At 43.1% G+C, this 256,499-nt stretch overlaps 3 protein-coding genes and 1 pseudogene across 4 annotated transcripts; 3 read left to right on the top strand and 1 right to left on the bottom strand.

Moving 5' to 3' along the window:
• Window positions 1–42,851: 42,851 nt before the first annotated feature.
• On the top strand, window positions 42,852–201,855 carry RCAN2 (regulator of calcineurin 2). The gene is made up of 4 exons (XM_077812434.1): window positions 42,852–43,076; window positions 161,925–162,098; window positions 164,082–164,253; window positions 195,793–201,855. Exons 1-4 carry the CDS (start codon window positions 42,852–42,854, stop codon window positions 195,951–195,953), a joined length of 732 nt encoding a protein of 243 aa, XP_077668560.1. The 3' UTR covers window positions 195,954–201,855.
• Window positions 201,856–208,386: 6,531 nt separating this feature from the next.
• Window positions 208,387–231,508, top strand: ENPP5 (ectonucleotide pyrophosphatase/phosphodiesterase family member 5). 2 transcript variants are annotated; one of them, XM_077812430.1, is made up of 4 exons: window positions 208,387–208,442; window positions 215,430–216,298; window positions 223,715–223,891; window positions 228,783–231,508. In XM_077812430.1, exons 2-4 carry the CDS (start codon window positions 215,470–215,472, stop codon window positions 229,166–229,168), a joined length of 1,392 nt encoding a protein of 463 aa, XP_077668556.1. In that variant the 5' UTR covers window positions 208,387–208,442; window positions 215,430–215,469; the 3' UTR covers window positions 229,169–231,508. The 2 variants fall into 2 exon arrangements, with proteins under 2 accessions (XP_077668556.1, XP_077668557.1); XM_077812431.1 differs by lacking the exon at window positions 223,715–223,891.
• LOC144261948 (electron transfer flavoprotein-ubiquinone oxidoreductase, mitochondrial pseudogene) lies at window positions 209,580–211,513 on the top strand (annotated as a pseudogene).
• A 1,234-nt stretch (window positions 231,509–232,742) lies between the features above and the next one.
• Window positions 232,743–244,766, bottom strand: ENPP4 (ectonucleotide pyrophosphatase/phosphodiesterase 4). The gene is made up of 4 exons (XM_077812432.1): window positions 244,654–244,766; window positions 238,697–239,567; window positions 237,424–237,594; window positions 232,743–234,584 (listed from the first exon to the last, which is right to left on the bottom strand). The coding sequence occupies exons 2-4, from the start codon at window positions 239,532–239,534 to the stop codon at window positions 234,223–234,225; spliced, it is 1,371 nt and encodes a 456-aa protein (XP_077668558.1). The 5' UTR covers window positions 239,535–239,567; window positions 244,654–244,766; the 3' UTR covers window positions 232,743–234,222.
• Window positions 244,767–256,499: the final 11,733 nt, after the last annotated feature.

Below are 256,499 nucleotides of genomic sequence, written 5' to 3'. Positions count from 1 at the left end.
CTGGTATTTTGCAGTCGTGAGCATGGAAAAACTTCTTTCCCATTGCTTTAAAATAAACACTCTCTCATGTTTTCTTTCTCCGAAAGGGCAACATCACACTTGACACATCAGTAATCCCCAATGAGCAGTAATGACTCTGTGCTATAAACATTTTTTTTTCCAGCAGAGTTGTGTTACCAGATTTGCCTGTTGCTTTGGGGTACACTCATTTTAGGGTTACTTTTCTGGGGGGGAGGGGATTTCTGTAATTCTATCAATGTACTGTATGTGTCACTTGTGTTTTCATATGGAGCTCTACTTCTCCCTTCTGCAAGTTTCCTCCCAATGGAGCTATCCTGCCGGACCTAGGTTCCCCAGAGCTGGGTTCCTCCAGCCCCAGAATCAGAAGAACAAACACACACAGATGAACAGAGCACATATGAGTGGACCGGGTCAGTCAGCACTCCCAAATTGATCCCCGATATGCCCCTGGACCCAGCAGGCTGGGTCGAGCAGCACTTTCAAGCTGCCACCCTCCTATGCCACAGGTTCAGCATGTCCCTGTTCTCACTTTGACATTACAATTGTTCTGGTAGAACCCACTTGATGAGCAAACCCTACAGGATTTTTGGGCGCTACAGGGATCTTTAGCTTAGGTAAGAGGAGCGTTGCTGCAGAGCGAATAGGGAAGCCAAAACCACAAAACAGAGAGAGAGAGGGAGGGAAGCAACCACCTTAACCATAAAAGTTATTTATTGCCAGGTAATAACCATACACAGAGAGCCAAACAAACAAAACAGTTACAATATTAAATCTAGCTTAAATTTGATTACAAAAGTCAGGTTTAGAAAACTATACCTGATCACACAGGTCAGGGTTAGAAAACTATACCTAGAGTAGAAAAAAAAAAAAACTGCTAGAGAGAGAGTTGGGATCTCACCTCTCCGTGAAGCTTGACCTGGTCAGGGTTCCCAAGTGATGGTGGTAGCTGAGACCCCAGCATGATCAGTCAGGAGAAGATGACATCCCAATGGAACTGATGCAGATTTTGGATCCAGGAATCAGGACACTTACTTGAGCGTAGGTAGGGGTTTTTGTAGGGAAACAACAATGGTTCAAGGGAGAACACAAGATTTGTCTATGGGTAAACCAATGGCTCAAGGAAGTATACCAAAGTTGTTTTGTTCAGGCTAGACAATAGGAACTGATCATTACTGGCTATGGGCAGTGTTCCTTCAAGAGAGCTCACAATGCAATTAATCAGTTTCAGTATTTTGGATACCAGTGAAGGATTTATTACTAGAATTGGTCTGATAACTACTGAGCTGGGTGTGTGCACGCATGGGTTCATTAACATCTGCAGCAGAGATTCCCCATCATGCAGTGCTTCCCTGCTTTTCTGGTCCAAGAGTTCAATGCGGTTCTTGCCTTGGAATCTCTGTTTTCCATTCTGTATGCTAATGGAGATGCCTCCTTGTCCCATCTTCCATGCAAATGAGGTTAGGGGAGTTGCCTTAATCCTGTCACCTTTGTCCGGAGCAATTTAGGTGTGTCACCCACTGCCTTTTCATTGCTTTTTGTAAGTCGTTCTTCTGATAGGTTTTGAGTCAAGCAGAGGCTGAAGGGGGGGCAGGTGTTCTTTCGTGAGTCATACAGGCTTGATTCTGCACCCTGGTTCCTCAAGAACACAGAGCTGACAGCTAACTTATGAATATTTGAAAATAGAGTGCACATGAGTTCCGATCTGCCTCGAGAGCTGGGAATACCTTCGGGTGTCAACTTCAAACCTGCATAACACACTCCAGGATTGTTTTTTGTTTTTTTTAAACTTAACTTGATGTCTAAGCCTCTGAGATCTACAAATGCTTTTCTTCAAACCCTCTAAAAACAACCTCTGCGCTAAAATCAGATATGAGAGGTTTTGTCCTATGAAAGTTTCTATTTGTTCTAGAAAGTCTGAGTGATTGCAAATAGGGGTTAAGTATAAAAGTACTAGCTCAGCCTTAATCATGCTATCAGTATTGTAACTAACCTGAAAGTTGCTAAATCTTCTGATTTATAAAGCAGTGTGCAATAGCTGTATCCCATTAGTGGGATCTTGTCAGGCACATTGTGCTAATTTAATCGGTCTTGGTTGTATAATTTAAGCCCTGAAGTTGCCAAGGGAACTGTGTGGGCACATTCCTACATCTATATGGAGTCCAACTGTCTGCAATGGGGCGTAAGGTTAGACTGTAAGCATTCTGGGCAGGGACCATATCTGTGTTCGGTACAAGACGAGACCCATTGTTTGCGCTTAACAAGCAAATATAAATGGTTTTGAACTCTTTTCCTTCTCGTCATTCTAACAATAAACGTCCTCTCCCTGTTGATTTTTGGCCTCCCTTTTGCCTAATATTTTCTGTTGCTGTTTTTCCCAACGGCACAGGCACCAGAGCTGTAGCACTTTATTGCCTGTACCAGTCATGTGGCACTTGAGAAGGACTGTACAGAGCGCTGGGACACTAGTTGCATCTAAGCACTTGTGCTCATTGTTTGTTTCTTTTTTAATACGAAAGTAACTTGCTAGGTCCTGATCTCAGAAGGTGTTGCGCACCTACAACTTCCAGTGACTTCAACAGCAGTTGCAAGTTCTCATCATCCCTTGGAATCAGGCCCTTCCTGAGGATGCAAAGCCTTTATGGGTCCTTGAAAAGACTCTTCTTGACTTCAGTGGGCTTTGAGTCTGGCTCCTAGTTTATTGCTGTAGCGGTAAATATTGTGTGGGATGTTCAGGTAGCCTGAATGCAAATTCTACTCTGCTACTGTGACTAATGGAGCAGTGCACCTGTAATGGACAACAGAAGGTGGGACTGTATTTTGTTTAACACCACCAGGCTGGTGTGCTTGCAGATTTTTAAAATTCAGTGATAAGTAAGAATAAGGTCATCTCTATTGCATGTATGTACAAGAGAACTATTAAGTAATACCCTGTGGGCCAAGCCCCACCAGATGCCTTAGGAACTCTAGGTTCTGACCGCTTCTATCATGACACAAGCTGGACCTATCTCCTTACAAAGTGACCAAAGCACTCAGTCTGGCTTAGCAAGGACTCTAGGAGCTTGGTGCTCATTTGTTTAGATGTAAGTAGCCTCCCTTTCTGACAGTGGGAAACCAGTGGTACAGGTTGTCTTCTGGGCAAGAAATAAAATACAGGAAACCAAACCTGATTTGTCACAGGGTGACTGGACCCTGCTGTCTCTGATTTTGGATGGGTGATGGGAGACCCATTGTGAATGAGACAATACTCCATTTACTAAATAGTACAGATGACCATTTCCTAACTCAAAAAACATTACAGCCAACACTGGGGAATTCTATAGTAGACCTTATATTGACAGATGAAGAGGCACTGATCACAGAACTAAAAATTAACGGTAATATAGTGTAATGGTTCTTGGAGTATGCAGGACTGAGTCACTTTGTTACCTCCCCCTCACCTCCAGTGTGAGGGAGACTTGCTTATCCCTAAGTTGGGGGTCAGCTCCCTGCCACCAGCAGCCTATTAGCCACCCAAGCACTCCACTCTGAGCTATGCTAGCCCTTCCTTTACTTTGCACGTTAACAGTTGGTGCATCCCGGTCCCAGAGTCTCTGTGGAGCATTCCCCTGTAGTTTCCAACCTCGTACACACATAGAAATGCCAGGTCTGCTGTCCCCAAGGGACCAGTGCACACGACAGCTTGTATGATTTAACTCAGGAAACAAGGATAAGTTTATTATCAAAGATGCAAGATTCAAGTAATAGTGAGAGACAATGCAGGAATGTCTGTGAAGGGAGGGCCCCTGCCTCATACTGAGAATGAGGGGCGATCAGCAGGTTATCTCAAGTGCTTATATATGAATGCACAAAGCCTTGGAAACAAGCAAGGAGAACTGGAGGTCCTGGTGATGTCAAGGAATTATGACGTGATTGGAATAACAGAGACTTGGTGGGATAACTCGCATGACTGGAGTACTGTCATGGATGGTTATAAACTGTTCAGGAAGGACAGGCAGGGCAGAAAAGGTGGGGGAGTAGCACTGTATGTAAGGGAGCAGTATGACTGCTCAGAGCTCCGGTACGAAACTGCAGAAAAACCTGAGTGTCTCTGGATTAAGTTTAGAAGTGTGAGTAACAAGAGTGATGTAGTGGTGGGAGTCTGCTATAGACCACCAGACCAGGGGGATGAGGTGGATGAGGCTTTCTTCCGGCAGCTCGCAGAAGCTACTAGATCGCACGCCTTGGTTCTCATGGGTGACTTTAATTTTCCTGATATCTGCTGGGAGAGCAATACAGCGGTACATAGACAATCCAGGAAGTTTTTGGAAAGCGTAGGGGACAATTTCCTGGTGCAAGTGCTAGAGGAGCCAACTGGGGGGGAGCTTGTCTTGACCTGCTGCTCACAAACCGGGAAGAATTAGTAGGGGAAGCAAAAGTGGATGGGAATCTGGGAGGCAGTGATCATGAGTTGGTTGAGTTCAGGATCCTGACACAGGGAAGAAAGGTAAGCAGCAGGATACGGACCCTGGACTTCAGGAAAGCAGACTTCGACTCCCTCAGGGAACGGATGGGTAGGATCCCCTGGGGGACTAACATGAAGGGGAAAGGAGTCCAGGAGAGCTGGCCGTATTTCAAGGAATCCCTGTTGAGGTTACAGGGACAAACCATCCCGATGTGTCGAAAGAATAGTAAATATGGCAGGCGACCAGCTTGGCTTAACGGTGAAGTCCTAGCGGATCTTAAACATAAAAAAGAAGCTTACAAGAAGTGGAAGGTTGGACATATGACCAGGGAAGAGTATAAAAATATTGCTCGGGTATGTAGGAATGAAATTAGGAGGGCCAAATCGCACCTGGAGCTGCAGCTAGCGAGAGATGTTAAGAGTAACAAGAAGGGTTTCTTCAGGTATGCTGGCAACAAGAAGAAAGCCAAGGAAAGTGTGGGCCCCTTAATGAATGAGGGAGGCAACCTAGTGACAGAGGATGTGCAAAAAGCTAATGTACTCCATGCTTTTTTTGCCTCTGTCTTCACTAACAAGGTCAGCTCCCAGACTGCTGCGCTGGGCATCACAACATGGGGAATAGATGGCCAGCCCTCTGTGGAGAAAGAGGTGGTTAGGGACTATTTAGAAAAGCTGGACGTGCACAAGTCCATGGGGCCGGATGCGTTGCATCCGAGAGTGCTAAAGGAACTGGCGGCTGTGATTGCAGAGCCATTGGCCATTATCTTTGAAAACTCGTGGCGAACGGGGGAAGTCCCGGATGACTGGAAAGAGGCTAATGTAGTGCCAATCTTTAAAAAAGGGAAGAAGGAGGATCCTGGGAACTACAGGCCAGTCAGCCTCACTTCAGTCCCCGGAAAAATCATGGAGCAGGTCCTCAAAGAATCAATCCTGAAGCACTTACATGAGAGGAAAGTGATCAGGAACAGTCAGCATGGATTCACCAAGGGAAGGTCGTGCCTGACTAATCTAATTGCCTTCTATGATGAGATTACTGGTTCTGTGGATGAAGGGAAAGCAGTGAATGTATTGTTTCTTGACTTTAGCAAAGTTTTTGACACGGTCTCCCACAGTATTCTTGTCAGCAAGTTAAAGTAGTATGGGCTGGATGAATGCACCATAAGGTGGGTAGAAAGTTGGCTAGATTGTCGGGCTCAACGGGTAGTGATCAATGGCTCCATGTCTAGTTGGCAGCCGGTGTCAAGTGGAGTGCCCCAGGGGTCGGTTCTGGGGCCGGTTTTGTTCAATATCTTCATTAATGATCTGGAGGATGGTGTGGATTGCACTCTCAGCAAATTTGCGGATGATACTAAACTGGGAGGAGTGGTAGATACGCTGGAGGGCAGGGATAGGATAGAGAGGGACCTAGACAAATTGGAGGATTGGGCCAAAAGAAATCTGATGAGGTTCAATAAGGATAAGTGCAGGGTCCTGCACTTAGGACGGAAGAACCCAATGCACAGCTACAGACTAGGGACCGAATGGCTAGGCAGCAGTTCTGCGGAAAAGGACCTAGGGGTGACAGTGGACGAGAAGCTGGATATGAGTCACAGTGTGCCCTTGTTGCCAAGAAGGCCAATGGCATTTTAGGATGTATAAGTAGGGGCATAGCGAGCAGATCGAGGGACGTGATCGTCCCCCTCTATTCGACATTGGTGAGGCCTCATCTGGAGTACTGTGTCCAGTTTTGGGCCCCACACCACAAGAAGGATGTGGATAAATTGGAGAGAGTCCAGCGAAGGGCAACAAAAATGATTAGGGGTCTGGAACACATGACTTATGAGGAGAGGCTGAGGGAACTGGGATTGTTTAGTCTGCAGAAGAGAAGAATGAGGAGAGATTTGATAGCCGCTTTCAACTACCTGAGAGGTGGTTCCAGAGAGGATGGTTCTAGACTATTCTCAGTGGTAGAAGAGGACAGGACAAGGAGTAATGGTCTCAAGTTGCAGTGGGGCAGGTTTAGGTTGGATATTAGGAAAAACTTTTTCACTAGGAGGGTGGTGAAACACTGGAATGCGTTGCCTAGGGAGGTGGTGGAATCTCCTTCCTTAGAAGTTTTTAAGGTCAGGCTTGACAAAGCCCTGGCTGGGATGATTTAATTGGGGATTGGTCCTGCTTTTGAGCAGGGGGTTGGACTAGATGACCTCCTGAGGTCCCTTCCAACCCTGATATTCTATGATAATGGAAACAAAAGTTTGCAAAATGATATCCCATTGTCATGAATGTAAATGCACTTCCTGTTTACTTCCTCATTGTCATCTTTGTTCTCCAAATATAGTCCAGCAAACCTTTGAAGTGTAGCTCAAGAAAAAGTTCATTTCCCCTAAGTGTTTCTCTACCTGTTAGTTCTTTTCTGAAATTCTTAGTCTTTCATCTGCATTCAGCTTAGATGGGTGATGGGAGAGCCATTGTGAATGAAATAATACTCAATTTACATTTCAGTAGCGAGACAGGTGAATAAATATCCCTTGTCTGACAGAAAAACCTGTTTGTCAACTCTGCCTCAATACAGACTTTAAAACATATTTTCTGTATGTGTGTTTGTCCTCACATTGTATCTGTACATACATTTCACACTGGTATTAATGACCAGTGTCACCCTGCATTTCATTAAAGACCTCACATAACAGTTTTTGGTGAACCAGAATGTACATACCAGAATTAGCACATTCCTATAACCTCCTTGCCAGTTGGCAGGGAGGGGTTCTTGGGTCATGGGACTTAACTATGCACTTCAGTTTAAGTATGTGCTTAAGTACTTTGAATCAGGGCCAACTGCCTTAGACAGCTAATGGGTTGATCACATTTATAATATGCCAACAGAATAAAGTCCAGAACAATAATACACTTGGTGCCTTCGTAATGCTGAAAACAATTATGAGCCAAATCTGTTGAGGGGATGAATTTAATCAGGAATATAGGAGTGAGACACTGGAATTGTTTAAGTACACTTTACTAGATGACTAAAAAGCCATCTACGAAAAAGGTTGTATTGGTTTAAAAAAATGGCTTGGTTTAGAAGGGAAATGAACAAATGGAAGGAAAGGCAATTTGATAGTAATGACTATAACTCAGAAGCTAGAAATTGTAGAAAATTGATAAGGGAAGCAAAGGGACACAAGGTGAAATCTTTGGCCCACAGAGTTAAGGACAATAAGAAGGAGTTTTTAAAGTATATTGGAACAAAAATAATTGTAACAATGCTATTGGTCCATTACTAGATGGAAACAGTGGAATTATCAATAATAAAGCAGAAAAGGCAGAAGTGTTCCATAAATATTTCTGTTCTTTATTTGGGAAAAAATCAGATGATGTAGTCATGTCATATGACAACACTCTTTCCACTCCACTAGTAGCTTAGGAAGATGTTAAATAGAAGCTACTAAAGTTAAACATTTTAAAATCAGCAGGTGCAGAAAATTTGTATCCAAGAGCTGGCTGAGGAGTTCACTGGACTGTTAATGTTGATTTTCAAAAAATTCTAGAAGACAGGAGGAAAGCTGATGTTGTGTCAATAGTTTTTTAAAAGGTAAATAGGACAATCCTGTTAATTATGTCTGTCTTTCTAACATCTATCTTGGATAAGATAATGGAGTGGTCGATACAGGACTCAGTTAACAAAGAATTAAAGGAGAGTAATATAATTAACGGCAATCAATATGGGTTTATGGAAAATTGATCCTGTCAGATTAACTTGATAACTTTTTAAATTAAATTACAATTTTTATTGATAACAGTAATAGTGGTGATATAATATACTTAGACTTCTGTAAGACATTTGACTTGGTACCACAGGTTGTTTTGATTAAAAAACTAGAGAGATATAAAATTAACATGGCACACATTAAATGGATTAAAAGCTGGCTAACTGATAGGTCTCAAAACGTAATTGTAAGTGGGGAATCATCATCAACCGAGTGGTGTATTTCTAGTGGGATCCTGCAAAGATCAGTTGTTGGCCCTATGATATTTAAGATTTTTATCAATAACCTAGAAGAAAAAAAGTTGTCACTGATAAAGTTTGCAGATGACCCAGCAATTGGGGGAGTGGTAAATAATGAACAGGAAAGGTCACTGATACGGAGTGATCTGGATTACCTGCTAAACTGGGCCCAAGTAAACAATATGCATTTTAATACTGCTATATGTAAATGCATACATCTTGGAACAAAGAACATAGGCCATACTTACATGATGGGGGACTCTATCCTGGGAAGTAGTGATACTGAAAAAGATTAGGTGGTCATGGTAGATAATCAGCTGACTGTGAACTCCCACTGTGATGCTGTGGCTAAAAGGGTTAATTCTATCCTTGGGTGCATAAACAGGGATCTCTCGTAGGAGTAAAGAGGTGATTTTATCTCTGCATTTGGCACTCGTGCAACCACTGCTGGAATACTATGTCTAGTTCTGGTGTCCACAATTCAAGAAGGATGTTGATAAATTGGAGAGGGTTCAGCATAGAGCCACAAGAATATTTAAAGGGTTAGAAAACATGCCTTATCGTAAGAGACTCTAGGAGCTCAATCTATTTAGCTTAAGAAAGAGAAGGGTAGGGGGTGATTTGATTAGAGTCTATAAGTACCTACATGGGTAACAAATATTTAACAATGGGCTCTTCAATATAGCAGAGAAAGGTATAACACCGTCCAATGGCTGGAAGTTGAAGCTAGACAAATTCAGACTGGAACTACGGCATACATTTTTAACAGTGAGAGTAATTAACCAGAGAATCATAGGACTGGAAGGGACCTCAAGAGGTTGTCCAGTCCAGTCCACTGCACTCATGGCAGAACTAAGTATTATCTAGGCATCCCTGACAGATGTTTGTCTAACCTGCTCTTAAAAAATCTCCAATGATGGAGATTCCACAACCTCCCTCGGCAATTTATTCCAGTGCTTAACCACCCTGACAAGAAGTTTTTCCTAATGTCCAACCTAAACCTCCCTTGCTGCAATTTAAGCCCGTTGTTTCTTGCCCTATCCTCTGAGGTTAAGAAGAATAATTCTTCTCCCTCCTCCTTGTAACAATCTTTTATGTACTTGAAAACCGTTATCATGTCCCCTCTCAGTCTTCTCTTTTCCAGACTAAACAAGTCTAATTTTTTCAATGTTTTCTAGACCTTTAGTCATTTGTGTTGCTCTTCTCTGAACTTTCTCCAATTTGTCGACATCTTTCCTGAAATGTGGCGCCCAGAACTCAAGACAGTATTCCAGTTGAGGCCTAATCAGTGCAGAGTAGAGTGGAAGAAGTACTTCTCATGTCTTGCTTACAACACTCCTGCTAATACATCCCAGAATGATGTTCACTTTTTTTGCAACAATGTTACACTCTTGACTCATATTTAGCTTGTGGTCCACTATGACCCCCAGATCCCTTTCCACAGTACTGCTTCCTAGGCAGTCATTTCCCATTTTGTATGTGTACAATTGATTGTTCCTTCCTAAGTGGAGTACTTTGCATTTGTCTTTATTGAATTTCATCCTGTTTACTTCAGACCATTTCTCCAGTTTGTCCAGATAATTTTGAATTTTAATCCTATCCTCCAAAGCACTTGCAACCCCTCCCAGCTTGGTATCGTCCGCAAATCTTATAAGTGTACTCTCTATGCCATGATCTAAATCACTGATGAAAATAGTGAACAGAACTGGACCCAGAACTGATCCCTGCGGGACCCCACTCCTTATGCCCTTCCAGCATGACTGTGAACCACTGATAACTACTCTCTGGGAACGGTTTTCCAACCAGTTTTGTAACAACCTTATAGTAGCTCCATCTAGGTTGTATTTCCCTGGGTTGTTTATGAGACGGTCAGGGAAGACAGTATCAAAAGCTTTACTAAAGTCAAGATATACCACATCTAGCGCTTCCCCCCTAGCCACAAGGCTTGTTACCCTGTCAAAGAAAGCTATCAGGTTGGTTTGACAGGATTTGTTCTTGACAAATCCATGCTGACTGTTACTTATCACCTTATTACCTTCTAGATGTCTGCAAATTGATTGCTTAATTATTCGCTCCATTTTACCAATGGTTGTGCCATATTCTTCATCATCTAATGATTTTTAAACCAAGATTGGATGGTCTTCTAAAAGCTGTGCTCTAGGAATTATTTTGGGGATGTTCTATGGACTGTGTCATAGAGGTGTACCTCAATAGTCCCTTCTGGCCTTGGAATCCATGAAAACCAAGGGGCCAATATACATGGACTGATTATCTGCTGCCCAATAGGCCTGAAGGGAAGGCATCTGGGCTTATAAAAGGGGACAGAAGTGGGTTCCTAAAGGGACCTGAGTTAGGAGTGGAAAGCAGAAGAAATTTAGAATGCTGAAGAGAAAACTGCTCCTTAGGGAGGCAGGACTAGGCCCAGCTGAAACTGGGATGAAGACTTTGTAAGTCTGTGTTTTCTTTTGGAAGTCTGCATGAAAAACTTAACAAACTGGACCCCAGAAGAGGGAATGTTTTTAATATCTAGCCTGTATGGACTTTGTAAGGAAACTGAGGCAGGCCTCTTCAGACACACACTTGGCCAGAAAGGGGGATGCTTTGGGGCAGGCCTCTGCCAGGTTCCTAATTACTATGAAACCTGGCTTCCCCATAGTCATTGCCCCATTTCTCAAAGACAGAGGCTGTTTTGTTTTGTTTTTTAATTTCAGGGCAATGCCTTCCTGTGTGTCCCATTTCCCCACAACTTACTACCCCAGAAGCCTTGCTTTTCCTTCATTCACCCCAGAGACAGAAAGGGAAAGTGGCATGGAGTCTGCCCAATTGTATACCTGGATTGTGGGAAACAGGGAGACATAAGATGACTATTCCATGCTTGTCATGAGTGTTAGGTCTGCTACACTTCACAGGACCCCTTGGAAACAGGGGAAAGCCCAGACTCTTAAAGATACTGTGTTATGGAGGGATGAGCCCTGACTAGTAGGGGATTGAGACAAAGGAGTGTGGGAATCCACTTTGGATGAAGCAAAAGTGGGCCCCAGAGCAGTTTGGGGGACACACAGAGGAATTGCCCTGAAAAAAATCTCAAACTTTAGGAAGTAGGATTATCCATGTGGGGAAGCCAGGCTTCAGAGGATCTAGCAACCTTACTCTAGGCCTTATGGCAAAGAGAATACCTGCCCTGTAGTGCCCCCTTCTGCCCAAGTGTGGCTCTGCAGAGGCCTTCCTCAGTTTCCTCTTAAATCAGGCTCCCTTAAAAAGTCCACAAGCCAGATATTCGTAACCTTTCCCCTTGCTGGAGTCCAATTTATTAAGTCCTGAACCAAACCTTTCAAAAGAAAACACAAACTTACAAAGTCTTCATCCCACTTGCAGCTTGGCCCAGTCCCTTTTGCTGGGAATTTGGCCATCTCCACAGGCCTTCCCCCTGCTGACTCAGGAGCCTTCTTGCTCCTTGCAGGTATCTGCTAACAACCTGCAACTGTCTCTCCTCTTTTAAGGCCCAGCTACTTTTCCTTACAGTCTAGGGAGCAGCAAGCACAGTGGGGGCCTGCTCATGAATCTAAAGCTGGTTGGAAAAGAATTCTTGTTCTTGTGAAAAAGAATTGGAAAAGTTTCTGCTTTCATTGAAGTTTTAGGATTTTGTTGAAGTAAAAGTGTTTCTGATGAAAACTCAGCCACTGCTGAGAAACCAAAAAACCAAAACAAAAAAACCATGGAAAACAGATTTCTAGAGGAAATGTCTAACTTTTGATGAAATAGGTCCCTCTCACCCATGCATTCCCAGGGGGCAGAGAATGGGCTCTGTCTTTACTTTAGTCATGTTACTTAATCCCCTTTCTGCCCTTGGGTGGGGCATATACACAGAGTCAAAGAAACCAGAAGATTAGGTTTACCAGGTGGCTCCTGAAAGCAGGCTGCATCTGGGGACAAAAAGACATGTAGAAATGAACTAGTTTAAGCTAACAATGGCCACCTGTAACAGATCAAGCATCACTGGCACAGCATCCCCTGCTGGTCAGTCTAGGAATTAGCTCTTTCCAGTCTCACAGTGCCTCCAGCTGGCCGATGTGTCACCTGCCACAGGCCCCATGTCCCTCCCAGACCCCAGTGCCCCTTACCCTTGGGGTGCTGCCCTATACTCGGGGTTTCCCCTCACAGGGGAACTCCCTCCTCTTTTGTCCACCTTGCCTCAGTGGCTACTGCCAGTCATCATCTAGCCCCCTTTCTCTGGGGCAAACTGCAGTCTGTAATGGCCACTCATCACTGGCAAGGGGGTTGGACCAGCTGCCTCTGCCTATCCCCAGGCTGCGCCTCTGCAGCCCCAGTACCTCCTTAGGCCTTTAATAAGGCCTCAACCTGGGGAGTCGCCAGCTCCTTTTACTCTTCCCCAGCACTGCTCTGCCCAAGGTACCCTGTGTCCTAAGCAGCTAGGTCCTTCCCACTCCCCAGGAGCCCTTCTTATACTACCCAGCCGGGTCCTGATTGGCTGCCTCAAGTCCGCTCATGACTGGCTCCCTGGGGTAGCCGTTTCCCAGGGCTGTTTTTAACCCAGAGCGGGGTGATCACCCTGCTACACTGCCTATAAAAAAAATATTGCCAAGGTCAGTGGTGTTAAGCACTGAGCCAAAGCAAAATGGACTTAGGCACCTATTTTACTTTCAGCACATGTGTTAAGTATCTTGACTCAGGGCCCAATTGCCTTAGAGAGCTAAATACAGGTAGACTTAGTATTTTCTGTATTCAACACATTTGTTATAGCAGTTTTATGGAAATAAAAGGGATTGCTTGAGATACACCTCTACCCCGATAGAACGTGACCCAATATAACACAAATTTGGATACAATGCGGTAAAGCAGTGCTCTGGGGGGCGGGGCTGCGCGCTCCAGCGGATCAGCACATCAGGCTCTGACATGCTGCTCTGAGCGGCGTGTTACGGGTGCCGGGCCGGGGCCGAGGGCTTGGATAAGGGGCAGAGGGTCTTGGGGGGCCGTCAGTGGATAGGGAGCGGGGGGGTTGGATGGTTTGGAGGTTCTGAGGGCAGGGCAGTCAGGGGACGGGGAATGGGGGCGTTGGATAGAGCGTGGTAGTCCCAGGGAGCCTGTCAGGGGGTGGGGGTGTGGATGGAGACAGGGGGGTTGGGCAGGGGGTGGGGTCCTGGGGGTGATTAGGGATGCGGGGGGGTCTCTGGAGGGAGCGGTCAGGGGACAAGGAGCAGGATAGGGGGTGGGGTCTTGGGGGGGTGGTTGGGGCAGGGGGTCTCTGGACGGGGTAGTCAGGGGACAAGGAGCGGGGGGGGTTGGATGGGTCGGGGGTTCTGAGGGGTCAGTCAGAGGACAGGAAGTCACTATTAATAACGAAAATGCTGAAGGCCAAAGCAAGTTCGATATAACGTGGTTTTACCTATAACGCGGTAAGATTTTTTTGGCATTATATCGGGGTAGAGGTGTACTGAAGTAGCTCTGTTGGTCTTTGATGCAGCTGCCCATAAATTACTTAACAGATTAGGGGATGGGCGAGTCCTTAATTCTGCTTGCTTCTTTCGGAGTTACAAACATTGTAAGTGGTGGGTGCAGAGGAGACCCATGCCTGCAGATAGTGGGGTTGGGGAAGGGGTGGGGGGAACAGCAGTGTTACTGAGCGTGCTCAGTACAAGCCAAGCAGCAACCCCACATGCCCGCTCCCCACTTGTCCTCTTTGGGAGGATGCATCTTGAAAATCACCAAAAAATGTGTTACATAGTTTATGGGCAATCCCAATGAAACTACCAAAGGTTAAGGGGGCATCACTGGTTTAGCAAAGTAAAATTTTAACCCATCACATTATATTAAAAAAAAAAAAACATTTGGCTTTCTTGGCAGCAAGCATCTTTCCCAATGATTTGGTGCATTCTAAACATGTGGCTCATCACACGGCCAAAAATATTTCTTTTCCATTGGTATGCAGTGGAAGGGGAATTAGGCACAAGAAAGGCATTCAGGAGATAGCAAGAGTTTAATTGAAACGACCAAGGAGAAGCTTTCATCGTGTATCTATGCTGAACAACATTGGACGTGCCATTGATGGGCAGATAATTATTTATTTCTTCACTTTGATCATAAAATTACCAGGAAAGGCTTAATGGAGTTATAAATATCTTGTTTCCATGAGAGTCGTGGGAAGATAATTATAGTGCTGAAGTCTTTACAAAGATAATACCATTCTGTACATACGCTGTCTGAGAAGGCACAGACCCATGGATTACGTATGGAACTAAGAGTCTGGAAGCCTGGGTTCTGTTCCCAGTTCTGGGGCTGACTTTCTGTGTGCCTTTGGGCAAGTCACTTCATCTTTCTGTGGCTCAGTTTCTCCTCTGCAAAATGGAGATAATGATACTCACTATTGTGAAGCAATAGGCTATAGGTTAGAATTGCTAAGTATTGTCCTTATTTAGCAAAGCACTCAAGCATGTTCTTAACCTCTATTGAAATCTATAAGACTTCAGTATGTCCACATAGCTCGCAGCAGTGAGCCTCCCAGCCCGGGTGGATGGACCCGGGCTTGTGGGCAGAGCCGTCGCTAGGGTACAACGAATCGGGGCGACCGCCCTGGGCCCCGCCCGCACTTCATGAGGAGGTGGGTGGGGAGGGGCCAGGAGGAGCCCCCCACCAACCTTCCCCTCCGTCCAGCACCTCCTATCCACCAGCAGGCCCCACCAATCAGCGCCTCCCCATCCCTCCCAGCGCCTACCGCTAATCAGCTTTTTCGTCTGGAGGCACTGCGGGGGAGGGAGGAGGAGCGAGAACGCAGCTTGCTCGGGGGAGGGGGCAGAACTGGGTAGGGAAGAGGTGGGGCGGGGGCAGGAAGAGACAAGGTGGGGCCTTGGGGGAAGGAGTGGAGTGAGGGCCTGGGAAGAGCCGGGGGGACCATCCCCCAGCAGATAGAAACGCGGCACCTATGTCCCGGGCCCTGCACCCCACTACGGACGGCCCTGCTTGCGGGGCTCACACTAGTGCTCTAAAACTAGCGGTATAGACAACATTTGAAGTTGCAGGTTGGACTGGAGTTCGGGCTCTGAAGCCGAAGGAGGGGTGGGTGTCAGAGCCTGAGGTGCAACTTCAAAGCATTGTCGACAGAGGTATTTTTAGAGCACTAGCAGGAGCCCTGCACACCAAAATCTGTCAGCCCAAACTGGGAGGTTCTTTGCTGCAGGCTGTGTAGACGCAAGTGCTTTGCAGAACAAGGGCCTATAGTATTTGTGTTACTCATATATTGTGTATAAAGCAACACAAATAGAGCTACAAGCACAAAATATTCACAAGAAAGATTTTAAAACTTTTGGTGCACACTTAAAGGAATGACACTGGTGGAATACACATTTTGCTATTTACAACCCCTTCGAAATATTTTGTGCATAATTTATGAGTTTGTATTGAAAAATGTATAAACAAGTTTAGTTTAGGACAAAACTACAATCCCCTTTTCAAACCAAACACGAGTAAAGAATGTTAGCTTGAAATTGTGCAACCTCTGTCTCTGCATGTTAATTTTGCAAAACAAATTTGGATCATGCTATTTTGCCAGTGTATTATTTCTATTTCACTACAGATTCGGTACAGCACCATTCTCAAGTATCAAACAGTGGCACATAACACAGTAACAAACTACAGAGCATCATGTATGAGTATAATGCAATTGTTATTACTGATTCCTGGGAAGCAGTGACTCTGAAAAGGACTTGGGGGTCATAGTGGATCATTAGTTGAACATGAGCTCTCAGTGTGATGCTGTGGCCGAAAGAACTAATGTGATCCTTGGATATATGAATGGGCATATCGAGTAGGAATAGGGAGGTTATAGTACATTTGTATTTGACACAGGTGTGACTGTTAATGGAACCCTGTGTCCAGTTCTGGTGTCCACAATTCAAGGATGTTTATAAATTGGAGAGGGTTCAGGGAATAGCCACCAGAATAAGTAAAGAAAGCCTTAGAGTGAAAGAGTGAATCTATTAATCTTATCGAAGAGAAGATTAAGGGGTGATTTGATCACAGTTTATAAATACCTAAATGGTGAACAGAAATTTGATAATGGCCTCTTCTGTCTAGCACATAAAGGTTTAACAAGATCTAATGGCTGGAAATAAGGCACAATTTTTCAATAGTGAGGGTAACTAACCATTGGGACAACTTACAAAGATTTGTGGTGGATTCTCCATCACTGGAAATTTATAAATCAAGATGGGATGTTGTCCTAAAAGACAAGCTCTAGTTGAAATAGGAATTAATTCAGGGAAGTCCTATGGCCTACGTTATGCAGGAGAGCAGACTCGATGAACACGATGCTCTCTTCTTGCCTTATAACTTATTAATACTATAAATCTTTTCTCAGGCCTAGATTCTTACACCCCTACTCACACTGACGAGTATCTTACTCTGTAAGTAGTTCAACTGAAATCAATGTAATTAAGGGTGGCAGAATCTGTCCTTCAGTTTGTACTGTGCTTTTATACAGGCAAAACTCCCATTGACTTCAATGAACATTTGGCCCAAGTAAATGCTGAGTAAAGACCTTAGGATGTGGTTCATTGTCCCTTGGCACTTCTATTTGCTTCTTGATATGCACATGGGCTCTTGACCTGGTGCAGTGTGTGCTAAACTGAAGAGATGCCTTCTGTCATCACATCTCATGTCAAAGGTCTATGTTACAACCGCACTTGAGCCTATTGCATCTTAAGTTAATTAAGCACAAAAGCTTAGTAACAGAATCAACTGGGATTGTGTGTCTGGGGACTGTTTGAGCCTTTGTTCCCTGGATCATTCTTGTTCATCTTTGATCAGCCTCAATCAGCCTTGTGATCACCCTCCCGCTGTGTGATTAATGAGGGGGTAGGGCTGACCTAGGAGAGAAGGCCTTAAAAGCCAGAGGCTAAGCGACCAACAGGAGCTAGCAAACAGGGGAGTTTGAGAGGGAGTCATAATATAGTCGCTATGGTTAGGAAGAACCACATCGCCAGTGCTAATGCTGCTCTTGTCTCCTCCACCTGCGTCTGTATCCAGACAGACAACGTGACCGTGGAGGCCTCTACCCAGATCCTGATGTGGATTTGCAGAGACTGTGGCCTGCATTTCCACACACAGAAAGCCAGGATGGGGGGACCATCCAGTGCAAAAGGTGCCTGCTGGTGGAATCTCTCAGGAAACAGCTGGGAGAGCTACAGGAGGAGGTGGCTAGGCTGAGGAGCATCCATGCCCATGAGGAATTCCTAGAGAGTATTCACATGGAGACATCCAAGGCTGAAGAGGTTATCCAGCTACAGAGGACTGCTGTCACACCACCAGGGGAGGAGGATATGGCTCTGTCACAGGGAAGACACTGGTTGCTGTTTACTTCTGGCAGCAGGCAGTGCTCCACCCCTACTCCCAACCCCCACACCAGGGTGATGGAAAACAGATATGCTGCCCTAGCAATGAGTGATGAGGAATCACCCCTAAAGGTGGAAGACAAGAAGCCATGTACCCCCAAGGCTGGGAGGATCACAGCCAGCACTCTCAGGAGGAAACGTAGGATAGTGGTGGCCAATGACTCTCTTCTGAGGGGGATGAAGGCACCTATATGCTACCCTGACATGGAATTCCGGGAGGTATGTTGTGTGCCAGGGGCCCGTATCTGAGAGGTAGGGATTGTCGAGGATCATCCAGCCCTCTGACTGCTACCCCATACTACTCATCCATGTGGGCACTAATGATACTGCGAGGTATGACCCTCAGCAGATCAGAAGTGACTACAGGTCTCTGGGAGTACAGGTGAGGGAGTTGGGAGCGCAGGTGGTGTTCTCTTTGATCCTTCTGGTCAAGGGTAGGGGCCCAGACAGGGAGAGATGCATCCTGGAGATGAACGCCTGGCTGCGAGGATGGTGTCACCAGGAGGGATTTGGCTTCCTTGACCACAGTATGCTGTTCCAGGAAGAAGGACTGCTAAGCAGAGATGGGGTCTGTGGTGGGTTCCCCCCCATCTTCAGGATCCCACCTGGGACTGGGGTATCGCTGAGCCTGCCTAACTCACCAGCCAGGGCTCCCTTTATACTGTATTGCTGAGGCAAGCCAGCCAAGCCCTCCCTCAGGCTTAAGACTGCACTTTAGCAGCACACATACTGATAGGGACACACCCAGCTGCAGCTTTACACACAGATGTTGAGATCAGCTCTGCATGGGAAGGCTCAGCTAAGGAACTGCCCAGTATTCAAGTGCACGCCCCTCCCCCCGAGAGGGTAGACCCAAAATTTTACCATCTTGAGCTGCACAGAAACTTGTACAGTGTAAGCTCATGAAATTTGCCCCCTCCCGCCCCAATGTGGAGAGAGATATGCAACAGCTTTTTGCCCCCCAGTTATGAATTCCACGCACTGGGTTTTAGACAAAAGATAAATAAGTTTATTAACTACAAAAGATAGATTATAAGTGATTATAAGGGATAGCAAACAGATCAAAGCCGCTTACCCAGCAAATAAAACAAAATGCAATCTAAGATTAATATTCTAAAGAAATTGGTTACAAATAGCAAATTCTTACTCTAAATGATGTTTTAGGCAGACTGCAGAGACTTGCTGGCAGCTTAAAACTCACTACAGATAGTCCTTTCACTGGCCAGACACCCTCTAGCCTGGGCTCAGCCCTCCTGCCCACCAACCTCAGTCTCTTTGTTCCTGAGGTGTTTCCAGCAGCCTTCTTTCTTGGGCGGGGAGTTAATGAAGAACAAACCACGATGCTGTCACTCTCTTGCCTTAAATAGCTTTTGCATATGGTGGGAATCCTTTGTCTCCCGGTTAGTGGGAAAATACTAGTATTACCATGGAATCCAGTACTAGGTGACTTGGTCACATGACCATGCAGCCAAAACTCAGAGGCTGTTTGTAGCATCTCCAGGAAGCATCCACAAAGACCTATTGTTCTCCCTAATGGCTCTTCCCAGCTAGACATCTACACTGATTGCATTCTGCCAAATGAGCATTCCCCAGGTGTAAACACCTTTGTAATAGATGCATAGACAATATTCCTAACTTCAGATACAAAATGATACATGCATACAAATAGGACAATCATATCCAATAAATCATAACCTTTTCAATGAACTCACAGGACCTATCTGATATAAAATACATCATAGTTATGCCATAATCATATCATAACAGTATCTCTAAGAAGAATATGGGGGCTTAGTGTCACAGGTTCCACCTATCGAGGAAGGGGAGGAGCATATTTGGATACAGACTGACTAACCTAGTGAAGAGGGCTTTAAACTAGGTTTGAAGGGGGCAGGTGACCAAAGCCTACAGGTAAGTCAAAAACATGGAGACCTGGGAGAAGGGTTGGAATTTGAGGGGGGAGGGGTGGAGGCGCGAGGGCTGTCATAGCATGGATAAAGGAGCGACAAGACAGAACTGTGGGGGGGAAATCAAATTGGTATCTTAGATGTCTGTATACTAATGTGAGAAGTATAGGGAATAAGCAGGAAGAATTCTAAACACTAATAAATAAACACAACTGTGATATAGTTGGCATCACAGAGATTTGGTGGGATGATACGCATGACTGGAATATTGGTATAGAAGCATACAGCTTGCTCAGAAAGGACAGGCAGGGAAAAAAGGGAGGAGGTATTGCCTTATATATTAAAATGTATAAGATAATAAAGTGATAAGTAACAGTCAGCATGGATTTGTCAAGAACAAATCATATCAAACCACCTGATAGCATTCTTTGACAGGTAACAAGACTTGTGGATAGGAGGGAAGCGGTAGATATGGTATATCTTGACTTTAGTAAAGCTTTTGATACTGTCTTCCCTGACCTTCTCATAAACAAACTAGGGAAATGCAACCTACATGGAGCTACTATAAGGTGGGTACATAACTGTTTGGAAAATCGTTCCCATATAGTAGTTATCAGTGGTTCACAGTCATGCTGGAAGGGCATAAGGAGTGGGGTCCCGCAGGGATCAGTTCTGGGTCTGGTTCTATTCAATATCTTCATCAGTGATTTAGATCATGGTATAGAGAGTACACTTCTAAAGTTTGCGGACGATACCAAGCTGGGAGGGGTTGCAAGTGATTTGGAGGATAGGATTAAAATTCAAAATTATCTGGACAAACTAGAGAAATGGTCTGAAGTAAATAGGATGAAATTCAATAAGGACAAATGCAAAGTACTCCACTTAGGAAGGAACAATCAGTTGTACACATACAAAATGGGAAATGACTGCCTAGGGAGCAGTACTGTGGAAAGGGATCTGGGGGTCATAGTGGACCACAAGCTAAATATGAGTCAAGAGTGTAATTGTAACACTGTTGCAAAAAAAGCGAACATCATTCTGGGATGTATTAGCAGGAGTGTTGTAAGCAAGACATGAGAAGTACTTCTGCTCTACTCTGCACTGATTAGGCCTCAACTGGAATACTGTCTTGAGTTCTGGGCGCCACATTTCAGGAAAGATGTCGACAAATTGGAGAAAGTTCAGAGAAGAGCAACACAAATGACTAAAGGTCTAGAAAACATTGTGTTTGTTTAGTCTGGAAAAGAGAAGACTGAGAGGGGACATGATAACCGTTTTCAAGTACATAAAAGATTGTTACAAGGAGGAGGGAGAAGAATTGTTCTTCTTAACCATTGAGGATAGGACAAGAACCAATGAGCTTAAATTGCAGGGAAATTTAGTTCGGACATTAGGAAAAACTTCCTAACTGTCAGGGTGGTTAAGTACTGGAATAAATTGCTTAGGGAGGTTGTGGAATCTCCATCACTGGAAATTCTTAAGAGCTGGTTAGACAAACACCTGTCAGGGATGGTCTAGATCAGGAATCAGCAACCTTTGACATGCGGCCCATCAGATAAAGCCGCTGGCAGGCCACGACAGTTTGTTTACCTGCAGCATCTGTAGGTTTGGCCGATCGCAGCTCCCACTGGCCACAGTTTGCCATTCCAGGCTAATGGGGGCTGTGGGAAGCAGCGACTAGCACATCCCTCAGCCCATGCCGCTTCCCGCAGCCCTCATTGGCCTGGAACGGCAAACCGTGACCAGTGGCAGCTGCAATCGGCTGAACCTGTAGATGCTGTAGGTAAGCAAACTGTCCCTGCCTGACAGCAGATTTCCCTGATGGGCCGCGTGCCAAAGGTTGCCGATCCCTGAACTAGATGACCTCTCAAGGTCCCTTCCAGACCTATGAGTCTATGATTCTATTATTCTAAAAAGCAAAAGAAGATTCACCATCAGTTACCAAGTGTGAGGCACATGGGATCTGTGTGACGTTGCACTCCATATGTTTTATAGAAATATGCTTATGAGTGTGAATATGATGTAACTGGAATATGCTCTATGCAAAACGTCTCTTGTAAGGTATCATAACAAAGGTTTTAAACTACTGAATATATTCATCCCATTTGTATGCATGTATTGTTCTTGTATCTGAAGATAGAAATATGAAGTATAACTCTGAGTTTCTATTGTAATTATGCAGTGTGGGCCATTAATGGTGGTTTAGAATCTTGATGGCTCTCATTGACTAGGACAATTGGTTGCAAATGGTTTATTTACCTGCAAGCCTTCCTGTGTACGTGTGGGCCAACCCAGGAAGAATGGAGACTAGGGGTCTTACAGTGACATGTAATCCTTGAACTTTTCCATTCAGGAGGAGGGGTGGGGACCCAGACAGACAAAAGATTCCCGCCTTGTGCCAAAGCTATAAAAGGGGGTGGAGCAGGACAAAAGGGGCCAGTCATGAGAAAACCCCTGCTTACCACCTGAGATGTCTGCTGGATCTAACAAAGACTGTACTAGGGAAAGGATTGGGCCCAGACTAGGAAGGACTCTAATCTGTGAAAGAAGCTTATTGGAACATCTTTGAGGATAGGATATTACCTGTAATCAGTTTCTTAATGTATTAGGCTTAGACTGGGGTGTTTTGTTTTATTTTGCCTTGTGACTCACTTTGTTCTGGCTGTTACTACTTGAAACCACTTAAATCCTACTTTTTATACTTAATAAAATCACTTTTGTTTATTAATAAACTCAGAGTCAGTGATAAATACCTGGGGGAGCAAACAGCTGTGCATGTCTCTCTATCAGTGATATAGAGGGTGAACAATTTACAAATTTACTGTGTATAAGCTTTATACAGAGGAAAACAGAGTTATCTGGGGTTTGGATCCCATTGGGAGCTGGGTGTTTGGGTACTGGAGACAGGTAACCTGCTGAGCTGCTTTTAGTTAAGTCTGCTGCAGTTTCCACGGTATGCATCTGATGAAGTGAGCTGTAGCTCACGAAAGCTCATGCTCAAATAAATTGGTTAGTCTCTAAGGTGCCACAAGTCCTCCTTTTCTTTTTGCGAATACAGACTAACACGGCTGTTACTCTGAAAGCTTTGGGGGTGTGGCCCAAACCCTGGGTTCTGGAGTACCAAGCTGGCAGTGAAAAATGGCTTCAGAGGTAATTTCAGCACATCAGGTGACAGTCCCAAGGAGGTCTCTGTGACTGAACTCAACACAACATGTTTTACATTTTCTGTGTTGTAAATATGGGTAGTAGGACGCTGGCTGGTAACTCAAAGATTTTGTATCCCCCAGCCAACTGACTCTGACGTATTCAGAAGGGTTTGCAGCTCTAGTCTTTGTTACTGCTAATTCAGATCTGGGGTGTATTTAATGTATCTGGCCCAAGTTCAGGAAAGCATCCCAGTTCAGCAAAGCACTAAGCATGCACTCAATGGACAATTGACTGCTTTCCTGAATTTATTTATATACAGTAGATACATGTGCTTTAAATTGGGACCTATATAGATAATATGACCTCTGCCTAAATGTCACATCCAGCTTAAACTTGATAGCTAGGTAATGCATGATAAAATGTAAAGTCCCATTGAGGCCACTGACCTTTATTCAGTAATGCACTGTGGCCTGATATATTACTTATGAGAGCCTCTTCCACTGTCCAAATCTTGGTATTGTCATCTACTATTTTAAGCTTGCTTACAGAACTGGAATAAAACATGGATATAAAAAGGTGATTACAGCAGTGCAAGTCTGAGCTTTTAAGTTCCTTTTCCATGAAAACAAACCAAAGAATGTTTTATCCAAAAGGTAGACAGCTGGTTGTTGCTTGCCATGAACTTGAATCATGTACCACTTATTTAAGAGTCCAGTCTGATTTTCCTCTAAAAGCAAAACAAATCCTCCCCAAGAAGCTGGTCATGCTTTTCCTTCAGGTGTAAGTCCATATATTTAGATAGAGTCTGTGGGCCAAATTTTCAAAATGGCCCCAACCCGGCCTCTAAATTTGCAGCCAAGGTTTTGTGGGTGTGCACATTTTTGCATGTTCAAAAATATGGATTTGTGTGACTAGATCAAGTAGCAATTAACTTATTTGCCAGCACAAATTCAAGTGCCAGGACATGCAAAAATTTGCAGTCACTAAAGCCTCTACATCTCACTTCTTTGGGACATGGGCCCTGACCCTGAAAGGCATTTGGGTGCTTAGCTCCCATTGTAATCAAATACTTTTGAGGATCTGGTGCATAGTGTATGGACGGGCTGACCATCTCTTCTGAAGTTCTCTTGTACATGGCTGGGAGATTCTGTCCTGTGGTTTATGCAAAAAAGGAGAAGCTCCCCTTTTTTTCTTTTTTCACTTCACACTGGCACATCAGAGCAAGAGAGGCCAGGTTTGACCCCATACTGCTTAACAACAATTGTGCACCCATGGCGGGTCCTGCTCCCCCACCTCCACTGTTCACATTTCACTAGGGACTGCAGTCTATGTGCTATGGCGCCACCTCAGGGCCAACTTCAAGTTGATTCATTTATTATAGGTATTTATTCATTTATTATAGGTATTTCTAGCGGGGTTAGCATTGTAGTAATTAGCTTTAATAATTTTTTTCAAATCTAAGAGTTAGAAGCATGGGCTTTGCTAGTAAATTTGTAGCAATAAACCCAGTTTGAAGCAGACTGTGTATGAGTCCCCATGTCTGTGTTAACTTCAGGGATACTAGTATAAAATGTGATTTTTGTTACTTGTCCGTTCATGCTGTTTATTTTCTATTGGCTGTACATATTTGTAGTGTCATATAAATGACTAATAAGTTAACCATAATAATTTAACATCCACACTGCTCTGCTTCTGAAAGCATAATTATTTTTATAGCGATCTCTTGGAAACAAAGGCATATTTAGGCTTGACAGAAGCCTGCTGTGGATATTAAGAGTTTCTTCAGATAACATTTAACCGCATAAGCATAAGTAAAACTGTGCGTGTGTAAGAAATTGTAGAGTAGTCATGTTTGTGAGAAAAAGAAAAGATAAAGTAGCTAAAAAGCTAGAAAAGACTGGTTTGAACTAACAATAAGCCTGTACTGACGGGGAAGAGGAATTAGTGGGGAAATGGGAGACTAAGATATAAGAAAAGATAACAAAAAAATTATCAATAAGTTTGTGTAACAAAGGGAGGCTGAAGGTGTATTATCCAGTGATGGAGGTGACTGTGATGAGATCGCCCCAATGAGCTTCCCACTTGTGAGTAATTGATCCCTGCTTGCTCAGTGTTTTGCCTTAATAGAGATTTGTTAGACCCATCTGCTGAGTGAGTCTCAGTCCTACGCAACCCACTGATGGTATCATCCTAATAATGAATGAAGATATCAGGAAGGAAAGAAACAGATACAAACTTAAAAGCACGGATCATCGTTTCACGCAATGAAACAGAGGCAGAGCAATTCAGAAAATGATCTCCCAGTGTAAGCCAAAATGTCTCTTAGGATGTTTTTCCAAAGGCTTCCAGTTCGGGTCAGTAGGTCCTGAAGCACTTTCACTGGCAAAGGCAACCATAAAGATATCCACATCATTCTGAACCAAACCTATCTCGCACAATGGGGTCCTGCTCAATGCCTGGGGCTCCTAAGTGTTATTGCAACACAAACAAGTAATAATAATAATAATTCATTGTAAATTCACACAGACCTTCACTTCTCAGACATGATCTGAACTTTGCAGCTTAGGCCTTTCCCTTGTTGTTGACCTACTAATGGGCATAAATGAAAAAACAATACTTGTACTACAAATGTCTTCTTAGTAGTTTTTATCTTTAATCAGATTGACCAAAAAATTCAAAATTTAGGCAACTAAATCTACACTTAGACACCATAATGATATTCTTTGTACCTGCAGGTTCTAGAGTTGCTTGGCACCTGTGGAAATCAGACATCAATGGGAGCAGAAATGCTTTTTGCTCATTCCTTTTAGACATAGATTACAACTCTGAGAGTCTGAGGTCAGGATCATTGTGCAGACGGTGTCTACATTTAGGGTAGGCACACAAGTCTGAAATGTTTGGATTGAGGTTACATTGCAGTGACCCATTGTGTTTGTAGGGCTTCTGATTTTTAGGTTTTAACCAATAAAACACCCCTGATAAAAAAATGAAATTGGTGTTTATCTAAAAAACACTGGAAAAACACCGGAAATGGTTACTTGTATCAAAGGGCTTGTCTACAAGGAGCAGTAATGTGGATTACAGGGGTATGATTTCTAAAGTGCACTAATGTGTTGTGCTTTAATTGGTCTGGATAGACCCTGCTGGTGTGCACTAAAGTTTCCCTAGTGCACTTTAATATACTGCTGTTTGAAAGAGTATGTTAAAGTGCACTAGGGAACATCACAAAGAGATTACTCATTACAGTATATATTACTACAATAGGTAATATTTGTAATATACGTTACTCATTATAGTATATACAAAAAGAAAGCTCTGAAAACACTGGACTTTTGAATATCTACATAAAATTTAAACATTGCTAAAAATAAATCCTGAAAAATAAAATTCATGGACCTCCCAAAACAGAAGCCCTATTCATATTGTATCTTTTGCTGCAGTTTGGGACATACTGGGCAAGTCACTCCTAATAAATCTCATTGTGAATATAAGAACCGGGAGTGGGCCTGGTTATGTATTAAGAGCTTACAATGTACACAGCACTGTACAAGAGATGAAATAAATATAGTTCCTCCCCAAAGGATCTCCAGCCTGAAAGGAGCTGGAAATATGTGTACCAGAAAGGCAGGCAGGATGTTTAGAAACCACATGCTGGACAGACTGCATTCTTAGTTTGGGTTTGATTCAGCTGGCATCTTTGATACTCCTCCACAAACTGTATGTGCTGTAGGCAGATATCAGATGGTTCCTTTGAATAACTGGCTGCTATTATATCCCATTCACCAATTTAGGGAGGAGGCAATTGATCAGCCTGGGAGGTCATTTTGACAAGCCACTTGCTGTCGCTTCGCAACTAAACGTTTGGTTGAGTACAGCTGAGAACTCAAAGGCTGCTGCTTGTAAACACGCAGCAGCAACCACGGGCCATTCGTGAGCAGCCTGATCTAATGCCATTAGTGATGCTAGTGAGGGGCACCTTCTGCTCTCATGAGGATGTGTATGCCATGGGGTGTCTCCACCCTTCCAGAAACACTTTCAGTATATAATGTAGCTCACACAGGACTGAAGGGGAGCACAAACCCCGCACCAGACAGGAAGCGGTTAATTAACAGACAGCCTCAAATTGCCCTGCCCTGTAACACCTGTTGGTGGGTGTTAGATTAAGCCTGGGAGGGGGGATTTAAAAGGAGGGTAGTCATGTGATGGCCTGATAGAGAGGGCACATAGGCTGCTCCTAGGTGGGGGGTAAAAAGCCTGTTTGGCTAGGAGTTGTCTGGACACTGCATTATGCCTGAACCTGTCAGTGGAAGGGTAGACCTGAACCATATTGTTGGTGTGATTAAAGCCCAGGAACCTGATCTTAGGCCAAGACGTTGCAGCTGCAGGGGCATACCTGCCAGGAAGACGGCTGACAGCTGAGCTGGCTGGGATGAAGCTGTTTTTGTTTGGTGTATCTAGTGGATTTTGACTGAAGGGCTCAATTACCCTGGAAGGGGTGGAGCTTTCTGATGTGATTAGGCTGGAGGACTAAGCCACATCTGTAGTGGAAATGGTCTGACTAGCATGTGGGGAAACTGAGGCAAAGCTACTGCATTACACCATGAGATGGGGGTGCTGGGATGGCACCTCTATTATAAGGACTGTACGAGTTAACCAGTCAAGATAGAAGCAGTAAGAATTTGTTACCCAAGACACTGGGGGGGGAGGGGGGAGAGAGATTACTGGGAATAGGAACATAAAGCAGAAAAGGAAATACCTTATAGCAACCAGAAAATTGATTTTCTTTTTTTCTTATCCCTGCCTCCCCAGTCAGCAATCCCCCATGTCATACTGTGGGACCCTTTAGGTCTTGGTAAGGGATGCATTCACAGCTAACAATTCAGAGAACTCTTCTTTAATTTGGGCCTGGTGGTGACAGATAAGTTTGGCTAGAAGATGCAACCAGTAGATGGGGGCGGGGGGAAACAATCTTAAACCATAGCAGGAATTCAGACAAAAGAGAACCTCTCCAATTTTTCAACATCCTTTTTATACTATGGTCAACCAGAGCTGGGCACAGTAATCCACAGCCTTTCATTGAGATAATTGCTGTTATGCTTCAGGATGAACTTTGTTGTGGAACAAAGATTCTTTCTTTCCTTGCTAGCAATAGAGATTATTTTAAAAGTTGCTGGAATTCTTTGTTCCTCTTACTTTACCAAGCATCAAGGCTAACAAACATTTTTCTTAGTTAAAATCATTCCTCACTAGATATGCAGACACAGTAGTTCAGTTTTCTTCAAAACTGTGGGTTAACTGTAACACAAGTCTTTATTTTGGGGGGCTCTAAATTGGGTCAGGAATTCGACAATGTCAAAGAGAAAAGGATGTTTGGGGGACTCATGGACAGAACATGTTGACGCTGTGCCTCTTCTGTCAGTTGCCTTAGAACTTATTGTCACTTCTTGTTAGTGGCTTCTGCAGTGATAATCCTAGTGGCTGTGTTACCATATATATTTACTGACACATACTTGTTAAAGGACTGGAATTATACAGCTAATCCAGAGAGACAGACTTTCTGTATCGAAATTTAAATGAAACGTCATTAATAGTTCCCACTCCTCCCATCGCGGGCAGGGTGCTTTGCAGACTAATAAAAGACACAGATAGCCCTTGCCTCCCCAGTTTTATTTTGCTGTCTTCATTGCATTCTGCAGAAGCCATCGGGTAGATACTACATGCATAAAGAAGTCCCCCTATGTTCCCCTAACCAGCTACAGGGAATATTCATGGGTAAGTTAATGTTGATCCAGTCAGCATTAATTTTACCCATGTTTCCCACTCTGCTCTCTGGACTCTTCCGTTAAGTAGGATTCCTAATTCAGCAGCCCATGAAGGAAGCTGGGGGCATTCAGAGGGGGCGGAGATGGATAAGAGCCAGTATGTAGGACAGGAACTTTGTAGATCTGCTTCATTAGGAGGACAGGGGGACAAACCACTTTCTTCTTCTGAAAGGAGAAAACTCTGACCCTGAAGTATGTGCTAAGACTGCAGGATTGGGTCCTTGGTTGTATTTTGCTGGTGGTCACGTATTAACATGATGGGCCAAATTCTTTTCTTAGTTATATTGATGCAGCTCTGTTGAAGTCACTCAGATTGCACGAGTGTAACTTGGAGAACAGTTTGGCCCAGCAAATCAAATCCGGAGAGATGAAGTGTATTTGCCTTATCTGCAGTGCAAGTGGCAGGTTCTGAGCACCTCAGGATTTGGTTCATTGGATCTAATCCTACATCCACTGGAGTCAATAGCAAAACTTTCATTGAGTTCTGGGTGAGCAGCACTGGGTCACTATAGATCTTATAAGGAGCTGCTGTTCTGTGGTTGGTTCAGGGATTCCTCCTCAATACTGAGATTCCCTGATACTCTACAGATACTTGGGCTGTGGGAAGATTCCCTGCAGCACTCTGATATGCACAGCCTGGCTACTCAGAGCAGACATAGTGTTTGAGTTCAAATTAGTAAATGGCAAGATTATCTCCGAAAGGCAGGTTTCATTAGCTACCAGGGAGCTCTTTTTTCTCAGAATTGCTTTTAAATATTTTAAAACATAATTGCCCTTTATTATGGAATTTTCCTAATGAGAATGTTTGAATACATACAGAGGGGGATATTCAGAACCCTGTCATTGTTTCTGCTCTCGTTAGTGCTTAATTTGAAAGACATTTGATAGTTTAAACATGGAATCCTATGTTGGTCTCCCCAGTTGTCCCGATAATAATGTTGAAATGCTTGCAAAAGCATTTCCAAAGCTCAGGCTTAGATGTTCCCAATTTTCCTAATTATGGGCTAGCTCAGCCCCCTCTGTGGAGGTACCCGGGGGTAAGGAAAAAACCCTGCCTGGTGAACCTTGACTTTCTTCCAAGCATGAACTTCAACTGGAAGAGGCAGTAAAGAATGAATGGGGAAAATCGGGATTATTGACCTCAAAGAGGAGACGTGATACAGGGATATGGCATGTGAATGGTGCAGAGAAAGTAAATTGGGTGCACCCATCCTCAGAATACAAAAACAAGGGGACATTCAATTAAACGGAAAGGCTACAGGTTTAAAACTGATAGAGAAAGAAAGAAATGCTGAGAGACCTTAGCAGAATTCAAAGAATATTGAACATGTCTATTTAGATTGTAAGCTCTTTAGGATGGGGACTTCTCTGGTTGTACAGCGCCTGGCACAATGGGGTCCTGGTTCATGACTTGGGCTCTGAAGTGCTATTGCAATACAAATAAATCATAATAATTAACCTATGGATTACAAGGATATCCACTCACAATAGTAAGAATTAAAAAATAGAAACAAAGAACCAAAACTTTGAAAGGGATCTAAAACCTCATGCTTCAGGACATATGACAGCATGTCCACATATCTATTCAGGGGAAACCATCATAGGGCCTGATCACATCAGCCACACTATCAGAGGCTCGTTCACCTGCACATCTACCAATGTGATATATGCCATCATGTGCCAGCAATACCCCTCTGCCATGTACATTGGTCAAATTGGACAGTCTCTACGTAAAAGAATAAATGGACACAAATCAGACGTCAAAAACTATAACATTCAAAAACCAGTTGGCGAAACACTTCAATCTCCCTGGTCACTTGATTACAGACCTAAAAGTCGCGATATTACAACAAAAAAACTTCAAAAACAGACTCCAAGGAGAGACTGCTGAATTGGAATTAACTTGCAAACGGGACACCATTAAATTAGGCTTGAATAAAGACTGGGAGTGGATGTTTCATTACACAAAGTAAAACTATTTCCCCTTGTTTATTTTTGCCCCCTACTGTTCCTCACACTTTCTTGTCAACTGTTGGAAATGGCCCATCTTGATTATCACTATAAAAGGTTTTTTTTTTCCCTCTCTCTCTCTCTGCTGGTAATAGCTCACCTTACCTGATCACTCTCGTTATAGTGTGTATGATAACACCCATTGTTTCATGTTCTCTGTGTATATATATATATATATCTTCCTATTGTATTTTCCACTGCATGCATCAGGTGAAGTGGGTTTTAGCCCACGAAGGCTTATGCTCAAATAAGTTTGTTAGTTTCTAAGGTGCCACAAGTACTCCTGTTCTTTTTGTGGGTACAGACTAACATGGCTCCTACACTGAAACCTGTGTGACTGTTAACCTATAACTATCCACTGCAGGATTTCTTGCACCATCTTCTGGCACTGCTACTGGTCACTGTCTGAGATGGGACTCTGGTCTCATTCACCACAGCAAGTCATAAGGGCCGTTAGTGGAAAGAGCTTGAGTGAATTGTAACCTTTCTATAGGATTTTTTAATATATTTACTTAACAGAGAATCTCCTTTCTGTAGATTTCTGTAGGATGTTTTAAAAAATTCTATGGGAATGATCTCATTTTGTTACATTTTATAGATTTTCACAGCCATTTCTGTAGAACCTTATTGATTTCATCCCCATAAAATTTTAGAGGATTAAGGAGATACCACAGAAAACTTTAAGCTTTAGCAGCCTCAGACATGTAGATGGCAGAGAAAGGAGGAAGAGGAACAGTTCTTTTTCCAAGGAAGCAGAAGATCAAAATTCTTAAATGACTTTCTTTTTATAATAAGACCAAGGGTGGTCCTTTTCAGCTATAATGGATAGATATTTTCATCAGTCTGTGTGTGCTCCCTGAAATTGACATTCACAGATAAAAGTCTAATACTCCCAAGCCTAGTTATTATGACACTGAACTAGGGGAACCCAGCGGAGGAGAATGAGAGTTCTGGCATAGCAGAGATCTATAAGCAATGCTTAATTTGTGCCAGGGCTTGCCAGGGCTCAGCCCTGGCATCGCTAGACTTGGCAGGTCATAGCCCGGGCACCTCTGGGCTTGCCACGTCAATTATGAAAATAAAATAATCTGTTTGAGCCCTGGCACCTCTTTCATTACAAATTAAGCTCTGTCTACACTCCAGTGCCCAGAGCCAGATGATGCCACAGAAACCTGAACTCGCCTCCACCTGGTGGGCAGAGTTTTCCCTTTGAACCCCCACACCCCTGCCTGTATGGAAGTGATTGGGAAGGGGGAAGAACCCTTGCGCAGAGAGGGGCAGGCAGAAACCTCCACCCACCTGCGGAGAGGCGCTGACCGATTCCCACCCCTCTCGCCCAGCCTGAAGCAGCAGCCGGCGTTGACACGAGCTCGGAGTGCGGGCGGGCGCGCTGGGGAGGGCGGAGAGCGGATTGGCTCGCGCAGCCTGGGTGGCTGAGCCGCGGGCGGGCTGATTGGGCCCGGCTGCCGCCCGCCCTCTGTGGCCAGCCCGCCTCCCCCGAGCCGCTTTGTCAGGGGGGCGGCAGCTCCGCGGAGCCGCGAGCCGAGCGGAGCAGCAGCCGAGGCGGTGCACGGGGGCTGCGGGGAGGGAAAACGAGCCGCGGCAGGTACGTTCAGGCGCAGGCTGCGCGGTGTCCTTGCAGCGTGGGGACCCCCTCCCCGGGGGGTAGCAATTGCCAGGAACCCCCCCCCCCGGACGGGCATGTCCCCCGCACCCCCCAGCCCGTTATATAACAGCCCCGAGGGATGCTGTCACGGGGAGGGGGGCAGTTTCCTGCTCTTCCCGGGTGTGGGAGGAGAACGCGATCCCGCTTGTGCCCCCAGCGGAGGGGGTGCCGCTGCCTGGGGGAGCAAGACATGGATCGTGCCCAGCGCTTGGTGTCACGGCTTGGGGGGCTCAGCAGTTCTCCGCTCAGGGCTCCGGTAGGGGCTCCCTGGGTGCCCACGGACCCCGGCCCCTTGCAGGGGCGTTCTGAGCCTTCCAGGGGTCTGGGGGGAAAAGGCGCGTGTGGGGTGGGGGTGTCCTCATCCGGGAGCAGCGACTTTGGCAAGGTAGTGGGGAGCCCCTCGGGGACCCGGCTCAATTTTTTTCATTTTCTTTTGGCTGGGTCTGTGACCGCCCCCGCGTGATTTCCCCCCTCCCGCTGCACACCCATCAAGCGCTACAGCCCCCACAGGACCAAGGCATGCTGCGCTGTCAGAAACGTGCTGGGGTGGATTGGGGGATCTTTGGGGGGCAGGGGGCAGGTATTGTTGGGGGCTTGTGGAGCACTGCGTACAGCCTTGGTATGTTGCAAATAAAGGGAGGGGTGTTTGGATAATTCAGGGGGAAGGGGGCTTGCTGTGGGGTTTGGAGATAAGTTACTTATTTGGGGTGGAGGGAATTTTGGTTAAATGGGGAATTGACAAATGAAGGAGTGTCTCATGTTGGGGTGTAGAGATGTACATAGGATTTGGATAAAACCAAATATGGGAGATGCTAAACGGGGTTCTGCTGTGCTGGATTAAACCTCTCCGCTCACCTAAAAATCAGTGGAAATTAAGTGACGACAAACCTGTTCTGACCGCTTTGTGTTGCTTCTGAGTGTGGAAGTACAATGAAACCTGTACCCCATGCCCCTCCCAAAGGGACTCTGCGGTTTTAAGAGACCACTATAAAGACAGCCCTAGGATTCCAGTACGGTTTTATCAGACCTCTAGTTAACTGTCATCTCAGCAAGCAGTTTTCTCCTGGATCCATGAGTAGTCATTTAAGAAAGTTTTCACTCCCCATCACCTTCTAAGTTTGTGTCCATAAATTCTTCATACATTTATTGTTTTCAGCAACTAGTTTAAAAATAAAAGTGGCAGATTCTATAATGTTTGTATGGATTTGTTAGCATGGCTTATATTTCCCATTTTAGATTTTCATAGCGTTCTGTAGCTATATATAGAAAAATAACTTGCTCCAGTTTTGTTTGTTCATAGAGGTTGCTCTGTGGAATAATTAAGCATTGTTCTTTTAAAATCATAGCATTACTCCCAAGCAACTCTGTTGCTTCAGTAAACATACAAAACCAGTAAGAATACAAAACCAGTACGCTTTCACAGTGAATACATCATCCTCTGAGAGTCTGAGGTCTAAGACCATTGTGTAGATGCGAAATTGTCACAGGAACTACAAACTAACCTTCTGTTTTGCTCAGTGGATGGTTACTAAGTGGGAAATATGTCCATACGTATTGTAAACTTGGCTCTGTGGTTTCTTCAGTGCAGTAAAAACCGAGGACAGGTGACCCCTCCCTTACCCCAGTTTGAGGAGGCTGGGGCCCATCTGTCTGATGTATTTGATTCTATCTTTTGCCAAACAATGTGCTTGGCTGGCTGGTTCTTGCTCACATGCTCATGGTCTAACTAATTGCCATGTGTGGGGTCAGGAAGGAATTTTCCCCCAGGTCAGATTGGCAATGACCTTGGAGGTTTTTTTGCCTTCCACTGCAGCATGGAATGTGAGTCACTTGCCAGGATTATTTGGGTGTATCTCATGTAATAATTTCCCTGCTATTGCAGGGGCATTGGTGCATCTCAGTACCTCCTATTCTCTGCCTGGGGCACACAATAGCCTAGGCTCCTGTGGGCTGTAATACCATGGTCTAATTTTGGTTGTTGGGTTTAGTGTACAGGTGCTGGGTAGTGTTGATGGCTTGTGATATACAGGAATCAGAGTAGATGAGTAGCTTCTGTTCCTAAAATTTATGGCTCTGATGTGGGCTCTGTTTGTATCCTGGGTTTTGGTTTGTCCCCAACTGTATTAAGAACACTGATGGCTACACTGATAACACCCATATGATGGTGCCTGGTTTGTAAACTTCTTCTATGTACCAGCCATGGCATCTATAAAGAGAGTTTCTCCAAACTCTTATATTTTGAATGGCTTCAGTTTTTAATTTCCAAATTGTAATGAAAGTGTGATAGAAGACTGCCTGGATGGTTATCATTCTATAAGATTGTCTTGAATTTCTTTTCTTAAAGATATGATTTATTAGCCTTACTTTTTCACCATGTGTGTCCGTATCAATATTTTAAAAAGCAAAGCAAAACTACAGTCGTGATCCCACAATGTGATGTGCAGACCCTCACTTCATCGGATGTGATTTTAGACGTTTTTATTGCCACTAGAGGGAGCAGTCATAAACCTGAGTGCAATACAGGCTATATTGCTTCTTTGTCTGCGGCAGTCCGTTCCTATTGTCACTTTGTGTCCAATTCGTCTTTCTCTGCTCTGGTGAAAGTTCCACTGAAGCCAACAGAAGTGTTGCCATGGTAGGGATTGTGGGACTGGGATTTTGGCGTAATAAGGAAACACAAAGGCAACTTCTCTAGTGTTGGTCTAACTCAGCTCCTATTGCAGTCAGTGGGAATTTGATTTAGGCCAGCGCTCACGTGTCTGGTAAAATGACTTTAATGAGAGCAGAGTTAGGCCAACGTTGAATGCATTTAAAATTCTCAGAGAGATTGCTAATGTGTCCAACCTGTCCTGGGACCAACCTGGCTACAACACTGCAAACAACGCTTTGAAAATCTCACACACGCTGCCTGAAGACAAAACTGCCATTGACTTCAGTAGGAGCAGAAATGGGCCCCCTGCTCTTCGCTCATTCCTTTTAGATACAAGACGGCAACTTTTGGTTTATTTTTGGTTTTTCTATTTTTCTCATTTTCTGTGGAATTAGTTTTCCCAGAAGGTTTGTATCTATTTAGTCACTTGCAATTTTGGTTATATTTAAACCTTCTTCATTAGTAGCATTTTGTTCCGTTATTCTATTTTTAGTTATGTAGTTTGTCATGGCTGGCAGCATTGGTCAAAAAAAAGAAAGAAATGCTTCCTAGCAGTTTCAAGAGATCCTTAGTTATAACTTGAATATGTCCCCAAGGGACCTTTTAAAAACTCTTTTAAGACAGAAAAGCAGTTTCTAAGGAAATACATTATTAATTTCCATAAATATAGTGTAGAAATGGATATGTAAATGGTGGTAATTGAGTCCCAATTCAGCAAAACATATACTTAAGGCCATCCAGCAAAGCATATAAGCATGTGCTTAACTTTAAGTGTGTGCTTAACTGCTTTACTTCAGGGTCTATTTCATAATAATATATACTTAAATGTATTTTCAGTCTTTGACTCGCAAGTCATTCTCTGTTGTCCTGATGTCATAATGCCCCTAGTGGCAATTCCAGTAGAATGAATCAACTGGTATCTATTGATTCCTGCTGGCCTCTACTGATTTTGCTGGAGAGCCATTAGTTCCAGGAACCAGTATACTTTCTGAATAGATCCACAACATAGTTGCCAGAAAGAACCAGGAGAGAATTTTCAACTGGAATTTCAACGAGGGGTCAGGAAAGTGAGGATTTTGGGTGATATAATTCATCTTGATGCTGAGGGCCTTCACAAAGTCTCTGAACCCCTTCAGCTATGAGGAATCACTGAGCTAAGAGGGTGATAGGGGCTTTTGCACCACTTGAGCACCCAGATGGTAGGATCTGGGTTGGCTTAGAATAGGTCAGAATGGAGCAGAGCATTGGGGTGCACACAAACATAGTGGCCAGGAAACTCCATATAAAGGATGTGGAAGGGCAGTGGCCACTTGTGTGGTCCATATGCTAACGGAGTAGTGGCAAGGGGCCTGTACTACCATTCTGTGGGTTAGGAATGTGTTTAACACACACATGGGTTTAATACATACACACACTCCACATAAATGCTCTGTTTATGCATGTTTGCAGTGTTGACCCTTTGAGTATTGTAGTTTAATACCCGGAATTAAAACCAAGGGCCAAACTCAGCAATGATGTTTAGGGGGATACAAATTGCATATTGGTAAGGTGATTTAAAGGAGACTCACTTACATATCAAGAAGCCAGAAGAAGATGAAACTTATATGAACTTGCACTCAGACTTGCCTCTGAATTTGACCTAACATTTCAGACTCAGATAGGCAAGGGTCCTGCAATGGGATGTGGGCCCTAATGCCCAAGCAAAGGCTCATTGACTTCAGCAAGATTCCAGGCAATAAGATTCAGTGGATTCTCTGATAAGGTCACAGCATGCTTGGATCATTAAATCTGAGGCTGTTTTTCAGAAAATTACTCCTATTGGAGTTCTGAATAATTAATCATGTATAATTTTTGTTATCTTAGGTGTTTCTAAAAGCTTGTTTATATAAAAGCTAAATTTGGGCCAAATTTGAATTCAATGTTTGTTTGTTTTTTTTAAATTATAATGGGTCTGATTCCCACTTACAGTAAGGCCCTGTAATAGGGTGGTCTGACCTTTTAGGGGCTGGGGTCCTGGAGTCACACAGTCTAGTTGGATGATCAGATGGCTGGGAAGGGGTCAGGTGTTTTATATAAAGGACTGAAAGAGTTCAGGTAGAAGGTAGCTGCAGGAAGGAGATGGGCTCCAAGCAGGGGAATTGAAAGGAAGAAACGCTTTCTATTTGACAGTGAGAGCGGCAAGAGAAAAAGCCCCTGGGAACTGTGGCAGGCTGAAGAACAGCTTTGTTTTGGTGTTTTGCCTAAGTTTGGTGTTTGAAGACTAAAAGGCTGGCCCAGAGGAAGATTCTAGGTGAGTCCTTCATGGGTTTGGGGAGACAGGCCAGCAGCCTTACAGGCCTCCTTTACATTTTCAGAGCTGTGTGACGTGGTAGTAAATAACTTTTGACAGAAGCAATAGAATGGGGCCTTAGTGTAAATCAGAATGTGGCCCAGTTACTATATTATACCAATATACCTGCTTAAAAATAACCAGTTAGATGGACTTCAGTGATTTATAAGGAATTAATTCTCTTTTTTGTGTGTGGGGGGGAAGAGGTTTCTGATGACACCATGAGCTGTACATACTTGTGTGGTATTTATTATTAAATGCTTTGACAGAGTTATTGGCAAGAAATTGTTTCTGGCACAGGTTTGTTTGAGATGATAAATATATTTAGTGGCTGAGTAAATACTAAAACAAAACAGATGTTTGATAACCACACAATCGTTTTGTTATGAACATAATCCAGCATTATGACATGATTCCTAGGGTTACATGGATGAGAAAATCTCGGCTTGTGAATGGCTGAGAAGTCATTGGAAGGGTTAGCAAATTCTTCTATTGTTTACGCAGAGGTCAAGAAAACTCAGATTTGGAACAAGGGCTGACAAATCAAATCACATATGCACATCTTAATTGGCTACAGCTGAATCCATATGTTAGCCAATCAGATGACATGCAAATCTGTGTTTCCTGAGGACTTTTATTTAGCCCTGATAATGCTTCAGAGACTTCCCAGTTGATATTCCAGAGGAGCCCCGACTTGTAATGCCGATAGACCCCGGTTGGCGGCGGCTGGGATCAAACCTGGGACCTCTTGAGCTTAACGCTTGAGCTGAAATATATTGGTGTGTTAGCCAGGGTTGTAGCACACATCAGTCTCTAGCTGGCCTAGGCATCACTAGAGGGGGACAGAGTGCCACACCAAGCAATTCTGGGTTACAGAGTTATCGAGGATATTAGATCGACAAGGTGGGTGAGGTAATCATTGGACCAGCTTCTGGTGTTGAGAAACACAGGCTTTCGAGCAGACACAGAGCTTTACAATAACATTGCATACAATTGTTAAGGGGGTGTGTGTGTGTGTGTGAAGACTGTGTGTAGGTGCACTTCCCCGCATCCTGGACAGCAGATACTATTATCCCTCTGCCTAATGGCAGCTGATATCAGAGCCTTGCTGGCTGGTTTCTTAGTGGAGAAGAAATCAGTGGCTTGGAGTCTGGATATATTTTAAGTGTACCTTGTTTTATCTATAGCACCAGTCCTGGAATGGAGGTGGTTACAAAATATGCAGGACAATCCCTTCTCAGGAATCTCAACTCATCACCGACCCAGAGACCAGCTCTGTCTTAAGAATTTACTCCAATTGGAGGTCAAGGCAGAGAGCAAGTGTAACCCACGCATCTCCTGGGTGTGGTGTTCTGTCCCATCTAGTGGCACAGAGACCACTTAAAGAGAGAGATAAAATGAGTCTGCTCTACAGCCTTAGCTAACAGCCAGTTGTAGCTACAGCCTTTTAGCTCATGCTGTAAAGGTTCATGCACTAAGTTCGAGAGGTCCCAGGTTCGATCCCGCCCACTGACAACCGGGGTCTGTCAGTGGAACACAAGTTCTCCTGCTGCTCATACAGCAACCTCTGGATAGAACCTTGCATAACAGAACCAACAACAGCACACATCTTTCTAAGACTGATCATTGTCTCACAAACAGAGAAAAAGAACTTGGAAGACTGAGTAACATCATCACCTGGTGGTACCTGATATAACAATAATCCCCTTCAGGGGGTTTGCTTTTATTGCTAACTTAATTAACAAAAAAATCCCAAACATCTGCTTTCTCCCCAAGCTTGCCTGCCCTTTTGATTTCCTGTTCCTTCTGCTTGAGAGACCCTCCTAAATTCAAGCTAATTGGACATACCTGCGCTAACCTTAGCGTGACTCAGAAAAAATATCTCTGCACATCCCTATGCACGGTTCAAATACCTGACATCAAGATGACTCAGTAGAAGAGTGGCTTAAGATCTGACACCCTATATATCTGACACTGCTATAGTTACATTTGATTTCTTTGCTCCCTTACAGAGGCACCTCCCCTCACATAACATCCCTGTGGAAACCATAGCAATTGCTTGCATGGAACAGTAATACTAGGAAAGTATTTAATCTATTTTTAGCTGCCTTTTAATGTAATTTAGCACCTGTAAACAAAGGAGAGCCAAGACCTTGTGACCAGCTAGCTCTCCACAGACTATTGGCAAAGGTTAGGTTGACTACTGGTGGTCAGTACACCAGGTTTAGGTACCACTGGGCACCGCTCCGTACAAACATCACAAAGTATGACTGTCTGACCCCAGTGTTCCTGAGCTGCCTGTGTCAATATCCAGTGGCCTGGTACAGTAATTAATTAGCTTGGGCCCTTACAGTATTACCCTGAAGGTACATCTACACTGTATGCTTCTTTTGTGCATAGAGAACATATAATATCCCCACCACCACCACCATCAGCCCCCGTAGCATGGGTACAAATAGCAGCATAGATGGTGAGGGACTGCTTAGGTAAGTAAAGACGCTCCTGAACCCTGTGGGTATGTACCCTACACGCCTCTCTACTTACCCAAGCAGTGCCTCCCTTTCCACCCTGCTATTTTTAGCAGTGTAACATCCTGTTGCTTCCCCACTCCTGGAGCCTCTTTCTGCTGCAGAGAAAGGGCCAGCAGTTCCCTGTGGCAAAAGTCTTTCTTTGAAGCAGGGAAAGTGAGACATTTGGGGGCGACTTTAGATTCTTCTACATGAAGGCTTTCTCTTAGTCAGATGCGCCCATCAATAACCACTTTTGCTCTCTCTTTGATGTAAGATAATTGTATGTTGTGCAAGCCTGTGAAGCCAGTGGGGTTATACCAGGGGTATAGTCATGGCAGATTGGGCCTGAAGGGTTCATGTTACTTATTGAGATTGGTTTTTCATAGATATTAAAGTCAGAAGGGACCATTATGATCATCTAGTCTGACCTCCTGCACAACGCAGGCCACAGAATCTCACCCACCCACTCCTGTGAAAAACCTCTCACCTATGTCTGAGCTATTGAAGTCCTCAAATCGTGGTTTAAAGACTTCAAGGAGCAGAGAATCCTCCAGCAAGTGACCCGTGCCCCATGCTACAGAGGAAGGCGAAAAACTTCCAGGGCCTCTTCCAATCTGCCCTGGAGAAAAATTCCTTCCTGACCCCAAATATGGCGATCAGCTAAACCCTGAGCATATGGGCAAGATTCACCAGCCAGATACCCAGGAAAGAATTTTCTGTAGTAACTCAGATCCCACCCCATCTAACATCCCATCACAGGCCATTGGGCCTATTTACCATGAATATTTAAAGATCAATTAATTACCAAAATCATGTTATCCCATCATACCATCTCTTCCATAAACTTATCGAGTTTAATCTTAAAGCCAGATAGGTCTTTTGCCCCCACTGCTTCCCTTGGAAGGCTATTGTTTCTAAATATCGCAGTGGAGTTGTACACAGTATAATCCTGGGCAGAATTTAGCCCTAAGAGTTTTAGTTGCATCAGTAGTTACAAATGTTAACAAGGAACAGCAAGTAGTATGCAAGAGAACAAGGCAAATCGGAAACATCTGAACAAACTATGTAAATGTAGCCCTCTAACCACTTCCTTTCAGAAAAGATAATTTCTCCTACACCACTTGCATATAGTTAATTGTTTTAAGTAATCTGGATGTCTCCTCTTGGGTCCGGATCCAAAGCCATATTCTCAAGTCTATCCCCCCCCCCCCCCAATGTTTGTTAAAACTCCTTTAAAGAAAGTGTTAATGAGCTTAGAACAACAGGACATATATTCTACAGCAAACCTTAAATTCGGCTGCAAGTTTATTCTGTATGGAAATAGTAGAATAACAGGGTGTTGTCTTAGCTATATGCCCTGCTCCTTTCAGCCTTTCTATAATATCATTTTTTTGAGGCGCTTTACCTTTTTTACTTTGATTTGAAATTTGGAACCATCCTTAAAGAACTTTTTTGCTTTTAAATCAATTTTGAAACTGTTGGTTGCAAACTTCTCTTTTTGAAGGGTGTGTGTGTGTGTGTGAGAGAGAGAGAGAGAGAGAGTGTGTGTGTGTGTGTGTGTGTGTGTGTGTGATTGACACACACACACACACACACTGTAATGAACTAGCGCACTGAAGTTTTGCTTCTGTCTAGCTGGAGTCCAGACTACAATGCACCATCATTGGGTTCCCTATCCCTTGACCCAGTGACTAGATCATTTGTTTTTGTGGAGTGGAGGGGGCCTTAACCATGTCTTTACTTTCAAGGCCCTTTGTGGCATAGCCTCACTCCAGTCTCTCATTCTGTATCGAGAGGTTGTCTCCCACTTCTGATCCGCTGATGACTAGCTTCTGTCTCCAACTAGTTAAATTTTCAAACGAGCACCTTTGTGCATTCTCCCTTGTTGGCCCTCATGCTTTGGAGGAGTTCCTTGTAAACGTCTAGAAAGCTACATTTGTTCTGTGTTTGTACGATACCTAGCACCATGGGGCCCTGGTCTGTGACTAGGGCTGCCAAGTGCTATGATAATGAATATTATAAATAATATGCCAAACTTATGGATATGTCCTAGAATTTTATCATGTTTAATATACAGTTAGGCCTCTTTTAGGCTGCTAGTCAATATTTTCATTAATGGCTTGGATAATAGAGTGCAGAGTGTCTATAAAATTTGCAGATGACACCAAGCTGGGAGGAGTTGTAAGCTCTTTGGTGGACAGGGTTAGAACTGAAAATGATCTTGATAAATTGGAGAAGTGGGCATCACACTCCAGGAAGGATGTGGACTAATTGGAGAGAATCCAGAGGACAGCAACAAAAATAGCAAGTTTAGAAAACCTGACCTGTGAGTAAAGGTTAAACAGACTGGGCATGTTTAGTCTTGAGAACAGAAGATTGAGAGGGGGAACCTGGTAACAGTCTTCAAATATGTTAAGGACTGTTTATAAAGAGGACAGTGATTGATTGTTCTCCTTGTCCTACCTTCATTGGACATGAAGTAATGGGCTTAATCTGCAGCAAGGCAGATTTAGGTTAGATGTTAAGAAAATCTTTCTAACTACAAGGATTGTTAACCAATTCCAGCACTTAACTAGCGAAACTGTGGAATCCCTATCAGTGGAGGTATTTAAGAATAGGTTAGACAAACACCTGTCAAAGATGGCCTAGGAATACTTGGTTCTGTCTCAGTGTGTGGGGATGGACTAGATGACCTCTTGAAGTCCCTTCTGGCCCTACACTTCTATGATTTTATAATGCAGACATGGTCCTAAAACTTTGGTTTGAATCTTATTGAAGTTGATGGTGGTGTCCCGGGTTTCCAGCTCAAGCTATTGCATTGCTGTCTAGTGAAAGTGACTTTCAGATTCAGCTTGATTTCAAGTCTCTCTTCTAGGACTAAGAATTAATTCCTGTAGAGACTTGTGTGTATGGTTTAAAAGCCTTATAGACTAACCATCATATTTTCTCCATGCCATTAGGAATGAGGGGAGAATCGTATTTCCTTGGAATGCGAGGCCCTGGTCACTATGGCTGTATTCTGGATGATGGGGGACTTTTCCTGCTCTACTCTATAGACAGAGACAAGGATATAAAGAGATGTTTTGAAGAGGAAGATTTTCATGAAATAACTGATTTCAATGATCTCCCAAACTCTCTCTTCGCTTGTAACGTCCACCAATCTGTGTTTGAAGGCGAGGACAGTAAGGTATGGTGTGACTTTTCCACTTACATGTGAAGTATGGAAAGTATTTGTTAACATTTCAATGGTGCAATGCTTGTTTTACTTATGTGGAAACTATATTTTTTTAAATGCTCATGTATGAGGGAACTGTAGCACAGATATCAGGAGTCTTTTTTTGGCGGGGGGGGGACAGGCAACAGCAGTCAGCCCCAATATTTGACTCCTTAAATAAAACTTGCCTGCTAACTATAGTGCATAAAAAGGTTTTGGGTTTTGTTAACATTTGTGCAAATCTCACCAAACATGTGGGCACATGTATCATAGCAACTATCACTGCAGACATGGTGGAGGTGGCAAAGCTAAACACATGAAAGAATGTTTCTCCTGCTCACTGGTAACACATTACTGTGATGTTACTGCCTTTCCTGTATTGCTCACAAATGTTTTAAATTCTGATCTGAAGTAACTTCTCACCTGGGAAAGTGGAAAAAGGTGGTGTGTCTCCCCCCCCCTCCCCCTCCCCGTCCCGGTTTCATTTTTGCTGATCTTCAACTATGCTAGTTACGTGGAAATTTGAAAATATTTATAGTGCTATAATTATGCTTGTAAAAACTGAACTGGAACCCTTTAAAATCCTCTAGAATCCTGATGGCTGAGCAGCAGGGTTTGTGGTTGAAAAAGGTTTGTGCAGGAGGTGTGGGATTCTTGTTTCTTAGGAAACACAGATTGGGGTATGGTTAGAGGGAGACTGGTTTTAAAACAAAATTGATATACTTCTATAATTATCTGGGATTAGGCTTGGCTGACTGTTGCAGGGATACCCAGCCTGGTAGTTAAGGTTACTTGGGTGGCGACACATAAATTCTCCCCCCCCGGATGGAGAATCTCAGACAAGATGACTCCAGTGAACATGGAAGTCATTTTCATTGGAATTGCCTGAAGGCCAGGAATAAAGTTTATTTAGGATGGAGAACAGAGCGTCTGTGTGGTGGGGGGAAGGTATGGCTTTAGGTTGAAGGACTCCCAGGTCAGAGCACCAACAAGTTGGCCTGTAACCCTTTGTGCTATTAAAGGCACTGGCCAGTGTTCTTGGTTGAGGTTCTGCAAGTGGAGTTATTGTGTGTGTGTGTGGCTTTACTCATTTGTTTGGGGTCTTTTTTACATCTTTCTTCAAGGTAAAGATGATGTCTTATGTACCCACTGTAAATAACATGGATTAGGGGGGAATATTCCAAATCTCTGCATCATAAAGAAAATGATCTGCTATGGGGTCCCAAACTCTGCTTACTGCTGGCAGCCAGATTGGCACGAAGGTGATCAGCAAACTTCTACAAACTCTTAATAATAATCTTAGAGAATTGTGCAATCATAGGTCCTAATACTGAGGTAACAGCACCACCAGCTACCCTACCATGCTCTGTTGATAGATGTTGCCAGTTGGTCTGCCACTGCTTATTGAATATTTGCAGCTGACCGGCATTGTTAGGGTGTTTCCCTATTTGCTGCCTTGAGATGCAGATGATGGGAGTTAGTTGCTCTTTGATTTAGGAGTGAAAATTCCATAGTGGGATTTTGGCTCCGGATTTCCTAAATCCTTTTTGGAAATGAAATGAAATGCTAAGAGCTGCAATGCCGCCTAAATACCTTAAAGAAATCTGGGTCTTGATTTCAATGGGAGTTAAGGGCACACAGTACATTGCAGGATTGGCATGTTCATTTACCTGGGTCTGGCAGTGTAAAAGGGCATTCATGTGGAAGCAAATGTGGATCTTTGGGTAGAATCTTTTCAGAAAGATGAATTTTCTCTAATCATAAGTAAAATCTCCTGAAAGTTTCCTTTAGACACACTGTACACTGAGTTGCTCTATTTGAAGCTGGATTATTCCAGTGTTTAGCTGATGGCTTAGTTATAAAGGAACTGGTGGTCACATAACTGAGAAAGGGACAGCAATCTGTGAAGATGTGCAAGAGTAGAGTTTGTCTTAAGAACAGTGACTCAGCTTTGGAGGTAGATGCTCCGATGCCATGTCCACATTAGTGAGATGGAGTGTGCCTCCATAGATAACAATGGATTATTAAGGAGTTCTGCTTACAGGTAAGTAGTGACTCTCCTTTTATTTCACAGTCTGTATGTTAGACTAGATAAAATTACACTATAGTTTCCAAGTAACACAAATGTGCACCAAGGGACCTGATTTCCCTAGAACGAATACTTGTGTTCCCAGCTGATTTGGTTTCATAATCCTTTCTATTATTAACTACTACTGCAGGATAAGAACACACATGATTTTAATATAAAATCTTGTACGTTTACTAGGCTAAAGTAACTGTTGGTTGATTTTTGGTATTTTAATAAGTACCAAATAAGTGCTGATAATGGCCTCCTATCCTACAATATCGCTTTTTAAATCCAGTCTATAGCAATGGCACAGTGGCGTGTTATGAAAACCACATTGATATAACTTATACCGACAATATATGCATTAAGTTTTACATGTATCATAGGCCAAGAGTAAGAACTTTTGCAGTATGATTGTGTTTGTTGGCTTTGCTGCTCTTTGAAGCACATTTTTGGGGGGTAGGGGGGTCTGGTACAGATGGGTTTTTACAAAAGATAGAGCCAGAGAAGATTGCTAGTGTAAATTATTGTTTGATCTGGTGGGTGAGCTTGAATCCTAAATTTTAAATCTAAGTTCTAGGTGCACATGGCATATAACAATTTTAGCCTATGGGGGGGTCACATTGACCGTTTTTTAAAAACTTCATTTTCTACAACTGATGTTTTAATCCTGGAGCTGAAAGCACTTGAGACAAACTATACTTATAAGCACATGGTAGTTTGAAAGGTTCTTTGTTTCAAGTAAAACAAACCAAATAGAAGGATTAATTTACTTTCATTTGTCTGGGGATCTCTTTTCTGCAGCCTGTCACGTGGTGGTTGTGGGTGTCTAAATATGATAAGAGTTTCATATCTAAGTTGTGGCTACCAAAAACTCAAATACCTTTTCCCTACCTCAAAATTAAACTTTAATTTCTTATTTGCTTTCTCATATCTACCTCCTTAGATTTCATATGGTTCTTTCCTTTCTTCTGCATTTCTCCCTCCCTCTCTTTCTTAGGGCTGGGTCAATCAGAGAGAAATCCCTTCTGGTTTAGCTAAATGCGACCTAAATTTTTGGGTTATATCATCCTGCGGACTACAGACAAATGCTGCCTGGCTGGGAGAAGGATGGCTAAAGATGAAGCTGTGCTGGAGCCATTGGACTTGATCCCAATATCTGGTTACAGCCCCTTCATAGCAGTGTCTTTTTCTGAATACAGAATCGCCGCTGCTTCTCCTGCTTTTGGCCCTCTTCATCTTATGAGGAAACCTTGTGGATGCCAGAGTAGAGGAGATCTTTCTGATCTGGAGGATCCACTTTGAGAAGTGACTGCTTGCTCAGTGGTGGCTAAGGAGAGGAAAATTGAGGCTATAAATGGACAAAGCTCTCCTCCATGATTGGCTGCACCACAGGAACTGAGAAGCCTTTGGCTCAAAACTGATTCCTTAGCCCAGAAAATACAGTTCAGAAAGCAAAGCAACGTTCATACTGGGCAAAAAACATTTGTCTGAGGACCACTTCCTGGTGGATGGATAGGTGGAAAAGAAGAGCATGCAACATGCACATTCTGAGAATTTCCATGGACAACAACTTACCTGTAGATGTGCCTGGGTTAATGTCAAGGCTTTTCATATGAAATATAGACTAGTTCGTACCCAGTTTGCAATCTGATTAGAAAAGACAGAGTTTCGGAGGAGGAATAAAAGCACAGAGAGGTGAAATGGATTGCCCAAGGTCACCCAGCAGATCAGTTGCAAAGCTAAGAACAGAACCTAGGTCTTCTGACTCCCAGTCTATGCCCTACCCACTTGCCCTTTTTATTTTTAGATTACAAGCTCTTTGTAGCAGAGACTGTCTTTTATTCTGTGATTGTGTGCAATGACCAGCACAAAGAAGCCTTGGTTTTTGGTAGGGGCATAGGGCATTTTGCTACTGGAAAATGAATGAAAACCCTGGGAAACAGCACGCGATCCAAGTAATTGGTTTAAGTCAGTACTCACTTGTGAGAAACTGATGGGATTACTTGTGAGTAAGATTTGGCAGAAGTGGGCCTCTTATTTTTGGCTCCTAGAGTAGCTGAATGAGAGGAGCTGCTCCTTGCCTGTCCCTGATAAGGAAGCTGTGTTGTGAAGCCAAAGGGCATGACTTTGATAACAGTTTAAGGATGTGTGTATGTTGCTTTTAACTTAGCTAATTGCTCAGTGTAACCATAGATTTTTTTTTCCTCTCTGATCTTTCTATTTAGTATAACAACATTTCTCTGTACTGCGTGTATTAGTGTTTTCCTTGTAAACCCCTCCTATGTGGGAGTTCTGTAACTTGACTCTAATTCCCTTCAGGCTGGAAATGGTAAATATATTGTAACTGAAGCACACATTTTATTTTCTTTTAAGATGCTTTAGAGTTGTAGTTTAATAAGCTTCAGGATGTATTGATACTTAAATACCAACCTCAGAGGTGCCTAGAAATCAGAGAAGGGACAGACACTTGTCTCTTTGGTCAAGTCAGCTACTTCTTCTCTTGCTTGCTTCTGTGTAAATCAGGAGTAATGCTATCAAAAGAGATGGAGTTACTGATGGAAAAGCTAGTGTGAGAAGAGGATCAGGTTCTGTAGGTTTAGGTCATTATGGTGTAGCTGGTTGCAACACTATAGCGAAGGTCGCATTACAGATTTGCGTTTTCCAGCAATGGTAGCGAGAGAGAAGAGCGTATTTATCCCTGAATCAGTACTGAGATCCATGTAGGAACTAACAGGAGGTGATTTGTTAGTCTGGTGACTTTGGTCTGTGATTGTAGAGTATGTTCTGGGGAGGTAATTATTTAAACTTAAAATAAATCTCCAGAACTGTAATATATGTGCGGGGGGTTGGGGTAGAGAGAAGAGTGCAGCTGAACTGATGAAGCAGGATTGTAGCTTTTAATGGAATGTCTACAATGGGAGTGCAGGGAATAGCTAGTGATTTCATGTTACTTTTCCTGTTTAAGATTCTTCAGCTTTACTAATACGTTGGGCATGATACTGCTTTCATTAAAGACAATGGAAGCTTGTTGCTGACTTCTATAGCAGCAGGATTGGGGTCATTCTCATCACAGCCTCTTGTCTCAGTCTATAGGATTGGCTGTAAAATCATGCCTTAAGCAAACTCTATAGCCTGGTCAGGGTATTCACATATGTCCCTGATCCTTCAAAGATTTAAACACATGCTGTATGCACTGTAACTGAGTCCTATTGACTTCAGTGGTGGGTAAAGTTAAGCTTGTGGTTGTTTAGTAATAAATATTATTTTTCCTTGTGTACCTGAATTAATTTTGTTAACAAAATAAACCACTGCGGCTACTGGCAACACTTAAGGTGCATTGCAATTCAGTGAACTTTCTACATTGCCTCTGTTTTGTATAAAAATCACAACGTTCATTCTGGAACTGAAATTGGTAGTTGTTTTACTTTTCTAAGCCAGGCAGGGAGGCAATGTGACTGGGCATCATGAGTGGAATGTGTTCTAGCTTCCATGTTCCAAAGGGCTGGTTCAGGAGGCACATGTTGGGATGCAGGTTTTGTTTGTTTGCAGGGAGATCTGCACTTTTTACATTTTTAAAACAGTCTATGAAAACCCAGAACCTCTCTGGCCATATGACATCACTGGAGCCTCTAGGTGTTGAGTCATCATTATTTTTAGGAAGTGGCACACTTGTTTTGTTCTAATAATAGTATTCAGGCCTGGACTCTGTGGAAAGTCACCCCAGCAAAGATGAAGTCACTGCTCCAAGGCTGGAATGGAATGCAGACTCCATTCCTGGCTTCCTGGTACACTTATTGTTGCTTTATTTTACTTTCAATTTTTCTACCTTTTAAGGTTGTCTGTTTATTGGTGTGATAATGCTATCTGAAACTGCCACTTGAAATGGTGGGATGTTTTGTGCTCGGGGATTTTTACCTAGTCTGTATATAGCAGAACATAATATGGTATGAATGTGTTAATCCATCACTTGGTAAAAACAAAACCGTCCGCACAGGATATGTACTATATAGGCAGCTATCTATAAAGAGTCTGAACAAAGGGATAATGGTGAAGCAGAATGGGGTCCTTTACCACGTTATGGCTCATAGCTTCATTATGAAATCTTAGGCTAGCGTCATTCCACCTTCTTCTCCATCTAGGCAAGAGTCTATAGACAACAGTGTACTATCATCCGCTGTTATTTAGACCACAGTAGCACTTGTGTGCTAGGCACTTAGTAAATACAGAAGACATTTCTTGTTCTGACAGTCATACAGTCCAATGAGAACCTTTTTTTCCTATGGCTTTTTTATCCCACCGTCGTCATAGGCTCAAGTCCTTTTCCCTGCAGTCTATGCCAGTGCAATATTTGAAGTGCACAGCGGCAGAGTGGCCACAATTTTATTCAGCTCCCAGGAATTTTACCCTCTAGGAGTCTGAGTCTCACTTGCAGGTGGGATTTTAGTTCTTGGATCCTCTCATTCCTTCATTTCTACAGATGTCTGCCTTGTGCTTCACAAGTGTCACATTGCGCCCTGTCTATCACAGACTGCTAGTCCGTGCTAAAGAATCAGCTCAGTACCCACTTTTGGAATTAGGGAATCAGCTGCGATGGGTCAGAAGTTTGCAAGACCACTGCGTCCTTGCTTTCTGCAACAACAGGGCAGCAGTCATGCACATGTAGGGGCTTGCCATTTATTTGAACCCCAACATACCATAGTTCTGGGACTATCAAACTCGAGCTGGTACTGCTATCCCCAGTATGTACAACTGTCTTGACAGCCCTACAACATATGAGTTTTGGGGTTCCCTGGCACATGATACGTTCTGGGATGCCACTACATGCTTAGCCCTAGAATGGAGCCAACAACAGGGGGGAGAGAGAGGTTGGAAAGGTCAGTATGAGAATGTTAGTGGTGGAAAGATGCCAAACCACAAAAACACTCCCTTTCTGGTTGAGAGATACGTTTCAGTGTCTACATTTTTGTAGACCCAGTCTGCCCCTTCACAATTTTAATGCATATGCCTGAGGAGGGATGTTAAATTTGTTGTAGGAAGTCTCACTGAGAAGTTCCTGACTTTACATTCCCTCTATTAACAAAGCCATTTGCAGAAGGTATTAACAGTGGATCAGGCCATTGTTCCCAAAGAGAACTAGGTTTTTATAGACCTAGCGCCTGATCCTGCTCTTGTCTGAATCAACTCTAAAATTCCCAGTGAATTCAAGTATCTTGTTGCAACCGGCATCCTATTTGCTAGATGGCCGACAGCCTGCTCTCTGTGTTCTTGTCATTCCTGTTCATAGCCAGGACCGTCCAGGAAATGAGATGGGAGAAGGCCACACTAATTCTACTCTCGCTTTCTGGCCAAGTCAAATGACCAGCTTTCTGATCCGATAACCTTGTCAGAAGGCACTCCCATGTTCATCTCCCAAAGAAAAGACTTACTATCCTGGGGCCCACTGCTTACCACAATCTAGGCAGGTTGAATCTAGCTGACTGTTTAATGGCTACCCTCCAGGCATCCAAAAACTAATAAACAAATTTCAAATACTCCTCAATTTGGCAAACATTGTGAATAATTCTTAATTCTGAAAATATTTCTAAAAGTAAGTTTTTAATTCTGCATTCAGCACCTGGTTAGTACAGTGATAGGTGCTTGGTATATGCCTGAGACAATGTCTGAGTTTCAGACTTTGCCACAGAGATTTATAGTATTTGAGGTTTATTTTCCTATCCACCTACAGTGCATTTAGGTGCATGAGTGCCTTCACGTTGATGGGAGAATGTCCCTGGGTCCAGATCAAGAGGATTAAAGGTAGACTTGCGATTTCTGCAGCTGAAGTTTGGAATGATGCTTCAAAGCATGCAGTTATAAGACAGCCATTGCTAATTTTATAAAGATGAACTTTATGAACATTTTTCCCAGAACACATAAGACAACCCTCTTTAAATCTGGAAACTTACTTTTCTCTTATAAGCTTCTGTGGAAGCATTCTTCCTAGCATTGCTTTTGGCGGTCACGTCCTGCTCAGCTGCACGCAGAAAGTGCTCACCATGCCATGAACAAAGCACAAAGGGGACGTTTGCTTGGGAAAGAACCAACTAATCAATATAAATAACCATAATGACAACTAAGACACTCCTATGCATGTGGGTTGTATAAAGAGTATGCACTATTCTAAATAGTGTGGTGTGTTAGTGTAGTTGTTGGTGAGTCCATGCCAAGATTTAGGAAGACTCTATGTGGTGACATTAGCACAACCTTTGCATCCTAATCTATGAGCTAGGGAGAAGACCATATAGTTCTATGTGGCCTCAGTAAAGAATCCCCCTTATATTCATTACGGCCCAGTCCTGTTTCGTCTCTTTATCAGAAAGGACACTACAGGATAAACAGTGGAGATAGGTCTGATCCAAATACTCCTGAACTTTAGGGAAATTTGTACTAATGTTCCAATTGGCTCCCTTCTATAGGAGGCTGATCCAAATCCCTGGATCTGAACATCCCTGATCTTTGAGGAAGTTGGGATCTGGACTGGAACTTTGAGGCTGGAGCATCCTTTCTATTTAACAGTGGTTGAGAGCAAGCACGTAGGCAGAGTACAGCAAAGAACTTGTTCTGAAAGGGAACATCTTTTGCTGGTTGTCTTGGTCTTCCTCAATAATTCTGCATGAATTTTTTTTTTTTTTGAGAAGTTAGATGCACTTACAATGTCTTCACTGTGCTAGAACACAGCTGAGTCTGTCACAGGATAGTAGTATGATATATACACTTCTGGGAGCATAAAAAGCAAAACAAACCAAAAATACTGCTGTAATCTACCCATATAATTTTATGCCATTTTATTCCTAACCAGCTCAGAGAGTTTTGGATTAGAGTACTTTGTGTCAATATTTAACAGTGAAATATTTTGGTCAAGTTTACTAGCAACTGGTACTATTTACACCTCATGCCCTGCATTGTTTCTGCATTGTTGTCTCTCCGGTCCAGGCATCTGTGGAGTGGCATAGCTTTGCCTGACTTCAGTCAAACCCATGGGGAGGCCTGACCACAGACAGAATAAATAACAGCAATAAACTCAGACTTTCACACAACTGATATACTTTTGCATCTAATTTAAATCCTAAAAATTTGGCCCAGTGCAGTGTTAAACTTAGAAGTAAACTCCTCTGAGTTCTGATGAAGGTAACAAGACTGCATCTTCTAAATGGAAAGAGGTTGCATGCGTGTCATTTGTAGCAAGGGTCTTGGTTCATTTCATCAGATGACTTTAATCTCCACTGAGAGCAATAATTTTTTTCTCATTCCTTTTTGCACTGCCTCTTTAGTAAACAAGACTCCAGGGAGTCCAATGGAAAGTCAACAAATATCAGTTTTTCTGGTTGATAATCATCAAAAGTGCAGTAAAGTCCTCCTAATGCAGCAGCTGTTCTCAATCTTAATACCATCATTGATATCAGGACTTGTGGCTGGATTAGGATCTGTTTTCTGGTCCAAGGAAAAGGTTTCCATATGAAGGTCATCCTTTGCTACAAGTAGATGTGCACCATCTTTATGTAAACGCTACATTCTGGTTGAATAATGTTCAGTGCAATAGGCTTGTAATTATTTCTAAAGCAAATTGCAATTATAAGGAGTTTTAGAATTAGGGAGTTTTAGAATTAGTACAATACATCTTTTATTTTGCCTAGCACCAGTCAGTCAAACTATATCCATGCAGAATTAAATAGCAGTTACCAAGTGAAATAATGAATAATAGCAGAGGGAGAAGAGACATCAAGCAAGGGGGCAAAATTATTTTCAAAAGTTGAAAAGAAAGGAAGACTGTATAAAGCAGAGATACGGGAAGCTGTTCCATGTAGCAGCAGAAGAAAGAGGATGCAGAGGAAAGACCAACAGTATCAAGACTGGCAGTGACAGAGAAGAAGATGGTGCTAGACAGGCAAAGGAAGATAAGATGTCTAATTTAGAGATGAATCTAGGGGAAGAGAGTTCTCAGTTGGTGAAGTTAGATCATTGTGCATGTTAAAACAAATGACTCATCCTCTAAACTTCAGGTGAAACCCTACCCCATTGAAGTCTGTGGGAGTTCTGCCATTGACTTCAGTGGGGCAAGGATTTATCCCATGGTTAGACTCCAGGGGCCAGATCTCCAGCTGGAATAAATTGCAATAGCTCTAGTGAAGTTAAACTATGCCATTCATACCTGCTGAGGATCTGGCTCTATCTCCGCATTTGGCCCAATGTCTTTGCTTATGAGCTTTTAGCAAATCTATGGAAGGTTTTAAAAAATGAAGAGCCTGATTCTCTACTGCCCTGCAACTAGTGTAGTCATTTATACATGTGTCAAGTTCGGTAGTGTATTACATCCCCGTTATCCTCACTTTACACAAGGAGGGCACGTTGGAACTGAATCTTAAAATTAATGTGGAATTAGTGGAGTTGTATGAGAGTGTAGATAGATTTCTCAACCATGCAAAGAAGTATAAAAGAATCCTTCAACCTGTGGTGTGCTGGATGGAGTCTAGAGAGCGGGAATTTAAGGAGATGTAGGGAAGAGTTACAGTATTCGAGGTGAGAGATGATCAAGGCATATATGAGGATAGGCAGTGTCCTGCATACTTTGATTGTTTTAATGTTCATTGCAAGTCAGCTGAATATAAAATGTATTAAGAGATTCTGTTCAACACTCACATTCTGAGCCATGTTAAAATTCATCCCTGGATGTTACTGGAACTGGTATTGCCAAGATGTCTGATCTCATTGCATCCTTAGCACTTAGTATGTTGGGTTGCCTTTTCTTCTAAACCACAGTCATATTGGCTGAAATTTTCAAAGAGTCCTATGAAAGTATGGCCCCCAACGCCTATTGCAATTCAGTGGCAGTTGAGAGCTTAGTTCATTTAGGCCTCTTCGAAACTCCCAGCTACTTTCTCCTTGTTGACTCTATGCCTGGTGTTTAATTCCAGTGACCCTTCCCCCTCCCACCCCTTTTTTTTTGTTCTTGATCACCAGCCACTCAATCACGGTCCAAAAGAACTAGCTGTTTATCAAAATGCCTCAAAGTTAAGAAGCTTTTTATGATTTAAAAAAAAAACAAAAACGGCTTGAGCCAGAGATATCCTTGGCTAAAAATGACTGTATTCCAACTCAATGCAAAGGCAAGAACTAATTCCCACTGAAGTCAAGGGGGCTCTTTTTATTAGCTAAATTGCATAGCATCAAGCCACAGCCCTGACTGAAGTGATGTGGAGCTGCTCCACAGCTGTGGAGATCAGTGAGGCATGTGTCTTAGTAGGCACAATACTATTCCCTAACTCCCTAGCATAATGAGAGAGTGGACAAGCTGCAGTACCCCTTGGCCTGGTGCGGACTGCTCCCTTGGGTGAACCCAGCCAGCTCCACTTATGGGAAAGTCCTACAGAATTAAGTAGAAAGCGGTGACCTCTGTACTATTCTACAGCAGGGATATTATTACATTCTCTAGGATTCTATAGGATGGTACAAAAAAACCCTATAGAATGGAGCTCATCCCCTGTTAAAAGCTAGAGAGTTTTAGAGTCATTCTACAAGCCCTGTTATATCACCATAGATCATTACTGGTTCCATACCTATTAAATTCTTTCAGGCTGGTCCATAAAAGTTTGCAGGCTGATGTAGAGGAAGGGGGGGGGCATGAACCCTCTCCTCTTCACCCTCTCTGGGGGAGCCATCTTTGGGTAAACGAGGGAATGCAGAGGGAGCAGTACCTTGTGATAGCTCTTGTGGGTGGGGTTGCAAGGATCCTGGTACTTTTTCTGTTCACCATACACCCATCCTGATCTCCCCTGGCTCTTCTGGCCCATTCATTTGAATGGGGGTTTAATCAGGTAACAGATCCTAACCTTGCTGTCCGAAGCACTAACTCTGCTACATGCTAGCACTGTAAATACAAAGCATACTAGGTAATTTTAATTATTCGTCATGCATCCTGGCGGGAGCGCTCACCAGCCTAGGGAGCTGACCTTTCCAGATGAGCGCGCTGTCAGTTTGGTGGATATGATCTAAGTTAAGTCATATGTTGCCTTATTTGACATAATTTTGTTTCTAATTATTTTCGGAGTCCTTTGGGTTGGCCACCTACACGTTAACGTGGATTGTTATTTTAATCTCCATCTCTGGATTTGAAGGGGTGGCTCTCATGTTATTTCAACTCTGTTTGGGAAATTCAAAAGCATAGGGTGTAATATACTAAGAATTGCTTTCTACAGTCAGTGTTCCTGCCATATGCTCCCTCTTACAGGTTTTTCACACCAACGCCACCAAGAGCCATTCTCTGTTTTGTAATCTGATCTTGTCCTGATTCATTGTTAATTTACACCTCCTGTTAATTATTTACACCAGACAGATTTCTGTCTGCTAGAGCTTATCTTCCTGATGGATGGTGAGTGGATGCTGCATAGCAGCTCCTGGCTGTTTGTGACTCAAGGGCTTGATCCCGCATGGTGCTGAGCTCCCTCAATTCCCATTAACTTTGGTGAGAAAGAACTGAAGGAATTCAGCATCTTACAGGATGGTGCCTTTTAGTGTCATTTTTTTTTCCTTTCATGAAATCATAGAAGATAAGGGGTAGGAAGAGACCTCGGGAGGTCATCTAGTCCAACCCCCTGCTCAAAGCAGGACCAACCCCAACTAAATCTTCTCGGCTAGGGCTTTGTCAAGCCAGGCCTTAAAAACCCCTAAGGATGGAGATTCCACAACCTCCCTAGGTAACCCATTCCAGTGCTTCACCACCCTTCTAGTGAAATAGATTTTCCTAATATCCAACCTAGACCTCCCCCACTGCAACTTGAGACCATTGTTCCTTGTTCTGTCTTTCCTCCCTTCTATAAATCAAATTCTCAGCATCTCTTGGCATCCACAGCTCACAAATAGCCCTCCTTGTTGCTGCTGACCGTTTCAAGCAGAGGCGCCGACTTTGTGATTTCCCTGGGGGTGCAGGACCCCGTTCTGCCCCAGACCCCGCCCCTACTCCACCCCATCCACACCCAAGTTTCCACCCTGCCTCTTCCTGCCCTATTCCTCTCCCCCAGGACCTCCTGCACACCGCTTAACAGCTGATGATGTTAGAAGAGCTGATCCTTAGGGCTGTCATTGGGTGCTGAGCACCCACTAGTTTTTTTCCATCTGAGTCGGTGCCTATGGTTGCAAGTATCTCCTTACCCTTTCTGTCCGTGTTACGTTACTGAGTGTGTGTTCTTGTAGCCCTTTTAAAGTGAACACACCACCTCTTATCACACTTTCAGAGCAATTAGAGATGGAGAAATCCATCCCCCTGAAGGTGCAGGATTGTTCTTAGAAACAATCTCCAGTGCTTTGTCCATTCCAGTTTCAAATGTCTTAAATAACCGGGCTTATGCTACTTCTCTTGGGAGGCTGAGCCACAGACTTGCAGCTCTTGCCCTGAGGAGTTTTTTCCTAAAGAGCCTAAATCTCACTTTCTTAATTTCATCCTCTGAGCTTGGATTACACCCATCTGTATTAATTTATGCAGCCCCACTCACACCGTGGTGTTTATGCCCTTCAAATAACTCCTCTGTCCAGTGGTTCTGATGGTGATCATATGTGTACTGCACATTTATTTAAATTTCTAGGAGCCTGCCTGTTTGTAGAGGCAGCTGTCACTTAGCAAGTCAGAGCTAAGGTAGCATGTTCCTGAGGAGATACAAGCAGTGCTCTCTCATGGAGAGTTTACTTCTATTCTCTTCCTTCCCCCACCCCTCTTTATTTTTTAATGAAAGTTGAGATTCTTTCATAATCACTTTATCTCCAGGGTCTGAAGCGATAAGCAAAACTTCAAATGTGAGACTCATGATATCATTGTGAGAAGTGGCAACACTGTGTTGCCAACTCTGGCTGAAGCTATTCCAGGAGATTTTTTTCCCCCCTCCCAACATGATGTAATGTCATTTTCTTAAAATATCCTATTAAAATCTCCCAGATTGCTTTCAATTGATAGTGATTCTGCGAGACTCCAGGCCAATCCCAGAGGGTTGGCAACCCTAGCCTCTAACCGGAGAAATACTTCCCCCCTCCCCCCGGCCATATATCCCAGTGGAGTTATCATCATATGCCACAGAAGAATTTACTCAGACACTTTATACAGGGTCCTAACTCTTGCTGGCAGAGTAGGTTAACAAGAGAGCCCTGTACTGCTGTGCAGGCTTACAGATCTCTGTGGCAGTGACTATTAGAGGAGACTAGTCAAATGTTTTCAGGTAAGTAGGTGTTACAAGCCTCCAATAAGAAATAATTATGGAGTTAATCTCCCAGGAATCAACTCCCAATACTAGGATTGCTGCTAAGCAGATCCTGAGGCTCAGAAGCAGTGAAAATTAGGTCTAGCAGCATCTTCCCTCTGAGATGGCAGTGACTGATCATGCCTGTCTCTTAGACAAGTGCTATTGTCCCCCTCTTACAGATGGGGAACTGAGGCGGGCAGCTAAGTTACTTGTCCAAGCTCACAACAGGAAATCTGTGGTGACGCCTAGGACATGGAAAACCCAGGTTCCATTTCCTCCAAGTGCCTTAAGCGCTGAATCATCCTTCCTTTCTCAGATGGAGAAAGTTCTATCTTCATTATTCAAGGCCCTATGTGAAAGATTATCAGATACAAAGAGAGCGCATTAGGAAAAGCCAAGCGGCACCTAAGGGTATGTCTACACTGCAATTAAAAACCCGCAGCTGGCCCAAGCCAGCTGACTCAGTCCAAGCCCTGTGAAACCAAGGGGCTGTGTAATTGTGGTATAGACATTCGGGCATGGGTTCTGGGATTCTGTGAAGTGGGAGGGTCCCAGAGATCTCTACGCCACAATCAAACAGCCCCTTAGCCCAAGTCCTACAAGCCAAAGTAAGCGGACATGGGCCAGCTGTGAGTGTCTAACTGCAATATAGACATACCCTAAAAGTTCTGATGGAAAATCCTAACAGATTTATTTGGGCACAAGCTTTCATGGGTAAAAAGCTCACTTCTTCTGAAGTGGGTTTTTACCCATGAAAGGTTATGCTCAAATAAATCTGTTAGCTTTTAAGGTGCCACTGGACTCCTCGTTTTTGTAGATAGTCTAACACGGTTACCCCTCTGATACCAGGAAATCCTAGGAACAGCTGTTTTTTTGGGGAGAAATTTTAAAATGATTTATTGTTGATCACTAAGGCCAAACCCCCGGGAGGAGGGTAATTCTGACTCTGTTTGCCGCCTGCTCAGTCACCCAAATAGGCTCAGTATACCATACGTACAGCAAGCACTACTTCTCCCCCCCACAGCCGCTCACCCCTGTGATGGTAATTTTAAGCTTCCTGGTGACACGGTCTGATCATGTTCCTCACCATACTAAGCCTCCGTGATATTCACCAGGTCTGGCTCCCCATAAGCAGACGTAGACTGTGACTCCCCATTTCTGATTGCTAACTTGCCAACTGTAACACTGAAATAAGAAAAAACGAAGTCCTTTCTTTTTCAGTCTAAACGACATGGTCACTCTTTCTGGACAATAGCTGACCGGATGGACACCAGACTCACCTTGCCAGTTACTGAAACCTTACATTCGCCCTTTGTCTCTAATACTAATTTACTCTAGTAAAGCCGTCTGGTCTATACATGTTTGATCCTTCTTTAAGTAGTTCTCTCTATCTTATTGCTAGCACAAAGGGATTTGCTTTGCTCAGATGGAGCTAATCTATAGTGAATACAGTAGAACTTCAGAGTTAAACCACTCGGGAATGGAGGTTGTTTGTAACTTTGAAATGTTCATAATTCTGAACAAAACTTTATGGTGTTTTTTTTTTCAAAAGTTTACAGCTGAACATTGACTTAATTCAGCTTTGAAACTTTACTATGCAGAAGAATTGCTTTTAACCATCTTAATTTAAATGAAACAAGCACAGAAACAGTTTCCTTACTTCGTCAAATCTTTTTTTTAAACTTTCCTTTTATTTAGTAGTTTAACACAGTGCTGTACTGTACAGTATTTTCTTTTTTTAATCTCTGTTGCCTGATTGTGAACTTAGAGCTCTAAATGAGATGTGTGGTTGACCGGTTGGTTTGTAATTCTGGTGTTGGTAACTCTGAGGTTCTATTGTAGTTTTCTCTTAATTCAGTAGAGGTCCTTGTTCCCTAAGAAACTAAAATGCTTCTGCCTCTTTTGTGCATTGAGACCTCTGACTAAAGCTTCTGTCGAGAACTGGCTAGCTAACTTCCTCTCTAATGCTAACTGAAAGCAAAAGATACTGGGTTGAATTCTTGTTTATGCTATAGGGGCATAGACACCTCTTTTTTTGTGGGGGGAAGGGGGAAGCGAAGAGGAGGAGTAATAATAATAAATACTTGTTGACTATCACTTTAAAGAGTAGTTTCGTACCATAACTCTATTTATCCATTTTACTAAAAGTGAGATAAAAGGGCTTCTGTTCCAAACTCAGTGTTCTCTTTAATTATTTATCCAATCCCAATTTTTTGTAGAAGAGGTATAAAGCCCCTCATCTCCAACCCCCAATTGTGTACGCACGCACGCACAAAGCCCACTCCCAACCACTTTGGCAATGTTTTAAAGGAGTCCTTAGAGTGCATGTAAATTATATTTACACCCACTTCGAGGCCCTTTCCACTGCCAGAGTATATTGCTGTAGCTCCTTTGTGCACATAAGAATCAGGCTTGTGGTTAAAAGCGGTCACTAGAATACACTTGATTTGAAAAGTCGTCAGACAGTGAGCAAATGGTAGCAATGGCATACAAAAATCCCTGAAATCTTGTCTCCATTTCAGGATCTTTCCAAGTGATAGTGGTGCCATCTGCTGTCCCTCTCTTGTACAACAATACCCTTTCCTTTCTTTTGGAGGAAGGATGAATGGCAACACCCACATCTCTATTAAAGACTAAATGAAGAATATAGGTTTTAAAAATTACATTCCATGTCACTGGGACTATTACATGTCTCTCACTCTCTCATATATATTGAATTCTTAGTTGATTAGTTTTTATGCAGTTAGAATAACACACTGTTTGTGCTCCTAAGTTTGTGTTACGAGAGAATATCTGCCTTGAAGTTTGACAGTTAAGAGTGTTCATGCCTTGCATTGTTCCGGTTGTAATATTTCAGTTGTGATGTTCCCAAGCCACAACTTTCAGATCCAGATTTTGAATACCCTGACATTTCTGGATGTTTGGATCTGCAATGTGGAACTGGCCGAATGTCTAACTTGCAAACGTTTTAATGCTAGGCTGCCCTTCCTCATCCCATTTCCCACAATCTAATCTCATTAGTTTCCTGTATTTGGCCAGGGCTTGCAACATAAAATAAACCATAGTTGTGTGGAACACCCTAGAAAAGTCTGCCCCAGTGTGAAATACCAGCAGCACTACTAAGTTTGGACACCAGACACTATGATTATAGTGTTACCAATATACGAATACCAGAGCACAGGCTGCAGGTTGTTACTGGCTGAAGTTTGATCACACCGTCAGCATGCAGTGGGTACTTGATGCAGGGGTAGTGTGGCGAAGTAGGGAAAAATCTCTCCACAGACACCTTTCCAGTGGACGGCACTGTTCTTACAAGGGGGCAAAATCCAAGCAAGTCTGGTTATGCATTCTGCACTGAGTGATATTGGTATAGATGCAGAGTAACTCCAAAAACACCAGTGAGATGCAAGCAGAATTTGTCCCTAGCGCAAGGGACACCAACCCACAGGCCAAATTCTATGGGGTTATAAATGACAGTGTAAGCTACATGATGGGTATAAGTAAAATAGTGAAACTTGTACCAGTTTGGAACCCACTAACTTCCTAAGATGATAGTGAGGGTGCTCTGTCGGCCTCCAAAACAGACAGTGGGTTGGGCCAGCAGAGGTGCGGGTGAGTCTGGGTTGATGTCTGTCATTGACCCTCTCCACCAGCCCTTCCAAACTCAGGGTGGAAAACAGTACCACCCTGGAAGTCCAAGGAGCAGTGCTTAACTGCCAGAGCTTTATCAGGGATGTTCCACCAGGGCTGTGCTCTTGTTTGGGGCATTAAGGCACAAGAGTCAAGGAGCTGGTCTCGGCCTTCAACTGATACTTAGGAGCCATGTCTCCCGGCTCTGTCAGACAGTTTGAGAAGAAATCTCTGAAAAGAGATCCACCCCCTCTGCCCATAGATTTTTAAGGCTAGTGATCACCTAGTCTGACCTCCTGCATAACACAGGCCATAGGACTTCCAGGAATTAATTCCTGCTTGAACGAGACCATATCTCTCAGAAAAACAACCGATCTTGACTGAAATTTCCAGCGATGGCACCGGTGCTCAATCACCATGATGCTGAGCACCAGAAATAAGAGACAGAGATGCAAAATCTTCAGACAGTTTGCAAACCCCTTCCCAAATGTCTGAGTGAACCACTGCTGGCTTTGTAAGTATTGGTTGAACTTGAACCAAAGCTGATCCATGATATGTATTAGGTTTGAATAGGTTTCAGAGTAGCAGCTGTGTTAGTCTGTATTCGCAAAAAGAAAAGGAGTACTAGTGGCACCTTAGAGACTTAGTCTTTACTTTGTAGCTAGTCTAATTGAAGTCAGTGGGATGATTCCTGGAGTCAGGTGCTATTAAGCATGTATCAGGATCCCTGAATCTGCCCCAGAGAGGAGACAGAAAACTAAAGCTAATGAACTATTTTTTTTTAAAGTGGCTTATTTGAGGGACGGAAACAAACTGTAAGCCCTGCATATGATGGAAACCACTTCAAGCCAAGGGGTGCAGCAGCACTCCCAGTTCCACCACCTGTGTCCAGTTCCGATTCCAGATGTTGATAAATTGGAGAGGGTTTAGAGAAGTGCCATGAGAATGATTAAAGGATTAGAAAACATGCCTTTGAGTGATAGACTCAAAGAGCTCAATCTATTTAGGTTGACAAAGAGAAGATCTACGATTCGAAGATTAAGGGGTAGCTTGATTAGGCTGTAAGCGTAGACCACGGGAACAAATATTTAATGATGCACTCCTCATTCTTAGAAAGAGAGGTTTAACACGCTCAGTGTCTGGAAGTTGAAGCTGGACAAATTTATACTGGAAATAAGGCATACATTTTTAATAGTGAGATTAATTAACCATTAGAACAATTTATCCAGTTGTCGTGGATTCTCCCTCATTGACTGTTTTTAAGATTGGATGTTTTTGTAAAAGGTATGTTCTAGGAATGATTTTGGGGAAGTTCCATGGGCTGTGATATGCAGGTCTTGGGGATCTATGATATCAGTGGAGATATACTGACTTACACCAGCTGAGGATCTGGCCCAGAGTACATATTAGGCTGCAAGAGGGTGAATAACTGAGCAGTCATATTTTTTGTGCGTGCGTGTGTGTGAATACATATAAAATATTCTACAATTATGATCCAATTTATGTAGTTTATATTATGATACTGAAGAATACAGTGTTGTTTTTAAATGAGTGATGGGACAGCAGTTATTTTCTGGTATGTAATGTTTGATGCAATGATGTCCATCACTTCAGCACACTGGGACATTAATCATCCAGACAGTTCAAATTAGTGTTTTTTGTCAAAATTTAATCTCACTTTTTGCTGTTATCTGCACTTCCAGGGACAAATTCTAAATCAGTCACTTGGCAGAGGGAATGAAACAATACGACAGACAAAGCAGGAAGAGGGCTTACTTCCCCTTTCCCTGCGAAAGCCCTACTAAAACTTGCATAGCATACACCTTTTGTTCCATTTATTTTGCCCACTAACGTTGAAAAATGTAAACCAACTTCAGCAACTGTACAGAGAGGATGCATCCTTGCAATCAGTGATGTAGTAGCAGATATTTTAGCTGTGCATTCATACTGCTTTAGTTGGCTCAGCGAGTACTTCTTTAGAAGTTTTCGGTTCTAACTCAGAAATCAGGTGAAACTCTTTGGTCAGATGAGCAACTTGGCATACAAGTCCAGGAGCAGTTTCCTTCTAATTTCTTAAAGGGGAAAAAAAAAGAGAGAGAGGTTAAAACAGGGGGACTTTATTCTGTTTTCATGTATACGGGTGTAAATCAGGAGTGACATGACTAGAATTGCAGCAGCATAAAACTGGTATAAAAGAGGAGGATCAGGTTCTGTGAGCATTGCTCATCTCCCTTTGTGCTGCTCCAAAAACCAACTGTGTTTGCCCAACTGGATGGAGAGTCTGCTGGCATGGCAGAGCCATCAGAAGCATAGAACTGGCATAGCTGACTTCTGCACTGTCCTCCTCACTGCTGCAGCTTTGGCATATGGGGCATGTTGTAGGCAGTGAGGGGACATGGCCACAAACTATTGCACTCCAGCTGTTCCCAGTTGGTAGACAGCCCCTTGGGGACTGTTGGCAGTTGAGTCTTTCCTTCCTCACGTCTCTTTAGGGAGCTGCTAGGGGTGGATCCTAATAGTTCCAAATGAACCTCCCTGTTGTATTTGCCCTTTCACTGGGGGACAGAGTCTGCTGCCCTCACTTGCATTAGTTAATGAGCAGCTCCATTTTCTCCATTGTGGCATAAGATGCTGCTCAGCATAGAGGAGGGTGGCAGAAACCATCCCTTATTTAGTATCTAGGGTTATGCAATTTGTACAGTCATTTGCCTTCAGCTGGCCCATTGCTGCAGTAGGAGCAAAGTAAGAGCTATCAATATAGTCCTATTTTAACCTTGTGAGTTACTTTTTTAATAATATGGAATCTTTGTATGCGGGACCCAGAGTCCTCAGTGCCAAAATTTCTGGTGCAGCTTCACTGACTCTGTATACCCCTCCTGTGGTGAAAGCAAATGACACAGCATCTCCAGATGGTTGTATCTGAGATTCAGAAATACTTCATAGGCGCAAATGTGCATCTTCCTCCTTTCCCTCTGGTGCTGCTGTATTTTATTTCACTGGGTCACATACTGTGGTGCTACATGGGCATAAATGAGGGCAGAATTTGGACCTTTCATAATTTTTTTTTTTTTTTTTTAAACTGAAGGGCCACTGCTTGATACTTCCCCAGTCACCATCAGTGGCTGTTCTGCACGCTAGTGCCTGCTAACAGGTGTCGACACAAAGGGGTGCCCTCTGGTAGCAGTTACAAATATCTGCCAGGTTAACTGGATGGAACATAAATTGTAGGTGGCTGTAGCAGCCCTGAATGTTTAGGGGAGACTAGTATGATTAGTTAGCACCTGGGGGGCAGCCACAGAGAAGTTGGAAAAAGTGAAACCACTGTCATCACCTGTACCTGGTAGCACCGCTCGGAGCAAGTTCTGACAGGTGATAGAAATGCTGGTAGAAATTGTAAAAGGTAAATGATCCAGGAAAGAATACAATTAGAAAACCCTCCAGGGACGCTTTGGAATCTGTCATGGAGAGGAAGGATAGCTGACTGGTTAGGGTGCTAGCCTGGGGGAGACCCATTTTCAATTCCCTGCTCCAACATAGGCTTCCTGTTTGACTTTGGGCACAGCTCTCTGGCTCTCTGGCTGTTTGTGTACTATCTGGGTTACTGATACTTCCCCCACAAAGTTGCTGTGAGGCTAAATATATTAAAGATTGTACAGTGCTCAGATACCAGGATAAGGGGGGACCATGTAAGTTCCTTAGATGTGTCCATGGGGACATCTTCCTAACTTTCAAAACACTGATTTTTGTTTGATGGACTCTGCAAATAGACTTGCTCACTGGGACCAGGACTCTTCCACCATCTCTTTAGGCCTAGGCGAAAATGGACAATATTGATAATGCTATATTAAGGGTCAGATTCTGATACCCTTGCTCATATTGGATAGTTCCTTACTCCACAGACAGTCCCACTGAATTCTACGGAACTGCTTTGTAGAACAGGGTAATCCCTACTCTGAGTAGGGGATCAGAATCCGTTTCAGATATAGTAGCCAGGATGGCTTTTAATGTTTTCCATCACTAGCTTTTAGGCATGTTAGACAAAGGGGGAGGTGGTTTGCCTGAGATTACACCAGGCTTTGACTAAAATGGACAGGCCGGGCAGTTCTTCTGTCTGGTACACTGATGTAAGATCACGTCTTCAGTCCCTTGTGTTAGAGGTATTGTACAAACAGCCCCATATAGATCTCTTAATCACAAGACAAAGTGCCTCTGTTGACAGTAAACCTCAGGCCTGCTACATGGCTCTCTTATCCTTGAGCAGGGACAGGTTCTTGAAACATGCTTTTCCACTGATACAACTTGGGTACCAGGGCAAGAAAAATCACACCCCAAAAGTTGCTTTTCACTAAAAAGGTTTTTGTCTATATAATAAAAGTCCAGGATTGCCACTCCATGTGTCCGAATGTCTGTTAAGAACTAAGAATGGCCATACTGGCTCAGATCAGTGGGATCCACCTAGTCCAATATCTTGTCTCAGACGGTGGCCAGTGCCAGATGCTTCAGAGGAAATGAACAGAACAGGGCAATTTTGAGTTATCCACCCACTATTGTCTAGTCCTAGCTTCTGGCTGTTGGAGATTTAGGGGCACCGAGAGCATGGCATTGCATCCCTGCCAATAGCCATTAATAGACCTATCCTCCAAGAACTTGTTTAATTCTTTTTTGAACCCAGTTATATGTTGTAGCTGTTTCCATTACTTCACACTGACTCACACACGGATGGGAGTTCTTTTTGTTTAGACTATCATCCGGGTCAATCATGTCTGGGTTTCGTGGTCTTTCACTGTCCAGTTTTTAAGTTCTCTGCCATTTTGGGGCTTGTTTACACTTTACAAATGATACCTGCAGCACACCATGGGCTTTCACTGAGGGTTGTGTTTTGTTTTTTTTTTTATTTTATTTACTTGTACCTCATACCCACTGGTCCAGGATTTGTTGGATGCTTCTTCCCTCCATTTCGTTGACAGGACCAAAGAGTATTTGGAGCTGTACAGCCAGACTTCCAGGGTTTATTTCTTCCCCAGACAAATATATAACAACATGGACTTCTTCTATAGCACACTTTATCTGTGTATCTTATAAAGCATGAGTAAAATCTTCACATTATCCCTGTGAGGTAGATAACATGTTATAGACATTTTACTGATGGGGACACCAGGAACATTGACAGACTAAGTGGTTACATAGCAAGTCAGTGGGAATAGAACTGCCATCTCCTATTTCCCAATCCCTACTCTAACCACTGTAACCTACTTTCCCCCAAACTACTTTCATCTTGTAAGTGAAACTCTGTTAACTTTCTGTGGGCCAGGTACTCAGCAGGTGTATATTGGCATAGCTCCATTGGCTTCAACAGAGCTATATTGATTGGCGCCAATTGAGTATGACCTTACAACTTTAATAGCAACTGTCATGCTGATGCTAATTCTGACTAATAAATTCATTTGGGACTATTATGGAAGAGTCATTCAGGATCAGGGATTGGCAGGGGGATAGACAACATAAAAAAACAAACCCAAAACCATTTCTGTGTATAAATGATGCCAGGTCCCTACTCCATTCTAGTTAGAAAAAAAAATTAGTAAACAAAGACCTGATATGTTTTTTCTTTTTACCTTCTGAAAAAAGAATAGAACACAAATGTACTTGTAAGAGAAAAGGGTTGCATATTGCTCTCTCCTCCAAATGTGCGTGTGCACACAAATAAATAAATAAATCGTATTTTATCTGTGGGTTTGTTTTTTTTTTTTTGCTAAAAGTTTTGCTGCACTTTGTAGTAAAAGCCATTTAGGTAATGTATCCCTCTCATTGCATTAATTTTCCTTTGAATTGTTTAGACACATTTATCTAGCCTCTTACTTCAAAAGTAGAGTAATGATGCCTGTTTCTTTTTGTGAGTGTATCTGCACGTTCAGTAAAGTAAAAGCTGACAGAAATATTGGCTCTAAATTGCCCAGAAATTCATACAGTTATAAGCATCCTGGGTTTCTGCTCAAAACCATTAGTGTCATAATGACCAAGTGATCCATGAGGACAGAGTGAAATGTCTTTTTGCTTTAATAAATACGCTTGAAGGCTAGTAAAAATGTAAATGAAGTAATAACTTAAAGACAGGTCTAACTCTGATGGAATTTTTCTCTTTTTATCCCACACCAATAAACTCAATTGGGAAAAAATTTAAATAAATGTAGGGCCTGTTTATTATTTTAAACCAATTTCCAATTTTGTGCCTGCATTTAATTGCATTGCAGGCACAAAGGATGATGATTAGATTCCTGACTGTCTGACTGTGTCCAGAAATCTGGTCGACAACTGAAGGCCTGGTCTACACTCAGTTGTACCAACTTAACTAAAGGTGGGTGGGTGGGTGGGTGTGTGTGTGTGTGAAAAATACTGCTGCCTGATCCTTTTTAAAGGTTAATACTGTTTGTACTGATTGCCAATGATCAGGAGGAGATAAGGTTCTTTTCCCTGAAATCAGTCTACTCGGAACTAAAACCACTGAGTTCAGTATTTTGTAGGAACCATTGGGGGGTGTGGCAAGGCCATTCACATTAAGGGCAAAGCAAAGCCTTGGGGACTTCTGGAGCTTCTCTGTTTTTTGCATTGATTTTAGTAAGACACATGAACAAATAAGAATAATACAGTATTGGGGATAGCTGTGGTAACATTCTTTGCATAAGCTCTGAGATTTGCATACTTTCACCTCTCCTTGAGGAGCTGGTGGTAAGAGACACAGGACCAGCCCTGTCTCTGGCATGCCAAATGAGTCCGATGGTCCAGGTTCTTTAACTAAAATCCTGTAACTAACATGACCAACAACAATCCATCAAAGCATTAGCGGAAACTTTGAACTGAAATTAGAGAAGTTTAAAAAAATCAAGCTATTGAATGTAGTTCAACCACCCACTCCAAACCTTATCAAAACGTCATTTGACATAAATAATTGTTTCTTGTAATTGAAGTAACATGAAAGACATTATTATTATTAATGGCTGCTTCATTGTGTTTCTTTTTAATACACTGTCTATAAACATAACATCCAAACATCATCTTTAATATTTTAGGCTTCCATATGCATTTATTTTTCTATAGAGTCTGGAAATATTTAAGCCTATTAACGCCTACAATAAAGGTGCACTAAAAGGAGACATTTGCATGTGGTATTTCAAACCCTTTTTAAAGAAGATGTTATGAGAACCTATAAAGTTTGGTCGGGGGAAATCTCAAAACTTATGGCTAATGGCCCTCCCTTCAACTTTTCTTTTTTTTCTCTTTTGTGTCATAGCGCAGAAAAGGTGAAGAGTAGGTTACAAGCCTAGAAAAGCAGTATTTACTGTACTTTAGAATCCAGCATCTTAATACACAAGGACATCCACCTGTAATGAACTCTGATGTTGCAGAACTGTATTCACAGGGTGGAATACAGGACTAGTACAAGATTTAAATCCTGTAAATAAGACTGCAGTGATGCACAGGGCTTGTGCTGCCTTCTCCATGGGTGTGAATGTCACCCACAATAAAGTAGGTTGGATATCCCTATGTATGTCCCTACATTACACTGAACAAACTACAGTTCCAGAGATAGCGATCCTCATTATTTGAAAGGAAAAAATCTCTACTGTACAATGTGTGTGTCTAAATATATATTTTTCACTGATCTCTGACTAGATTTTGAGCCCCATATTCGTCAAGCTGGGTAGTGTTTTACTCCACAAATAGTCCCAGTGGATAAAATTCTAGGTCCGTTGAAGTCCATTAGAGTTTTGCCATTGATTTCAATGGAGTGAGGGTTTCACCCATTGACTTAGTACACGAATTCAGGTATTGCTCAACATGAGCAAAGGTCTCTGAATCCATTGCAAAGTAAACTAGGATATAACTTAATATAGGGCAAAATGAGTGGGTTGGCTAGAGTGGTCTGTTTCCCCGCGAAATTAACATAGGGCAACTAGATGTGAAAATAAACCTCCACTAGTGAACCTCAAAGTCTGAGTTTAGTGATGTGTTTTTTCCTCCTCCAATTTATCATAATTTAAACATCTAGCAGACACTAGCAAGTGAGAAATTAACTTGGCATCCTTCAAACTATACATGGGTTTTTATTGCTGTATTTGGGGATACATTCAGCTCTCCAAAGGATCAAGTGGGGCAGTAGGGATTGTAATCAAATTCCTTGGTGAACAAAGGAGCCATAATTTCAAATTCTAGGTGTTAGCCCGTGGACTAGGGGCTCTGTAAGGCTCTTTGATGCTGAAATTCACTTTCCCATTTTGATCTGTTAGACTTGTGGGCATGCTGCAAAGTGGGAATGTTATGGATAGTTGACAAAGGTGGGTTATTGTGTGTCTTGCTGGGATGGGGATTTTCTTTGGTGTTTGTTTATGAGAGCTAAGGGCCTGATCTGAATCCCAACAACTGGAAAGACTCCCATTAAAGCTTGAAGCAGAAAAAATGTGGGGGTTTGGGTGTCTATCACAATCTAGGAGTAGCAGCTTTGGTGACATACTAATCATAGAATATCAGGGTTGGAAGGGACCTCAGGAGGTCATCTAGTCCAACCCCCTGCTCAAAGCAGGACCAATCCCCAACTAAATAATCCCAGCCAGGGCTTTGTCAAGCCTGACCTTAAAAACCTCTAAGGAAGGAGATTCCACCACCTCTCTAGGTAACACATTCCAGTGCTTCACCACGCTTCTCGTGAAAGTTTTTCCTAATATCCAACCTAAACTTCCCCCACAGCAACTTGAGACCATTACTCCTCATTCTGTCATCTGCTACCATTTAGAACAGTCTAGATCCATCCTCTTCGGAACCCCCTTTCAGGTAGTTGAAAGCAGCTATCAAATCCCCCCTCATTCTTCTCTTCCGCAGACTAAACAATCCCAGTTTCCTCAGCCTCTCCTCAGAAGTCATGTGCTCCAGTCCTCTAATGATTTTTTTTATTGCCCTCCGCTGGACACTTTCCAATTTTTCCACATCCTTCTTATAGTGTGGGGCCCAAAACTGGACACAGTACTCCAGATGAGGCCTCACCAATGTCAAAGAGAGGGGAATGACCACGTCCCTCAATCTGCTGGCAGTGCCCCTACTTATACATCCCAAAATGCCGTTAGCCTTCTTGGCAACAAGGGCACACTGACTCATATCCAGCTTCTCGTCCACTGTAACCCCTCGTTCCTTTTCTGCTGAACTGCTGCCTAGCTGCTCAGTCTCTAGTCTGTAGCGGTGCATGGGATTCTTCCATCCTAAGTGCTCTGCACTTATCCTTGTTGAACCTCATCAGATTTCTTTTGGCCCAATCCTCTAATTTGTCTAGGTCCCTCTGTATCTTATCCCTACCCTCCAGCGTATCTACCTCTCTTCCCAGTTTAGTGTCCTCTGCAAACTTGCTGAGGGTGCAGCCCATGCCATCCTCCAGATCATTTATGAAGATATTGAACAAAACTGGCCCAAGGACCGACCCTTGGGGCACTCTGCTTGATACCGGCTGACAACTAGACATGGAGCCATTGATCGCTACCCGTTGATCCCGACAATCTAGCCAGCTTTCTATCCACCTTATAGTCCATTCATCCAGCACATACTTCTTTAACTTGCTGGCAAGAATACTGTGGGAGACTGTGTCAAAAGCTTTGCTAAAGTCAAGGAATAACACGTCCACTGCTTTCCCTTCATCCACAGAACCAGTTATCTCGTCATAAAAGGCAATTAGATTAGTCAGGCATGACTTGCCCTTGGTGAATCCATGCTGACTGTTCCTGATCACTTTTCCTCTCCTCTAAGTGCTTCAGAATTGATTCCTTGAGGACCTGCTCCATGATTTTTCCAGGGACTGAGGTGAGGCTGACTGGCCTGCAGTTCCCAGGATCCTCCTCCTTCCCTTTTTTAAAGATGGGCACTACATTAGCCTTTTTCCAGTTGTCTGGGACCTCCCACGATTGCCATGAGTATTCAAAGATAAGGGCCAATGGCTCTGCAATCACAATCCGCCGACTCCTTTAGCACTCTCGGATTCAGCGCATCCGGCCCCATGGACTTGTGCTCATCCAGCTTTTCTAAATAGTCCCGAACCACTTCTTTCTCCACAGAGGGCTGGTCACCTCCTCCCCATACTGTGCTGCCCAGTGCAGCAGTCTGGGTGCTGACCTTGTTCGTGAAGACGGAGGCAAAAAACCATTGAGTACATTAGCTTTTTCCACATCCTCTGTCACTAGGTTGCCTCCCTCATTCACTAAGGGGCCCACGCTTTCCTTGTCTTTCTTCTTGTTGCTAACATACCTGAAGAAACCTTTCTTGTTACTCTTAACATCTCTTGCTAGCTGCAACTCCAAGTGTGATTTTTGGCCTTCCTGATTTCACTCCTGCCTGCTCGAACAATATTTTTATACTCCTCCTTGGTCATTTGTCCAATCTTCCACTTCTTGTAAGCTTCTTTTTCGTGCTTAAGATCCACAAGGATGTCACTGTTAAGCCAAGCTGGTTGTGTGCCATATTTACTATTCTTTCTACACATCAGGATGGTTTGTTCCTGTAACCTCAATAAGGATTCTTTTAAAATACAGCCAGCTCTCCTGGACTCCTTTCCCACTCACGTTATTCTCCCAGGGCATCCTGCCCATCAGTTCCCGGAGGGAGTCAAAGTCTGCTTTTCTGAAGTCCAGGGTCCATATTCTGCTGCTTTCCTTTCTTCCTTGTATCAGGATCCTGAACTCGGCCATCTCATGGTCACTGCCTCTCAGGTTCCCATCCACTTTTGCTTCCCCTACTAATTCTTCCCAGTTCGTGAGCAGCAGGTCAAGAAGAGCTCTGCCCCAGTTGGTTCCTCCAGCACTTGCACCAGGAAATTGTCCCCTACACTTCCCAAAATCTTCCTGGATTGTCTGTGCACTGCTGTATTGCTCACCCAGCAGATATCAGGGTGATTGAAGTCTCCCATGAGAACCAGGGTCTGCGATCTAGTAACTTCCATTAGTTGCTGGAAGAAACATCCACGCAATGTACAGTGGCAGTCAAAAAGCTAACAGAATGTTGGGAATCATTAAGAAAGGGATAGATAAGACAGAAAATATCATATTGCCTGTATATAAATCCACGGTAGGCCCACATCTTGAACACTGCGTGCAGATGTGGTCGCCCCATCTCAAAAAAGATATTGGAATTGTAAATGGTTCAGAAAAAGGCAACAAAAATGATTAGGGTTATGGAATGGCTTCTATATGAGGAGAGATTAATAAGACTGGGGCTTTTCAGCTTGGAAAAGAGACAGTTAAGAGGGGGCTATGATAGAGGTCTATAAAATCATGACTGGTGTGGAGAAAGTAAATAAGGAAGTGTTTCCTCCTTCTCATAACACAAGAACTAAGGGTCACCAAATGGAATTAATAGGCAGCAGGTTTAAAACAAACAAAAGGAGGTATTTTTTCATACAACACACAGTCAACCTGTGGAACTTCTTGCCAGAGGATGTTGTGAAGGTGTAGACTATAACAGGGTTCAAAAAAGCACTAGATAAATTCATGGAGGATAGGTCCATCAATGGCTTTTAGCCAGGATGGACAGGGATGGTGTCCCTAGCCTCTGTTTGCCAGAAGCTGGGAGTGGGTGCCAGGGGATGGATCACTTGATGATTACCTGTTCTGTTCATTCTCTCTGGGGCACCTGGCATTGGCCATTGTCAGAAGACAGGATACTGGGCTAGATGGACCTTTGGTCTGACCCAGTATGTTCGTTTTTATGTTCTTATTAAAGATCTTGAAAACATAACCTATGAGGGAAGATGGGGAAAAATGGGTTTGTTTAGTCTGGAGGAGAGAAGACTGAGGGGGAGACATAACAGTTTTAAAGTATATAAAAGGTTGTTGCAAGGAAGAGGGGATAAACATTATCCTCTGAGGACAGGACAAGAAGCAATAGGCTTAAATTGCAGCAAGGGAGGTTTAGGTTGGACATTGGAAAAAACTTTCTAACAGTCACGGTTCAGCACTGGAACAAATTGCCAAGGGAGGTTGTGGAATCTTCATCATTGGAGGTTTTTAAGAACAGGTGAGACAAACACCTGTCAGGAATGGTCAAGTTATTATTTAGTCCTGCTTTGAGTGCAGGGGACTGGACTAGATAAGCTATTGAGGTCTTTTAAAGTCCTACACATCTATGATTCTATAATTAAATTTCACAATTTCATAGAAATTCCTGTAAAGCTGACCATATGAGTGATCATTCCAGAGTCTGTTTATAAATTAAAATAAAGACACAGTATGGATGCATTAAAATGCTGCTGTACAGTTCAGGTATCTGATTTTGAATTGCTAATTTCATAGTTTGAAGCAGTTTTTAAAATACTGAAATGGGATATGGACCTAGCCCATTTCTTAAATGAGGAAAGTGTCTTTTTTATAAGCAGCTTGAGGGAGGGCAAAAGAAGCAAAAAGAGGCAGGGAAGCACAGGATTTGAGGGTGCTTTGTTTTGTTGTAACCACCTATTGTCTGTCTACTGTCTTGCTCCTGTATTCCTTTCCTGTCCTCCTAATATTTCTGTTGACTGCATTGGATGGACTCCTGGACTGGGATGTATATGAATCTGGGAAAAATTCACTATGCTAATGCAAGACTGGCCATGCTGAAATGACATGTAGTTCAAAGTTTGTCTAAATGGAATAAATATTGTTGTCAACAATATTTAAACTGTAGTCAATTGATCATCCAGACAGAGGAGTAGGAGAGAGGAGCCCTGGGTTCTCGTCTGAGCTCTCACAGTGCACTTTGCTTTAGTATTACTAGGTTACTCTGCAGTCTTTTTCTGTATCTTGGCATTTAAGTGGATGCAATTTAGATGCTTGAATCTAAAAGCATATAAGCTTTACTATTATAATTTATGTTGCTTACTAATGTAAGTAATCACCAAAAAGGCACTTTTGGGTGCTTAGGCAAGTCAAAACAATAACCGGGTAAATGATAAAGGGGATCAGCTAATAAACCTCCATGCACCTGACCGAAAAGATAGGGTGCTGTCTGTGGTAGCACTGGGTATATACTAAGTAGAGCTTCACTACATCTGTTTCTCCACTGAATGTTTTTTCAGTAATGCTTAATTTTCCTGAATTGTGGGCTTCCTGAATTGGCATAATTGTGGTCCCACATTGGGCTCGGTTTCCCTGATTTGGGGAATTCTTAAGGGCATCCTCAGTTGGGGGAAGACTTGCATTGGGCTCCTGAACTGAAGGCACCCTTGTGTGATCATGCTATATTTGGTTCAAACACTTCTCTAAAGCATTTTCTATGTGAAAACTTTACTGATGCTAGAATTTTTTGGCATAAGTGTCACCTTGCCCAGGACAATTCCAAAGCTGTTTCCTAGCGACAGTGTTAGAATAATAATCTAGCTGAAGAGAAATGTACATCATCATCAATGTGTCTGACACAAAAAGTACGGCTAGAAATATATTTTACAGACAGATACCAAAGATTTGTCTTTGGATGAGTCTTCAAAATCATTACACCTTGAAAAGCATGGGGACAAAGATGAAGTTTGCGTGGCTGCAGGTGGCTTCAAAGTTTCTTCTGAGCAAGGAGAGAGAGGATTTTTTATTGCAATCCAAGGTAATGACTGACTGGATCTCATGACTGCCTCCATATCAGCAGGGCATAGAAACTGGGGTTTTCAAAGGAGTTGAAGGAGTTTGCTACTCAAACTCTACTGAATGTCACTAGACTCCTAACTCCTTTGAAAGTCCCAGCCAAAACCTATTGTGAACTTTACTGCACATTCTATCCCAAAGGAAAGTAGTTAAGCCAAAATGTCCTATCCTTTTCCATATTGAGAGCTGGGTGGTGCGGGGGGGACAGGAATGGAAATAAATTCATGCCTTAAAAAGTATGGGACATGAAACAAAAACCTAATATCAAAATGCTGTGTGGGCATTGGACGTAATGCATGTTGACCTGATTATTCTCTCACCAGTTGTATATCAATGTAACTTCACTGACTTCTTGGATTTATTCCTGAGGTACTCCTCCGTTTAAGTGAGAGAGGAACAAAACCCTGTATCGCTATTTAAATGTTACAAAACTAAGGCATTTGATTAATGTCTGAAACTTTTATTTCAAACTCTAGCCTTAGCCTGGCATTGTGTATGTGTATAGGTTGGTAAACAAATAGTGATTCATGATAACTGATGCACTGTGTCTTCTGGGATGAAAGATTTTCACCAACTTAGCTATCAGATCACTGTGCAGAAAGAGAAAACAGTTTTATTGTTAAATAGCCTTGCTCTCCATGAAATTTCATTGCTGGGCCCCAGGTGATAGAGATTTATGATTCATACACTGATGCCACAGAAATGAAAACTTAACTTTTATCAACAAAATTGTCCTTTTGGAGTGCCAACAATCCAGATGAACGGATACATCATCATTACATAGGAGATGCCAATCAGGTAGCACCATTGACTGCCATAAAGCATTTTGTCACCAGTTGTCCCCTCCCTATTATGTCATTTTTCTCTAGTCTTCACTCTGCCTTTCTTTTAGGCAGTCTCTTTCAAGCAGCTTGGATACAGTCTGAAAATGGAAAAAGATACATGAAAGGATTACAGTAATGGGATAGAGTATGTGGGTACCATAGGAGACAACATGATCTGGTGTGTAGGTACAGACATTAAAGTTGGAGGAGCTGGGTTCTATTCTGCCAGTGACTCACTGATGACCTTAGGCAAGTCACTCAACATCTCCATGCCTTGACTTCCCAATCTATAAGATGGTGTAATGATATTTAATTTCTTTTTGCAAAGCATTTAAGCTCTGCAGATGGAACATGGTATATAAGTGCTATATATTTATTGTTATACCTCAAATGCTCACTTTAGCAGCCCTTCCCACTCATCTATGCAGAAAAGATGGAAAACAATTAACTCCATACTGGCAGTAAGTTGTTCATTTTTTGGGTCCACCAATTCTAATTTACTTTCTTCCATAACAAAGATGAAGTACTGTGCACTCTGCCAGATCTTCAAGTGAAAACGTACTTTACGTGAGATTAGCTGTGGACTAAAGTGCTTAAGTGAAAATCTTCAGGATTCCTCTAAAAGCTTAAAAGTGCTGAATGCAGTGCAGTTGTTGTAGCTGTGTCAATCCCAAGTTATTAGAGAGGCAAGGTCAGTGAATCAATATCTTTTATTGGACCAACTTCTGTTGGTGAGAGAGACAAGCCCATACAAAATGATGGGGTCTAACTAAGCTGTTACCACTCAAGAAAGATCTTGGAGTCATTGTGGATAGTTTTCTGAAAACATCCGCTCAGTGTGCAGCAGCAGTCAAAAAAGATAACAATGTTAGGAACTACTAGGAAAGAGAGAAATAAAAAGACAGAAAATATAATGCCTCTATATAAATCCATGGTATGCCCATGTCTTGAGTACTGTATGGAGTGCTGGTCGCTCGATCTCAAAAAAGATATACTAGAAGTGGAAAAAGTACACAGAAGGGCAACAAAAATGATTAAGGGTATGGAACAGCTTATGTATGAAGAGAGATTAAAAGATTGGGACTTTTCAGCTTGGAAAAAAGATGATTAATAGGGGATATGATAGAGGTCTATAAAATCATAATTGGTATGGAGAATGTGAACTAGGAAGTGTTGTTTTTCTCCTTCATGTAATACATTGGTCACCCAATGAAATAGGCAGCAGGTTTACAACAAACAAAAGGAAGTACTTCTTCACATAGTCAACCTGTGGAATTCATTGCTAGGGGATGTTGTGAAGGCAGTTGATTTGATATCTGAAAGTTTTTTATTTGAAAATTATAATGGGGTTCAAAAAAGACTGAGATAAATTCATGGAGGTTAGGCTCACCAATCAATGGCTATTAGCCTAGGTGGTCAGAGATGCAAGTTGGGAGTGGATGACCAAGGATGGATCACTTGATTCCCTGTTCTGTTCATTCTCTCTGAGGCACCTGGCATTGGCCACTGTCAGAAGACAGTACACTGGGCTGGATCAGTGGTTTTCAATCTTTTTTCATTTGTAGACCCCTACAAAATTTCAAAAGGAGGTGCAAACACCTTTGGAAATCTTAGACATAGTCTGTGAACCCCTAGGTGTCTGTGGACCACAGGTTGAAAATTACTGGGCTAGATGAACAATTGGTCTGAGCCAGTATGACCATTTTTATGTTCAAGCTGTTGAGCCACACTGAGCTCTACCTTGAGTGGTCCCTTAGAATATGTGAAAACCACTAATGCTAAACAGTCTGTTCCACCATTCATTTAGCTGTGACACTCAGAGTACCATTCCCAGACCCGAAAGAGAGCTCTGTGTGGTTCAGAAGCTTGTCTCTCTCAAACAGATCTTGGTTGAACAAAAGATACCACCTCTCCCACGTTGTCTCTCTAAATGTGCTGAAATCCAGATCTGCTCTTCTGCCTTGAGGATCCCCACAACAGGATAGGTATAACTAAGACAGCTACAGAGAGAATGCCCAGAGGTATTTGATCAGCCTGATGCCTTAGTTATGCAAATTCTTCTATCCAAACACTGTTTAAGTGAAGTCTATTTTATTGATGCAAATTACCCCACCCTAGATAATCCACTCAGCAGCCTCCTCAGATGTGAAGCCAATAAGCATCTGACTGCCAACATGTTTGTGTAAAGGATGAACACGCTTAGCCTAATTTCAAACCCGCTCTTATATAGTGAATTTGGAAGTTCAACTCAAACATTATTGGATCCACTTCCCACTAGGGGAAGACTGAAAATGAAGCAGAAGAGAGGAAGAAAATCTTTAATGGAAAGCCCAAAGTTAACTCCTTCTTTTATTTTATTTTATTTTTTTTGTGGGATTCTTCCACCCCCTAACACATAGGCAAAACTTGTATTGAACTTTTCTAAGTGCTCAAGTCTGCAAACTCTTATTCATCCAAAGAGTTCTTTTGTCAGTGAGTAAGAGTTCTCAGGGTCAGGTCCTAGCTTCTGAATAAAGGACTGCAGGATTCGTCCAATCACCATGAATGAACAGGTGGCAGATGTTCTATGTATCATGACAGGTGTGAAGATTCATGTCATTCACATCATAAGTCCAGTGATGCTGGCAAACCAGGTGCCAGTTCGTGACAAAGCCCCAGGCCAATTTATTTGTGTATTAGTATAGATCAAAGTGATTTGTTAAATTTATAAGAATGTATTTGGTGTTTAAACTTCATGAAAACTGATGGGAAGTTACATGCATTGTTTTCACTTATCTGTATCCTGTTATGATGTAATAGCAAACATTTACATTGTATATATCCTTGTAACTAGATATACTTCTTTCTCTCTGATGGGTTAATGCAAATGAAGAACTTTATCAGGAAAGTGCTAATTCTTGTGCATTTGAAGGCAAGTGGTCATTGTGTGTGATGAGCAGAGATCAAAGGTTCTAAATCAGAGGCGTGCAAACTACAGCCCGTGGGCCACATCCAGCCTGTGGGACTGTCCTGCCCAGCCCCTGAACTCCCGGCCAGGGAGGCTAGCCCCCGGCCCCTCCCCTGCTGTCCCCTCTCCCCCGCAGCCTCAGCGTGCCGCCCCACCAGCGCTCTGGCCCACCGCTCCTGCCGGGCAGCGTGGGTCGAGTGGCTGGCTCCGGCTGGGCGGTGGGCTGCAAGCTCCTGCTGCTCTGAGCACCATGGTAAGCGGGTGGTGATGGGGGTGGGTGGTTGGATAAGGGGCAGGGGTTCCCAGTGGGCAGTCAGGGCACAGGGAACAGAGGGCGGTTGGATGGGGCGGAGGCAGTCAGGGGACAGGGAGCAGAGGGGTTGGATAGGGGGTGGGGTCCCCGGGGGCAGTTGGGGTGGGGGGTGTGGATAGGGGTCGGTGCAGTCAGGGGACAGGAAGCAGGGGGGGTTGGATAGGGGGTGGTGTCCCAGGGGAGTTCTGAGGGGGGCAGTAAGGGGGCGGGAAGTGGGAGGGGGCAGATAGGAGGCGGGGGCCAGGCTGTTTTGGGGAGGCACAGCCTTCCCTACCCACCTGTTGCCGGCACCCAGTGCCGAGAGGCAAAACAACAGCAGGGGTTCGTTACCCGGTGTGTTTCACTCAATCACAAGGGGGTGGAGAAGCAGAAAAGTTTATTTGCAGCTGCAAACAAGGTACAGGGAGAATAGAATCTCAAATCCTGCACATCAGAGCAGGTCATTACACACACTTTTATATTACTTAATGCTACTGCACTACACATTAGCCAATTAAAACTTTACACAAATACTCTGCCTTCCTTATATGGGTTACAACAATGTTTATTTTCTGCAACCTCTAACAAGCATTCCTAGCAACTTAACCAGCACATTTTGTCTGGCCTTGTAGTTGTTTCTTTTCTATTATTTTTAACTTGGCGTCAGCAAACCTTACACTATAAGGCATTATCTGCGGCTGCAACATTGTTTTAAAAGCAAAAGCATGTTGCATTCATATCATGAGTCCTCTTTCACCCTTTCTAAAAACTGTCTAGTTAACCTCAACTCATATCTTCAATAAGCTATGGGCATCCTCTTCAGGTTACTAGAGAACATGCAGTCCGGTAACAAAACATCTTATAAACCAAAGTTCTTGAAGCCTAATAAAGGTGGAATTTCACTAAAGGAATTTGATTGCTGTGCAACTAGGTATTAATAGATGACTGATTTATACTCCTCTCCGGAGAAGTGCGTGCCCAGTGCCCAAGACTGATTCATCCTAGCTAGGATTCAGAATTCCAATATGACATGCCCATGTGTTTTCATTTACACTGAGCTGGACTCTTGCGTGCATAGATGCAGAATTCTTTGGTTATTTTTGGACTAGTCCACCAGTGCCACAATACATGTGGAAACGTTCTTCGTTAGGTCAGACACCTTCATTTCACTCATATGGCAAAATATGCTTTTCATTGACATCTTTCCCTTCGGCTTTGCATGATCATTTCTGTGTCTGTAGTGCGAGAACATAAACACAAAGAGCCATGCCTTAAACTGCACATAGAGAAGTCCCAGGCCAGGAGTCCTCTTGTTTATTAAGCCCCTACTGCAACATATCCTGAGCCTCTCTGGTAACTGTGGAGGACCAGGAACTCTAGAACCACTACTCAGTATCAAATCTATCCTGTGATAACCATACGGGTTTTGGGCCAGGTATGTTGTTCTGACCTATTGTATAGATGGAGAGAACTGGAGCAGTTCTTGTTTGTTTCTGGGATCAGGTGTTGGATTCTGCAGCGACAGAAATTCCCTGAAAGCATCTCCCTAAATCTGTCTTTTCCCCCTGAGCTGTAGTCCATGCTGAGAACATCTACCACTCTGACTGCTGCTGTTACTTCCTCTCTTGCTATCTGCTTCTCTCTGAGCTCCCTTCCAGTCCATCATACCGTTCCCCTCTTTTAACCCTTTCTCTGGCTTCTCCTCACCGTCAACACCAAATTCAAGCTTCTTATCCTCAGCCACAGGCCCTGGATAACTCTTTACTTCTCTGCTCTCTCATTGCTTCCTACACCCTTATCTGCCCTCATTTTGCTTCTCTAAACTAAGCCTTCCCCCTTTGTACAGTATCTTCTTTCCACTCACCATCTTATCATTGATTTCATTAGATCTAAATAATAATTTAGAAGATGCTGTGGGCACCCTGACATTTAATGTTATAACAACATAATACCCATGTGATTTGCACTCCATATGTTTTATAGAAATATGCTAATGAGTGAATATGATGTAACTGGAATATGCTTCCAAAGGTCTCTTGTAAGGTATCATTACAAATCTTATCTGAGTGTGTTCATCCCATTTGTTGGCATGTATTATTTCTATGTCTGGAGTTAGGAGAATAAGATACAACCTTGCATCACTGATGTAAACATGCTAAGTGGAAGCCATGAAGGGTGCTTCAGAATCAATCACCTGGAACTGGCTCTGTTTACTCGCAAGCCTTCTTGCATTCCTGTGAATCAGGCCCAGGAAGAATGGAGGCTGGGGTCTCACAGGACATGTGACCATGTCAGCTGGTACTGGAACCCATCTTAAACCTGGGGCTTTTCCATTTAGAAGGAGGGGTGGGGACCCAGAGAGACACAAGAGTCCCGCCTTGTGCCAAAGCTATAAAAAGGGGTGGAACAGAACAAAGGGGGCAGCCACTCATGAGAAATCTCCGAGTTACCACCTGAGCTGGAGCTAACAAGGACTGTACCAGGGGAAAGGATTTGGCCCAGACTAGGAAGGAGTCCAGTCTGTGAAAGAAGCTTATTGGAACATCTCTGAGGGTGAGATTTACATGTATTCAGTTTCTTAATGTATTAGGCTTAGATTTGCATGTTTTGTTTCATTTTGCTTGGTAACTTACTTTGTTCTGTCTGTTATTACTTGAAACCATTTAAATCCTACTTTTTATACTTAGTAAAATCACTTTTTGTTTATTAATTAACCCAGAGTAAGTGAGTAATCCCTGGGGGAGCAAACAGCTGTGCATATCTCTCTATCTGCTTTATAGAGGGTGGACAATTTGAGTTTACCCTGTATAAGCTTTTATACAGAGTAAAATGGATTTATTTGGGGTTTGGATCCCATTGGGAGCTGGGTGTCTGGGTGTCTGGGTGCTGGAGACAGAAGTACTTGCTGAGCTGTTTTCAGTTAAGATTGCAGCTTTGGGGGCATGGTTCAGACCCTGGGTCTGTGTTGCAGCCGGCTAGTGTGTCTGGCTCAACAAGACAGGATTCTAGAGTCCCAAGCTGACAAAAGAAAACTGGCTCAGAGGTAGTTTCAGCACATCAGGTCCCAAGGGACCATCCCGATGAGTCGAAAGAATAGTAAATATGGCAGGCGACCGGCTTGGCTTAACGGTGAAATCCTAGCGGATCTTAAACATAAAGAAGCTTACAAGAAGTGGAAGGTTGGACATATGACCAGGGAAGAGTATAAAAATATTGCTCGGGCATGTAGGAATGAAATCAGGAGGGCCAAATCGCACCTGGAGCTGCAGCTAGCGAGAGATGTCAAGAGTAACAAGAAGGGTTTCTTCAGGTATGTTGGCAACAAGAAGAAAGCCAAGGAAAGTGTGGGACCCTTACTGAATGAGGGAGGCAACCTAGTGACAGAGGATGTGGAAAAAGCTAATGTACTCAATGCTTTTTTTGCCTCTGTTTTCACTAACAAGGTCAGCTCCCAGACTGCTACGCTGGGCATCACAAAATGGGGAAGAGATGGCCAGCCCTCTGTGGAGATAGAGGTGGTTAGGGACTATTTAGAAAAGCTGGACATGCACAAGTCCATGGGGCCGGACGAGTTGCATCCGAGAGTGCTGAAGGAATTGGCGGCTGTGATTGCAGAGCCATTGGCCATTATCTTTGAAAACTCGTGGCGAACCGGGGAAGTCCCGGATGACTGGAAAAAGGCTAATGTAGTGCCAATCTTTAAAAAAGGGAAGAAGGAGGATCCTGGGAACTACAGGCCAGTCAGCCTCACCTCAGTCCCTGGAAAAATCATGGAGCAGGTCCTCAAAGAATCAATCTTGAAGTACTTGCATGAGAGGAAAGTGATCAGGAACAGCCAGCATGGATTCACCAAGGGAAGGTCATGCCTGACTAATCTAATCGCCTTTTATCATGAGATTACTGGTTCTGTGGATGAAGGGAAAGCAGTGGATGTATTGTTTCTTGACTTTAGCAAAGCTTTTGACACGGTCTCCCACAGTATTCTTGTCAGCAAGTTAAAGAAGTATGGGCTGGATGAATGCACTATAGGGTGGGTAGAAAGCTGGCTAGATTGTCGGGCTCAACGGGTAGTGATCAATGGCTCCATGTCTAGTTGGCAGCCGGTGTCAAGTGGAGTGCCCCAGGGGTCGGTCCTGGGGCCGGTTTTGTTCAATATCTTCATAAATGATCTGGAGGATGGTGTGGATTGCACTCTCAGCAAATTTGCGGACGATACTAAACTGGGAGGAGTGGCAGATACACTGGAGGGGAGGGATAGGATACAGAAGGACCTAGACAAATTGGAGGATTGGGCCAAAAGAAATCTGATGAGGTTCAATAAGGATAAGTGCAGGGTCCTGCACTTAGGACGGAAGAATCCAATGCACCGCTACAGACTAGGGACCGAATGGCTAGGCAGCAGTTCTGCGGAAAAGGACCTAGGGGTGACAGTGGACGAGAAGCTGGATATGAGTCAGCAGTGTGCCCTTGTTGCCAAGAAGGCCAATGGCATTTTGGGATGTATACGTAGGGGCATAGCGAGCAGATCGAGGGACGTGATCGTCCCCCTCTATTCGACATTGGTGAGGCCTCATCTGGAGTACTGTGTCCAGTTTTGGGCCCCACACTACAAGAAGGATGTGGATAAATTGGAGAGAGTCCAGCGAAGGGCAACAAAAATGATTAGGGGTCTAGAACACATGACTTATGAGGAGAGGCTGAGGGAGCTGGGATTGTTTAGCCTGCAGAAGAGAAGAATGAGGCGGGATTTGATAGCTGCTTTCAACTACCTGAAAGGGGGTTCCAAAGAGGATGGCTCTAGACTGTTCTCAATGGTAGCAGATGACAGAACGAGGAGTAATGGCCTCAAGTTGCAGTGGGGGAGGTTTAGATTGGATATTAGGAAAAACTTTTTCACTAAGAGGGTGGTGAAACACTGGAATGCGTTGCCTAGGGAGGTGGTGGAATCTCCTTCCTTGGAAGTTTTTAAGGTCAGGCTTGACAAAGCCCTGGCTGGGATGATTTAACTGGGAATTGGTCCTGCTTCGAGCAGGGGGTTGGACTAGATGACCTTCAGGGGTCCCTTCCAACCCTGATATTCTATGATTCTATGATTCTAAGGGGGTCTCTGTGACCAAACCCGTCTCAACCTATAATAGCATTAAAACAAACATTCAGAGGAACAAATAACTCAGCCAGCCAACTACCCATAAAAAGGGCTCCTTTCTGAACTTTGGCATTCCAGGAACACAACTTCAACCCTATCCAAAACCCCTTCCACATAGATGCCTTTTGCAGCATGCCTAGAGAGTCACATAATCAGGGCTGTCCCTAGGGTACAACGAATAGGGACAACTGCCCCGGGCCCCACACTTTGGGCGGCCCCACAGGTGGGGAGGTGAGGCGGACAGGCGAGCTGGATGAGGAGACGAATGGGGAGGAGAGCGGCGGGTGGTGGGGGGGTGACAAGGAGCCCCCCTACCAGAACCTCCCCCAGTCCTCCTGCCCCCTGGCAGGAGCCCAAATCAGCACCTCTCCCTCCCTCCAAGTACCTACTGCCTGCTGCGGATCAGATCAGTTTCGTGGTGTCAGGAGGCACTGACGGGAGGAGTGAGGGTGCAGCACCCTTGGGAGAGGGGGCGGAACTGGGTGGGTAAGAGGTGGGGTGGGAAGAAACTGGGTGGGGGTGAGGTCTTGGGGGAAGGGGTGGAATGGGGTCGGGGGGGAGCACCCCCTGGCAGATAGGTGCTGAGTTTCTAATGTCCTGGGCCCCGCACCCACCCTAGGGATGGTCCTGCACATCATTTAGGTTATTTTGGACAAAGGATGTGGAAGCGAGTTCCCTCTTTCATGTTGTCTTCCCAGTTATCCCTTCTGATGCTTAGAAGTTTCTCTTCTCATGTGCCAAACCTCCCTCTCTTCAAATCGCAGAAGTAATTCTTCCATTCTGCTCCATGCTGATAAGGCCTCAGCTGGAGTATTGTGTCCAGTTCAGAGTGCCACAGTTCAGGAAAGATGTTCACAGATTGGAGAAAGTCTAGAGAGCAACGAAAATAATTAAAAATTTAGAAAACATGACCTATGAGGAAAGATTGAAAAAACTGGGTTTGCTTAGTTTGGAGAAGAAGAGACTGATGGGGGACATAAGTTTTCAAGTTCATAAAAGACCGTTACAAAGAGGAGTGTGAAAAAATTGTTCTCATTAACCTCTGAGGATAGGACAAGAAGCAATGGACTTAAATTGCAGCAAGGGAGGTTTAGATTGTACATTAGGAAATAATTCCTAACTCTCAGGCTGGTTAAGCACTAGAATAAATTGCCTAGGGAGGTTGTGGAATCTCCATCACTGGAGATTTTTAAAAGCGGGTTAGACAAACACCTGTCAGGGATGGTCTAGTTATTACATAGTCCTGCCTTGAGTGCAGGAGGCTGGACTAGATTATCTATTGAGGTCCTTTCCAGTCCTACACTTCTGATTTTTCTGCACAGCCTCCTGGCCAGATTCTTAAATCACCTCAAGCTCATACTGTTCTTGGTATGTCATGTGTATGAACTGTATTGTCTGTACTAGGTTGTAAGCTCCTTGGGGCAGGGACTTTGTACAGCATTGAGCATGAGATCTGAGCTCAACATTTTTTCATTTAGGTAGGACATTTAAATCTGCTTTAAATCATGAAACAGTTGCCAAAGCAGTATTTTACTTTAACTACAGGCAAGGCAAGGAATCAAATACAGATGTATACTTTTTAAATTTTCCATCAATTTTATGTGCCCTAGTACTTCAAAATGCAGTGTAATTGCAGGCATAAGTGGAAAAAAATAGTTAGTGCTTTTCGTGGTTATTCGGTTTGTTTGCTTCAAGCAAATTTTTTTCTTCTAGGTTACAAACACAATACTCCTAGACATCTGTTTCTATGCAACTAGAAGCAACTTCTTGCTCTTTATTTCATTTTTAGCTTTTTAAGATAATTTAATTTCTTTTCCTCCCCAGTCAGCTCTGGATCCTGGTGCATGCTGGTAAAAATGCAGCATGTTATCTGTGTGCACTGCCACCTAAAAATAAATAAATTACAAAATAAAAAGCTGCTTTCATCTTGCCTACTCAGCTTGAATAAAAGACTTAATTCCTGTTTTAGAAGTTTGTTTAGTAATAAATAGAAAATTAGCAAGAACAAATTATTCATGCTTACTCTAAGTGAAGGAGAAATTATTTGGTAAGAATATAAAATTTATCACAGTTGAGGAGCGCTTCAAAGGGATTAAAGAAAAAAGTGAAAGGATGGCTTTCATTCTTCGGGGGGGATTAATGGGTCACTGTAATTAAACAATCTGTCTAGATCTTGAACTGGCATTTAATTCCTCCTAACCAGTCAAGCCTGTGAAGATTCACCATGGCATTATTTTACGCTTGATAAATACTGTGCCTTATAGAGAAGGCTTTGTAAATAGTTAATCTAAGAATATTTTCGAAATCACGTGGGGCATTTTCAAAATGCCAAGAGGGGTATTTAGTAGTTTTAGGGGCCAGATTCTGCCTGGACAAAGAGCTTCCTATCACTTCTTGTACCTCCTGCCTCTTTTCTAGCCTACCTGAGGGCCAATCAGAATGCCCATCCCTGGGCCCAGGAGAACTCGACAACGGCTCCCTTTACTCCCTTGGTGCTGCATGGCACAAAAAGGGGAGGGGTCAGTGCATGACTCTACCCTCTTTCCCCCCGTCCTCCATGCACCGGCTATTACAGCTGGCTGGCCAAGTAGGGATTTAGTACAATGCACCCTGTAAATCTGTTCTTTTGAGGGTTTTTTTATACAACACCCATCACCAGGGTTGTGGGTAGAACCCTGCAATGGTACCTGACTAAACGTTTCGGGTCTGGGCTGGGTGGGAAAGCAACTGGACCCCTTTGTGGTTCAGCTCTCCTCCTCCTTCCCTGCTCCTGTTGTCCTCTGCCGCCGCCTGCGCTGTGTGGTGCAGAGTGAGAGTGCTGAGCAGGAATGGCGCAGGAGCAGGCCACGTTGCCGTGCGAACACCACAAGCAGGAGGCGGTGGTGGTGCTGACTCAGATGCGGGGGCAAGGGGCACAAAAGGACTTGACCCTGTCAGGGTCGGGTCGGGTCAGGTCAAGCCAAGCAGCTTTAGATGTTGTTCAGGTCTGGGTTGGATTTAGCAATTAGGCCCAAGCAAACCTCTGGTTGTGGGCATGCTGGGAAGTCTCAGAGTGCTTCCCGCGGGCCAGTGCAACTCTGCATTGCTCCTTACTCTGGGGTGTAGCTTGATACAAAAACAATAGGCACAATTGTACCATTTGAGGGCAGATGTTCATACCTTTTCTTTTTCCTCTATGTGATCCCGTATGTGCCATTTGAAACATTGGAACTTTATCCCTCTACTCATGTAAAATACCAGCTAAATGGCACCCATCTGGAGCAGTGAAAGCTCTCTGTGTGAAAGATAAGTGCATTAGCATTTACCAAAAATTGTCTCCATGAAATAGTTGTCGGCTCAAAGTCCTCAATTAAGTTCTGTATGTCAGATAAATATAAAAGTGTTTGATCAGTGTTTGAACTGACTGATTTATGGTATGGGACTAAATCCTTGGTAGATCTCAGGGTATAGGCCATTTGGTGCCTTCTGAAGTCAGAAATGCTTTTTAGCAGTATCCTTAAGAACTAGGAAAAGTCCTCTCCCACCTTTTTGTTTATTTTGTCTACTTAGGGCTTGAATCTGGTCCCATTCAGGTTAATGAAAAAGTCCCATTACACTCTTAAGTGTGATGTCTTGGGGGGCAGGAATGGTCTCTCACTGGGCATGCATACAGTGTTTTGCAAAATAGGGTCTTGCTCGCATTATGAGAGCATTCAAATGACAATATAATAAGATCTGGAGAGGAGGAACTCCAAGGGAAGCAAGAAAATCTGCCTTCCTTAATCTTCATTTGGGGGAATTCCTCACCACTGCACAATGCAGAATTAGTGTAGAATTAATGTTCTGAGCAGAATTTCATTTTTCGCTGCAGAATTGATGCTGCAGAAGTTGCTCACCACCACTAGGGGCTGCTGGACCCACAGAGTCTGCCTCTCCAGCTCACAAATACAGGATACTGCCCAGGGGTAGGGGAAGCTGGGGGGTTCTGGCAGCTGCAGTTCCCAGCATGTCCTGAAAGGAGGAGGCAGCATGCAGGAAAATCTCTATAGGCCCAGGACGTAGCATCAGGCTCTTTCTCTCTCTGGATCCGTGGGCTGTGGGTGGTAGAGGGTGTGGGTTTCTGAGCTGTGGGGAGGCACCCCATGGCTGGGCTCTGGGAATGTGGAGGGTGCAGGTGGGTGCCATGGGAGGTTGGGGGTTGTGGGCATCTGGGTTGGGGGGTGCCATGAGGCTGGGCTCTGGAAGGAGGAGGTGCGGGTGTCTGGGCTGTTAGGGCGCCCCACGGCTGGGCTCTCAGGGGCAGGGGGTGCTGGCATCTGAATTGGAGGGCATCCTGTGGCTGGGCTCTTGGGAAGAGGGGCTGCAGGTGTCTGGGCCAGGGTGTGTCCTGTGGCTGAGCTCTGGGGGTGAGGGTGTGTGCGTGTCTGAGACCAGAGTGGCAGTGTTTTTCCCCAAGTTGTGCCCAGCTGGCACATGTGACACACCCAGACTCGGGCACTTAACAAAAGCATAAAAGAGAAACAGGAACTGGGTTGTCAAGGGATTTCTTTAACTTGCTACTCCTGGGGGAAACTTTTTCGTTGTCTGTATTGTTTCAGACATATTTTCTGACAGGTATTTTGAAATAAAGAATTGAAACAGGTATGATTATATTGTATTACTTTGACAAATAAAATATGCAGAATTTTAAAATATTGTGTGCAGAATTTTTAATTTTTTGGCATAGAATTCCCCCAGGAGTACAAAATTTGGAACACTGTGACTGAGAATATCCTGGTTTAAAAATGCAGTTTGTCATTACTGAAATTATTTGCAGAACTGATAAATTATATAGAAAACAGATGCACATTTTGATTCTCCTTTCAAGAATCATGAAATTGAATTGCCTTCCTATCAGCACTCAGTCCTGTTCACATTACAGTCACGCTCACAGTAACACTGCAACACAAACAATAGCACCCTCTGCTCTAGTAAGATCTCATCTCATTAGCTGTTCATGGAGCATAATCAACGAGAGTAATAAACATCAGCACTGGAACACTGCTATGCAATTGCACGCAGTGGAGAGAGGAATGATTGTTTGAATAAGGCTCCCAGTTGGCTCCACCTCAGCTGTGCATTGTGCTCAAATTAGTGCTGTGGGATTGACTTTAATTTATGGAATTTCTTGACTTTTGAGCATTTTTGAGTGCTGCAGTAACCTAGTTTATGGCATTATTTATATTTTTGCATTCAATTAACCTGTTTTTTTTTTTATTAAAAAAAGGAGAGAAATGCAGAGCTACTTGACCCTTGGGGTGCTAATGGTAAAATAAACATCTGAACTTCTTCATTCAGTCTTATTTGGCTTGCAGGCTTTCCTTCCGGTCCTGCACCATGTGCATCCATTTACACCTGCACAAAAGGGGAGTCAAGTGTTACCAGACTTTTCTGAGAGCTTTGATCATAGGTCTAGGCTGGTCAGTGACAAAAGAGCCTCCCCTGCAGCACTTACGATGATCAATTCAGTCCCCTGCCCTGGCTGCGCCACCACAGAGATGTCCTATTTCAGAGTAGCAGCCGTGTTAGTCTGTATCTGCAAAGAGAAAAGGAGGACTTGTGGCACCTGAGAGACTAACCAATTTATAAAGCTTATGCTCAAATAAATTTGTTAGTCTCTCAGGTGCCACAAGTCCTCCCTTTTTAGAGATGTCCTATGTAAATCTTCAATATTAATGTCTGGATTAAAATTAAATAAAAAGTTCTCTGAGGAAGGGACCCTGTTTTCTTATCTGTACTGAGAGATGCCGAGCATGCTTGTGTGTGCCACAAGATAATAATTGCCTTGTTGTTGTAAGTTTTTCATTTACCTCAAGGGCAAAATTCTAGACATGTCGCAGAGAAGACAATAAATTGTAGATACTGCTTAATCCTCTAGGCATTGTACAGACCTGCTCACCTCTTGAGTGTGTGTTCCCTTCTCCTCATTCTCAGTTTCCTGAACTTTTAGTCACTTTCTTCCTGTAGATAGAATTTTCAAAGCACAAATGGCTGAAGATCAGACTAACTGTATTTCCTTTTGAAGTTAAGAAGAGATTGCATTCATAAGCATATCTATTCCCTAATCACATCAAATGACCATATGATAAATTGATATTGCATTTCAGAAATTTGTGAAGCAAAACCACAGTGCAAATTTTGTGACAAAACACACAAAGGTAAACATTGGAGCTGGTTGAAAATTCATGAAAATGTTTGCAGTTTTCACCAAAATATGAAATGGGGACAGAGGCCTTTGAAATTTAAAGTTCACTTTTTTTTTCAGTGTATCATAGAACTGGTTAAAAATTGGATGAAATTTTCGTGCAAATTTCAGCCATTTTTCTTTGAAATTTGGATGAAAGCATTTGTCTAACTTTAAGAATTTTTTCATCCAGCTCTAGAACATAAGAGTGGCCATACTGGGTCAGACCAGTGGTCCACCCAACCCAGTATCATGTCTTTTGACAGTGGCCAGTGCCAAATGCTTAAGAGAGAATGAACAGAACAGAGCAATTTATCAAGTGATCCATGAACTTATCTAATTCTTTTTTTAACCCAATTGTACTTTTGGCCTTCACAACATCCCCTGGCAATGAGTTCCACAGGTTGACTGTACATTGTGTGAAGAGGTGGTACTTATATTTGTTTGATAACTTTGTTGGGTGACCCCTGGTTCTTGTGTCATGGAGTAAATAACACTTACTTTCTCCACCCGAGTCATGATTTTATAGCTTCTATCATATCTGCCCCTTTGGGCATCTATTTTCTAAAATGAACAGTCTCTGTCTTTCCTTATATGGAAGCTGTTCCACCCACCTAATCATTTTTGTTGCCCTTGACTGTACTTTTTCCAGTTCTAATAAAACTTTTTTTTTGAGATGGGGCGACCAGAACTGCATGTAGTATTCAATGTGTGGACATACCATGGATTTATATAGTGGCATTATGAAATTTTCTGTATCATTATCTATCCCTTTTCTAATGGTTCCTATCATTGTTAGATTTTTTTGATTGCCACTGCACGTTGAGCAGATGTTTTCAGAGAACTATCCACAATGACTTCAGTATCTCTCTCTCGGGTGATGACAGCTAATTTAGATCCCATCATGTTGTATAGCTGGGATTATGTTTTCCAATGTGCATTACTTTGCGTTTATCAACATTGAATTTAATCGGCCAATTTGTTGCCCAGCCGCCCAGTTTTGTGAGACCCCTTTTTAACTCTTCACAGTCAACTTTGGACTTAATTATCTTGAGTCATTTGGTATTGTCTGCAAACTTTGCCACCTCACTTGTTACAAATTTTCCCAGATCATTTATGAATATATTGAACAGCACTGATTTTGGTGTCTTTTGATAGTTACCCTTTTTATCCTGCCTAATTATATTTCACTTCCCAGAGTTTGTTCCTTATGCTTTTCCTCGATAGGATTTGACTTCCAATTTTTAACATGTCTTTTTGACTCTAGCTGCTTCTTGTACTCTGCTGTTTAGCCCTGGAACCATTTTTTGGTCCTCTGACTGTTTTGTTTATACATACAGTTTGAGTCTCTATTACAGCCAATACTGTTATAAACACTACTCAGTGCACAGCATTCAGAACGGTTTTTCTAAGAAGCCTACATCTGAACCAGCAGTGTTATCCACTGAGTAGAAGTCTTAATCTCCAGAGCAGTTGAGAGAGACCTAGTGTGTCCTGAGAATCAAAAACTCATCAGTTCTAATTCAACGCTTAACCTCTCTGTACTTCAGTTTCCCCATCTGTAAAGTGCGGATTGTAGCTACTTCACAGGGATGTTGTGAGGATGAATTAGCTAATGTTGGAAAATGAGAAGTGTTGTATATTATTACAGGGCTAATTTAAAGCTCAGTGTTGGTGCTAGCTCAGGGTTGATCTCAGAAAAGCTGGCGTCCCAGGCCATTTGATGCATAGGTTCCAACGGTGTCTATTTCATGGGAAACCTATGCACCCTCTTTCATGCCACGAACTAAGCTTATAAACAAATGGTGTTAAAAGAGATATTAAACATCTCATTGTGCCTGTTCCAGACACTCCTTTTCAAGAGTGGACCTGTTTGTTTCAGCATGATGATGATTTGTATTACAGTGGAGTGTAGAGCCTCCAGGTGAGACTGGGGATCTATTGTGGTGGGCCCTGTACATCTGCACATAAGAACAATCCCTGCTTCCACTTTAAATAGACATGAGGGACAAAGGAGGTGGTATGCTTATTGCACAGATGGAAACCTGAAACCAAGAGAGAAAGTGACTTGCCCAAGGTCACCGAGAGAGTCTGTGGCAGAGTCAGGGGGTTGAACCTAGATCTCCAAAGTCACATAAGACCACTCTTCCTTTCTAAAGCTGATGTATCAATACATCATCAAAAAACTTTAAAATTCTTTCTGTCCAGCATGCGATTCCTGCACCACAAAGAGAAATCTGCAATAATACAATAATAATAAAGAATTCTTGGGTTCTAATTTTTTTTTAAAAAGAGGGGAGGGCAGAGACACTGTCATCCTACAGGACAGGTATAATTTTAAGGTTCCAGAATTGTAGTGTATAGACTCATCCTATGCAAACCCCTTCATTGGATATATTCTGTGTTTCCTGATTGCCAAAATAAAGGGAATGGCCTTGCGGATCCATAACTCAAGCCAAGTATCTCAAGTCTGCGTGGGCCAGATTCTGCCCTCGGATAAAATACATGGGAGATGTACTTTCCTAGCTGAGGACAATATTTAGTGCCCAGATGCCACAGTGAAGGGTACAGTATATTAGTGCATTATATAGGACAGGCAGGGCAGAAAAGGTGGGGGAGTTGCACTGTATGTAAGGGAGCAGTATGACTGCTCAGAGCTCCGGTACGAAACTGTAGAAAAACCTGAGTGTCTCTGGATTAAGTTTAGAAGTGTGTGCAACAAAAGTGATGTAGTGGTGGGAGTCTGCTATAGACCACCGGACCAGGGGGATGAGGTAGATGAGGCTTTCTTCCGGCAGCTCACGGAAGCTACTAGATCGCATGCCCTGATTCTCATGGGTGACTTTAATTTTCCTGATATCTGCTGGGAAAGCAATACTGCGGTGCATAGACAATCCAGGAAGTTTTTGGAAAGCGTAGGGGACAATTTCCTGGTGCAAGTGCTAGAGGAGCCAACTAGGGGGGGGCGCTTTTCTTGACCTGCTGCTCACAAACCGGGTAGAATTAGTGGGGGAAGCAAAAGTGGATGGGAATCTGGGAGGCAGTGACCATGAGTTGGTTGAGTTCAGGATCCTGACGCAGGGAAGAAAGGTAAGCAGCAGGATACGGACCCTGGACTTCAGGAAAGCAGACTTCGACTCCCTCAGGGAACGGATGGCCAGGATCCCCTGGGGGACTAACTTGAAGGGGAAAGGAGTCCAGGAGAGCTGGCTGTATTTCAAGGAATCCCTGTTGAGGTTACAGGGACAAACCATCCCGATGAGTCGAAAGAATAGTAAATATGGCAGGCGACCAGCTTGGCTTAACGGTGAAATCCTAGCGGATCTTAAACATAAAAAAGAAGCTTACAAGAAGTGGAAGCTTGGACATATGACCAGGGAAGAGTATAAAAATATTGCTCGGGCATGTAGGAATGAAATCAGGAGGGCCAAATCGCACCTGGAGCTGCAGCTAGCGAGAGATGTCAAGAGTAACAAGAAGGGTTTCTTCAGGTATGTTGGCAACAAGAAGAAAGCCAAGGAAAGTGTGGGCCCCTTACTGAATGAGGGAGGCAACCTAGTGACAGAGGATGTGGAAAAAGCTAATGTACTCAATGCTTTTTTTGCCTCTGTTTTCACTAACAAGGTCAGCTCCCAGACTGCTACGCTGGGCATCACAAAATGGGGAAGAGATGGCCAGCCCTCTGTGGAGATAGAGGTGGTTAGGGACTATTTAGAAAAGCTGGACGTGCACAAGTCCATGGGGCCGGACGAGTTGCATCCGAGAGTGCTGAAGGAATTGGCGGCTGTGATTGCAGAGCCATTGGCCATTATCTTTGAAAACTCGTGGCGAACCGGGGAAGTCCCGGATGACTGGAAAAAGGCTAATGTAGTGCCAATCTTTAAAAAAGGAAAGAAGGAGGATCCTGGGAACTACAGGCCAGTCAGCCTCACCTCAGTCCCTGGAAAAATCATGGAGCAGGTCCTCAAAGAATCAATCTTGAAGTACTTGCATGAGAGGAAAGTGATCAGGAACAGCTAGCATGGATTCACCAAGGGAAGGTCATGCCTGACTAATCTAATCGCCTTTTATCATGAGATTACTGGTTCTGTGGATGAGGGGAAAGCAGTGGATGTATTGTTTCTTGACTTTAGCAAAGCTTTTGACACGGTCTCCCACAGTATTCTTGTCAGCAAGTTAAGGAAGTATGGGCTGGATGAATGCACTATAGGGTGGGTAGAAAGCTGGCTAGATTGTCGGGCTCAACGGGTAGTGATCAATGGCTCCATGTCTAGTTGGCAGCCGGTGTCAAGTGGAGTGCCCCAGGGGTCGGTCCTGGGGCCGGTTTTGTTCAATATCTTCATAAATGATCTGGAGGATGGTGTGGATTGCACTCTCAGCAAATTTGCGGACGATACTAAACTGGGAGGAGTGGTAGATACGCTGGAGGGGAGGGATAGGATACAGAAGGACCTAGACAAATTGGAGGATTGGGCCAAAAGAAATCTGATGAGGTTCAATAAGGATAAGTGCAGGGTCCTGCACTTAGGACGGAAGAATCCAATGCACCGCTACAGACTAGGGACCGAATGGCTAGGCAGCAGTTCTGCGGAAAAGGACCTAGGGGTGACAGTGGACGAGAAGCTGGATATGAGTCAGCAGTGTGCCCTTGTTGCCAAGAAGGCCAATGGCATTTTGGGATGTATAAGTAGGGGCATAGCGAGCAGATCGAGGGACGTGATCGTCCCCCTCTATTCGACATTGGTGAGGCCTCATCTGGAGTACTGTGTCCAGTTTTGGGCCCCACACTACAAGAAGGATGTGGATAAATTGGAGAGAGTCCAGCGAAGGGCAACAAAAATGATTAGGGGTCTAGAACACATGACTTATGAGGAGAGGCTGAGGGAGCTGGGATTGTTTAGCCTGCAGAAGAGAAGAATGAGGGGGGATTTGATAGCTGCTTTCAACTACCTGAAAGGGGGTTCCAAAGAGGATGGCTCTAGACTGTTCTCAATGGTAGCAGATGACAGAACGAGGAGTAATGGCCTCAAGTTGCAGTGGGGGAGGTTTAGATTGGATATTAGGAAAAACTTTTTCACTAAGAGGGTGGTGAAACACTGGAATGCGTTGCCTAGGGAGGTGGTGGAATCTCCTTCCTTGGAAGTTTTTAAGGTCAGGCTTGACAAAGCCCTGGCTGGGATGATTTAACTGGGAATTGGTCCTGCTTCGAGCAGGGGTTGGACTAGAGGACCTTCAGGGGTCCCTTCCAACCCTGATATTCTATGATTCTATGATCCAGTCCTGTGGTAACATGAATGTATTCTGACATCCAATACACAGCTTTAACAAGTAGAAAGTTACAGCATTCAATATATGATGGGTAAAGCAAAGAGAGGCACGAAAAAGTTTTATAGCAAATTACAGCAGAGTTTCTTTGAAAATAGAAGTAGTAATATTTGTCTCAAAATAAGACCTTGTTATTCAACAGTGATTGTTCACATGCATGTGCGTGAGAAGTGGGATCCACTCCAGGCATGCAAGATCAGATTCTTTGGCAGGCAATGTCAGCTGGGACTGTGTCTGTGCCCTGTGTGTCCTCACACCCCAGTCACCTGAAGGCATAAAAGGTGAAATGGGCCCAACCATCCCTTAGTTCCTTCTTATTGCCTGTGGCAGCTAAATGGAATCTTTGCAGTAGCAGCTTATTCTACACACTTTGCGATTACTTAGGCCTGGTCTACACTAGGGGGCGATTGATCTAAGATACGCAACTTCAGCTATGAGAACAGCGTAGCTGAAGTAGACATATCTAGATCGACTTAGAATCACTTACTGCCGCGGGATCGACGGCTGCTGCTCCCCTGTTGACTCCGCTTCCGCCTCTCACCGTGGTGGAGTTCTGGAGTTGATGGCAGAGCGATCATGGATCGATTTATCGCATCTACGCTAGACACGATAAATCGATCCTGATAGATCGATCACTACCCGCCGATCCGGTGGGTAGTGTAGACATGGCTTTTATTTATGCTAGTTAGTACAGTTCATTAATAAGTGGAGTTAGGGAATAATTATTTTTGTTAAGCCCATTGGCCAAAAATAAACAAATAAATAAATTGCAGTGGATGTCTATTAGCAATTTCTTGGTTCCTGGCAAAAATGTGCCATTATTGGAAAGGTGCCAATAAGTGATAGGCCCCCATTTTTAAGTGCACATTATATGTGTACCAGTATGGAACAAGAATAGACTGTAGTTAAAGAAGCATGGCATTGAAATACATTTGTGTATTAATTTTTGTTTAATACAATGTTAAAAAATTAACATGACAAATCCAAACATACAATAGGTTTCAGAGTAGCAGCCATATTAGTCTGTATCCACAAAAACAACAGGAGTACTTTTGGCACCTTAGAGACTAACAAATTTATTAGAGCATTAGCTTTCGTGGGCTACAGCCCACTTCATTGGATGCATAGAATGGAACATATAGTAAGAAGATATATACACGCACACACGTACAGAGAAGTTGGAATTGCCATACAAACTGTAAGAGGCTAATTAGTTAAGATGAGCTATTATCAGCAGGAGAAAAAAACTTTTGTAGTGATAATCAAGATGTCCCATTCAGTAAATCTTTTACTGAATGGCCAGAGAGGTTGAAATGTTCTCTGACCGGTTTTTGAATGTTATGATTCCTGATGTCAGATTTGTGTCCATTTATTCTTTTGTGTAGAGCCTGTCCGGTTTGGCCAGCATACATGACAGAGGGGCATTGCTGGCACATGATGTCATATATCACATTGGTTGAGGTGCAGGTGAAGGAGCCCCTGATGATGTGGCTAATGTGATTAGGTCCTATGATGGTGTCACTTGAATAAATATGTAGACATTTAAGGGTGGCAATTTTGCAACAGAAAAGCTTCAAAAACAGACTCCAACGAAAAACTGCTGAGCTTGAATCAATATGCAAACTAGATACCATTAACTTGGGTTTGAATAGAGACTGGGAGTTTGGCTGGGTCATTACACATATTGAATCTATTTCCATAAGTTAAGTATCCTCACACCTTCCTGTCAACTGTCTAAATGGGCCATCTTGATTATCACTACAAAAGTTTTTTTTTTTTTCCTGCTGATAATAGCTCATCTTAACTAATTAGCCTCTTACAGTTTGTATGGCAACTTCCAACTTCTGTGTGTGTGTGTGTGTGTATATATTTATATAATCTTCTTACTATATGTTCCATTCTATGCATCCGATGAAGTGGGCTGTAGCCCACGAAAGCTTATGCTCTAATAAATTTGTTAGTCTCTAAGGTGCCACAAGTACTCCTTTTCTTTTTCCAAACATACAATAGTTTCCTTGAATACTGTAAACTTACACTGCATAGGCTGCTGAAATAAAATGGTATTTTGTTCATATTCAGATACTAACATCACTCCCTGCCAGCCATTTACATGACGTGTATGTAGAACAAAAAAAGGTGTGTGTGTGTGTACACGTACACACTATAGTACTACAATTATACAACATCATACTACAATTGTCCTTACAAGAAGTAAATGTAGGTAAAAAAATATTGGTATACTTACAAGCAATTCTCCAGGTGTGTCACACAAAGTAAATGAACACATAATTTTAAAAACACAATTTGTCCAATGTTGTCTGCTTTTATTATTCACCATCTCCAAATCCCTCTCAATTTTGTGCTCAGCTTCATATCCAAGTTCAAAGCCACGATTCTGGCATATCCTTTGGAAAATGTCCACAGCATGAACTCTTGGGGTTCCTTGTCTGATGCATTAACTTCTTGTAGTTCTTCAATCTGTGGGTGCTTAGAAACTGTGACTGTCTCAAGAAGGTCCTCATCAGTGAGCTCACCTGCCATTTATACATGACTGGCAAACTTGACAGTGACCTCAAATTCATTTGCTGTCAGATTATCAAGAACAGCAATGTTGCCCATCAGTGTCCACCAGCCCAATAAGAAAAGGAGTACTTGTGGCACCTTAGAGACTAACCAATTTATTTGAGCATGAGCTTTCGTGAGCTACAGCTCACTTCATCGGATGCATACCGTGGAAACTGCAGCAGACTTTATATATACACAGAGAATATGAACCAATACCTCCTCCCACCCCACTGTTTTACTGTTTCATATTCTCTGTGTATATATAAAGTCTGCTGCAGTTTCCACGGTATGCATCCGATGAAGTGAGCTGTAGCTCACGAAAGCTTATGCTCAAATAAATTGGTTAGTCTCTAAGGTGCCACAAGTACTCCTTTTCTTTTTGCGAATACAGACTAACACGGCTGTTACTCTGAAACCTGTCACCAGCCCAATGTTTTCTGTGATATATACAAACCCTATCTTTCTGTCTGAGAACAGCAGCCCAAGGCTCCTTAGTGAGATGAAGTGCATCAGTTAGTGTTGTGGTTTTTTGTAATATCCAATGCTTGAAGTTTTGGGTCAGTAGTGAGAGAGGCAATGACTCTCACATTCAGATGAGCACAGTAGTGGTGGCCTTTGACATTTTTAATGACACCCATGTCCATCAGCTGTAAGCCTGAGGTTGCGTTGGAAGACAAAGATTTCAACATAATGTACAACAGACCTACATTGACTGAATGAGCTGGACAATTGTCTATCAACAGGCACTCATGAAGGCTTTGTAGATGCAGCTCCCTGTTCCAATTCTTCAGCCACTTTTGAAACAATGAACTAGACATCCAAGCGTTAGCAGTGTTCCTGCAGATGTCAGAGAGCCTTGAATGATCATTAGGGATCTTCAGAGAGGGCTTTAGCTCTTTCCAGTTACCATAAGTGGCCATTTTCCCATGCTGTCCGTGTTTGTCCACAACAACAATGTAATACAATCCATAGCTTTTTGCCTCCTGCAGTCTCTTTCCACAGCATACCAAGGCCTCTTGTCCAGAAAGCCCTGGTAGAAGCGAGCAGTCTCATCACCACTGAAGATGTCATGTGGTTGGAACTCATCCACAATGCTGGCTGGGGTGCTCACCTTCCATTCAGCAGCTGCCAGGAGGTCAGCATCTTGTTTCTGAGCCATGTGGTGTTGGGCTTTCCAAAAAATACGCCCACCTGTTGAAAGGTTGAACCCCCTTCCCCTGCTCTGCTGCCAGCCGACTCATTTTCTATTTCAGCAATGGCCCAGAGAGTCGAGCACCCCGGTCAAACCTCTGTGGAAATCAGAGCCATCGGGCTTCACCAGTATCTGCCTTCCAGCCCTCACGGTGACATTGGTGGTCTTGGTTTGTGCTGATCTCATGCTCCTTCAAAATGTCATTGCTATACTTAAGAATGTGCGAAACAGATTTTGAGACACCAAACTTCTCAGCTACTTGCAGTTGCTTAGTGCTGGGCTCACGTAGGGCCTCCAGAGTCTGGTGAGAAGCCATGGGACACAACAGAAAGGCACAGCTGCACTGTGCAGTCTTCAATGTGCTATGAATGCTGCATAAAGCATGTGTATAAAGCATGCACAGCTGTAGTTTGTGTACACTGTGGTCCTGGAGACATGCATTTGCTTCCTGCCTCAGACATGAAGCCAGCAAATTCATTACTAAGTGGAAACTATTTGAATAAAGTTGCCCGTGGGTGACATGACCGTTGCCAATATCCGAATTCCGTTAACGTTAAAGTCAATGGGACGAGACTGGTTCTCAGGAAAATGTTGCTAATAACTGAACGTTGCCTTTATCAGGATTGCTACTAAGTGGCATCCACTGTATATATAAAAACATAGATTAGGTTAGTACTGAGTACTGGTATTGAACCGCGATGGCTGAGACGAAATTCCTCGGATTTATAACTTGTCCCTCTTGTGAGGCTGTTGTATCATTCAATGATGGGCACTCCAGGTGCCCCTAATGCCTGGGTGAGCAACATAAGCTTGATAAGTGTTTAGTCTGCTGCTTCTTTCCCAAGAGGGTGCAGAAAGCTGGGGAATCCTGTCTCAAGCTTTTCTTCTAGAGTGCTCAGTGAGGGCCTCTTCAGTGCCTGAGGCTAAAAATCCTGCTAAGCCTTCTCAGTCCCTTTTGACAAGCGGCTTGATGAGTCGTGGCTCCACTCTGAGCTCCTGGGCACAGTCTTCATCTAAGAGATCTGGCAGAGCAGACGAACTCCTCCATCTAGCTGTCATATGAGAGAGGTAGGAAGGAGCCATTACTGCAGGGATGAACACAGGCAGGACTTACTCTACCCAATAAAATGCTATGGCTTGCAGACTCATATAATTACAGTATGCAATGTTGCCTCCCTGAGATATGCAGCCTCTTTCTCCTGCGTCTTCCTCTCCTACAAGCACCTTAGATCTGCTCTACAGGTCAGGTAATGCAGTCCCACAGTCTGCAACAGCCAGAACGTGACCGTGAGGAAGAACAGGAGATGGAAGATCAGTTGTTCTCAACAGCAGTTTTTTCCTTCAGATGAGGCAGTTGCTCCTGCTATTCTTAGCCAGCCAGATGACTTCATGTCCTTGCAAGAACTTGGAAGGTATATGGTGTGATGCTGGCTGACCAGGTCATGCTAGAGTTTTAGTCAGGTAAATTCACTTGTGTATTACATCAAAGCAATTGTAAATGTACAAGTGTTTTGGGATGTTTAAACTTCATAAAACTAATGGGATGTTACTTGTATTGTTTTCACTTATCTATTCCTGTCATAATGCAATCGTGAACTTTTACATGGTAAATACCCTTGCAACTAAGTTACCCATCAAAGAAATCTTGTGAAATGCTAATGAAGACTGAAGAATTGTAACAGATAATGCTAATTTCAAGCAAGTGACCATTTGGAGGTCAAAAGTTTAAGTGCATTCCTCACCCAGTGGGTAGAGAGACAGTCAGTGTGTCTTCTGTGAGAAGATATAAATATGGACACAAGGAAAGATCCTTCATCTCTAAACTGTTTGGATTCTAACAGGGCAGAATAACTGGTTGAGAAGATAGAGATCCCCAGAATTATCTGGAAAAGACTTTTGGGAAACTGGCAGTCTGTTACATCACTGCTGCTATTTGGAGTTATAAGCTGTGATTTAACTGTTATATTTAACCAGCTTTAACCTCTCAATAACTCTCATTCTTTTTGCTTAGCTAATAAACCTATAGTACTTTACTAAGAATTGGCTGCCAGTGTTGTCTTTGCTGTGAGATCTGGAGTATCAATTGATCTGGGATAAGTGACTGGTCTCTTGGGACTGGGAGATATCTGGTGTGGTGTGATATTTTTTGGTTTTAATAACCTTTTATCACAAAGTTCAGTTTGTCTGGGTGGCAAGGTAGACTGGAGAGGCTTAGAGGGGGACTGTTTGTGGCTCCATGGTAAGTGATCCAGGAATTCACATTTGTTACTGGCTTGGTGAAATCTAATTATAGAACATACCACCAGCATGGAACGTCTGCCCTTGTTTTCTGAGAGTCTGGCCCAAGATTGGCATTCATAGTTCTGAGTCACTCCAAACAGCGTGACACATGGTAGATACTCTAGAAATTCCACTGGAGGGGATACAAAAAAAGTCATACAAATTACAAGATACCTTACTTTGGCCTCCCATGTCCATTAATGAAGGCTTGTTAGAACTGGCTAAGGACTTGTGGCAGACTTTAACATTAGTGGCACCTACTTCCAAAGGAGCCAGCTAGCAATATCCAGTTCCCTCTAACATAATTGAATATATTTACACTCATCCATCCCTAGGTCACTAGTGGTGGCAGTTGTACATGAAAGATCTAAACAACAGGGATATCCAAAGCTGACTCATAGAAGTAAGGATCTAAGAAGCTTGATTTAGTCAGCAGTAAGATCTACTCCTTAACTAATCTCCAGATGTCCCAATTCATTGAGAAGCTTCCACAAGATCAGAAGGAGGAACTAAGATCTCTAGTGTCTGAGGGGCAGTTAGTGGCCCAAACATCCCTGCAGTCTATTCTATATGCACCTGATGTGGCCGTGTGTTCAGTGTCCACTTCTATTGCAATGCACAGGGCTTCATGGCTCCAGTCTTCAGGAATACACTGGTCCAAACTATCATTGAGGACCTCCTGTTTGAAAGTTGTGAGCTATTTCATGCTTGGACAGATGAAGTTCTCCATTTATTCTTTAAAGGATTCGGAGCCATGCTCTGCTCTTTGGGCATTTATACACCAGTCGCAAGGAGAAAGCAAACCAGATCCCAGAGCTTCTGCAGAGACGAGACCCTAATGACCTGTTCTTTATATAACCAGTCTATGAAGAGCATGCTTTTAGGAGCCATATTATCCACTGATAGAGTTGTGGAAATTCAAGCCGTCATGGTGGTTCCACCTTCCATTGTGTTCCATAAAGACTGATTCACCTGCCAGTTTTCTTCCCCAAGCCCTGCTCAAACCAGGGGAAAGCCAAACTGCACATCCTAGATGGAGGGTCAGGGCTCTTTCATGCTATTTGGACTGGACAAGGCCCTTCAGGAGCTCTCCCAGAGTATTTGTAACATTTGCACATAAGACTAAGGGTCAGATAGTATCCATTCAAAGTCTGTCTAAATGGCTATTTAATTAGATTATCTCCATCTATATAGGTTAGAGCTCATTCTAAGAAGTATCCCTATTTCAGAAATTTGCAAGGCGGCTACATGGGAATCAGCCCACATTTTTACCCAGCACTATTCCAAGTTGAGGCTACAAGATCTGGAGTCTGTTTCGGCAGAGCTGTCCTGCAATCCTTGTTTAACTAGGACTCTGAGCACCCACCTCCTTAGTCTGAGGTCCCTACTTGCTAGTCACAAGAAGTGGAATCCATGTGATGATCACACAAAGCAGAATGGTTGCTTTACAGTAACTGTGATTCTTTGAGATGTGTTGTCCATGTGGATTAATTGACCCGCCTTCCTTCTCTGCATCTGCAGAGTTATATTGATGAAAGAACTGAGAGATGGTTGGGCCCACTCTGACCTTTATGCCCTTTGGGGTGAGGGGGGGAAAGGGGTGTGAAAACACCTGGGGGCACAGGGAAGGCCCAAAAAAATCCAATTTCTCATGCATGGGGCATATGCGCACCATAAGTGAAATCTATATGGACAGCTCATCCCAAAGTTACTGTAAGGTAATTAATTTCTGCTGGGGCTGAAACATCATTGTTCATCACAGTAATTCTTTTCCCTGGCCTTGCTTTCCCTTCTGGGAGCAGGGTTCTGAGTTTTGGCAAAGCCATGTCAAGTCACATAGTGACAAAGCACTATAAAAAGCTAGCATTACATCACTGAAGAGAAGCATCATGTTACAACTGCATACACCAAAGGCAGTGAAAGATGACTAATATTCTGCAAACTGGATTTTCAGCAATGTGAAATTCTTTACCTACTGTGGTATCCTCATAGACCTGCCTTTGAGCTCAGTTGAATAACTTATCTGAGATTAATGTACCAGCCACAAATCAGATCAGAGGAAAACATTGTTATTTTCTGGTTTGCAGTAAGAAAGGGTGGTCCTCTGTTCTTGTATTTTTCCACACAACTCTGAATGCTGGTAATGAATGTTCTATTTCTTGACCTGAATTGTGTAGTGGTGTTAAACAGAATACAAAGAATCTATGCTATAGAATAAAGCTGTATTTTTTTTCACTTCATTGTACAGTACAAAGGACAATTTCTTTTCTAATCTTAATGTCGCTCAGGTCTATTTTGCCAGAAGATCATGGATTCAAATTTAAGACTTGCGTTCATGCTCAAAATGCTAATAAAACATTAAGATTGCAGACTTAAAAGTACTCAGAATCAGGAAATGCAGAAGTTAATTTCAGCAGCAACGTTACCATTTCTATACAAATGTGAAGTACGCATCATATTTTCTATTCTTGCTTTGGTTTTGATTAAATGTGGTGTTTAGTGTATGGGGCACACTAAAGGCTGTCAATAAAAGGTAATGATAAATGATAGGGATGACATCATGGATCAAGAGGGGCTAATAGAGCCCCTTTATACAGCTCTGTTGGAGCTGTCTGGAATATTGCATTGAATTGTGGGCACCATATTACCAGACAGAAACTGACAAATTGGAGTTCATTCGGAAAAGATCAACAAAAATGCTTTCAGTGCTGGAGTAATTGACTCCAGGAAAGCTGAAAAGAGCTAAATATGTATAGCTTGAGTAAGAGATGACTAATGTGAGATAAGTTTGTAACACTGAGGATAGAAAATAGTTATTTAGGGGTGGTACAAGGGAGTATAACAAGGAAATGTTTAAGTGAATACTACAAAAAAGCTTTTCCTGTTAAGATCTATTAGGCCGTAGAATAATCTCGAGAAAGAAGTGGCAGAAGTCCCATCATTTGGGCATTTAAAATTAGTTTGGGCAAAACACCAGAAAAGGTACTATACTTATAAAGAACAATTCTGCACTGACATACTAGTCCTTTCTCATTTCTGACTTGCAGAAGTTTTTGATATGTGATGGACAATGTGACTGAATTAATGATTTTAAGGAATTTTAACTTTGCATTGTCTGACTTTAGTGATTTTTTTCTCCACTGTGCAATCTTAATGTTGCATTAACACACGTTCTTTTTACATTTAATATAACAAGTCCACTAGTTCTTCATACAATCTCCATCTTTACTGCTACAATCTGGCTAGTGATCTGAACAAACGCTCCCCAGGAGTATCAATCTATCATAGGCTCAACTTCAGGCAGTGGTATCACTTATGAGGCTTAGAGGTCTTCAACAATCAAAACTTTTAACTGCTGGCACTCTCCAGAAAACAAACAACTCCGCAGGACAGATCCTGCCAAAAATACAAAGTACCCAAAAGACCAGCATTACCAGATTCATCATTCCCCAAGGCAGAACACATACCAGCAGCTTAGTAAAGCATGTTGTGAACAAGTTGCAAAAAACTTTAAAGACTAAAAACACCTGCAGCTATAATTAAAGAGGCCTCTTACTAAGCTAAAAATAGACTTGTCCATTTAAACTTAACAAAGCTTGAAAGTTAAAGCAACTAAATTAAGAACCGCTGCAGGCCAGCCAGAGCCACAATCATGGCATTTCAGCTATTGCCTTGAAGAAGGTGCTGCCACTCAGCCTTCTTTATGTGATTAATGCGCTGTGCAGAGTAAGATAGCAGGGGATAGAGTGGACGATAGCTAAGGTCTTGTCCACACTGGCGATTTGCTTCGGTTGCCGCCTGGGTTGTACTGCACTGCTGTGAACTCCTAAAGGAGACTGGTAAAGTCCCAATTTCAAGCAGGGATAAGTTATACTCCCATAAACAGTGTTCTTACTCTCTAGGGTTACACTGGTGCAGCAGCTACACTGATGCCTGTAATTGGGGCAGATAAGGTCTAAAACAGGGGCAGGGATTGGGAACCTATGGCCCACGGGCCAGATCCGACCCGTTGCTTAATTTCAGCTGACCCGCGACAAGCATCAGTGCCCCCGTGGCCCTGGAGCCATGAGTGCCGGCTCACCCTGCCGCGTTGGGGGGAAGTCCCAAGCCTCTGCACCCCTGCAGGTGGGTGAGTTGAACATTTTATATTTCTCTCTTTCTTAAAAAAAACAAACCCCTAAATTAAGTTGCTTGTGTGTGGCCTGTGATTGATTTTTTTTCTGTGGGTCAATGGCCAGTGATAGAAAAAATGTTCCCCACCCCTGGTCTAAAACCTTAAAGTTTCTGGGGATCTTGATGACCCAACACAACAATCTTTAGATTTTCTAAAGAGCTTCAAAACCAAAACTGATGCAGGCCTTTCTCAAACTTCTCCCAACCCCGAGCAGTACTTAAATAACAAACAAACAAAAAAAAATTAGGTCAGTTTATCTAAGGTTAACTATACTGCTCTTAGCATAAGGTGCTAACTGATATAGCAGGAAACTCTACAGGCCTATACCCAAGAACTTTTTTTTTAATACTTTAGTCATTTTACCACGAGACAAAACTTCTGATACTGGAATCCCCTTGCTGACAGTTTAAACAAATTGATTTAAAAATCACTGGGAAAAAAAAGAAAAGTTAAGACACTACTTAACATACCAACATGTTCTGGGGGTCTGTGAAAGTGCTCATCACTGGATTAATGCAATTCCGGGATAAGCAGCGATAGGTTTATCTGCAATCTTTTGTGTTTTGTTTTGTTTTTTAAAGTGTCCAGTGACTGGAATTTAACAATCTTAGTCCCATTTTCTTTTTACTTTCTAGAAGTTTACAGCAAACTCCCTGGTAGATGTGCCCCATCTACATTTCTGACTGGTTTGTACTTATAAAAAGTATAACCAAGTTTAAGTAGCCACAGATATGTTGCCTTATCATGAAGAAACGCATTTGTTCGCTATTTTTGGACACTTTTCTTGAAGGGGACACTGCTTTTATCAGTCAGAGTCTAAGGCCCACATTCACAAAGGGATGTGAGTGTTGTGATGCTGAGTACCACAATACTCTGTCACTGCCTGCCTTTTAACTTTGCTGCTTTGGTTCAGTGCTCTGACACCAGTAGCCAGCCTACAAGCATAAGGTCCCACCCTGGCTCCTACCAGCCTAGTTACTACTTGCAGGATGACCTCAACAATCCCTTCTGGTCCTGAGTGGCCCCAAATCTGTGTCCCTAAGTTTTAACAGTCAGTCTTTTCCCTTCTGGTTCATCACCCCTGAAGGGATGAAACCTGCTTCCAATTATCAGTTCACTCTGGCATGCACGCTCCATTCAGTTTGGACCACAGACACCTGCCTGAGGTAAAAATAAACAAAAAGTTTATTTAATAAAAATATCATAGATTCAAAGATGAAATCATAAGCAAAAGTAAACACATACGAGTTACACAGAAATTAAGCGCAGAGACGCAATCTCAGGCTTCAGAGTAACAGCCGTGTTAGTCTGTATTCGCAAAAAGAAAAGGAGTTCTTGTGGCACCTTAGAGACTTTGCATTTTGATATTTGCTAAATCCCCTTCTCTAACACAAGTTACCTGTTGTCGCTGAGCAGTTTCCCGGCAAGCCCTCTGACTAGAGGGGATCCAGTGCTTCACAGACAGCACCTTAGATGCTGTCTTAGATGCTGGCCCTCAGTTTCTGAATAGCCTGCACTTCAAACTTCTTCCATTTTAATAGGATTTGCAGGATTTTTTCCTCCATTTTCTCAGACTATGGTAATTCATGATTACACAGAGCAGGATTTTTCCCCCAGATGGAGGTTTTCTTTTCCATTTCCGGGGTTATCTGTACTTGAACCGCTGCAGCATCTATAGCTTCAGTGTAGACATTCCCTACGCCAAGGGGAGGGGTTCTCCTGTCAGTTTAGGTAATCCACTTTCCCAAGTGGCAGTACCTAGGTTGATGGAAGAATTCTTCAATCGATATAGCACTGTCAGCACAGGGAGTTAAGTCAGTTCTACTATATTGATCAGGGGTGTGGATTTTTCTGACCTAATTTTCTAATGTAGACTAGCTCTCAAGTTGTTTCAGTGTTTTCCCATTAACTTTAATGGTCCATCATTGACTCTTCTTTGCTGGGCAATGCTAGGTGCTTGGAGCCAGTTTAGCGTAAACATCTAGCCTTGGAGGTGCCCTCCCTGCCTGGTTGCCTCACCACGCTGCTGGGAGGTGATGCTGTAGTTGCACTGTAGTTACAATTGCAATTTTCTACACACATACCCATGCATAATCCATAACCATAATCTCTATACATAGCTCATAATAACCATCAAACTCAGGACATTGTAAGTTTTCGTAAAAGACCTTTACTTGACATATTTTTATACACAATAATATTGTCTACAACCAGTTGATTCAATTGCTTGTTCATTGGGGTTCAGAGCCTCTGTCCTTCCTTTGGGGTGTCTGGACCCTGATTGTCTCAGGTGCCTAGAAAAATCATTGGAACAACAATAGAATCCATAAAGCCTGAGTTAGGTGACTTGGCTCCCTGTACAATGAATGGGGGGAGAGATGCTTCTTAAGGTCTGTCTACACTGCAATTAAAAAATCACAGCTGGCCCATGCCAGCTGGCTCAGGCTAAGAGGCTGTTTAATGTTGTCTAGATGTTTGGGCTCAAGTTGCAGTCCGAGTTCTGGGACCCTCCCAGCTCGCAGGGTTCTAGATCCTGGGCTCCAGCCCAAGCCTGAATGTCCTACACTGCAATTAAGCAGTCCCGTAGCCTGAGCCCTGTGAGCCTGAATCAGCTGGCACAGACCAGCCACTGGTTTTTAATTGCAATATAGCCATACCCTTCAACTGAGACCCACAAAACCCAGCATAGTAGGCACAGAGCTGCCTGTGCTAGCCAATGGCAGATGCCGATGAGAGGCATGTGTCCAATGCTCTACCCCCCTTACCAAGTTCAGGGAATGTGTCTGGGATGCAGCGAGGCACCTCTCTCTGCCTGTGATCCACACCTGGGAACCGCTCTCCTGGAGTTGGGTGGCTTAGATGCCTAAGTCATGTCCGGCAAGAATGCACTAGGCACCTGCCTCACTCCAGACAAAATGACTGGGAGGAGGACAACAACCTCCATCATAGCCTTTAGCCAAGTGGTTAGGGTTCTCATCTGGACTGTGGGAGGCTCCCCGGGGTTCAGATCTGCCCTCTGACTGATGAGAAGTATTTGAACAGGGATCTGCTCCCTCTCAGGTGAGTGCCCTAACCACTGGACTGTGGGATATTCTGATGTGGGTCTCTCTCCATCTCGCCTATTGAAGTTGTTCTGCTTTAACTGTATAACTGAATAATCAAGTATGAACTGGGCCAGAGAGAGCAAGAATCACTGCACAGTCCAGCGTACTCGGTTGAGAGGTGACAGATCCCTGTTTATATCCCTCCCCCGCAAGCAGACGGGGGACTTGAACTGGGGGTCTCCCATATCCTGAGTACCCTCATCACTGGGCTCAAGGCGCGCTCTCCTCCTCCGTTTTGTGTGGCATTAGTCAACCCCTGAGCATGCCAACTAGACTGAGTTGTACAGGCAATCTAAGTGTTCCTCTGCCTATCTTCCCCAGTTCATGGATCATTCAGGGGGGAAGGAGTGAGATGGGCCTCTGGATGCTTCACGCGAGGCAGCAGTGCATATGGCCAGCAGCAGAAACATAAGCTCTGAGGGAACTTTTACTGCAAAAGCTTTGCTGCAGAGTGAGTTTGGGCACCTACCGGGTTAGACAGCAGCTGAGCAGGAGTTTTGTGGATTGTAATGATGCCTAAAACTGGACTTACATTCCTAAATCCCAGAGTTAGGCACCTAAATACCTTTTTGGATCTGCGCCTACCTCCTTATATGGCCCCCATAGCCATAGTAACTGATTGTTTCATAGATGTTAATCAGTTTATCCTTGCAACACCCCAGTGACATAGAGAAGTCTGGTGTTTGCTATAGGATTGCAAGGGGATAATTTTACCCAGGGGTTACTGGCACAAATTCAGAAAAGGGGACCATCATTTCAGATAGCCCAATTACCAGTACTTAAAGGACACTGCAGGTGTTGATTGCCTTGAACTTTTACCTCTGACCAGGCTGAGTTCTTCAGCAGGGCTTAGCACAGGGAGTGGGGAGTCCAGGCAGGAAACTGGGACAAAAACTTTCTGGGGTTGGATGAAAAAATAGTCCTTGAAGACCAGGAAGAGAGCAGCAGAGACTGCTGGGGGGCAGAATGAGGCCAAGTCTACACTATGGATCTATATTGGTATAACCACATTGCTCAGGGGTGTGAAAAATCCTCACCTCTGAACTACACAGTTATACCGACCTAACCCTTGGTGTTGACAGCACTGTGTTGACGAGAGAGCGTCTCCTGCTGGCATAACGACTGCCTCCTGGGGCGGTGGATTAACACTACCCTCGGTATAGGAGCATCTTCACTTAAGCGTTATAGCGGCACAGCTGCACCGGTGCAGCGTTTTAAGTCTTGACCTGCCCTGGCTCTGAGTCTGCAGAGACTGGGGTGTCTGAGATAAAACAGATAAGCGTGCAGATTAGAATCCCTTTTCTTTTGTTATAATTTTTTTTTTCTCTGTTGAGAATAAACAACACTTTGTTTGGCTAAGGCTGTTTTGGGTCACTGTATTCACCACCGGTCACTGCTCCTGAAGGGAAGATTTGCAGCTGAGCAATCATGCTTGGCACACAGGGTGTGGTAGCCTCAACCCTAAGAGTGGGAGACGTGCTGTATTCCATCCCAGAACAACTGGAGCCAAGAGGCCGAAAATCTGAGGAGTATGAACTCAGAGATCAGGACAGGAGACACAGGTGCAGCTAGCCTTGCACCTGCTTCATCCTTGGCCTCTCCTATTAGATCCGTACTTAGGCTTCTGTAAGGCATTTGATTTGGTACCTCACAACACCTTGATTTAAAAACAAAATAGAAAGATATCAAATCAACGTGGCATACCTTAAATGGATTAAAAGTGCCTACCTGCTAGGTCTCAAAATGCAATTGTAGATGGGGAACTGTCACTGAGAGGGTGTGTTTCCAGGGGCCCCACGAGGATTGGTTCTTGGCTTTGTGCTCGTTAACATTCTTATCAATGACCTGGAAGAAAAGACAAAAGCATCACTGATAAAGTTTGCAGATGACAAAAATTGGGGGAGTGGTAAATAATGAAGACAACAGGTCATAGATTCAGAACTATCTGATCACTTGGCAAGCTGGGTGAAAGCTAAATTAATATGGCAAAATTTATTAATCTAGGAACAAAGAATGTAGGGCATACTTACGGGGGGGACTTACGTATATGGGGGACTCTGTCCTGGGAAGCAGTAGCACTCAAAACAAATTTGGTGGTTGTGGTGGATAATCAGCTGAACATGAGCTCCCAGAGTGATGCTGTGGTGAAAAGAGCTAATGTGATCCTAGGATGCATAAATAGGGGAATCTTGAGTATTTTACCTCTATATTTGGCAGTGGTGCAACTGCTGCTGGAATATTGTGTCCAGTTGTAGTAACAATTCAAGAAGGATGCTGATAAATTGGAGAAGGTTCAGAGAAGATGGGATGTATAAGTAGGGGCATAGTGAGCAGATCGAGGGACGTGATCGTCCCCCTCTATTCGACATTGGTGAGGCCTCATCTGGAGTACTGTGTCCAGTTTTGGGCCCCACGCTACAAGAAGGATGTGGATAAATTGGAGAGAGTCCAGCGAAGGGCAACAAAAACGATTAGGGGTCTGGAACACATGACTTATGAGGAGAGGCTGAGGGAACTGGGATTGTTTAGTCTGCAGAAGAGAAGAATGAGGGGGGATTTGATAGCTGCTTTCAACTACCTGAGAGGTGGTTCCAGAAAGGATGGTTCTAGACTATTCTCAGTGGTAGAAGAGGACAGGACAAGGAGTAATGGTCTCAAGTTGCAGTGGGGGAGGTTTAGGTTGGATATTAGGAAAAACTTTTTCACTCGGAGGGTGGTGAAACACTGGAATGCATTACCTAGGGAGGTGGTAGAATCTCCTTCCTTAGAAGTTTTTAAGGTCAGTCTTGACAAAGCCCTGGCTGGGATGATTTAATTGGGGATTGGTCCTGCTTTGAGCAGGGGGTTGGACTAGATGACCTCCTGAGGTCCCTTCCAACCCTGATATTCTATGATTCTATGATCCACAAGAATGATTAAAGAATTAGAGAATGGCCTTATAGTGATAGATTCAAAGAGCTCAGTCTATTTATTTTAAAAAAGAGAAGGTTAAGGGGTGACTTCATTACAGTCTGTAAGTATCTACAGGGGGAACAAATATTTAATAATGGGCTCTTCAATCCAGCAGAGAAAGGTATAACACTATTCAATGGCTGGAAGTTGAAGCAAGACAAATTCAGACTGGAAAATAAGGCATATGATTTTAATGGTGAATAATTTAACCATTAGAATTTTCCAAGGGTTGTGGTGGATTCTTCATCACTGACCATTTTTAAATCAAGATTGGATGTTTTTCTAAAAGATCTGCTCTGGAAAATGAATTTGGGGAAGTTCTATGGCCTGTGTTGTACAGAAGGTCAGACTAGATGACCACAATGGTCCCTTCTGACCTTGGAATCTTTGAGACTGCCAATAACACTGCTATTTAGTGTCATTCAGGTAGCAGTTTGTGAATAACAAGGGAGACCTTGTATGTGAATACTTCTCCACTTAGAACTGGGGTGAAAGCTCAAACCCCATTTTGGAGCCATTGGGAGAGCTTTATATTCCATTACACGTTCCCAAGTCATCTAAAATCCCTTTGTTCTCTGAACACTAATCTAGAACCTCTGCTGTTATATCTGTAAGGGCTTGGCTACACTTACATTTTATAGCGCTCTAACTTGCTGGCTCAGGGGTGTGAAAAATCACCCTCCTGACTGCTGCAAGTCAGAGCGCTTTAAAGTGCTATTGTAAACAGGCTCCGAGCGCTGGGAGCTAATCCCCTCTTGGAGGTGGATTACCATGAGCACTGGGAGAGCTCTCGCCCAGCAATCATGCGGGACCACACTCACACTTCAAAGCGCTGCCACGGGAACGCTCCCACAACAGCGCTTTGAAGTTTCCAGTGTAGCCATGCCCTAATCCTCTAACTGGGCAGATATTTCTCTCTGCCTTGAATGGAGGTGAGGGTGGATAGCTGATGGTGCTAAATGTAAAGTGGGAACAATTTGTTTTTCATGAATGCAATGCGAGAAGTGAACATCTGCATTTAAGAATGCTTGAAACTAAATAAATCCCTCATCTCCCCCTTTCCCTTTAAAATATTCGGGCAATGACCGAATGACTGCATGAAGCATCGTATTTAATGTTTCACTGATTTATTAGGTGGTGTTCGCTGTCCTGTTTGATAGTTTATCTTTTTCCCTTGAGCTGGCTTGATTTTGCTGGCTTGTCAGTAAGCACTGTTTTCTCTCAGAAGGGCCATTAAATCTCTCACCTGTATATCCTGTGCAGAGCTGCAGTTAGTAGATAAGGTCTCTCACAGCTGAGAGCATTGGTATTCCAACCTCTGTCAAGGGCATTCTACCTTGGGAAAGCATCTCAAATGACAATGAAAATAAAAAGACATGTTAAATAAATATCCTTAATGGGTAGGGCTGACACAAAGCCACAAGTAAATGGAAGTGATTTTAAATTAATATTTTAAAAAAATTAGACCCCCAATCATTAACAGAATTCATCAATACATTTGAATTTGACAAATATATATAAAATTACAGCAACGTCTGCCCCGAAGAGCTTATAATTGAAACAGACAAGACAAAGGATTCAGGAAAGGTGTGCTGACCTCCTGTTGAATATCTTGGCCTGCATAATTTGCCCAAAGGTCATGTAGGATGTTTATGGCATAGCCAAGACTTGAAACCAAGCCTCTTGAGTCCCAGTCCTGTGCCTTAACCAAAACCATCCTCCCAAAGTGAACTGAAGTAATTTTTTACCTACCATGACTCCTAGTTTATATCCTTAGGGTTTTGGACAGCTCCTGTAGCTGTTGATGGTCCTAGTGACATCTCAAGTGCAGTTAAGACCTGCACATCCTGTGCTGTTTCAGTCATTATTTTTAACTGTATTGGGGTAAAACAAAAACTCTGAACTGGAGTACTGGAAGGTAAGAGGCAGAGGGGCTGTTTGTAGGTAGAGATCAGCCTGAGCTGTAACATTCACATCTGGATTTTGAGCACTCAGGGTTCTAGGCATTCACACCCATGGCTTGTAGTAACTGTAGTTTTTAGGAACATAACCAGTTTAATTTCTTTTCATGATTTCACTAAGGGCTGGCTCTAGCCTTGGAGACCATGTGTGTTTTGGGAGACCTTGCTTTTAAACAACCTCTCCCGCCATCAACCCAGAACCTTTCCATTCTGCTGGCCTGCTGCAGACTCCTAGCTCTCCAGCCTTACCAGATTAATTGAAAAGGCTCATTTCCACCACTGTCCCCATTCCTGAAGCCCATTTGACCACCCTTTCACACAAAATCCTTCAAACTCTGTTGCTGTTACAAGCACCTTTATACCTCCCCCACCCCCGATTTGTAAACCATTCTCACAGTCCTCTGACGGTGAGAGCATCTGCCGGAGGTGCTATGTATCGTATGTGGCACAGTTGCCCATAAAACCAAGGTCTAGCCTTGATTTCACTTCATTTTTAGGCAGCCCTCAGTTTTGGTATTGCGAAGTGAACTTGTACATAACACATGCTCAACAGGTTGAGCTAATAACTGCGCTTTGATTTCCTTTCTTTTGAATCGTTGTGTAAAAATGAAAAGAAACAGAAAGCCTTCTAATCTACTGGGCTAATATGTACATCTGGGAGGTAGGGAAGTATTATCTTCCCTGTGTTCCAGATGGGGAAACTGAGGTACAGAGCGGCAAAATGACTTGCCCAAAGTCCAGAAGTCAGTGGGATTACTTGTGTGTAAAGATAAATAGGAGTGTAATCTGCAGGATTGGGGCCTTGCACTATAAGCCATTTTGTATAAAGACTGTGTGTTCTGTAGTTGCAGTCCCTAACACAATGTGACAGTGATCCCATGTGCTACTACAGTACAAATAACTAACGAAAATAATTGCACAGCTCTGCCTCAGAGCTGAAAACTAATTGTATTCCTAAATGAGACTGCAGAATCAGTGGTCCTAGGGACATCGCCATTTATTTAAGCACCAAAGTGCTTTTTGACAGGTTTCAGAGTAACAGCCATGTTAGTCTGTATTCGCAAAAAGAAAAGGAGTACTTGTGGCACCTTAGAGACTAACCAATTTATTTGAGCATGAGCTTTCGTGAGCTTCACATCCGATGAAGTGAGCTGTAGCTCACGAAAGCTCATGCTCAAATAAATTGGTTAGTCTCTAAGGTGCCAAAAGTGCTTTTTGACCTTGGCTAGATTGTATTTTCTGATTGTTGCTCATCTGTTTTATGGAGGACCTCTTTTCCGTGTGTGTATGTGTGTGTATAATCTTGGACTACCAGATTCCTTTTTCCCTCTCCTCTTGCTCCCCACTCATCTTAAAAGTAGGTTTGGAGAGCTAGAGATGCTCTCATAAGAGAAATTTCCTGAGCTGCAAAAGAGCTAAACATTTCTTACCGTAAATAAAGGCTCCCTTTCCAAAATTCAATGACAGCCAAGGTACCCTGTAGCTAAGGATTTTGCGAGCTCTAATGTTCCTGCAGCCAAAAGCTTGTCAATTTCAGGAGATCATTTTAGCATTGACTAAGCTTTTTTTTTTCCTAGTCAAAATTCTATAACCTGTTGTGAATCTCAAAACCTAATGATTAGAAATACCAAGTATTTCTAGCTGAAACACTCAAAAAGCCTCATGATTATTTGTTTAAAATGGAGGTGGAGCAGAGAGGGGCTTTTTTCAGTGTTCTCGTCAAGCCACAATTCAATGGAACTTTGGATGGAGGGACAGTTGCAGCTAGCAAAGATTGATGGTATTGTAGGTGCTGGAAACACAGCTGCTGTTTGCTTACCATGAAATTCCAGTTAATATATTCTGGCCTGAGAAGATTTGGATTTGACGTACAATTTATCTAGTTAGCATCATTGAAAAAATTCAAAGATGCTTTATTTGATGTCTTTTTTATTGATGGTCTTCCTTTAAAGTATCTCGCCTCTGGAAATTTGTTCAAGCTTGATAATACTTCAAAACTTAGAGCAAAAGTAGTCCCATACAGATGGTTTTTTCCAGGGCCTAATTTATTATGGTTTTAGCCATTTACTACATTCCTGGAAAATTGACTAATGGGCTTGGATCTGAAACTTTTTGGCCTAGGAAAAGGTCATATCCCAGCAGAGTTAGAATCCACATGTAGCAACATAAAAAGAGACTTCATTGAATAATTCAGTATGGAACGTTCATTGGCCATTGTGCTTGGGAATATGGGTGGGGCAGGGCCTATGGGCTGGTGTTTTAGCCAACAGTGAACCCATCCTTTCAGTATGGGGAGGCTCAAGAGTGGTTCAGAGGTGTGTTTATGGATGCCAAGAAGATACTGTCCCCACATCCTGATCCTAAAGAATGCAGCCGACTTTGAAGAAGAATCAGTTAAATGTCCTTGCCCACAACAAGAAAAGAATTGCACAAAAAAGAAAAGTAATGAAATTGAGAGCAAAATTCACCATTGCTCACCAATAAACAGTACATCTGTCAAGGCTGATTCCCCACTCTGGCACTTGGAGTGCAGAAGGTGGGGGCCTGCAAGGACTTTAAAAATTAATACTTGCCACTCCAGGCTTGTATTAAACTCCCAAGGTTACAGCTTTTCTCTGACCTTGGATTTGTAGATGCTGCAACCACCCAAGTGCAAAACCCCTTTGAGAACCCAGGAAGGCTCACTTGAGAATTCCTTCTTGTGGGATACCCTCAAGCCCTTTCCACCCCCCACTCCCCCAGGGAAGAGCTGAGAAGAAAAACAAAGGAAACCAGCTGTTGCCACCAGCTAATTAAACAACATGTGCACAAACCTCTTAGGACACAGAAATCCAATCCTGTTCTTAAGAAAAAAAAAAAAGGGTAAATTTTATTTAAAAAAACAAAAGGAAGATAATACATCTGGTAACTTAGGCTACTGCTAGATTTAAAAAGAGCAACTACAAGAATTAAAAAGAAAAGGAGTACTTGTGGCACCTTAGAGACTAACCAATTTATTTGAGCATGAGCTTTCGTGAGCTACAGCTCACTTCATCGGATGCATTTGTGCTGGACATGGCCCACCTTGATTACCATGCGCATTGTGGGGAGAGTGGTCACTTTGGATGGGCTATTGCCAGCAGGAGAGTGAGTTTGTGTGTGTATGGGGGTGGGGGGGTGAGAAGACCTGGATTTGTGCTGGAAATGGCCCACCTTGATTATCATGCACATTGTAGGGAGAGTGGTCACTTTGGATGAGCTATTGCCAGCAGGATAGTGAGTTTGTGTGTGTGGTTTTTGGAGGGGGGTGAGGGGGTGAGAGAACCTGGATTTGTGCTGGAAATGGCCCACCTTGATTATCATGCACATTGTAGGGAGAGTGGTCACTTTGGATGAGCTATTGCCAGCAGGATAGTGAGTTTGTGTGTGTGGTTTTTGGAGGGGGGTGAGGGGGTGAGAGAACCTGGATTTGTGCAGGAAATGGCCCACCTTGATTATCATGCACATTGTGTAGAGAGTTGTCACTTTGGATGGGCTATTACCAGCAGGAGAGTGAGTTTGTGTGGGGGGGGGCGGAGGGTGAGAAAACCTGGATTTGTGCTGGAAATGGCCCAACTTGATGATCACTTTAGATAAGCTATTACCAGCAGGACAGTGGGGTGGGAGGAGGTATTGTTTCATGATCTCTGTGTGTATATAAAGTCTGCTGCAGTTTCCATGGTATGCATCCGATGAAGTGAGCTGTAGCTCACGAAAGCTCATGCTCAAATAAATTGGTTAGTCTCTAAGGTGCCACAAGTCCTCCTTTTCTTTTTGCGAATACAGACTAACACGGCTGTTACTCTGAAACCTACAAGAATTAAGCATCAGGAATAGTTTTTTGAAGTCCAGCTTAAAGGTTACAAGCAAAACAAAAGCACCTGGGTTTAGCGCAGAGAAGTCCACAAGCCATAAAGAGGAATAAAAGGGATTAAACCTAATCACGTCTTTCTAGATATTTCCTGATTTACTTACTTTTCTGGGGTTTTAGAGGAGTAGTTTCTAGGTATGATACTGATGATTTTTCATACCTGGCCCCAAGCTTCTTACAGTTTAACTGCTCCCTGTCTGCCTCTCCCCGAGAACAACAACAGACAGACAAAAAGGGAGTCTTGTTTCAATTTTAAAAAGTTCTAGCCTTCCCATTGACTCTTTTGGCCAGGTGCCCACTCAATTCCTTTTACCTATGCATCGCAGTAAGACTTTTTAACCCTTTACAAGTAGAGCAATTAGAGAACAGCTACTAAAAGGGATTTTATAGCTACTGGCTGGCTGGGTGTGCATAAAAGGGAGCTGTTCCCCCCCCCCTTTCATTTATCACAACATCAGTAAACAGATTATTACAAGATGGGGCCAGTTCAGTGTTTTGATATTTATAACGCACACAGTGCCTTTTTATATCTACTATCTATTTTATCTAGATAAAGCCGGAGTATTTTTAATATTTATGATGATTGGACTTTTGGGGGGAAAGCAACAGATCATTTATAAAAGTCTATTCCTATGTGCAAGAAAGCCAGGGAGCTTGATGAACTTCTGCTCTCCCCTCACGTCCCTTGCAATGAGTGAGTGGTAGTCGGAGGGAGAAAAAATCCTTAATTGTGTGCTCTGCCACACACCTGAAAGACTCCATGGTCCATTTGTGCGATTCCATTCAAAACCCAGATGGACAGCTGGGGCAAGGACCATTTTATTGTTTTGTGTTTGTAGAGTGCCTAGCAAATGGGATCCTGGTCCAGGACTGTGGGCTTCTAGGCATTACCATAGTATTACCACCATTCGTAATAATGTGCACAATTCTCACATCCTGAGAGACACTGTTGCACCTGTTCATGAATGATCAACTGCAGATATTTCCAGTTCCCAGGTATTGTGTATCTGATACTGGTACTGAGAACTGGATATGATAAGATACAGATACCTCCTCAGAGATGCTGAGTGCCTTCTGTTCCCAAAGGGACAAATCGGGGCAGTTTGTTTGAGGACCTCAGGATTTAACCCATTTACTTCAATAAGAGTTGCGGGCACTAAACACTTTTCGATCTCAGGTCTTAAGCTCTCTAGGCACTGCTTAGGTTTATCAACTTATGTTTTAATTGCAACTGTGATCATTTTTTCATATTATTAATTATTTGTATAGCAATAGTGCTTAAGAGCCCCAGTCATGGACAAAGGCCTGAAAGATGGTCTCTGTCCCACAGAGCTGATCTTCCATTGTTTCTTGTTGTCTGAGCTCTTCTGTCTGAAGGCTTGGCCATGATTCTTCTCTCACTCTGGTGTAAATCAGGAATGGCTCCATTAGTGTCAGTGGAATCACACTGGTGTATGTGTGTGTGGGGGGGGAATCGGGCTCCTAGAGTTTTGGTGTTCAGCAATACTGCAAGTTTTAAAGCCCATTTGATGATTTCATAAGGGCATTCATAAAAACATAAATCTTTTGACTGCCCTTACCCAGACCAGTTTCATAGGAGGTATCATTTTCTTTTAATTTCCACCTCTGAAGCATCCACACACGGTACCCATCTACATCAGTGCACAATTTTTATGATGGGCAAAGCAAGAAATATTTATGGGAAACTTCAAGTGACTAATCAAAATATGTTGGGAAGGAACTAGGAGAAATGACAGAGGGACTCATTCAGCATCTGGTAAGAGGGTGCAACTCCATTGACTTCATTACATTGGCTGTCTCATGGTTTCCAGATGGAGTTCAAGATGTTGCACTGTAAAGCCTTCGTTGGCGAGGGACAAGCCAACTTGAGAAATGCCTCTATCCCCTTGTGTTACTACCACCATTCCGAACGTTAGAAGTGTGATATCTGGAGAGTTTATGGGTTAAATGAGTAGGGGCTGAAATCTTATGATGTCTGTTACCTGGCCATAGTTGGTTGTGGGAGTTTGGCCGTGGAAGTTTTTTATTCTTATACAAACTGAAGTAAATACATTAATGATCTGGAATTAATTATGTTAATTAAGACCAGACAAGACTGTAAGGAGAATTTCAGAGAGGCCTAACAAAGCTTGGATAAATGCGGGGCATGATGGAAGATGAAAATTAGTTTTAACAGATGCAAGGTGATGCACATTGGAAGAAGTAAGTTGAATTACTCATAAACCCTGCTGGGTTTTATATTAATGTAATCACTTGGCCAAAAAAAAAGCAAAAAAAAAAGCTGCGTGATGCTGTAGACAGCTCAGTAAAAGCATTTTAATATGTGGTGGTGTTCAAAAAGCATACAAGATGTTAGATTGTGTTAGGAATATGTTGGGAATAGGCAAGAAGAGACAGGAAACTAAAATAGTTAGAGGCACAGAAAGCTGCCCTTGTGTGGAGGACTGTTCAATTTAGAGACAAAATGTATAATAGGGGTATGATAGAAGTACAAAAATAAATAACAGGATAGAGGTGGTCAGTTGGAGCTCCTATTTACTGATTTTTCATAATAGAAGGACAAGGGGACATTCTATGGAATTGAAAGGGAACAAATTTAAAACTTTTAAGAGGAAGTAATTTATTACACAACACATAACCTGTGGAACTCATTTCCATAGGATCTTGCCCCTTCACCTTTCTTGATCACTGTGGCCAATACACTGTCCTTCCTGTCACTCAGGTCCATTACCTGGGCATCATCTTTGACTTGGCCAACTCTCTAGATCCTCACATCCAGGCTAAATCTTGCCTATTTTTTCTGCATAATCTCTCTAGAAGTCTCTCATATATATTTTCTATCCATCCACACATCTGAAACTCTTCTCCAGGCTGTCTCATTTCATATCTCAATTACTGCAACATCCTTTTTCTCTAGCCTTGACAAATCCAATCTTGCCCTGCTCATATCCATTCAATATGCTGCTGTAAAGATCTTATTCATAGCCTGTCGCTTTGACTATGTCACCACTCTTTGCCCCTCTCCACTAGCTCTCCTTTTTCCACCACATCAAACATAAGGTAGCTGTGTTCACTTACAAGGCCCTCCATGGCTTATCCCTATTCTGCCTATCATCTCTCATTTGCTATCAAAATGCCAACTCTCTCCTGGGATCAGCCAATGATGCCAGCCTTCAACGAGCATCTTCGTGCTTTCTGCCATGCTGCCTCTCATACCTGGGAGGAGCTCCTTGTAAACATCCGGATAGCCACCCTGTTGTCCCTCCATTCTTAAAAATCTCTTTAGTCATGATTCCTACAAAAAAACCTCAACAACAGTTAAACTGCTGGTGTGCTGAGACTGCTGCCAATCATACTAACATTCTCATTCATTTCCTTCAGCTCCCCAATCTGTCTGTCTGTCTGTATCTACCCATTTTCTCTTGCCTTATACAGTAGTTGGATTGCAGGTTTTGTCATAGGGACAGTCTTTTTGTTCTGTGTTTGTTTGGCATCTAACACAATGGGGTCCTGTTCCATGACTGGGGCTCCCAAGCACTATCACAGTACAAATAAGAAAGGATAATTAATGATGAGGACAATTCAGAAAAGGAGTAGATAACTGTAGTAGTGGGGACATCCTCCTTATATTAGATAGGGTACATTTTTAGAAGGTTATATTAGTTTATGTCCTGATGTAGAATAATTAACCACAAACTATGGAGGTCAGGAAGAAACTTCATCTATGATCAGGTTGCTCTATAATTAACTACTGTGGGATTTCTTGCACAGTATCTGGTGCTGGTCCTGTAAGGGAGAGGATACTGGACTGGATGGATTTGGTGTGACAGTTTGTTGCAGGTATTCAAATCCAGCATTTTGGTACAGAACTATTTATTTTCCCCAAAATGTGTTTTAATTTGGAATTTCATTGTCTTTCTGTCTGTGAACCTGATTTATCCTGGAATCTTGCCTTTAGGCTTAAAACAAAACTGTTTCAATTGAGCAAATATGCCAGCAGTGGCCGTTATTTATGGATCAACACAGATACGAAATGTTACCTGCCCTTTAATATAAAAACCTCAGGAACAAAAAATCAATTTGAAATATTGCCACAATCTATGGGATTAGTTATCATTTATATTTTACAACAACAAGGTGATAAGAAGAAAAGGAGTACTTGTGGCACCTTAGAGACTAACCAATTTATTTGAGCATAAGCTTTCGTGAGCTACAACTCACTTCACGAAAGCTTATGCTCAAATAAATTGGTTAGTCTCTAAGGTGCCACAAGTCCTCCTTTTCTTTTTGCGAATACAGACTAACACGGCTGCTACTCTGAAACCTGTCAAGGTGATAAAGTCTGTTTGTGTTACTGGGTCATCTAGGAGCTCTAATCACGGACCCCATTGAGCTAGATATTCTGCAGGTGTCTGATGGGGCGTATGCTGAGAGTTAGAGAACAACTCTGGGCCCCGAAGGCCCTACCCAGCCGCTCCCATTGGCCATGTTCATCCTGGAGGCACAGCTCCAAAGGGTGCAGCTCAGTTCAGTCTGGGCAGACAGAACAGGGGAGCAGCCGTGCACTGCCAGCTCCTGCAAAGAAGCCATCAGGGCTCCACAAAGCTGAGACCAGTCCCCACTGCCGAGCCACCATAGGCCCGTCACCCCACAGACATTGGGAATAACAGGGCATGGTTAATAGAGGAAGTTTCTCTGGAGTGGGATCAGAGAGAACTCCAGGAGGAATCCCGAAACAGATCAGTGTCACTGACTGAGGAACCAAAGCCAGGGTAGGAAGTGGCCCAGGGAACAGGCATAATAAGGGCATCAGCACCTAGATCACATATTTGAGCTATTATTCACATGGTCCTAGGCTGGAACCTGGAGGAGCAGGGAGGGCCTGGGTTCCCCTACCCCTGGCTGTTAACTCTCGCCACGGGGTGTTACAGCCCAGACCACCACCACTAGTGCTGCCAGGTTTGGACTTCAACACCCCGACAAGGGGTAAATCAGCTTTCCTTCACTGAACTCAAAGCGGTTAAACTGACTTACACCAGGTGAAGATCTGCCCCTGTATGTTCATTAAGGAACAACTGTAAGGGTGGGTAAGATAATGGTGGTCCAGTGAAGAGTCCTCGTTTGAAGAGTGTGTTTCTCCTTCCAGTCATTTTTTGAGAAGGGTGCCAAATTCCTGTTTGCCCACAGCCAGCCCTTACAACTACCTGGTTTTAGTTATTGCTATCTGTGTGTACAGATACAGGATCCAGTCTTGCAATGTGCAAATCACCTCTTGCAAGGTGGCTGGACCACCTTCCACTCCAAGGGGTTGTATTCTGTAGCTTTTCCAATACAAAGATGCAGCTGTTAAAAAACAAAACAAAAATCTACATTAGAATATTAGCATAAGCCGTACAATAACAAACACACACCTTGGCATCCTCATTTCCCTCCTCCGCCCCCTTTTTATTTTTAAGGTAGAATAAATAAAATCTTCCGTCCCCATGTTCAACTGCTTTAAATGCTGAATTAATTTACACCCAGAGTGGAGCTTTCAGTGTCAGGAGATCTTTTTTTGCCAGCATAAGCACTCAGCTGAAACAACAGCTATGACTCAGTTGCCAGCGAATTCTGCCTGAATTGATTCAGTCCGAGTTCAGACTTAACACATAATCATGTTCAATTTGATCCACTGCGCTGCCTGGAGATAAAAGGGTTGAAAAAAAATAGATTTAGCTTGTGTCAGTCTTTGTGGTGATGTCATTGCCAGGAGAGATGGAATAGTGCTGTTACTAGGCTGTGCCTGCTCAGTTGGTGGGTGCACTAGGCAGAAGCAAGGAGCGACTCAGCTCCGTGCAAAGAGTCTGCTTCAGAGGCTTACGGCTGTCGTCAGCCCCGAAAGCAGAATTTCGGACTGTTCAATAGCCGTACTGAATCAGGCTTTCTCATCATTCATAACTCTGAGGCCGCCTAACTCTTTGTGTACAAGAGGGGGGGATGCCAGCCCGTAGCATGGACTGTGATGTCTCCACTCTGGTTGCCTGTGTGGTGGATGTGGAGATTTTTACCAATCAAGAGGTTAAGGTATGCACCTGCAATCTGTTTGTTACAGATCCTTCTTGTGAGAGCCTTGAGAGTAATAGGAGTTGGTGTAGAGCAGTTTAGAAGAAGTAGGCAGATGAAATTCTAGTAAAAACACATGCCGTGCATGGATATCTTAATTACAGCAAATGAGAGAGACTGATGATTGCTTTTCATTAGGTTTTGATACGCTAACAGAACAGCCTTCTGTTTACCATTTAATGATACAGGAAAGATGTTGCATAACTGAAGCCTGCATGTTTCGTCTTGGTAACAAAAATGACTCATTTTTAATTTCTCAGAGGTATTTTTAATCCAATAGCACTTTCCTAGCTCTTAGCTGTCATAAATACCAATTTCTGCTTGACAATTCAGATATGGAAACAGTGCATTGGTTTGTGTCTTAGCTTTAAATGGCTCATTTTTTTTCCACACAATTGAGTAGCAGCAATTTATTGTGGTCTTCATGATTCCTTTTTTAGAGTCCAATCAAGTAGTACCTTTTATTAAAGGGTTAAAATGTGTAGTGAGTCTTTCTGGTGCATCCGCAGTGTAGCTATATGTAAAAAGCTGGGCAACACATGTATAATATGAATGACCTGAAACCAATGCTTGATTCTAAGGCTTAATATGCTATACTCGTCATCCTTGATTTTCTGCAGTAGTTGTCAAATAGTCATGGGTAATTGCTCCCTGATTAAACTAATTATCTTTTTCATTTATTCTTATATTACCAAAAGAGAATCCCAATAAATTAAGTTTTGAAAGAGGAATTGTAAGTGTGACTTTCACAAATCATCTCACAGAGCTCAGAGGTAAAATGCAGTGAGATGTAGCATCTTATTTAGAGGACACAGATACAAACAACTGAATACAGTGCACTAGCCTTCCGGTTTTGGAAGGTGAAGGAGGACAAAGGGAGGGTGTGTGCTAATTTAGGGCAAGAATTTGAACCCATTCTTCTAATTACCCACATGAGTAGTCCCACAGAAGTAAATGGGACATACTTGTGTGAGTAACTGCACACCAGTGTGAGTAAAGGATTGAGAATTTGGCCAGTCGTCATTTTCCAGCAGACTGTACTCTTTATTTAACATTGTATTGCTCTGTTACTGTGCGGTCAGGTGGTACTATGAGCACTTTGCACAGCTCCTCATGTGTTACCAGCATGAGGCTGTTTAATTCAAGAGGCTGTCCTCTTTTTTTCTTTTTTTTTTAAAATGCAATGGCTTTGCTACAGTTAGCGAACAGATTCAGAAAGTCCAGTTGCTGATGCGTATTTCAGAGTGCTTGACAACACTCATGCCAGCGCTGACATGTTTCCTGTAGTTGAAGTGGTGCAGTGCATACGGACATGTTTGATTGTGCTTATGCTTGTTCATCTAAAAACATCATAGATCTGAAGTTTGGAATTTTAAGAAGTATTCACAAGGACTCACAAGAGAGTGAACTGTGCCTTTTAACACCTTATAGAATTTTATGCTGAATACAGATTATGCAATAAAATTATGGTGCTATTTTTAGAGCCTGTTTGTACTACAATAATGACAGCACCCAATCCAGCTCTTATAAAAGTCAACAGAAAGACTACTATTGACTTCAGTAGCAGTTGGATTAGACTCAGCATGAGTAGTATCATGCAGGAAGAATGGTTGAAGAATGTGGGGTGAAAGAGAGCAAACTGGTTAAGGATGTGTTGAAGGAATTGGCACATGGATCCACAATTCAGCAATTGAGAGGGGAAGGGATTATGTATCAGACTGTTTAGATGCACGGTTTTTTCTTTGCTTTTGTTGAAAACTTCTTTGACTCAAACATCTGAACAAAGAGCAGGGAGAAAAGACTCTTTGTTAAAAAAATTAACATTCCTGACACTTAAAAGGTGGAGAAAGCTACTGCTGCTGCTGTTTGGTCCTCCAAGGAAACTTCCAGCAAAAACAGGGGAGACTGGTCTCTGAGTTCTGCTAGGGTCTCCGGTATTGCCTTTGATTTTTACATGGAAGGATCTAAGACGCTATGGTGATGGGCATCAGCATAAAACTTGACAGATAGATAGGACTTGACATTGCAGTATTTCTGTGGTTAAAAATCATTTTTGGGGCACATGGGTAGCGTGATTCGGGGGTGGGGAAGCAAACACTGGCACAATACCTTTTTTCCAATGCCATTAATGCCTTAAAGTTGACTTGCAAAGGGGGAAACTGAAATTCTGTGTTCCTGTGGTTTAAGCTATTGCACTGCAAGATTGCCTGCTATTGTATTTGTAGTGCCCCCTCTCCACCTGGTTACCTCCTTTAATGCCAATCCGCTTACAGGTTTTGATGGACAGGTCTGGGTTCTTTTGGATCCCGCCACTCACTCAGCGGGGTGTATCTTCTTTATTTTATTCCTATGAAATTATTTGGCGGTGCCTCCACCCCCCTTGCTCCTTCCTGGCAGGGTCACCAGGGCAGCTTGGGCGGAAAATTCTAACCACAGAGTAATCCCCACTTACTTGCCAGATAGTTGGAGACTTCCAAGAAATAACACAAACACATAAAATATATTCAACACAATAATTATATTAAACAGGAGACAAATACAACATAACAGGGTAAAACACTATTTTTAGGGTCACCGGTGCCCACACTGCAAATACCTGTGACTTGATGTAGCTAATTAAAATTAGTGTCCTGTTGGTATGCATACTTTGCTGAGCCCTTGATGACCTATGACCACAAAATTCTTCTCTGCAGTGGTTTAGCAGCGTGGCTGACTGGGTTCAGTGCAGCCCAAAGGACTCACAAGTGGGAGAAGGTGGTAAATCCATCCACAGGTGTAATATGCAGCAGGTTATAAAATCCTCAAACCCTTAATCCCTGGCTTGAGGACACAGTTCAGGGAATAGGGGGTCCCCAGAACAAATTCCCTGACTAACTAACTAAACGATGGTGCACTCACAAACTCCATGAATGATCCTCAAGTTCGAAGATGACTCTGGACTCAGTCACTGCAGAGGGGCTGCTCTCTGCTGGCAGGGGTCCTCCTCAGGCAGGAATCCAGCTGCATCGGTCCCAGGATTTCCCCTCACCACAAAGGGGTGCAGGGCTCAAGGTGTAGGTTACACAACTACACTAACATCCAAACGGTAGCCTCCTAGCCCAGCCTCCAGTCACACACTCAGCAGGCAGCTTCCCTGGACTAGCAGACAGAGAAGAGCTGACCATGTGGTGACTGGTCTCACCTAGGGAGCTGGAGGGTGAACTCAACCTGGCTGGGAAGTTTCCCAGCAAATGCTACAAATTGGGAATCATCAGTGGGGAAGGAAAAAACCCAGCTGAGGGATCTGCTGTCAGGTCCCTAGAGGCCTGTTCTCAGGAGGAACCCTACATGCTGGCCTAGGACTCACCAGCTTCCCCACACAGCCAGTCCTGCCCTTTTCCTGGCTGGCTCCAGCCTGACTACCAAATGGCTTCTCCCTGGGAGGGCCTCTCCCTCCCTACTGGTTGCTGAGCGGACTCTGCTGGCTCTCCCTCCCTACCGGGGCAGCGTGCCTCTCCCTGAGTTGCTAGCAGACAGAGTCCCAGGAATCTATGTAATCTCCTTGGGAGTTACATATTGCTGTTTACTTGAACCCTGGACTGTAGGGAGCTATCTCTCTCCGAAAAGGCACGTTATCTCAATAATAACTTGAACATATAGCGGATGACACTTTTCTTATAAGGTATGTGGTAGTTCATTAGGTTTTGCAATATGGGCGAGCAGTCATTTAGGAGTCAATCTTCCACAGCAGCGAGGAAAGTTTTAGCAATAAGACTCCTGTTACGTTCAATGGACATTGGGTGGTGTCAACTTAGCCCATCTCATTTAATTAAACCCACAGTTATAGAGTTGAATTGAGGCCCAGAGAGCCATGGTGAATAGACTAAGCTGTCCAATCATAGGTTTAAATTACATGTCCCCTTTGTTTCGTATAAATTGGCCCTCTGAATAATAAATATGACATTTCAGAGAGCAGATTAGGCTAATGCAGATGTTACCATTTTCCTGATGCAAAATTAATGGTGCTTAGATATCAAGGAGAAACACCCAAGATTGTTTTTTAGACAGATAAAATAGGTAAATACAAATACTAGTGATGGAAACGTCAAATGCATTTCTGCTCATGAAGTTACATAGGTCAGTTATATAATGAGAATTCTACTTTATTTTAATGCCTTCAGGTTGTCATTTTATTGTAGAGACATTTTTACAAAAGCAAGAAATACATTTATTAATGAAAATCTTGTTTATTTCTGGAAGAGAGATTTCAGAAATCAGTGAAAAAGGAAAAGAGAGAGTAGTATAAAAATGAAGGATTTTTTTTAAAGTTAAAATTGAGAGATTCTTAGACTGACCTCTTCCGGGCTGGGAATCTCTTCATTCCATCTATGTACAGCACCTTGCATAATGGGGCCCGATCCCTGGTTGAAGTCTCTAGGCACCACACAATCCAAATAATAATAATAAATATTAATGGATTAATATAAAGGATTATGAGCCTACTGTGTGCACCACAGCTATGGTACAGTGTGAAATATGGAAGGTATCTCAATGATAGGAGAAAGCTTTGCTGTATATGCAGAACGGCCATTGTTTTGTATTTAACCCATAGTGTGCACTTACAGGAAGCAAAGAGGGGCTAGTCTGACTGGCTCTGGGGACTTTGGGCTAATGCACATTGGAGCCAGGTGTGCTATCTGCATTTAGATAGGGTACAGTGTGCATATTCCTATCCCAGCTCATTATTGGATGTAAGCATGGAGGGGTTCTGGCCATAGTTCTGCCCTTCCCTTGCTGCTCTCCCTTTGGAAAGTCTAGCAGTCTGACACCACTTCTAGACTTGGGACATTCAGGGAGTGCAAGGACAGTGATAGCAGTTCTCCCCTGAGACTGATCTGTTTGGCAGCCTTGAGCAGGTCACTTCATTTCTCTGTTTCTCACTTTTTCCAGTCGTGAAACTGGCTAAGTCATAGAGATGCTGGGAGATTTAATGATTTTAAAGAGCTTTGAGATAGCCAAGGGAAAGGCATTCTAGAAGGGCAGAGTATTACTGCTCATTTTCATATTGTCAACCCCACGCACTGAAAAACTCATGAGTCAGGCTCTCAAACACTATGAGGTGGTCTTAAAAATCGTGAGATTATTATATAATAATACATTTTGAGTCTTTATTTGTCTTCTGGTTCTTGAGCCTTTAGAGTTCATGTTTTCAGATTTTACTCCACAATCGTGGGGACTGTGTTTTTGTAAGCATATCTGAGATGTTCACATAATCTCAGGTCTCCAGGAGATGGCGTTTTAAGAAAAATACCAAATAACATGAGAATTGAGGTAATGTTTTATAATTTCTCTTTAGAGTGCTTTTATGTCTGATAGCTGTTTTCTCGTTGGCAGAATTGTTAGAAATCAAGCAGAAATATAATTACTACATTGAAACCATCTCTGAATTGAACACAAGTGCAATAGCTCAGCTTGAGGAAATGTGTACATGCGTGTTATCTATTCTTATATAGTACTTGATTAAGTAGAATAAATAACAAAGGTGTGGGGGGAGGCCTCTCTCTTTTGACCTGGAAAGCAATCTGTGTCAGTATCAGTTCATGTTTGAAAAGCAGGATCACTTTGGCTTTGGGGAGAGAGGATGTGGAGAAGATTACATTTGAACATACAAGCAAGATGCTAGAGTTCAATTTAAAATAAGAGAGTTGTAAAGGTAAATGTTTTACATATGTTTATAGGCTGGGTCATCTGGGCTCTGGTTCTCGGTATAAAATCCCAGTTGCCTGCTGATTATAGGTCGTAAACATAAAGAGGCACAAAATCAACACGGATGCTCAACCTCTAAATAGGCAGCTGCTTTCTGCGTGTGGGAAAGATTGTGTAAATGAAAAGCAACTGATAGCCCAGAACTTTGTGCATGTTTCTCTGGAGCCACAGGAACAGCAGGGCTACTACCAGTGTTTCGGGCTCTGTTACTTCAGTTCCTGTGGTAAGCCAGACTCTTAGCCAGTGACGTGACCGTATGGGTTGGGGTGCCTGCTGCTAGCACAGAATGAAGCACTGAGAGGCACCTGTGATGTAGCTCGTTTGGATGCTGCATGTTTCCCTTTCCAGCATTGTCCTTCCCCAGATGACCATTGTGTAAAGGCTGCAGAACTCCATGGTAAAGAGCCTCCAAAGAAGGAATGGGTTCAGTCACAATGTTAAGTTATTTGGAATAATGATGTAACAAGACTCTCTCTAAGTTTACTTTCAGTAGGTTTTAAGACATACAGAATCACTTGCATGTGTTTACACTGTGCCTGGCTTGGAGGAAATGAGCATTCACTGTAGTAGTTGAAGTCAGTGAGAGCTGCAGGTGAACATCAGGTGCATTATGCTTAGCACTGTTAAGCCATTCTATTAGTGTTTCTCAGCTGTGTTATAGAAACTATGGAACAAATGTGAAGTTAAGAACAAGACCTAGAGTTTTATATTCTCCCCCAATCCGCCTTTCTATTAAAGGTCACACAGGAGTATTCTCTTTTAAGAGTGGTAATTAGACAATGGGCAATTTATAGTCAGAGTAAAGAAGATCAATAGGATGCTAGAATGTGTTGCTAGAAAATACAGTGTGAAGGGTTCAGTCACAGAGACCCCCTTGGAACTGCCACCTGATGTGCTGAAATTATCTCTGAGCCCGTTTTCCCTGCCACCTTGGGACTCCAGAACCCTGCCTTGTTGAGCCAGACAGGCGAGCTTGCTGCAACACAGACCCAGGGTCTGGGCCATGCCCCCAAAGCTGCAGACTTTAACTAAAAATGGCTCAGCAGGTTACCTGTCTCCAGCACCCAGAAACCCAGTTTCCAATGGGATCCAAACCCCAAATAAATCCATTTTACTCTAAATAAAGCTTATACAGGATAAATTTATAAATTGTTCGCCCTCTATATCACTGATAGAGAGATACGCACAGCTGTTTGTTCCCCCAGGTATTAATCACTTACTCTGGGTTTATTAATAAACAAAAGTGATTTTAAGTATAAAAAGTAGGATTTAAGTTGTTTCAAGTAATAACAGACAGAACAAAGTAAATCACCAAGCAAAATAAAGCAAAAACACACAAGTCTAAGCCTAATACATTACAAAACTGATTACAGGTAATATCTCACCCTCGGAGAAGTTCCAGTAAGCTTCTTTCACAGACTAGAGTCCTTCCTAGTCTGGGCCCAATCCTTTCCCCTGGTACAGTCCTTGTTGGTTCCAGCAGACATCTCAGGTGGTAAGCAGGGGTTTTCTCATGACTGACCCCTTTTGTCCTGCTCCCCCCCTTTTATAGCTTTGGCACAAGGCGGGAATCTTTTGTCTGTCTCGGTCCCCACCCTTCCTCCTAAATGGAAAAGTACCAGATTTAAGATGGATTTCATTATTATGTGACATGGTCACATGTCACTGTAAGACCCCTAGTCTCCATTCTCCCTGAGTTGGCCCACACGTACACAGGAAGTCGTGCAGGTAAATAAACCATTTACAACCAATTGTCCTAGTCAATGGAAGCCATCAAGATTCTAAACCACCATTAATAGCCCACACTGCATAATTACAATAGAAACTCAGAGTTATACTTCATATTTCTAGCTTCAGATACAAGAATGATACATGCATACAAATAGGAGGAATATATTCAGTAGGTTATAACCTTTGTTATGATACCTTACAAGAGACATTTTGCATAAAGCATATTCCAGTTACATCATATTCACACTCATAAGCATATTTCCATAAAACATATGGAGTGCAACATCACACCAAGCAATGAATGTTTTCTTTTTGGGACAGAAATAGGTGGACATAGACATGGAGTACTTTTATCCTTGTCTGTTTGCAGTATTCATACATAAGAACAGAGATATAGTTAGATAGTAAAATCATAGCACAGCTTCTAACTCAGTTGCCCAGCACACAGGTCATGGAGCTCCAAGAACCAACCCTGTTTAAGCCTTCAGTCACTCTCTCTGTGCCCAGCTGCTAGGCATTGTGCGTTTTCCCTCAACAAGCTGGAAAAAAAACCCATTGTCATGACTATGTGCTTGGGCTGTTACTCAAAATTGCCCTCACTCATTTGGTTGACATGTTTGTCAAAACAACGCTTCAGCGAATGGAATTTTCCAAAGGGAGACTTTTGAGACTTATAGGGTGTCCGTTCTAATTCCTCTGTAAAAATGTAATACTGTCCGGATTCCCACTCTTGGGTCTCAGCTCCCTGATATGAGACACCATGGACTCCCCCTTTGGCCCTTTGATGCACAGGCAGCTCAGCTGCCTTCTGAGACCAGTTGCCCTGCAAAAGATTCTATATTCCACATTTTTTCCTCTGGCTCAGCTAATGAACTTGTCTTCCCTTCCCTGCTCCCTTGCATTAATAATGCAGCTGTGAGGGTGATTTCCAGCTGCTGTTGCTCCTTCAGACTTCAGATTGAGTTTGGTCAGCATTTCTGTGTCCTCTGACCCTGCTCCCCTTGGTTTCCTTGGGCCACAGAGCAACTTCTCATAGCACCAGTGTCATTCTGGTGCATTTAACTGCATATCTGCATTGTCTTTGAGGTGTTGGTGACTCTTGGAAGCACGGAAGGTTTTTCAGCTGCAGCAGTTTGTGGTGATGATTCTGGTTTGCTGAAGATAATTCTATCTATGTAGATATATGTCCCCTTCTCTGTAGTAGCTAAGCACTTTCCAAATATTTATGGATTTATATTCACAATTTCTCTGTGAGATAGGGAGATATCATTAGTCTTATTGTACAGTTGGGTACTGAAGCATGGAGAAATTGATTGTCTTGCTCCAGGCCACAGAACAGTCTGTGGAAGAGTCATTAGACACCAGATCTTCTGCATCCCAGTCTACTGTCTTAACCACAAGACAATCTTTCCTTGTTTCCATCTCATTATCCTGGAGACATTATCCCAAGCTCTGTAAGAGAGAGAAGAGTGTCTCAGAACTCAATGAGTTTTCATGAGAATTTTGTGAGTCAAAACCATTCTGGGCTTGGAGTGCTTCAAAGAAGCACTGCCTAGCCCAGCTTTTGAAATAAGTGTGGCCTTGCAACTCTACCAGCAGAGAGACACTTCAGTGCAGGAAACTCCCAAGGTCCTGGATATCAGGGCAGAACTGTCCCTTGAAACTGTAGTTCCCAGGCTGTTACAAAGCAGCTCTTTGATGTGAACATGTTGAGGCCCTGGAGCTTAAGGTAAATGGTATTAGCACAGAATCACACCACAAAGCTGAAGTGCCAATGAGTTCCAGTTGGCATGTTATTGCATCAATGCATTTCATATGATAGAGCTGTGATACTTCAGAGGTCAAAAATGGAGGCCTTGGAATACAGTCACGTAGTTCAGAGGAAACATTGATGTGCTATGTCCTCTTTGTAGGAATCAGTGTAGAGCTTATCCTTCAAGCCACCAAATGTTCTGTCATAAGTCTCATTCCACCTAACTTCTCCATTTTTCTCTCCCCCAAATCAGATGTATGAGGGGTGTAGCAAGTTTGGAGTAGGTATGGCTGAAGAACCAATAATACCCCATTTATCTCCCAAATTATTAATCTCCCTTTTGGGGAAGAATGGGCACTTCATTAATTGTCTCTGTCTTAGCCACTTCTGGTTTTATCTTATCTACATAGTCAAAGTACTTAGTTTCTTGTTGGGCTATTATCACACTTGCCTACTCTTATGGTTAATTCAGACTGGGCTATTTTTGTCTCCACTCTTTTTAGCTGAACTAGGTGGCTAGAGTAATCAGGGCTATAAATACTCTCATCTGCCAATTAAGGAGCTCTATACTGCATTTGAATACTCAGTGGGCATGTTTCACTACTGCATTGTTTCTGTTATTGTAACTCTATTGAAACCACCCCCTGGGTGCCAGCTCTTTTAGCTAGTGCTGGTCAAAAAACGGGGAAAAGATTTTGCAATCAGAATTGAAATTTTGACATTTCCATTTTGCAGGGTCTGGAACAGAACTTTAAAAAAATTAAAATTTTCAGATTCTTGAATGTTCAGGCCCCTTCCCTTTTTTCACCTTTTCCCCCCTTTTACTACTCTAACTTTTCATGACTATGGCACTGGCTCCATTTCAGGGGACTATAGATATGATGCAGGACCTGAGTCACCACTCTGCTACTCCAGCTTTATGCTGGTATAACCCAATAGATTTCAGTTACATTGCTTGCAACTTTGTTGGGTACAAGAGAAGTCAATCTATAGCTGAAAGGAGGTGGACATTTTTTGTTTGAAATTTTATTCTATGAAAAATTGCCTCATTCCAGCACTGAAATCTTTCATAAAAACTCCCCCCAGATTTTTGTTTATTTTATTTTATTATTTTGTTTTGCTATAGAAGACAATACAATGAATGATGTAACTTGAAGTCTTTAAATTGTGATTTGAGGACTTCAGTAACTCAGCCAGAAGTTACGGGTCTATTACAGGAGTGGGTGGGTGAGGTTCTGTGGCCTGCAATGTGCAGGAGGTCAGACTAGATGATAATGATTAAGGATACAATTCTGTCATGGAGGTCACAGATTCTGTGACTTTCCGGGACCTCCATGCCTTCTTCAGCTTCAGCCAGACACAGTGGCAGGGCTGGAGCAGCTATAAGCCCCAGGAACAGCAGTGGGACTGGAGCAGAGCAGCAGGCCAGTAGTCAGCCCCCACCGCCGGAACAGCAGCCCTGGGGCTGCGTCAGCCTCTGGGGCTTGAGCAGTGGCTGTCAGGCCCTACCACAGGAGCAGGGGCGGGGCGGGGTGGGATCAGCTGCCAGAGGTCAGCCCCCAGCAGGACTCTGACTGTTCATCCCCCCACAGGGTATTTTTAGTAAAAGTCATGGACGGGTCTCAGGCTTCCATGAATTTTTATTTATGACAAAATCTTAACCCTCATCATGATGGTCCCTTCTGGTCTTAAAGTCTAGGAGTCCGAGTTTGTGTATTTTTTCTCACTTTCAATTTCAGTTTCTTTTTTTAAGTTTTCCAAAAAACTCTGTAACTTTTCAAAACATCCTTAGCTTTGGAACAGTTACATAGTGGCAGAAGGAACAATGAAACTCTGTAACTCTGCCACTCTGGACTCCAGTCCTCTTAGCAGGCACAATTGCAGTATGTTCAGCTGAGTGTCTGCTATTTCAGCTGCACACTGTCTTCTGTACCCCGCAAAGTCCTTCCATGAGACAAGGAGTCAGCTGTTTTGCTCAAATAGCAGCATCTCAAGAGACATTGCAATCTGCAATGAGCATCACATCACCCTGAAAAATGCTTGAAGTAGCAGAGGATTCATAGTGTGTTTAGTTGAGAGCAGTCAAAACAAGCGATTTTCAGAATCCCACTGCACTAAAGGGTTAGGGGGAGACATGACTCCACAGCTCTCTAATTGACTTGGAGTCTCTATGTGACTGCAGGATTAAGTGTAGCTTCACACCAAAGCTCTTCCACAATTTTTTTTTTTAATGTGGATGCACAATTATCCTGCCAGATCTCGTTTGGCCACAGCGTCGCACTAGGAGCTCATATTCAGCTGATTATCCATCCTGACCACCAAACCTTTGTCGGAGTCACTGCTTTCCAGGATAGAGTTCCCCATCCTGTAAGTATGGCCTACATTCTTCCTAGGTGTATACACTTAGCCATATTAAAATATTCTAGATTGTGAACTCTTAAGGGCAGGAACTTCCCAGATGTACGAACATTGTTTACGACATTTGGGGGCATTACTTTCACACTAATAATAACTTAATCTAGCTATGTCAGTACACTTACTTCTAAATGGAGCGGATAATGTTTTCCTACCAAACCTGGATGCTGTGAGGCCAGTTCAGTTAATATTTGTTTAGTGTGCAGAGTTCCTCTAAGGTGTGCTATGCAAGTGCAAATAATTGATGATAATAATTGATAATAATAATACTTGATAAAATTTCACAACTCGCATGACATAAGTCAATATTATCCCCCTTTTATTGATGTGGAAATTGTGGCACAGAAAAGTTTAGGCCCTGTTTTTCAAAGTGGCGACTGATTTGGGTGACCAACTTGATTTTAGAACTGCTGAGCACCTGCAGTTCCCAGGTGAAGACAACGAATTTCTGAACGTTCAACATCTCTGAAAAGCAAGTGTGAGATATCTCAAATTGAATACCAAAAGAGGCACTTCTGAAAATGTGGACCTTAGTGATTTTTCCAAAGTAGCACAGTCAAGTGTTTGGCTGTATTGGGAATAAAATCCAGATCTGATACCTCATCTTAGTTTTTAACCACTAACAAGGAAACCACTAACTTTTTCGTAGTATAGACTCCATCTTAAAAGAGTGACTTGCCTGGACCTACCTCCTCCTATCCTCCACTGCAAGGGCCACTTCCCTTCTCATATGGTATCACATAGCAACTCTGTGACAACTACAACATTTACTTCCTTAGAAAAGTGAAATCAGACAAATATTTAGTGTATTTTAGTTGTCTTTTTAAAGCAATTTAAGAACTGAAAACGAGGAGGAAAGCCAGGATAATGTGACCAGTCAGTTTTCTGCAGACCACCACTGGTCATGAATCATAGTTTGAGAATCAGTGGACTAGACCTACTAATAATGAGCACTGGAAATCAAGCCAAATGGTGGTTATCCACAACAGCATTATATCTGCTATTCATAGTAGTGAGACAGAAAAAAAGTTACTGATCTCTTTATACAACTTCTAGAGAGAGAACATGTTTTCTTAACCTCCATATTTTAATTAAAGAATTAAAAGTTCAGGTGCATTAAGCAATCTCTCTTGCATTAGCAATAAATAACTAGACTAATACATTTAATCAACGGCAATGATTTAAGCTACATGCACATAGTCTGCTAGTTCCCAAATTACTTGTGTTTCTCAGGAGAAAGATTGTGGCGTCACTGAGCACACCTGAATGAAGATTTCTGCTCAATGTGCAGCATCAGTTATAAAAACAAATAAGAGGCTTGGCTGCATTAGGCATAGGATCGGGAATAATATGGAAAATATTGTAATGCCATTATGGACATTCATAATACATTCTCTACTTAAATGGTGTGTGCACTTTTGGTTCATGGTTCATTCAGTTTCAAAGGCAGAGTAGAAGGGCACAAATGATTATCACAGATAGGAGGATTTAATACAGAGAAGCTTTCGAAAGACTAAGAGTATTTACTCTGGGAACGGGAAGAGCATTGACTGGTATAGGCATGGAGAATCTAAAGAGGTAGGGGTGTGTGTTTGTATTTTATTTACACATGCACGCACACACAGATTGTACATGCACCGTATACAGTATGTAGCTACTAATGGTTACAGACTGGTACTCATCTGTTGCTTTGAAATCCTAGGAACTACAGATATTTTATCTTGAGCTCAAGAATGAGGTCTTCCTTGTCTGTAAGAAGCATAGCTTATGGTGGTCTGGCTTACTTTTCGCTGGAATCTATCATACCTAGTTATGATGTAGTTGTATATATCCGTTTCCTCTTCTGGCTACGCTAAACAAGTTGCATCCAAAAATCTACAGTCTGCCCAAATTGTTCTTTTTGGCTTGACAGACCATAGGTTACTATATCTTTTACAAATCATTATTGAATACTAAAATGGCACCTGTCTTCTGTTTTTCTGCTAAAATGTTAGTTTTACCATTGCCCCATCCTCCCACCCCATTTCACCCTATTTGTCTGTTTTTGTCCACCTCTTATGTCCTGTGTGACTTGTAGATTGTGAGTAACCTGGGGCAGAGATATCCTTTTTGGTACTTGTTTGTTTATACAGTGCTTTGATACTGATCCTTGATTGGGGTTCTTATATACTATCATAATATAAATAATACATTTTAATAAATCAATCCATGGCATGGATGACATTAATGTTAATACCACTGTTCAGATTATAAAATGTTATATGAGCTGACTATCAACATTTAGCAATGGGCATTTAATTGTTTAAAATTACATTATAACCAAAAAGACCAAGATAATTTAGTTGTTATTCCTGCTACCTGACACTGTAATTACAGTTTCTGTGAAAGAGCAAAGAACTTTACAAGCAGTAATTCCAGATGAGTAGCTAAGTATTATCCCTGTTTTACAGATGGGAAAAAGCTGAAGCACAGGGAGCAAATGGCCTGTTTCCGCAAACCCTTAATTTCATGAATAATCCTTAGCATGGTCTGATCCAAAGCCCATTGAAGTCAAAGGAAGTGGTTCCATGCACTTTCATGTCACTCTACTCCTGCAAAATTGTACTCACATGAGTAGTGCCATTGATTTCAGTGGGATTATTCACACGGAGTAAAATGTTGCAGAACTGGACTTTTAAGAGATGTGTTTACAAAGGTGCATAGCTACCTAAAGATGCAAATAGGCACCTACTGGCATTTACAAAAAGTATCTATGCGGATTAAGCACCTAGCTTTTACCATTAGGCAACACTGACTTTCAGTGGTAGTGAGGTGTCTGGTGGGATTTACAAAGGTGCCTAAGTGAGTTAGGAGCCTATCTGCATCTTTGGATGCCTACGTATCTTTGTAAATGTGGCCGTAAGTGACATGAAAGGTCACACAGTGAGTAATTCATGCACAGGAACAAAGCCCAATGTTGTGGTCACCCAATCCCTTCTCCAACAATGAGACATCCCTGCCTCCCTATCAGTGATTTCTCTAGTAGCATTAGATGCAAGCTGTACTAAGGGTGCATTGTACTAAATAGGTCCAATCCAATAACATAATTTTAATTGTGATTTGCAAATGATTGATACTTTTTCCCCGCATTAGTAAATGAAAAAGATGTTGAGAAAAACGGTAAGGTTTTTAGCTATAAAACAGAATTATTGTTCTTTCCCATTCTTGTGTTTCAAAAACAAAATCTCTGCCAAATGGAAATTAGCCATTTGTCTTAGAAATGGCACATGTGTTGTTCATGAACTATAGCTTTCTTCAGAGATGTACCACTGCTTGCCAAATTGAAGAAGAAGAAAAGTTTGGGGATTTCTTCCCCTCCCCTATCTATCTGATCTAGAAATTTTGGAATTGCCAGATTGGATCAGACCCATGGTCCATCTAGTTCAATGTCCTGTTGAGAGGAAGGTGCCATAATTGCCTTTTATAGGCAATTATGGGGTAACCTGGCCCCAGGAAAAGTTTCGTCTTAACCTCTGGTGGTTAGAGGTTGGCTTATGCACTGAAGCACGAGTGTTTGTAACTTTTCTAGAATTCCTGGGTTTTTAAGAATTTTACTATAACTCTAGATGTTCTTACCAATATAAATATCCAATCCTTCTCCTTTTTATGTTGATTCATACCAAAATAGAAGAAGTACAGTTGTGTGTGGATCTTTATTTAGCAATCAGAGGGTCATTGGGGACTCCATCCTTCATTTTGTACCTTTTTAGTGACAGCCTTTGACGATAGGTTACCTTTTGACACTCTTTATGAATGGAGACAAGATTGTTCTGAAAAGCAAAGTAAGATTCATATATTGAAGGCCCAGATCCAGCCTTTGGAAGCACATGCACATAAATTTCAGCACCCACATATCTAATGGTGGAATTTGGACCATAATGATTTAATTGGGGATTGGTCCTGCTTTGAGCAGGGGGTTGGACTAGATGACCTCCTGAGGTCCCTTCCAACCCTGATATTCTGATTCTAACGTATGCAACCTTTCTTCCCATCATGGAGCAGAGTCATCTTCACTCCCTCTCTTGTGATGGCAGGTTCTACTGCTCATATCAAGAACAGTTTTGACTAGTGAATAATCTGTTTTCGCACCCTTGTGACAGTCCATCAATAGAGCAGAGCAGAGAATAGGCAATGAATAACTCACCTAACATTTTATTTTTCTGGCTGCAGTTTTGGCCAGACCACACTGGAACAATTAATTTAACTTTCTCCTAGTTTTTCTTTCTGTGTTTCGACTAGGAATGGGTCAAGGGCTTCAGTGTCGGAAAGGGAACTTGTGTAGAATGCACTTTAGTATTGCAAATCTGTTTACTTTTCAGAAACATCTTGCCCCCCCACACCTGCTAGAAGTGTCAGCTGATTACCTGCAGTCCAGACTGAGGTAAGAAATTGGAGAGAGAAAAAGGGACCAATGAATTCATAGTCCACGTATTTCTAGAGCAGTGCAAAACTGGTGTCACTCTTCAGTGTCTGAAATTGATGCAAAGCTTCACAAAGGTGCATGGCAGTAGCAGTTTTGGGACAGTGCTTGCAGTCTTTACTCATTGAATAAGTCAGGTTAAACTCCCATAGAAGTGCAGGATTCAGCCCTCTGCTCTTTATTTAGCCCTCTATTCAGGAGCATAAATAAAATGGTGGCAAAAAAGAACCTGAACCAGATTCAGAGATGACTCTAAATAAGTCTAGACAGAGTCTCAAGTTTGGTGTAACTTCCGCCTTCTTCCAGCTCCCTCAGTTTATATGTTATTCCAATTTAGGCTCCTGCTGCACATCAGTATACTTACTTTCTCATTTACGCTCATACCCACGCTATCAGTGTGTCACTTGTATACACTTAGCTGCCTTATGTGTTCTAATGCTTCCCAGGGGCGTCCTAGGTTGCGAGGCATCTCACTATCACCTGCCCTTAACATGAGGAAGCCTTGTCTGTGCCTGCTGGGGGTCAGCTCGCTAATTCCATTGGCCACTGGCAACACAAGCCCTCCCCTCTTGGCCTACACAGGCCCTGCTCTCACTCTGCAGGTTAGCAGTCGGGCACGCAGCAACCACCTAGCCCTCCAAGTATCCCCTGAAGTGTGTAACCCAGCTCCAGTGGACATTTGCAGTATTCACTGATCCACCACTTCCAAAGAAGCAGGACGCCTAGCTTACCAGTTCCATCTCAGCTCACTGCTCCGCTTACCTCACGGCACTTAGATTTGTTGGTAGTGAAATCAAGTAGAAGTTTATTTAACAACACACAGAGATTCAAGTAGGAGTACTGGCAATAAATGGTTACATATAAAATCATAACACACAGTGTAGACTTAATTAATGAGATACTCTTGTGTCTAATAAAGTATTGCACATCCAAAATCCTTGCAGCGCTTTACAGCCAGGCAGGCCATCACCCTTCTTTCATGAGACAGGCACACTGTCAGTTTGCCTCCTAGGTGAAAGATTCAGTGTGTCTCTTTGCTATGCTAGACCAGTCTTTTGCCTTTATTCATAAACTGGACACCCACTGCTGTATGTTTCTTCCTCTTGTTGATTTCACAATCTCTCCATTCGCCCCGGCTCAGTATGTAAACAGGCCTGCAGTGTGAGGCAGACAATACGTAAAGGCCTGACAGGGAAATAGGCGGTCTGTTACCTCAGAGATGTTCCCCTCAGGCATGAGGTGTGTCACCTCCTAGTGACCTACCTTAACTCCAAGACCTCAAAAGCATAATTTTCAGTATAGATACAGAGCTCCTTAAATATTCTCCATAAAGACATTTCACAATGATTATGATGACCAGTGGGCTACTGGCTCTCAATAGAGACCTCACACACTGCCCTTTGGTGAACTATTAGGCAAATATCTGACCCAGGAGATCCCTGTGTAACTCTGTGCACCCCCTGTGCCCTCTGCCAGTTGGCACCAAGGACACCCTGAGTCAGACACATCACTTCTGAATGTGACCCACTGAGTACTGGTTTGTTTTGATAGGGAAAGAGGTTGAGGTAAATTAATCCCACCTTAATCTCCACTTCTTTTCTTGTTCTAAACAAACCCTATAAAGGAGTCTGTGTTAGTGTAATTCACACACGCAGAGAGCGGAAGAGAGAAGTACAGCAACAAAAGCAACCAACAAGAGGGTTCAGTAATATGTAAGTTAAACTAGGCCACCCCAAACTTTAACTTACATCTGCCTTGCATCTTCTAGCTAGCTTCTTGACATGTAACATACATCACTTTACACTGGCATATCAATAACGGGCAGTCAGTAGGTCTACGGGGGACTTCAGTATAAGGGAGTCTGTTATTTCGCTTCATGTATCACTTCCAGTCTTTGTCCTTTAGCTATATTTCACACCCACTTTCAAGCTGTTCCTTGAACTTTGCTCTCCTTTTCCATATTCCATTTTTCCCATTTGTAGCACTCTTTTTTTAATGTAGAAAAAAAGTGTAGTCTAGAAAAAGCTTAAAACATTTAATAAAACAATGGAAAATTGTGCTTGCTGAACGCATCATGTGTAATTGTCCTCTAAAACGCTATCAAATTACAGAAGTATAAGTTACGTTGTCATGGGTGTAGCTCTCACAAATGGTTGGATCCCAATATCCTTATTAAATCCCTTCTTAAGCAAAACTTCTGTTGAATTTAATATGGCATCCATTCAGCAAAGCACTGAAGCATCTGCTTAACTTTAAGCATGAGCAGTTCCATTGACTTCAAATCTTCAACCACTTCCCATATACTTAAATACTTTGTTGGATTAGGGTCTGAATGTAAATTCTGCCAAGGTGAGGAGGAAGATAGGGGAGTGTCACAGGGTACACTCACCGCTAATGGGCCTCCTCCTGGTTGCTCTGGCAATTAGCTCTTTCTAGGTCCAACACCCCCTTCTGCTGGTTGTTGCACACCATGTCGCAGCCTCTCTCACTCTCTGCGATTCTGGGTGCTCTCCCTTCATGGCTTGGTCCTCCAGCCAGGTCACTATGTGCTTTGCCCCTTCCAGGGTATCAAAGTGTTTCTGTACAAACTGTCTCCAGCAGTTTTCCCATTCACTGCCCAGTTGGTGCCACTTCCCTAGTGGCTGGCAGGGGAACCCGAGTCCATCCTCTATTCCAGATTCCAGCTGAGGGACCCTCTAATTAGCAGCCACGGTCTGCACGCTCCTAAACCTTGCTGCCATTCTCTCGAGCCTTTCTCTACAACCTCACCCCTAGATTTCCTTCTTTCCCTCTCTAATGTCTAGCAGCTCCCTCACTGCAGCCCCTTTCTGCTGACAGCTTCCTGGCTTCATCTTAGTCAGGCCTATTCCTTCTCAGCTGGGCTCCATCATTTGGGGGATTACTTAAACCACCTAATTCTGCTTAGCTGTGGCCTATCCAGTTAATTGGTCCCTTCTCAGGTTCATTAACCCCTTCTAGGCTAGTGTGGGATAAACACTCCCTCACAGGGAGCTAATTCTAATCTTGCAGTTGTGTTGCATTGATATAATCCAATTGATTTGCATGGAGTTATCCAGGATCTACACCTAATTGATGTGAGAGGAGAAACAGGCCCAAGGATGTAAGGAATGGGCCCTAAAAAGAGCTCTGTATCTCATAAGAGTTACCAGCAGAGCAAGAGCAATTGAGCTATTCAATAGCTATTGAGCAATTGAAAAGGATGGAATTCTTTTCTACCCGTCCATTGCCCCTTCCCAGTATGTGTTTTTTGATCAGGGATGCCTTAGCCTAACCATCCCGATGTGTCGAAAGAATAGTAAATATGGCAGGCGACCAGTTTGGCTTAACGGTGAAATCCTAGCGGATCTTAAACATAAAAAAGAAGCTTACAAGAAGTGGAAGGCTGGACAAATGACCAGGGAAGAGTATAAAAATATTGCTCGGGCATGTAGGAATGAAATCAGGAGGGCCAAATAGCACCTGGAGCTGCAGCTAGCGAGAGATGTCAAGAGTAACAAGAAGGGTTTCTTCAGGTATGTTGGCAACAAGAAGAAAGCCAAGGAAAGTGTGGGCCCCTTAATGAATGAGGGAGGCAACCTAGTGACAGAGGATGTGGAAAAAGCTAATGTACTCAATGCTTTTTTTGCCTCTGTCTTCACGAACAAGGTCAGCTCCCAGACTGCTGCGCTGGGCATCACAACATGGGGAATAGATGGCCAACCCTCTGTGGAGAAAGAGGTGGTTAGGGACTATTTAGAAAAGCTGGACGTGCACAAGTCCATGGAGCCGGATGAGTTGCATCTGAGAGTGCTAAAGGAATTGGCGGCTGTGATTGCAGAGCCATTGGCCATTATCTTTGAAAACTCGTGGCGAACGGGGGAAGTCCCGGATGACTGGAAAAAGGCTAATGTAGTGCCAATCTTTAAAAAAGGGAAGAAGAAGGATCCTGGGAACTAGAGGCCAGTCAGCCTCACCTCAGTCCCCGGAAAAATCATGGAGCAGGTCCTCAAAGAATCAATCCTGAAGCACTTACATGAGAGGAAAGTGATCAGGAACAGTCAGCATGGATTCACCAAGGGAAGGTCATGCCTGACTAATCTAATTGCCTTCTATGATGAGATTACTGGTTCTGTCGATGAAGGGAAAACAGTGGATGTATTGTTTCTTGACTTTAGCAAAGCTTCTGACACGGTCTCCCACAGTATTCTTGTCAGCAAGTTAAAGAAGTATGGGCTGGATGAATGCACTATAAGGTGGGTAGAAAGTTGGCTAGATTGTCAGGCTCAACGGGTAGTGATCAATAGCTCCATGTCTAGTTGGCAGCCGGTTTCAAGTGGAGTGCCCCAGGGGTCGGTCCTGGGGCCGGTTTTGTTCAATATCTTCATAAATGATCTGGAGGATGGTGTGGATTGCACTCTCAGCAAATTTGCTGATGATACTAAACTGGGAGGAGTGGTAGATACGCTGGAGGGCAGGGATAGGATACAGAGGGACCTAGACAAATTGGAGGATTGGGCCAAAAGAAATCTGATGAGGTTCAATAAGGATAAGTGCAGGGTCCTGCACTTAGGACGGAAGAACCCAATGCACAGCTACAGACTAGGGACCGAATGGCTAGGCAGCAGTTCTGCGGAAAAGGACGTAGGGGTGACAGTGGACGAGAAGCTGGATATGAGTCAGCAGTGTGCCCTTGTTGCCAAGAAGGCCAATGGCATTTTGGGATGTATAAGTAGGGGCATAGCGAGCAGATCGAGGGACGTGATCGTCCCCCTCTATTCGACATTGGTGAGGCCTCATCTGGAGTACTGTGTCCAGTTTTGCGCCCCACACTACAAGAAGGATGTGGATAAATTGGAGAGAGTCCAGCGAAGGGCAACAAAAATGATTAGGGGTCTGGAACACATGACTTATGAGGAGCGGCTGAGGGAACTGGGATTGTTTAGTCTGCAGAAGAGAAGAATGAGGGGGGATTTGATAGCTGCTTTCAACTACCTGAGAGGTGGTTCCAGAGAGGATGGTTCTAGACTATTCTCAGTGGTAGAAGAGGACAGAACAAGGAGTAATGGTCTCAAGTAGCAGTGGGGGAGGTTTAGGTTGGATATTAGGAAAAACTTTTTCACTAGGAGGGTGGTGAAACACTGGAATGCGTTACCTAGGGAGGTGGTAGAGTCTCCTTCCTTAGAAGTTTTTAAGGTCAGGCTTGAGAAAGCCCTGGCTGGGATGATTTAATTGGGGATTGGTCCTGCTTTGAGCAGGGGGTTGGACTAGATGACCTCCTGAGGTCCCTTCCAACCCTGATATTCTATGATTCTATGATATGTGAAATTAGTTTATCCTGTTTCCAGTTTTGTTTAGAATGTACTTGCAATGTTTGTCCTTCCTAGGTAGGTATGTTATAATAAATCACATTCACCTACTCACCTTCTCTGGAGAGTTCCACATTATTATTATTAGTGTATTTATTTGATTATGATGATTTATTTATATTGCATCTAGGGGCCCCAATTATAGAACCCATTGTGCTAAATGTTGTACACACACAGAACAAAAAACAGTCCCTGCCCTGAGGAGCTTGCAATCTAAGCATAAGAGGAGATAACATAAAAAATGGATACAGTCTGGGGAGCATAAGGAAACCATGAGAGAATAATGGTCACAGCACACCAAGTGCCTAACCATTATCTAGCCTTTTGTAGGTATCATGACAAAGGAGAGTTTTAAAGAGGGAACTGACAGAGGACACTGAGGTGACTATGTCTGTTTATGAGAAGCTCTTCTGCTGTGATTGAATTGTAAGTGCTGGGGGAAACAAAGTGACACTCTTAGCCTGGGCAGTACTATTTGTACCTCCGCTAATCCGACTGTGGCTCCCAAAGAGTCTGAAACCTTGCTTCTCGTCGGCCTCAGTTCTCTTTGTATTTGAGGCTAGACTTCAGCAGTCTCTCTCTCTCTCTCATCCTAGCATGTCTTGTGAGAACAACAATGACAGGTAAGGTGTTCTCTTCTACCTACCTCAGTGGAGCATTTGTGAGGATTAATTAATGTGTGTAAAGTATTGCGGGATTCAGCTAGTAAAAGAGCTATAATAGTAAATAGTTATCAGTATAACACAGCAGACCAATTCCCTCCACTGTCTGACTTTGCAGAGGGTAACTTTCAGTGTGTTTTGGGTTTGGCCTTTCAAAATTCAGGCAGGTAGGCAGTATCTTTTTTTAATTCTGCTGGTGCAGTTATTTGCAGTTGTACAGTTGAACTTCCCCCATGACTGTGATGGGAAAAACTGCTGAAATGCTACAAATGTTGATCACATCAGGTAGTACAGTAAATCAGGAATGAGCAAGCCAAGCTTTTCTTTTTAAATTGTTCCATGTTTTTTCACAGTTTATCTTTCTTGTCTAAATGGAGTGACAAAGCTTCAAAATGAATAGCATGTATTTATGGTGGTTTTATAACATTACAGCTCCTAGTGAGGTTATAAAATAGCAGTGCAGCCACAAAACAACATTCTTCTGCTTGCAGTTTCCTTTTGATCGTGTTTCCTTCTTGTATATATCATTTCATTTGCATGGGCCTGATCCTGAATTACTGACATCAATAAGGACACTGCAAGGGGGGAAGGACCCAGAGCTAGGGCTCCAGCCTGGGCCCAAACATCTACACCACAGTTAAACTGCCCTGTAGCCCAAGTCCAGAAAGCCCGAGTCAGCTGGCACTGGCCAGCCACAGGTGTTTAACTGCAGTGTAGACGCATCCTTATTGTTGAGAGCTCCATTTTGTCAGAGGAGCATAATTGTCGATCATGGTTGTTGTCCCAGAGCTTTAGGTGACCTTTTAGTTATCCTTGGCCCAAGCGATAGAGTGCTTTAAAGATCAGGACCAAGACCTTGAACTTGGTTCACAGGGGAGCTGTGAAGCTAAATTTAAGTTTTGTGAAGCTCGCTGACATGAACAGCACAATAGAAGTACAAAATATTATTGATGTTCTAGTTCTTCTCCCAGGCTTTAGCATTATGAATCTGAAGATCTTTTATATGGTTTCTCATAATAGATAGGATTGTGTTCAATAACTCTGGTTTCTTACCTAAGGTTGTCTCAGGAATCTTCCTCCACCTATTACTTTTCCTAGCCTTCTTTTTCCAGAGGAAGCCAACTATTGCTGTTTTGATCAAGTGAGATCCTGTTGGCTAAGAAGCCAGTTTGTTTCTTTCTTAACTGTTTGTTGATTAGGATAATAGCGGTCTTTCAATTTCTCATCTCAAAACAGGATGTGTACGTGGAGAGCAATACTTCCTTGTGTTACAAGTTGTTTGACAAGCCTTTATTAATTGGATTCACATTCTTCCAGCAGAAGAGCTGGATCCGCAGTCAGTGCTTTAATAGGTATGTTGTTGGATGAGGATAGGGAGATATGTTGAAATGCCACTCAGCGTTTTCTGCACACATTATCTAGCCATTATGGTTTGGACTTATACCAGAATGGATGCTTCTTCCACAAGGGCAGCCCTCGAGCACTTTTTCTCCTGCCTTGATGCTCAGCTTAATTTTTCAAGGTGTTACTTCACAATTGTAACTGATGGAGGACTCCCCAAGGCAAAAAACAAGGTTAATAACCTTGAATTCTGAGGGTGCATTAGCTCCACCACAGACTCACACTCACCTTTCCCCTGGTCAGTGTAAGGGATCTTATAGTAGAACCAAGGAATGCAATGCAACACAGTATTCAGGCAGAAAGGCTGATGCAGCTTCCTGGAGAGCCACGAACCCCAGTTACACAGAACACTTCATGTTTCCTAGTGCTAGCAGCAGGTCTAACAAGCCTGTTCCAGGTACTATGCGCTTGGCCCGGTAGTTTGCCACTCTTGAAATAATGTTATGAAGGTTCCAGTACTCTGTACAGTGTCTGGAATCTTGGAATGCTTCAGACATGAAAGTTCTTCTGCTTTTCTACTGTATCAGCTCGTACTCTTGTAAAGAAGAAAGCTAAGCCACAATGGGTTTGTTAGGTTGGGGAGGAGGGTTAGTACAATCATAGGGGTGTGAAATTGAATTGAGAACTCTCCAAACTGTATTAAATCACCCCCTTGGCACTGCCACAGGAACAATTTATTTTATCTTGAAGGAGCCTTTAGTTTCCAGATGAGCGGAGCTGAGCAGCAGGAACGTGCGTCATTTTGTGAGGTAAACAGTGATGTGAGCTGGTTAAAAACAGAGAAGGCAATGCAGCAGCGTTCTCTGCCCCTGACACTTGTCGGCCTCTCCTGAAACGCAAATATGAGTTTCATTACGCACTTGGGCAGATAGTATCTTGGGCCCTTTTGTTGGCCTGCTATATTGGAAGCTGAACACAAAGGCATGCTGGAGCCTAGGGAGTCTGGCGTTCTTTTCAGCAGGCTGATTTCAGAGCTATCCTGAAATCATTCCTTGGCGAGCTGCCCTGTGCAAATCGATTGGGGGTTCTGCTGCTTCACCAGGGCACTTCACCCTCACCTCACACTGGTACTTCAATCGTATGTGGCTTTGTCACAACCAAAACCATGCATGTGAGTAGCCACGGCCAGAGCTCATGGGCTGCAGAAGCTGCCAAGGAGCAGCTGCCCTGCACCCACCATCCTATATCCTATTGCAAATTCCCTTTTACAAAGGGTCCACAGAGTCTTTACTCCAGCAAAACAGCTGGTTATGGGATTGTGACGTGACAATGTGTGCTTTCACCCTAAAGGAATAAGGAGATGGATGCCGAACACGTTATTAATTATTTATATGCATTATCGTAGTGCCTAGGAGCCCCAGTCATGGACCAGAACTGCTTTGTGATAGGTGTGGTACAAACACAAAATGCAAAGACCCCGAGGAGCTTTACAATCTAACTAAAGCAACATGAGGATACCCAGAAGCACCCAAAAAACTATTAAGTACTAGGTCATGAAATAAAACATTAAAATAAAATGAAAAAAAATAAATAAAGGATTATTTTCAACTACCTGCCTTGCTCATTGCTAGTCTGAGCCCTGATATCCCAAATCTGTTGACCTGGGCTTGGATACTCACTCCAAAATGCTGTTTAGACATGCCCACTGCCTCCCTTGATGTGACATCCAGAATTTCTCACACACAAAGGTGACTGTAGACTAAAGTGTACATGTCACTGGTGCAGGAAACATGCTGATGGACATATTTCTCCATTCCAACGCTCACGGCAACTCTCAACTCAGATATTGACATATGTCTGTAATGTACTATATGAGGACTCCCCTTTTAAGTTAGTGGGAATACTGTGTGCAGAGACCCAGTCTAAGGTCCCTTGAGTTGAGTTCTAGTGACCAGTCGGCATGCTACCCTTCACTATGGATAGGGTAGGCATGGAGCGGACGTGGAGCCGCTCCACAACTGTAGCTGTTAAGCAGGAAGCTTTTGATACAGAGAAAGATCAAACATAAATTCAGAACTCTCAAAGACCCATGCTTAGACCTGATCTCTCTCTTTCTGTAGTTCATAGACTCACTATCCAGGATTCAGAGTAGAAGCCATGTTAGTCTGTATTCGCAAAAAGAAAAGGAGTACTTGTGGCACCTTAGAGACTAACAAATTTATTTGAGCATAAGCTTTCGTGAGCTACAGCTCACTTCATCGGATGCATTCAGTGGAAAATACAGTGGGGAGTGAGTGACTGAGAGTGACCGTGTACCTCCTTTATGCTTCCTTTTAACTTCACAGCCACCATCCTCCCCTCACCCCCACCTCACATCTTGAAGAATTGAGAGTAAGGTCCTGTGAATCTCTTAACTACCATCTTAATAAGCTAGTTTAAAATACTGTTACTGCACCTAGGGCTTCATGAGGGAGTCAGTAATGGCTCTCCCTCTGTGTATTGTGAAATACGATAGGATAGAGCAGTGGTCCTCAGATGTAGGCCGCTGCTTGTTCAAGGAAAGCCCCTGGTGGGCCGAGCCGGTTTGTTTACCTGCCGCATCCACAGGTTCAGCCAGTTGCGGCTACCACTGGCCACAGTTCACCGCTCCAGGCCAATGGGGGCTGCGGGAAGCAGCGCGGGCCGAGGGATGTGCTGGACGCCTTTCCTGCAGCTCCCATTGGCCTGGAACCAGTGGGAGCTGCGATCGGCCGAACCTGCGGATGCGGCAGGTAAACAAACTGGCCCGGCCCGCCAGGGGCTTTCCCTGCACAAACGACGGCCCTAGTTTGAGAACCACTGGGATAGAGGACTTCCTTCTTAGAACCGGAAAGGCTAATGATAGTCAGTTAGACCTTTGTCTACCTTGGCTATTCTCAGAAGCTGCAGTCATTTAAGGCATTTCCACACTTTACTTGAATATATCCTGACTCAGTGCTCATCTCCCTGTTTGAAGCTCTTGATATATGCTTAACTTTTGAAACCAGTTATACTGATAATTAAAAATTATCTGGACTGATAATTAAAAATCTACCTTTTCTTAGGAACTGTCTTGTTGTCATGGGAAAAAATTTACACTGAAAGTAAGAGAGAATATTTCAGGGGATAACATATCATCTGACAATAATCATAAATTTTACATCTTGGCTCAGAACATTCCCTTATGTATGCGTTATTAAAAATCCAAATAACTAATTACATACAAAAATGAAAAATCAAAGCAGACAATAGATGCTTTGAACATTCACTTTGATCGTATTCAAAAGTCTAGAAAAAGGAATAGATTAAAGTTTTAAACGTCAGCTCTTCCATAAGTCACAATGTGAAACAAGGGTGGTAATGGGCGTAAACATGCCAAATAATAAGCTCACTGAAGTCAGTGGATTGATTCCATTGATTTCAATAGGCTTTAGCTCTGCTTCTAAATGAATAAAATACCAGTAAAGCTGTCCATGAAAGAAACAGGGTAGAAATTAATAGTATTTTGGCATGTAGTGTGCTCTTTGGGACAAAGAAAAGGAGTACTTGTGGCACCTTAGAGACTAACCAATTAATTTGAGCATGAGCTTTCGTGAGCTACAGCTCACTTCATCGGATGCATACCGTGGAAACTGCAGCAGACTTTATATATATACACAGAGAATATGAAACAATACCTCCTCCCATCCCGCTGTCCTGCTTTTATTTGAGCATGAGCTTTCGTGAGCTACAGCTCACTTCATCGGATGCATACTGTGGAAACTGCAGCAGACTTTATATATACAGGGGCTGTTATCTTCTATATATTGTACAATGCCTAGCCATGGTGGTAACAAATGTATAATCTTTGTAAGACCTTTCTTTCTTCCTTCTCTAATATTGCTCTTATTGTCCTCCACTATCACCCTTTTCTGTGTGCTGGTAGCTACTTATGCATACAATTATTTGTTCACTATTGTTTGGCTCCCATTGTTAACTGTTGGTTTGGACTAATCTCAGGGTGGTAGTGCTTTACTTTGCGGATAATTTAACAGTTGTCAAATTACAATGGAACATTGATAAACCTATGAAATATGCACCCTCAATTGAAATAATTATGGGTGGCCCAAAGCCACAAATTTGCTAAAACTGTCACTCTCCCTCTGAGCAGTAGTAGTTTTCTGGGCCTCCACAGGTCCGTTTCCCACTGAAGAAGAAATTAATATGATGAAGCCAACAAACCTCACGCCGGCACGGAAAGAGTTAGTGTCTATGGGATCCACTAGCCCTGCCAATGCTAGGCCTGGAAGAGGGAGAAGAAAAGGAGAGAACCTAGCTTAGTTCAGGGCTAACTGGCAAAGAGGCAGGAACTAGCTGCCTCCCTATCGGAGTGGAGCATCACGAGGAGCCTGACAGCTGGGACAGCCACTGTGTAAGAAGCACTGTTTCCCTGACTGAGGGAGGCTGCTGAGGAGACTAAGGAGCACCCTTCAGCTGAGTGAATTGCGGTACTGAACAGTAGAGATACTGTGGGTTTAGACCCTGCCAAACTTACAGCTGCCCCATCTGGAGGAACCTGAGGTTGCAGCAGGACACTGCTCCAAGTCCGCAAGGAAGCATTACTTGAGTTAAGCCACTATGAACTGTTTGGACTACAGGAGCATGCCCCAGACTTAAAGGACAACAGTAGGAAGTAGCCCAGGGCAGTGAACTTAGACTGTCTGCTGGGAGGTCCTTGTTTGGTGGTTGCTTCACACTGGGCTCTGGGTTACGACCTGATGGAGCGGGAGGGCCCGGATCCCTCTACCACATTACCTTAAGGGCTGAGGCACCTCGGCCAGGGAAGCAAGGCGTAGGAAGTCAGGTGTGCCAACCACTAGGCTACTCAGCCCTTCAAGCACCCTATTACAGGATATTTTCTCATAATCACTTGTTTGTTTACATTGTGTACACCAGTCCTTGAACAGAGGCGATAACAAACAGCACACATTTTTAGGAATCTCAGCCCAAACACCAGTTCCCAGGAAGCAATACTGAACCAAGAATTGAGTCTAGTTAAGAGAGATGGAGGCAGAGAGCAAAACTGTTGCTGTTCATCACAGATTCCTCCAAAGAAACTGCATCACAAAAAGCTAACTACCACACGGTATTTTTTCCAGTGCTGTACGCAGCTTGCGTGCTCAGAAAAAGAACTTGTAAGACTCTGAGTTACAATGCCATCTGGGACTCCCATCATACCAATACTCTTTTCCTGCCATTTTGGGTGAGAAAGGTAGAAATGTGGGAATTAGGGTATGGATCTCACAGTTGCAAGTGTTACGAATCTCATGATTTCTTTGAGAGTCCCGTAATTTGGGCTAGTGTCATGATGCCACAAGAAGTTCCAGCCCTGTCTTGAATTTCAGCCCTGGCCTGGGGGAAAACTGCCTTTGACTGGCTGCCTTCTCCACCTGCCCATCTCCTGGGGAAGATCAGCCAATCAGAGCTGCTGCAGGCAGCCAGCAGAGCTCTGCCCCTCTCTGCCTTCACTAAGGAGCCAACATCATTCTCCCAGGAGAGGAGGGAACAGAAAGAGCCTGGTTGCTCAAGGTTGTTCTGCTCTCTCCTCCCTTCCTTTGGACAGTGAGTCAGCTCTGCTCTGCTCTTACTCCCCTCCACTCCCCTCCCCTCTCCATTTCTGCAACACCAGGCCTGAGAAGGAGGACACCACAGCAGTTGTCCCCCAGGCCTGGGAGATGGGTGTGAAAAACCTCCGGAGCTGCAGGCAGGGTGGGGTTGGGGGTGGAGGCAGATCTGATGAGGGAGCTGGGGGACAGAATTAATTGCTGGGCAGGGGATGAATGGACACGTGAGGTTGAGGGGACACAGAATTAATTAAAATTTTGGGGATGGGGAGAAGCTGGAAGCTCTGTACCATCTGGCAGTCCATGAGAGTTCCTGCAATAGGCGCCAAAATCACTTTACTCAACAAATCTGGGAGATTTGGCAATGCTAATTAATTTTTTCTCATTCTCTCCTAGGGGTGTGCAGGGGAGGAGAGGATTTCAAAAATCAAGATAGACCAAAACACACAATATAATCTTAAAAAAACAACCAACCCTCAATCTCATAATTTATTGGGGTCTGACTCATGATTCTCAACTTTTGGGATTGGCAATATTGTTAAAATAGAAAGCGTCTTCACTGTTGTTTTTGAGCGTATTTTGCAATCCAAAATTTTAAAAATATTATGTACAAAAATTAAAAAGGCAACCCGAGTCGGTTAAAAATCTTGTCTTATTTACCCAAGAAACTTGAAGGGGAACTTGCATCAAAGGGAGCGAGAGAATTTATATATCTCTTCACAATGCATACAATGTACTTTTCATAGATCAGAATGGCCCTAAAGGAGTTTTAATATTCTATTAGTGAAATACGTACATTTGGCATATATTAAAAGTCAGAGACAATAACGATCGAGGCATAAGGCATTTCCTGCAGATTAATGACTAGCTGGGAGGAGTTTGATGGGTCATGATGCAGCTGAGGACTGTTAACTTCCAGGTGATGACTAATGCGCTCTGCTGAGGTCATTGTTGTTCTCAGCTGAAAATGAAGAAAACCCTAGATGTATAGATTTTTTTTTTTTAATAGGTGCTGCAGTTCAGTTGGTACAGTACATACAGGGCACTTGTGCGGAATGAATGCCCTGTATTTACTCAAATAGGGGGTCTGATTCTGCTCTGACTTACACAAGTGTAAATCAGAACTGGCTCCATAAAGCTGACAAGTGTAAAATGCTAAATATTCAGAATAAGGCCCAACGTGTTTTCATGATCTCTCAATGTTACATTCAACTTCCAGTATTAATCAATCAGCCTTTTTGTAGCCATTCCAGTCTGTGTCTTTCAATGCCTGATGAGAATGTGTACCACTAGTACACAGAAATGTGTGCAGAATATCTTTACATTTACTGTGCATGTAATCATTGTAATGTTTTTATCTTCTCCATTATTTATTTATATTACAGCACCAACCAGTGGCCCTAATCAGGATCAGGATTCCATTACCACCTGTGCTGTATAAACATAAAACAAGACATTTTCTTCTCCATAGCTGAGTAATGGTGATGGAGATTCTACTAGGACAATGGTTTTTAGATTTCCAAAGGGGTCCACCAGCTCCGTATGAGATTTTTTTAGTGGTCTGCAAATGAAAAAAGGTTGAAATGCACTGTACTAGGAGGTTTAAATTACAGGTTTTTCTTTCTTTGTCATTGCTGGGTTATTGTTGTTACTAGGTCTATGTAAAGGACTGCACGCAAGTAGCCATTTGCAATGCTAAGGAAAAGTTTCACAGGTCCTACAAAACCCAGGAATTATGCTACATATTCTTGAGCACCATACTGTGGCAGCAGAATCTGTGTGTGGTATGACAGGGACACTGAACTGGGCTGCTGCCCATGCCATCTGTTGATGTATTGCTCAAGTCCAGTATCATTGTTCATGGGTCTTCATTATCTCAGTAAGCCTTCTTGGCAATCTTTACAGTTGCTTCTGCTTTGATGTGGAGAAGATGTATGCTCAAATTCTGATAATGCTGCAACCTATGCAAATTCCCAACAGGCAAACTGAGGTCCAGCATCTCTGGAATTCTATGTCGGGCAAGCTGAGCTTGCAGCTTAAAATGAAAGAGGCAACTGTTGTATGTAAGGGATTGATTTCCCAATAATTCACATAGTAATAAACTATCATGAGCAATACTTGATTTCCACTAGACATAATTCTATACTTAACTTGCTCCCTGGTTGATCAGTTATTTCTTGCACCATGAGTGGTTCCCGTTGTTGATTCACAAGAAATTTGTTGCAGACATTGCACTGATTTATGAGGTCTTTTACATCCCTGCTCTTGTTTGTTCATTACAGAACTTCTCTCATAATGTTGTGATCCGGGTGTAGGCAAGGGAGTTTGTTTACTTAAATGTGTATTTTTAAAGCTGTTGATGCGGGAGCCAACAGCCTGGGATGGATGCCTTTTTTGTTGTACAAGTCAATATGAAGAGCTGGACTCAGGAAGCCATTTGCAGTGCATAACAACAATCATATTGAACCTATTAACTTGGGAGTTGTAAATAATGCTCCATATTCTTGAGCCAGTAGATTACACACTTTATATTATCCCTCTCTCTTTGTATATGTGTATGACACACACACAAACTATGTTACAATAACACTATTAAGGTTGCAAAATCAAAATTTAGGCAATCCCAGAATTAAGGTTGCCTGTGTATCTCTTGTTATGCAGTATGATACAATCTTTAATTTTATCATCATATACTGTTTTTTCCACAGGACACCAGCTTCATTCATTGCATATGTGCAAGAGGGTTGCACAGGCAACCTTAATTCTGGCATTTCTTAACTTTAGAGTGTTTGCCTTTGTAATGTTTTTAGCATATTTTGTGTGTGTGTGTTTGTGTGTGAGTGTGTGTGTGTTTCCAGTTTGCTTTTTTACCAGCCCCATCATGTGGCATCGTATGACACTCCCCTGGGTCACCATAGGTTGAAACCTTCAGATCCACCACAAAGGCCTCTGTCACTTGCGCTAACTCAACAGGTGATAGCAATAGTAGGTTGTGGTTATAGTTACAGGGCTAGCTGCGCCTCTGTCTGGTCTCTCTGAATGTGCCCCTGCAGCCGTCAGACCTCGTGTCTTTACCTATGTCAGGGTGGAATGTCACCATTTTCTCACTGTGAGATTGTGTATCCACTCTTTACCCTGCTGATCTGACTGAGGTCAGGTACCTGCAGTTCTTCTTTAATAAGGTCTGTGACCCATGATGTATAGAGTGATCAGACAGCCTTCTTAAACCAATACATCGTTAGTTTTAACAGTAGGCACAAAACTTTAGAGGAAAAAGGGATTTTAAAACAACAGTCTACAGGCATGTCTATCTTATGATGGTAACATAGGCAGGCCTTGCTTCTTCAGATGCACCTTCAGGGTCTTGTGCCTCAGTCTGGTTCCCCTGAACAACTACTGTTGTCATCGTCTATGTGGACCATCTCTAGGGGGAGATGAGACACTTTGCCAGTGCATTTCACAGAGGTTTGCTGACTGCAGAGGAAAAGTGAGACTCAGGAGTCTTGGGTTCCGTTCCAGGTTCTGGAGGGGAGTGTGCTCTGATGGTCACAGACTTTTCTCTCTCCCCCCACTCCAACTTCCAGTCCCTGTTTCCCTCTCTGCACCTCCCCCGCCAGCCTCCGGTCCCAGTTGTCTCTACCCACTCCAGGATCCTGGTGCCAGTCTACTCCCTCCCCCAGATCTTACTCATGTCCCCTCTTCATTCAGATCTGGCAGCTTTCTCTTCCCTGTTGCCTGCATGCCAGCAGCAGGATCAATGAGAGCACAGAAAAAAGAGGCTCCCTACTCTCAGTTCCTGTGCAGGGTCCACAGCCATTCAGAGCTGCAATTGCAGGAAAAGTCCTGCTTGGCCGCCTGCAACCTTGGGCGATAGCTTGCTCAGTGCGAACAGAATCTGTGGGGAATTTAGCTGCAAAGCTCTAGCAAGTCTGTGGAGTATATGCAAAATGAATTTTTATAGGCTTATAATGTGCACAAATCTGGCCAGATTTTCACAGGGATGGCAAAAGACACACAGGCCACCCCCTTGCCAAATTTCAAGTCTCTGCACCAAAGCATGGGGTTTTGAGAACTTCCCAAAGAAAAGGTTTCCAGTATTTTGTTAAACAATGTGTTTTTCACTAGCTTCACTCTTGGAAATGGCTGAATTGCTAGAAGGTTTAAAAAAAAACAAAAAACAGCCTGAGGCAGACATCTGGTATTGATGATTTCAGCGCAAACAGTTTAAAGTTTTGAGACATTTATAAGCAACTTAAAACAATTGAAAAATTAAGAGGAAGTGATGGGCAACCTTAATAATAGGTGGTGCTACCAGCATCTTTATACAATATTCCCATAAGCCAGCAGGTCTTAAGTCTGTCTCAAACCACACACCCATCTCCTTCCTTCCCGCACACCCTGGAGTATCTCCTATGGGTAAAGGTAGGAACTGGCATTTAGGCAGTGAGGATGTATTAGCAGCTGAGCAGGATGGAGCAAAGAAGCCAATAGTGGAATATAAACGATGGGGAGAAGGGCCACTGGGGTGGAAATGGAGGAAGGAGGCAGGCAGGGATGCAGGTAATTCAAATGTGTGTGTGCCAGGAAGGCCTCATAACCCTCACTGGGACAGTAGTTTTGGGTTTAATAATTAACCCTTTAAGAGGCATATTGTATTGACAGTGGGGACTCTAGCAATGCTAGCATCTCCTTCTGATGCTTATGTGCTATATCTGTTGTGAAAAAGGTTGTTCTGAAAAGTGCTCCACTCCCCACTCTGCCTGTATTATGAACAGATCAGGATTGGAGTATTGATTAGATTTAGATTACATCCGTTGAATTTTTCATATCTTCTTCTGCAGCCTTTCCCAGTTAGCTTCTCTAAGGGGTCAGGAATTGTTTTGCCCCTTTAGAGCTAAGGAAGATGAATCTCAGGACATGAAATAAATTTCTAATTTAAACTGGAGATAATTCAGATGTATCAAGGCCAAAATTGGACTATAGCAATAATAATACATTTTCCACCTGCAATGAGTAGCCCTGGGTTTAAATCAGATATACAGAAATAGAGTGGAAGAATCCAAATGGGCCTGTTTTCTTCTTGGCACCATGACTTTTAGGAGACACAGTAGTCTGGACAGTTACTTCAGTGACCAACCCACCAGATGCAAACGCTCCTGAACTTCAGGGACAACAGGATCCATATGTCTTCACGGCTGGTGTCTGATATCTGAGCTAAACCAAAATCCTGATCCAAAAAACTCTCTCAATCTTACTTGGGAGAACCAGATCCAAACTTTACAGCACTGGACCAGCTCTTAACAAAACTGTCTTTATGCACCATCAATGTGCTTTTCCTCTGCACAATGCAATACAATCAATCTGCTCTTACCCCTTTTAGAAGGAGTCACCTTTTAAGTAAGCAGCACTTGGGCAAGGTACATTCTGCTTCTAAGAAAGAGTGGGAAGTTCCTTCTCTCTTCAATGCCTAATGAGAGAGGGTTTTTTGTTTTGTTTTGTTTAAATGACATCCTAAGTGATTCACTTTGCAAACACAAACTACTTTGTGACACCACGAGTTTGCTCTTCTTGTGCAAACTAAACTTGTAGGGTCGGCTTGCCCTCTGCCTACCAAACCAGAACAGTTGTGTTTTTCACTCACTTTGGATAAGTGTAAAAGACTGTACAAGGTGCATCTTATTAGAATCTACTTCTTGTGGGGCTGAAGGATATGTGAGAAGCCTGCATTTGCAAGAGAACCCAGACAACTCTGGTGTTTAGCCGAGCCTGAGAGCTTGGCCTTGAATAGTCTTGTGATGTTGAATAATTTCTGTTTAGCTCTTTGTTTTGGCAAAGACAAAGGGCATGAGAAGTGGTGGTTAGTCTCATATTATGCCCAGTGTATTGTAAATCTACACCTGGCTACAGTTTCTCTTCACATATCTGGCCAGATCCTCAGCTGGTGTATCTTGGAGCCAGTGGAGCTATGCCAGGTTACACCAGTTGAAGATCTGCCCCATAGAATCTAGCTATAGAAGAAACCTGTTAGGTCACCCAATCCAGTTCCCAACCAATACACCGCTATTCCTCATGGTACAATTTTAGTGTTTCCACTTGCATCTGGAATCCTGTAGAGACTTATTTAGGATTCCATTAAACTATAGTGTTTTGTGAATTGCACTAAATTTCGTGTCTGCAGTGTAGTTGTAGCTGTGTTGGTCCCAGGATATTAGAGAGACAAGGTGGGTGAGATATCGTTTTATTGGACCAATTTCTGTTGAGAGAGACAAGCTTTCAAGCCACACAGTGCTCTTCTTCAGGTCTGAGAAAGGTACTTTGAGCCTCACCACTAAATGCAAAGTGGAAAGATCATAGAATATCAGGGTTGGAAGGGACCTCAGGAGGTCATCTAGTCCCACCCCCTCCTCAAAGCAGGACCTAATCCCCAACTAAATCATCCCAGCCAGGGCTTTGTCAAACCTGACCTTAAAAACCTCTAAGGAAGGAGATTCTACCACCTCCCTAGGTAACCCAGTCCAGTGCTTCACCACCCTCTTAGTGAAAAAGTTTTTCCTAATATCCAACCTAAACCTCCTCCACTGCAGCTTGAGACCATTACTCCTCGTTCTGTCATCTGGTACCACTGAGAACAGTCTATATCCATCCTCTTTGGAACCCCCTTTCAGGTAGTTGAAAGCAGCTATCAAATCCCCCCTCATTCTTCTCTTCTGCAGACTAAATAAGCCCAGTTCCCTCAGCCTCTCCTCATAAGTCATGTGCTCCAGCCCCCTAATCATTTTTGTTGCCCTCCGCTGGACTCTTTCCAATTTTTCCACATCCTTCCTGTGGTGTGGGGCCCAAAACTGGACCCACTACTCCAGATGAGGCCTCACCAATGCCGAATACAGGGGAATGATCACGTCCCTCAATATGCTGACAATGCTCCTACTTGTACAGCCCAAAATGCCATTAGCTTTCTTGGCAACAAGGGCACACTGTTGACTCATACCCAGCTTCTCATCCACCATAACCCCTAGATCCTTTTCTGCAGAACTGCTGCATAGCCACTTAGTCCCTAGTCTGTAGCAATCCATGGGATTCTTCCTTCCTAAGTGCAGGACTGTCCTTCTCCTTGTTGACAAGATGGTTTAGCATAAGTAGGTAGCACATATTCTAAGGGACCATTCAAGGAAGAGAGTGGCCTGTTAACTCTCTTCTTCCCCGCCCCCCCGCCATTTTGTCTTATGACTGCAAAGGTGTTAAGTGGGTTACAGATTGTTGTAATAAGCCATAAATCCAGTGTCTCTGTTCAGTCCATGATTTTTAGTGTCTAGCAGTTATGAATTTAAGCTCCCAGGCTCGTCTTTTGAAAGTGTTGTGCAGGTTTCCTTTGAGAAGGAGGACTGATAGGTCAGACGTAGTGATGGCTTTGTGAAAAGTGTTCACCCACAGGTGACAGGGTGTTTTTATCTTTTATCATTTTCCTGTGTGAGTTCAATCGAGAGCGTAGTGATTGTCTGATTTCACCCACATAGTTGTTGTTGGGGCATTTAGTGCACTGGAAGAGGTACCCTCACATGTTGTGAAGGCATGTGTAGGGTCCTGAACAGAGTGTTGTGGGGGGTGGAGCTCGGTCCTGCCATTGCCTCCATTAATCTCTCTCTCTCAGTTTCATACCAACTTGTTTTGGGCAATATGGATTGTACTAACAATAAAATATTAGAGGTGGCAAAATTTGCTCTGACCTGGGCAAAATAAAGGCCCAGCAGAATTACAGACATGATCGTAGCAATCAGTAAATTACTTCCATGTCCAAGACACTGTAAATGCACCCAATTTTTCTAAAAGTCTACTGTGCATAGCAGGCTAACTTCACCCCTGGCATATCTCTGTTGATTTCACTTTGCTGCACATCATTTTGTGTTATGTTAAAGTGGACTATTCAAAAACCCAACTTTTATATGGAGTTACAGAGAATACATTTCTTTTCTGTTAAACTGGTGATTAATTTAAAGTGTTACCATGAAATTGACGGTTACTGTTCTGATGATCAGTGTGGATGGTTCACTATCTTTTTTGTGTCTGATTTTTTAATTGATTTTATTTGAAAAAGCAAGCAATAAAAAGTACAAAAAGGCAAATAACTTACAGCTTGTATGTTTCCAAATACCACATGTTTCTCGGGATCTCCAACTAAGTTAGGCAATTATGCAATTTTTACAATTCATCAAAGCTGCAAGACCAGACAATTAAAAAAACAAAACAGGCAATACTACATAGACATAACACATTTATAGTAGGATAGGAAGACAAGACATACATAAATAGGGGGGAAAAAAAAGGAACGAAAATCAGTGGACTCTATTAACTTTAGGATAGACCCTAAATGCCAATAATAGAGACCATGATTTGCATATATGTGGAATAGTTCTTATTTCGTAACACAATACCCATGGTTTATCATTTTGGGATTGATGCAGGTGAGTGGCTGAGTGGATATGATGGGTAACAGCTGAACAAATAAAGAGAGCAAGTGGCAAAGTTATGTTCAACACAGAGCTGGGAGGGAAACTAATAGTGGAGCTCAATATCTGCTCCGGACACACAAAGAACCAGACCACTGGAGTCTGGATCAGAGCTTAGTTTCCTAAGAGGTTGTGAATTTTTCCTTCCCATGATCTGCAGTGAAAAGGACTACAAACACAAACAAACAAACAAACAAAAATCAACCAGCCAACCCTGGGGAGATGTAGTCAGTTGACAAGAGGAGGCATTCTGCATGTTCCAAATTTCAAAATATCCCGTTCTTGTTAATTGTACAAAAACTGGAGAAACAAAAATCATTTTGTATTCAAAATGATGCCTAGTCTTTTCAATAAAGTTACCGGGGGCCTAATTTACCTCTCTCTTATACTAGTATGATTCCATTGGAATTACTACTGGTTTACACTCATGTAAATGAGGTCACAGTCATGTCCTATATTTGCGTGTCATTTGTTGTTTACACCCTGACTTCTAAGAACGACCGTGACTGTCACATGGGGGCTCGGTGATCATCCATGTAAACAGTTAATCGCACCAGTCTCGGTTTTTGTCATCTGATTTCAGATTTGGCAGGACAGAATGCAAACAAAGTTACCCCTTAACATGACCAAGGTCTTTTCATTTACAGGAGAAGTTTGAGGGCTTGTTCCGTGCCTATGATGACTGTGTGACATTCCAGTTGTTTAAAAGCTTCAGACGTGTGCGGATAAATTTCAGCAGTCCTAAATCAGCTGCTCGGGCCAGAATAGAGCTGCATGAAACACAGTTCAGAGGGAAGAAATTAAAACTATACTTCGCACAGGTAAGAACCTTTTGACATGAAAGCCTTTCTCTCCTTACTTCTTAATAGGTGACTGCTCTATGATCTTGTGTTACCAAAGAAACGCTGTTTAATAAAATCAGATAAAAATAATAGCTATGTTTGGCTATTTTGAAGTGAATGGGCTAAATGTTGCTCTTAGTTACGACTGTGTAAATCTGGATCAGCGCCTCTAGAGTCAGTAGCATTACTTTGGATTTACACTGGTACACATGAGAGCAGAATTTGACCCTGTGTTTTTTAGCGCTCATAAAAGGCTCTGATAACGTGGTTGAGTTTCGTCAGCTCCAGACTAAAGCTGTGCACTCTTTGTAGAGTTCAAATGTAATTCCCTGGCATTCTGATTTATTAACAAAAAGAGAGTTCCAAAGTAATACTACATGTGCCCTTCCCCCTTCTCCTCAGGACCCACCCGTCCCAGGCCCTCACTCTCTCTTCCAGAAGGCTACCCCGACCTTCCTTGTATTAAATAGTGAGTCTAAGCCACACCTGCCCCAGTGAGTACACAGTAAACCTGAAGTTCCCTGCCGGGTTCTGAAACCTGCTAACAGGATGGGCCCAGAGGAGAACACCCTCCATTCTATTACGGTACCTCCAGGGGGAGAAGATTTCTGGTTGAACAAAGCTGTGTAATCTAGCAGCCAAAGGCATAAAGAGATTTGTCTTCCACTCACTTGAACTAGATGAATTCAGACTAGAAATAAGATACAGATTTTTTCTGTTTTTACAGTGAGGATAATTAGCCATTGGAACACTTTGCCTAGGAACATAGTGGATTCTTCATTACTTGAAGCCTTTCAATCATGATTAGATGTCTTTCTAAAAGATAAACTCTGGCTTAACCCAAAGTTATGGGTTTGATGCAGGAATTATTGGGTTAAATTCTATGGCCTGTGTGATGCAAAAAGTCAGACTAGATCAGAGGTGGTCAAACTACGGCCCGCGGACCACGTCCGGGCCGGCCCTTGAGCTCCCCGCTGGGGAGGCTAGCCCCTACCCCCTCCCCTGCTGCCACACCACTGTGCGGGCAGTGCTCTGGGTAGCGGGGCTGCGCGCTCCTGCAGGGCAGCGCAGCAGCGTGTTTGGCACCAGCCGGGTGGGAGGCTGCCAGACATGCTGCTTTGAGCGGCATAGTAAGGGAGCGGGGTGGCGGGGGTGGATAAGGGTCAGGGAGTTCCGGGGGGCAGTCAGGGGACAGGGAGCAGGGTGAGGTTGGATAGGCGTGGGAGTCCCTGGGGCAGGAGTGTGGATAGGGGTTGGGGCAGTCAGGGAGTGGGGGGGTTGAATGGGGGTGGGGTCCTGGAGGTCAGTTGGGGCAGGGGGCCTGGAAGGGGACAGTCAGGGGACAAGGAGCAGGGCGAGGTTGGATGCGTTGGGGAGTTCTGAGGGGGGCAGTCAGGGGGCGGGAAGTGGGTGGGGATGGATAGGGGGCGGGCGCCAGACTGTTTGGGGAAGCACAGCCTTCCCTACCGGCCCTCAATACAGTTTTGCAACCCCAGTGTGGCCCTTGGGCCAAAAAATTTGCCCACCCCTGGACTGGATGGTCACAGTAGTTCTTTTCTGGGCTTAAAATCTATTCAGGAACAGCTCTGCGGGTTGAAGCCCTGCATTTATCTGCAGAGTAGGAACATTATGGACAGAGGCACTCCAGACTTGCTCATGCAGCCACACCCAATGTACCTGCCTTGGAGGAACCATCTCTAGCAGGGATGAGATGATGATTCTGTTTCCAGGCCCATGCAGTCCTTGGCCTCTCTGCCAAGACTGCCAACAAGAGTGCTGGTTGTGGCAGTGGCCTTTGTGATTTGACAACTGTGCACAGGAAAGTTGACTGAGACTCACGAACTCATTTCACAGATGCTACCGAACAGCAGTATCTGCTCTTTGAAGTTTGTGACTGTCTAATCTTTGTTCCATTTGCCTGCCCTACACTAAAATAATCTGTGTTTCTAATACATTTGAAAGGTTCAGACCTCCGAGACAGACGGGGACAAGCTTCATTTGGCTCCACCACAGCCTGCAAAACAGTTTCTCATCTCGCCTCCAGCCTCCCCTCCTGTAGGGTGGCAGCCAATAGATGATGCAACACCCGTCATCAACTACGACCTCCTTTATGCAGTTTCTAAACTAGGACCAGGTAAGCTTTGCGGCCCTCCTGTATGGGAATGGGTCAGCTTAAGCAGATTGGAAACAGAGTGAAGATAAATAACTAAGAATGCAATTCACCTCTGTGCAGAGAGCACTGCAAGGCTTATATACTGCTTAAATTCAAGGGTCCACGTAGGGTTCAAGTAATGCGTAGGCCTGGCACCAGCTTTCTGCTTGGGATGGATTTTACCTATGTGCATAATTATTATTTCTTAACTTGAGTTAGTGCTTGGTGCTGTACAAGACACAGAGATATGGGTCCTGCTCCTAGGAGTTTACTCTAAAATTCAGACTGGCATCAGAGGAGAATGCACTGACAGACCCAGAGGATGATCACACAGAATGTTTCCATTGCACTGGTTTACTTTTAATCTAGGTAGGAGAGTTGGGGTTGTAGAAGGGCAGGAATAAATGCTGTTGAGCGAGTTCTAAGAGTTCCTCACAACAAATACAATCGGGCCCAGTCCTGCAAGATGATGTATGCCTTCTGGGAGGTCCGAGCTCAGTGAGGACCCCAGGGACTAGCCCCAACCAGGATCAGGTCCATTTTGAGATAGCAAAACACATCAGAATTCTGAGTGTGACTCTGTGTGGATTGTTCGTTAAGAGAATTAACCAATGATCAGCTACAGTGGGGAGACTAGCTTCTTCGCACTTATTTCTACTAGGTAAGTGGAGTCAGTTGTGGCCCCCAGGGAAGTGGAAGGCAGATTGACGATCTATAACCTGGTATAATGCAGGCAGGTCACCCCACTTCATGGTTAGGTTTAGAGCTGGTTGGGAATTTTTTCACACATTTTTCATTGGAAAATATCTGGTTTTCTATAAACTGTTCATGGAGAGAGTCAGTTCAGACTAATTTCTCATTTTGGGGCGGGAATCAAAATTGTCAAAACGGCCCATTTCCACATTTTAGAAATGAAAAAGTTCTGTTTTTTCAGGCCCAAATGACTTTTCGTTTAGAAATACAAGTTAATTGATGGTAAAACAATATATGAGAAAATATAAAAAAGTCTACATCAAAACCAAACATTTAAATCAAACCAATTGTACATTTTTTTTCCAGATTTTTGGTTCAGGAAAATTTTCAAGATTTAGATTTTTCATCCTCTTTGGGATGGGAAATTTTTTAAAAATCTTAAAAATTAGCACAGGACAGGAAAACCATTTCCTGCCCAGCTCTAATATGGATGCCCCTTTACTGTTCTGGGAACAGCTACCACTTAAAGAAGCCCTGTCAGTGGGACTCTATTGGATCTGCCCTGCCAAACAGGAGTCCATGGGGGTACAGGGCTGTCTCTACCTTTCCCATCTCCCCCAAGGACCATGAGAATTGTGGGACTACCCCACATCTTTTACCAGTGGGGACCCATACACCTAGCCTCCCTTGATGGAACAAAGGAAAGAAATCTGCAGGAGGGGAATCTCCAAGACATTTCCTCCCTCTTAGTCCTCTCATATGGGTTTTTCCTGCACATGGGGATTATCAATCCATATATTACAGTCCATTATTCCCAGCATCAATGCTTTATGCTTCTAAACTGCTGAATAAAAGGAAAACAAAGAATCCTCCTTTCCCCTTGCTGCAGCGACATTATAAATGGAAACATGTAAATGAATCCTCTAGCTAGCTGGGTAATAAATCAATTCCTGTTCTGGAGCAGTGAAATGTGAAATATCGCTCATTATTCTGCACTCTGGGACAGTGCTCCACGAAGGTCATATTCACTCTCATTTAAGGAGCCTGCAGGGAGCAATATGAAAAGTCATTGTCTGCTCTTCCCCCTCCCCGCCTGCTTTTCTATTTTTAGCACTCGTTAGGGAGATCAATTTTAGTTAACTGCAAAGGAGATCTTAAAACAGTGCTGCAGTCCTCAGTTGTGCTCTTGCTATATTTAGTATTTCATTTAAAAAAACCCCACAATCCTCTGCAGCCCATCTCCTTTGAAACATGCTGTGTTGCCATTGCTAGCATCTTATGCTCATTGTATCCAACAGGTCTCAACCCTTTTTAAAAATCTTAATCGTGGTTTATTTATTCCCCAAAGGAAGGAGTATTTAACAGTGTGGTTTTAAATAGTTAACAATGTAAGGGCATGGATCCCACAACCCTTCCTCACCTGAGTATTCTGATTGGGTGCCATTCACAGCTGTGTAGAAATTCAGGACAAAGCCCATGCTCCACTTAAGTCGCACTTACAGTTTCATGCTAAGTGTGGAAGTATGAAAGCTTACATGGGAGCTGTCAAGGTTCCTCCCCCACTCTGAACGCTAGGGTACAGATGTGGGGACCTGCATGAAAACCTCCTAAGCTTATCTTTACTAGCTTAGGTCAAAACTTCCCCAAGGTACAAAATATTCCACCCTTTATCCTTGGATTGGCCGCTACCACCACCAAACAAATACTGGTTACTGGGGAAGAGCTGTTTGGAAACGTCTTTCCCCCCAAATACTTCCCAAAACCTTGCACTCCACTTCCTGGACAAGTTTTGGTAAAAAGCCTCACCAATTTGCCCAGGTGACTACAGACCCAGACCCTTGGATCTTAAGAACAATGAACAATCCTCCCAATACTTGCACCCTCCCTTTCCTGGGAAATGTTGGATAAAAAGCCTCACCAATTTGCATAGGTGACCATAGACCCAAACCCTTGGATCTGAGAACAATGAAAAAGCATTCAGTTTTCTTACAGGAAGACTTTTAATAGAAATAGGAGTAAATAGAAGTAAAGAAATCCCCTCTGTAAAATCAGGATGGTAGATACCTTACAGGGTAATTAGATTCAAAACATAGAGAATCCCTCTAGGCAAAACCTTAAGTTACAAAAAAGATACACAGACAGAAATAGTTATTCTATTCAGCACAATTCTTTTCTCAGCCATTTAAAGAAATCATAATCTAACACATACCTAGCTAGATTACTTACTAAAAGTTCTAAGACTCCATTCCTGGTCTATCCCTGACAAAAGCAGCATATAGACAGACAGAGACCCTTTGTTTCTCTCCCTCCTCCCAGCTTTTGAAAGTATCTTGTCTCCTCATTGGTCATTTTGGTCAGATGCCAGGGAGGTTACCTTTAGCTTCTTAACCCTTTACAGGTGAGAGGAGTTTTCCTCTGGCCAGGAGAAATTTTAAAAGGGTTTACCCTTCCCTTTATATTTACGACAGGAGCTTGGTAGAATTTGATTTTTATTTTTATATTTTTGTAGTATAATGTTGACCGATAACATCCATGCTTCTTTTAAAGCATTTTTTAGATTTTTCTCTATTTAAATTTTCACAGTTTACAAGAAATTACGGAGAGTTCAGACAATTATTTAATGACATATGCTGAGATTCAAAAAGCTAAAGCTTTACAAACTATTAAAACACAAATTGTTGACATCGCAGGTCAAAATATACTAAGTAAATGTCCTTAAACCAACAAATCAGACCTATTTTTACTTTCATTCACTAATCATTTGTAACCAGCCGAATTCAAAAGTCTACATCACTGGATTTTGACTCCTAAGTTCTCAAGCAGCATTTTGCTTGCTTTGCCAATTGTAAATTTTGATTATCGCTGGAAATATTTGCCATCAGTTTGTGTGTGCCTGGTGAAATCAATGTTTATGGACATTTACAGATAAAAATCTGATCCTTCCAAGCCTAGATTTCAATGGTGCATAGCGCTTGTGCTGGCCCTCTGTACAGGGGGGGAGTTTCACCCACTGATTTCACTGTTAGTCAAGTCCCAACACTGGACCTAGACAATTTTTAATCAAAATAAAGTGAATAAGCTGTAGAAAATTAGTAGTAATTATAGGTATTTAAGGGCAAATTCAGCCCCTGCCTTCACAGAAGCTCCCTTGCAGCAGAACCAGTGAAGTTCCTCTGTGCAATGGGAGGGGCTGGATTCAAGGGGCCACATATGGGATGTTCCCCAACTTTGTGGAAGCTCCACAACTTTGTGGAAGGGGGTAGAGGTGAATCCAAGGATCTGCTACTGTGTGGATCCTCCTATCTTCTTTCCCCTGCCCAGGGATGGAGACAGCTAGGATTGCAGATGAACTGGATTTAGGCCTTAGAAGATAAAGGGTTTAAGCAAGGCCCCCTGCAGTGGGGTGAATTTCATCCTTATCTAGTACCTTCCAACTGGAGATCTCTGAGCGCTTTACAACCTTTAATTAGTTCACCCTCACACACCCTGGAATGACAGGTGAGCAGTATCCCTGTATTACAAGTGTCAAGACTGAGCTGCAGTCACTTGAGTAAAGCCATGCAGTAAACCAGTGACAGAGCCAGGAACAGAATCCAGGAATCCTGATTCCCTGTCCCCTCTAACCACTAGACCACAATCCCTCCTATCTGAATGACACTCCCATGTCTGTAACATGTATCTGTATACCAACACCAGTGAAAAACAGACTTTGCTGTAGTTAAAAGTGCCAGAGAAAATATGAAATCCCTGCCCTGAAGTATTATAAAAGGAATGCATTATAACTTGAACACAGTCATTAACATGCGGGTCTGTTTCCTCCATTGGATGCACATGAATATTCCCCACTAATGCCACATTCACTTGGGGTGAAAGTTATCCCTGTGCAAAAGGTCAGCACAAAGACCTATGTGCTCACTTAAGTCCTACTTCACCCCTGTTTTGAGGATGTGAGTGGGGCCCATAAGGAGTCACCTTAGGAGAAAAAAGCTGCTGGCATTAAAAACTATGTCAAAACTCCTATTGCCATCAGTGGTACACCATCAGCACTTTAGATTAGAAGGCTACTGTTTGCCTGGTTTTTTGTGGGTTTTTTAAAATGCTGACACTGTTAGAAGGAAAAAAAATTCCTGTGTGTAACGTGGCTGTCCATGAAAATCTCTAAATTTGGTCTGACCCTCTTTGAGCTGTCTATATTTGGGGCTTTCCTACTCCTGTTTAAACACTGTATCACAAAGGGGAAAGCATCACATTTCTGTGGAGTATTGCTGTTGCCCGGCATGTTTATTGATTTAGTCTTCGTTTAGTCCAGTCTTACGAGATTGTTAATGTATGAACCCAGGTACAAACGCTATATAGCCACCCCAGCAATGATCATAACAAAGGGAAGATTCACCCACCAAAAAGAAGTGATGATTCGAAAAAATAAGTTGACTTTTGCTAGGCTGATGTAATCCCAGTGACCTGCCACGTGTAACTGGGGTGCCCCAGGATATATTGTGCCACTGAGTCACAATTTCTTCCATGGTTCCTCCAACTACTATTCTGCTACGGTTGAAAATACATAGTCTAGCCCTGAGTAAGGGCTGCAGGATCGGGCCCTAAAACCGATGCATGTTTAATATCATTCACATTATAGATAAACAAACCTATTTTTAACTCTTTAATGAAACTGCAGTTATGATTTTTAAGAAAGTAAAAAATGACTGATTTAATAAACATGAAAAGAACTAGAAATGCCAGTGCCTTTCAAACCACAAAACAGTACAGGAAACTCAGGAGGCATCAGTGGAAAAATTCTGAGCAATGGGCAACTGTGAGCAGAATTCTGCAAGAGTAAATGTTAGCAGGATTTAGTCTCTCAGCCCCTATGCTTCCCGCTAACTGGACAACTTTAGCCCACAGTTTCCAACCTTCTGGGCTGGTCTTCAAGTCCTCCTCTAGTCTCCACATCATTTAAACTATCTGATGGCAAGTTTAATACCTCTCCCTTGTGCACCTTCAAAGCTCTTATTAGAACAATTTCCCCTCCCCTAAACCCTAAAACAAAAATCTTTCCTGGTAAGTCAGAAGAAGGCTTTGTAGGAAATCCCTGGAAAGAGGAGATTGAGGGTCATGCTATGGCACTGGAAGAGAAGATCCGTCTGCACCGCTCAGTGCAACATGGCATGGCATTGTTCTCGTGCACACCGCAGCCTTGTGATTACGAGGACCAGATTCACCATCAATTTAAATACTGCGAGAAGATCCTGAATAATCAGCTGATTATATCCATATTATCCTGGATTATGTAGGCCGTGATTACCTACAAAAATAAAGATCTCAGCTCTTCAGCTGAGGTAAATCTGCACGGCTACACTGACTTCGGTAGTGCCATGCTGGTTTACCGTGACTGAGGATCCAGCTTGTTGCCTTTGAAAGGGAATGCCTTTTGATGCACCTTGAGAAAGGAAGTTGTGGTTTATGTTGGATTCTTATGTATGTTTCAAACGACTATGACTTCACAATAGGCCCCAATCGTGGTGACTAATTTCAGGACAAATCAATAGCCCTGTGGCTAAAATATGTTTTTGGTCGTCTACCATCTTCACTTGAGGATAATGGATACACTGGATTCCTGCCACACCTAAACCATCTGCTGAGGTGGGAATCTGACAGCAGAAACAACATTTTTGTACATCTAAATATATCCACAGATCTTTTTTAAAAGGCAAATGGTAATTCTAGTTGGTCAACTGAAATCACCGGCATGTTTCAGAAATGGTATCTTACGTGGAGAAAGAGACGTGGTGTCTATAACAACAACAGCAAGAGCTACTAGAGCTACTCGTGCAGGAAGTAAAACCAGATATTATAGGGATAACAGAAACAGGGTGGAATAGTCGTCATGACTGGCCTACAGGTATTGAGGGGTATGTGCTGTTTAGGCAAGACAGAAATAAAGGTAAAGGTGGTGGAATAGCATTGTATCTCAATGATGAGGTAGAATGTAAAGAAATAAGAAGCGATGGAATGGATAAGACAGAGTCCGTCTGGGAAAAAATCACATTTGGGAAGAAAACTACTAGACCTCCCTTGTGATAGTACTTGGGGTGTGCTATAGACCGCCGGAATCTAATTTGGATATGGATAGAGCCCTCTTTAATGTTTTTAATGAAGTAAATACTAATGGAAACTGTGTGATCATGGGAGACTTTAACTTCCCAGATATAGACTGGAGGAAGAGTGCTAGTAATAATAATAGGGCTCAGATTTTCCTAGATGCGACAGCTGATGGATTCCTTCATCAAGTAGTTGCTGAACTGACTAGAGAGGATGCCATTTTAGATTTGGTTTTGGTGAGTAGTGAGGACCTCATAGAAGAAGTGGTTGTAGGGGACAATCTTGGTTCAAGTGATCATGAGCTAATTCAGGTCAAACTGACCGGAAGGATTAACAAAAATAAATCTGCAACTAGGGTTTTTGATTTCAAAAGGGCTGACTTTCAAAAATTAAGGAAATTAGTTAGGGAAGTGGATTGGACTGAAGAATTTATGGCTCTAGAGGCAGAGGATGCCTGGGATTACTTTAAGTTAAAGCTGCAGAAGCTATCGGAAGCCTGCATCCCAAGAAAGGGGAAAAAATTCATAGGCAGGAGTTGTAGACCAAGCTGGATGAGCAGGCATCTCAGAGAGGTGATTAAGAAAAAGCAGAAAGCATATAGGGAGTGGAAGATGGGAGCGATCAGCAAGGAAAGCTACCTTATTGAGGTCAGAACATGTAGGGATAAAGTGAGACAGGCTAAAAGACAAGTAGGGTTGGACCTTGCAAAGGGAATTAAAACCAATAGTAAAAGTTTCTATAGCCATATAAATACGAAGAAAACGAAGAGAGAAGAAGTGGGACCGCTAAACACTGACGATGGAGTGGAGGTTAAGGATAATCTAGGCATGGCCCAATATCTAAACATATACTTTGCCTCAGTCTTTAATAAGGCTAATGAGGATCTTAGGGATAATGGTAGCATGACAAATGGAAATGAGGATATGGAGGTAGATATTACCATATCTGAGGTAGAAGCGAAACTCAAACAGCTTAGTGGGACTAAATCGGGGGGCCCAGATAATCTTCATCCAAGAATATTAAAGGAATTGGCACATGAAATTGCAAGCCCATTAGCAAGAATTTGTAATGAATCTGTAAACTCAGGGGTTGTACCGTATGATAGGAGAATTGCTAACATAGTTCCTATCTTTAAGAAAGGGAAAAAAAGTGATCCGGGTAACTACAGGCTTGTTAGTTTGACATCTGTAGCATGCAAGGTCTTGGAAAAAATTTTGAAGGAAAAAGTAGTTAAGGACATTGAGGTCAATGGTAAATGGGACAAAATACAACATGGTTTTACAAAAGGCAGATCATGCCAAACCAACCTGTTCTCTTTCTTTGATAAAGTAACAGATTTTTTAGACAAAGGAAACGCAGTGGATCTAATTTACCTGGATTTCAGGAAGGCGTTTGATACAGTGTCACATGGGGAATTATTAGTTAAACTGGAAAAGATGGGGATCAATATGAAAATTGAAAGGTGGATAAGGAATTGGTTAAAAGGGAGACTACAGCGGGTCCTACTGAAAGGTGAACTGTCAGGCTGGAGGGAGGTTACCAGTGGAGTTCCTCAGGGATCGGTTTTGGGACCAATCTTATTTAATCTTTATATTACTGACCTCAGCACAAAAAGTGGGAGTGTGCTAATAAAATTTGCGGATGATACAAAGCTGGGAGGTATTGCCAATTTAGAGAGAGACCAGGATATCATACAGGAAGATCAGGATGACCTTGTAAACTGGAGTAATAGTAATAGGATGAAATTTAATAGTGAGAAGTGTAAGGTCATGCATTTAGGGATTAATAACAAGAATTTTAGTTATAAGCTGGGGCTGCATCAATTAGAAGTAATGGAGGAGGAGAAGGACCTTGGAATAGTGGTTGATCACAGGATGACTATGAGCCACTAATGTGATATGGCCGTGAAAAAAGCTAATGCGGTCTTGGGATGCATCAGGTGAGGTATTTCCAGTAGAGATAAGGAGGTTCTGGTCTCCCATGTTTAAGAAGGATGAATTCAAACTGGAACAGGTACAGAGAAGGGCTACTAGGATGATCTGAGGAATGGAAAACCTGTCTTATGAAAGGAGACTCAAGGAGCTTGGCTTGTTTAGCCTAACCAAAAGAAGGTTGAGGAGAGATATGATTGCTCTCTATAAATTCATCAGAGGGATGAATACCAGAGAGGGAGAGAAATTATTTAAGCTCAGTACCAGTGTGGACACAAGAGCAAACTGGTCATTGTGAAGTTTAGACTTGAAATTAGATGACGGTTTCTAACCATCAGAGGAGTAAAGTTCCAGAACAGCCTTCCAAGGGAAGCAGTGGGAGCAAAAGACCTATCTGGCTTTAAGATTAAACTCGATAAGTTTATGGAGGAGATGGTATGATGGGATAATATGATTTTGGCAATTAATTGATATTTAACTATTCATGGTAAATAGGCCCAATGGCCTGTGATGGGATGTTAGATGGGGTGGGATCCGAGTTACTGCAGAGAATTCTTTCCTGGGTATCTGGCTGGTGAATCTTGCCCATATGCTCAGGGTTCAGCTGATCGCCATATTTGGGGTCGGGAAGGAATTTTCCTCCAGGGCAGATTGGAAGAGGCCCTGGAGGTTTTTCACCTTCCTCTGTAGCATGGGGCATGGGTCACTTGCTGGAGGATTCTCTGCTCCTTGAAGTCTTTAAACCATGATTTGAGGACTTCAATAGCTCAGACATAGGTGAGAGGTTTATCTCAGGAGTGGGTGGGTAAGATTCTGTGGCCTGCATTGTGCAGGAGGTCAGACTAGATGATCATAATGGTCCTTTCTAACCTTAATATCTATGAATCTATGAAAAAAAAACCAAGAGGGTCCAAAGCCATGATAAGAAGCTGAGTGGTTCAGATTGCCTCTTGCAGCAGTGTAAATCAGGACTGCTCCACAGAAGTCCAGAGTGTGTAAGAGCAGTGTTGGTGAGATGGATTCAGAACAATGTTCTTACAGACAGCTCTTCATGTCTTCATTTGCTGTCGTGGCAGGAAATGAGACTTCGTCACAGGGTGAGCTGGCCCTTTAAGGGCCTGTTGATGGTGCAGCTGGAAGTGAGCCTGCCAGCCCAGGTAGACAGACTTGTGCTATCAGAGCTTGAGCTAACATGCTAAAAATAGTAGTGTGGACACTGTGGCTCCAGCAGAGCCTCTGGCTGGCCACCAGTGCTCAGAATCACCCAGCGCGCTAGGTTTGAGCTTGGGCGGCTAGCTGAAGTCTCTGCCAGAGCTGCAGTGCTCCCACTGCTATGTTTAGCATGCGAGCTCAAGTTGCTCAGTGCAAGTCCATCTACCCAAGCTGAGAAGCTTGCGCCCAGCTGCAGTGTAGACAGACCCTAAGAGGGCTGGGATTCAGCCTCACCTGTGCCAGGTGTAGCCCGTCTCCTCGGATGAAGGGCATAAATCCATTGGTGACATCATGGGAGCATGTTGCTCAGAAGCAGGCCTGCTGGGAGATATAAAGGATTGCCTGAGGCCAGTGAGGTACAGTTCAGAGACATTCAGAGGAGCCAGGGGGTCTGCTCTGTGCAGCACGGCTCTTCTTAGCTCCCAGGCTTTCCCTCTTCAGACCTGTTGTATTGGTGCTTGCACAGAACGACCCAAAGGTGGCTGCATTTCAGTGAGGGGTGAAGTGGTTCCTGCATATATAGGGACAGATCCTGCTATTAAGATGCAGGCCTAGGCTGGAAGTGGTGCAGGTAGCCCTGCTCTGAGAGGCATTGTGCCTGCTTCACTGTCCATTAGAGGGATGCTTCCTGCTCTGGAAGTGTCTAGCTCTGCTGGCCAACGTGGGTGGTGGAGGCTGTGGCCTGTCTCTTTGGCACTAGCAGGGAGCAATTCCTGCCTCTCACCTGTGGATGCTCTGGTGTTGGAGGTGCAGTACGGGATTAGCTCCATATGCCTCTTCTCCTACCTTCTGCCCCCACGCACAGGCCAGACCCAGCCTGACCTGTACAGTTTGTAAAGGCTGTAAATGTAAGATGTTCTTATGATACTAATGACACATTTAACATGGAGCAGACTGCTCTGGACCTATTAACATTTGATTATGATTCAGAACAGAGGACAAGGGAGCTGCAAAATACCACTACTCTGCCTTGAGAACTAATTAATCAACTACACATATTACATCCATTGCCAGACAATAAAAGCTTCATAGTTCAAGAGGAGCCCATCCATGAAAGGCCATGATACTGCCTCATAAAGCAATATAAAACCATGTGCTATTAATTTTTTATGATTTTTTTAAATTCTCAAACATTACCAGACTGTTCCTGTGCTATTATTGCTGTGTGTTCAATTATCAAAGGTCACCCATTCTTTCATGTTAATGTTGCTGAAGCAAATGGTCCCTATTCCCATCTGAGTAGTTAGGTTCATTGTGTAACGATTTATTAGGTTCATTGAGATTTAAGTCCCCTCATGCTGTTTTTCTTTTTTGCCAACTAAATACAGTAGAGGAAAATGTAAGGTATTTCTAGAGGGCTAGGAGTTCATTAGAAGCATTTTCTGGTGTTTTAAGGGGACACCACAACTTAATTATTTTGTGCATCCTTCCCCCGAGGCAGATTAGAGCTAACAGAATTTATTTGGCGAATTGGGATATTTTGCTGAATAAGATGGCATGTATTTCCCTAATTCATTCTTTTTAGAAAACTTGCTAGATAATCTATTAATGTAGATAATTTGCAAATCACCTAACACAAGGAAATAAAGAATAAGAGGAGGGCGCCAAGGACATTTAAGGGGAGAAGGACCAACCAAAGGAGATGCTGAAGGAATCACCCAAGAGGCAGGAGGAAGATATGGACAGGGCACAGTCATGGAAGTCAGAGCAAGACACGATATTTAAAAGGAAGTTATGATCGACAGTGTCACAAGCAACTGAAGTCCAAGGGGATGAAGATGGAGGAAAGACCCTGAGATTGACCAGGAAAAGACTGTTGGACACTTCGGTGATTATGGTTCAGTGGAGTGGAGAAGGCAGATCCTGACTGGCGAGGATCCTGAGTGCAGCTGGAGGAAAAGAACTTGAGGTAGCTTTTGTGAACAGCACGTTCAGGGAGTTTGAGAGTGAAAGGAAGAGAAGAAATAGGGCAGTGATCGAAGAGGAAGGTGGAGTTAAGGATTGGCTTTCTCAGGGTGGTAGTGATCAGAGCATGCTTGAATTGTGAGGGGAAGGAGACAGAGGAAAGGTTGAGGAGAAAAGAAAGGGAGGTTGAGGGTGGGGATTAGGAGGCAGGAGAGAATGAGATCAATAGGGCAAAAAGACGGGTTTCAGGAGGAATGTGGATAGGAAACCTGGATATCAGTGATGGGGTGAGGGAGACAGCGATGGGAAGTGGGGAGGTTGTAGCATACCTTGTCTGTCTGTACTTAAAAGAGGCCAGCAAGATCCTGTGCAGGGAGGGAGAAGGGTTTATCTAGGGAGTCAAATGTTACAGGTAAATGACTGCTTTAATGTGGGCACCTGATACAATGACACTGTCTCACTGCACAACTGTTTAACAAACACCAGAGCTGTGCAAATAACTGATTTTTTGGTTCCCTGACCATACTGAAAAATTGGGAGGGGGGACTATTTTGGGTCATACAAAACGTTTCATTCAATCCAAAATGAAACATTTAATGAAAAGTTGTTTCAAATTGAAAAATCAAAACATTTTTTGTTAAGGCTGTCAATTAATCGCAGTTAACTCACACGATTAACTCAAAAAAATTAATCGTGATTAATTGCAGTTTTAATCGCACTGTTAAACAATAGAATACTAATTGAAATTTATTAAATATTTTGGATGTTTTTCTACATTTTCAAATATATTATATTCTGTGTTGTAATTGAAATCAAATTGTATATTTTTATTACAAATATTTGCACTGTAAAAATGATAAACTAAAGAAATGGTATTTTTCAATTCACCTCATACAAGTACTGTACTGCAACCTTTGTCGTGAAAGCACAACTTACAAATGTAGATTTTTTTTTGTTACATGACTGCACTCAAAAACAAAACAATGTAAAACTTCAGAGCTTACAAGTCTACTCAGTCCTACTTCTTGTTCAGCCAATCGCTAAGACAAACAAGTTTGTTTACATTTACAGAAGACAATGCTGCCCTCCTCTTATTTACAATGTCACCAGAAAGTGAGAACAGGCATTTGCATGGCACTTTTGTAGCAGGTATTGCAAGGTATTTATGTGCCAGATTTGCTAAACATTCGTATGCCCCTTCATGCTTCTGCCACCATTCCAGAGGACATGCTTCCATGCTGCTGATGCTCATTAAAAAAAATAAGTGTTAATTAAATTTCTGACTGAACACCTTGAGGGAGAATTGTATGTGCCCCGCTATTTTACCTGCATTCTGCCATATATTTCATGTTATAGCAGTCTCGGATGATGACCCAGCACATGTTCTTGATTTTAAGGACACTTTCACCAAAGATTTCACAAAACACAAAGAAGGTACCAGTGTGAGATTTCGAAAGATAGCTACAGCACTTGACCCAAGGTTTAAGAATCTGAAGTGCCTTCGAAAATCTGAGAGGGACGAGGTGTGGAGTTTGCTTTCAGAAGTCTTAAAAGAGCAATACTCCGATGCGGAAACCACAGAGCCTGAACCAGCAAAAAATGATGAAAATGAACACGCACTGCTTTGGATTGTTATTGAGCAGAACCCATCATCAGCATGGACGCATGTGCCCTGGAATGGCAGTTGAAGCATGAAGGGACACATGAATCTTTAGCGCATCTGGCTCGTAAATATTTTGCAACGCCAGCTACAACAGTGCCATGAGAACACCTGTTCTCACTTTTAGGTGACATTGTAAACAATAAACAGGCAGCATTATCTCCTGCAAATGTAAACAACTTTGTTTGTCTGAGCAATTGGGTGAACAAGAAGTAGGGTTGAATGGACTTGCAGGCTCTAAAATTTTACATAGTTTTATTTTTGAATGCAGGTTTGTTTGTACATAATTCTACGTTTGTAAATTCAACTTTCCTGATAAAGAGATTGCAGTACTTGTATGAGGTGAATTGAAAAATACTATTTCTTTTCTTTTTTTACAGTGCAAATAGTTGTAATCAAAAATAAATATAAAGTGAGCACTGTACACTTTGTATTCTGTGTTGTAATTGAAATCAATATATTTAAAAATGTAGGAAGCATCCAAAAATATTTAAATAAATGGTATTCTATTGTTTATCAGTGTGATTAATTGTGATAAATTTTTTTAATCGTGCGATTAATTAATTTATTTTAATTGCTTGACAGCCCTACTTTTTGTTTTTAAAATGTCAATATGAATTTTTTTAAATTTTGTGACTGAAACAATTCAGCTAAGTCGATCCAAATCACGAAATGTTTTGGTCGACCCAAATATACATTCTTTGGACAAAAAAATAGTTTTTGCAGAATTTTCCCCCACTCTAATAGATAAATCAGTTAAACTCATCTTTTCACAAAACAACATAAAATTCTATTCAGGAGGGAACATGCTGTCTGCTCTTACCTTTACTTTGGGTGCGTATGAAGTGTTTGTTAAAACTGACAGGTTTGGCTGGAAGAATTCGTAAGTAAATGAATGGCCCTTCCAAAACCACAGGATCTGCAAGCATAGAGGTCTCATTAACTCTTCTAGTGCTTAAGGCTGATTAGACTGGCCTGCCTCCTGTACTATATTTAAAGTATTTGGGCTAGTCTAATTCCTGCCTTCTAAAAATAACTAACTCAGATTAAAGTTGAAACACCAACTCTAATCCAGCCAGGGCCGGATTAAGACCTTTAGAGGCCCTAAGCACTGAAAAGATTATGGTGCTCCCCGATATGTAATTCAAAATAAAAACAATACTATACCGTAAAATAAAATTTTATTTTTCGAAATTACACAAAATTTACATGTATGCTGAAATTAAAATAGGCTCTTTTTAGATTTTCTGATTGCAAAATTCTGGATAAATTCATTGAAGCTGACTCGATGAAGTATGTCCACTTCCATTCAACAATAGGGAAAGTGAATCAAGTCTGTCTGGACACATTCTTGTTCTTGAAGGTTTTTTATTCTTTTCAGCTGAGAAAAAGAGCATTCTGCGGAGCAGTTAGTAATCATCAATGTTAGAAAAATACGTAGTGTGATCTCTACATTTGGAAATACACATTGTATTCTGTCTTTCAATATTTTGTCATGAAGATCAATGTGACTGAATTTCATTTTTCCTATTTCATTAAACGTTGTGCGCATATAACAGTGGAACTGCCATACTTCTCCACAGAGATTCATGTTCAAGTCAACAGGGTATGAGTCAACTAGCTTTTGGGAACCTTGTGAATATTTCCTCTTCATATGAGCTTCAAGTGTATCAATTAGAGCGTAGTAAGTAGATACGCGAAATTTGTCTCTAGGATTCAGTGCTGTTTCTGTTGCACTGTTATCATTTGCTTGTTTTTTCCTGATTCACTTGTGGGACTGGGCTTCTTTGTAGTTAGTATCAGGCAAGATATCTTTTGATATGTCTTCAAATCTTTCAAAATCATTCCTCAAAGTGTGTAAGTTGTCTGCTAATGATTGACAGAGGTCTGCATATGTTTTCAAATCCAATTCTTTTTCTTGGGGAGCTTGACTTGTGTGGTAAAAGTGTTGTAAAATTTCATTCCACATGGTCAACATGAATACAAACTCCAGTTCTTGCATCTTGTTTTCAATGTTTCTGCCTCTCGTATAGTTTCTCCCTTTTGTGATTGGTCTTCAGCTATACTTTCTAATGCATCCACAATCTTTGAGTAGGACTCCAGAATTGCACTTGTTGCCACTGCATGTGCCTCCCAGCGAGTATTAGAAAGAGATTTCAACACACGATCATTGCCCAAATATGTTTTAAGAACTGCCCATCGGTGTGTTGAGGCAGAGAAAAATGTATAAAGTAACTGGACTGTTGAGAAAAAACTTACTGCCACCGGACAACAATCAACAGCACTGCGGCCAACAAGTTTGAGAGAGTGTGCAGCACATGGTATGAATATGGCATATTTGTTCTGTTCTAAAAGCTTCTTCTGCATTCCTTGATAATGCTCTGACATGTTGGCAGCGTTGTCATAAGATTGACCTCCGCACTTTGAGAAATCTATTTTGCAAACTTGGCACAGATAATGCAGTACTTGATGTGCCATTTCTTCACCAGTGTGGCTTTTCAAATTGAGGAATGTTATAAATCGTTCAACTGGTTTTCCATCTGTGGGAGATGCATATCTTAGTACAATACTCAATTGATCAAACTGTGAAAGCTCAGGTGAAGAGACGACAGATAAACTGAAGTACCCAGCAGTAATTATTTCATCCACAATAGCTGAACAAACTTTGTCACTCATTAGACCATGACTGATTAAGAGAGCTTTAAACTAGGAATTTGGGGGAGATGGTTGGGAGATGTCCAGGTAGTCTCCATGCCGGATTTTAGCATTGAGAGGAAAGAAAACGAAGTAAGAAAGGATACAGCCATGGGTAGGAGGAAGGGCAGTGTAGATACCAGTCTAATAGGTTATACTGGCTGTAGAATGACCATGCCTAATAGGGTACAGAACGTGAGTGAGGCCAAACAGCAAAAATTAAGATGTTTGTACACTAATGTGAGGAGCCTAGGTAACAAAATGGAGGAACTAGAGCTACTCGTGCAGGAATTAAAACCAGATATTATAGGGATAACAGAAACATGGTGGAATAGTAGTCATGACTGGACTACAGGTATTGAGGGGTATGTGCTGTTTAGGAAAGTTCAAAATAAAGGTAAAAGTGGTGGAGTAACATTGTATATCAGTGATGAGGTAGAATGTAAAGAAATAAGAAGCAATGAAATGGATATGACTGAGTCTGTCTGGGCAAAAATTACATTGGGGAAGAAAACTATTAGAGCCTCGCCTGGGATAGTGCTTGGGGTGTGCTATAGACTGCTGGGATGTAATTTGGATATGGATAGAGCCCTTTTTAATGTTTTCAGTAAAGTAAATACTAATGGAAACTGTGTGATCATGGGAGACTTTAACTTCCCAGATATAGACTGGAGGAAGAGTGCTAGTAATAATAATAGGGCTCAGATTTTCCTAGATGTGATAGCTGATGGATTCCTTCAGCAAGTAGTTGCTGAACCGACTAGAGGGGATGCCATTTTAGATTTGGTTTTGGTGAGTAGTGAAGACCTCATAGAAGAAATGGTTGTAGGGGATAGTCTTGGCTCAAGTGATCATGAGCTAATTCAGTTCAAACTGAACGGAAGGATTAACAAAAATAAATCTGCAACTAGGGTTTTTGATTTCAAAAGGGCTGACTTTCAAAAATTAAGGAAATTAGTTAGGGAAGTGGATTGGACTGAAGAATTTATGGCTCTAGAGGCAGAGGATGCCTGGGATTACTTTAAGTTAAAGCTGCAGAAGCTATCGGAAGCCTGCATCCCAAGAAAGGGGAAAAAATTCATAGGCAGGAGTTGTAGACCAAGCTGAATGAGCAAGCATCTCAGAGAGGTGATTAAGAAAAAGCAGAAAGCATACAGGGAGTGGAAGAAGGGAGGGATCAGCAAGGAAAGCTACCTTATTGAGGTTAGAACATGTAGGGATAAAGTGAGACAGGCTAAAAGTCAGGTAGGGTTGGACCTTGCAAAGGGAATTAAAACCAATAGTAAAAGGTTCTATAGTCATATAAATAAGAAGAAAACAAAGAAAGAAGAAGTGCGACCGCTAAACACTGAGGATGGAGTGGAGGTCAAGGATAATCTAGGCATGGCCCAATATCTAAACAAATACTTTGCCTCAGTCTTTAATAAGGCTAATGAGGATCTTAGGGTAATGGTAGCATGACAAATGGGAATGAGGATATGGAGGTAGACATTACCATATTTGAGGTAGAAGCGAAACTCAAACAGCTTAGTGGGACTAAATCGGGGGGCCCAGATAATCTTCATCCAAGAATATTAAAGGAATTGGCACATGAAATTGTGAGCCCATTAGCAAGAATTTTTAATGAATCTGTAAACTCAGGGGTTGTACCGTATGATGGGAGAATTGCTAACGTAGTTCCTATTTTTAAAAAAGGGAAAAAAAGTGATCAGGGTAATTATAGGCCTGTTAGTTTGACATCTGTAGTATGCAAAGTCTTAGAAAAAATTTTGAAGGAGAAGGTAGTTAAGGACATTGAAATCAATGGTAAATGGGACAAAATACAACATGGTTTTACAAAAGGTAGATCGTGCCAACCAATCTGATCTTCTTTGAGAAAGTAACAGATTTTTTTAGACAAAGGAAATGCACTGGATCTAATTTACCTAGATTTTAGTAAGGCTTTTGATACCGTGCCACATGGGGAATTATTAGTTAAACTGGAAAAGATGAGGATCAATATGAAAATTGAAAGGTGGATAAGGAACTGGTTAAAGGGGAGACTACAGCGGGTCCTACTGAAAGGTGAACTGTCAGGCTGGAGGGAGGTTACCAGTGGAGTTCCTCAAGGATCGGTTTTGGGACAAATCTTATTTGATCTTTTTATTACTGACCTCAGCACAAAAAGTGGGAGTGTGCTAATAAAGTTTGCGGATGATACAAAGCTGGGAGGTATTGCCAATTTAGAGAAGGACAGGGATATCCTACAGGAGGATCTGGATGACCTTGTAAACTGGAGTAATAGTAATAGGATGAAATTTAATAGTGAGAAAGGGTAAGGTTATGCATTTAGGGATTAATAACAAGAATTTTAGTTATAAGCTAGGGACGCATCAATTAGAAGTAACGGAGGAGGAAAAGGACCTTGGACTATTGGTTGATCATAGGATGACCATGAACTGCCAATGTGATATGGCCGTGAAAAAAGCTAATGCGATTTTGGGATGCATCAGGAGAGGTATTTCCAGTAGGGATAAGGAGGTTTTAGTACCGTTATAAAAGGCACTGGTGAGACCTCATCTGGAATACTGTGTGCAGTTCTGGTCTCCCATGTTTAAGAAGGATGAATTCAAACTGGAACAGGTACAGAGAAGGGCTAGTAAGATGATCCGAGGAATGGAAAACTTGTCTTATGAAAGGAGACTCAAGGAGCTTGGCTTGTTTAGCCTAACTAAAAGAAGGTTGAGGGGAGATATGATTGCTGTCTATAAATATATCAGAGGGATAAATACCGGAGAGAGAGAGGAATTATTTAAGCTCAGTACCAATGTGGACACAAGAACAAATGGATATAAACTGGTCACCAGGAAATTTAGACTAGAAATTAGACGAAGGTTTCTAACCATCAGAGGAGTGAAGTTTTGGAATAGCCTTCCAAGGGAAGCAGTGGGGGCAAAAGGATCTATCTGGCTTTAAGATGAAACTCAATAAGTTTATGGAGGAAATGGTCTGATGGGATAACATGGTTTTGGTAATTAAATATTCATGGTAAATAGGCCCAATGGCCTATGATGGGATATTAGATGGGGTGGGATCCGAGTTACCCAGGAAAGAATTTTCTGTAGTATCTGGCTGATGAATCTTGCCCATATGCTCAGGGTTTAGCTGATCGCCATATTTGGGGTCGGGAAGGAATTTTCCTCCAGGGCAGATTGGAAGAGGCCCTGGAGGTTTTTCGCCTTCCTCTGTAGCATGGGCCACGGTTCACTTGCTGGAGGATTCTCTGCTCCTTGAAGTCTTTAAACTACGATTTGAGGACTTCAATAGCACAGATATAGGTGTGAGGTTTTTTTGCAGGAGTGGTGGGTGAAATTCTGTGGCTTGCATTGTGCAGGAGGTCAGACTAGATGATCATAATGGTCCCTTCTGACCTAAATATCTATGAATGAGTTCATCACATATTGTCTTGGAGAAGTATGATGGGTTACCTTTGCCAGCATTCCCATATTTTGAGATATGGCCTGCTAAAAATGTGTCAAACTGAGCCACAAGCTCCAACAATCCCAAGAAATTTCCATTCTGCAATGATCCAAATGTTTCATTTGATCCCCGGAAAGGCAGACCACTTTCAGCTAATGTTTGAACAACAGCTATAACTCTGCAAGACATGTTGCCAGTATTCATGCTCCCCTTTAATTTGTTCTTCCAATTTTTGTGTCAATCCAAAGCCCTGTCTTCGATTTAAATATGTCAACATTGAATCTCTATGAATAGTGCTATTTTCATGTTGTTCAATTAAAACAGTATTCCGCCAGTCACTAAATCCATCTACAGCAAACCGGGATGTTGAAGGTTTATATGCAAAAAGTTTGCAAACAAAACAGTACACAGACCCTGCTGATGGTGAATACAGTAGCCATTCTTGAGTGTATTTCTCACCATTCCCTTTCATGCCAAAAAATATTTTTTGTGGACAATATCTTGTTTGTTTGCCATTGGTAAAAGTCCGATGTGATATTGCAAAATACATGACAGGATCTGATTTCCTTGCATTATTTCAATCTACGTGAGTAGGACGCCCCCCTGGTTTAGGTGGGGATAAGTAATAAAAAGAGAACAGAAAAATGGGTGAAGAGTGTGTAGTGGAGTGTAAGGAAGTCTCACAAAGTTCTGATTTTTCCCATTATGACTACTTTGATGCTTTTTTTGAAATATCAAATATCAATTTTTTTTAAAAAAAATCTTTTTTTTTTCGTGCCCCCTGCTTTGCTGGTGCCCTAAGCACATCCGTAGTCTGCCTATTGGGTAATTCATCCCTTGGGTAAGCGGGTGCAGATCTGTTGCAGTCCATGGAGTTGCTCCCACTTGCACTGGGGCTGAATTTAGATTCATAGATTCATAGATATTTAGGTCAGAAGGGACCATTTGGTCCAGTATGTTTTAATAAAGATTTAAAGCATAATCCCCACTTTGAGGATTTAGAAGAGAGTTTTTGAAACTAAAAACACATTTCTTCCAAATGAATCAGGGTCGCAGGCTGTGTTGTTGTCAGTTTCCCCTTACATCTGAGTACTAAGTAATGTACTTAATGGGGCAGATTTATAATAGTCAGCTTTCTTAGTGATTGTTTCAGTCCTTCACTCCAAACATACCTGTTAACTGAATCTCCTTTGGTTAACCTTCAGGTCCTCTTCAGTCCTCTTGCATAGATGCACAGGAAGGCAGGAGGAGAAGGAAAATGCCTTTGGGAAGTTAGACTTCAGCACCTGAAATGAGTGGGTGAACGTCAACCTGGGGAGATTCCTATTTCTCATTCTGATCAGATTAATTTATTTTGTTTCCTTAGAACAAAGGCTAAATATTGAGGTAGAGACCTTGCTGACTGCCATTGTGTTTTTCTGCTGAGTCATCACACTATCTGACAGTGCCTTTATATTTATAATTGTAGATCCTAATTAAAACTTATCCTCTGTTTTTGGAGAGTGCCTAGCATATTTTGCCACTGCCACAATCTAAATAACCAGCAAGTGTAAATTGGTATAGCTCCCATTTCGTTAGGCCTGTATCCTAATTTGGACTCAGATTTTATCACCAAAACACCGATCACTTAAATGGAGACACATCAGTTTATACCTGTTGGGGATTTGGCCCATGATTTTTTGCCTTACGGTGTCACTTTAAAAAGTGGGAAGATCTATCATTTTCATCCTGTAATTATTACCTTGGTATCTGAGCTACTAATAGCACCTTAGTAGTATTATTTTTAAAGACCTAAATAACAATTAAAATGTAGCACCAGATTCTATTTTTATAAAAATCCTATTGATTGTACATGACTATGTTCTAATAAATTAGTAACATTGGCCTCATTTTCAGTCCAGCCTTAACAAGGCTTCCATATTTTGATCCACGATTTTGTAGGCATTAATAATCGTGAATACAAAATTGTATCCACAATTTTTTGTGGGTATAACTGAGGTTCTTCTCTGAGTTTGTGTCAGCATGGGTCCCACTCTAGGTGTGCATGAACTACATTCATGCAACACTGGATTTTTCTTGGCTAGCAGTGTCCATCAGGGCTGTGTATGCACTCTGTGCTTCATTTCCCCCTTACTGCCCATGGCCAGGTGCCAGCCCCCTAGTTCTTAACTCAGGCTAAACTCTGAAAACTTATATCTTCAGACCCACTTCTGAGCTTTGATTTTTGACTTCAGTGAACTGAGTAATCATTGGACAATACTGTTCAGAGGTGCTCCGATTGACTCCAGATCAGCAAGAGCTTACCTACCAGAGGACAGGTTCTTATCCCTTCACTCAGTGGTGCTTAACCTACAAGTGAAACCAACAATGACAGTGTGTATATGTCCAGGGCTATTAGGCCAGACGTCAGTGTGCATACGTGAGATGCCACTTGCCAGACTTCTCCTATAACCTTTATACTTGTGGCTGAGATCTGTGTATGCCCCATCCAGACATCATATGAGCAAATGCAGTAAAGACCCATCTCAAGTATTGCAAAAGCTGGCTTGGTGGCTAGACATGAACATGAGGAGAAAGGTGACATTTTTGATTCCCCCTCCCCCAGACAATGTTTATCATGGACACACCAGGGACAGGCTGAGGGGCCCACCTGAAACACCTCCAGGCACATGGGCTCAGGACAATTTGAAGCTACACATGAACGTCCTGGAATTAAGGATCATCAGGCTAGCCCTTTATAACATTCTTGCCCATTCTGCAGAATTCCAAGGTACAAATTCTAACAGACAACATGTTGGCAATTCGCTATGTAAACAAGTAAGGTGGTGAGTGATTATCCCCTCTGCCTGGAAGCCATTAAGTTTGGTGTCATCAGCATGAGGTGACCCCACAAGCTCTAAATCTTCCAGAGACCAGCAATTACCTAGCAGACTTCCTGAGCAGAATCGTGCTAACCAAACAGAAGCATTTACTACAGAAATCCATCCTAGACCTGATATTCCATTAGTGGTGGACTCCCATCAGATTTGTTCACCACAGAGGATACCACCAAGTGCTGGAACTTCTGTTCCAGAGGAGGCATGAGCTCAGGCTCTCTGCTGCGTGCCTTCCTCCTTTGATGGTCTTGAACTCCTGTATGCATTCCCACCAATTCCTCTGATTCCTAGAATAATATCCAAGGTCATATAGGATAAGGCCTGAGTCGTCATGATAACCCCATACTGGCCAAAATAGTTTTGATTATTAGATCTGCTGCAGATGTCTCGGCAGCATCCTATACACCTTCCAACTTGCCTGACATAGTACCCCAGAACCATAATCAGATATTTCACCCAGGCCCACAGTCACTGCATCTGATGGCTGGATGTTGGCTAGCTGAGCAACACTGACAGAGACTGCTCCCTACCAGGTCAGAAAATTCTTATGCAGAGCAACAAATGTTCCACCAGGAAAACTTAATCCTCCAAATGGATAAGATTATCCATGTGCGCAACTCAGAATAATATTGAGCCAGTGGAGTCCCTGATACCAAAGATCTTAGACCATATCCTGCTCCAGAAACACATGGGACTAGTGTTTAACTCTCGTAAAGTCTACCTTTCTACAATATTGGCATGTTAAACTCCAGTACAGTCGCACTCAGTCTTCTCACATCCTATGGTATTCAGGGGCTTTCTTCATGCTTGCTCTCCAGTCAGAGACCTAACTCCATTATGGGCCTCAGTGTCATCCTTCTAAAGCTTATGAAGACTTTTATTGAACTGCTATGGGAGTACTCAACATATTTGTCAAGCTGTCAGGAGTGGCTCAAAAGCATGAGTACCAACCTCAGGGCAGACTGTTAAGAAGCAGGGCACACCCACAAATCTGGTTGTGAATTCTAGACTTTGAATTCCCCAACCTAGCATCCAGTGTGACCTCCTCAGCACTGTAACAGCCCAACCATGAAGTCCCATATAGTCACCTTGGGTACTCAAGCTTTTAGGTGGCAAGACAAACTGAACTTTGTGATAGATGGTCTCATACACCAAAAATCACGATAATATTCCAGTTACTCTCAGTCCCAAAGGACCAGTCACTTTCCCAGGTCAGTTGCACTTTAGATCTTACAAAGACAACGCTTGTAGCCAGTCCTATAATAAACTAGCTAAAGGAAATGAGAGTTATTTATAAAGTTAAAGGAGGTAAACATACACATACAAATGAGTTAATGATCTGGAGGATGGTGTGGACTGCACCCTTAGCAAGTTTTCAGACGACACTAAACTGGGAGGAGTGGTAGATATGCTGGAGGGTGGGGATAGGATACAGAGGGACCTAGACAAATTAGAGGACTCGGCCAAAAGAAATCTGATGAGGTTCAACAAGGACAAGTGCACTTAGGGTGGAAGAATCCCATGCATTGCTACAGACTAGGGACCAAGTGGCTAGGCAGCAGTTCTGCAGAAAAGGACCTAGGGGTTACAGTGGACAAGAAGCTGGATATGAGTCAACAGTGTGCCCTTGTTGCCAAGAAGGCTAACAGCATTTTGGGCTGTATAAGTAGGAGCATTGCCAGCATATCGAGGGACATGATCATTCCCCTGTATTCGGCATTGGTGTGGCCTCATCTGGAGTACTGTGTCCAGTTTTGGGCCCCACACTACAAGAAGGATGTGGAAAAATTGGAAAGAGTCCAGCGGAGGGCAACAAAAATGATTACGGGACTGGAACACATGACTTATGAGGAGAGGCTGAGGGAACTGGGGATGTTTAGTCTATGGAACAGAAGAATGAGGGGGGATTTGATAGCTGCTTTCAACTGCCTGAAAGGGGGTTCCAAAGAGGATGGATCTAGACTGTTCACAGTGGTAGCAGATGACAGAACAAGGAGTAATGGTCTCAAGTTGCAGTGGGGGCGGTTTAGGTTGGATATTAGGAAAAACTTTTTCACTAGGAGCATGATGAAGCACTGGAATGGGTTACCTAGGGAGGTGGTGGAATCCCCTTCCTTAGAGGTTTTTAAGGTCAGGCTTGAAAAAGCCCTGTCTGGGATGATTTAGTTGGGGATTGGTCCTTCTTTGAGCAGGGGGTTGGACTAGATGACCTCCTGAGGTCCCTTCCAACCCTGATATTCTATGAGTTACAGTCTTAGGTTCCAAAAGCTGATAGAAGCTTCTATAATAAGTGTAAGGGGACTGTTGTCCCCTTACTAACCTTCAGTGGGGGTGTTTTAGTTGCTAGCTTGCAGTACTAAAAGGGGGAAGGGTTGATGGGGAGTCAGGACCCTGAGACTGACAGTCCCTAGGTAAAATGGGGAGAGGCCAATGCTCCAAATCAGCCTGAATGACAGGGCGGGTAGGCTAATCAGGGAGTCAGGAGTCCAGGGAGGTCCTGTTTTCCGTGTGAGCTGGAATTGCCTGGGTCAGACAGAGTGGGGCCCAGCTAAGGAGAAAGCAGGGGCCCAAGCTGAGCTGGGATCAGAGCTGCAGCCCCAAAGCCAGAGGCACAGCTCAGAGAGAGCAGACTTGCCCTGCGAGGACAGCTGCGGCAACCAGAGCTAGAGGAGCCAGAAAAGCAGCCCCACGATGCAGGTCAGTGCTGGGAGCAGAGTCGCAGAAGCAGCCTGCAGAGCAGACCTGTCCTGGGAGGAGAGCTGCAGCAACCAGAGCCAGAGGAGCCAGAGAAGCAGCGCAGGGAGCTGGAGGCAGAGCAGCAGCCCTGCTGAGGCAGAGTGGAGCTGGAGCTAAGACAGAGTGGAGCTGGGGCTGGAGCAGTCCGGAGCCGGGTGTCGTGAGCAGCTGGGGAGAGTGAGGGGGGACCCTGGGCAGCGGGGCCAGCACAGGGAGACACCTCAGCCAGGAGGCTCTGCAGGCCAGACTCGGAGAGGGATTGGTAACCCTGACAGGGTGGGGGTAACGCTGAGAAGGGTCCTGCCACCTAGAGCCTGAGAGCGTGCACCAGAGAGAGTGTCCAACCCACAGCATCCCTGCAGCATAGCCAGGGCCTGAGAAGGAGGCCTGGGACTTACAAGGAACAGACTGTGAACTGCCCTGACATTCCAGAGACACTGTTTGTGATGTTCCCTGCCACAGAGCGGGGTGATGTTTCCTTTAACTTTTCCCATTTTCCCTTATTCTTTTTAAAATTAATTGTTGATTAAATAACGTTCATTTGCTTCAAATTGTATGTAATGATCAGTGGGTCAGAGAAGTGCTCAGTGCAGAGAGAGTACCCTGGAGTGGGGACACCCTAGCCCCGTCCTAGGTGACCACAGCAGGGTTGCGGGTCAAGCCCCCCAGGAATCCTGGGCCCAGCCTTGTTGGGGTTACGAGGACTCTGCCAGACAGGAGAGTGGAAAGGGAGCCCTCAAGGGCAGGGAGGCCACTGGGTAAAGGAAGTGAGAGCGAGTACTCAGATCCTTTCGCTAGCCCACTTCACTGGGGTAGTGCAGAAGCCAGGAAAGTTTCCCACAATAGCGGGACTATTCCCCTGCTTACATAATCTTTATATGTCCTTTAGGGCTACCCCAGCTAGCACTGTGGAGCTTTTGCTCATGCTTAGTAATCCTTGCCCCTCAGAGTCCAAGCAGCATAAAGATAGTTTCTTCTTGTCAGGGATTTTTATTCCCTTCCCCCAGAGTTCAAGCTGATGGGAAGAGTCCACCGGCACGTCTCCTCTTCATTGGTGTGGAGGGGTGCAATTAACAAAGTCTTTTGTCCTCTGATGTTCTGCAATGGTTTGTCTGGGGTCTATGGGTCTTCTTTTGTTGGGCAGGAGATACACCTGTGGCAAACCACTATTTCATACTTGTTAATGCTTCTCTCCTCCGGTTTATACTTTGAGTGAACTCTTAAATATTACCATATACCGTGATACAGATACGATAAATGAGACTGATGCATGCAGCAATTCATAAAAGCATTTCATAAAGTCCAAAACACTAAATACATTTTATAAACCTAATACCTAGTTTAACAATACTCACACACAGGTGAGCCAGACTGGTTTCCAGCTATGCATTTGTCAGTGTTCAGTTGAAGCCTAAGGGCCTTGGCATGAGCTGGCACCTGGTCTGCCAGCATCACAATACCGCCTTACCATCAAGACAGATATTCTCATGGCCATTATGTCAGCATGGACAATCAGCAAGTTCCAAGCTTTTATGTCCGGATTGTTTTACACACCCTTCCAAAGGGACAGGATGGTGTACCCCAAAGTCATCCCTAAGGTGGAGTTGGAATTTCGCCTGAACCAATCCATTACCCTATCAGTCATCTTCTTGAAACTGCACTCAATGCCGGGAAAAAAGAAGCTCCATATTCTGTATGACTCCAGAGCCTTTCTATATTACCTCAGCAGGACTAAACAGTTTGGGTTCTCGCCTCACCTCTTCTCGGCTATATCTGGTGCCTTGAAAGGCTATCTTGTCACAGAGAATCCTTGAAGTGGATCATGCAATGTATTTCGACCTGCTTCAGCTGGCTGGCGAGCCTCTCCCTCCAAATGTCAAAGCACTTTCCACCAGGGCACAGGTACCATCTTCCACCCACTTCAGAAACATGCTGATCTCTCAGGTATACAAGGCAGCAATGCAGTGTCACCTGCTAACTTCTGTTAAGCATTATGTATTTGACCTGGCAGCCAAATCAGAGGCCATGTTCAGGGCAGCAGTACTTTAATCTCTGTTTGATGCAGCTGAACTTCAGGGGTAAGGACACTGATTGATTGCCTGTCCCCTACACTGGGATCCACACTGACAAATACTTGAAGAAGAAAAGTACTCTTCCCTCACTGTTTTTGAGATGGTGTAGGCAGTTTGCATCCCACAACCAGCCCTCCATTCCCGCTTTTCGGAGTCCTCAGCCACATAGGCTTTGAACTGGCAGGGACCTGCGGGAGGACTGCAGCAGCCCCCTGCCCTTTATGGCCTTGTGCAAGAGCACAGGAACTGGCAGCCTGAATGGCCCTGATGGACACTGCTAATTAAGAAAACTCCGGTGTCATGTGCATGAGGTGCTTGTGTTCCTACAGTAGGCTCCACGCTGCCTACAGCATCTCAAAGAATCTGTTATTGTCGGGCAAGTAACTGTTCTTCACTTGGCCACCTTCAGGACCGATTTATGGGAGCACTGAATACTGATTCGTTCAAATGACATTAATTGCTGCTGCAGTTGCTTGTGCCAGAGGCTTGGGAATGTTTGTCCCAGTGTCTGTAGTTATTTCAACTTCTCTTTTCCAGTGGAAAGACATCTTTGGGAAAGAATTTGAGCATAAAAACGAATGTGGCATCTGAACTAGGATTATCACCTTTTAAGAGGACAGTGAATGTGAGTTACTGTACGTGGTGTGATAAGAAATGGCCCAGCTTTGTTTGTGCACTGCACCACAGAGCTGTTTGCAGCTGACAGTGACCAATGTGCCCCTCAGTGGTGGTTGGCAGCATTGACGTCAGACCATAGCTGAGAAATTAGCTGCAGCCTGCAGGGAAAATAGGCAGTGCAAAACCACATACAGCATGACCAAGAGCGGTTTCTCTTTTTACATTTTAGCTTCTCAGCAAGCCCCATAATGCTTTACTCAATCTGGATCCAGGAAAAAGATTTCCAAAAATAGAGAAGTTTAATGTCAGCATTAATGGGATCACAGCAATAAAATATCTCTTGCAGCAAGAAGCCTAATTTATAATAGTTATTCACTGTCTTGATTGTACAGTTGCCTCCCACCTTCAGATAAAAATGCACCCTGTCCTCTAATCCCAAGCCTTTAAGCCTCACTCAGATGAACAGCAAACCAGCACAAACACCATGCTTGCCTTGTAGCAGGTGCAGAGTTACCTGGAATGACAGGGGCCCGATCCTGCAATCTTTTATTCAAAAAGGTGTGTGTAAAGAATCATGTGAATGAAGATTTTTGGGATCAGGCTCAGTAACTTATAAAACCTGGCAGGGCATCTTTTAGTTCTGTATTTATATAGCCCCTAGTACAAGGAGGTCCTGGTTCATGACTAGGGCTACTAGGCACTACCATACTACAAATAAGTAGTAGTAACAATTTATTCTATGGCAAATAGGATTTTGGGGTTCCATCTTACCTAGTTATATGGTGCCTTGCTCTCCTCCTAGAGTATTTACTGTAAATTTGCATTGGCCGCTCTTAACTCAAAGCAGTCCTATAAAGCAGAGATTGTCAAAGACATAGTAGTGTTTGTCAGTAGCTAATCATGGTGTTTGTCAGAGTCTTAATAAGGCAATTTGTCAAACTTAAATAAAGTGTACTGGTGCTTGCCGGCATAAAAGACAGAAACGACCTATTCCAATAGGTCATCTACTCTGCCCCTGCCAGGCCAGGATTGTTCCCCACAACACATTTTCTAGTGCTTTCTCTAGTTGAGTTTTAACCGCCAAGCTATGAGACTTCCCCTGTTTCCTTGGGGAGATCAGGTCAGTGTCTCACAGATCTCACGATCTGAAATTTTTCCTGTTATTTTTCTTAAATTTACTTTTTCTTAATTCCATCCCATTATTCTTAGCTACAGCCCCATGTACCACACTGAACAGAGGCAGCATTGTTTAGGAGATGGTGCACAGGACTTAGAGCTAGGAATTACTGAGTTCTGAGCCTGGCTCTTACTCTGAGGGCATGTGGCATAAGCTGTCAGCATAGTCTGTGTAGTATGTAGATTGTAATGGATTTTTTACCTTCAGTCCTTTTGGTACGATGTCCATCTGTTTGCATTTGGAAAGGAAGATGATGTCTGTCTGTATCTGTACAAGTTTTTTCATGCAGTTGATAGATTTCCACTCCATACGGCTAAATGCAGTGCCTTGCATAATGACAGGTTTCAGAGTAACAGCCGTGTTAGTCTGTATTCGCAAAAAGAAAAGGAGTACTTGTGGCACCTTAGAGACTAACCAATTTATTTGAGCATAAGCTTTCGTGACCTACAGTTCAATTTATTTGAAAGCTTATGCTCAAATAAATTGGTTAGTCTCTAAGGTGCCACAAGTCCTCCTTTTCTTTTTGCGAATACAGACTAACACGGCTGTTACTCTGAAATCTGGCTCTTACGCTGGGGCTGTGGCAAGTCATTTCACTTCCCTGCCCCATTTCCACCTCCACAACACTGACCTACTTCACAGGGGAACTTGGAGGGTTAAGCAATGAATGTGCACAGAGCACTTGGAAAATCCAAAGTGCTGCATAAGTGTGTAACCCATTGCTGAGTGTGTTACAGGTCCCACTCCATGATCTGCAGAGGATATGAGTGTGTTACAGCTACTGCTAAAGAGCACTGGCTCAGGCTATAGCCGCTCAGGCTTTTAGCTCTAGAGGTCTCTGGTTCAGTCCCCTGTGTGTCGGCCAAGATGATGATTGTCATAAGTGCTAAGTAGATGCTGTGCCTACTTCAATGGTGAAGGGTATTTAGAGATGTTTATAGCTGGAACTGTTATCAGTGATAAACAAATCCTCTCCCTCACAGCCTACAGCTACAGCAGCTAGAGAAATTAGAGATGGAACCAAGCTGCAGTGTGTTTAACTGGATCTGAATGATCCCAGAGTCTAAGGAAGTTTGGGCCTGGGGTACTGAGGTTTGGCCTATTTTAGATACAAGGGGCAGCCATGAAATTTGAATCCAGTGCTGAACTCCCTGTGGATAGAGGGTTTAGGAGGTGTGGTTTTGAGCTGGGCCCATTTCCATGGCACTCAGCTACCTTATCTCTCCCCTCCTTACATATACATTTAAGCCTTGTCTACTCTGTGATTTCAGTGTGGCTGCATGATTGGAAAATCCTAGCATAGGCACTAGTGGCTTCCTGGACCTGAGAGGGGTCCTAGGAGTAAGTGCAGTGACAGTGATGGGGGTGAGTGTGCTCCTGGGGAGGAGAGGGCGGGCCCCTCCCCCAGAGCTCACTGCTGCTGGCAGGGAGAGGACTGGATGGGGAGTCCTCTCTGGCCCCAGCCCCGGGGCAGCCTGCCTGCACCCCAAACTCCTCATCCCTAGCCCTGCCCCACCCCAGAGCCCCCACCCCCAGCCAGAGTCCTCTGCCCTAATCCTGAGCCTCTCCAACACCCCAAACCCCTCATCCCCAGCTAGAGCCCTCACCCCCCCCGCACCTGTACCCTCTGCCCTAGTCTTGAGCCCCTCCCACACCCCAGAGCCCTTATCCCCCGTCACTCTAACCCTCTGCCTCAGCCCTGAGCCGCCTCCTGCATCATGAACCCCCCCCAGCCCTAGCCCTGAGCCCCCTCACAAACCCCTGATCCCCACCCCACAGCCCTCACCCCTGCACCCCCTCGCTCCGCACACCCTCCATCCGCCAAACTCCCTCCCAGAGCCTACAGCCCCACCCCCAGCCCAGAGCCTGCACCTAAGCTCGGTCCAAGCCTGCACCCCCACCCCCTTCCCGCACACCCTCTCCTGCCCCCCAAACTCCCTCCCAGAGCCTTCACCCCAGCCCTCTGCACTCCCTCCCAGAGCCTGCACCCCAGACCCCCACACACACCCAAACTTCCTCTCAGAGCCCAACCTCTCACCCCTTTTGCACCCAAACTCCCTCCCGGAGCCTGCACCCCAATCCCCTGCCCCAGCCCAGGGCCTGCACCCCAGACCTCCTCCCCCACCCAAACTGCCTCCCAGAGCCTTAGGCAGGTGGGAGGGGGTGGTGTTTGGGGGGGGCGGGTTCTGGGCACCACCAAAATTTCTACAATGATGCCACCCCTGAAAGCAAACCCCTGTGTGTCTTTGTCTAAGCTTAAGGCTCAGCCATGGTGCAGCTACACTGATTGCTGAATCAGGGCTATTCGTGGAGACAGACAAGGCCAGAGTCAATGTTTGGCTCTCCCATTCTGGTGACCTTTGACCTAACCACTTATGTCTGCTTCCAGGGGAGAAGTACGAGCTGCATGCAGGGACAGAGTCCACCCCGAGCGTGGTGGTGCATGTCTGCGACAGCGACACAGAGGAAGAAGAGGACCCAAAGAATTCTCCAAAGCCAAAAATTATTCAAACCCGGCGCCCTGGCCTGCCTCCTCCTGTGTCTAACTGAGCCTCTCCAGCCGGAGTAGCACTTCTCTCCTCCAGCATGGCTCTTTGTTTTTCTGTTTGCTATGTTTTGTTGAAGGGCAGCCATTGCCTGTTGGGTAATGGGACATCTAGCTCATTGAAATCCCTTCTCTGTACTCAAGCCTGTCTAACACAAGGGCTAGGAAAAAGTTCTTTGTACATGTAACCATATCACTTGCCATCGAGTGTAATAGATCTTGTGAAAGGGGCTAGAATAGGGGTGGGGTTCAGTCTGAGGGTTTTTCATAGCATTGCACATTGTAATGGTAGCAAAACCAGAAGCATTGCTTAGTAAACTAGTGATGGGCAAATAGGCTGAGGGTGGGATTAACGTTCAGACAAGCAGAACATCATTCTCTGCTCCCCTTCCCACAGGATCCCACTCCCCACCCTCCACTACTCCCCAGCAGACCTGGGTCTCCCTCTTGTCCCTTATTCTTACCTGGTGTCATCTTGTGAGGTAGCAGCTCAGTGGCCTTTAACCCCTTCGCCTCCACTTACTGAGCATTTATCTTGTGGGGGGGCAACCCAGAGGCCTTTCACTCCCCCTGGCAATGTCATCAGGGGACAACATGTTCTCTGCATGTTTCAGTTACAGCCAGGGGACTGAAACACTCCTGTCACCTGACTGCTGCTGAATACACTGGCCCTTTAAATCTGGGGCTGACACCCTAGAGTGCATTGGGCTGAAGGGGGAGGCAGGATTTTGTGAAGGGGGAGGTGTCCTTCAATCCTTGGCCCTCCAATGAGAGGGAGCCAGGCTGCTAGCAGTGGGGGAAATCCTCACATTCCCTCCCAGCAGGAGGGCAAGGGTGTTACTTCTCTTTTCCTGCACCCCTGAGGTTAGGATGGAGAAGCTAACTTCCCATTATGCTGGGATTCATTGCTGTCTCATGGTAGCAGCAAACGGCAGTGATGGGCAGAGGTTTCCAGTGGTATGCTGGATAGCCCTGATACTCCAGCTATTTGCAAATATTTGCTCATCCCTAATAATCAGCACTCCCCCTCCCTCTTTGCTGGATGTGTTTTAAAATCCATATTTAGCTGTATGCAGTGTTCTCCCGCCCCCAGGCCAAATAAAACAGGACCACACTTAAACTTGAACTTAGACTGCATGGAATTTACTCTCCTGTCTCACTCACTCCTACATGTCCCTGCCACTCATAAAATGCGCAGGATTACTGACATTTTTGTGCTTTCAGTGTGAGTGGTAGCAGAGAGTACTTAGATATTTGGATTTTCTACCTGGGCAGATCATCTCTGTTAATTATTCTCATGCACGCTCACCGTTTCGAGAAAGTGCTTTCTAGAGCTTTAAGCCTCGCTCTTACAAAGGCACATGAGCTTAACTTGACACACGTGAGTAGTTCCATTGAAATGAATGTTATGAAACCTAAGCGTATGCATATGGCTTTGCAGGATTGGGGCATAAGCAAATAAGCTGCAGTTCTACCCTTACCCGCTTGAAAAAGACTCTGTAGAGATGGCACTGAGGGGTTCCATGTTTAAAGTCTCAATGCCTTTCCTCTCTAGTTTGCTCCATTTACAAGTAAAAAGAAAGTTTTTCTATTTCTCAACCCTGCAAGATCAACTTGGGATCTGAAAGTCAAGCTAGGTTCTGTAATAAAAGCTTGTTGGGAAGTTTCTGAAAATTACAGTGGCAGAATCTTAATTAACCATAAGGATACACATGCTTCAATGGACTCTAGCTCATTTTCCCATTGCTGTATTGACTCAGCAATACCGACAGAAAGAAAAACATGTAATTTCTTCACTAAAATCAGCAGAGAATTCTCAATGTCCACAGGGAGAACAGAGCTGTGGGTGTAAAAATGAGCCATTTTTACAGAGTTCCTTTTCTGACCATCACCATTCTTTAATATTCCCACTGAGAACTAGAGCCTTGCTTATGCATAACCCTTATGGCGATGATTCTCATTGCAGTATGGACACCACCTAGCATACATTCACACTTAGGTTAAACGAGCATGTTCAATCTAGCAGAGACCTAACCTAAATGAGACTTGACTTTAACAGCTTTATGGGATTTAGACAGATGACCGTCTTTTAAAAAAAAAAAAAAAAAAAAAGCTTTTCCGCTAATTCACATTATTACTTTTTGGCAATGCTTTCAGAATTGATTTAAAGAATGATATTCTTCTTATTTTAAATCACCTTCCACCCTGGGACTATAATATGACCATTCCTGCTGAAAATGGTACATCAGGCAAGCTATAGTATTTAAGGAGAACAAATCCCCTCCTATTTCATGTGTTACTGCGTAGATAAAATGCTATTTTGATGTCAAGATCCCTTGGCTTTAGACAGTTAATTATGAATAGTATTTTTATGTGAGATTTAAATGTAACATTTCCTGAATAAAACCGTCACTTTGAGATGGCAGAGATTTGGGGGCCAGATCCTCAGCTGCTGTAAATCTGTGTAGCTCCATTTACCTGTTTACACCAGCTGAGGATCTGGTCTTTTATGTACAAAAATCAAACAATGAATAAGGAACCCAAACCTAGTCCCCACATTGAAGCAAAATCAGACTTTCGGGGGTTTGGATCCGGGTCCAAACTATGCAACTTGGGCCCAACTCAGATTAAAAAATCTATTGTGACTGAAGCATCAGTTTTAGTTTAATATTCACGTCTGTCTTATTGTCTCAAAGTGCATTATGGGACATGCACACAAGGGATACTTAAAGACAGGCATAGTTAATTGACTATGGTAGGTCCTAAAAGAGTGGAGCTGTAGGGTACTATGCAGGAGGGTGTGGGAAATAGCTTCACTGTCCAAACCACAGAAAGAAAAACACAGCTGAAAGATTGAGATAACCCACGGGAATCCTGATATGGCTGCAATCAGGGTTTATAAATCACTATGTGAAAGAACAATACTTCTGATATTATAGATTAACCTCTCTAGTATGAAAATAACATTTGAGAACCTGGCAAGCCATCTTTGTATCTCACCAGCAGCCTAACCCTGACTAGTAATAGAAAACAGGCTTCCTCAAAAAGGGCTGACCGCTTTGAAAAGCAAATTTTCTACATAAATTCAGTAGTCCAGATCCTGTGGCCCTGCTGACTTCAATGGGAGTTTTGTCTATGTAAGGTCTGCAAACTCAGCTACTATGACTTTCACTTGCAACACCAAAAGTAGATTCTGCTTTATAAGAGCACTGTAAATCAGGACTAGTTTCACAGGAGTTACTCCTGATTCACACCAGTGTAAGTGAGAGCAGAATTTGGCCCTGATTCTTTAAACTTGCTTTCAAATGGGTTCTGAGATACTACTGAAATGGTTTTCTAGAGGTGAAATGGCACCCTCTAGTGGATGTACATTGCTCACTCCTCTGGTTAGAAATGGAGTAGAGAAAATGAAGGTTACAATTGCTATTACTGGTGTCCCATCTACCCCACTTGTCCTCCCCCTTCTTCTCTGAACTCAGACTCTTTCATACTCTGCAAACGGTGACTTCTTTTGTAAACGTATTTGTGCATTTAACTTCCCTAAACTCAAAGCAGGGTGCTCAAACATTTCAAAAATAAATAGTAGTCAATGTCAAAAGTCTCAGTGTTGTAATGGGACCCACATGACCTTGTGGGGACCCACTGTCATCACTAGAACATCATACTAGCTGATCCCATGGCAGAATTGCCACCCCCAAAAAACCTTGCTATAATATCTGAGCTACATGGATCAGTACTTTTTTAAAAAATCTTGAACAGGGTTAAAAAGGTGTCCTGTGGGTAAACTACAACCCTACATTTCCACATTTATTTTCTCCCAAATTGGCTAGTTCTCTTTTCATGCAGTGACAGTGAAAAGGGCCTTTCTTGAGACAAAGGGAACGTCTTTTGTATAGAATGATACTCAGCTAAATAGTCTTGTAAGACTTTACAGTGGTACATCCTAGCACTTTGAGAGTTAGTTATGTGTCAGCATTTCCATTATACTGTACACATCTTTTAATTCTATTTAGTTATATTTTATAGGAGTATTAAAAAAGGCTATTGGCTAATGAATCACTTTTGCACTTGTATAACTCAGAGCTTAGTTTTAAAAAATAAATATGGCAAATGATGATTTGTCCATGTGTTCTGCTTGCTTTTAGCATTTTGGAAAGCAATCCTCAAGAAAGGCTAAAACAGTCTAGTGAACTGGCTAGTGTGAATGTGCACTACTGCTCACTACTGGATGGAATCAGGACTGCTTAAATGTGCGTCACAGGTCACATGCTGCTGACTGGAGATTATCCTTTAGTTCAAGTGGGCCTGTGTTTCTGGAGCAGGAGGATAAAGGAAATATAAGTGTGATATATGCAAGCTTTCACTTCAGTCACTATTGTTCTCTGTACAAATTATGACAATTTGTGGCAAGATATGATGGTAAAAATCAAATCTAATTTAAGTAGTTGCAATTCCACTGACTTTCATAAACTTACACTGCTTATACCGTATCTGAACTTGCTTGGGAGTGTGTAAAAATAGCACACTGCATCACTTCAGAAGAGCAAATATGTGTCTCTACCAACTGAAATGACTCCACAGAGGCTGTTCGATATGGGTAAACATGATACATATGCATGTTTAAATAGGTAACTTGGCACTGAGAAAATGCCTAATCTTAAAACGAAAATAACAATACTAATCCTGATTACTACAAAATACCAGTGATGGATTATGGTCTACCATGTCGATTCATATAGGGTATTTTTCCTCTTCTTCTAGGATAGTCCTGAAGGATTATTTTGTGTTTAAGGCAAAGGACTGGAGCCAGAAGATTTGGGTTCTCTACCCAGCTCCACCATAGATTCCTTGTGTGTGACCTTGTGCAAGTCGTTTAGATCTAATTTTCATAAGTGACTAATGATTTTGGTGCCCAATACAAGGCATCTTAAAGGGGCCTGATTTTCAGAGATGGTGCTCGGAACTTGGTGAAAATCAGGACCCTTTAATGTCTCAGCTTGCCATCCAAAAATTGAAGCACACAAAAATCATTGGTCTCTTGACAACGTAGACCTTATTCTTTGTGTCTGTAGGGATGGGATCCAGGAGTAAAATGGTCTGTATAACTCCTAATTATTCTCTACTGCTAGGCAGCATGTGAGCTTACCCCAGATACAATGAGAAAAGCTTCTTTGGCTGATTTGTACTGAAACGTGAAAATTGTCTAAGTGCTATTTGTGTTTGAATAGGGCATAAAAGGGAAAAACCACATTGCCTGGAAATAAGCCCAATGATTGCCAAAGTGAACATTGCGGGCCATGTTTCCAGACAGGCCTCACCTGGACTCTGCATGGGCAAATGTAATAACTGACGTTATATGCACAAAATCCCATTAAGCACTTAATCTGAACACACAAATGGGCTGTTACACTTCTGTAGTAGGCATTTGCACACAAGTGAGAGTGTGCAATCAGGGCCTGATCCTGCAAAATGCCGAGCATCTCTGGGGAGTCAGAATTGAAGGCATGTCTCACCTCCAGTTGTTCAGCACCTGACTGGTTCATGCCCTGATTACTTGCACAACTGACTGCACGCACAAAGTTGTGCATGTATTTTGTTACCGGTGATGTGCTTAGGGCTGTGCAAGACACAAATTGATAATCACCACCCCAAAGAGTTTACAACCTAAATAGGACATACATTAGAGCATACAGGATGCACTGGGAATCCCAAAGCAGGCAACAACTAGAATGATCATTGCTGACTCACTTTTTGCACAGAGGCCCTGTTTTCAAAGGGGACTTAACACCTTACAGGATTGGGCTTGTAGTTACTTACTGCCTGATAATTGACAGTCTGCAAATTATTTGTTAGAATTACTCCTAGACTCATCAGAATGATTTATCGGAGGTGATAACAGTCCTACAGTACTTTGTCATAGATCGGGGGGAGGGGGGACGGGGACAGCACTGTTTTTTCCTGGAAGAGGGATGTTGGGCTGGTTATTATGAATAATCCTGATTAGTGCAACTGCTATTCGTTTTGGTTTTGGTTCAGCAATTTCCTGCTAACCATTGAAACTCAAAATCATAGTAGGTTTCCTCCTCCTCCTCCTCCATTCAAGATTCTTTAATAAACTAAATTTGCAAGAAGGTTTTTTTTTTAAGTACTGCAATTACTTATCCACTGTGTTAACATATAAGAAAATAAAGCAATGTCTCATCTTGAAGCTTTTGCGTTCTCCTCAAGGAAGCCACTTTACAATAATAGTTACCAAAATATACAAGGATTGCTGGCTAAAAAAGATTAAGGTACTGGACAGGCCCTGGCCAAGATTAATCTCTGGTGTAACAGCACTGAAATTAATAGTTAAGCTGGTGAGGAATATGGCACCTTTTATTCAAGAAGCTCATACAGGGCAAAGTTCAGCAACCCACACTGTACCATGTTCACTGGCTTTGCAGTTGGAGTTACGGAGGCTTTGAGCAACACCATATGGGGCAGATTGTGCTGCGCCCCGTGCAGATGTGTAAGGATGGGGGTAGCCCAAGAGATCTGTTACCTCACATGTCTAGGTGAGGGTTGGCCATGGTTCCACTGTTTGTGCTCAGAAGAGTGCAAGGACAGTGAAGAGCAAGTGCCATTACCTACCCCAACGAGGTTGAGGCACCTGCAAACCGGCCAGGGCAGATGCTTTGGCTTGGAGAGGAGTACAGGCAGAACAGCACTTGCTACGCTGCATTCTTACCAGGGGAGTGAGACCCTCTCCTGCCTCTAGAGCAGGGATGTTCAGAAGGCATAATAAGCTTTATCAACCCCTTTAACAGATGCTCACTCCCAGATGGGTAAAGATCACCACCCAGGCACTCTCTGAATACCAGTATTCCAACAGTGCAGTATCTGCAGGCCCTAGCGTCCAGGATTTCTTTGTCTAGGGAACCTTGCTCAAGTAAGCACTAGGAACCTGATGCTGCACCTGAGGGGCTGATCATCCTCTGAGTCAATGGGAATTAAAAGCATTCAGCACCTGAATAAAGACTCCAGGATTTAATCCCCTGTAATTCATATCCATGAAATAGGGGGCTCAATCTTGCTCTTGCTGAAGTTAACAGAGGTTTTCCCATTGACTTCCTGAGAATAGGATCAGGCCAGCAGGAGTAAACTGGTCTATCTTCTGTACATCAGAAAATCAGCCTTGTTTAATAAACCACTGAAAGTGATAGATCATTAATCTAGTACAGGACCGTCATTGTGTCAACATTAGTGTCCTGAAGACATGTTCTCTTCACTATCAATTTAGAAAAAAAAAAGTATAAATGTTTTGAATCCATTTTAGAGCAGACTGCTTATCATTCAGAGATTTCTGAAAGGAATGTGTCATCCGTATTGACTGATTCATCCTTACTGTTGATTTGGCAAGTTGTCCTATTGTGATTAGCTGCAGAAGCCTTTCATGTATGTTATTGTGGATCTGAGACCATTAACCATGTTCTCCTTATTCAAGTGTCTGGATTGCTGACAAAGATGTGACATATCTGTACATATTATAAATCAATACTATTTTTAATCATATATTTTGTACAAATACATTAGCTCTGTACTTCAGTGGAAATCTAATATGGTATTAAACATTTTGGTGGAATTACTGAACTTCTTGCCTATTCTTAATTTCCTTTGATTATCATTAATCACCACAATATATTAATTTCAAGCAGCCAAAGCATTTCCCATGGCCAAGAAAACATTACCCCCTTTCCAGCTATTTGTAACAACAGATAAATGCAGCATGCTGGCTTAATGTGCGCCAATGGCTCCCTCTAGTGGACAGTCCTGACAACTATAAGCTTGCCAGGTACCACTTTAGTCCAGGAGGAGGAGGCTTCATTTTGTTGCTGAAGGATGAATATTCACTGACCACCACCAAGGTGTGTTTATCAACCTACCACCTTCATAGTTTAATAGCTATGAATCGGTGGTACCACCATAGGCTTAAGAGTCACAATATTTAACAAGACAGAAAAACACAGTTGCCTAAAGGCACCTAAGTAGGTTTTGTTAACCACATGCTTGTGTACAGTTTTATCCCACATCGGTGTAATGCAAGGTTTCTTGCACCTTCCTCTGACACATCTGTTGCTGGCCACTGTCAGAGACAGTATACTGGACTAGATGGACCCTGGGTCTGAGCCAATCTGTCAATTTCTAGGTACTGATGTCACATTTTATACAAATCAGATCAATAAAACACATTTCCAAGATACATTCAAGTTGTGCACTAATGTTGGACCCATAGTTTTTCATTTGTCAATCTGTGCTTTAATAATTCAGAATATCAAATAAGGCACAGACTCTACAAAAATGAATGTTTAAAACAACAGCCATGTCTTATATTATAATCCCCAGCACTGAATGTGTTCAGATATCAACAGAACACCAGTCCTCCATGTTTACAGAAACATAGGTAAAATGGCAGAGGACCATATTCTCCCACTGTCCCTCAGCTGCATGGTGCGTTACTGCATGAGTAGATCATTGAAATAAACCTCACAGAGTAAGGCATCCCCCACGCAAGGGAACAGAATCTGGCCTTGAATGGATGATGTACAATCCTTTCCTCCTGCCATTGCAAATTACTAGTAACTAGGCAGAAGTGTAAGTGTGAAATATACAACTAATAACTTATTAATAAATAATTAAACTCCATGAGCATGCGCCAGATAGGAACAGCTTGCTTTCATTGTAGTGGGCAAAACCCTGGCCACACAATTGTTTGTTTTTGTTCCTGATTCTGCCATAACGTTTATATAGATAGATGTTTGTGTGCCAATGGAAGGGTCACAGGGAGTGAGCCTGCTGTGCAAAAGGACAAGAGATGACACAACGCTATGTGCTAAGGGGAGTTTAGTGATGCATCTCTGACTCACCATTGAGGTGGGGAAATTTGGTTATGCTGGGGGCATATAAAGGGCGCGTTCATTCAGTCCGTGCATAGTACAGACTCTAGTAATCTCATGCTTGGATGAAGAAGAGAGTTCTAGGTTGTTCCAGCTATTCTCCCAGCTACAGTTCAGTTTCCAGTGGGGCTGGCCCTGGCATGAAATCAGGTCACCCCTTCCAACATACACTGTTTTCCAGAACACAACTTTTACTTAAGCTTTGCTCAGGGTCCAGGGTTTGGCTCAATATGCAATAGCTTATCATCTGCAATTTTTACCACTGACCATTCTCAAATGGTGGTGCCGAGGGCTTTGCACAGAAAATAGTGCCCCAAAAGTGACTGAAAAAAAAGAATCAGTAGCCACTTGCATTTCCTTGACAGCCTTGGAGTACTCATGAACAAAAAAACTAAGATGTTTGGAACAAAATCCACTGCTCTCTGTGTTTGAAATCACCGCATACAGAAACTCATAAATGGGCAGTGACACTTTGCTTCCTCACAGGGATTCATGTTTGTGTAAAAGGTTTCAAGCTCTTCAGGAAAACTGTCCCTCGCCCCTGAAATTCTGAAGACTTTAGAGGAATTTGTAATTGTCAGATTTCATCCAAATCAGGAAGTTTTGACTCAATTTATATAATTCTGTCCATTTTAGGGTTTGTCCTGCTACCCGTCATAGTCATATCTGCAGCCCAGATCCTCAAAGGGATTTCTATGGGAAATAGGTGCCTATATATTGTTGAGGTCTGGACCTGAGCACCTTCTACTTAAAATAGACTGACAATAGCAACGTCCCGAGTGGAGTCTATTGATCCTCTGGTTCTCTTCCTATGCCAAGTTGTAGGCAGCTCTGCTTGGGTTTGGGGAAGAGAGAAGGGCAGAGGCAAAAGTGTGTGTGGGGGGGAAAGGGGGACAAGTTCCTGTTTTAAATGCCATTGGCAGCATTTCCTACAGGTCACACTGCATTCACCAGTGCTCCTCTGGAAGTCTAGACCTCTTAACTGAGAATATCCTAGTCCTGCCTCAGCTGCCTTCAGAAGAACATATGTCATGGTTCAGGACAACTGCACATGTAGTTCCGTTCAGTGGTCCAGCAAGGGCACTCACCCTCAGGTTTCCAACTACTTTGGCTGTCACTTCTCTTGGGTGGAGACCAATCCTCTGGTCTCTTTCCCTTCTGACTAGGGTATCTCCAGGGTGAACAGTTCCCTGCCTGTACAGGTATGTGACGATTCTCTGAAAAGTTGCCATATTTTTGGAGTTCAATCTGCCTACCCTACACACACCCACATCTTATATAGTTTGAACGCTTATTTTATATATGTTCAGGTGTGGTATGATGTGGAGCTGTCCAATGGTGCCGTAAACCTGCAGGTGAGGTGAAAATATAGTACCCAAAATGAGAGAGGCATTTTTTGCACAGTTCCAGAAACATTGCAACATGACTATGACTAGAAATTTTTACTGTTTAAGTTCATTTCAACTTCTTAATGCCTTACACACACAGTGTTCCATACTGCAGGCAGGTCCGACTATGCCATATGGATATCAGTCTACATTCTTGGTATGTTAAATCTCCTTGAGGAAGTACATGATGCCTTTGAGTCAGGGGAATGTATGTCAGACACCTGGTTCTTTCAGTGGCATTTGGAGTGATGCAGGAACCATAGGGTGACCAGATGGCAACTGTGAAAAAGTGGGATGGGGGTGGGGGGTAATAGGTGCCTATATCAGAAAAAGTCCCAAAAAATGGGACTGTCCCTATAAAAACGGGACATCTGGCCACCCTAGGGAACAAAGAAAACTGTCTTCAAAGACTCAAAGGGCAGAAGTGGGATTGTAGGACTGACAAAAAAGAATCCAGCCCTTGTTAGATGGACCCCCACAAGACATGTCCTGAGTGAATATGCAAAAGCTATAAGAAGTCACCTAACAAGAAGTAGTGAAGACACAGTCCACAAACAAGTCCTTGCCTCTGCATTGAAGAGGGATGAAAAGCAGGTTACAGCTCTTGCCAACCATGTCATCAACAATAAGATAAACTCATTTGACCCCGAATCACATCCAGGGGTGCTTATCAACATATCTACTGGACTGCGTGTAACATCTGATGTTACAAGAGTCTCTGCTGAAAATAGCAGATGTTGGTGAAGAACAAATGGAGAGAATTGTGAGACGTGCACTTGATTCTTAGGGGGCATGTAGCTTCTTCAGGCCAGTCAAGATATCTGGCACCCCTGCTACTGCCAAGACGACCATATTTAAGTCTGGCAAGGGAGGAACAATCACAGCACCTATCGTACCTGTGCATGCAATTTGTGACACACTCACTTCTGACTTCTGCAAGATACTTCCTGCTGTACACGCCTTAACTGGATGTGATTCTGCATCATCCCTATCTGCTATTTGGAAAAAAATCTGTCTTTAGACTCAGCAAATCAAATGGAGTCTACCATTTGAGACATCTTGCTAATTTGGCACAGAGTAACGGAGAAGCTGCAATTTCTGCAGCAAGGAAGTCCACAGCACTGCTGTGTGAGCAGAGTGAGAAAGAAAAGGAGACCACTTCATACCTACGGTGCTAAAGCGTTCTTTGATGTTCCTACCATTGCCCCAAGGTTTACATGTATGGCACACCGGGGGGCATGTGTCCAAGCTCCTGCTAGTGCAGGCAACCTAAGGTGACCAGATGTCCTTATTTTATAGGGACAGTCCTGATATTTGGGGCTTTTTCTTATATAGGCTCCTATTACCTCCCACCCCAGTCCTGATTTTTCACACTTGCTGTCTGGTCACCCGAAGGCAACCCCGCCATATCTTTATCAAGCTGTCTGTTAAAAGGAGTTAGGTGCGTAGCCCTGCCCTGGGGCAGTGGAGTTGGGGGGCCCATGCTGCTGGAGGGGGCTGCTCTGGGCATGGCTGTGAGGAGCTGGTTCGGCCAGTGGCGGACTAGCCACTGGGCCAGCAGGGCCCCTGCCCAGGCACCCTGACCTGCTCCGCCTGGCGCCCCACTGGCTCTGGCCCAGGACCCCCCAAAACTGTAACTCGCCTCTGGGTTCGGCTGGAAACGACTCAGCCGCAGGGCCAGAGCCGCGCCCACCGTGTGACAGCGTCCCGCTTGGCCTCCAGCCCCAGGCTGAGGCGATGCCCCGGGCCCCGCGCGGGGCCAGCCCCTGCCCCCCAACGAGCTCACAGGCCGTGCGGGGGGGTCGGGCACAGGTCGGCTGCCGGCCAGGGCTAGGAGCAGGCAGGGCTCAGGCCGGGGAGGGTGGCTGCGAGCCCGAAGAGCCCAGCTGCCCGCGGCACCAAGGCAACACCCAGCCCGCGCCCGTCACCTGCTCTCCCGACTGCGCACGCGTCCCTCTCCGCCCCGCCCGTGACCACGCTTTCCCAACACCTGACGGACAGCGTCGCTGGCCATTGGGGGCAGGGAGCGGGGCACAGGAAGTGCCCAAACAATAGGCGGGAGGAGGCGGGGCTTATCCGGGAAGGGGCGGGGTCTGGGAGGGGCGCGGAGCAGCGGGTCGGCGCGGTACCGCTTGTGAACGGGCCGCCAGGAGCGTGTGACTGAGGCGCTGAGGTACGTGCCCCCTCTGCCCCCTCCCCCGTGAGTGGCTGGGCCCGCGCTCGCCCCTCCCCCTCCCGGGATACCGACCTATCGCGGTGCCGGCTCCCCACTCGGGCCCCCTCCCGGGATACCGATCTATGGGGGGCGTTGCCGGCTCTTCCCTGTGGCCCCAGGGGATACCGTTCTGTGGAGGGGTGGTGCTGGCTCCCCTGTGGATACCGACATGTTGTCCTAGGGGGTTGTCAGCTCCCCCTTCTAGACCCATATATCGGGTGTGCCCAGACAAGGACATGGGGGATGGGGTGGCTGCCCCTGAGACTTGCTTCTCTTGATTGAGGGCAGGTTGTGTGGGTGCCTGTCTCCCCCAGCTAGGGATCAGGAGGCCAGCTGGAGGATGAGGCTGGGTGGGGTTTGCTAAACCTCTATTTTACTAAAAAAGAAAAGGAGGACTTGTGGCACCTTAGAGACTAACCAATTTATTTGAGCATAAGCTTTCGTGAGCTACAGCTCACTTCATCGGATGTAGCTCACGAAAGCTTATGCTCAAATAAATTGGTTAGTCTCTAAGGTGCCACAAGTCCTCCTTTTCTTTTTGCGAATACAGACTAACACGGCTGCTACTCTGAAATCTATTTTACTATTGATTTCCCTGACTAATTTTAGATGTGCAGGTTGGTGGGAAGGAGAAGATAACCTCTCCACCCCTCCCACCCCCAAAAAGCCACACAGGCTCACATCTCCCTCTGTCCTGCTTGATCCAAATGCTCCGTGCTGATCCCCTCTGCATTTCTACACTGAACTGTGCTTTTGAGACATTTTGCTTGGATTGCAGTCTAAATTATTGTCTGTGGTATCTAAGCCCATCACCCTAGTGTATCTGAATGCCCAGGGCTCCTCTCAGCAGGCGCAGTGGGGCGGGGACGGGTGTGCGCTGTGTGGGGTGAATGCCATTGGCCGGGGCTGTGTGTGGGCTCGCGGCGGCAGGCTGACCCGGAGCTCCAGAGCCCGGGCGCTCGGGGAAGGCAGAGCGGGGGACCCCTGGGCGCTTTGGGCGGCGGGCTGTGCATAGTGGGCAGTGGCAGCGTTCGCCCCCTGCCCCAGCTCTGAGGGGAGGCTGCCCCGTCCCCAGGGGGCGACCAGGCAGGCACCATGCCACTGCCGCTCTGCACGCTCTCCAGCCAAGCACATCATTGTTTGCGTGCTTTAAAGTCAGTAAAGGAAGACATTCTACCGCCTTTGTGTATTGCAAGATGGGCTTCTACTTCCTCTGTGCCTCGAATCACTACACACTATACTATTCATTCTCGGAACAAAGACAAACGATGGGAAGGGGTGAACATGGAAAGATTTGCAGAAGAAGCTGATATTGTTATAGTTGGAGCAGGCCCTGCGGGTCTTTCTGCAGCTATTCGACTTAAACAGTTAGCCAATGAGTATGGCAAAGAAGTTCGTGTTTGCTTGGTGGAGAAGGCTGCTCAGATCGGTGCACATAAACTTCCTGGTGCCTGTCTTGAGCCACGAGCTTTGGAAGAACTCTTACCGGACTGGAAGGAGCGAGGGGCTCCACTTCAGACTCCAGTAACTGAAGACAAATTTGGGATTTTAACAAAGAATTCCAGAATTCCAGTGCCAATTCTTCCAGGCCTTCCAATGACTAATCATGGGAATTATATAGTGCGCCTGGGGCACTTTGTGAATTGGCTGGGTGAGCAAGCAGAAGCTTTGGGTGTTGAGGTGTATCCAGGCTATGCAGCAGCTGAGGTTCTTTTTCATGAAGATGGCGGTGTGAAAGGGATTGCCACTAATGATGTAGGCATTCAAAAGGATGGAGCACCTAAAGCTATCTTTGAAAGAGGTTTGGAGCTACATGCCAAAGTCACGTTCTTTGCAAAAGGTTGTCATGGACATCTTGCCAAACAATTGTACAACAGATACAATCTAAGGGAGAAATGTCAACCCCAGAGCTATGGTATTGGACTGAAAGAGTTGTGGCTTATTGATGAAAAGAAATGGAAACCAGGAAGAGTGGAGCACACTGTGGGCTGGCCCTTGGACAGACATACATATGGAGGATCATTTCTTTATCATTCAAATGAAGGTGAACCATTGGTAGCTCTTGGGTTTGTGGTTGGTTTAGATTATCAAAATCCCTATTTGAGCCCATTTAAAGAGTTCCAGAGATGGAAGCATCATCCCAGTGTGGAGCCCACTTTTGAGGGTGGAAAAAGGATTGACTATGGTGCTAGAGCCTTGAATGAAGGTGGTTTCCAGTCTATACCCAAACTCACTTTCCCTGGTGGAGTATTAATTGGTTGCAGTCCTCGTTTCATGAATGTTCCTAAAATCAAAGGTACACACACTGCAATGAAAAGTGGCATGTTGGCTTCAGAAGCTGTTTTCAACCAACTAACTAATGAGAACCTCCAATCGAAGACAATAGGACTTGATGTGCCTGAATATGAAGAAAACTTGAAGAAATCCTGGGTGTGGAAAGAGCTCTATTCTGTTAGGAATATCCGACCTTCCTGCCATGGAGTACTGGGTGTCTATGGAGGAGTGATTTATACTGGTATATTTTATTGGATACTGAGAGGAATGGAACCATGGACATTAAAACATCCAGGGCCAGACTCTGATCAGCTAAAGGCAGCCAAAGATTGTACTCCTATTGAATATCCAAAGCCTGATGGAAAAATCAGTTTTGATCTCCTGTCCTCTGTGGCTCTAAGTGGGACAAATCATGAACATGACCAGCCTCCTCATTTGACTCTGAAGGATGACAGTGTCCCTGTGAACAAAAATTTAGCTATATACAATGGGCCAGAACAGAGATTCTGTCCTGCAGGTGTTTATGAATATGTTTACCTGGAAACAGGAGAAGGGTTACGGTTGCAGATAAATGTTCAGAATTGTGTCCACTGTAAAACATGTGATATTAAAGACCCAAGCCAGAATATTAACTGGGTAGTACCTGAAGGGGGAGGAGGGCCAGCTTATAATGGAATGTAAATTTGATCAAAACTATCCAGTGTACTTCCCGGACATGTTGTAACCTCACACAAATATATGCTATGGTGTAACTAAGCCTAAAAAAAAACAGCCCTGGTCAGCTTGAAATAACAGGCGTGAACACTGTCAGGGGCGAAAAAGGGGTTCTGGTGGAAGATCCCTGTAATGTCTTGATCCCTATTGATCTCCTCCAGTATGTCATCCCTTTTATGTCAAACTTCAGTGAATGTGTTTAATAGATTCTTAAGGCAAGAAGAGATGATTAGATGATGGTCACAGACCCAGTATCTGTGCTGCACCCCAGTTTTTAAATAGTTCCTTGGAGGAGCCTCTTCTGTGTACCAGATCCCCCATGGATCCCACTCTTCCTTAAAGATAGGTCACTGGACCTCAATGCCTCTGAGACTGAGCCTCTGGGCTCCGGTACACCTGTTTCACATTGTGAACTCTGCCCAGTGAGTCCAACTGAGATAGATTCATGACTTTTACACTTCTCAGGGACCAGTGCACCTCAGCCAGGCAGCCCTACTCAAAAGAGAGTAGGATCTATTTGGAAGTTCTTAGGTTAGCAAGCACCATAGAGAAGCAAAGGTTAAGACGTAGTCCATTCTGGCCAAGCCAGTGCGCAACCCAGCAAAGTTGTCATAGAATCCATTTGTTGTCTCTCTGCTGTTTCTTTGTCAGGCTACGGTCCAATCTCCACTATAGAGTTAGGGCAACTTAAGGGAGCTTACATTGATCTAGTTATGTCAGTGTGTACGCTAAAGCTTGCTCCTGCCAGTGTAAGTGCCCTACTACACCGACCTAATAATTCCACCTCCAGGAGAGGCATAGGGCTTATTTCAGTGTAGTTAGGGTGATACAGTAACTGTGTAGACACTATCTTACTTACCTTGGCTGTTGGCTGTCATTCTTGTCAATTTCATGGCTAGGCACTGGAGCTGTGAAATTGACAAGAAAAGCTCCTTGCTGTGAACCCTGCAGGGCTCACAGCTGGGCTGTCACCCCAGGACTTTGGGCGGGGCTCCAGCTGGAACCCATCTGCTGCCTGGGCTCCACACTGGGCTCCCAGTTTCCCACTGTATTAAAGAGGTCTTTAGTACCTGCTATTTTCTAATTCATTCTTTTCCGTAATCTTCCTTGTTAACTGTAAAAATGATTCTGCAATAGAACAAGTTATCAAGTTTTTCTGTAATGTAACCTTCACTTTTTCCCAACTCTGTCTTAAACCCATTACTATTTGATGATTTATGATAGAAATTGGTCCCTCCATGTATTTGAAGACTATAATGTTGTTTTCTTCACATGTCCACATCTCACATCCTTTTGCTTAGTTCTACTCCTCTGTCACTTTTGTTGCTATGCTTTCAAACATTATATTGTGAAGCAGAAATTGTAAAAACCATGAAGAATGGTGATCTTGAGATTAAAACACTGAATTGGGACCAGGAGATCCAGGTTCAATTCTTGGCTATGTTATTGACCGTATGTATAATGAAGATAATAGTTTCCTCCCTTAGAGAAACAACAAGGAGTCCGGTGGCACCTTAAAGACTAACAGATTTATTTGGGCATAAGCTTTTGTGGGTAAAAAACCACAGTTGGATCTGAAGAAGTGTTTTTTACCCACGAAAGCTTATGCCCAAATAAATCTTTTAGTCTTTAAGGTGTCACCAGACTCCTTGTTGTTTTTGTGGATACAAACTAACATGGCTACCCCGATGCTTGATACCTTAGAGAAGTGTTTTGAGGATAAATCCATTGATATTTGTGAGGTGTTCATATATGAGGGCCATTTGAGTGGCTACATAGGTAGTTCAGATTGATTGATAGAAGTATTATAGGAGAGAGCTGAGCTGGGGCAGGGTTTGGGATCCAGGCTATAAGCTGATGGGGAAGGAGAAAAAATTGCCAAAGGTTGTGGAGATTAACACTGAGGCAGTCTTTGGCTCACAAGTACTTGGTTGATTTCCACAGATAGATAAAACAAGAGTTCTGCCTTCATTTGTTCTTCAACCTTGTCTTTTAAGGAAAGTTCAGCTTGAGAGATCAGATGCACAAGGATAATCAATCATAAGCCTTGTGGATGTGGTCTACTTGATATTCATTGTAAAACTAGTACTGATTTCAGTGGAAGGCTGTATATTGTTGATTTCAAAAGTCATTAAAATAATGAATGTATTGGATAAAGAGTGAAAGGCAAATCTGCATGATGTGCCTCACTGTTGCTGTTATGTGGCAATGGACCCATCAGTCTGCTAGAACTGGTTAAAATAACAATAGAACGAGGAAACAGCCATATGCAGCAAGCCTGTAACAAATAGAGGAATAATCCTCTTGGCAGGACAAACAGGCATTTTTAATAGGTTTTTGGGAAACGAGCTGTTGCATGTAAACCTGTTTTCAAGGCTTTACAGGAATATATGCCTGCCTTGAATTGGAATAATTAATGAGTCTTGATTAGAAGTATATGGGAAGGATAAAACTAAAGCCTTCAGTGAATAAGTAGCATCACAAGAGAGGATGACTTCATTTTGTATGAGCTCTGCACCTGCTGTTATATATAGATAACTCCTTTCAGGGTGTCTGCTGGCAGCTGATTTCTTGATGAATCAGCTGATCAGACACAGCTAATTATTTTCATGGCTATCTAGAAAGAAAACATTTTCTGCATGCAACCCATAACAATCACTGGTTTTAGTTTACAGTGGTCAGATTAGATATAAGAATTTTCTCATTTTAGCAAAGAATTTCTCATTTCATGCTTTCTGTATTAAGTATATTCAGAAGTCAGTGACTGTTGATTTAAAAGGACAAAACAATTTTTATGCTTAGCACTGGACTGATTAGAAAGTGCAGTTGTGAATCATCTGAGATGCTAGTTAATCTTTCTCCTTTTCTGCCTTTTTCCTTCATAAATCAAGAGACTTTTGGTAGCAGATAGATTTAAAATCTTTGTATGTGAGGGGAAATTAGATGGCTGAGAGTTGTATGGAGTATTTCACCTCTAAATCTCTAGTTTCAATATGAGCCAGATTGATAGTAGTTTAAAATTGATAGTGCCTTTATCATCAAAGTAGCACGACATGAGAAGTAATTCTTCTATTCTACTGAACATATGATATTCCAGTATCAAAATACACTTAGGGAGTGTTAATGAAATTTTAACTGTAGCCTCCCTGTGATGACTTGCTTCCCCTCTGCTGAACAGCTGACATATACTTGGTGACTCTTTATTTGGTACCTTTGCTGCCACAATCTGGTATTAACTCCTTGTCTCTTTTAGAGTTAAAAGCTTTTAGTCTTTTTTTCCCCCAAGAACTTGAAACCCAGGGTTGCACTTAGCACATGATAATTACTTTGAGTAGCATCACTTCAAGAAGCTGGTGTCTAAATAATTTAGTTGCCTATATCAGGCTTAGTCTTGGAGTTAGTGAAAATATAGTATCTTATTTATTACTTGAAGAACAAACCTAACAAGGAACTGGAAGCTTTAAAGAAATAGTTTTATACACAGAAACCTCTTCCCCCCCTCCCCCCTTGTAAGTTTATCTTGAGTGTGTGTATGTATGTACATATATACACATACACTCAAGATAGATTTACATGGGTGTGTGTATATATATATATATAGTGTCTCAAATGTTGGCAAATTTGTCAGGGTGGACGAGGAAGAATGTTTTTTTTTGTTCAAAGCACTGGCTGTACCACAGACTCTTGTGTAACGTTGGGTAAATCATTAAATCTTTCTGTGCCTCAGTTACTCATCTGTAAAATGGGGATAATACTATTTCCTTACCTAGCAGGGGTGTTGTGAGGGGAAATCCACTAATGTTTGTGAGGTGTTCCACAGTGATGGGAGCCACATGATTACCTCTCGACAGGGATTACTCACTGACTTGTTCAGATTCACTTATACTGTAGTAAAGATAAGTATTCAAGATAATTAACTTGCTGAAGTGGTAACCGAATTTTGCCTTTGTATTCTAGAGATACGAACTTTGTGCCTGAGTGAAAAAGCTTTTCCAGGATGGCTTTGAATTGCTACTGGGGAGTCTTGGCAGTCTGTATGATGACTTTTCCAAGCACACTTTGTTTCCAGCAGGACCAGTCCAGAGTGTTACTATTATCTTTTGATGGATTTCGATGGGATTATATTTATAAAGTCCCAACGCCTAACTTTCATTATATCATGAAGAATGGTGCTCATGTTAAACAGGTTACTAATGTATTTATTACAAAAACTTATCCTAATCATTATACAATGGTGACAGGTCTCTATGCAGAGAGCCATGGCATGGTTGCTAATGAAATGTATGATCCTGTCCTGAACAAAACTTTCTCCCTGAACAGCATGAACATCTATAATTCAAAGTTCTGGGAAGAGGCCTGTCCAATATGGGTCACCAATCAAATGGAAGGACATAAAACTGGAGCTGCTATGTGGCCTGGAACAGATGTAAAAATACATGGAGTCTTTCCTACACACTATATGTTTTACAATGAGTCTGTTTCATTCGAAGATCGAGTTAACAAACTTATTGATTGGTTTACCTCAGAAGAACCCATAAATTTTGGTCTTCTGTATTGGGAGCAGCCTGATGCGATGGGGCATGTTTTAGGCCCAGAAAATCCACGTATGGGCGCAGTCATTAGTGAGATTGATAACAAGCTGGGATATCTTGTGTCAGAACTGAAGAAAGCAAAGTTGTGGGACACACTGAATATCATAATCACAAGTGACCATGGAATGACACAGTCTTCTTCAGAAAGGCTCATAGAGCTTGATCGATATGTGGCTAGAGAGCTGTATACAATGGTTGACCATTCTCCTGTGGTAGCGATTTTGCCAAAAGAAGGTAGGAACTATGGCATTAAAATGACAGGGTAACAAGCCTTGTGGATGGGGGGAGGGGGAGCAGTGGTAGAGTGGCATATCTTGACTTTAGTAAGGCTTTTGATACTATCTCACATGATCTTCTCATAAATAAACTAGGGAAATACAACCTTGATGGAACTACTGTAAGGTGGTTGAATACCTGGTTGGAAAACCGTTCCCAGAGAGGAGAAATCAGTGGTTCACAGTCAAGCTGGAAGGACATAACAAGTGGGGTCCCGCAGGGATCAGTTCTGGGTCCAATTCTATTCAATATCTTCACCAATCATTTAGATAATGGCATAGAGAGTGCACTTCTATAGTTTGCAGATAATACCAAGATGGGAGGGGTTACAAGTGCTTTGGAGGATAGGATTAAAATTCAAAATGATCTGGAGAAATGGTCTGAAGTAAATAGGATAACAGTCAATAAGGACAAATGCTAAGTACTCCACTTAGGAAAGAACAATCAGTTGCACACATATAAAATGGGAAATGACAGCCTAGGAAGGAGCACTGCAGAAAGTGATTTGGGGGTCATAGTGGATCACAAACTAAATATGAGTCAGCAGTGCAACAGTGTTCTAAAACAAAGCAAACATTCTGGGCTGTATTAGCAGAAGTGTTGCAAACAAGACAAGAGAAGTAATTCTTCCACTCTACTCTGCGCTGATTAGGCCTCAATTGGAATCTTGAGTCCTGTTCCGGGGGGCAACATTTCAGGAAAGATTTGGACAAACTGGAGAAAGGACCCTGCAGCACTTTAAGGTCCCTGCCCCTTTTGCCTCCCCTTGGCTGCTGATGGGTGTGGGGGGCAGAGGGAGCAGCTGCCCCGGTGCTGGTGATTTAAAAGGCATTTGTTTAGTCCAGAGAAGAGAAGACTGAGAGGGGACATAACAGTTTTCAAGTATAATAAAGGTTGATACAAGGAGAGAGAAAAAATGTTCTCCTTAACCTCCAAGGATAGGACAAGACGTTAAAGTGCTGCAAGGTCCTTTGCCACGGCAGCGCTTTAAGGTCCCTGCCCCTTTTGCCCCCCCTCGGCTGCTGATGGGTGGGGGGGGCCAAGGGAGCAGCTGCCCCAGTGCCGGCGATTTAAAAGGGCCCGGGGCTCCGGATGCTGCTACTGCAGCAGCAGCTTCCGGAGCTCTGGGCCCTTTAAATCACCACAGGAGCCTTGGGTGGCACAGACCAGGCGGCCTGGAAGGGCTGGCTGGGGGGTGCTGAACCTAGCCCCGCCCCTACCCCATACCGGTAAGTGTCCTGAGTTACTTTCAGCCCTGTGTAGTAGTAGTAACGTTTTTATTAGATTACACATTTGAATTTATATTCTTGCAAAGTGTCTTTAACAGATAGGCCTGCAGTATTTGGGACACTGTGAATGCATATGTAATCCTAGATAATTGTGTGTGTGTATATGTATGTATGTATATAGATATCGTAAGATATTTCAGCATCGCCCTCTTAACCCGCTGTCCATTAACACGCAGTCGTGATGGCTTGACTCCTGACATCCGCGTGTAAACGGGTCTGTACTGTATAATCATTAGGCACCTATCACGTTGATATCTCATTGCCAAATATGATGTTGAGGAGTATCCAATAGGGTTTTCTCCATACTCATACTTGACTTGAATCACCAAGGGCCTCATGCTGGTTTCACTTATTTACCTTCATTGACTTCAACAGGGTTACCCCTGATTCTCACCAGCATGTAAACAAAATTAGATCACAACTCTCCAGCAGTGACAACTAGTGTATTCGTCTGTGACCATTTCTTTTGGTTCTGTGGTGGTTATATAACAGAGAAGAAGAAAATAGTGGCACAGAATTTTAAAATTGAATGCAGAGGGCCTTCTTCCTTGGAAATATTTGCAATATATTCATCATAAACTTGTATTCCTAACTTAATTCCTACCTATTTTTGTAATTCCTCTCCATGAAATATAAACATGCATTGAAAGGTGATCAAGGTCCCAAATCTAGATTGAATTTAAAATAAATACAATTTTACAGGAGCTGATTTTAATAAAAATGTATTCAGGCTTTAAAAAGATTTATATTGTGGCTTTAAACACTTCTCTGCAGCATTTGCAGCATTGTACTAGTGTATGAAAACAAAGTGAAGCTCACAAGGGTATTTGCTGTCCAAGCTGAGTGAACTGTGAAATGGAAGCAGATGTTGAAAATAAACATAGATTTTTTTTAAACCTCTTCAATTTAATTTCTAAAACATTAATTGACAGGATTTTTTTAAATGATTTGCAGCGTGTCCCTTTAATAGGAGTGGCATCTTACTTTGTTATCTCATTGCTGCATAATGTACTTTTTTTTCTATCCATTCGGAGGTCACTGCTTTAAATAGCATCTTGTGCTTGAAGATGCTGATCTTTCATGTTTTGTTTCAGTTCTTTAGTTTGCTGATAATATAAAACTAGTCTTTCATAGGCATAGCTAAAATTACTTTCTTTTTCCCAATAGGCTTTAACTCTTTTTGAATTGTCCAACAATTAACTACTTCTGACTCAGTCACTAGCCACAGCTAGAGGTTTTATTTTCAATTTTTGTGTGGAATTATGTTTTAAGAAATCAAATAAGAAAGTAAATTCTTATAGCTAATTTAGCCACTATTATCATGTTTAATGTGTTCAGGCCCCAAAGGTCAGTACAGCACTAGTGACCGTCTTCAGCAAGGAGAGGAAAAACTTGTTCTAAAAAGTTTGGAGTGCAGATTATTTCTGATAGAGCAAACCCATGCTTCATTGTATCTTCTTACTTATAGTTGACTGGTTGAAGCCAATGACATCTATCAAAAGTAGAAGCTGAGATGTTTTTAATGTTTGCTAGGAGGGAACTGATATACCAACCTCTTATCAGAATATACTGCTCTTTTTCCTCTTCCTCTGCGTGTCCCCTACCCTCTCCAAAAAAATCAGACTTAGCCTTTCTCAGCTTGGGCAACCCCAGTGATATACTTAAGGGGTATTTGAACCTTTCTGAGAGAAGTACATCATCCTACATGCTGAACATTGCAGACCAAATTCTGCCCTTAATTTACATACAAATGTGACTAACTTTAATTTGAGGCTAAGGTTGTATGTCCAGGAAGAGGTTACTATCTTCTCTCAATCTAGGTGTGAGAAAAGAGACTTTAATGCTTTGTAGAGGGGAGCAGGGTTGCAGGAAGTGGGTGGACATGTACAACCACATTGCCTTCAGTCAGAATGTATTGGTGTAACTGAAGACAGAACTTGGTCTAGCAGTCAGAGGAGAGAGAGGATCCACTTATAAGAAGCATGCTGTGACCTTTTTACTAAATAAGGTCATAGTTTTAGCCCCAAAGACAAATAAGAAACATTTGGTGACCGTTAAAACCACACTTCCGACCCTTCAGTTCTTTCTAGGCTGCAAAGAGACCACTTGGCGGGGTCTGGCGTGCTGCCTGTTTTGAAATGTGGATGCATGAAACACAAAAAGAACATAGCAGCTTTATTTCTAAATATCAGCTAGTGCTGCAGAAACGTCCTGCTCAGCTAAAGTGACAAAATTCTGACTTGCATAGCGCATGTGACACAGTCCTAAATTATATTGTAAATAGATTCAGCATGTGCAGGCTTATTACTATTAAAACGGGGAAGGCATGATAGCAAGGAAAAGCAAACTGCAAAGCTTTAATACTCAAAACCTGGCACATATAGGAGCAAGCTTAGGAACCAAATTATATCCGTTTTCAAACCCCCTTCCTCGTCTACGTAACCCATCAAGTCTTGGATTCAGAGTTTCTTCTCTGAAACTTCATGGTATCACCTCTATCTAAACAAGACCAGGAAGGCTATTTTAGATGATTGCTCTACAATAGCAGATGCCGTCAATCGTCCAAAATAGCCTTCCGTGTTCTGTGTAAGGGGTAGTAGTGTCACCAAGGCCCCAGTCCTGCTCTCACTGTAGCTGGGGGCAGAACTGCCATTGATTTCAGTGGGAGCAGGATGGGGCCTTGTGAGGCCGAGGGAAGCTGGAACCGCAAGCACAGAACTTGCCAAGAAAGGAATTGAGGACAGTGATATTCGGTTACCTTTATCTTCTAAGATGGAATATATTGTATAGATGGATCTGAGAGCATGACCTAAAGAGAAGGTTGCATGACACTTTCAACTACAAGACCCACAAGCTTATAACTAGCCAGATTTTAATCACTGGAGGTGACATTTTCCATGCCAACGATCTACCTCAGGTTGACTTTTTAAAAGTTTCTGCTAAAACAGTTCTGTTACTTCAGAGAATAAAATTAAGGGGAAATACGTTGCTGCCTATGTTTTAAAAAAATTACAACCATTTCATTGCTTCCATGCTTTGGCACAGGGACTTGAAATTTGTCAGGGGGTTTCTCTGGGTTTGTCTACACTACAGTAAAACACCTGTGGCTGGCCTTGTGGTAGCTGACTCAGGCCCATGGGGCTAGCGCTGGAGACTATAAAATTCCAGTGTAGACACTGGGACTCGGGCTGGAGCCCAGGCTCTGGGACCCCACAAGGGGTTGGGGCAGAAGAGTCTCAGAGCCTGTGCTCCAGTCTGAGCCCAATCATCTGTACTGCAATTTTATAGCCCCTTAGCTCAAGCCAGCTGACACAGGCCAGCCACGGGTGTTTGTTGCAGTCTAGCCATACCCTCTGGTAAAAACAACAAGGAGGACTTGTGGCACCTTAGAGACTAACAAATTTATTTGGGCCTAAGCTTTCCTGAGTAAATCACAGGAGAACAGTATTAAAAGCCAGGGATGAAGACAAGGGCAAGATCCCTGGCATCAGACAATATTTCTTCAAAAAGCAGCACCTTTGACTCCTCCAGTTTCCATTTGTGGAGTCTCTGACATTTTACTGATACTTTTTTTTCCCTTCACCATGCTTCCTGGACCCTACTATTTACTGCTTCTTAGCCCTACTCCATGTCTATACGCTTTGCACTGCTCCTCCCCTACTACTCTCCCCTCATCTTCCTCCACTTCCCATTCCATAGCTGCCTTTGCAACAAACTTTAGAGAAAACAGAAATAGGTAAATGATAAAAGTAGTACAGAAATAGATCTCTAGAAGAAGAGAGAAATTGATGCAGATAGTAAAGTTTTTGAGGCAGAGAATCTCTTTGCTCTGTGTTTGTACAGTGACTAGCACAATGGGGTCCTAGTTCATGACGGGCTCTGAGGCGCTACAATACAAATAATAGACAATGATGAACAGAAACTTGTAGATTAAAATATATTTGAACCTTTACATGTTTCTACTGTTCTTTTAAACCTCCCATCTATTTCTATAGTTTCCCTAAATTTTTAATCTGGTGTGAATATTCAAGTTGTGCATGCCCTTAGACTATGTAACTGTCTAATCTTATGATTTACTTTCATCTTCCTTCCCATTCCACCTTATTGCTTGTTTCTTGCTTGTTGTCTTGAAATAAGTTGTAAACTCCTTGGGCAGGAACCAGTTTTTGTACCGTACCTAGCGCAGTAATGGCCTAATCTGGATTTGGACCTCTGAGCATTACAGGAACATTAACAATAAGAAGTAAAGAATTTCCAAAGACAGAATATATCATTAGGATCATATAATACAGATGACACTAAACTGGGAGGAGAGGTAGATACGTTGGAGGGTAGGGATAGGATACAGAGGGCCCTAGACAAATTAGAGGATTGGGCCAAAAGAAATCTGATGAGGTTCGACAAGGACAAGTGCAAAGTCCTGCACTTAGGACGGAAGAATCCCATGCACCGCTACAGACTAGGGACCGAATGGCTCGGCAGCAGTTCGGCAGAAAAGGACCTAGGGGTTACAGTGGACGAGAAGCTGGATATGAGTCAACAGTGTGCCCTTGTTGCCAAGAAGGCCAATGGCATTTTGGGATGTATACGTAGGGGCATTGACAGCAGATCAAGGGACGTGATCGTTCCCCTCTATTCGACACTGGTGAGGCCTCATCTGGAGTACTGTGTCCAGTTTTGGGCCCCACACTACAAGAAGGATGTGGAAAAATTGGAGAGAGTCCAGCGGAGGGCAACAAAAATGATTAGGGACAGGAGCACATGACTTCTGAGGAGAGGCTGAGGGAACTGGGATTGTTTAGTCTGCGGAAGAGAAGAATGAGGGGGGATTTGATAGCTGCTTTCAACTACCTGAAAGGGGGTTCCAAAGAAGATGGCTCTAGACTGTTCTCAGTGGTAGCAGATGACAGAACAAGAAGTAATGGTCTCAAGTTGCAGTGGGGGAGGTTTAGGTTGGATATTAGGAAAAACTTTTTCACTCAGAGGGTGGTGAAACACTGGAATGGGTTACTTAGGGAGGTGGTGGAATCTCCTTCCTTAGATATTTTTAAGGTCAGGCTTGACAAAGCCCTGGCTGGGATGATTTAGTTGGGGATTGGTCCTGCTTTGAGCAGGGGGTTGGACTAGATGACCTCCTGAGGTTCCTTCCAACCCTGATATTCTATGAATACAGAGTTGGACTCCCCCCCGTAAAACCATGAGTTGATTGCTTAGCTGCATAGTTGGGACCTAACCACCATTTGAAGAAAATTGCCACACCTATAATTTGAAATGGTGAGATAAAGAGGAGACAAAGTCAATTAGGGCCAGATACCAAAATGGGGACTGAAATTCTCTCAAGTAAATACTGTGGACTTAAACTGAAGATTGTTGGTTTCCTCCTAAGTAAAAGTTATGCTTTCGAGGCTGCCATGGAGAAATCAACAGCTCCCAATGCAGCTTTTTAAAGTAAGATAAACTCTAAAGCAACCCAACTGCCACTGAGGTGCTACTGAGCACCATAGATGGTTTCTGGGGAAATGTGGCAATCCCCTTTGAAGCTCTGCTCCTTGAGAAATCTGTGTGCTCTGAACAGAACACGAGAGAAAGTGTCACTTCCCAGCTCTCAAGCTTTATATGTAACTGGGAAGAATCCATTTATCCACAAAGGGGCTTACCTAAATTCCTTCTAACTGAAGTGAATAAGTGCAACTCATACTGCTGTGCACAATGATACTACAAAAAGTAGACCATTTTACTCTTGTGTTAAATAAAAAGAAAAGCATAACATAAGAGAACTGTTGTAATTTTATATTGAGGGACATGACCATAAGAGCACGTTCCAATAAGTTGTTATGTGATTTCACCAAACCTTTCTGGTGACTAATGTGACCATCCAAAACTTTTAACAATAAAATTATCACAGCCTGTCTGTCTATAACTTCCGTTATGGCTAAATTCTGCTCTTCAGTATAACAATTATTTTCATCCTTCATACCTACTGCTGAAATAGATCATTTAAGCTGTTGCTAGCATGTATACTAAGTGACTCATCATCGCTACTTGTGTTTTGTCACTATTAAGTTCTTGTTTTATTTGGTCTAAGGCAAACTTGATGAAGTGTATGAAGCCTTGGTCAATGCTCATCCCAACATGACTGTTTATAAAAAGGAGGAGATTCCGAATAGATTACATTACAAACACAACAGTAAAATTCAACCAATCTTAGCAATGGCTGATAAAGGATGGGAAATCTTACAAAACAAGTCTGATCAACTTCTCTGTAAGTATATTTTTCTTCATTCTGTTTCAGAGCTATAAATTCTTTTCTATTCAAACTAGCACAATAAAAAGTTATTAAATGCTGTGACCCCCTCGCCAGCCCCCAAAGCCCATACCTGGCTTTAAAAGGGTTAAGAGGTCTTCAAACATATGGGTGGAATTTTCAGAACCCCCAAAGGGACTGAGATGTACCATCACATTGAAAGTTAGTGGGACTTGTGCTCCCAACAACTTGTAGGAGCTTTTGAAAATCCAGTCCTAAAGTGGCTTCAGAAAACTTAGCTGATCACAAATATAACTTTAAAAAATAAGCAAGACCTTTTGCAAGACCTGTATCTTGGAACTTCTTAAGAACCTAGAGCACAATTCTGTAAAGTATGGCATTGTGGTATGAAGAACTGCCAGTTCAGCCTGTTGATCTGAGGGGGGATTAGTCTGTAGTGCAGAATACATAGACATTGCTTTGGAAGGGACTTCTGAGATGGATGAGAAAAACTGGTCTGCTGATTCAGAAATTGGAGAACGCTTTTGTTAAACAGGCAAAGAAAATACTAGCCCAGGGGTGGGCAAACGTTTTGGAATGAGGGCTCCATCTGGGTATGGAAATTGTATGGCGGGCCATGAATGCTCATGAAATTAACAATTCGTGTTCAAACAGGGACAACACAAGTTTGTTTCAAAATCAATGCTATTAAAATAGTTCTGTTGAACAATGTGCTGTTAGAAAATTACATTACTGAACTGTTTGTTGATTTTACCACACAATTTTGCTCCTGTCCGAACACAGATTGTATGTTAGCTAAAACTTTTCAGTGTACTGCACTACGTAAAAGTTTGGTAGTTTTTCACATTTATTGCTGACTTCTTTTCAATCTGTAATTAGCTTTGTTGAATCATCAGTGTTTCTCCATTTGATCGTGGCAATAACCAAAATATATTCAAACTTTTAAACCATAATTAAGGAATGTTGTTGATGTTCAGTTTAACTCTGAAGAAGAGAGATTCAAATAAACTTTATTTAATAAAGATTATATTTTGGTGGAAATAAACATAAAACCTTACTTACTATTATAAGTATACCACCATAACATATTACAGTAATTAAACTAAACTTACCCCCTTTGATTAATGTGAACCTGCAGCTGGTCACCCTTCTTTACAATGGCATCAAAATCCAGTGCCATTATCATTGTGGAAATCCGCAATACCAAGCTGAGATGTTGGTCAGTTAACTGGGATCTGTAGCGAGATTAGTTGTAATTTAGCAGGGAAAATTGTTTGTTCGCAAACATAGGTGGACCTGAACAAAATAAGGATTTTCTGTGCTACCTTACAGATATTTGGGAACTTTGTTTCACTCAAGGAGGCATAAAACTCGTCCAGTTTTTCTGAATTGTATTCTTCCTTCAAACTGGAATCGCACTGGAGATCAATGAGCTCCAGTTGTAATTTTTGTGGGGATTTCTCATAGTCAAATGACAGTGGGCATGACACCAGCTCTCGTGTCTTCTCTATCGTCTCAGAGTCAGAAAATAGACAAAATTCTCCATGCAAGTCACTCAAAATTTTGCTGTACTTTTCTATCTGTTCTGGGAACACTTCCCACTCTTCCAGTGTGGGAAAGTGAGCGAACACTCAGTCTTGTTTTGAAAACAAGACTAAGGACAAACTTGACTTTGAAAGCTGTCACACTAGAATACAATGCATGTACAAACACATTCTTTTCTTGCAGGTTCACATTAAGTTCATTTAAATGTGCCAAGATATCTACACCAAAAGTGAGGTTGCACACACAATTTGAATTCTTTAATTCAGGGAAATCATTTTCTTTTCCCTGCATCTCCAGAAACATGCGAATTTCATCTCTGAGCTCCCACACTTGCTGCAATACCTTTCCTAGGCTGAGCCAGTGGACATTTGTACGATAAAGTAAATCCTGGTGTTCGGCGTCAGTGTCTTCAAGAAGGGAAATGAATTGCCAATGATTAAGTCCCCTTGCTCGTATGTAGTTCACTATTTTCACTATTGTACGAACAACATGATCGATGTCCAGGACATTGTACATCAGCAGGCCTCCTGATGTATAATACAATGCAGAAAAATCACCTCTTTATCAGGGTCATCTTCTTTTACTTTGTCCTCAATTCTTTTTAAAAGTCCTATGTTTTTCCCAGTTAAATTTGGCTATCCATCTGTGGTTACATTTGCCAGTTTACTCCCGGGGAGCTTCAGATGTTCAAGGCAGCCAGAGACCCTCTCGTATAAATCTGATCCCTTAGTTGTGCCTTTCATTGATTCCATTGATAAAAATTCCTCTGTGATTTCCAATTTGTCATCAATTCCTCTGACAAAAATGACACAGTATGGTTATTGAATGTCAGTGCTGACATTGAGGACTAATGAAAACAGTGTAAAGCTCTGTGCTTTCTTGTTCAACTCAGAAGCCAAATATTCATCAATCACTTCTACATGGCAAGTAACAGTTCTTCGTAACAAACTGTTTGTTTCGGTATTCCGGTCACAGCATGCCAGCAACATCAACAATGCATTCTTTCAAAAACTCCCCTTCAGCAAAAGGCTTATTTTGTTTAGCAATTTTAAACGCCAGAGCATAAGTTGCCTTTGTAATGGCTTCCTTGACTGTAGCTTGTCGCACATAAATATTTTGCTTCTTTTAAGTTCATGGCGAGTTCCTCAGCTTTTCTTGCCCTTTCCTCAGTTGTTAAATTGCTGCCATAATTAGGATGTTTTGTTGAAAAATGGTGATTCAAATTGCACTCCTTGAACACTGCGATGCTCTCCTGACAAATCAGGAATACAGCCTTCGGGTTCATGTTTGTGAAAAAACATTTTGCATTCCTTTCTCTGTTAAAAACCCAACACTTACTGTCCACTTCTTGTTTTCTTTTTTTTTTCTTAGCTCTTAGCACTCATTTTTGAAAGGGAAAAGAAAATCTTAACTGTTGCCGTTACGTCAAACTGGTGCTTTACAAGATTGCATGCACTACATGCAGGGCCTCATTTTCAAAAGAGCTACAATGGCAACGTGTTTTTTTAAAATCAGAAAAGACACACTGCGCTGGGGTGTAGCCATGGGTGGGCCATGGCCCATCCCCTTATCCAGGTCCACCTCATCACTTTCCCCACTCCGGAGCTCCAGCCGGGGAGTGGGTTCGGGGGCTTGCCCTGCTCCCCCTGCCCACCTGGCGCTCCTGCCGGGGAGTGGGATCAGGCCTTGAGCGCTTGTAAGCCTCTAGCTCCCCTCCCTGGCAGGCGCACCGGAGTGGGGCAAACCCCCAACGGACATCGAGGTCTGGATTAAAAGGTCTGACTGGCTGGACGCAGCCCGTGGGCCGTAGTTTGCCCACTCCTGGCCTAGCCGCACATTGTTCCTCTCACCCAAATGCCTGATGTAAGAGTTACTGCATTTGTAAGTATATCAGGATATTCTAATTAGGATGTCCATGCGGCTTTATGTGGTCATCATCTTTCCTTCTGTTTATTTTTTAGGGCATGATCCTCGAGAGTTTTGGGTGTAAATTTTCAAAAGTGACTGCTGCCATTTTTCTGTGCCCAGCTTGAGACACTTTAAAGGGGCCTGATAGTCAGAAGACATGTATTTTAGCACTTCTTGAAAAAAATATAGGCCTTCGACCTTCTTCCACTTGTCAGTGCATCCTGTTCCAAGATGGGCACTATTTTCATTCCATCACCTACTTACTTTGTCTGTTGGGAAGAATGATGTGATAACAAAGTATGTTCATGGTGGTCTTTGAAAGATGGTATATAGTGGTATGATACAGATGGTTATGACCCCTGCCACTTTCATGGAAAAACTAGAAAGCAATGCTGTGTACAAATTTAAAGAAAATAGTGAGGCGGAGGTATCCATGGAGGAGAGCCAGGTTTGGGATTTCATCGGAGGCTTTTCATTACTGGGTTAATATGGGATGCTCATCTTAGAGGTGATACGCTCAGTAAGTTTAAATGCTGATTCTGTCTTATGCTGCTAATCTTGTCAGTTCTAGGATCACTTAAAAGCAAACTTTCCAACTGGTGAAAAGCTGATGTCAAAGTACTCTTCATAGTTTACCAAATATTTTCACTGTTCATATTAATCCAACTATTTCCTCACTTTTTTCCTCCATGATGCATGTATTCATGTGCACACATTTCTCTTGGAGTAGGGCTACCTATGAGCTGTGAGACTGTGGCTCTTTTCAAGAAAACTGAATTGAAGCACTAGTTGTGAGACCTTTCCATGCTTCTGTCGCCATATCATTGACAGGCATGTGGGATAGAGGATGAGTCAGGGTCTCGCACTACCTCTGAGTTCCAGAAGGCTGGACATTGGCCAATAGTCAAGCAGAGGTTGAGAAAAAAGCTTCCATTTGGTATAGAGCCGCCAGCCCAGTTGTTGAGTAGAATTCTCTCCTTTAAGCAGGCTTCGGTGCATGATGCCTGTGACTGCACGCCAAACTCTAACACCTTCTGAGCTTACCCTTCATAGGCCTCTCCTGTCTCTGATGGCTCTTGAATCAACTCCTCTAGCCTCCCTGCCAATACAGAAGCCTCCTGCAGTAAATTCTTGAATGCTTTAAGTGACTCCCTTGATGATTTATGTGAAATGAATGCTAACCGTCTAGGCATTGATTCACAATGTCTAATATTATGACTGTTAGCTACTACTTAAAGTTTGTGTGCTTGTTCAGAAATGTAGTTAAATCTTTGCTACAATAAATTAGGCTGTTTGTTTTTCCTTTTGAATTGAGGATTTTCTGGGAAAAGGTCCAAAGATTCAATATTTCCTACTTTTAGTGAGCAATGGAAGTGTTTTAACAACTTGAAGGTGTCAAGAGTTTTTGATAACTCACTTTTTCTTTTCTTTCCAGTGGGTAATCATGGATACGACAACGTCCTACCAGAAATGCACCCAATCTTCTTGGCCTATGGTCCTGCCTTTGGAAAGAATACCACCAAAGAAGCCATGAGTCTCACAGATCTGTATCCCTTGTTGTGCCATCTGCTTAGTATCAGTCCATTGCCAAACAATGGGTCACTCAGCAATATGGAAGATATGCTTCTTATGGAAGTTCCAAGAGACCTGAATCCTAGATATTATGCACCGGAGTCCTATGCCTATTTTATAGGAGTTTTTCTTGGTAGCATTCTTGTTGTTGTTTTTCTTTTAGTTTTTATTAAACACTTAATCCACAGCCACCTACCTAGCATGCAGGTGCAACACTCTGAAATTTCCCAGCCATTACTACAAGGGTAATATTACTTTCCAATGAAGGCACTTTAATAAAAACAATGAAAAGTTATTCTTGCTATTCTGAGCTTAGAAGTTTTCCTAGAAATTAGGTAAGTAGATCTGCGAAAATTAATACATGTGGTGCACTGGAGTAAATGTGTAACAGATGCATACAGGGAGAGCTTGTTTCTGTTGCTCTATATAACCACTTGATTTTTCAGGGTTGAAAACCCTCTAGGTAACACTGGAAGGATATGTATGTAGAGATTTAGTAACTTTAAACTCTTGGATACTTCATTTTGGGCTAATATTAGGGAAATAGAAATCATTTTTAGATTCACTAAGCTCTTGGTCTTCTGAATTTAAACAAATCATGGATTTAAACAAAAATCTGTTTAGGTTAAGAAAAGAGTGTAAGGGATCCACAGTGGAAGGATGGGCAGATTAAATGTATACTATCCAAAATGCTCTGATTTTGTGCATTCAACATAAATATCACTAGGATAGTGTTTGTACAAGTTGCAAGTTGCATTTTGGTCTTTAATTGTAGCAGGCAGGGTTGTGCATTTCTAAATTGAGTTATATGACCCACAGAAGGCTGGTGTTTCATGGGCTATATCTTATTGTTAAAGATGGGCAAGAATACTGAAACTGAGTTGGTAGTCACAGAATTCAGTTTCAAAACTCGGCATGGTATATAACTTAATCTGACTCATGTCTGAAATTCTGTTGTAATTGTCCTGGGGAGCATGTGCTATTGCTCCACCTCCATCTTGGTTTAGGTAGTCAAGGAAAATCACCCTGTGGCCATAGTGCCAATAATGTAAAGCTGCCTGTTGCTGGAGTAGCCCACAACCTGTTTTTAGTGAGTCAGGTGATAACAAAAGTAGACTTGTCAGTAGACTTGTCAGTAGTTTATCAGACAAATAATTCTTCTAAAACAGATGAAAATGGTGTTCACAGTAGTGGCTAAGACCTTGAAGTTCAGAGCAGATGAACCTAGATTAAAATCGGGCTACCAGTAAACTTTATTCACAGGAAGGTCAGGATCCACTGCAATTTTTACTTTGGCAGTCTTGTCCTCAGGAATTGGTGGAAAGTATCTTGGTTGGACGGTAAGGGGAGACGTTTTGATGTATAAAATCTCTACCTTTTCTGATCTTAGTAACCTATATGCAATAATTCTTGCAGATCAATAGAATAAATATTCACATACAAAACTGAGACCTACAGTCTGACAGTACTTCCTTGCAGAAGCCTAGATAATCTCCCCTTACTGTCTGTTTCCAGTAGCTTCTTCACTCAAGCTCTGTCCCCTCGTCCCAATGACCTTGGTATTAAAATTTTCATACAAGATAGACAATGTGATCTTTCTTTGCATCATTGAATAGTTATTCTTTCTCTCAACGTGGCAGGGGTGTTAATGTGGCTTTTTAGAAAACTCCACAGTGAGCAAGTAAATTATATCCTCAAGGGTGTAGTAAGCACTTGCAATTTTTTTTTTTTAAATCAGCTTAAAAGTGGTATAATTCAATCTGTTAGGCAATTTACTAATTTAGGGGGAAAAGTTCAGTACATCTGTCAACAATAACATTTGTGCCCAGAATTCCCATACCCAAACATACAGTTTAGTGAAGAGCAACGTGTTCTAAGAGAAACTTTTGTATGTGTGAGCCAATACCCCCAGGAAAAAGGGATTTTGCTAGTCACAAAACCTGTTTAAGTTGAAACATGCACTGTACTGTAAAAATAACTGACAGGTTTTGAAGTGGGGGAGTTGCGTGTTCAGCTATTTTGATTTGTATATCCCTACAAACTAAAAGCGGTCTTTGTTTTCATGTTTTGTTTTAGTGTAAATAAAATAAACTTTAATGTCTATTGTTTAGGAATAGCTGCAGGGCACCTATCTAATATTGGTTACGTTTACAAATGCACAATCCTAAACCTGTAAGCACAGGAAATGATACCATTGGAGAAATATAATGAATGCTCCAGCCCATGCTCTTTGAAATGGCACAGGGTGGGATGTGTTTGCTTTTTTGAGTACTTTAAGATTGCATGTGACTGAGTTAGTGAAAGCTGGGGTTAAAATATATTGCAACTGTGAATTTAGGAAATAAGAAAGCTTGTGCTGTTCAAAAAACCACTTACTAAAATATGGCATGCTTTGACTCTAGTCAAGAATGTTCTTTCCTATTTGTACTTGTAAACTCACTTTTATCACTGCAAGTAGTATTCAAGTCATAACTAAGATTGTTAAAAAACCCTCTGAAATTTGTAACAGTTTTATGAAAAGATTTAATAGGTGTCTGTTTTAATTACTGTTGTAATTATTTCTGGTAAATAGTAAAGAGACAGGGGAGAGTTCTGGTTTCATAAATGGAATGTGAGTGAACCAAGGGTCTGGGATATGAAATTGTAAGGCCTCATGTGTATTCATCTTATTTTGATATATGCAACTTAACCATCTTCATAAAGGTATTTTCTGGGCTGAGTTAACAATTAAGCTAGCAAAGACAGGAATAGGAGTAAGTAAATAACTTTGGAGAGAAGGTTGATAAGGCAATATCCCTTATTGGACCAACTTCTGTGAGTGAAAGAAGTTTCATGTATGTCAAAGGAAATCACTGTCTTAGTTGAAGCACTAGAACCACAAACAATGACTGTTTAATTCTTCCTTTATTCTGCTTCATATAGGCTATCCCCAGTTCTATTCCTTCCCCTAATATTCAAGATTTTAAGCATAATTCAGATGCATCAGATTTCCAGTTAATACTCAAGCTTAGAGGTCATGATCATCTCAAATCCCATTGTGAAATATACTCTTCAATGCTTAGTACAAAAAGATGTGGTTTTATAGCATCTAGTGCTAGAAGTGAAACTAATTCCAGAAACAGGATGTCTGATGGAGAAGGTGCTACCACAGCACACCCCTGCCCCCCCCCCCAGGTGTGGGAAGGTAGCTTTAGTTTTAGACATCTCTACTGGTCTTATCTATGGCATAGGGGCTGGGGCAAGAAGCTATTCTCTAGGTAACCAGATCCCACAGCACTCAAGGGCAACTCTTTCCAATCCTACTGTGCCAAAAGAAGCTGACATATTTTAAAAAAAGTTTAATGCAGTTTTTACCCCAAACCCATGTCTAAAACCAATTAATGAGGATCTAGGAAGTGTGAGGACTCAAATAGCCAGCTTAGATCTGCTGCAACCTTCTCAAATATGGGATCTTCTATACACATTACTGGCTAAAACTGGCATCAGCTACTTCTTTAAGGACAGTGGAGAACCCTGCCTTCTCTAGCAGTAGGGATGCATTGATGGCTACTCAGTACCTGGGCTCTTCAAGCTCACACCCACCCTCACCAGCCTGAGCCCTTCCTGTTCCTAGGCCAGACCAGCATCTGATGTGTGCCTCTTCTCCCTGCACATCCATTTGCAGTTTGGATTTTTTTGGATGTATTAGCCTCTTTTGATGATAAAGATCATAGTCTGCACTAACTGTGAAATGCTATCATATGCCCTAACAGCAAAAGCTCTCAGTTCCAAAGGGATGAACAATATGCCATGTTTTTTGCTTAGAAAAAAAGTTCAAGAAAAATTAAGACACTAAAATTTATTTTACATATGCAAAATGTTTTCACAGAAACTAAAGCCATACAATCAAAATATAAATATTTCACTAAGTTAAGGCACTAGCCATTTAAAAATAGTCTGATCTTAAGTACATTACACGCACACAAAGATGACTGATTCCCTTTATTTTCCATTCTTTCTACCCCTTGGAAAACTTGATGCAGCTCCCTTTAGAGCTACTGATGCCACTCTTGAATGGTGCCTTGCTGATACTCAAGAGCAATATGCAGTACTTTGAGCTCTTTCTTCAAACACTGATCAGTAGCCTGGGAGTAAAGTGGCATATAGCAAGTCATACTGCATCACTAATAGTTTCAGGGGTTTTCAGATAATTCCGTTGTAAACCAACGGTACTTTAAAAGTTGTTAATAGATTTAGATCCCAAAAGGTACCATCCTCCTAAGATAAAGTTAAGATAAAGTCCATTGTTTTTTCATATCCTTACCTAAGCACTAAACTAAGTTTTTCTTCATGTGTTATTACAATCATGTTTTAACCAGAGAAAGCTTTGAACCCTGAAGTGAGGGGCCCATTTAAAGAAAAAAATCCCACATTTTTTTTCAAGTGTATATGAAAGAGTGCATGTAGGTAAGTAGGGGTGTTTCTTCTTTAATAGTACTTTGTACTTCAAGACCTCCACCTGAGAATTGCAAAAACATTTCACAAACAAACTCATCCTTAAGTCATTTCTGCAAGGTAACTAAGTGTTATGCCAGTTCTATAGCTGAGGAAACTATGGTAGAGAAGTCAACTGACTTGCACAAGGCCATGCAGAAAGTCAGTCAGAAGTAGGACAAGAACTTAGATATCCATCAACCCATTCCTGTACTTTAGACTACACCACCTCCTAGTTAAACTAGGAACATTGTACAACTTGCCTTATAATAGTTGCAGGGGAGAACTGCCACTAGTGTGGAATTTCTACTGCTGGTTTATTTAGCTACAAGAAATTGGAATCCCTGTTTCTGAGAACAATCACTATACACCAGCCAGAGAGCCACTGGTCTTAAAGTTTAAGACCCAGGACAGAGTTTTCCAACTGATACATGAGTGCAAGAATTGTAAAGAAATCACTGCTATTAATTTTAATGCAAAACGCAGTATGTTTCATTTACAAGTGTTAGAGATCAGACTCCTAGCCTAGCTAGTTTATAATTTTACAAGTGTGTAAATGCCCAAATGCAAAACATCTTTGTCTTGTTAAATGCCTTTTGCAGTAGGCAACAGGATCCTTTCAGTGTAGATTTTTGTAAATCTTGTGCTATTGAATTGTTACTCAAGGTGCAGAGGCAAACAGTTCAACAGATTTTTGTCTGTACATCTTAGGCAATTTTAAATGGAGTACTGTTTAAAGTGCATCATAGAACGATCAGCCAGATCATTCATACTATACATAGATATTAGGGTCTGGAAGTAAGTAGTGAGGTTAGGACTTCCTACATCTGCTATCCAATTAAGGGATCGTCATCCTCTTGTAGCTGAAGTCGGGAGAATGGACGGGGAGAGGACACTCTATTCTTCATGATTATTATAAGGCAGGTCAGAGTAGTTAACACAAGGAGGACACCAACAACTATTCCAATTGCTTCAGGGAGATTTATGCACCACTGGTCAACTAACAAGCACTTGGTGTTGCTGAAGGTTCCATTATTGGGCTGAGGTTTTAGTCTGAGGATGTGACACATCATTGGGTAGATATCAACATTATTAATTGTGTTCTGCTTGTAGCCTTTGTGAAAAGCAGGACCATGAGCAGCCAGGAACGGATGCATGCTTGGGAGAGCATTGTCATAGCCATGGTCACCTACTAAAGGAGAAATGCAAAGTTAATAAACAAATATAAAATTAATGTTGTAAACTAACAGAAATTAAGTTGCTTACAGACTTTGTTAGCTATGATATTAACACATCTATTCCTAAAAAAAGGGAGGAATAATAAAGTAATGCAACACTTCTAGTAATGCTTGAAAGCCACAAGAATTTTTAAGTAGGAAACTTTGCTATTAAAATATTAACAGGGCACTTTGCTGAAGTTTCTTTTTATTAGAGCATAACCTCCATATTCCCCCCAGAAATGTGAATCCAAGCAAGAGATCTGGATTATGAAAGTATTTATCATCGTGGTCTAGGATAGGGTAGGTTTGTAGCCAGATTTGTTTTTAAAAGAGTGGTCAAGGTACGTAATGTACTAATTCACAGTGATACAGCAGAAGTTTTAACAGGTGCTTTAACCTCTAGTTCATATACAGAACATGTAGCAAATTTGTGGTTTTTAAAAAAAAATCATTGCAGCAAAAAAATCCATTTAAGACAAATATTGTAGATCTAACTTTTAGGATTCTAGCAGTGTGAAACTGCAGTAGGGTAAGGGATTTTTGGTTAACAGTAAACAATCTTGTGTGTTTCTCTAGCATAAACAAACTCCAGAATAGGACATTTAGAATGCAAACAGGTCTCCTATAAAAGAAACTTGTTGCTAAGTGCTCTGGAAACCAAACATCTTCCCTGTGTACAGCTATACTTCACTGGGTCACTCATGCAGTTGGTTCATGGACTGAACTCTTCAGGACCAACAGCAGGCCTCTTTTGTGCACCTGGAACCCCTCTCTAGTAGTCTGCCAGGCTCAGAATTTGAAGAGTTTCAGGATGCAGAGTAGAAGCACTCTTCAATTTGGCCTTTATCTGCTGATCACTCTAGCAGCAGGGAATAGTAGGGGGGGTTTTATAGCAACTATTCTAGAGCCACTTTTGTATTTGCTTTAAACTTGTATAAGATGCCAACACAAAGGTTACTGTTTTCACATTAACTACATTGTTTCTTTCCATGGTCATAGAACAAGTTATTGGGATTCTCTAGAGGGCAATTTAAAAATTGTTTGTTCAGCCACTTCTAGCTTCTTCTCTAGAAGACACTCCTGACGAGTTTGTCTTCCTAAGCCCCTTATAAATTATAGGAACAACATTGATTGTTGAATACTTAGGGCAATGGTCTTCAACCTGTGGACTGTCTTAAGATGTACGTGAAAGACTGACTGAAAACTGAACAGAATTCAGCTATAGAGACACATTTCCAAAGAGGTCTGTGCCTCCATTTGAAAATTTCCAAAAGGGGTCCACAAAATGAAAAAAAAAGACTGAGAACCACTGACTTAAGAAAAGTCTTTAGAATATTCTTTTATGACTGACGATTCAAAAGACTAGATATATAGAAAGAGTTCGAAATAGCACTAACACTGAAACCTATGGGATAGGTCAGCAAAACAGATCACAAAACATATGGGGTTTCTTCTCATATTATACATGTATGGATATAAAAAAAAAAAAAAAAACTTAGCTGCTTATTGTGACTGGTCAGTTCTAAAAGTTTGCAGCACATTATCTTTGATAGATTCAGTTCCGGTACACACTAGAGTCCTCATCCAAGGTTTCTTCATGATCTGAGTAACTCAACAAATCACACATCAGACAGGGCCTTTGCAAATATCCTGTATATATCCAACTCTCGGTGGCAGTTTGTCCAAAGTGCATTTTTGACAGCATCAAGTCAATCAATTCAGGATTTTGATATGGGATTTTGTAATTTACATGCTCTCACGATCCAGTGAGTCTCTCCAGTAAGATGATTTTGTTTAGCAGTTTTGTGATGTCAGTGTTGGAATAAATCATAAGTTACTTGCTATTGTTTAAGCTAAACTTATCTTTTGCTTCTATGCACTCATTTGTTCTGTAGGAAAAGGCCCCTTCAAAGTTCCCTCACTATATTGCTAGAAACTGGAATGGTGGCAGTGGTATTAGTAGAAAAACCAAGCAACATTAGAAAAATTTGAGACTATCCATTCACTGCTCCATTAAGCTGCTAATTGTGTACTTGAAGGTATACATGGTAAAACATTCATATCTACTGTAGTTAAGTGCATAGTTTTTGGCTGTCTGGTGAGCCAGACACCCTCTTTCCTACACTCAGTCAGCTCTGAGCTGTTGGGTTCCCCTTTAGAAGGGATTCACACCTTTTACTGATAATATACTGTCACCTCCAACATGAAAGAGTACAGGACAGCTTTATATCCTATGCAACAATATGGATGAAACTGGGAATGTGGTGGCAGTGCAGATGACCAATTTTAAGTTAAGTTATTCTCTACAACCACTTGTTACAGTCAGATTCATCAAGGAGATAGGTGGTGGTGGCGGCAAAGTTCCAGAGCACTAAGTATTATCATGAAATGTACTACATATGACTTAAGACAGAACTTTTTGCAGCAGCAGCAAGCTTATATATTTTTTTTTTTTTTTTGGTTACTCAAATATACAGAACACAGACACTTTGCTTTCACTACATCTGACTTTACTGCTCAACATACTGGTCTAAATTCTTTATTGTAACTCATGGCTACTGTGACCATTGTTATTGCTGATTTATGCATACAAACTTGGTGGTGGTATAACTTTGTACTCCTAAACCCTTCCTATTTGTTTTATTTGCCTGTCATTTTGGGTAACCCATTGCTTATGGGTTTTTGTAATATGCATGGATTCTCTATTTTACTCATCACTGATAGTAGTACCTGAGGATCCCAACAATAGAAATAAAAAGAAAGAGTTCAACAATATAAGCCAGCAGGAGCATGAAGGATGAAAATACTTACATTTTCTAAATGACCCACTTTGTACAATTGTCCAGCCCTCATCTGCAACCAGAATTATGGGTTGAATGCGCTTATTGTGATGGTAATGAAATCTGTCTGGAATCTCTTCTTTAAGATACACCTTCATGGAAGTGCTGCAGTTTTTCAGTAAGTTATATACATATGTTTTGTCTGCAAAGAAAACAAACAGCAACTATTCAGTTATCTATGTAGTTTTGTCCATTTACTGTTATCCATAAGCACACTTAATACAACTTTTAAATAATTTTTTTAAAGCTACATGAGAGGGGGTGTCACTTAGGTACCCGATTGGTTACTGAGGTAATCAGTGTTGGCGTCATCATTTGTTTCTGCTGTAACTGTTCTCCTTCAAAGCTCTAATGGCTTCTCAGATTTTGTTGTGGAGAGAATGAAAGTTGAGATACAACATTCAATAATCACAGGGGAAAAAAAAATCCAGTTTCTTAGAATATAAAGTGAACCCTGCATTAAAGTCAGTCAGGTTTTTCTGATCATTTTTCATCAGCCACATCAGTTCCGGCCTAATTTTGATAGTCAACAATAAGTGTTTATCTGCAGTCATGACCCTAAAATGACATTGGGGAGGGATTCCAGCTTTCATATAGCATTGGTTTTAGCTCTATCAGTTAAGACTTGACCCATGAAATCAGGTTGTAATTGAAGTGGGATGAAAGAGGCAAAATATAATAAATATAAAACAAGTTCTAAAGACCTAAAATTCAGATCAGTATAATTTTCAATCCCCAGTGAAGTTATCCCACGGTGCTCGTTATTGTGATATAACTGAGTGACAGGGTGAGCAAAAGGAGGAAAGGCATGAAGGGATTTCAAGGCCAGAAGAGACCACTGATCACCTAGTCTGATCTCCCCTATAACACAGGCCATAGAACTTCCCCAAAGTAATTCTGAGAGCATACCTTGATTTAAAATTTTTCAGTGATGGAGAATCCACCACAACTACTTTAAATAAACCACTCCAGAGCACTCATTAACATCCAAAAGTACACAGCATGCAGGGTAAATATTAGCTATTCAACATGTGCTCTTCATTACCAGAGCCCAGTTATTTTTAAGTAACTAGATACCCCTAATTTAATGTATTCATTCATCCATTATTTTCTGTCTAAATAATGCAACATGAACTGGATTGTCTTCCCAACTCCTGTGAATAATACACAATGGGAAATTTCCAGCAAGAAAGGAGACGAAGTTTAACACTTTCTCAGTATACAACTGAAAAAAATATACATACTATTTCTTGGTAGTATTGCAGCAACTGGCGTCTTGTCTACCAGAGTGTAGTTACCACGGCCAATGCAGTTGTCCAGTCTAATCAGCTTGTCCGGGAAACACTGAGTCATTCCATGATCACTTGTAATTATGACATTAATGTTCTCCCACAATCCCAATGCCTTGAGTTTATAAATAAGTGAACCAATGTGGTTATCCACTTGTTCTAACACTCTTCTCATGTTTTCTTTATCTTCTGGTCCATATACATGCCCACTTGCATCTGGTTCTTCCCAATAGAGTGTAGCAAAAGTAACTGGTGGGTTAGAGTTGTTCAGCCACATAGTAATGTTCTCCATTCTCTCTTCAAATGTTACTGAATTATTATACTTCATAAAAAAATGAGGTATTGTGTTGTTAATTTTTACATCAGTACCAGGCCACATTGCAGCAGCACTTCTTCTATTCTCTTGCTGCTGATTTGTCACCCAAATAGGAGTTGCCTCATTCCACCAGAAAGGATCTGTATCATTAAACTCCGAAAATGTCTTCTTTGTATCTTCTTCATACATTGTGTTAGCCACAATGCCATGGCTTTCTTCATATAAGCCTGTCACTATGCTGTAATGGTTTGGGAAAGTTTTTGTGATAAAAGCATTTGTAACATGTTCTACCAACACACCATCCTCAATAAACTCTTGGAGATGAGGAAGTCTATAGTTTTGCAGATAGTCAGCCCTGAAACCATCAAAGGACACCAGGAGTAACTTGTGTATTGAATCATCGTTAGCATTTCCACCATAACAGGCTACAATTCCAGAAAGAAAGAGTGTTAATATTAATTTCATTGCAGACAACATTTCAAAGTGTTCCCAGCAGCCAATCGGATGTACCTGAAAAATTAAAAAGGTTTTATTATACATGCAATCTAAAATATGTGTTACACTGGAGATGGCTTAGATAGCTATGTTAAATATTTAAAATTTTTCACATATCTTTCCAGAGAGGGTTTTAACTGTGAAATCACTATTGGCCCAATCTTGGATTCACTGAAGTCAATGGTAAAATTTCCATTGACATCAATAGCAGCAGAACTGGGCCCTAGTTGTTTAGGTAAACACATGAGCAATTTAACTTTTCACTTCATAAATTCTATTAATTATAGACTAGTCATCCTAACTTTGACACTTGTAAAGATAGTGGAACATGTTATTAAACAATCATTTTGTAACCATCTAGAGGATGATACAGCAATGGATTTGTCAATAACAAAAATCATGCCAAACCAACCTAATTTCCTTCTTTGACATGGTTACTGGCCTAGTGAATATGGATAAGCAGTAGATGTGATATATCTTGATTTTAGTAAGGCTTTGACTTTCTCCTCTCACATTCTCATAACCAAACTCTGGAAACATGCTCTACTAATGAAGTTACTATATTGTGGGTGCACAACTCATTGAAAGACTGTACTCAAAGAGTTATTATCAATGACTCATTGTCAAAATGGGAGAATATATCTAGTGGGGTTCTGCAGGCATCCATTCTGGGTCCATTACTATTCAATATTATCATTAGTGACCTGGATAATGGAACGGAGAGTGTGGTTTTAAAATGTGCAGACACCACCAAGTTGGGAGGGGTTGCTAGCACTTTGGAGGACAGAATTAGACTCCAAAAGGACCTTGACAAATTAGAAAATTTGTCTCAAATCGACAAGTACTACAATTATTAACAAAAGTAAAATGCAGAAACACACAATGGGGAATAACAGGCTACGCAGTAGTACTGCAAGGATCTGGGGGTTATAGTGGATCACAAATTGAGTATGAGCCAACAATTTGAGGCACTTGAGAAATAGGCCAATATCGTTCTGGGGTGTATTAACAGGAGTATCATATGCATGACAAGTAAAGTAGGACAATTACTTCACTCGGCACTTGAGGCCTCCATTGGAGTAGTACCGTGTCCAGCTTTGGGCATTGCAAAAATTGCAGAGAGTCAAAAGAGCAATGTAACTGATAAAAGGTTTAGAAAAGGAGACCTATGGGGAAAGGTAAAAAACTGGGAATATTTAGTTTTGAGAAAAGAAGGCTGAGTGGGAACTTCCTGAGAAACAGACATTTAATTTGTGGCAAGATGGGGTGTCAATCTATGGACTGTCTGTGTGAACCCCGCTGATGTCCCCTAACAGTTTACTAATGCATTTTGATCTAGTCCCCTTTGAAAACAGGGCCAGATCAAAGCACATTAACGAACTGTTAATACACATCAGTAGGGTTCACAGACAGTTAGTCTGCAGCAGGCTAGCGCTAGGTAGATTTGAACGCCAGCTTGCCGAAAACTAATTTGTGGACAAGTCCTTGACTGCTGCACAGCTAACACTGCCAAACTGACCAGGAGTTCTTTGTTTGTCAAAGCTAGCACTTGGACTGCTACCCACTACTATACCAGACCGAAAGTATGTTCTTTACAAGTCAGTTTTTTCAAAAAGAGAATTTAGAGTAGTAACTTCATGCTGTAGCTATCATCACTGGCGGACCATTCATTAATCTAGAAAACAGGAATGCAAATTCTGAAAGCATGTTTTATAAAGTTACCTAACAGGCAGAGATTGGCCTGGAGCAGAGAGGATGTGCTGCAATTTAGCATGAGGACTGTGAAGGAATGACTAAGATTGCCTAATAAATTGCTAAAACACATGATGTGAAGTTCCAGGTTGCACAAATCCTCCTAGAATATCATCAGAGGACATAATCCTGAAGCGCAGGCAAGTCGAGCAATATTGCTTGAAGATTAATTTCAACAGCATGTGTGTGACAAACTCTACTGTACATGTGCAAGAGACAGTTTTCCTGTGTTTTGTAGTTTAGCCAAATCAGGGGCAGCAAATGGTACCTCCTTCACAATTGAACTATTTCCCCTGCCAAGTTTCAAGTATCCATTTCAAACCCTGAGGTACCGGTGCTCTTAAAATTCTAAGAGATGGCTTAACTTTGTTAAAGCGGCCTATTTTCCCCTTAGTTTAAAGATCTTTGTTGAAGCTTTTTTTTTTGGTAAAAAATTAATTCAGCCTGAGGCAGAGATCAAGCATGAAAAATTTCAGCCCAAACAGTTTGCCAAAAGGAATAAGCAATTGAAGACAGGGGGTTATAATGGAAAGTGTTTAGCCACCTATATAATAGGTGTTGCTACTATACAGACAGAAACATAAGCCTTGAAAACTGACATTCCCCCCCCCTTTTAGTTTTTTAATAATTCATGAATTGTGTGTAGTGTAATGAAAGGTGGGTGCACTAATTATCACAGTGGAATATATATATGTTGACATTTAAGGAGCCATAATTTCAATCCAAATCCTTGACTGAAAGTGGGTTCTGTCTGAACAAGAAGTTTGACAAAACTATTTTTATTGTGACAGGGTCAGGCCAGATGGCTACAAGAGTGGTCGAAGGTAGATACACTAGTTCCAAGTTAAGCAGGTCCCTTTCTCCTGGGTAAGATAACAGGGACTATTCCAGAACACTCAGGAACTTTCAGAGCTAATTAAGACAGGCAGGCTAATTAGGACCCCTGTAGCCAATTGGGAAGCTGCCAGAATTAAGGCTAATCAGGACACCTGGTTTAAAAAGGCTGTCACTCTAGTTAGTGAGGTGTGTGTGTAAGGAGCTGGGAGTGAGAGGATTTGATGTTTGGAGGACTGAGGAATACAAGCGTTAACAGACATCAGGAGGAAGGTCCTGTGGTGAGGACAAAGAAGGTGTTGGGAGGAGGCCAAGGGGAAGTAGCCCAGGGAATTGTAGCTGTTGTGTAGCTGTTCCAGAAGGCACTCTAGACAGCTGCAGTCCACAGGGCCCCGGGCTGGAACCTGGGGTAGTGGGTGGGCCCGGGTTTCCCCCTGACCTCCCAACTCCTGACCTAACACAGGAGCTTCCACCAGAGGTGAAGGTCTCTAAGCTGGTCCCTGACCCACATGGTGGATCAGCAGACACTGCGGGGATTGGGTTTTCCCTCCCCCCATGCTGGCCAGTGAGGAGGTTCTCTGAGTGAACAGCAGCTTTGAGCCATGAAAGTGGCCAAACTGAGGGCTGCCACGAATATTTGAGGCAAGCAAAATCTGCCAATAAGTGCAGGACCCACCAAGGTAGAGGAGGAACTCTGTGTAATAATGTATATAAAATATATAGTGACACACCCACCCCTTCACAGAGTCCCAAAACTAAAGCTCTTGCAACCCCTGATTAAAAAAAAGTCTACAGCTGGTGCATCCAAGAGTAGAATTTCAGCCTGTCTTCATAAATTCTTTATGGCAACAGCCTTTGCTAGCAGATCAAGGCCAATAGCTTGTCTAGATGGGAGGTTATGGACTACTATAGTTACCTTGGTGCAAAAATTCCTAATACAAAAATCCTTAGATACCATGGTAAGAGTCACCTTAAAAATGCCACAGGCAGATTTTCTAAAACCTTTCTTAGGCTTTTGGTCTACATTTGACCTTTTACTTCTAATTATTATAAGAGATAAGTATTTGATAAATATTTCAATTCACATTGTGGCTATGTATACCTAGGGTGACCAGATAGCAAGGGTGAAAAGTTGGGACATCTGGTCACCCTATGTATACCTGTTATAACCTGGTTTTCCATTCAGTGGTCATTTCACAGGAATAGGCTACAAAGTGTTGACTATTCTTTAAATAAGTCGTTTAGAACTGTAGTTAAATTTTAGAGTCCAAATGTTTAGGATTGCCTTTACAGACAATATGGGTGTTAAAACAATTCCCCCTACCTCAGTTAATAAGGTCAAGTGGTGGCATTTGTGATGCTGGAATCCATGAAAATCTAATTTACTTTTCACTATATTTTCATTGTGTGTGTTATGCAATTTGGAAAAATAACGCTAGACTGGCCAGTTTAACTTCCTGGTTAACATCCATTCATACAATGTATTGCATTTGAAGTCACAATACTACAGAGGAATGTTTAAATCCAACACCATGCTCATTGAAACATCAAAATAGTTTTGCATTTAAAAAAAATCTAAAATTGGGATCTAAACTAACTGACAGGCATAAGAATGCTGTTTCCTCTGGTATATAAGGATAAGGGAAGCTACTTGTGATTCAACACTCCAAAAAAAAAAATCTAGTACTCCTCTCACTTTGCCACCTTATTTCATAATACTTTCTCAATCTAATTTCAGAATCTATAAATCTTGCACACTACTCAGCTGTCATAGGCAAAGACACAAAAATACAGGGAGAGGGGGAAAGGATCAATGTCTGGTTTGCACCACCATGTGACATCCGCTGACAAAAGCATCGGCGGGAATACATTGATTGCATCCGCAACGTCTCACTCAGGTGGCCACGCTACGCTTCCCTTTTCTATACCCAACATATTTCCTTAGCTGAAAATAAATCCAGACCCCATCGTCTCCAGCCACTTTTGCCGGAGACACGGCATTTATTTAACACCCTTCATTCTAAAGGGTCCCAGAGCGGCGCCCCCAATACACACTGCAGTGAACAGGGACCACTTTATCTTCCACCACAACGCAGCTACCTACCAGCGGGCTGAAACTGAACCCCTGTCAGATATGTCCTGCCCCGCCCAGCGATACTCCGGGACTCAGCGAAGGGCGCTGCCTACAACTGGCACCGCAGGCAAGGAAGGGCGGGCGCCCTGCCAGGCACCTAACCCGCGGGGGGTGGGGGAGGAACAAGGTAAGTGCACCTCACTCGCCAGGTACTCGGGGTGGGCGCTGGGCTTCTTGGAGAGGGCGACACTCCCCCACCAGGTATCCATGAGGTGGGGTCTCGCCCGGCAGGCGGGGCGGGCACAGTACATGGGATGGGGGGAAATCCAACCCTACTGTCAAAAGATGGGAGGGGGAAACCCCTCTGCATACACCTCCGCGGGGGCGGGGGCGCAGTCTCCCCCTAGCTCGCCCCTACCACAGCCGGGAGCCTCAACTTACCCCTCCGAGTCCCCAGGCAGCGCCGGAAGATTGCTCGCTGCGGCGCGGTTTCCTCACAGGGCGAGAAACGGACACAGCATTCGCGCCTGCGCACTGAAACCACTTCTCCTCCTGCAACGGCAGCCCCAACTGCCAAACCCGAACCGCAGCACTGGAGGTTAAAGGCGAGGGGAAAGGGGGGGGATTATTGAGAGCCGGGGGCTCTCTGGTTGGTCAGAGCGCCCTCGGCCTGTGATCTGATTGGCCTGCTGGGTTCCGGAGCGGAAAGACAATGTAATGAGCTGTTTGGTTCCTAGAGAGGGTGCAGGTGCGAGAGAGGGACTTGCGCTGTGCGGCGGGCGGGCGCGTGCAGAGCGCTGGGGTGAGGGGGAGAGGAGTAGGCAAGTGGGGGCGTGGGTCGGGCTGTGGGGAGAAGGACAAGCCTGGTGCGCTCAGTGAGAGGGGCGGATGCAGCGAGCTGCTGTGGAGTAGGTGCAGTGGGGGTTTCAATAGGAAACTAGGGCAGGGCAAGTGATGCCAGGAGGGGTTCAACGGGAGGCTATGGCAGGGTATAAGTGAGAGCTGTGGTGCCAGGAGGGGTTCAGTGGGAAGCTATGTAGGATACAGGTGAGGACTGTGGTGCCAGGGGGGTTCAGTGGGAAGCTATGGCAGGGTATAAGTGAGGGCTATGATGCCAGGGTTTTGTGTGTGTGTTGTGTTTCCTTGCTTGTCTGCTGTTACATGAGACACAATATACCTGATTTATTGCTGTTGCAAAGTGAAATGGGCCTTGTCAGCAGAGTGAGCTCTAGGCTAGTGGGTTCCTGCAGGTCAAGGCACGATTGGGTACCTCCTTGTCCCAACGGCTTCTCTCTCTGCCACCTATGCATCCAGCTTGGCAAGCCATCCTTCCTCCGTCTTCCTTTTTTCTTATACTGAAAGGAAAGGATGGGGCCCTGTTTCTGCTCAGTTGCTTGCTTCCAGCACAAATGCACCCCAACATCCTTTGCTACATCTCTTCATAGAAGCTGCTAAGGACACGGGGGAGTGTTTTTGAATCTTCAGACCAGGGGGCTAGGTGCTGGGACTCCTGGGTTCTATTTCTAGCTGTGAATAATAGCCAGAGTAGCGAACTGGGAGTCAAGACTTCAAGGTTCTATTTCTTGCTCTGCCACAGGCTTGCTGTGTGATTTGGGACAAGAAGTTGCGCTTCTCTGTACCTCAGGTTCTAGGCCTATATAAGAAGGGCTAATAAAGGTTAGTATTTCTACTGAAGTCAGTGGAGTTACTCTGGATTTACACTGATGTGTGCAAGGATAGAATCAGACCAACAGAACGTATAAACAGTGAAATTTGAAATGTACCTTAGCAGTTTATTGTGGGAATAAACTGGTAATTTATTGAAGCTTCAATAGTCTTATTTTAATGTGATATTTAATCATGGAAAATAGAGAAACAGAGCCACATCTATCTTCGGCCTAACTACTGTTCTTCAGCAGAGGTAAACAGCTAGGTTTAGTTTCTTTAGATTATACATGCCTCTGGTAAATTGGCAATGAATCTTGTGTGAATTCAAACCTTGTTTCCTTTTCCTTTATGAGCTTTATGCATACACTGCGGATGGTGGGTTATGTTGACCTGCCTCTCTGTCAAAGAGTTATTTTGAAATGTAGATCGGGTATACTGCTACTATACAGGAAAGCTATGAGAAAATCTGTAAAGGAAGTAGCACAACTCTGATTCACCCTTTTTCTTGGAATGCATAGAAGAATAGCCATAGTGGGTCTGTCCAATGAATCATAGAATCATAGAAGATTTGGATTGGAAGAGACCTCAGGACGTCATCTAGTCCAATCCCCTGCTCAAAGCAGGACCAACCCCAACTAAATCATCCCAGCCAGGGCTCTGTCAAGCCGGGCTTTAAAAACCTCTAAGGATAGAGATTCCACCATCTCCCTAGGTAACCCAGTCCAGTACTTCACCACCCTCCTAGTGAAATAGTTTTTCCTAATATCCAACCTAGACCTCTCCCACTGCAACTTGAGACCATTACTCCTTGTTCTGTCATCTGCCACCACTGAGAAGAGCCTAGCTCCATCCTCTTTGGAATCCCACTTTAGGTAGTTGAAAGCTGCTATCAAATCCTTCCTCGCGCCTCTCTTCTGCAGACTAAATAAGCCCTGTTCCCTCAGCCTCTACTCATAAGTCACGTGCCCCAGCTTCCCTAATCATTTTTGTTGCCCTCCACTGGACTCTCTCCAATTTGTCCACATCCTTTCTGTAGTGGGGGGCCCAAAACTGGATGCAGTACTCCAGATGTGGCCTTACCAGTGCCTAATAGAGGGGAATAATCACTCCCTCAATTTGCTGGCAATGCTCCTACTAATGCAGCCCACTATGCCGTTAGCCTTCTTGGCAACAAGGGCAAACTGTTGACTCATATCCAGCTTCTTGTCCCCTGTAATCCCCAGGTCCTTTTCTGCAAAACTACCGCTTAGCCAGTCGGTCCCCAGCCTGTAGCAGTGCATGGGATTCTTCTGCCCTAAGTGCAGGACTCTGCACTTGTCCTTGTTGAACCTCATCCGATTTCTTTTGGCTCAATACAGTTTGTCTAAGTCACTCTGGAACCTATCCCTACTCTCCAGCATACCTACCTCTTCCGTGTCTTCCGCGAATTTTCTGAGGTTGCAATCTATCCAATCATCCAGATCGTTAATGAAGATGTTGAACAAAACCGACCCCTGGGGCACACTGCTTGATACCGGCTGCCAACTAGACAGCGAGCTGTTGATCGCTACCTGTTGAGCCCAACTATCTAGCCAGCTTTCTCTCCACCTTACAGTCCATTCATCCAATCCATACTTCTTTAACTTGCTGGCAAGCATACTGTGGGAGACTGTATCAAAAGCTTTGCTAAAGTCAAGATCTATCGTGTCCACCACTTTCCCTTTATCCACAGAGCCAGTTATCTCATCATAGAAGGCAATCAGGTTGGTCAGGCGTGACTTGCCCTTAGTGAATCCATGTTGACTGTTCCTGATCACCTTCCTCTCCTCCAAGTGCTTCAAAATGGATTCCTTGAGGACATGTTCCATGATTTTTCCAGGGACTGAGGTGAGGCTGACCGGTCTGTAGTTCCCCAGATTCTCCTTCTTCCCTTTTTTAAAGATGGGCACTTTATTTGCCTTTTTCTTCTGGGATCTCCCCCGATCACCATGAGTTTTCAAAGATAATGGCCAATGGCTCTGCAATTACATCAGCCAACTCCCTCAGCACCCTTGGATGCATTGCATCCAGCCCCATGGACTTGTGTATGTCCAGCTTTTCTAAATAGTCCTTAACCTGTTCTTTCACCACTGAGGGCTGCTCACCTCATCCCCATACTGTGCTACCCCGTGCAGCAGTCTGGGAGCTGACCTTGTCTGTGAAGATCAAGGCAAAAAAAGCATTGAGTACTTCAGCTTTTTCCACATCCTCTGTCGGTAGGTTGCCTCCCCCATTCAGTAAGAGTCCCACACTTTCCCTGACCACCACCTTGTTGTTAACGTACCTGTAGAAACCCTTTTTGTTACCCTTCACATCCCTTGCTAGCTGCATCTCCAATTGTCCTTTGGCCTTCCTGATTACACCCCTTCATGCTCAAGCAATATTTTTATACTCCTTCCTAGTCATGTCTCCAAGTTTCCACTTCTTGTAAGCTTCCTTTTTGTGTTTAAGCTCACCGAAGTTTTCTCTGTTAAGTGAAGCTGGTCACCTGCCATATTTGCTCTTCTTTCTGCACATCGGGATGATTTGTTCCTGTGCCCTCAATATCGCTTCTTTAAAATACAGCCAGCTCTCCTGGACTCCTTTTCCCCATCATATTAGCCTCACAAGGGATCCTGCCCATCAGTTCCCTGGGGGAGTCAAAGTCTGCTTTTCTGAAGTCCAGGGTTCATATTCTGCTGCTCTCCTTTGTTCCTTTTGTCAGGATCCTGAACTCAACCATCTCATGGTCACTGCTGCCCAGGTTGCCACCCACGTCTACTTCCCCTACCAGTTTTTCCCTTTTTGTGATCAGCAGGTCAAGAAGATGATACTGCCAATGATACTGCCAAGAATGACCTTGAGCGGATCACTGCGGACTACGTGGCTCTGGGAAGAAGGATAAAGGAGTTTGAGGCACAGGTGGTGTTCTCGTCCATCCTCCCCGTGGAAGGAAAAGGCCTGGGTAGGGACCGTTGAATAGTGGAAGTCAACGAATGGCTATGCAGGTGGTGTCGGAGAGAAGGCTTTGGATTCTTTGACCATGGGATGGTGTTCCATGAAGGAGGAGTGCTGGGGAGAGACGAGCTCCACCTTACGAAGAGAGGGAAGAGCATCTTTGCAAGAAGGCTGGCTAACCTAGTGAGGAGGGCTTTAAACTAGGTTCACCGGGGGAAGGAGACCAAAGCCCTGAGGTAAGTGGGAAAGCGGGATACTGGGAGGAAGCACAGGCAGGAATGTCTGTGAGGGGAGGGCTCCTGCCTCATACTGAGAATGAGGGGCGATCAGCAAGTGATCTCAAGTGCTTATATACGAATGCACAAAGCCTTGGAAACAAGCAGGGAGAACTGGAGGTCCTGGTGATGTCAAGGAATTATGATGTGATTGGAATAACAGAGACTTGGTGGGATAACTCGCATGACTGGAGTACTGTCATGGATGGTTATAAACTGTTCAGGAAGGACAGGCAGGGCAGAAAAGGTGGGGGAGTAGCACTGTATGTAAGGGAGCAGTATGACTGCTCAGAGCTCCAGTACGATACTGCAGAAAAACCTGAGTGTCTCTGGATTAAGTTTAGAAGTGTGAGCAACAGGAGTGATGTAGTGGTGGGAGTCTGCTATAGACCACCGGACCAGGGGGATGAGGTGGATGAGGCTTTCTTCCGGCAGCTCGCGGAAGCTACTAGATCGCATGCCCTGGTTCTCATGGGTGACTTTAATTTTCCTGATATCTGCTGGGAGAGCAGTACAGCAATGCATAGACAATCCAGGAAGTTTTTGGAAAGCGTAGGGGACAATTTCCTGGTGCAAGTGCTAGAGGAGCCAACTGGGGGGGAGCTTTTCTTGACCTGCTGCTCACAAACCGGGAAGAATTAGTAGGGGGAAGCAAAAGTGGATGGGAATCTGGCAGGCAGTGACCATGAGTTGGTTGAGTTCAGGATCCTGACACAGGGAAGAAAGGTAAGCAGCAGGATACGGACCCTGGACTTCAGGAAAGCAGACTTCGACTCCCTCAGGGAACGGATGGGTAGGATCCCCTGGGGGACTAACATGAAGGGGAAAGGAGTCCAGGAGAGCTGGCTGTATTTCAAGGAATCCCTGTTGAGGTTACAGGGACAAACCATCCCGATGTGTCGAAAGAATAGTAAGTATGGCAGGCGACCAGCTTGGCTTAACGGTGAAATCCTAGCAGATCTTAAGCATAAAAAAGAAGCTTACAAGAAGTGGAAGGTTGGACATATGACCAGGGAAGAGTATAAAAATATTGCTCGGGCATGTAGGAATGAAATTAGGAGGGCCAAATCGCACCTGGAGCTGCAGCTAGCGAGAGATGTCAAGAGTAACAAGAAGGGTTTCTTCAGGTATGTTGGCAACAAGAAGAAAGCCAAGGAAAGTGTGGGCCCCTTAATGAATGAGGGAGGCAACCTAGTGACGGAGGATGTGGAAAAAGCTAATGTACTCAATGCTTTTTTTGCCTCTGTCTTCACGAACAGGGTCAGCTCCCAGACTGCTGTGCTGGGCATCACAACATGGGGAATAGATGGCCAGCCCTCTGTGGAGAAAGAGGTGGTTAGGGACTATTTAGAAAAACTGGATGTGCACAAGTCCATGGGGCCGATGAGTTGCATCCGAGAGTGCTAAAGGAACTGGCGGCTGTGATTGCAGAGCCATTGGCCATTATCTTTGAAAACTCGTGGCGAACGGGGGAAGTCCCGGATGACTGGAAAAAGGCTAATGTAGTGCCAATCTTTAAAAAAGAGAAGAAGGAGGATCCTGGGAACTACAGGCCAGTCAGCCTCACTTCAGTCCCCGGAAAAATCATGGAGCAGGTCCTCAAAGAATCAATCCTGAAGCACTTACATGAGAGGAAAGTGATCAGGAACAGTCAGCATGGATTCACCAAGGGAAGGTCATGCCTGACTAATCTAATCGCCTTCTATGATGAGATTACTGGTTCTGTGGATGAAGGGAAAGCAGTGGATGTATTGTATCTTGACTTTAGCAAAGCTTTTGACATGGTCTCCCACAGTATTCTTGTCAGCAAGTTAAGGAAGTATGGGCTGGATGAATGCACCATAAGGTGGGGAGAAAGTTGGCTAGATTGTCGGGCTCAACGGGTAGTGATCAATGGCTCCATGTCTAGTTGGCAGCCGGTGTCAAGTGGAGTGCCCCAGGGGTCGGTCCTGGGGCCGGTTTTGTTCAATATCTTCATTAATGATCTGGAGGATGGTGTGGATTGCACTCTCAGCAAATTTGCGGATGATACTAAACTCGGAGGAGTGGTAGATACGCTGGAGGGCAGGGATAGGATACAGAGGGACCTAGACAAATGGGAGGATTGGGCCAAAAGAAATCTGATGAGGTTCAATAAGGATAAGTGCAGGGTCCTGCACTTAGGAGGGAAGAACCCAATGCACAGCTACAGACTAGGGACCGAATGGCTAGGCAGCAGTTCTGCGGAAAAGGACCTAGGGGTGACAGTGGATGAGAAGCTGGATATGAGCCAGCAGTGTGCCCTTGTTGCCAAGAAGGCCAATGGCATTTTGGGATGTATAAGTAGGGGCATAGCGAGCAGATCGAGGGACGTGATCGTCCCCCTCTATTCGACATTGGTGAGGCCTCATCTGGAGTACTGTGTCCAGTTTTGGGCCCCACACTACAAGAAGGATGTGGATAAATTGGAGAGAGTCCAGCGAAGGGCAACAAAAATGATTAGGGGTCTGGAACACATGAGTTATGAGGAGAGGCTGAGGGAACTGGGATTGTTTAGTCTGCAGAAGAGAAGAATGAGGGGGGATTTGATAGCTGCTTTCAACTACCTGAGAGGTAGTTCCAGAGAGGATGGTTCTAGACTATTCTCAGTGGTGGAAGAGGACAGGACAAGGAGTAATGGTCTCAAGTTGCAGTGGGGGAGGTTTAGGTTGGATATTAGGAAAAACTTTTTCACTAGGAGGGTGGTGAAACACTGGAATGCGTTGCCTAGGGAGGTGGTGGAATCTCCTTCCTTGGAAGTTTTTAAGGTCAGGCTTGACAAAGCCCTGGCTGGGATGATTTAATTGGATATGGGTCCTGCTTTTGAGCAGGGGGTTGGACTAGATGACCTCCTGAGGTCCCTTCCAACCCTGATATTCTATGATTCTATGATTCTAAGAGCATGGCCCCCGGCTGGTTTGTCCAACACTTGCACCAGGAAGTTGTCCCCAACACTCTCCAAAAACTTCCTGGATTGTCTGTGCACTGCTGTATTGCTCTCCCAGCAGATGTCAGACCCCCAGGAGAACTAGGGCCTGTGATCTGGAAACTTCTGTTAGTTGTCCAAAGAAAGCTTCGTCTACGTCATCCTCCTGGTCTGGTGGTCTATAGCAGATGCTCACCACGACATCACCCTTGTTGCTCTCGCCTCTAAACTTAACCCAAAGACACTCAACAGGCTTTTCTCCAGTTTAATACTGGAGCTCTGAGCAATCCTACTGCTCTCTTACATACAGTGCAACTCCTCCATCTTTTCTTCCCGGCCTGTCCTTCCTGAACAGTTTATACCCATCCATGACCGTGCTTCAATCACGTGAGTATGACATGGTCCATCTGGCTCGGTATCCTGTCTTCTGACAGCAGCCAGTGCCAGATGCTTCAGAAGAAATGAACAGAACAGGGAAATTAATGAATGATCCATCCCCTGTTGTCCAGTCCCAGCTTCTGGCAGTTAGAAGTTTAGGAATACCCGGAGCACTGGGTTGTGTCCCTGATCACCTTGGCTAATTGCCATTGATGGACCTATCCTCCCTGAACATACCTAATTCTTTTTTTAACCCAGTTACACTTTTGGCCTTCATATCTCCTGGCAACAAGTACCACAGGTTGATGGTTGTTGTATGAAGTACTTATGTTTATTGTAAACTTGCTGCCTATTAGTTTCATTGGGTGATCTTAATTCTTGTGTTATGTGAAGGGGTAAATAACACTTTCTTCTTTTTCTCCACACAATTAATGGTTTTATAAACCTTTACCATATCTCCCCTTAGTCATCTCTTTTGTAAGATGAATAGTCCCAGTCCTCATATGGAAGCTGTTCCATACCTCTAATAATTTTTGTTGCCCTTCTCTGTACCTTTTCCAAGTCTAATATATCTTTTTGAGATGGAGTGGCCAGCACTCCACGCAGTATTCAAGGTGTGGTAAACCACAGAAGTGTATAAATCATCCCAGGTGAATTCAGATAAAAATGATAAATAGGTTGAATATTGGCAGCTGCTCAGACTTTAAAAAAACACGCAAAAATCTTGATTTGAATCTGACATAGTGATAAGTATTTATGTACATGAATTACTGCATGCCCATTTTTCAGTAGAAAAAGAATATGTCCCTTATAAGTGACTTTACTGTATTCTCATAAAAAGATATTTGCCATTTTATAGCATAGAAATTTAAGGGAGTTGGAGAGTATGCAGAAACAAGAGGAGGGAGCTCCCAGCTCTTTAACCTGTTTAATCTTTGTATACATTTTCCTATTTTCATACAAACCAGGCATTTTACCAGCCTCTAGCATACTCCTTAAAGTAGAAGCATTCTATTCATACAATGTTTCAGAGTTAAAAGGATATTCCTATTGGCTTTAATTCCACAAAGCACTTACTCATGTGCTTAATCTTAAATGTGAGTAATCGCATCCCTGTTCACCAAAACATTTAAGCATGTGCTTAACTTCCAATAACTTCAATAGGATTTAAGTCCACTTTACTTGCCCAGTTTAACCCCTATGAAAGGCAGCATGCCTTGACTATATATACTTGTAAAATGTCTTAGCACTTGAACATCAAACCTTAAATACTGGTCTAGACAAGACCTTTAAGACCCATTTATACCACAATGACTTCAAAAATGAGTCAACAATAATATTTATTTTGTTTTTATTTATAAAAACAAGGAACTAGCAAGCCGTGTCCCTTTTGTCACCAAGACCACTTTGCTTGTATGTTGTGTTAACCTGTTTAGATTGCAAGGGCTTTCAAGAAAGGACTGTCTTTTTCTAAATCTGTAGAGCACCTAACATATATTTTAGTGCCACTGCAATAAAAATAATAATACTTTTGTCTCAAAAAGGGTCCTGGTGTTACAGGTGCTTTACTTCATCCATTTGCAAAAGATATGTTGGTTACAAAATACCTCAGTGCTTGGCTAGACATATTAAGAAAATAGGAGGGACTGCAGGCTGGGAACCACACTCCCTTAATGAAAAACAATTCCTAACTAACTTTTGATTTTGGTTCAAATAAAAACAAAATGTGAAATTTTACCAGCTCAGACAACTGCATTAAATTTGTTCTTAAATTTCAGGGAATACCATCTCCTTAAAATCACACATTTCCTTACTACTATTCTGTTGTTAGTAATAATTAGATTGCTATAACTGAACTTACAGAAAAATATGTTTTCCTCTACATTTTTTCAGTTTATTTTATGCATTGGGCAGAGCTTTGTGTATAGTTATTTCTATATTTCCCCCCCAAAATAGTCTATTAGTCAGTTTACCCTGGTGTTTGTGTGGATCTTGCACACAGCTGAGGGGAGAGAAAACATAAAAGTATTAGAAAATGTGATTTATGAAACCATAAAGTGGCAGGTGTAGGACCTGCAACTATTTTTAATTTAATTAAATTGATTAGATTTCAAGTTGAAAGTGTCCCTTTAATCTGAAGAAATAAATGTAAAAGGAGAGGAACTCTACCCGCACAGGTCCTCCCACTCCCTATAAAATGGTACTCCTAAGGTCACATGTGTATGGCTGTCCGTGATATTTTACAATGACATAATGATATCTCCTGTGTTCTCTTGTGGCTGTATAGTCCGATCTGCAAGAAGCAAGGTCACCCAATCCAAGACAAATTGGAGGATTGGGCCAAAAGAAATCTGATGAGGTTCAATAAGGATAAGTGCAGGGTCCTGCACTTAGGACGGAAGAATCCAATGCACCGCTACAGACTAGGGACCGAATGGCTAGGCAGCAATTCTGCGGAAAAGGACCTAGGGGTGACAGTGGACGAGAAGCTGGATATGAGTCAGCACTGTGCCCTTGTTGCCAAGAAGGCCAATGGCATTTTGGGATGTATAAGTAGGGGCATAGCGAGCAGATCGAGGGACGTGATCGTCCCCCTCTATTCGACATTGGTGAGGCCTCATCTGGAGTACTGTGTCCAGTTTTGGGCCCCACACTACAAGAAGGATGTGGATAAATTGGAGAGAGTCCAGCGAAGGGCAACAAAAATGATTAGGGGTCTAGAACACATGACTTATGAGGAGAGGCTGAGGGAGCTGGGATTGTTTAGCCTGCAGAAGAGAAGAATGAGGGGGGATTTGATAGCTGCTTTCAACTACCTGAAAGGGGGTTCCAAAGAGGATGGCTCTAGACTGTTCTCAATGGTAGCAGATGACAGAACGAGGAGTAATGGTCTCAAGTTGCAGTGGGGGAGGTTTAGATTGGATATTAGGAAAAACTTTTTCACTAAGAGGGTGGTGAAACACTGGAATGCGTTGCCTAGGGAGGTGGTGGAATCTCCTTCCTTGGAAGTTTTTAAGGTCAGGCTTGACAAAGCCCTGGCTGGGATGATTTAACTGGGAATTGGTCCTGCTTCGAGCAGGGGGTTGGACTAGATGACCTTCAGGGGTCCCTTCCAACCCTGATATTCTATGATTCTATGATTCTATGAGTAAATGTCACACAAGAATGTGGAGACTCCTGCTGAACACTTGGCATGCATGATGTTTGGCTCTTTTTTCAATCCATTTTTTGCATTTGTGGGGCCAGGGATGAGGGGCTTGGGGTGCAGGCTGCCCCGAGGTTGCAACGGGGAGAGAGAACTCCCCCCAAACTCTCCTTTCCCACCGCAGGAGGGAGGGAGGGGTGCCTCTCCCCACCACGGCAAGTCCAGGCTGGGGCTGATCTGGTGCCACAGGAGAAGCACCTCTCCCACGACTGCCACACGGCTGAGGCTGGGTTGGAGCCAGGGGAGGGGTGCCTCTCACCCAGCTGTGGCACGTCCGTGACTGGGGTGGGTTGAGGCTAGGGCGTGGGGGAAAGTTGGGGCTAGGGCTCTCCCCCCACAGCCCTGAGCGCTTGCACAGTGCTTAATAGGTTGCTGCGTGGCTGAGCAGCTTAGAGGGAACTTAGGTTGGAACCTACTCCTGCATCCCAACCCCCTACTCCAGCTCTTCACCCCCTCCTGCACCATAACTTCCTCCCAGAGCCTGCACCTCTGCCCTGAGCCTCCTTCCATAGCCTGCAGCTCACACCTCCTCCTTCACCCCAGCCCTGAGCCCCCTCCTGCACTCCAAACCCCTCACCCTGGCCCCACCCCAGAGCCCACATCCCAGCTGGAGCCCACATCCCCTCCCAAACCCCAAACTCCTGCCCCAGCTGTGAGCCTGTCATAACCATACAGCTAAGGGTAGCCTAGAATTCCTTCTTACCTGTAAGGGGTTAAGAAGCTCAAATAATCTGGTTGGCACGTGACCAAAAGGACCAATGGGGAAAGAAGATACTTTCAAATCTGGGGATGGGGGGGAAGGCTTTGTTTGTACTCTTTGTGCGTGTGTTCTCTTGGGAAGCAGAGAAGCACCAGGTCAGAA

Source organism: Eretmochelys imbricata, chromosome 3 (genome assembly GCF_965152235.1).
Source record: "Eretmochelys imbricata isolate rEreImb1 chromosome 3, rEreImb1.hap1, whole genome shotgun sequence".
NCBI classification, from domain to species: Eukaryota; Metazoa; Chordata; order Testudines; family Cheloniidae; genus Eretmochelys; species Eretmochelys imbricata.
Note: the sequence above shows the minus strand (reverse complement) of the source record. Positions and strands in the feature narration are given on the sequence as shown.

Bases quoted from the DNA above. Each gene is read 5' to 3' on its own strand.
- ENPP5 (XM_077812430.1), top strand. From the start codon at position 215,470: ATGGCTTTGAATTGCTACTGGGGAGTCTTGGCAGTCTGTATGATGACT. The intron at 216,299-223,714 runs GTAGGAACTATG...ATTTGGTCTAAG, and splicing joins AGCGATTTTGCCAAAAGAAG to GCAAACTTGATGAAGTGTAT. The intron at 223,892-228,782 runs GTAAGTATATTT...TTTTCTTTCCAG, and splicing joins CAAGTCTGATCAACTTCTCT to TGGGTAATCATGGATACGAC.
- ENPP4 (XM_077812432.1), bottom strand. From the start codon at position 239,534: ATGTTGTCTGCAATGAAATTAATATTAACACTCTTTCTTTCTGGAATT. The intron at 237,595-238,696 runs GTATGTATATTT...TTTTCTTTGCAG, and splicing joins TGCAATACTACCAAGAAATA to ACAAAACATATGTATATAAC. The intron at 234,585-237,423 runs GTAAGTATTTTC...TTTCTCCTTTAG, and splicing joins AAGTGGGTCATTTAGAAAAT to TAGGTGACCATGGCTATGAC.
- RCAN2 (XM_077812434.1), top strand. From the start codon at position 42,852: ATGAGGGGAGAATCGTATTTCCTTGGAATGCGAGGCCCTGGTCACTAT. The intron at 162,099-164,081 runs GTAAGAACCTTT...TACATTTGAAAG, and splicing joins TAAAACTATACTTCGCACAG to GTTCAGACCTCCGAGACAGA. The intron at 164,254-195,792 runs GTAAGCTTTGCG...GTCTGCTTCCAG, and splicing joins AGTTTCTAAACTAGGACCAG to GGGAGAAGTACGAGCTGCAT.